Here is a 288,358-nt window from a genome sequence, read left to right as displayed (position 1 = left end):
GATCGAAGAGTCTTTACTGTGTAAACCAAAGTTTGCATTTGGCAGGCTGTAACCCAAGGCTTGTTTCCTTCCCCCTTACTTAAGAAAGTGTGTGGTTGGCAATCATATTAAGACGCACGGTGACTCATTTTGGGACAAAAAGATTTGAACTGTTTGGTCTCCTCCTGTACTAGTATTGACTTTCACCGGCCCAGAGTGGCCAACGGAAAAACCACGTTTGAATGCTGATGCCGTTGCAGTTTTCAAGCGTCTACCCTCACATCCCCCGTGGGAGGGAGGATCTGTCCGCCACTCTCCTGCAGCTCAGTGACAGATGGCGGTGTAAGTTCTCTTTTTGAAGTCAAGTACACCTGACGACGCATGCACTGTTTTACTCAGAGAACCACGCGAAAAACCAGGCCAACAAATTGTGTCGGCAATACGTATTGTCCAAGCTGACAGAGAATAAAGGCTGTGTCCGACATCATTTCTTCTGATTACACAGCAGGAGGAAAAGTGAAGACTCAACCTAGCATTGAAAAGTACACATGACACTATAATTGGGCCCTTCGTATTTAGTTTTTGACACAAGCCTGTTTTTTCCTTCCTTACTGCAGGTGCTGGTTGTGGGAAGCCTACTCATGAAAGATTCAGCCGGCCACACACCTTTGTCTTTTTTCAAAAGCTCTTAATGTGCCAACAGACAACCTGTACGCAAACCTCCTGCATCACATGAAACAGCCCCTGACAACACAACAAAGGACCCGCCATTTCAGCAACACTGAGCAGCACGTTCAGCACAACACATTCAGCGTGGGTCGGAACAAAAAATAAAAAAACCCTTAACTCGCGGATGCCTCCAGACGCGGAGGGACTTCTGCTTTAATACCAAGGACTGTTAAATGAGATTCTTATGTGGGGGCTTCTGGCTTCCCAGGGAGGCGAGCGAAGGGGGTGCTGCTCTCCAGCTGCGCCTATCACTTCTGCATCTCCTCTTCCAATTACAGTCAAGAGGAGGGGGCAGCTGTTTACATTTTACCACCAAGTACAGATTGGCAGGGGTTATCAGATTTGGAAGTTTTGCTGAGGGGTTAAGAGGTTTAGAGGCGGCGCAGAGCGGCGTCGCGTTAGCTGTCTGGGTTTATCCGGGGCCGCCAGTGACATGAATATTTAGAAATGTGTCTGTGAGCATCCATTTGAGAAAGGCACGGGTGGGTGCGTTTGTATCCTAATGAAGGGGCTTTTCTTGTGAAACAGAGCGCAGCGTTGGCCCCTTGAGGAAATTCTATGGAAATCGAGGACTCGGCTCCACGGATGAGGCGCAGCTTCAGTTATGATATAATAAGGGAGGTGCATTTTTGAAAGGCCCGTGCTTTGTAAGTGTACAAGACAGATTAGGAAACGACAAACTCATCACCTACTTGCCTCCTTTGAACCCCTGTCATATGGTTTTCGTTTATTTTTCATATTGTTTTCTTTCAAACACCCAAGGTAACTGATCCATCCATCTATTGTCTGTAACAGCTTATCCTTTTCAGGGTCACGAGGGGGGCTGGAGCTGATCGCAGCTGACATTAAGCGAGCGGAGGTTGCAATTCATCACAAGGCTGACAAATAGGGAAAAACATCCATTCATGCTCACAATCATACCTGCTGACAATTTAGAGTATCCAATTAATTTAACTTTTTGTTTTTGCATATTTTTGGATTGTGGGAAGAAGCTGGATTACACAGAGAGAACTCGAGGAGAACTTGCAGTGTGAAGGAAATAAGGGATAGAAATGGAATATGATAAAACACAAAAACAAGAATTCTGTCTGTTTGCATCTCGAAAACCGTTCATTACATCTGCTACACACTTGGCAGATTTGTTGCTGAGGACCCATGAAAGTGCAGTGTTGAATTTAGATCAATTTGGTGGTGGTGGACTCATGGGGAAGCAGACTTAAATAAAATGGAAGGTTAGCATGGCACAACAATGTGCCGTCTTAATTAGACTAAAACAAAGGCAGAAGATTAAGTGAGTCTGGATGAGTGGAGAGACGTTCTTATCCAGATTTTGAATTGCAAATACCATGTTTGAGATGATGTGATGAGTCTGTAAACAGCTCTGTAAAACCCTTACATTGCCAGATAATCTTTTTCAAACGGGCTCTGCAATTGTGTTCATGACTGTGTTTTCATTAGTTGACAATCACCTAGAACTGGATTTTGGAATAAGCCCTCCTTACAGATGGAGCGATCCTCTAAGTCTGCCATGTTGTTTTTCTATAGTAGCCCAGTACAGACAAGCCAAACACTGGCTCTAAAGAGAGCCTTTTGGGTTGTTTACTTACCAGTTTATTAGAAACATCTACAGTACACAACCCAATGTGGTGCAGTGCAATATCTCTGCAATAAATCATGTCTTTGTGAAGCCTGTAGTGTTCAGTTTGTGTTGACATTATATAATGGATCTGTTGATTTCACTCAGAAAGCTATGGTCTGCAGTGCTCTGGAGCTATCTTGCATTATATAGAGAGGTGTGGGCAAAGTCAGTGTGGCACTTATAAAGGTATCATCCTGACGTGTACTTTAGACTGACATCAATAACAATTAACTCACTGTGATATAACTGATAATACAGCATCGCGTCTGTTTTTCCTGAGGGACTGACCCAGTTTATTGAACCGTCTCAGGCATCCATTTATAAATGTTTGATTATGCCAGCGGGAACATTTGCATTGTTCTCGTACTGTCAGATATGTAAAGATGAAATAATCAGCCTGGACTTACGAGGCAGGCAGAGCGGCTAGAATGTACTACACAGCTCACATCACAGATCGCGCATCTTCGCGCTTCCCCAACTCTCCCTCCTGCAAAACAGACAACCCGCGCTGCACACATTTCCCTGAGCATCCATTTCTCTCTGTCTTTTTTTTTTGCTCGCACAGACGGGTGCACACACAATCAATAACTGCTTTCAGCTGCCGTTCATTCTCGTCGTTCGATCTTCTTTGCACGCACGAGTGAAAAAAACAAAGTCATCTTCCTGTTTTGTATTCACGAGGCGGTAAGAGGTCCCTTACTTGCAATAAAAAGAAAAAAACAGGTAACACCACAGCGCATATGCTGCTCTCGCTCTTAGGATTTACAGTGACCCAAAGCATGTAATGTGATGCAGAAATGAAGCGATGATCTATAAAAACGGAGGACGAGTCGAGGGAGGGCCAACTTGACAAGCAGCTGGTTTTGGATGGTTTTGACGGGGCTGGTATTTGATGCCCCGTCGATGCCTCGCGTGCCCCTCCGTCAGCAAGGTGTCAGGTGAGTCATGCTCATTTGTTTGCGTGTGGAAACCACATGGAGGCCCCCACTGTTCTGTGCCGAGTCTTGAAGTCAGACCTTTTTCATCAGCTGACAACCACCATTTTTCTTATTCTGCCTCGAGCCAGCTTTCTGCTCCTATACAAGAAATCGGGAGTTACAGTATGGAGCCAGGTAAGCGGGCTGGGGCAGAGGACGAGGTGGATGGATAAAGGCGGATGCTTGATTTTGATATCGGTGGAGTCCACAGAGGCTTTTTGGATTCATGATAATTCTTTATTACAATTTAATGTAACTGAGAGTCTTTATGTATAAATATGGTGGAGAGTAGGGAGACTGTTTTATGTCACTGTGTTCCTGAGACAGTAATGGCACACTTTAGATAACAATTATTATATTTATTGATTATGTACTTCATGACAGAAGTCTAAACAAGGAAATTTCTCATGAAATGTAAAGGTTTCCTGGACTTGAACTTAATTTGTTAGAGGAGCTTTCTGGATCCTATGAGGAATATTTGGTTTGGGGGGCATGACTGAAAGTAGAGAACAACATGTTTTAACTGTTTGTGTACCAAATACAATATACACTGATGGACAACACTGATTAAAATGAGTTTTTCAGTCAAAGTTATTGCTGCTGCGTAGAGCATGTCTGCGCATCTTCGCCAGATAAGAGACTGCAGGATCGAAATGTCAGAAACTTCGAGAGTGAAAGGGTCTTGCCATGGAAACAGAAAAAAAAAAAAAACACTCAACATACGCTGGCGTGTGTGCACTCACACATGAGCGAGTGAGCTCACTTGCGCATTTGCATTTTATCAGAGTTGCTCATGCTGTGATTTCAGTGGGTCGCATTGAGTGACACAGTCATCATGTAATCACGCTGACAGTTAATCATCAACAGCACAAAGTCTGAAATGCAGCAACAAATCAAATTCCACCTTCACATCTGAGCTCAGAGTATGATTTGGGTGGCTGAACATTCATTCCATCAACAACATTTGTGGTTTGGAGTCACCTGTTCACGACATTCAGGCGCTGGCTCTCCAACTGTTACTTACATGAACATCCCCTTATGCAGTTCTCTGTTAAACAAGGCCAAATAAGCTACAGACACTTAGTTTTGTAGAGGGTGTTAGTGATGGATATTTGATTTACTGAAGGGGGCCTGGAGTTTAAGGCACCATTCCTCTCCAAGGACCATTTGAAAGAAAGGTTGATCATTTCTTTCTTTTTTTTCAACAAGAGACAGGGCTTATTAGGTTTGAGGCATTATAAAAAACATAAAAAAAAAAAAAAAAACGCTGTGAAGACACTGTGCACATGACAGAAATACTTTCTCTAATCACAAAGCCTCATTTTACACTACGCTCTAATCAGCCATGTGTAAGAACCACACTGCAGACTGGATCCCTGTTAACAGTGACAAACTGGAGGGTCCACGTCATACGTCACACTTGTGTCCTCGATGAAGTGTGTTGGTGTTCACATTTGCTGTCTGCTGTGGTGCAAAACATTTTCACACTTTTGTAAACTTTGGTAAAAAAAAACAAAAAACAAAGCAAAAAACCCAATCAGATATAAGTTTTCCTGGCTTTACAAATTAACAAATAAATTACAAATTACTTTGATGTCATCATATAGATTGTCCACTACAACTGTGACCAACTTCCAAAGTCCTTGTCCCACTAATATAATTTCATTTGGACTTGCTTCGGCAGCACCAAATACCCACCTGCATCAACATGACATGGGGTGATGCCATACAAGGCCCTGCAACAACGTAAACATCTCGGCCAGAGGAGACAGATGGTGTGAGAGAGGAGTGAAATAATCCATCTACGTCAAACTGGAACTGCCGTCTCTGAGCAGAGGAGGTGGCCTTACGACATTACCTATCACCCACCTACAGTGCAGTACCGAGTCCCCTCCCCAGACAGCTTAACAGCCACCTACACCTGGGATCACCTTGCCTTAACAACTCACATGAGGGCCAGTTGGCGCCAAAGACTTGCAAGTAGCCCAGACGACTCTAGAACTCAGCTCACACCTGTCCTCAACGACTGTGAGGACAAAAAAGATTATAAAGATTAAAAGATTGCAACTCCCCACCAGTTAGTCAGAATTGAAGCAGACTCTTGGATAAGAGGTGAAACATATTCAAGAAACTGAAACAAAGAGCTGTCTAAGGGAATCCACAAATGGAACATTAATAGAGGGTCCGATAAGATCCCTCACCAGCTTCCCGACCACATACACCATCAACTGTGTGCACGTGCCAAGCTGAAAACAGTATTTGTTGGCATGTGAACACTGATATGGATACAGAAGTTCTCAATTTGTGTGTATGCAGCAGTAAAGCTCAAGTGTATGCATTTAAACGTCCATAATCCAAAATGTATGAGATCCGTGATAACCACAACTGTACACAATTTGCACCACGGTCAGCTCCATTTCAGCTGTAGCGCTCGAGATGTTCAGCACCAGGGACAGTGACACGGTGTCAGCCTGGATATTAAAGGGGAAGTTCCTATCCAAATGTTCTACAACATCGTACCTCATGGGATCGTGGACATACGTGGGAGTGGTTCCCTAATTACCCACCCGGAGGCTCTAATGACCTCTCTGTGTCGGAGCCAAATCTCTCGGCTCTTGTGGATTCAGCTCGTTGCTGCGGAGACCAGATATGCAGAGATGGTAGGCTGCAGCGGTGGGGTGAGTGAATGCTGATCAGAAGAATGAGCGAAGAGATGGGAGCTCTGCGTGGGGTCCGTATGCAACACCTCACTGCGCGCACTCTTTATTCTCTCTCATGCGTCTTAGAATGAAAGTGGAATACAGTTCAGTGGGAATTATTTTACATTTTATACTCTGCTGCGTTTATTTGAGAGCTGTGAGGATGTTACATTCTGGCTTGTGACCCCTCTCAAGAAAGCAGCGTGTGCTTGGTGTTCATGGTCATAGTTTAAATCTCTCTGACTTGTTATCAGTTCCCACAGAAAGTGATTTCCACAAAAAGCGATTCATTTAAATTTGAGGGCCAAAGAGCTCAAATCGTACAATATTCCACAGCAATAACAAAGTAGAAGAACTTTTTTTTTTCCTTATTCCCTGTAACATACATCCTCTTTTGACCCATTATATTTATCCTGCGACCGCTTTGAGGGTGACTGACAGCTACACAGTTAACAATAAAGTAGTTAAAGCTTCGCTGCAACTAAAAAGTGCTGCAAGTGTGAGCATCAGAATTAACAATCTAATGATGTCATGAATGATATTGCAGTCAAGGGCACATTTTACTGCAGAGTACTGTAAGTAAAATGTTAGCTGATAATACTTCTGCAGTTTTATTTTGGAATTGAACTTGAATTGATTTGATGATGGTAGAATTGTACTTTTAATGAAGTATTTTTAGACAGTTGTTTCTGAATATTTTGTCAACCACTGGTCATTGAACAAACACGAGCACAAAGACTGTCTGTATCCGTGTTGTTCTTTGACAATAAACAAGCAAACAAGAAATACAGTGATGGAGAGACTCCTCTCACCCAAGGTGCAAAGAAACCACACAGGCAATTTTCAGAGAAAAGCATGTCTTGTGTGTGTGTTTCTTATATGTCTCGCTCTCTTTTCTCTGATCTGTAAACATTTTGACAGCTTGCTATTTGTCTCCACCTCTCTTGCAGACTCGCAAAGCCACAACTCATCCAAATCCACCAGCAGCCTCAAGCGGATTTTCTGCAGGCTTTTCTACATGAGGTGTAGGTGTCATCAGATGTTCACAGTTTTGGTTAAGTTTAGTCTCCAAAACTAATAGATCATAGATCATACTTGGTTCAAAACGACAACATGCAGTCTCGTAACTTAGACAAGCAGATCACTCATGTAACATAAGTTAGTTACATCATTTACATACATTAACCTGCTTCGAAAAAAAAAAAAAAGCTAACAATAATAATAAATTGCTCTTGCTACCGCTGCATCAGAAGTAGCAACCTCTGTATCCCCAGAAATGCAGGTTATTACCGTAGCCTTTCAAAGCCTTGTAGTCTCTCGCCCCTCGCCTTGACATTATGACAGCGAACACCTCACAGCATGTGTGACCGAGGTCGGCGAGGGCTCAGTCCACAGGTCCAGAGGGAAGACATTTAAAACACACAAACACACAGTCAATGCGAATGGATTGGTGGTGAAAAAGACGATGGGAAGCACTAAGAGGGTCATGGGGAAAGAAATGCCTGGCCATAAAGGAATATGGCCAAAAAAAAAAAAAGTGGCACAATGTTGAGATGACACAATGTCAGAGCGAGAAAACTATGGAATGATCGACTCGACCTGTCAGCGGTGACAGCTGGCAAACGTGTGGACACACTGTCAATACAGCAAGATATGTCAGTGTGTGTGTGTGTGTGTGTGCGTGTGTGCGTGTGTGCGTGTGTGCGCACGCGCGTGCCGAGGTCGAGGCAAGGAAAGTCCAAATATCTATCACTGTACTGTGCGGCTGAGGAAATAGCAATATGGAATAGTCTGTGTATACTGTAATAACCCTTTATGGATGATCCCAGTCACTGCTGTTCATGCTTCATGTTCCCTTGTTTGGCAAACATTTTAATGACTGTGAGGTTGTGCACGGTAAATCTCGTGCCTTGCGGGCTTACGAAGACTATTAAATATTAACTTGTGTGTTTTTCTCAAGTTAATAACACATCATTTCCAACAAGTAACCAATATAGGCTCAACATACGGCACAGTGTATCTAATCAGATGCAGTAACGTATTTTCTGATGTTTTGAGAGTCTTATCAAAGGCTAATGAGGAGTGGTTCATTTAGCTTGGGCATATATGAACTTCATAAATGTTTCATGATAGCAACAAAGCTGTAAGATGGAAAGTAATGAACAGCCCTGCCCTGTTTTATCAATAAAAACAGTGTATCATTATACAGCGCTGCACCTTTTGTTTCTCCTCTGCACAAAATGGAAAAATAAGTAGCTGTATATTGCATTTCCATAACGCATGGCAAGATTGAGCTGTTTCGCGCGACTTAATTACACCATCAAAACAAATTAAAATTCTGCTAGACATCGCCAGTAATTAGAGGTGTGCCTTCCAAAAAAGGGATTATTGACAACAGCCAGAACAAATTGACTCATAAATCAGTGTCTGTGGGGGGGCTGCTGCCATGTCTAGCCTCGGGGCGGATAGTAAAAGTGCCACAAAAAACAACAACAGGTGCCACGAACACAGCATGAGAGGCCCAGGCAGCATGTGTCACCACGTCGTTAGAGAGTCTGACAGTGAAAAAGCAAGGGACATACTAGGGAGAGAATAGAGGAGCGTGGCATGTTAACCTATAACCTCACCAGCCAAGCTGCCAGGATAAGATGTTGGCGTTGTACACTTCTGCAAACTTGAACCTAAAACGTGTACATTCCATACTTACCATGTCAACATTTCTTCAATATGTGTCATATCACCTGAAGATTGCATGCGTCTTCGAGTTGACTCTCAGGTCGGAAGGTGGAGAGGATGGTGGTAACAGCTAGACGAGCGACAGACCACTGGATACTGTTACGGAGACATCAGACCACTTCCTGGTCGTGCCAGTGGAAACAAAACCAGCTATGACAACGCAACGGGCTGGACGAAATGGTTGCCAAGTGAGAAACATGGTCGGACAGGAGCAGGTAAGCTAAAACGTGATAGAAGTGTTTTTTGCAACCTAATAGCCTGAATAGACATAGGTAATGTACATTTATCTGAACCAGGGACTTGTTATTTATCAATAATGCAACGTTGCACTAATGTTTCTTTATGTCCAATTTTCTGTCTCATGTGGTGATAATGCTGTTCTCATGATCCGGTTAAGTCAAGGCACAAAAACCTTATGGTCAGGAGAATATTCTGTTCTGGCTTAAGATATCTGTTTGACTGCCACAAAAACCTTCCTCTTGGAGTTCTGCCTTTTGTGTAACACCAGCAAATGATATAAAGGTTGGAAAGGTCCTCTCAACACTGTCTAATAGCAAATCAAAAGACATATACGGCTTCTCTAAAAAATCATAAAGAATCTATAGCCTCCGCTTCAACTAAAATAATAAACAAATCTGTTAAAGAGAGCACTTTTCCCAGTGCCTTGAAATCTGCTATAGTAACCCCTGTGTATAAATCTGGTGACAAACAGGGAGTTGGTAACTATCGACCCATTAGCATCCTGCCAGCCATTTCAAAGGTCATTGAAAAGGTTGTTGCAGAACAACTCACCTCAGTTCCAGGGCTTTTTGACATCCTACTCATATTGGCTTTAGGAAGAAACATTCAACCAAAACAGCATGCTGCTACTTCCTTGAAGTAACTAAAACGAACCTAGATCAGGGAGGAGTGGTGGGAGCAGTTTTTCTTGATTTGCACAAGGCTTTTGACACGGTTAATCATGACATACTATTAAACAAACTGGCAAATTATGACCCATACATAGACACAAATACTTGAATCATTATACAAAAGTGCCACTAAGATTCATGACAAAAAAACACGTCAGTGTCATCCCTGTCATACACTCACCAAATATTGTATTTTAAATCTTGAAAATGTAATAATGCACACAAATGTATGGCTACTGTTCAAAATCATTCATGATGCTACTGCTCCTCCTTTGAAAAAAATGGTTACTTACTGCTCAGAAAATACAACAAGAGCTACCTGATCAGTTACCAGGGGACAGTACCAGGGGAGAGTGCAGTATTCCTCAACACAGGACTTCATTTGGTAAATCATTTTTTTTCTTTTGTTGCCACAAATCAATGGAGCACACTTCCAACAGAGCTGATTACATGTGCGGATTTTAAAACATTTTCATGTCACACAAAACGTGGGATGCTGTCACAGCAAACTTGATTTGTGTGTGTGTGTGTGTGTGTGTGTGTGTGTGTGTGTGTGTGTTTGATGTGAGGGCATATTTATTTATGAAGTTGGTGGGAGGGGGGTAAATCATTTTAGATTGTATTAATGATGTGGGAATGTGTATGAGTTCATAACTTTGTAATTGTGATTTTGTACAACTGTGAATTTAGTAACTGCTTTTAATTCATTGTATGTTCCATATACCTGCCCAGGGACCACAGGTGGAAAATAGCAACTTGCTAAAACCCAGTGCCATACATCTCTCCTTGTTATATACAGGGTTAACATTTTATTGTGCACTGTCCCTGTTCAAACAAAAGAAATAATAATAATAACAATGTGTGGTAAAGTGCCCTTTCATCACCATTTCCTGCTTCCGTTTTGACATATCCATGATTTGCAGACATTGCCAGCGTTTCTTCTGGCGATCGCGTTGTCCAACAGCATTAAGGGATCTTTAGTGCCGTCTGGAGTTTGAGCCAGAATAACTCTTATTTTAATCTTATAAATCCACCGTTCTGTCTTGTGATCACCCAGCAGAGTCGCAGGAACACTTTGTTAGCAAGCCAAGAATCTCGGCTTGGAAGCGTTCTCTCTCTCTCTGCCCTCTCTCTGGACCATCTATCAGATCTTAAAACTTATTAGGTGTCAGATACTGTGCGCTTAATCATCACGGCTGGTCTTGTTTTCTCTGTGTCATTTTGACAAATGAAAAACGGAAAACACAGTCCTTACTTTATTCCAGGTGATTAATTCCGGCTATTGCTGCTTACGCTAGGTTTAGGATTTGCTGACTGATTGACTCCCTGTGGGCAGTAGGTATTACAGTATTTCCGGTGTTTGCTCACTCATTATATGCGCATACTTCACCTTCCCACAGCTAAACGGCGAAACTAAAACAGCAGTGCACAATAACGGCACGTTCATGTGGACAAGAGCGAGATAAGATGCTTTGCTCCGTTGTCAGAGTGTCACCAACGCCAGTTCAGTGCTAATTGGTGAGCAACTGGGGCATGCAGCAAACTATAACTTGTAACCTCTACACTGTGGGAAATGATGCAGCAAAATATAGCTGCTTTTTCCATTTCCTCTAGCCCCGAGCAGATGCTGCCTCTGTTGCCTGTGGGTCCAGACAGAGCCTGGGGGACTCAGGAAGCAGGATGCCACAGACACTCCTCTCCTCCTTCCCTAGCTCTCTTTCCTCCAACACTTTCTCTTCCTAGGCGGACTGTGGTGGACTCATAATTGTTGCTGACCTGTCTATGTGATCCCGCGCTGCATCTTGCACCGATCAACGCAAGTGATCGTGTCCTCACAGGCTGCCAGGGAAAGGAAAAAGAGATGAAAAATGAGCGGAGATGGAGGCTTATCCTTTGCATATATGTAACATCTGTGCCAGTCAGAACTGATGAGACCAAAGTGAAAAGGTATAACGCTAACCAGTTACACAAAGCAGCCACGAAAAGGGAAAGGCAAATATATCTCCACTGCATGTCATTAAAAAAAAAAAAGTTTAACTAAGTTTTAACAGCAGCTTAGTGAGGGGTTTTACCAGATTTTGTAAAATCGCGGCAATCTGTTCCTTATTTCCGTCTGAGGCACATTTCGAGTTGCTCAGTTACGATTATTTCATCCAGCAGCTCTAACCAAAACCCATTTTGTGTTTCCTCGAGGCTTAACAAACATGTTGAATCCATTTCCTACCTAACAAAACATTTGTAAAGCCTTTTGTTTTGTAACCTGCCTTGTTTACATCTGCTCACGGTCGTATTTTCTCCTTTCATTGGCAAATTAAAACCTTTTTACGAGCCATTACAATAAACTCCCACTAGCTGTTGACGAGCATTACCCCCGCTGCAGTCGATGGAAAATATGTATCAAATAAGCCGTCATTACAATAACAGTGCTTTGCCACTGGTGGTCAAAAGCTCAGCAGGATGCCTTTAAAAGTCCCCATTGTTTCTGCACTCTAGAGGAACTATGGAGCAGTGCTGGGGGGTTTTCCTGTGTGATGCACAAGTGGTTGACACAATAAGTCATTCCTTCTTGAGGCAAGTCGAGTCACGGTTGGTGTCAAGTCACATTACTGGCCAGTGTATCTTATCTGTTCAAAAAGTATGACACTGAATTAAATCATTATTATGATTGTATTGTAATTATTGATATTCAGCAATCAATGTGATCAAACTTAGATATAAATATGTTTTGAAAGTATACTTATTTCTTCACTGAATGTTGACATTTGATTAGAAAACTCGCACAGTACCTTGAACGCCTGCAGCTGCACATGAAGGGCGATTCAAAGAATCTCTTCGTCAGTCAGTATCATGCCAAAGGTGTCAGTCGAAGCCTCTACATGTATCAAAAATCCAGTCAGTGATATTTGTTTAACCCATGTGATCAACTGTTAAACAAATCACTGTGTGACAGATCAGTCTTGGGGAGCAACAAATTACCCCGAACAAATGAAGACATGCTCATGTATAACAAAGCATATATCCTGCACAGACTGAGGTTCACACACCGTGTGATAAATTATCCTGAGACACCAAGCTCCAAATTACTCCATGGGATGAGCGCAAAAGGAAGTGGGTGGGGAGATGGGCACAGAGCGATTGGCTCTGAACAGGGACCTCATTACTTCTCATATATGATCCATTTGCGCGAATACACTGCAGCCGTGCAGGAGTTGCCTTCAAGATTATTTTACACTCAGGTACAAAACAAGCTCTCAGGCCTGTCACAAGGAGTCGAGATCGAGTGGTAAATTAATTCTTCGGCTAAATATTCCCTACAGCAGCAACCGTGCGGAGACACCATATGCTGGCTGCTTTATATAAACAGTGTAATAGAGGTTGGGCTGCAAGACAGTAAATCATTTTCCATGACACATTCAACAGGTAACTGTCCAGAGTTGTTTGGGAAGGAGGCTTTTTTTTCCCTCCAGTTTTTGTGTGTCCTCAGAGGAGGTTTAGTTCTTGTTTTGTGAGGTCTAATTGCTGTTACATCCAGTGGCTGCCAAGCCCTACTTGTTAATGGACATCTGAAACACATTTAGAAGTATATTTTGTTACCTGTGGAGGGTGTGACTTTGTCAGTATTCACTGTATTTTCTGCAAAATAGTTGATTTGGAAGAAACACTGCAATTCCATCTCTTTCAGACGTGCAATAACTGCCTGACAAAGTTTGGTCCCAGACATCTGAATTGCCCCTGTCATCTCACATTTGTTCAAAAATTCAAATTGGTCTGGTGTTCTGCCCTTTGACAGCAAGGTCAACCCAGTGTTTGGGGGACAGGATTAGAATTAGGGATGCCATGTTCTTACGTAGCTTGTTAGCTATTTATCTGCATTCACGGAAAGTAGCGACAGACAGAAGGCAACACATAGTTTTTCGAGTTATTTTAAGTACAGAAATTACAAATCAACATTATGTCTTTGATGAATATGAAAAAAACTTGACTAGCACGGTCCTGGGGTTGCTTGTAGTGTGTTACCTTTTATTTTGAAAGTTGTTTTCTTTTGTTTTGTTTCCTGTCTTTGTCTTTTCCCTCCACTTGATTTGTAGATTTGGTTGCATAAGGTTATAGATTGCAAAAAACTGAAACCCCCTTAACTTACCATCTCCTACCATGGCTGCTGAAAAGGGAAAGGTCAAATGTCAAAGCTGTAGTTACCCTTGAAGCATCCCTTCTTTAAGACCCCCAGACATCCAGAACCATTGCTATAGAGGTGAATAGAGCATTATGTTTTTAAGCTTAAGGCCAGTAACCAAGCTGCCATATTTGACGAGTGCGGAGTGAGAGCATGTTGAGGAAACATGGCAGGGCAACATGATGGACCTGCTCCCTCTGTGGATATAAAAGGCTCATTCTAAGTTAACAAAAACGCAACGATTCTAAGTTTCACACTCTGGACCTTTGCAATCATTATATTTGGCTCATTTCATCCACCATTACTGTACTGCACAAGTCAAAACTAACAACGGAAATGCCTTGCGGAATGGTTGGGCACATACTTTCCCACTTAGCAGTTTGCACAGTTTGTGACCTGTTCAGCGAGGGCCAGCTGAGCAAGTCAGCAGGCCGTGATGTCTAGCTTCCTAGCTTCTTATATATGTTGATTGAGACATCGACTGAATGATTGACTTATCCTCAGTGATGTCCAGTATATGAAATATGCCACCGTTCTGCCCTCCACTGCTCTCTTTGTCAAAGACTGTAAGGCTTCCGTTTCATTAGATGAAGAATGAGCCCTTCTCAGTGCGCTGACCACGGCGCGTTCAGTACCACTGCATTGGCCTATTTGTCATTCGTTCAGGGAAAGGCTCACAGTTTTTAATGATTTCCCCTAAGAATAACTCGCTCACATCTGAAAAGGAGCAAATTTCTCCTTCCTCCATTGGTCCCAGTCTGGTGATCCCCCTTTTTACTTCACTCTGCCTATCTCTGTCTGTCTCTCTCACCCTTATCATTTCTCTGACATTTTCTATTTACATTTAAGAAGCGGCAGAGGTAGAACATTTATCTTTCTTTTATGCTCTTTTTTTTTTTTTGTATCTCTGTTTCTATCTCTGAAACATTTGTTTCTGTAGAATGAAAAACAATTGTGCCCCATGACTGATTAAATATTGAAGGGGTAACTATTCACAGCAATCAGTGCCTCACGGTATAAAGAGATGGCACTCTAAGGCATAAATGAAGGCCAAACAGTTCTCAGAGTCATTCATAACTTCCTGTTTGTGTGGCACTTATCTCCTGGGATTCATTCAAAAACACAAAAAGCACTTAAATGAAGTGCTGTTGAGAAGCTGATTTGGAAGTTATGATGGTTACTTTAAGACCTGAAGACATAAACACAGAAAACTACAAAAATGAATGCAACTATAAAACTCACACAACCTTAATACCAACTAAAGCTATATTTGCTCACAAATTAGACACAAATACAGCTTGCAGAGGTCGGCGAGAAAAATCCCTCATGGCAAAACTGTTGTGGCCCAGATCTGGCCCGCACCAGACACGTTCACGAAGATGTCTGGTAAAATCTTGCTGTCTGGAATAGAGGTTACTTCAGAAAGACACAGCAAGGGGAGCATTTTTAATTGGCAAATCATCTGGGAGACGTCGGCATTTCGGTTGACATCTCGTCTTCCAAATTAACTACCCATACTACACCGATGTCTGCAAGATACATGTGATGCTGCTGTGTGAGGTAACAGCGGGAAACCGCCCCACTGTGTTCGCCCTCAGAAGACATACATATTTTGTGTAAATACCATGAACATGGTATCTGGTGGCTTTCGGCAGTAGAGAGGTCTTTGGTGCTGCTGTATGATAGACAATGTGTCGGCTTGAGTTGTTGCTGATTTGAAGCCGGCCTACTTCTTTGGTATCCTTAATCCCAGACGGGTGACGGGTTCTTTTCCAGACAGAGAGAGTCTTTGTTGTTGTCTCTGGGAGATTCTCCTCAGAGACTTGAGTCACATCCAGAAGTTCAGCGGCCAGAGCCAGTGGGGATGTACTCTCTTCTTTGGGACTTTTTTGAAGGCCTTTAAAGCTCTGTTGAGAGCTCAAGGATGAGTGACATCTGAATATGAAGCTGAGTTTTCAGCTTCTCCAGCTGTCTCCAAGGTGTTTTGCTGCAGATTTTTTATTTCTTCAGTCATCCGGTGACGGTGGGCATCCTGCTCAGCCAGAGTGTCAGCCTGCTGTCTCCCAGGGATGACTTCAGTTTCATACCTTTGGCTGATATCTTGGTGAGAAAAACACAGGGATCACCAGAGTCAACAGGCTTCTTCCTCGGGAGACTGTGAACTTTTGCAAAACATTTCAATGGCAATTCAGTGAATAGTTGGTCTCGACAAATCTAAAATCACACTGCTAGAGTGGCTAAAAGTGACTTCGCTCTAACTTTGACTCATAATGGAGCAAAAGTTTTACTCTGGTGCCTGCTGTGTGATAAGTGGCAGCTGAGGTGTACAGTCTTCTCTGCGGTCACAGATACCCTCTGTGATTAAATATCTTGGACCTGCAGAGTGAAATGCCAAGTCTGGGCTTCATGGAAACATCTATATATTCTGAGACAGCGGTCCTGGATAAAATGGGCTTTACTTCACACTAATTTAATCCTGCCAAGAGCTGCTGTCACACAGCATTTTAGTTATTCATGTGAAAATGCCACAGGAAAAGGCCAATTTACTGAGAGAAGGCCTCTATCGATTATTAAAATGTTACCTGGAAAGAGTTAATAAAATAATATGTTTTGATCAGTTTCCGACTCTGAGGTTCGCTTTTAAAATCTACTGTCAACTGTGATTTAGGTAGAAGTGAATCTATTTATGCGGATTAAGCTGATGTGTCTGTTTGGCTTTGACTGTGGAGGCTGGATGAGGTCTGTAGCAGAGAACACTCATTCTGAAGGAAACGACTGCTCTTCTGATTTTAGTGTACAATTCGCTCTATTAAGCAAACATGACATTGTGGGACAGTAATCTTTATCCCAGAATAAACCAATGGCTACTGTTTTCCGTAAGTTAATTGAAGTGCAAATATTGGATGGAGGATTTAAAACAACTGTATGACAATGGTACCGTTGAGGATTCTGAGCCTCGAGGCCTCAGCAGTTACCTGATTGTTCACTCGGCAGGAGCAGGTCTCAGAATCCAATTAGGAGGCACAGGCATAAATTATCAATTCATTTGGCGACCATTTTTCACAAAAAAAGGAGTGAATAAAAAGCTTTAAACTACAGTATTATAACAATAGAGATGAAAGAGCGAAACCTGCAGGAAGGAGACAAAGGAAGTTCCTGGGAAAATAAAACACTGATCCAACATAGGCCTAGTTTGATTAAAGACTGAAATTATAATCAAACACATGCCCAAAGTGTAACTGGACCATAACTTGTCATTCAGTGTGACGTTTCGACTTCTAGCCCCATCAACCTGATCACAACAGAGATCAAATGCAGAACCTACAGAACCTTAGGTACCACAACTACTTGGTTAGGTTTAGGAAAAAGCATACTTTGGGTTAAAATAGCTGCATTCAATCTCATACCTTAACTTACATACGTTACGTAACTCACCTCGCCTCTTTAGGGACAGTCCTGTAAATGACCACCGCCATCACCCCCTGACTCAGGAAGTGAGGCCTGAGGGGGAACGCATCAAACTTAGGAGCGTAGGGTCACTGACCAGGCTGCAGTATTTAAGGCATATTTAAAGTGAGAACAGGCTGACAGAACACATTAAAGCAAGGCTCTCTTGGCTGGATGATGACCTAATTCACATCTATCCAACCATTACTCATCCCTGAAGACTCATGCCAGTTTCATGGCTGCAGCCAGACGGCTGAACAGTATTTCTGGAGGTATGTGTATATGGGGGATTGGATTTGCTTTATAAACACAGGAAAACATTACACACGGAGCTAAGCTGAGAGATGTTGACTCATCCTCTCTATCAATCTTCTCATCTTTCCATGGTTTTCATGTCATCAAGCGTCTGCACACGCTGGCTCAAATTTCTATGTGTTCCTGCGTCCCCCTTGAAAAGGGGTCGTAAACACCTTGACGACTGCACCTTAGTGGTTAATAAAAGCAAAAAATCTGACTTCGGTAAGACTTAATCACAGCATTAATCGCTCAGATATTGTGAGCAAAGCAGACAAACAGCCCTAAAGGTGCTCAAAATATCTACATCTAACTACATCATTCTCACCAAAAAATTTCTGATGGATTAGCGAGGCCTCATTTGAGCGGGCCATAAATATTCATAAATTAATTTCATACTTTGTTTAACCCCACCTGGAAGGGTTGGCTCCATGTGAAATAATGATAAGAGCCCAGGGGTCCCATTAAGCCTCCGACTAATCCCAATAAATCCACTTGCCTCCGCGGTACAATCGAACCTGACTTTTCAGGCTCCTAAATAAAAGCGACAGCTGCAGCGGCAAGACATTTGTCCTTGTTGGCACATGTCTTGTCCGTCCTGTCACTCATGGAGGGGATCACCTGGATTGATTGCATGAACCTTGACATGACGAGCACATGAGACACGTCCGCTCTCCTCTGGATGAGTAATAACACTGCATGAAGAGGGGATAACGAGGGCCAAAAGGTCACTTCTAACAGCTGCGCCTGACATGACAAGATAAAGAAGAGCTGACTGGGCTTCCACCGCTCATCGTATGAGTGGAACAATCCATGCGTAGTCATAAGAATTTGTTCAACACCCTGCTGGATGCACAACACTGCGACAATGGTTTGAATTTATACGTACACAACCTTTTTATGCGAGGCTTTAGATTTTTTTTTTTCCTTTCGTTTTTACCCGAGTGAATTTTGACGTGCTGTGCCAAGCATAACAAGCAAAAACAAAGTGTCTAAATGTGGAGAGATTTGCATTTTCATTCATGCCGCCATACAGCCGTGGCTCGATACAAAAGGTTATGGATCTGACTGTTGGGAACTTGAAGATTTATATTGCTCTCCACAGAGGGGAATCTATCTAATATGACAGTTTAATCCTCTCAGACAACTATTCAGGAAGATCAAAGAACAGGCTGAACAGATTCTTCTAGTTGTTGCTGTGGGCTAATACTCTAATTCTAAGAGGCATCTTCCCTATTAGGTTGTACAATGTTAGACATATCATTCAGAAGAATTAATGGTTAAACTTTTTTTTTTCTTAATCCACTACTTAGATCATGCAGAAAGTCTTCTTTTCAAACTAATGTTACTGTGAGACAGCTGTTGCTTAATGATAAAATTGACAAATGTAATAGTCAAAGAAAGGGTTCTGTATCTGATCCATGTTCTTTTTCTTTTTCGTTAAGAAATACACTACACAGATGATAGGTGATTAAGAAAAAAAAAGTCCACTACAGTGATCCTTCAACTCAGTCATTTAAGAAGTATAAAGATCTGTAAAGAGAATTGTTAAAGGCTTTCTTTATTCCCAGGTCTCCACATGGATTTCACTGCAAAGCCTTGTTACTGAGGCTCTGTAGACTGGCTATAAAGGAGAGGCACTTGGCTGGATCCTCAAACCTCGCCATAATAGCTTCTTACTTTACCACAGGGTTTAACGAGGAAAAAAAAATGGAGTGAATTACTTTTATTTACCAGTACTTAAGAGTAGATGTTGGAATCTTAAGTGGTTTAAGATCCCCACTTTATCTGAATAATACATTGGCCTGCAAAAGTAAACAGTAGAAGATATCAGGGTGTGCAAGATCCTCAGACAGGAAGCACCTGCAGCGTAGTGTAAATGTTGAGGTGGTGAGCTTATGATTGTATATATAGGGCTATACATAGCTTTCTGACATTGGTGTGTGTGTATGTGTGTATGTGTGTGTTTGAGAAGCAAAAAATTAAGAAAAAACCAACATTTCATTATTTTGCAACTTTATTTTCCTTTGCGTTCATCTTTTCCAACTGTATGTTGTGACAACAATTTGCGATGGATACGATACCTTCGTATCTATTCACTCCAATGCTGGAAAAGCGGAAAGTCAAGAGAAGTTTCGTAGTCCACCAAAACATTTCTGGAGCATTACAGCAAAACGGTGTTGCAACCTTCTCCTAAACAGCTGAAGTGGATGGGGACCTGTTTTAAAATGTTAAAAAAAAAAAATAAAAAAAAAAAAAGAACAATTTGTCTGGCATAATCCAAGTCCCTAAGATTGATTTAAAACCAATTCATACAATCTCGACACATGGTCGAGCTCGTGCACCCTCTTCAGATGCCTTTAGCTACACTACAATGTGGTTCTCGGTGAAGCTCCAGAAAAGGTTTGTGGACTGAAAAATTTCACCCAACCATCGACATGGGGGTGAGAAGATAATGACTACATTTTCCTCTTGCAGGGCAAACTTGTCCTGAAATGTCCACATTTAACATGTCCATGTTTTACAGTAGTGTACAATGGCAACATTTCACTCTGGTGACTGGTCTCCTTTCTCTGTACTTGGCTTTAATTTCAATGGTACTTATGTGTGGGTAGCTTTTTATGTCTGTATACTGACATTTAAAGGGTATTTAACATTACTAGTCAGCATTGCACAAAATCCTTTAAGATATTTATACTACTGTTTAAATATTTCTACTTACTATAATGATCTAGTTTTATTATTGCTCTGCTTGTGTTTAAACTATTCAGATATCTTTTTAAATGTTTATCATATATTCTATTTTAGGCCGGCTAGCTTTGGAGCATTTACAGCAAGGTTTATTAATGTGCACTCTCCTTGCTAAATAAACCAATAAATAAATATGGAACCTGAAAGCACTCTGGCAAACAATGTAATAAATCACTGAAAATGTAATGTCCAAATTTACTGCAAGGCTCAGACAGTGAAAATGCCCTGCTTGTTTTAATTTAGTTGAGATTAGTAAAGGTAGGCAGGGAGAGAGGAGAACCCAGGAGCAGTGGACGTGATTCGCACCGTGCCAATAACACGTAACCAAAATGTTATGAAAACATGCAATTCTCCTGCTGCCAAATTAGTAAAAAAAAAAAAAAATTTGTATTCAGGCCCTGAAGACTGAGTCGCTCACATCCGGCCTCCTTCACACATAGCCCACACTTAGTGATACAAGTGCGAAGGAAGAGGGAAGGAGGAGGGAGAGAGACATAAATTATCCAGATAAAGTGCAAGGGTGCTTTGTTGTGGAGCTTAACACCTGTCTTGCAGTTTCCAAATGGCTCTCTCACACATTGGCTTGCTGGCCATCGATGACTACAGCTCGTCAAGGCATTTAATTACCAGCTAGTGATTAAGAATGGGTTATTACAATGTTTGTGAGGGAAGCCTGACCTGCGTAGCGAGCCAGCATGAACCACACATAAAATATGCATCACCAGTGGCAATTGGGGCACATTTGTGTTACCACATGGTTTGAGTACACTTTTAATCAGCTAAATATGTACATCTAATTACAGCATATTAGTGACTTCTAAACTTGAGATGTTCTTCTTTTTTTGTTACTGTGAAAAAATAGGCAGGTCTTTTGTTTATACATGAAAGGCCTTTCTCAGCTCCTGCTCCATCTGAAGTCTTTTATTCTGTTTCATGATAGTCCACAAGCTGAAGGTATGCCTTGCAAGAAAGTTGACTTTTGAGCCTCATCCCAAAACCTGCCAAATACTGACACGTCGGGATGGCGGCAGACCCGAACTACAATCCCAGTGTCAGCAGTGACAGCACAAGTTGGGAATGAGACTCAAAATTCAACTTTCTTACCGTGGACCGTCTTTGAATCTTGCATATCAGTGTACAGTTGGAACCATGTCACAGTAGCGAGCCACAACATTAACTTTTTATTATGTATGTTATGTTCTAGTTACACTGGTGAGAAAACCACTTGGTTCAATCACTGTTATTAAAGAGCGTTCAGTAAGTAACCCATGTCGTTTTACATGTGCTTCACACTTATGAATGTTGAAACATAGCCTTGAACTTGGGTCACTGGCTTGGCAGCCTTTTTTCACTCGTACCTCCACCACCATCCCCCTCCAGTCACGCCGCAAGCATGTAATGCGAACGTGACATTTATCAGTGGTTTGCACAAGCAATAACTGCCTACTTTTTACTCTGGTGACTGGGCTGACGATCCATTTTGTATCCTCACAAGACACACAACTGTTTCCAGTATCAGACCATTGTTTGAATACTTTATGATTCCACTCCCTCTCGTTTCACCCTCTGCTTTCACGAGTGTGCTCGTCTGAACCTATGGACACATTTTAACAAAACACAGTCGGGGGTGGTAAATAATAGAGCGGACGGAGATAAAAGCATTGTGGCAAGGGCTACAAAGCCAACCAGCTCCATCTCCTTTATGGGACTGTAGTGCACTAACTCAGCTGTGTATTTCATTAGGTTTAATGAGCCACTCAGATTTTTATAATGCATAATTTGACATTAAATGGAACTATTGTTTCTGTGCACTTATATAGAGTGTTTCTCACCCACATCCATACTAATTACAAAATCAGTACTTTTCCTGTAATATATTCAGCACATGGTGCAATGCCATGTGAAGTAAAAATGTCTGATCGGTATCACACAGTCAAATTGTTTTTGCTACATTTGGCTGAATTTGCCATTATTATCAAGTGTGTTGTCTTTGATGCTACTTGAGAAATCACTTTTTTATGTTCAAGTCTTTTGTAGGACTAAAACTCCTTCAAAGCAGGTCAGGATTTAGGGCTTTTTGGATTATCCCAATTGGAAGGAATAGGGCAACCATGCAGTTTACATTTATAAAAACAGACAACCCGGAACTCTTTTTAAACTGCTGAAATGCCAGTAATTTGGGTGATGTCATTAATGATATCAACTCCCTGCATGTTAAAGTGGTTCTCCAACCGAAAAGAAAATAATTCAGCTGCTCTCCCTCCCACAAGTTTCATTATGTATACACACACCGAGTGTGAAAATGTGATGTGGGGTGTTGGCCTAGACAAGTAGAATGCATGACTCAGTCGACCAGGAGTGTCTTTTTTGATATGCTTTTTCAAGCGTTACGACAACAAATCAGAGTCTTTATGAAGGTATCTTCACTTTAACATGTGGGACACTTAGTATGCTGCGGAGCACTCCGGTTACAAGCTCAGGAGAATTGCCACTCTGCTCAGACAACTGCACTCCGTTCACCTTGAGTGTAAGTGCACTTCGCAGTCACTTAGACAACAGACCAGAATAGAGAGTGAGACAAATTGATAGTCAATTAATAATTGCAGATTTTTTTTTTCTGATTTCAAAGCAGTTTTTGAGTGTCTGTAATAAAAGTCTCTGAGGGTCATTCCTAGCTAAATGCCATTCTACCGCACATTAAAAAGTTTTCTGTGCAGTTTTTAAAAATGATGCTAATACATTTACCTTGTAATGTTCATAATTTACTCAACAATGATTAAAGGTTGATGTTGATAAGTTATTCTGGAAGCCTATTTATTATATTTGTAGAAAATATCTTAACGTTCTGGCAGCATTCAATAAATCTAATGCTCTGTCTGTCTGTCGCAGGCCTCTGTTAAGCCCTGAATGCAGTCCTCAACAAGAATAAGTGGATATATTGCTAAAGCTATTAGCAATCTTTTCACACAAGAATGGCAGAGAAAGTATAGTCAGAATGTCCAGTTATTAACATGCTAGCTTGACAGCAGTGACTAGCAAGTTTTTTTGTTGAAGATCATCATGGTAATGTTATTAATGGTAATGTTCCTATCTGCAACTGAGATACAAGATATTTTGGATATGGTTAGCGATGGCAACAATGTGCTGCGCTCACAGTGCACAGCCCCCGAGTCGGTCATTCAGCGGCTCGGTTGGGAGCACAAAGCACACAAGTCAAAGAACCTGAGTCAAAGAACAAGTGTTTTGCAGCAGTGGTGGAGGACTGTCGTGTAGCAGCTAAAAGAATTGCACAAAGCACAAAGCCCCTGAGCTGAAGAACAGACCCGCTGCAGCAGAAACACACTCCTTAAGTGCAGTGCTGCCCCTGAGACGACGAGCTGCGACGCTCGGGTAACAGCAGCTTCATTGAGCACGTTAGCACAAAGCACACATCTACAGTACAGCTGTAACGACTAACTGCTGAGCTTGGTAGCCTTCTCTGTTGACTGTGGAACATTTATGACAGCTATTTCGCTTGTGTGTATACGATTGCTGCATCCAGTAGACTTAAAAAGCTAAGAGAACTCATTGAACGTAGCATACTAGCTGCCAACACACATCTCTGAGCTAGCTAGCAAGAGCTATGGGAGAGTCAACGTCAGTGTAATCAGGCGGCGTGTGTCAATTTGTTTTCAAGGAGTGGCTCTCGAGCCCTCTTGGCCTGAGGAGAGGGGTTGGGATTTTTTTTTAAGATGGGTACTTTTCAAAATTTAACTTGCTTTTGCTGGTTTCTCCAACCTTACTAACCTCACTTTTAATTGTTCTTAAGTGTTTTAGAATATAGTATGCTCTACCCTCACCTCTAATAAGTGTGAAGCATTCATGTGACCACTCACTCAGACCTCTCACCCTTCACATCCCTCCCCTGGCTGTGCAGGTCAGCTACTGAATGTAGGCTTGATACCCACATGGGGAGCTGCTGCTGCTGCTGCTAAAAGTATTTTATGAATAAATAAAAAGTGAAAAATGAATGATGCATGTCCCAAATGGGGAGTCCATCAAAATCCTATTGAGAAACAGGCTCCTGTCTTCCCAAATATATATTTGCCAGCATTGCATTCATCAGAGAAAACAATAGACATTGGCTGCTTCAATTCCACCATCTGTCCCGCCAGATTTGTGTAAGAAATTATTCTAACAGAGGCATGCTTGAAAGGGACATGAATAGAACTGGGAAGGCTTTAAAATGTTTTCCACGACTGATCATAGTTTACCTGTCCAAGAATATAACTGGAAATGAAACTTGATGGTCTACTCCAAAGTCAGATACAGAACCAAATCAAAGCCTAAATAAATCATCTTTTTCCCTGTCCGGCTCTGCTGCAAATCACATTTCAATGTTAGGTTTTATAAAATCTACTCCTCTGAAAATTATAGATCGCACTTGGTCCCATTGCTGCTTTTCAAGTACCAGTTCATGCTGATTAGCCCTCTCTTCACTGCTCCATCAAATTTCTTTCCACCCATATCTTTTCTCCCTCCAAATGCTGAAATAATCTCCATAACTCTGGATGGAAGAGTACTCTTTATGATTCCAGACAGACTTCCCTATTATCTGTGTCTTGTCCATCACCATGTATTTGTTAGGCAATCTAGATACATGAACTTTGCCTCAACAGCAGGGCTATCACCATTATCAAGAGTCAAGGAAAGAATAATTGTCATGTTTTACACCTTATTACATTTGGATAACGAGAAGTAGATATTACCAAAGTACCACACTCAGGCATATTTCAAGTTTCTGCATGGTGATGAATACCCAACCAACAATGCTGCCTGATGAATACCCAACCAACAATGCTGCCTGAATAATAATAATAATAATAATAATAATAATAATAATAATAATAATAATAATAATAAAAAGACAAAAAAACACAAGGATGTTTTCATGAATGGATGATTTTTTTAAACATGGCCTTTAGAGCTGTAAGTTATGGTAAAACAATCATACTGAGGTTATTTTTGGCAATATTGCAAGTGTGGTATGATTTACCATTTCGGGGTGATAATCATTTTTGCATAAACATGGTAATTTTCACAAACAAAGGTGACAAATATGATAATGTGACATTTTGTTGGGATTTGTACCAAACAAATGTTTTCTTGCATCTAGAGAGAAAGAGTTGTAAGTGAGGGCATCTCTGCAGTACCACAGTGATTCATTTTCAAATGGTGTGATGTGACACAAACAATTATCAAAAAAAAGTAGCTCCTGTGATGCATATATTGCATTCGGGCACATTATGATGATTTTTTTTTTTTTTTTTGTTTAAATGATATTTTGATGAATTGTGCATCCTTAATAGAGTCCATAAACTTCAGTTTCGACTTATACTAATTTGTACTACTGCTTCGAAGGGGCTCCGTGGAACTTCTGTGCTGTGTTGGAAGCCCATTGTTTATGTGAGCAGACTTGTTAGCAACTGCTGTTGATCTCTGTTAGCAGAGTGGAGAGAGGCACTGAGGTGAGGCATTCAAGAACGAGTCACATCCTTTGGACAACTGCGGAAAATCTGACCCAAGCTCTTCACAAAGAAATCCACAGTCCAGCAGCATTAAACAACTTAAACAAATAGTCCAAAGGCTTATACAGGCAACCAAGGCGGTCCAATTTTTCACATCAAGTTACAATTAGACAGTATGACCCATATTAGTTATCTGAACTTAAGAAAACATGTTTAGTCAGTTCAACCATCCAACAAGTTCATGTGTATCTGTTTACAGCATATAGGCCTACTGCACATGAAACAGTCCACATCCTTAGGCTATTGGAAGCTAGATTTTATTAGCATTCATTGCACTTAATCTAATGGCAACACTACTTTCTGTATGGGTTATGTTGTGAGAAATAATTAATTCTACCTCCTCCATGAAAATGAAATTTCTTGCCTACAAGACCTACACTTTCAGGAATGACCAAAATCCTTCTCCAGTAGACTAGTGTAGCAATGAATTACTTTTGAATGCTAACCCAGAAGTTAGTATTGCCCTGGTTCCCTCAACAAAAAGCCTGTAGGATTTTTGAATTGGATTTTGGAATATCGCTGAAAACAAATTCTGTGACAAAAATTGGTTTATGATACTTACATGTTTTGTTCAACAAGACACCATCACTTTTGTGATTTTGTAAGCATAAATTAATTTGCTAATGCTAATATTAGGCAAAGAAAAAGACAACAATGCTCCTGAATGTCTTCAACGTCACCACCACTAAGTGTCTTTCCTCATAGTTACTACACACGTTTTCTGTTCATTGATCAAACCACAAGTTGTAAAGTTAAAGTTGGAATAGTTTTTAACTAAAGTCTGCCTGTAAAGACGGACCAGTGAGTAGATAATGCATGATGATGTTTAAACTCCCTGACAACCTCTGTTGTCTCATCTAGCCACTTCTTTTTAGCCACTTCTTTTTAAGACCCTAAATTATTGTTTAATATATTTTATGCCATAGACCTTGTCACAGACCTTATTTCAGGCATTTAACCTAAAGCCAATACATTTTTTTAAAAAAGTGATATGAGCAAAAATGCTAACGGGGCATCATTACTACAAACTACACCACGTTATACCTGTTGCCCATCCTATTTGGAAGAATCAGTATTTAAAAATATTAAACAACTGAGCATTGTGAACATGGTCAGCAGTATTAGGCTAAGTGATTTGTAGTAAACTGGTTAAATCATGCAAAACAATATACATACTAATACCTGCAAGTGAATATTTTTAATCACTGCACAGCTAGTTTAAAATACAAATTGCCAAGTTTTGGCAGCTAGTTCACTAACTTAAATTCAAAGCTTTTTTTCCTTTAATTTATGGAGCACTTTATACTTCAGCTCCAACTACAAATTTTTTCTCTACCTCGGGTAAAGATTGGACATTGGAATATTTACTTAAGTATACTAATACTATTGCCTTTCACTCATGCGCTGCTCACGCAACTCAAAATTAGAAGTAACCTTGTACTGTAGGCCCTGTAGAGTTATCAGTTCAGCTCCGCTGTAACAGTGAGTTTCATTTAACAAAAGCACATTCGACAAATGTAAAAAAAAAAAAAAACACATACAGATACTTGAGAAAAAGGATCATAAACATATATTTTTAACGAAATACGCTTCAAAATTATATATGAATTTATGAGTGTGTTCTTATGTTTTAATAACCCCCAAACAAATTGTCGTAAGTGCGGACCAGATACACAGTCTGCATTTACCTGCTTTCAAACATGGCGACCGAGGGCACGTAGTATTTTGTTTTGGGCTAAAATATCAAGGATTTCCTAACATTTTGACCACATGCAAGCTATTTGGTTACCAGAAAACCCTCACCGTGTCGTCATTACTATTTTGTCTTGCACGTTAAGTTGTCTTCACGAGTAACGCGGAGATGTATCGTCGCGGAGCGGCGAAGAAAGACCACAAAAACAAACCGGTGAAGAAGGATGTGAGCGACAGTGATAAATATGCCGACCTCTTGGTGTTCGGCTATGCCTGCAAACTGTTTCCAGACGACGAAAAGGCTCTTTACCACGAACAGGGAAAACATCTTATCCCATGGATGGGGGACAAGAGCATCATGATTGATAGGTCGGTTGAACAAACTTAGACCGAACCGTTATGCTAACCATCTGTGCTGTCCGTTAGCCTGTTTGAAAAATTCAAGGGACCACTTGGATATTGTCTTGCAGAAGCTTGGAAATACCAGCAACTGACCACGATTGTATTATTTCATGCCCGCTAACATGTTTTTGGATGTCCTGAACTGATAAAAAAAATGGTATTTGAAGTTTCTAGAGTGACATGCGAAGATGCAACTACCTGCCAGTCTTTGCTAACGTTAGCCGTGATGCTGAACCACGAGAAGTCATTAAGTTGCCAAGTTATGAGGCACAGCAGCTAAAAATTACTGTAGTGAAATACAACATTGACACAAATGGGGTGAGTCAGTATATAACTAAAGCCCCTGCAAATCAGTTGAAACCATTCAGAAGCGTCATAACCTTCACGATAATATGAATTATTACAGAAATGTTGGATTTGACTGCATTAGTTTGTACTGTGCACCGTCTGAACTGTCAACAGGGTTTATATTGGAATGAGATACAAAGATATCTAAATTTGATCTCCGTCTAGACCACATAAGCTAGCTTTTTGGTAGGTTTTGCGTCTTGGCATGTTGGAAGAATTTCCTCTGAAAACTCTAACTCCAGGCAAATTTTATAAATGGATCAAATGGTGGTCAAAATAAAGTATGACACAGAAGATGTTTCATGCTTTCTGTCCTTTTCTGACTGAGTTTTGGCTAAAAAAAACAACAAAAAACAAAAAAAAACAATGTGTACACAAAGCAAGTGACCTGGACTTTGATATTGCTGTGCGAATATCCACAAGGCCAGAGCAAATTCTAACCAAGACTAAAGTCACTACAGTGAAGGTGATTCAAAAATATCGCAACGTCTATGTGAAATATGTTTTGACCAAAATAAGGCCTTTCTGCAGAATGTTGCTGTGTGTGGTGGTAGTGTGTATTGCCACTCCATGCACACAGTGAAATAATTTAGTGGATTTATTCTGTTGAATCACCTTGATCTGCAGTGGCCCAACTTGTGTTCCATTTGTACAGCCTTTGTATGTGTGTCTTTATCACATAACACAGTTCTTTCCCCAGCAAGTTAGGCTAAGGGGTCCTGCCAAACCCCGAATGCCAACCACAGCACCCCCATTTCTTTGTCTTCATGAAGAAAACTGCAACTGAGAGGTGGCGTAGAGGGACGAACCCTGGAAAATGTCGTCCATTTGAGTTCTTACGGATAGGTATTTATGTGCTCGGGTTTGTGTGAATGTAACTTTCTTTGCAGATGTAGAAGTAATGATGAGTGTTACAGGGGGGGATTGAACCCTGTAAGGTAAGAGGCGAGTTGCTTTTTATGTTTTGTTTTTCCTTTGTCATTTTCTTTTGATGTAGGGTTGTTGGTTTGTAAGACTTGTACAGGAAGAAAATAGCAGCAGAAAGCTTGCTAGGCATCCTTTAAGCACTATCAACAATTAAGCCCAAGGACTTAATTAAGGATTTATTGTTGTCTGAACTTTGAAAACATTTCTGAACTAGCTTTTACAAGTAAACTCCCTCTTGACAGACTTGCAGAGGTAGAGCATTTTTGTTGTTGTAAATTGTGGGTTTTAGGTCCCCCCTACCTTGGTAAGTAGGTCCATGTTGTGTATAAAAGTCTTTGTGGACTTCCTTCTCTCTAATCCTTTTTTCATCCAACAGATACGATGGGCGTGGTCACTTACATGACCTTTCAGAGTATGACAGCGGATCGTGGAATACATCCTACCAGCTATCGGAGGAAGAGGACAGGATTGAGGCGCTATGTGATGAGGAGAGGTACCTGGCTCTGCACACTGACCTGCTGGAAGAGGAAGCAAGACAAGGTGGGCACACACACAAATGGCACACCGATGTAGAAATTGCTGTCACCACCTAATCACATGAGCATCCACTTTGTTGAGTTATATACTTACATTATCCTCAGTGTTTCCAACAATGTTAGTATCAAGAGGAGTCAACATTTTATTAAAGGTGATGGTGTGCTTCTTGTTGGTCTGTCACCATGACTTCTGGGGAAACATCATCAGATGATATATGAGAGGGTGAGGGAGAAGGTCGACGATCAAGACTTAAGTTAACATGAATACAACTTTGATGCACCGTCTTGTCCGCGAACATTTCTACCCCAGTCTTGTCTGATGGTTGTTTAGCATTGGCAACTACAACTCCCATGATCCCATGCTACGTTATGATGTCATCAAACTAAGTCTTTAGTTTCCATTGCTTTGATATAGAGAACCCCTAGCTGCAGAAATGGAATAGTGATACCTACAAGAATGTGCCCTATGGTTTGTTAGATTGCTGCAACATATCTGTGTTTTTTCAGTGGTATTTGTGGTACTGGTATATGTTGCTAACTAATGTACCTGGTCAGTGTCATCATGCTGTTTTAGAGTTAAAGTGTTAATTTCCCTCTCTAGCAGTCAGTGTTTGAATTATTGGTTGCAAAACTTTTTAACCTCAGGCTTGTATCATCACTTCTCCCACAGACTAACACTATTATGTTATTTAAACAAGGCTTCTTAACAAAAACTTTCATTTTCCAGGATGAAACTGAGCAGAGTAGGTACATTCAGCTTCCATTTCCATGGAAATAACTTTCAAGAGTAGGATACTTGCATCTCACTCCTTTTTACATTATAATGAAACAGGCTGTTTTGATGACAAAGCACCCTTCTGAAAGACAGAGTTAATGACTGTAATTGAATTAATAAGCCACCGTTTTAAGTGAAAGATGGTGTCTTATGCCCAAACTGACAGGACAGAATGAGTCAGCTAATGATTTGTGTCACGCACACACACTTGCACACTCACTGCAGAAGGTTCATCCCCCAGGCCGCTTTGCCCTTGAATTTGGAGGCCTGACCCCATTCACGGAGACTATTACCCATCTGTCCACTGTAGGGACAGCAGGAAGGCATTAGAAATATTGATAGTTTTAGTGGGAATTTTGTCCTTGCTTCTTTAATAAAGATATCGTTCGCCATGAATTTAAATAGAAAGAGGTTGGTGTCTGGGGCCAAGTAAGCATGTGTCTAGCAGCCAGTAAGTATGTTCTCATTCTTTCTTTTCTTTTGAGCAGTACATGGACATCCCATCATTGAGAATAGAGTCATGGCATCAATAACAGTATTATTTCTTGTTATAATAACTATCATCAGTTATTTTAAGAGAATATTATTGTACATCTCACCATATAAATGCAAATTAACAATTTAATGTATTTGATTTAGTTAACGAGGGTCAGACCAAATATAAGCGTTGTTGAATATCAAGGGGAGATAATCAGCATTTTCCCACTTGTCAGTATCTGGTTTTTTGTGTGTCTAATTGCTGATGAAATAATTTTGAATATGCATTACTTTGGCTTTGATGCAGCATGATGCATGTTCTGCACACAACACTATCTGATATGCATCACAAGTGATAGCCTATAAACATCAAATAATATGAATCTGCATTGAATTGTTAACTAAAGTTCTCAAATAAGTGTAGTGAAGTGGAGGTATGAAGTAGCGAAAATTGTAAATTTGAAGGCTAAGATTTTTATTTTTGCTGCAAATATATATCACCTCCCAATATCTGTTGGTCTCCTTGATTACCATATCAAACCATATCAAGTAATTTGTTGTTATGAAATACAATACTGTGTATCACATTTGAAAGTAAACTCGAGTAAACCTGTTTTGTTAAGTCTGGTTAAATGGGTCTCTGGTACGTTTTGCCTCTTGGCAGCATTTGTTGAGGTAGGTATGAATCCAGCAGTACGCTGCAGACCAAATCAACTACTCAGGAACCCTTTCAGAGGAAGTGGTCTTGATGCTGTCGACTACAGTTGTGGTTCAGTTGTTGTGGGAATGTGATCCGAACTTGATGTGACGCACTTACAAGGCTTTTCCTTCAAATCTGAGCTCAACGACCTCTGTAGTCAGGTGTGATTTGCAGAAGTGATTTTTAGGTCACATTTAGTCTAGCATTGATTCATTGCTTTATTGATGTTTGGGCAAATAGAACTTCCTTCTGGACTGTCTCCCTGCACTTTCTTTCTTGCTAATACCTCAGATACACTAAACTAACTGATAAGGTATTCTCAACAGGTGGTTCTTTGTATGAATAGTGGAAGACAAGTCTATTGTGCAATCTGATCAATTCTGGTAAGTCTGGTACATTATTCTTCTTTCATGTTTTTTTGTTTGTGTTTTTATTTCCTCAGAGGAGGAGTACAAACGCCTGAGCGAGGCTCTGGCAGATGAAGGCACCTACAATGCAGTGGCTTTCAAATACAGCGCTGATTACTATGACCCCTCTCAGCCCACAGAGGAGGAGGATGCTAACAGGGAAGCCGGTGAGAACTCGCATCACTCACAAATTTGTTTAGTGACTCAGATAGTAGTCACACTCACATACATATGGAGTTGGTTGCTTACTTTGATATATTCACACACACATATTCTTTGTGTAGGATGTAACTAAACCAGGAAAGCAAAACACTTTATGTTAATGAAACAAGTCTGGCTTACTCTCTACTTCTACATTACTTATATATACTATAATGTGTTTCCTACAGACTACGATACACCCTTTTTAACTTTTGGTTGATTATTTAAGGTAATCAAATTGTGATGTAAATGTTAAAGACCAGTACTCACTGTTTCTTCAGCATTTTTTTGTATTGACTGTGTCGCATGTCGAAAATTGACCAAATTCACCACTGCATGTCCTTTGGTCCCCAGCAACAAATGTGCCAAATGAGAAATAGACCAGATGAACAGTTCTGATGACATGCGAATAACACACAGAAACAGATAGACAGTGGTCACTAAAGTGACAGTGATTCCTTGATTTGCACATAGATAGATGTTGCGCAATTTTTGTCACTGTTCCATATTTTAGATTTTCAAAATATAGCTCCATTTGTAAGTCGGTACTACATTTAGACTGTTTATCATGTGTGAACACCCAGCAGCAATTTTGGTTCTCATGCATCCACATCAGACGAACACACACACACGCACACACACACACACACACATACACACACTCACCACTTTGAATATTTGATGTTGAGATAGCTGGAAGCACTTTGTCCCTTTTGGCCTGACAGTTAAGCAGACAAGATGCCTCTCTCTGGAGAGATAGTAGAGCTGACAGTGAGAATACATCCACTGAAGCTCTAGAGCCCAGCAGAATTAGTCTTTTGGGAATACATCGATCAAGGTCATGTGACACTGGACATAAACATTGTGAGCTGATTTCTCACTCTTAGGTTTTTCCGTTACTGTGGTTATACTCTTTGACATTAGCACAAATGCAATATCATGAAAAATCCCTGAACCGTCACAATGTAGATTTAAGAATCAAAGAGAGTCTTTGGGCTGACGGTCAGCCATTAGTCATTGTATCTATTGTTAGATCCTGTGTGAAAGTTGTGAAGGTTAATTGCAGCATCATTTGTTATCTGTCTAAACAAGACAAATGTAGGTGTTAATTAACCTTTCTCTTAAACCGCACAATTATTGTCAACCGGTCATGTTCACAATTCACCCAATAATTTCATATCCTGTCAAAATAAAAAAAACTTAATTTGAATGCGAAGCACATCTTTTCGCTGAATTTTAAATTTACCAACTTCACCTTCACTGAAGTAACTGAATTCTTTACATATTTTTACCTAGTTTGGTATACTGTCCTGTTCAGCTGTGTAAGCAGATTGTCGTCTTGTATCTCTGTACAGAGCTGCTGAGTCAATGTGTGGCTGCAGCAAAACGGTTGTTACTTGGTCACAGCATAAGTGGGAATGCGGTTGGAATGCCTTTTAAAAAGTGGGCGTACATTCTTTTTAATGCGTGATAACCACTGAGTTTTACATAATACGCCACTTTAGAATTAGCAGCATTATCTAAATATATCCTCATCAACCATGATAATAATCCTGTTATATAACTGAAGTGATGATGAAGAGCATGTCTTCTTTTAGTTTTGGGGCACTGTTTTGAAGGCTATTATATGATTACTAAATTCAAGTTGAGGTGGGACATAGGATGGAGTGAATACACAGACATTGTGTGGCTGTCAGATTCTGCCAAAAGCCTATTTCAAAACTGCACCCATGGCACATCATACACGACACGCCAGCTGATGTTTTCTCATCATAAAAGCTATGTCTTTAATTAAGGTACTGTGCAAATTCCCTACATTACAATGGTAAAAATATCAGCGTAGCTTCCACCTGACCTAGACATTTTTAGCAAGTGCAGATGATATATTCGTATAGCTGATTAAGTGGTGGAGGACATGCCATTCACACATTTTTAAAATAATTTAGGAACTCAAAATTCCTCTCAAGTCACTGCTCAGTTGAGTATATATCCAGAGGGCTATATTAACTTTTAGTCACAAATGACTAAGAATTAATCTCATTATCTTTGTCCCCATATCTCTTCACATGCTCAGAAGAGGCAGAGCCCGAGGAGAGTGAGGAACCATTCGTCGCACCCCCAGGGCTCACTATCCCTCCTGATGTGGAATTGGTGTGTATGAAATTTAACTGGCTTGTGTTCTTATTCACAGGATATAAACACTACATATAAACATGGAAATGTACAGTGAGTTTAGGCAACAACAGGAACATCTGTAGACAACAGTGTAATCCAATATAAAAAAAATATATCTAAAAAGAAAAATGAAATCATTCAGTGACACAAAATGTTTGGTGAGAAGTGCAATGTGAAGATTCTAAAAATGACATCTGTACATAAACTTGCAGTTATCTACCAAATTGGTTATGGAAACTGCTTTGCATTTCTGCTTTTCTTCTTTCTGTGTTTTTTTAAAAGTTTTTTTTGACTGTCAGATCTATATCAAGCAGGAGATAGATACGATGGTCACCCTAAGCGGGATAGATTTAGCCTGTCTGCATGCAAAATAATTGAGCAATATGGAAGTTAAAAAATAACATTGTCACGATGATTACAGGTTTTAAGGGTTTTGATAGGTTACCTGGTCAAATGAGACTTAGTTCAGGCTAAATAGATTTGATTGATTTTTTTAGAATCTGACTTGAATTGGATACAGCTATTTATGTAACTTCCTGTATAACCCGAGAAGGCAAATTTGCTTCATTAATGCGACCCAAGTCCAACTTCCTTGGTTCGTCCAAGTTAAAGTTTTTTTTTTTTTAATTTATTTGATAGTGACATTGAAGTTTAACATAGTTCCAATATGGACATTACAACTGATGTGCTGCACAGAGTCTTTAGCTATTGCTAATTTTCAACTCGTGTCTCCTGTTTGGCTTGTACAGCATGATTAAAACCATTGTTTTTTAAATTACTGTCATAGAAAACTAAAAACAACAAATAGTCAAATTTGAGATGCTGCAACCTGGATTTTTTTTTAAGCATTTTGCTTTTAGCTTTTTTTCTTTTGTTTCTTGTTTGCATGATTCACTGAATAATTTCATTTAAACTTTGGTAGAATGTCTGACACTACAGTATGATTGACTGTACAGGGTTTCCAGAGGAAAATGTTTATCAGAGCTGGAAAGCCACCCCGATCCTCACACATTCGTTGTGAATATTGATTTAGTCACTAGATTACAGATTAATCGATAACCTTTAAGGTGCTAGCCATGTGAAACTGCACGTCTTCTTTCCCCTTGTGTGACAAAAAATGTGTTTTCATCTTTATGTTATTGTCACTCGTCTGCTACCTCACATATTCATTGTATGTACCTCTGAACATGTAGGCAATGCTTCACATTGACATAACATTCAATGACACCAACAGGCTTATCGCCTGTAATATACAGGAAAATTAAAAATGTATTGCTGTTGCTTTTGTTCTATCAGGTGTTTTTGTCAGACCATCTTCCCTCAGGATCAGGCCAAGTCTGCAACCACAACCCCTTCAGCTGCTACTTTCTTATGCATGAGAAAAAAAACAGGCTTCATTGTTTAGTTGGGCTGGGTGCATATTCAGTCTTTATCGTGCTGGGTATACATACCACAGCCATAATACCCTTGTGCATAGATCCAGAGCACAACATCACTGCAATAGATTTTTAAGGATTTACCCTTCTCTCTGAATAATTCTCAGCCTAGCCTTTATATTTCATATTTCTTAATTCTTTCTTTATTCCAATTGGATTTTTCCTTTTCCTTTTGTTTGAGAATGACAGGCAGCATGGGGAGATGGCAGGGGGATGAGTGACATCAACGGTCTCTAGCCAGACTCTAACCTGGACGTCCTTTGGCTTATTGCAATTTATTGCTATTGGGTTTTTTTTTCATTAGACCCAAATTATTGTATTGACATTTGTCTTTACTTGTGACAGTGGTAACAACAGAGAATACACTATGTGCAAAGAGTGGGATGATTTGCAAGAAAGGTCACTGATCAGAATGAATATGACGCCATGATTAATTGGCATGCAGAGCAGAAGTTGGGACCAAGATGACTCTTCTTTTTCTTTGCTTACAGTAGATAATAAATGGCAGTCTACTGGACCTTATACTTTCAGACTTTAGAGTAGGTGAGGCGGAGGAGGACACTTTGCTTGTGTAATTCACGTCAACATAAAATAAGTATTACGCATCCCATTTTTCACTAATGGATAAGTTCTTAAATCTGAGTGCAAAAGGCCCTTGTATGTCATGGAGTCCTTGGCAGCTTGGAACACAATAATGGTCTGTTAGTGTTGGATACTGGCACCAAGGTAGTATTTATTAGGACTTTCATCCTGATGAGATATGTATATTCTTTTGGAGATTGCCTGCACTTCTCTGTACTCTCATGGTAATGACAATGATAAATCATTGAAATCACACAAGGGGAACAATAATGAATGAATAATGGACCATTTCTTGTTCCAATGATTTCCACCTCTTGTGTATTTTAAGAATTAATGTCATCACATCCAACATGAGTGTGCCCAGCATAAGAATGCTTCAGAGATAATAGGACGCATGTCCTTGTTAGGAAGGAGCCATGCATAAACATTGTAATGTGGTGTACAGCAGTTACAATTTTATGCCTTTCACTAATGCTCATTTTTCACTATTTTGTTGATTTTTTTTTTTTTGGTTTGAGTGATAACAAATATTTCCAGGTTTTACACATTGATAACATTTTCTCCCCAGAAACCAAACAATCAATCACAGACTAAGAACCTGCATTAATACAGTTTAAGCACATTCAGGCTAATTTCTTGACTTTTTTGTCTTTTCAGCCGGCAACCATCAAGACCCACAACATCATAGAGAGGACAGCAAATTTTGTATGTCAGCAGGGGGCACAGTTTGAGATAGTCCTGAAAGCTAAGCAGTCTGGTAACTCCCAGTTCGACTTTCTCCGTTTTGACCATTACTTGAACCCTTATTACAAACACATCCTGCGGGCCATGAAGGAAGGTCGATACAACCTTGCCTCCTCCAGCAAGCAAGAGCAGACGCAGGGTGAGTTATGGAAAGCATTCACTGAATCCGAAGGTGTTATGTCCTCTCACGGATGTTAAATTTGCACTTTACTGTAATCAATGTGAAATATCAGATCTGTTATACATGAGCGATTGAACAGAGCACGAGAAAGCAGTAAGAAGCTTTAATGTTCTGCATTGATTTTGATATAAAACATTTGTTCATACATATATTCAGTACTCTTTTTTTGTCTCTTGCTTTAGACTCCCACTCTGATGATTCAGATGAGGATGGGGATGGCAGTTACCTCCATCCCAGCCTGTTTGCCCCTAAAAGATGCTCTCGCCTGGAGGAACTGGTGAAGGTAATGTGAAGCTTTACCTGTAGAAGTAGCATTACAATGTTTGTTTTCAATGACTTCTATGTATAAAACTCCTGCTCACTTGGCTGACATAGTTTTTTTTGTTATGTCAAAGTGTGTACAACTCATTCATGTAAATGCATGTTTGGTGCGCTCACATAATAACTCTCACGGAAATTAGGATGGAGGCCTTCAGACTAAAGAAAATAACAGCTTGTTTGCTTGTTTTGCATGTTTAAGATGATATAGCCTAAAGGTTTTCTGCATGTGTGCGAGAGAGAGAGATTGCAGATTAGTCATGTAAAATCAATATTTTTTTTTGTTACAAGACATTGTAGCATGAAGTGTTCGAGTTAATTTGCCTTGCTTGGCATTGCTTGTCCTGCAATGTGACTACTGCGCATCCTCACACTGTGATGTCTAGGCTGAGATGATGTATTGTGCAGCCCTTTCTTAAACCTCCCCAAGGAGAAAGCTCTGGACCTTTGACTATAGGCTGCCCATGTAATGGACTCCAATTGAAAATAGCTTTCTTTACCCCCCCTTTGTTATAATGTTAAGAAAATATTGTGCAGTGTTAGCTGAACACTGCCAGCCATGTGAATTACATTTTCATCCTGTTAAAACTGCCCATGTCTGTTATTGCATTCTCGACTTTATTCTGTTTCCCCGTCTTCATGCTGGTATTTTTTAATAATTTTTTTTTTAGCGCTTTTCATCTGCCTTGGCAGGACAGCCATTAGTCTTTGACGACAGCAAGAATGGAAGTACGCCTTTTTAAAGAAATAAAATGAGCTCCTTTTAGTAACAAGATGTCTGGCAGTTGTCTCCCATCAAGAGGGATTTCCTTTTCAGATCAGCTACTCAAAGTTTTTACTGACGATTCATATTTCATTTTTCATGGGGTTAACTCCTAAATTCTGTGTATCTCTAGTGCTGCACTTAGGAAGATAACGGCTTCTGATTTCATGCAAAGTAATGCTCAGCAGTTGCAATGCATTTCATGGTTCTGACTTCAGAGAGCTATGAATATTGGGTGGATCTGTTGTACCATTACTAGAAATAATTTTGTCACCTTTAATCGAGTGTGATGTCCATTGCTTAAGCATTCCTTCACAAGAAATAATCAGCATCAGATTACTTTATTAATCCCCACTGGGAAATTGTTTTTGTTCCAGATGCTCCATGCAAAGTAGGATATAAATACAGCATGAGTGGAAACGAGAGCTAAAGATAAAGATATAAATAAACAGTAAAATAGACAATAAAAATGAAATGAAATAAAATATACAACAAAATAATGCAACAATAAAGTAGACAATCTGGAAATATATACAATATGTTATAATAATATCTAACAATAACAATAACATACATATAACATCATGGCATGACAGACTGTTTTTAACCATACTGGCCTTATTTCCTCTGTAGCCTCTCAAAGTAATGGACCCAGATCATCCCCTGGCTGCACTCATACGAAAAGCCAAGCAGGAGAGAAATGGCACTGCAGCAATGGCAGCCACACCAGAGGAAGCGCCAGACCAAGCTGTATCCAGCACACCAGCGGAATACACTACTGACCGTGAGTGTAGATCTTTCTTTTCCTCTGTGAGCAACAGACGGCACATCTGAAATATAAAAACTCTGAGAGTGCTTATCACACTTTGTGGTCTGGTCTACTTTTACAGTCAGCCTATACTTTTCATTTCCATTTGTTTTCTTCTCAGCCACATAGGGTTCTTCTGTCCTACTGTGAAGTTATTGAAACTGTGTTTTGTTCTGAGATGGCTGTTGACCACGGAAAACTGCCATTTGACTTCCTCCTTTTGGGCCATTTTCTGCGTGGAATGTTCTGCCAATTCTCGTTGTTCAATATAGCTCCCCACTCTTAAATGCTGACCACAGTCAATAATTGATGTGAAGGCATTTGAAATGACTTTCAGCAAAGTAATATTGAGTTCAGAGGTGTTCTGGGACAGGCCAGACCTCCTTATCTGACCCAAAGCAGCACCCCGGTCCACACTTTCTAGTCCAGCTGGGTTTTGGGTCAGACTAGACTTAAATAGTTCTTCGTCCTTGGTGTGGGCAACTTTTCGATTAAACTCTGATAGAGCCTGAGGTGTGATAACATAAGTAACACATACTGCATTAAACCAGCAACAGTTAATTGATTGTTTTTTATTGATGAAATCAATTAATATATTGATAATAAGTTAATCACCTTGAATAATCTAAAAAGAAGTCAAAACTCCTTTATGCTTACTTTACTCTTTTGTAAGAGTAAACTGAGTATTTTTGGGTTGTAGACAAACACACAAGAGAACAAATGACATGTTATAAACCAAACAAGTAATCAATCAATTGATTTAGAAAAAATCCACAGATTAATCAGCAGTGAAAGTCATCGTTAGTTGCAGCCCTGTACCATATCCAAGCAAGGGATCAGAACACAACAAATAATTGATTTGAATGCATCTTCAGTGTGTCAGAAAGTGTGCATGTTGATCAAAGGGAGCTTTCAGAAACTAAAAAATTCCCATCATATACCATAGTCCCACTCAAGTATTGCACTCATACATTTTGACAAATGCCTACCATGCAGTCAATTAAATTGATATATAACACTTACGAATAAAAATAATGATAAATACAAACAAAAATGTCAGCTCTTTAAAAAAGTGAGTTTAAAGTGTAGCACATGATGCAGAAGTAATTTTTTGCAATTGTAATGCCTTGATCATTCCTTCACATGAAGTGTTTAACCTTCAGATTACATTTTTAAACTGAATGGAAATGACATTTAAGGAATGAAAGAAATGGACCAAATCCCCTCCATTTAATTCAAAATAATGCCTGGCTTTTGTAGAAACGGTATAGAAGGCCATTTGCGCATCCATCAGTGATGAGTCATATCCACCCTCACACTGCTGCTGAAGTCATGTTAATTCAAGTTAATTCTCCTCTCTAACAGCTGTTGATACCCCTGTCCATTGACCCCTGATGACCCATAACTGTTCACTTGTCCATTACTGAAATTTATAAATCCCAGAGATGCCTTTGACCTGCAGAAGTAGCTGTTGATGTCAGTAAATTGGCTGTGGATGACCCAGTTGCTTGTGGCTGTTGATATGCGTTGGAGTTCAAAACTGTGGGCTGTTAATCTTCTCATCCATGTAGCTATGCTAGGCCTTCTCTTGTTTTGAGCATTTTTCTTTTAAAATGTATGATATTAATACAGGGCAAGGAAGGCCCAACATTATGATGTGTGTGTATGTATTGATTAACAATATGAACACCTCCAAAAACAGTTGACTTCAACGTTTAAGTCGATCTTTGAAATACGGTATCCGTCGTGATCTGATCATCGATCTGTCTGGCCAATCATTAAAGTAAATTTCCTGTTTGCCCTTCCACTTGCATGTCGTAAGTCTTCATCTCATCTCTAAGACATGTCAGGTTTATAAATGAAATCTACAGCTTTGGTTTTCCATTTTCCTGACTTGCGAAAATTGGATGTGTCGTTAAAGTCAACCATCTCAGTGACTAATGTGTTAATATCACACTGTCTCCACTTTGACACTGACCATTTATTTTTGTCCCTGGCCCTGTATTGCTTCCCCTTTTCTTCTCCTCTGCCTTTTCAATAAATAATTGTAATATAAACCCACTGATAAGGAAGATGACCCTTTTCCACGGAGGTATCCCTCTGCTGATTTAAATGAATGACTGTATTAAAACATAGCTTGACAATTAACATGACAGCATAGTACATATGTTAAACAACACAAAGCAAACTTCAGTAACAAGGATCCCCATCACAGTCTTGTAATGAGCACATCTACACCACTTTACCGGACTTCCCCACATCTGTCCACAACAACCACACCAATGTGGCTAATTTGAATGCACCTACACACATTTTAACTCTTCTCAGTTAAAAGTTATTCAAAGAAGAGGAAATCTTAAAGGGAACTTCTACATTAGCATGTAATTTGCACAAATGATTCAGATTTGATTTATTCACTTGGCAGATCACATGCAAATACAAAATGAACTGAAATGTATATTTCCAGTTAAAAGAAGCTTTGCCGTATCCTTGCCTTGAAAATGTAATGTCAACACTGTGACTGAGCACATGTGGGTTATTTTAATATTCATAGGCTCACCACACAAGCCTGGGTTTGACAGTTTTCATTTCCGGTGGCAGGCCACTTTTCCCTGACCCGCTGATGTTCTTCCCTGAGGTTAAAATTGACATGACAAGACTCTGAAATTAATTTGTAAAACATCCTTTATCATGACCACACTATAATTTAACTTAATCAATTAAAACTACTGTTTCTCTGTAGTCCTCAGTTTAATTAAACTGAACTGGGGATTGACACAGGAACAACACTTACACTATTAAATATGACAGAACACAGACTATGACCTATTAAGGCAGAGTAAGCGATCTGACATGACGTCCAAAACTAGCTGAGATGAAGGTTTTCGCATGATACACTTGGTCTTCACCCCAAAAATTTTTGCAACAGGCAACTAAATTAAATGCACCAATGCCGTGAGGGAAATTTTGGACTTCACTACGACTCTCCTCTGGGAGGGTCCCATGGAGTCTGGCACCTGGACAGTTGTTGGGGATCGTTTGGGTTCTGTATGTTTGGATGGTGCCTCTGGATGGATTGGGATCCGGGGGAATTTCTAGATTGGAGAATTTTTTGTGGTGTGCTAAGGCACACATTGTTTTGCTGAGGGGGCTATCATCAAGGAATGCTGTTTGGTGTACTTGGTCCACTGTGGTGTATGGATGGCTGGTGTTTGTCAGGAGGCATCCACATACGTAAATGCCAAGACTCAAGGTTTCACAGCAGAATAATGCATTGTAACAAGATGATCAATGTCATTCACATCACCTGTATGTGGTTTTGACGTTGTGCCTGATCAGTGTATATTGTGCAGTTGGGTCCACATGAAATAAGAGTAAGTTTTTGTCCTTTATGTGCCACAACTGAAGCATGTGTGGAAGGAACCTCATGTAATGATTTCCTCTTCATTTCATTACAGCAAATGCAGCAGCAATGTACTACGGGTACTACATGCTTCCTGATGGAACGTTCTGCTTGGCCCCGCCTCCTCCGGGGATTGATGCCAGCTCCTACTATAACAATGTACCTGCAGCTGTCATGGCTCCCGCGACTTCTTCTGGGGCTTTGCCTAATCTGGGAACAACACCCACTCCACTTGAAACTACCCCCATGGTAGCACCAGCTACAACCCCTTCTCAGATCACCAGCTCTGCTGTTCCTGCTGTTGTACCAGAAACCAGGTAAGAAGTAATGATATATCTGTGAAATACCTTCCTCTTCTTGATAGCTTAAGTAGCATTTAAAGTGTTGTTTAAATTTTGGTAAGAACTATGACAGCACACCTTTTTCAGTAGGTGAAGCATTTTCCCCTTGTTGACATCTTTATTTTCCCTGAAAAAACAGGTTAAAACCTGAAGCTCAAGTTTCCACACAAGCAGTACCAGCCATCATTCCTCCACCACCTGACATCCAACCAGTCATTGACAAGTTGGCCGAGTATGTTGCAAGGAACGGTGTTAAGTTTGAGGCCAGTGTCCGTGCCAAGAATGATCCACGGTAAGTGTTCCTATCAGAAATAAATCACTTGCCTTGGTCAGGTCTTGGGTTTGGAACTCTTATCAGTAACTTTTCCTTGAGATACTGCAGAAACTCTTCATCATCCTCTAGCTTATATTTTATAAGTGTTTATCTCTTGTCTTACACAGTATGTGTTCTTCTCTCTGTCCAACATAGGTTTGACTTCCTGCAGTCTTGGCATCAGTACAACACCTATTACGAGTTTAAGAAGAATTACTTCATGCAGAAGGAAGGGAAATGCTTTCTTGAGGTATTATAAGTGTTTTAAGTTTGTGTGTTATTGTGTTTGTATGTGTTTCTATGTATAGGAATCAGATAGATCACTCCAGCTGTGGTGAGCAGTTAACATTCACGTCCACACCTTTACACCTTATACCAACAAGTGGTTTTAACACTTGTATATCATATTTGATACAGCTGAACAGTACAACTAAGGGTGCTCATGTGGGGCTTTTCTCTTTGAACTTTTGGCTTTGTCTAGTCAAACTATACCAGACCCGACTCCAAATGGTACCTCTCACACAAGCAGCTAACGTATAAAACCTATTTAAAAGTCAGCTGTCTGTCTTTTGTATCTTCTTTTTTATGTCAGATTACCACTGATAAAAACTTAACATTTCCTGCTTTTGGTGCTTCATAGTAAAAGCTTTTCAGGTTTGAAAAAGCCATGATGGTCCCCAAGTCAGTGGATTGTGATTGTTATGGTGATTGTACCAAGGCAGCGTTATCACAGCTTCTACAGAATCATAAACGATAAACTGCTGTGCAAAGTCCGAAATCTTTGCCAAGTGGCACATGAGTAACAGCAGTGCTGTTGTGGATAGCAGTGAAGAAGAGTTTCATAAAGCCAATTAGATACATTTAAAAAAAGAAAGGTCAGTGTAATCAGGCTTTATCAGGCTGATGACGCTGAGTAATAGCCAGCTCTGTGTGCACAATTTTATTGGGCCAACAAACATGTAAAAAAAAAAAAAAAAAAGAATCAGCTGGAAATTTTGGCTGTACTTTGTGTTGGGGTGGTGACAAACTTCCAATTAAAAATGAAACCCTAATGTAGGAAGCAATATTAAAATTAACTTAAATTTCCTAGAGAAATATTTTCTTAATATCAAACGGATTTTAAATTGTATTTTTGTATTAATTATTTATGAATTATATTGGTAATGATAATTCCTATAACATTAAACTCTGTAATTGCAATGTTAATATTTTGCCATGGCAGGGGACGTTTACGCTGAGGAGAAACACAGTTCTCCTGTTTGTCTCTTGTCACCAACGTCACTGTTCTCCACACCTGTATTATTCTGTTCCACAACATTTGCAACCACAGTTTAGACATGAGAAAATGTTGTCTTAGCATTCACTGCACTTACAATCAACCTTGAAATTACCAGTTTCTTTGTGCTGATAAGGGAAGACCTGCCATGCTAAAATTAGAGGTATCCTGATCCCAAATATTGAAATGAAGGATATGAGCGATGCAGAGAACAAGGAAGAGATTAATTGGTAGATTACTGTCAAAAAATAGATCCAGCCCCCTTAATGGGCACTTCAGCAGTACACTCCAAAAACCTTACGGTAAAAACTAGTCACACAGTCTCATTTTCCATCTTCAAGTCTTTTTAAGGTTGTTGTTTCAGGAATTTTATACAGTAAAGTTTCTTCAACAGGACACAAGGCAGATTGCTTCATCACTATCACAACCTAATTCTTAGAACTCTCATTTATTTTCACTCATTGTCAACCTTGCCAGTGCTGCAAGGTTGCTGTACCTACCCTCTGTCTCTACCTCTGTGTACACCCACATCAAACCTGAAAATCCAATCATGCTATATCAAGACTTTAAAGAGGCGTCCCAACCAATTAGCTAATTTGCCAGGAGACATGTAACACTCAGTTCTGGCTTGCCTAACTGCCCAGTGGCACAAGCCTTTTATCCTCTATGGTGTGGTGGTTATGGTTTTACAATTACTGTCCCATTAAAATTTCCTGTGGTTAGGCAGGGGATGAATGTTTTGTGGTTGTAGTCAAGGGGAAAGATTCCCAGAATGTTCTTCATCATTTGGGGGGAATTCAGCTTATGTTGGCCTCTCACACTTAAAAATTGTGCTCCTCAGTTGTAAAACATTTGTTTTTTGACATTCATTTAAGTATACACCCATATAATGTTGAGTGTATACAGACTTCAAAAGATGTGAACCTGCCCTTTCCATAATGAACCCTACTAAAGTACCCCTTATTTAACTTATAAACACAAGGACAAGTCACATATCATATATTGTCATTAAATCTTACATATTGCACAAAATGAAAGCAGTTGTGCACTCAACTCATTCATAGCACAACCCTGCCAAGGTCTATTTTAAATTTGATCCCATGACAACATTGAAGAAAATGGACTGTACTGTTATGCATTCAGCATCATTTAAAGCTTCAGTAAAAGCTGGGTTGTAGACAAGTTATACATATGTTGATAATGCAGATTTTGGAAAATGTATGTCCCACTTAAACAGCTGGTTTACTTAGGGCAGGTTAAACCTTTTTAAACAAGAACCTGTCAGATTGTGGGTCAGAGTGTAAGTGTTTTTAATGACGTATACCTGAGCTTTTGTGTTTGGTTGTCTGTTATATTCAAAGAGTGTTCTCAAGAGCCCCATTAAACCCTCTCAGACAAGGACAGCATATGTGATTTAACAGTCAAATAGCCAGGTTGGTGGAATACTTGCTACATATGTGCAGACAATCATACAAATATTCAAGGTTTGTCGAGTCTTCTTCGTATCAGAGTGAGAAAGGGGAAAGCGAGAAGTGAGCGCGAAAGTTTTGCAAGGAGCAATTTGTCTTCTGACGAATCAAATCAATTAGCTTGTCAGAGTGCAGAGGAGTGTGGCCCATTATGACACGGCACAGGCTGCTCCAACAAGCTGCTGCTTGGCTTTTCCATCAAGAGATGTCTTGTGTTTGTGATTGGTGCTATGGGTAATGGGATGCAGATATCTCTCCTCTCAGTCATTATTTATAGTTTCACAGTTAATGAAAAAGGCAAGAAAGGGCTAACATCAGTCAAAGAACACAGCAGCAGGATGTGGGGCTGCCATTGCTCTGTTTAAGTATCGTAAAATCTTGAAAATGTTCACAATGTGGCACTTTTGGAGAGGATGAATGAAGCTGTTACTGAAAAGGAGCATTTTTGTAAATGGTGCAAATAATCACAGGATTTATCTCAGAAGGTTTAATGTGACACTTCACCAAAGTTCTCAATTTTCAGCATCAAACACACATTTTAAACAATTAAAATTATTATTTTAATCTGCTCCGGTGTCTAATAAAAGAGTGAAGTCCCACTCCACTTCTGGAAATATCATTTTTAAAAATGTAAAAGACCAATTGTTTAGTAGCAATCAGCAGCCCCCATGTGGCTTTTTCAGTGTGTTTGTGGTGAAGGATTGTGTTTTAGCCAAAAATAAGCAATTTTTAAGTAAAATTGATGTGAGGAGAATGTTACAGTGTTACAGAAGGCATTATTCAAGTAAAGTCTCCAAGACCATTCAATTTGTCTCCTGCCAGATAATCCCTGATTGAGTCAATTTAACACAAACTACAATGCTCTATTTCTGGCTGGACATATTTCTATAATCTGACAGTTTTTCTAATGCAGTGAAGCGATTTAATTTTTGGAAACGAAATATAACAACAAATGTGCTTATTGTTCAATTTATGTTTAAACTGAGCTGGCAGTTCTTTTCATCTGTGAAAAAAGGGACAAAACAGAAATCTCATGCCCCACAGAATAATTCAGTTGGGGAGGGGTCAAACGCAGGTCATGTGAAAATATAGAGCTTCACTTGGGTCATTAAGTCATTTATATTTTTCATTTGCTCCCTGTGAAATCTGACCATTTGCATTTTGAGTAGGCTTGTTTTGCAAAGTTCATGACCGCCTACCAGCACTGCCCTGCTATGAAACGCTGCTGCATGTCCCCCTTTAAAGTGAAGGAAATGTCTTAAGAACTGACTTGTGTCTGAGTGTTACAGCAACACAATGTGAATGAAGGTGTCTGAAGATTTAAAGACAAAGCTAAAGGTGTGTTAGTGAGCATAATCAACTTCCAACTGGGGTGTCCTGAGAATGGTTTAAAGTAAGTTTCCTTCTGCTTCTTCTCCTGTGAGCTTAGATTCTTAGAGTTTTATTGGAGTTTTACTCTCCGCGGCCTCTGTAAAAGTGCTTTCACTGTTGAAAGCACTGTTCAATTACAGCTGAATAGTAGGAAGCCGCCTTTGAAGCATTCTTCAAACATGGTAAAATGTACCTCATGAGGTTAGGGTTTTTCCCCCCTCCTCTTGTGGCATTGGCTTCATCACCACTCTTTCCCTTTCATTCCATCTGCAGTGTATATTTGCGAAAGAGCACTTGGTGAACAGGTATTACTACAGAGGGTTTCTTGTTATCTAGTCACACAAGCCAGCTATGAATTCTTTGTGAAGGTGCTTTGCTGATGTGAGGAGTGACGGACCATACAGTGGGAAAACCAGAGCGCCATTTAAAGGTGTTTAAAGCTATTTAAGAAAATAATTATACTGGCAGACAGATGAATGGCAGAGAAAACGGAGGGGAGGAAGATTTAAAAGCAAACAAATAATACTGAGATTAATTCATCTTGATCTCTGCTGTGATAAATCAGGTAATTAATATGATTATTTATGTGATGACACAAGCTGTCACCTCTCTGAACTTCTGTACATTAACGGCTGTAAGAGCTGTCTTCATTTTAGCTAACTTCCCCTGCCCTCCCCTCTACGTTAACACATGAACGTGCAGCAGTAATCGCTAGATGCAGCAGCAAACAGGAGGATCCATACCAATGACATTCCAGCGAGTGTTTTTTCTCCCTCCAGTCAGGTGCAGTTAATAAAGATGAGTTGAGGAGAGACCTGTCAGTCATCTGTAATCACTGTGAGAGACAACATGTGGGCTTGACTCTATAGAGATTACTGCTGTAGACAAGTTAATAATTCCCATCGTCTGCTTTTTTTTCTTACTTTCCATTACTGTTCAGTGAGTGCAAACCCTCATTTTACATAACATAAGATGTCTCAATTTTAGACACTCCTCTGCTCTGCTTCTATTCACTGCTGACATATGGTTCCATTAGACAGGCGTCTTTAAAGGTGTGAACCTTAACTGTAGATAAAACCATGCAGCTGACTAATTACAATAATTAAATTCAGGTGTCACAGTTTTGAAAACCAATGGTGATATAACACAGCAAAGAAGAAAATAAGATGGATGTCTTCACCTTTTTCTAACTGGAAAATAGACATGAGATGGACAGAACTCAGTCCTTGTTGAAAACAGTCACACTTCTTTGTCAGGCAAGCAGAAAACTTTGTGTGCATACAGTTTCTGCTGTGCTTCCATCTCAACTGAAAAAAATCAGGTCTCCACACATTCTTAGTTTCAGCACCATCTGTCTCTGCTTAAATCATACTGGTTTACTCATAATGTTGAAACACTGTTGATAAAAAAAAAAAAAAAACAATTAAAAGGGACTGTGAGGCCCCTACAACTTGTTTCTAGTTTACTGTTAATGGTGTGAAAAAGCAGGAGTAAAATTTATTCAGATGAATTTCTAAACAATATTTTCTCTCCACTTCTTTTTTTCCTTCATCTAGAACGAGACAGTAGATGATGATGAGGACAATCTTGAATCAGACACATCGCTCAAAGACTCCAAGCTGACAAAAGGTAGGACACTGACACAAGAAAAAAACAGAGAACGTGCTGTAGTGCAACTTTAATTTCTTCTTCTTTAGTTCATTCCTTCAGTAAATGAAATGCAAAGTCTTTTGGCAAATATGCAGCTACGCAAGCAACACGCTCATACACATTTACTGTAGTATGTAAGTGAGTGTGTTTGTGGCATGTGTAAGAACAGCTGTGAGTCTGTTGATATTTATTCCAGCAATTTCATTTGTTAATATCAGGCAGTGAATGACTAAGCAGAGATGAAAGAGCCTGCTTACCACAACACCGGCGGGACCCATAAACATGCGCATACAGTAGATGCAAATTGAGGCATACGTTCACGCCGACTATTCAGAGGCGACAGGTCAGAGAATACTGATAACTAGTTTAGAGCAATGCACAAGCTAACAAACCCAGTCCTGAGTCCTGATTCTATATTAAGGTTGTTTGGGGAATGAGGCACATTCTCTGCTTGTTAATCTATACAAGAGCAGACACGTTTGACTTGCAAAATAGAAATCAATGTGACACATTTTCCTGCTTAATATTGGAACAGTTGCTTTGTGACAATCTCTCTCCGTCCGACTGTTTCTCTTTCAACAACCTCTTTCCGTCTCTCCTGCTATTTGTTTGCCTGTCTGTGTGTGCACTCTTGTCTTTTTCATTATTCTGCTTCTTCTCTGTTCAATTTCTTAATTTTTTTCTTAGTCCTGCCTCCGTACTCTGCCACTGTCCTTGCCCTTAACTTTTTCCAGCACTTTTTGTCAAAAAGAAGTCTAATTGTCTGGGAATATTTTTCATTTTACTGATTTTTTATCAATCAAAAGAAGGCCAGGCTGTGCTTTTCTGTCTGCTGTGAACATGCACTCTTCTGAATCCTTTGTTGTCTCTCTAAATCAAATTTCTCCTCTCGTCTCTCTGTGCCATTACAGCCTCTTTTGCCCCCATCTGTTTTGCCATCAAGGCAAAGGAAAATGACATGCTGCCACTGGAGAAGAACAGAGTTCGACTGGACGATGATGATGACTCCGACGAGGACAAGGTCTGGGGCATTCTGATCTCTTCAATTCAAGTAGATCTACGGTTGATATGGAAACCTGATCCTTGAAATTTAACATATCCCAGGACCTTGAAATTATCAATTAAGTGTCTTACTTTTTGTAGTTGCTGGAGGAGCAGGGCCTGGAGGCTGTGATGGGCGGGGCTGATACAGCTGACAAGGAGCCTCCTGCAGTCAGTGCACCAGAAGAGAAGAGACCGACCCTCACTTTGGAGGAGTTGGAGGCCAAACAAGGTAACATTATTAAAAAGATTCTCAGGAAAATATTAAAAGATATGTGTCCTGCACTTCTCAAGGTGCTATAGCTCTTAATGCTCAGTTAGACAGCACTTTTATAGAAAAAAATCTGACACCTAATTAAAAGGGAAGGAGCGCAAAAAAAAAATATACAATCATTACGACAGATTTTAATAAAGTCCCTAAAGAGACAATCAAACAGCATTCAGACCGAGGGTGAACAGAGCTTCTGCAGCAAAGACAGTTTGAGTAATGTAATGTTTTTTTGTTTTTTTTTACATAAAAGCATGTGAACAGTTTCTAATTAACGAAGCATCTGATGATTGTTGTGACAATTGTTGTGATGAGTTCCCTTTTCTCAGCTTCATAGCTATTTAGTTTGGGAGTGCTAGAAGGTTTTCATTCTAGCATCAGCATTTAAGTATAGCTTACAAGACTCCTCTGTCAAACCCACTGGCATGCTGTTACTATCTGGGAGGGCTGGTACTGGAGGAAAAAAATAATGGGACGAGAGGAGGTGAATAAATCCACTGAGTCTCAATTATAAATTCTCTTAACAGGGCATACCCTGCAGTATGAGACAAGCAGTGTAGTACGGCAAACAACAGTCATATATCTCTCCAAAGCTCTAATGGAGATGTATTCTCTCTGTTTTTGTCTCTATCTTTCTTTTGTTGAGTCACGGTTGTAGAATATTAAACACTTTCTCTTCGTAGGCTTTCCTAAACTAAAGTAATGCATCAGCGAGTTTGCACAAAGGAAAACATGTACCTTTCTACAGCTGTATTTATCCATGTCAGAATTCACAAGAAACATTCTTTCCTCTGAAAGAGGTTTACACTCTGCTTACTCTGATCAGGATTTTAAAACCATTTAAGTAGATAACAAATCTAATAAGAACAGTACTTGTTTTGTGAATGCCACTTTTGCCTTATGTATAATGTCAACTTTATTTTCAAGGTTGCAGTCACTTCTTAATATTAATATATTCTGATATCACTGGCTATTCATTTCAAAAGTGATAAAAGTGAGTTTACTGGATGCTGGAAGCAAGTGTTCATGAAGTTGATTCGTAGCATCTTGTTATACTTTCACACCACATATTGCAATTGCCCCCTCTTAGCTTCAAAAATCCGTCTGCTACACCCTCCTCTGTCGTGCCTTTTTGGATGACTACAAAGCAGCTGGCAGAAAATGAAATTACTTTCACATCTGTGTCAAACAAAACCTGGCAACCAGCCGATGCCAGAGTAATTCTGATTCTAATTCATTTGACCTGATCAGTTGAGCAGACAGACAAGCTCACGATTTGTACTGTCATCTGATAAAATAGCCTTCATATGTCTGGGTAAGTTGATCAGCACAGTGACTTAACAATAACTTGATCAGATACTGAGATATAGGCCTCTCAAAGCCTCTTACATGAAAGCTAAAATACGGCATTCAAAAGCCAAAAAAAGATATGATGGCGAATGATATTACAACATTCTGTCCTCAGCTTTATTACTTTTTTTTTGCGAGAGAGTTTCGATGGACATCTTATCTCTGTGTTGTCGCAAAATTCAGACTTGTGTTAAGCTGCACATCAGCAAAATGCTCTTTCTGAATTTCGAAGATTGCACTGTCATGTAAGATATTAAGTAATTGTAATTTATGAAACTAGAAGGCCCCGAAGACTTATTTTCTTAGTCAGTGGTTATTCATCGATCCTAGCAGCAGAAGCAGCTATTTTCTGTCTTCTAACAGTTTTGGTTTCACTTGAGAGACTTCTGTATTTATGTTTTTTGTCTGTGCTCTTCTCACTGGTTGAGGAGGGCAGGGCTCAGTTGGAAAGTTGGGCCACATATTTTCATGCTTCAGTCATGATTTAGCATTATTAGAATTCAAATGTGATGACAGGTGGCAGGTTGTTTGCTTATGTTGCTTGGCCACTGTCAATCAAACGCGATCAAACCACAACCACACAGTCCTGATGTAGCAGATTTGCAGACTTATTGAGAGTAAAGCACTTAATTAACTGATTATTTTAACACTACCTTTAATTGTTGCTCATTTACTTATGAATATTTAATGTTAAAGAACAATGCTTCTCTCAGAGGTTTTACAGTATGTTAAATGTGAGACAGGAAATTGACTAGCTATTTAGCTTTATTTACTGAATTATTATTAAGCCTTTCAAGCTATTCAGGGCATTGAAAGAAAATCACCAGAAGAACCAGCTTTAAAGCCATTAAATCTCTCTTGATTAGAATAAATAAAAGTGAGCAACATTGGCAAAAGCAGGGGTTTATTTGAGCACTTAACAACCTTTTTATATATGTATGCCATGGATTTGAAAAAGGCCACTCTGAGTAAGCGATTTAATATATTATGTTCAGAAGTGTAGTCCTTAGTGTAACCTCTAATAGCTTTGCTAAATGGCTGTATCTATGTCTGTGCTTGAGTCAATGATACAATACTTAGCATACTGTATCCTGATGCAGTGGTATTAGGGTGCCTGTCAGAGACACATGATTGAGGTGCCAGACTGATTGTCTGTGGTTAAACCAGATACCCTTTAGACAGTGTAGGTCTTTAAAGATGCAAATTTCAACATGTCATAAGATCTGGAAGGACAGGGCAAAAGCATGATAATCTGCCTTTTATCAGAAAGACTGCTGCAAAATAGACCCAGGAACGATGGACAGACAGACAGTTAAGACAATTGTGCCACTTTTCAGCATCAAGTAGGCTGGCAGGGCCTGTTTATAGGTTCAGTAAAACAGTCTCGGAGTGTAATGTTCTCTCTCTGAGCTGCTAGACGGCCAGAGAAAGAGGCTGGAAAGGCCTAATAAATAGCTGACTGAATTGGCTTTGCTGTGTGGCAAAGTGGCTGTCAGTCAGCAGGCCTAACTTGATCAGATAGCAGGAGAATCAGTGGCACACAGCAGAACGCTAATCTGTATTGATGGGTGGGAAAACAGCCCCACACACTAAAAGCGCTTTCCAGTGATAAGTACATGAGTCTACTAGGTCACTGCAAACATTTCCCAAAGGATATACATGTTTATTAGTAGTGGTAGACAGCATAAAATACAAGTATATTTTAACTTAATGTGGAGACCCTAAGCAGATGCCATATATACTGTATATACAGATATGTATTTTGGAAACATAAAGTGGATTCTATACATGGAAAAAGTCTTATTTTGCTTGCCAGTTGAATTAATATTTCTGGCTTTAAATTGGTTATGATTAATAGTTTCTTAATAATCTAATGATTGTAAAGTGAATAAGGTTAAATGTGAAAGGTGTTGTCCACAGTGATAAAACTACAAAGAGTTTAACCCCTGAATCTGCAGCTCACCTTGTAGTGGTTTTATGGAGCTTTTATAGTGCGTTTTCAGCTCATGTTATAGCCAACATCAGTGACAATTAGCAATAACTCTGGTGATATGCTGCCCCTACATGTTTGAAGTATGAATTCAAGGTGGTCAGTTCTCACATGTTGTACCTTTGTTTATCTTATCACTATTTTCATTAGAAAGGTGAAATAGAAGGTGTTATTTCAAAAAATGACTTAAATTGTCAATCAGTAATCAGAAAATCACTCCAAGTTATATGAATGCTTCCTATATAATCACACTAGACAAAAGTAAGGAAAGATTGTCCTTCATGATAAACGTCAAATTTCAAAGTAAATTATAAATACCATAGGCAGACTCAGCCTGGCCAGGACTGTGTATTATGTCACTGTCTTGGGTACAGATTCTGCTCCACTTGGCTATTGTTCACACTGTACTCAAATATGATTTGCCTCGGCAGCCGGCCTATTTTTAATCTCGAAGAGATAACAGTGGCCCCAACGGTTGCATAACTTAAACTAGTTTTGTTTGATTCTTCACTGTCTTGTCTTGTTTCCTCTGTCTCACTCATCCTGTTGCTCTCTGTGCCCCATCACACTCCTGTGTCCTCCGCACCTACCTATCCCCTACCCGTCTCTGTCACTTCATCTCCTTTGCTCATCTCTCAAAACTGTGCATATTTTCCACACCAGATTTCACTCCGATATCTGGCTCCTCTCCCCTCCACCCACACGTTCCCTCCTGCTTTGCTTTTTTTCTGTGCAAACTTTGAATTGCATGAAATTACCTATCACCAGAGACTTAGTCAGGCCTTATCATTTAGAGCGGGAAATTTGTCAATTCACAGCAGTTGGAAGCTCAGAAATATGCCAGGCATCACCTTAGTTAGATGTGACATTATGTGTGAAAAAACTCACTCGATCCCATGTTTTGCTTTTTATGTCGCCCTCTGTGTCTTTCCTCCCTCTCTTTCAATTCTTTGCCCTCCAATGACCAATCACTTGTGTCCAGGAGAGGGTTATCCAAGTGAAAAGCAGAGCTTCTCTTTCTTTTCAATCATCTTATCCTCCTTCACAGCAATGTAGAAGAGGTATCTAGCTGTGACACAAACAAAAAAAAAATGGAACAATGACTGCAGTTTTATTTCATCTTCATCCAAACACCCTTTTCTTGTTTTTTACCCTCTCATCTCCCTGCCCTTAGCCAAGCAGAAACTGGAGGATCGTCTCGCAGCTGCAGCCAGGGAGAAGCTGGCCCAGGCATCTAAGGAGTCCAAGGAGAAACAGCTCCAGGCAGAGAGGAAGAGGAAGGCAGCGCTCTTCCTACAGACCCTCCGGAGCCCCTATGCTGGGGAGCCTGAGGCCAAGAGGGCTGAGCTAGACTCATCTGTACAGCTTGAGGTATGTGAACAGTTGATGCAGGTGGGCCAGTATTTATCATGTGTTTATGTGTCTATTGTGACGAAGTCCCAAGTGGTTGTCCTAAATAACAAGTTTGTCCCCAGTTCTACCGAAGTTTAATTTGAAGTCACGTGGAACAGGCACAGAGTATCGTTCTGCATTATCGCAAGAGCTACAACGGTGTAAGTTAAGTTGCGCTTTAATGAGAGTGCGGGCAGTTAATGACATCCCCATTACTGTAGGTCTTCATTAATCTCTACGAACAAATGTCTGCATCCATTTAAACTACAGACATCTGTTAGTGAGATACCATATTTAGCCGTTAATAGCCTGGATGCCCAAAGTTGCACTGATAAATCACAATCTGTGGAGAGTGTGATTTATCACTGCATAATAGGTGTGTATAACTCTGTTAAACTTTATTGTCATAACTTTCTGCTTATACACACTACATGCCTTTCTTTTTCGTAAATCTTCTCAGCTCCTGAAGCGGTGACTAACCTTTATGTTGTTGTTTCACGCCTGGAAGACGCAAACATGTATCTAAAATATTGATACAACAATGTGATTATTTCCAAAAACAAACTACTTCAGTGCAGTTTTGGGAACAATGTTGAAGCTGAAATCATTTTGCGCATCTAAAATTACAAATGTCTTGCTGCTGGATGTGATATTTTCAGCAGCCGTATTTAGTGCTGTGTTAAAATAAAGCAAGAGGCCACACAGTCTCCCATCCCTGTAACACCGCTTAATTCATTATATTCAAGCAACTGTCTCTTTTTGATGTTGTCTGTGGGCTTCTGTAAAGGCTGCTGGCTTGTATTATAAATTATTAAATTTCCCAATGTTGCAACAGTAATTAACCTCAATCTGTGTCTCAAACAATGCTGTGTTGGGTCCTTGAATTTGAGCGTATCGGGCTTGAAATATTGTGGAATTAGATGAAACAGTTAGTGTACCCTTTGGTTTTGTGTTATTCCATCCAAATGAAACAAATGCAGACATGTCTTCCATTCATTGCATGTTTACATGTTTTCCTCACTATGCAGAAGTATGTAATCTTAGAGTTTTAGAGTATACCAGTCCAAACAAGTATTCTGAACTGACATGCATACAATCTTAACATACTTCTTATCACGTCTGGACATTTCCCCCTGCTCATTTTACACAACTAACCACTGCTTACTTTTCCACACAAAGTTAAAGAATGCTGTACAGCTACATTTACCACATTTAGTTCTAAAATCTTTGAATACACAATATAACTGATTGGGGTGAAAAGGAGGCCTTTTCTAATATGTTGTTGGGTACAAAAATTACACCCACTAATGCACCAATGGTAGTGGATAAATAGGCAGCAAATTTGTCAGAACAATTGAATAACAGAGCTTGTCACATCAAATTGTTTATGCCCTCACCCCTGGCTAAAACTGTCCACCCTGAGGTCAGTGACACATTTCTGCTAGCTCTGCTTTTCATTTTCAGCCTCTTATATTTTGTTAGACTGCAGTCAAATCTTTGGTAATTGTGGATGTGGGGAAAAAAAATCACATTTACTGCAGCTGGTTGTGGATCATCATACTAAACATAATTATTCTTCATGTCTGAGTCGGATTTTAAATCTGTCAATACCAGATGGCATAATTATGTGTGTGTCACTCTACTGATAACAGTTTTCAGTTTATATAACCATGCAATAACAGATAAAGAGATGTATGTCTGGTTGTTGAGCAGATGTCTTGTCATGTATTTCAGTCAGATATACTCAAATATTATGAAATTAATAGATCTCATATACATAATATGACATGTTATTGTTGTCAGCATTAAGACTGCCCTCCATGAATATGCAGCCTTTAGCCAAGTAGGACATGTTCCGTCCCATATTGTGTTCCTGGAGCAACATTGCAATCAACCAATCACAGCCCTCTGACATCATCAATGGGCTGCTGTTGTGCTCTTTTCAAATGATTTTATATATTTTTCCAATTTCAGGTTAGTACAGTCGAACCCAATCCTAACCTGCATTAAGTCATTGATATTTACTCTTTATGGTCTAGTTCTAACTTAGAGGCCAACATTCAGGCCAATAAGCCTGAATATTTTTCAGTAGCATCACTGAGATCCATGACATTATTGGAAGGACATCTGACAATACAGGATAATTTTGGTGAGATCTTTTGCTAATTTGGAGCATGGCCATAAAAAAGACAGTGTTGGAAAATCCAAGTATGTGGCTCCTAATAGAGAAAGATAAAAAGTGAATAGAAAACTGCCTTTCTTCTATCAACCAACTTCCCTTTTCTCTGTTTTGGTGCCCCAGAGATAACATAGGCTGTCTCTGTTTTAATATTCTCTTTTGTTAAGTTTCGTAGGAGTGCCGCAGTCATGCAAATTTCAAAAGGCTTTTGTCTGTCATATTAAACAGAGACACAAAAGGTGAGAATACTTTATAGTGTAAATAAGAGTGTGTGGTGGTCATTTGATGTGTAGATAGCCCGTCCATTTGATGGATGTTGCATGTCAGCTCCTCGTGTGCACCCAACTGATGCGCAGTAAACTGGCCTATTGCCTGTTGGTCCAGGTGGCAGTGGGCAGGCTCCTGTCACTGTTGTGCCAGCCCTGTCACTCTTCTCCAGATGTTCTGTGAATTCTGAAGTGGTCATCAGCGCGTACATATCCTGAAAGATCACCTGCATGTAGGTCACTGTCCAGCTGAGGAACACATGGATGTTGCAGTTGAGTCAGTGGGCTGTTCAGGATTGTGAACTTGGTGTTGGTTGATGCTCAGTCTTAAAAGGACTTTAATTGTACATACTGGACAATCCATGTTATAAAGTGACTTTCCATTGGAACAGTTAGACAGTACAGATTTGTGTTTATTGCTTTTGTAAGTTGATGCTGTATTATGGAGGACCAGGAAACGTGTTTCCCATAGCACTCATCATGTTGTTACTGCAAAGGCACTACAATAGCTAGAGTCAGCTATCATGGGTGAAAAGAAATCCGCTGAGTAAGCTTTGTTGGCCTCCACTCAGAATGCTTTAATTCTGTGACTTTGCAGTTTTTTGGTACATTTCGGCTCATCATGATGGGGATTCTCGTGTTTAACCCCTGCAGGGTTTCCTGCAGAACAATAAGGTGTCAGCTTGGCACAGCCTTAAAGGCCAAACCCCTTTTATATGTTAAAAGTATTTTTTAACAAGCACTGGGGAGGAAAACTGAATATGTAAAGAAAAAAAGTTACATAAAAACTTTTTTTGTGTGTCTCAAAGAAGGTGCTGATTGAAATTGCCGCTAGTGATGTCACTTGAGTTGGGGTTGAAAACTATGAATTCACAAATTGAACATTTTTTGAAATAAGTTTTCCAGTACTGTTTGAGGCAAGTGGTTCAAGGCTTCGTTACCCACTACTAGCACAACACACTCAAATCTACAATGGGACTGTCAGTGGTACTTTGTGTAATTTAGCCAACCTTTTTCGACACGGTCAGGAAGATGAATGTATACAATAAAAAATGAATAAAGTAAAAAAAAAAATTAAAAAAAAAAACTAGATGATATATCTCAAGTTCTGCTGCATCAATTTTGTCCACAGTGAGTCTGACAGTGTTATATGAGCTCAAAGCTAAATCCATGGAGCATTCGTTCACGTCATTTTAAGTCATAGACATTGCTAGCTTCATCTGTGTTAAAGCAGTGTTTTTTCTGTCATTCAGATTTCAACATAAGTATTTCTTTATTCAGACATGACAGGACAGTTACAGGCAGAGCCCCAAAACCCTGGAGAGAGAGAGCGGTGGCCGACTGAGAACAGCAGTGAATTGGACAGAAAAGATATGAAGCAGTAAATCGTTTCTCAGGTCTCTCACAGGCTGCCATCAGCTCTGAATTTGCAGAATGGTTTTGCATTTGAAGTCTTAATTAATGACCATTGTGAGCAAGAGGGAGGCTTGCCTGCTCCTCAAAGTCTAACCTCTGAAGCATTTTCCCATCGGTTTCCTGATTTCTGCTGTCTTGCTTAATTTATAATATCTATCTGCATAATGTCAAGAAACAAATCAGGACTCAATTTCTGTGTTTAAACTGAAATTGTGATTATGATTGTGACCATACGAGCATTTTTTTTGTTTGTTTGACTAATCCGACATGCGAAGAATCTCGTTATCGATGTCAAACCGTCCCATTCACAGTGCTTCATCGTTAATTAGTTTATTTGTCTTTGAATGTGGGAGATAATTGATACATTCATTACAATGATTGTAATAAGGCCAATATATGTTTGTTTAATCTCTTTGTGCATGATTTATCTTTTGCTGCTGCAGTTTTTAATGCTAATCTGACAGCATTCAATTCAGATTTATCGCTTGGTGAAACTTGGTGAAAGTTATTGAGGCACAAAACAACAAAAAAAATCATCTTTTGTTTCTAGAATGGTGTGTATGTCTGCAATTTTTTTTCCTCACACAAGTATTGGTATTTTTATCTTTACTTTTACATCCTGTTAAAATAGTCTATTTTTTCAAGTTTGATTGTGTTTGAGGTTGCTTTGGTGTAACAAAAGTCAGCAAGGCTTAAATAAGGCTTCTCACTAATCAATACTGGTCCCTCCCTTCGTTTCCACTCCTCCTCTCCAACTTTTTTTTTTTACTCCATCCTTTCATTCCTAACATCCCTATCTTGCCAGAGCAGATGTAAGAGGGCAGGCGTTTTCCTTACCTGGTGTTTGGATAAGCTTCCTCTACGTCAGTCCTAATTTTAAACCAAACCTGGCCTCCTATCATTTCATTATATCTCTTAGAGCCCAGACACCAGATAGTGTGCAAACAGAAAGGTGCAATAAATATCCTTCCCCTCTCATCTTTCCTGCCTGTTTTTTAGGAACTTATTGATTGTCTTCCTCCCTTTGCTGCCTTTTGCTTCCATTCCCTTCCCTCTCTGTCTGTTTCTGTGTCTCTCCATTTCTTTTTGTGCTCCACCCATTTCTTACAAATGTTAGCAGATGGGTAGGAGGAGGGGTGATTGAATTGACAAGATTCACGCCACACATTAATTTCCTCTCCGTCTTCCATATTCATTACTTATCACTCGGGTGGTCATGTCATTTACGTTATTGCAGGCATATAAATTATGCCATTTGATGTCTCCAAAACCCCTTGTTAGTCCCGCGAATGCATACATAAGTAACATGGGTGACCCCAGGAATAATCTAAAACCTAACCCCGGAAAATGAAATCTGACCTGGGAAGATTTAGTGTCCTGTTTAATCTGCCGATGGACTGGAGCTGTCTTTTCAGTGTGAATCCAGTTCCAGGCCAATTTAATATAATCAGACAGAGGCACATTTGCTCTGTACTGTTCAGCCCACATCATTTAATCAGATGAGAAAGGTTTTTTTTTATTTATTTATTTATTTACCTATTTTTTGTGTTATGTTCCCATTCCCCTTTTGGTGCACATAAGATTACTTATATTACCTCCTTCAAAAAAAAAATCTGTTGATGTCCATGGCTGTTGTTGAAGCTTCATCTATTCTTCTCATTATGAAGAAGAACTCAAGGACAGATTCTTGGATTACAAAAAAATAGTTAATTCTGTAAAATGTCTCTAACCAAAGTATTTAAACAGGTGACAATAAATGTTTACAATTTGCAAATACAGAAGTAGAATTAGAACTTTAATGAATAAAAGTCATATATGACAGCAAACACTAGCTGCATTTGTAAAGAAGTAATCTGATAAACACCCTTGTTTACATGCCCCAAGAATTTAATCAAATTAGAACTTTATTGACATGCCCGCTGTAAAGCATCCGAGCTGCTGGAAATGTGACATAAAAAGTTTATTTTGTACTAAGACTGTTAACAAAATGCATGATGATTCATTCTTTTTGTGCCATTTGTCAATTCACTTTTCACATTCATGTTTATTGAGCTAACATTGGCAAATGGTGCAGCAGTCAAGATTGAACTTGACAGTAATGCTGCTGTCCTTGAGTATGAACAGAAGCCTCAGACGAGCTATGCTCAAACCCCACATCCACACCAAAGCAAGTCACATTTACCAGTCATTGCACTGCCATTAGCTCATCCATAAGTCTGTCTGGGTCTGAACCACTTTTTCCATTTTGACTTTTAGCATGGTAATGTTAGTAGGCTGCCTTCAAACTTCTCCAGCAGTTATTGATTTGGTCAGTTGTTTGGCCTTCCAGCTAAGTGAGTAAACTTCAACAAGTAAGTTGTGTTGGCCACAGACCAGTTCTCTTTTGCTCCCACCATGTTTTGCTTCCTGGAAGCATGATGTCACACTCACCTGGGGTGGGAATGCACGGAAAGAATTAATGGGCTCCAATCAAAGAGAATCGATTTGAGTAAGCGTTGACATGATTAATCATTTCATCTTGAATTGGAATATACATGAGGCTTTTTTATTCAGATTGGGTGTTTATTATAAGTGGAATATTAGGGTCCATCCAAACACGGTTACTGTTATATTTTCTACAAGGCAATTGAGAAAAAGTATTTGCTGATGTCCTTCACTTATATCGAGAAAACGTAATGCTATTTTAATTCTTCCATTACCATTCAAGATGTATTTCTCTATAACATTGTCAAGGGTGGACACTGGGGTATTGCATGAATAAATCTTTAATCTCTTTACACAGCCAACCTTGTAAGTAGACAGACCCCATATTGATTGTCCTCAGATGTACAGAGATATCAAGCATTTGAGGATTCATGTTATGTCCCAAAAGAGGGGCACTGGGGGTTTCATTTAATCAATACATTGTTTGTTTTCTTTGGATATCTAAATCAATTAAAAAGTGAAGGTCCAGCATTTAAACGTGCCAATACAGTACTTTCACTAATATTTCTTTTTCTGTCTGTTCTCACCTTTCCGCCTTTGTGTCTAGATGCAAGAAGCCCTCTCCATTTTGTCTGATGCTGTACCCCCTCAACACTCCCATGCACTACCTGCATATCCTCAGGAACAAAGACCTGCCATAGAGATCCAAGTAGCCCATCGCAGCAGGGAGGCCCCATCCTCCTCATCGTCCCATGCGACATCCAGAGGAGCAGCCAGAGACCGAGACAGTGATAGAGACAGGGAGAGAGAGAGGGATAGAGAGAGAGATCGGGACAGAGATAGAGATAGAGACAGAGAGAGAGATAGAGACAGAGAAAAAGAGAGAGATAGGGACAGAGAAAAAGAGAGAGATCGAGACAGAGAGAGAGACAGGAACAAGGGGAGGGACAAAGACAAAAAGAAGAAAAAACATAAGAAGAGGTCAAGATCCAGATCGAGGTCAAGGTCAAAGACGAAGAGCAAACACTCCCTTCCCAGTGCCTACAGGAGATCCCGCAGGTCCCGGTAAGGCACCTACAAAGCGGTGTACTCAATCCAGTCAGTGGTTGGCTGGGAGATTCTATCCATCCGTCCAGAGATTCAATTTAAGTCGTGATTTGATTACAGAAATTGTGTGATCCAGTTTAACTTTTATTTACATATTTTTTTTCAGTCTATGACTTTGTAATGTTAACTTTTCCAATTCAGTTAGAGAAATTACAGTATTTTTCATACAATGATCAGTGCAGTTTTCCACTTCATATCTTTATTGGCTTTTACTGCTGATTGCAACAGGTGGTGCACCTCAGAGGAAGCACTTCTACTGTTTGTTTTTAAGGTGTTTTGCTTTCCATGGAACCTCATTTTTCAAGATCTGAACTGAACTGTCTGCTGTGAACAGTATCGACGTATTTTTGAATGGACCAAAGTCCAACAGCAGTCCAAATTCTTAGTAATGTCTTGTTCAAATTATAATAATAAAACAATTATAATGATGTTAAAGTGAAACAAAACAAAGTTATCTTCCAAAAGACTTTTCTGGATAATTATTTAAGTTTTATTTCCAAGCAGGTTTTTATAATACAAAGAATTTCCCTTGTTGTATAGGTGCATATCAATAAACGTAGTATAACAAAGTAGGAAAGTACTGCAAGGCTTGACACAATAGCCATCGTGTTTCAAAATGAAATTCCAATATTTTTTATGTTGCTTATCATGACCATTGCTTTAATATCTCCACAAACAATATAAACATCAGCAAGTAGGAGAAGTAAACCTGTGCTTGGTATAGCTATTAAAGGTATGAGACATTTAATTTGACAGACTGATAACATAATGATTAATCACCCTCTGTTTGATATTCAGCTGAACCTTTAGTTCACAGCACACTGCAACCATACGAATGAAAATGTTCATGGAAGAAAATCTCTCCCTATGTCTCTGTTCTTTCTCCTCTGACTGTTTTTTTAAAGAGGAAGAAATAAAAGGTGAATTAATAAAACAAATTTACACAGTTGTTAAGGGCTGAGATGAAGTGATGAAAGGTAGATCGGGCTGCTTTGTTTCCGCCGTTCATCCATCAAGCTAAAGTGAACAATATTGACCAGGCAGCTGTGTTTTGCCACCCGAGCACAGGCTGACATTAACTCAGCTGGCCTGTCCTTTCTGTCTTTGATTTTAGAAAATTGGTCTAATGTGCTCCTCTAACCCTGGCTATTTAATGTCTTTAAATGACATGCATGCTCTGAATACTAGCCACTGGGGGACAATGAATGCAGTCCTGCCCTTTTCTGGAAAGAAATCTGAAAAATGAATCTCACATCTCCTATAAATATTTAATTCTGTTTTCTTTTGAGGCCAGTTTAGAGAAAAAAAAACATTATTTACATATTGAGAGTACACATGATGTAATCTTTATTGAAGTAATTCACTGAATTATGGTATGTTTTTGTCCTGCGTCTCAGTTGCACAGTATTTGCATTAGTCTTTAACTGCCTTGATGTAAGTTTATGCCACATTTATGTCTTTAGATAGTCTAATTCAATCAGTACAAACCCTGATTGGCTATTCTTGTTTTTAAATTCCCCATCATGATTGCCCATTTCATTTCTTTCTCTTGCACATTACCTCTGTCATTGTCTTACCATTCTCATTTCGCCCCCTCTCTGTTTGTTCTTTATTTCAAATGCATCAGCTCATCTGCCGAGCTCCATCTTCTCTAATTTAATGGCTTCCCCCATCAAACTCCTTCTTTGTTGTCCTCTCTGGCCAGATCCCGCTCACACTCCCCGGGGAGAAAGGACAGGAGGGGCCTCTCGTCGGAGAGGAGACGTGAGGACAGAGAGCGTGAGCGCCATCATCCCAGCAGCAGCTCCAGTCTGCCCAGGGGGCATTCGAGATCGAGGTAAACCTAACAGCAGGTGTCAGTGGTCTGTGGTGTGAGGATGAGTCACGGGTCTCCACATTTACACGTGTCAGAGGCAGAGAGGGGCACCGACACTGCCACAATGAGGTGGCTGGTCTTAAATGTTAGATCTTTCTCATTTGTTTGTCACAATTTGGAACCTTCATTTGGTAAACTGACAACTCTGAGTGTCTATCTACTATTCATTAAGCAGCGTTTTAGATGTGTCTTAATCCCCAAATAACCACTGACAGAAACTCCAAAGGACAGCTCGTACTTGAATGAATTTCAAGTAGGGCTTTTCTGAATACACAAGCGCTCCGATATATTGTGTATTCTCTGGTGTTACCGCCTGAATCTGAAATGTTTAAGCTCCTGCACTTCCCTCTCGCTTGCGTCTTCCAGATCCCCTCCTGAAAAAAGGAGCTCCTTGTCATCCTCAGGACAGATGCAACGTGTGGGTTCCTCTCTCTCCCCGTATTCATCACCCAGACGAGTTTTGTCCCCATCAGCGAGCCCAGCCTCCAGCCTGGCCCACTCCAGGTAACCCTCTGCAAACCTGTCAGTCAACCAGCTAAGCATTTAGATTGCTTTGCCAGCTGTAACTAAAAGCTTTTTCACTAAAGAAACCAGAGGCTAAAGCTGACAACTGAGAAGATTTACACAATATTCACTCCTTTTCCTTTTAAATGTGTCTTATTTATACAGATAGATTTTTGCCTCCAGGCCTGTGTAGCTTCTCTCATGAAACCAACAGAGTTCCACCTAAACAGACACATTAAGTAGCTGAGTACCTCGGAAATTGGCTATTATAACAAGCCGTCAAAACTGTGCTTGTACACCCTGTCAAGGGCCAAAGTGAAGATGGTGTTTCCTCTTTTTGAACACCACAAACACCCTTTGCTTAAGACACGGTTATACTTGTCGAGGGTGCTACTATCACAGTCTAGGAAACACACCTGTTTTCTTTTGGAATATGTTTGGACTTTTGTTTTTCCTTAACTGTTTATTAACATTTTTCACGCTATCCACATTGTACATACTGTGGACCAAAAAGAGAGAGACAGTCATTAAACTGTCACTCTCAGGGTACAATGTTGAGATATGAGAAATCTGATTAGCTAAATAAACAAACCACTCTTCTCCTCGCTTTTCACCCAGTTCTTTTTTAATTTGTATGGAGGAAGTCATCTGCTCTAAAAGATGCAAATGTTTAACAATACTGCCAAAGACGACAGCAGTAGTGCAGTTTCTGAAACCGGCGCTCTTGATTGGATTTACACTTCATCCAAGCTTGTTAGCTGGGATACCATTACAGTCGTCAAAAACATTAGTCCTTAAAAGCCTTACGGTGAAACAGTGTTTTGAAATATGAACACCCTTTTAAAGGATTTTTGGTTTTAAATGAGTCAGCCAGAACAATTAGGAGTGCCTTAATTAGCTAGGTAACTATAGCTAAAAAAATCTATACAGCTAGAATAGGAAGCTCACTATGGTCTACCTCTGTCTGTTGCCATTGTTGCCAGAATATGGAGGAGAAGAATTTCAAGTTTTCTGCCACATTATCTGCAGTAACTAAGGGGAATGGAGCTTAGCAACCAGGCAACTAATGGAGGTGCTGTACGTCTAAAGGCAATGCTTTCCTGTCCAGAATACAACAGACTGCCTCAGAATGAGCATCAATTTATGCTGTCTTGTCATTTGTAACCATATGTAGTGTGCCATCATTAAAAACTAATTCTAGCTTTGTGAATATGAAGCTCCAGTGGGTAAAACAAAGCCGGGGCATTATCCGTTGTGTCCGAGGAATTCTAAATCCGGTATGGACATAACAGACGAAGCCGTAAATCTTCTTCAGCGCCAGTGATGCGATGGCTTGGAGCCAACATCTTTCAGCTTCAGGGTCTTAAGAGGTTTGTTGCAATGAACACAATCTCTTCTAACGTCTTGGGGTTGTTGGTCTGCTGTTTAAAATATCTGCAACAAAAAAACAAAAAAATACATGAACTTGTGAATGCCTGAGGGCAAAATGTAGGCTACACCAGTCAGCCTTCCCAAAGGAAACAGATGACCACTGTACCACAGGAGCTGAAGTAGAGAAGTCATTTTCGGAGCCACCGCATCGTGGATAAAACCAAAACATGAGACGTATATGAAAAGCTAATTAGTGGGGTGTTTAGAGAGCAGAAGAGTTGATGAGGATGGGGGGGGGTGAAGCAGAGCTGGCCATCAGTGCAGGAGATAACCTAAGAAAGTTGCACAGTTTACAAGAGGCTCTGCAGGTAGTTGGTGGAGACAAGCGTAGAAATGCTGCCCTTCACGTTGCATTGGGTCATATCACTGAAAGCAAATGTCAGTGTTAATTTATGCAGTTCTCGAATCATCCCACATATTGAAGCAATTAACTTCTTCAGAGCAGGAAGGTCAAGTCTTTGATTGGAAATTCATACCAGTAAAATCCATTTGTACTGTTAGAGCCTGACTATCACTGATATGTTCGCACTGGGTGAAGGAGCATCAGCCAACTTGAAGAAACAAAACCAACATGGCAAGATAAACGATGACGTAAAGTCCTCTATTGATTTGTGTTATTTATTCTGCATTGTCACAAGGGGAAGCCCGCATCTTTCTAGAAGTTCCAAAATCCTAAGTATGTCATCATGGTAGCAGGCATAATGAACAGGCACAAAATAGTTTGAGTGGATGTATGGAAATGCATGGAATGGAAATACTATTTTTGAAACATAAGTACAACCCAGACATGAGGTTGCCCACATGTGTCTACCACACAAACCATCACCTCTGACTGTTACTGCATTCTATATGACCACCATCTGTTCGCAAAACAGAAAAATAAATATTTGTTCCATTATGTTCTAGTGTCATTTTTAGGTTTTTAGGTTTAGTTCAGGGAATTGCTCATGTCTAGCCAATGCCATATTGTCAAAGCAAGTATAAAAATAAAAACACACAATGGATTCGTTTCTCAGAACATTCATAGAGAACAAGATAAATTAATTTCCTCATTTAATCCATATGGCTCAATTGTGTTCAGTGTATAAATCCATTAGCTCTCTCGGTGTAACGGTGTGTTTACAATGTCCCGTCCCCCTGGGGGATGAGGGAAATCTTTTTAATACCCCAGAATTTCAGAGTGGAGGCTGATTCATGATTTGCATTCACATAATGAGGTGCCACCATGTACTCAAGATTCTCGGTGTGAATACCAGTCTTATGTTCTGCAATCCTCCATTTTAGAGCTTGTTTAGCTTGGCCGACATACACAGCGGGGGTTCGAATCTCTGTATGTACTGGACCTAGCAGGGCTGACAGTCGCAGTGTTCCCTGCTACACCTTAATGAAAGATTTTACTAAAACCATGTGCTTCAGATTTTATCATGCAATAGTTTTTGTAAAGAACTTGTATAGTGACCATAGAAATAGAAACACTTCGGGGCTTTGCTGTTTCTTAAATAAGGAATGATATTTTCTGAACACTGACTCTGTCATAGTTTTCATAGTTTTGGCTTTCATTATTTGAAAGAAGAGAATGACTCGGAGGATCATGAATAAGAGCACACATTATGAAATAAGCTGCAATTTTAGTTTCAAACCCTAGATGTTAAAAAATGAACCATGTTTATTACAAATTAATAATGTGCTGAGTCCTGCTTCTGTTTTTCCACTTTCCTCCTCCAAAGCATCCAAGCTGTTAGATCCAATCTATGTAGCTGGCCAATCAATAGCAATTCATTTTTAAATTTCCATTAGTCCGACTGAATCAGGCTAAATGTTTAGCAATGAGTGAACAAAAGTTGAGTCTTCGATTTGTGGAGCACAGCGTAACTTTTAATTACACTGGGTTTATTCTATAGAAACGTTTTTGAGTGATGACATACCGTGTAAACATTTTCTCTTTGTACAAGAGACCAATAGAAAGGCTTCGCTTTGCACAAGGGCTTTGCTAATAACAACACTACAATTTCATGCTTTTAAAAGCACCTATGTCCCCTGTGTTTTAGCCCTTTGTTAAGACAAGGATGCTTTTATTTCTTTCATTCTTTTCCTTTTGTCCGTCAGATGTAGTAAATTGGTGTGTCTTTCCAGGACCACGGTCTTTCTCTTATCAAATGTTCTGCTTAGCCTGCGTAATTGGCCCACCAACAAATGTGGTGTGTGAATGCAGCTGGTTTCTGTCAGTTTACTCTCTATTATGGATAGAACTAGGTCTGCAACTATTACTGTTTATTGTATTGGCAATTACACACCGATTATTTTCAACATTGCTTTGACGGTTCATCTATGAAATATTTGTGTGAAAAAATGGTTATCACAATTTCCCAGAGCCAAAGGTTGCATCTTCAATTTGCTTCTTTTATCCAGCCAGCAGTATAAAACCAAAATACTCTTCATTTACTATCATAAATGACAAAGCCGCAAATGTCAGAATTGATTTTATTGAAAAACAATTGTACATTAACAGAATAATTGTGTTATTAGCAAAATGAGACGCAATAACAGTTTTGACATAACGTTAAAGGCATTTGTTTATTTTGTTGCACAAGTAGACCTGTCTGTTGAAGTAAGCATGTAACCCAGATGTCCCTTAGCCAGGCTTTACCTCAAGAGATGATCAGCTGATAGTAAATAACACAGACAATCCCCTGGTACTTCAAGCTTCCAGTTCGGGCAGAGTCAGCTCATACTTATTATCATAGTAAACATTTGCAAGTTGGCCAATTCTTACATGTTGTACCTTTTTAAGAAGCTGGAATCCAGCAAATGTATGACATTTTAGCTTAAACATGACAAACAATTTATCAGTTGACAGTTTCTTTTCTATTAATCGACAAATTGTGATCGTCAAACATTGGATGGAAACACAGCAGTATAAGATAATAATCCGAAATTGTGTATGTATAGACATGTAATACCCATAACTGACAGACACAGACACACATATTTCAAATTGTGGACCGAAGCTCTGCAACGTCACCAGCAGTCTGTTCTGCATTTCCGTCATTTCAGTCAACCTGACGCGCTTGAATTCGTCTATTTTAAAAATCCCTTGATAAATTATGAAGTGTTGACGTTGGAGAGATGAAAATCTTTGGACAGAGCCATGAGGTTCAGTTGGAGGCCTGCAACTATGACGCCTTGCTGTTTGTCTGCGTGCATGCATACTTGGCTGCGCTCTACATTGTTGATGTGGTGGTTAGCTTCTGCAGGTAACATCCCATTCCTCTCTAACCTCTCTTGTCTATTTCCTCTCTTATCCCTTCCACAGCTCTCGATGCCTGTCCAACTTTGAACATTTCAGAAGATATCATGAATATTGTATAACTTCTCCTGTTAACATGATTGGCTTTCTTCTCTTTGTTTCCTCTCTCTCTCTCTCTCTCTGTCTCTCTCTCTCTCTCCATCTCTTCTCTCCACAGGGGCGGTTCTCTGGAGAAAGACAAGGCAGTGTCTTCATCCATAGTATCCTCTGTTCAGTCCAAAATAACTCAGGTATTGTTCTTTGCTTTTATCCCAAAATATGTCCTCTGCTGAACTGTACAGTGTACCGAATGCAAGTACTGAGTGTTCTTTGTTTCCATCATGCAAAGAGGAAGGACAGGAAGTGCTGGTTATTTTCACTGACAGAGGGCCTTGTTTTTGAACTGGGCCTTCTTGGGGAAATGTTCCTTGAATTCATTTGTTATTCTGTCGACATGTTAAGATTGATGGAAGACCTCTGCAAAGTCTCACTGAAGCTTACCATGAAATCAGTTGATGGTACTTTTCTTGCCGTAGGTTCTGGGTTTTGTATTAATCAGCATTAGAGCTGCAACAATCAATCAATCCATCGATTTACAGAAAGTTGATCGCCAACTATTTTGGCCAGTAATTTTTCAAGAAATCAGCAATGAAATACTTGTTCCAACGTCTTGAATGTAAGGATTTCTTTACTTTTTTCTTTTTTTTTTTCTTTGCATGTTATTGACTTCAGTAAGTTGTACTGATTTGGTTCACTTCACCGCTTTTATACAATATTTTTAACACAGATAGATAGACACAGTTCACGACTAGCTGGTGAACATTGTGGACTGTAGCTGCTAGAAAGCCGGATATATTTCAGTATTCGGTAGTGACCAACAACAGAGCTAAAAGAAAGCCAGTATTATACATCTTAAACTAGATAAGATGATGGCAGTGGGAAGGAGTAAATGTTGGTCAGCGTGTTGGTGGCGATATGTCAGTGTCAAAGTAGTGTCAGCTAGACCCAAGGTGTCCTCAGTTATTGTAGGTTCAACAGAAGCGTGTGTTGATGCTTTTTGACTGGGTGGAAGCCACTGTCATCAAGGGCTCACAGAAGCCAGAGCCCCCTATTGAGTGTTAAGGACGGAATGCACACATCCCTCGTTAAAATTACAGCAATCACACGCTACTCACTGCATGCAGCCACTTTCGCACAGAGTGACGAGGCTTTGTGTTTGTACTTGCCACGTCCGTGTCCCGCTGGATCGCACTTGGACTGAACATTAATTCAGTGGAACACTTGCATGATAAGTTCCCTGACACATTTAGACTGTAAGTGAGATTGCACGCACACTGCAGCTGTCCTGCAATCTCCCTACACATGAAGGCAACGGCAGCTTGAATTTCGTCAACTGACCACACTGATGGCCCTCCCTCGTGCATGACCAAGATATTGCATTATAAACATCATTCTCTGTGGCCATTAAAGGATAAGTTCACCCATATATGAAAGGTCAGTCTTTATCTACTCAACCCCATGCCGAATAAAAGTCAGTTGAAGTTTCATAGTCTTTCTGGAGTGAATGTATCCTTTAATAGGCTACAATAACAGCCTCCTGTCTTCTCGAGAGGCTTTCCACAAAGCTCTTTTCACATGGATTTGAGCCTGTTTAACCACAAGAGCATCGGTGAGGTCCAGGTGATGAGGCCTGGCCTGTGATCAGGAGTCCTAAATTTATCTTCAATTTGTTGGACAGAGTTGAAGTCAGGGCTCTTGGCAAGCTAGTCAAGTCCTTCCACACCAAACAAAAGTAAAATAATTAGTTCATAGACCTCGCGGCAGCATGGGACAGTGTCATGCTGAAACGGAAAAAGCACTTTTGGTTCCATAGTGTACGGTAAAGGATGGACTGGGTTGTTTTCACTATGGACTACATTTATTCAGGGCTTTTCTAGTCGCACTTTACAACGCAAATCAGCATTTACCGATTGACACACACATTCACCAATGCGTCACAGCCACAGGGAGCAATTTAGGGTTCAGTTTCTTGCCCGAGAACACTTCAGATTACGATCCGCTCTACTTCATGAGCCACAGTTTGTGACATAAAGTCTAGCTAAGTGATTGGCTGTGTATTATTTCAGGATGGAACACTGTGCTCCTCATTTGAATGTTAAAGCTCGCATAAAAGGCAGACCGGGGTCTTGAATAAGTGGGGAGCACATTACTCACGATGTAACCTCTTTCACACCTTGCCAATAAATCCTGACCTGATATACATTCCCCATGCTTCTCTTCCCCGTTTAAAATTATAATGCTTAATTTATGGCCGCCGTCACGGTGCTTTCAGAAATGCACCTCAATCAAATGCATCCACACGCGCCGGCTTTGGAAGAAAAATGCTTTGCGCGATTGTCGAAAAAAAGCTATAAGCAGGATAGATGGCAGGAAGGAGAGGAGAGTGTACAAACTACCAGATTTGTTTAAACGAAGTTGGGTTGTTATTTGTCTTGGTGTCAGCTCATAGGTCGTTTGTGTCACTGCACTCTGGAGCGTTGTTAAATGAGCAAAAGGGCTCCAAAGTGCCATCAATACTAATGTGAGCCGCAACCTGTGTTCACTTCAATCAGTTATCAGGGAACAAAAGCCGCAAAGGTCTCTCGCTTCAGTTCACCTTTTCGTACATTCTTTTTATCTGACTTGCCTCCCTCTTTGAATACTTAAATGCAATATTGTGATATACTGTTTATTTACTTAAAGGGGCACTACATAGTTTTTGAGAAGACATTAATATTTACAATATAAATAGGGTAAAAATACAAACTCGGAAATATTCATTTTTCTATAACTGAATTAAAAAGGTCCCAGAACACTGTTTGAAGCGTGAAAGGTGGCGGGGTCCGCCAAATATAAACAAAGTAAAACAGTACTACATGGTGTTGTTCGTTAAGGTCAGTGTGTTTATTTACTTTGTTTAGGCATAAACACATCATTCATTGAAGATCTTCCCCTGCCAGTTAAAATGTATTCCCCAAAATCACATGGCGCAGCTTTAAGTTAAGTGCTAAACAACAAAACAGCAAATGCAATTACCTCACTTTGGTAAAAAGCCTAAATCAACTCCATGATGAGAGACACATTTCTGGAAGCAAATCATGCCAAATCATAAGGGCTCCTCTGCACGTTCAGCCTCCATCACCATCACTGATTAATAATCCTCAGATGTCAGTGATTTAATTTCTGCTTGTCACTGCGTGGCATGACGCAATATTTGGATGCAGTAAGTCTCACGCAACCAGTGTACAACTGAATGTATATAACAAGTCGAGTGGGTCCCAGTGTGGAGGTTTTGGCATTTAATATGAAATGTCGCCTCAGTAATGTCTTGTAAATAAAATGTTTAGCACCCAATATTAAATGTGCAGCGTCGAAAACAGTTGTGCCCACAAGGAACCCAGTGTTGCACTGAAAGTAGAGAGGCTGCAGTGCAGGACGGAATGCAAGAAGCGTCGGGACTCGTGCTAATGGAGGTCAATAGAGTGTGAATGGAGAGGCAACACGATCTTTTCTGTGAGCGTTTCCACAACTTGCACAGAATTTGTATTCTCTCATCTGGCCGTGGGCCACTGCGTGTGTGTGTGCGTGTGTGTGTGTGTGGGGGAGAGTGACAGAGAGAGTACGTGTCCGGTGTTTACTCAGCAGATGCACCCTCAGAACAGAAACCACACATTTCATGTCTCCTCTTGCTTCTCTCTCATCAACAGTGGCATCTTATTTCTTCCTCTTTCTCTCTTGTGTCACACAAACAAACGCCGGTCTCCTCCTGCCTTCATCTCGACATACCAACATAAAGATGGCTAATGAAAACACACTGTTCTCCACTGTTGCACCATGCACAGATTCACAACCGCTAACTACTTATACCCCATCTGTGATGTTTTACAAACACATCTTGAATAATTCAGCACATCCTCATCTGCCTAATGGTCTCTTCTTCCCTGAGGGTGCCTGGTTGCTATTCGCCTCATCTCGTCTCTCGTTTCGCTCCCGTTTGTCGTCGTTCCTCTGTCTTCTGTCCCCTCTTCTTCTCTGCTAAACATTTGTTGTGCTGTGCTCTGTGTGATAGATGCTTTGTGCACTTTCAAGAGCAGCTTTTAGACTTTTGTTTGGTCTGTTTTTGAACACTGTAGCATTTATTTTTCCATTTTATCTTGTTCATTTTGGTGCTATATCAGTGAATGTGCTTCTTCTTTGAAAGTCCAGATAACGCAGAGGCTCGGCCCAATTTAACATCAAGACATGATGGCAAGTGCACAGAAAAGCTGAGGAGAACTTATCCCAGGCAAGTCTGTGACTGTGCCCGTGTGAAATGGAGAGAAAACTCGAGATGTTGCACGACTCCCTCCGAGATATCCTCACCAGTGTATCGGAGCTTTATTGTGTCACCTTGCTGCGTGGCTATGTTTGAAATTCAAGGTCTAGGACAGCGACTTCTATCAAAGATACAGGTCAAATAAGAAAGCCATCCTCCCAAATAGGGTCAGGGGTAAGGAAGAGACCTGATTTTTTAGCTTAAAATAACTTCAACATCATGTCGATGGTACAGTGAATGGTGTCTCTGTCTCAACCACTGCCCCCCATCTCGTTTCTGTACTGTGAAGCTTCAGTGAGAGGGTAGGTTCAAGGCGTTACATACATGTTCACTTCAAGATCATAAAATTGATGAAAAGTGATGACGCTTTCAGTTTTGTTTGAAGTTGGCGCCTACGTTACGTCTGACAAATTGTTGCAGATCTGGGTTTTTTTTATTTATGACAGTGGTGTTGCACTCCGAAACTGTGGGGGGCGCCAAATTGCACAAAAATGCCAATTTCTACATGATGTTTCTCTAAGTGCATCTAAACTCGCTAACAGAGATAAAAACGAGTGTAACCATGATGCTGGATTATGTGCTGCATCATTCCAGGTGAATTTGTGCAGTTGGTAGGCAATTTGTATCCCGTGCAGAAATGGCAGACCCCGCCATTAACAATGACAACTGCTACACTGCTTTTGTACGTACATTACAAAATGTGAATACACCACCAAGAACAGAATCCATAAAAGGGTACGATTTAATAAAAGACCTTAGGACTATAACATTTAAAAACTGTAAAAATGTATGTATAGAATTGTAAAAACAAGCATTTTTTGTATTTAAGTGACATCATTGCAGACTTAAAAGTACAAAGGTTGCAAAAGACCTGTCACTGCAGAGAAGAATCTGCTGGACTGTGTGTCGCCCATTTCCATAGGCGCTACACATCCAGCTCACAGTAAGTGAGGTTTGTTAACTCCCAAGACAGCATCAGTAATTCGGATGTCCTCTTGAATTAATGACATAATAAGACATCGCTCCAATTAAAAGGACCACCGTGGGTTAAATGTACCTCATCGGATTGAAGTACACCTCTGCAGAGTCCCGATAACAGATCAGCGCAGAGGATGTTGTTGCTCAGTCAGGCTGAGCAGCCAGCAGAGGGTTTGGATTACTGAATTGTTTTCAAACTGAATCTTATATTCATGTAAATCCTATCAGAGATATTTAGGTTAACATCCTATGAATTGATTATAAGTATCGTTTGTTTTAAGTAAGCCGTTTTCAGTTTGATGAAACTACAGTCGGCTGTCCCATGTGTCAAGGCACTTGCAGCCGGCAAGAAATCAGCAGCAGTTTGAGCGACTCTTCCTTCGGTTGGTAATCATTTGGAGCATTGTTTGTTTGTCGCATTCTCCGAACACTTCCTTGCGTGTGTTTGTGTACATTCGGATCCACCAGGGTTTAGAGGGGACCAGCCTTCTGAGTGATGTGATGTGACAGCTCCTTCCCTCTGTGATTACAGCTGTTAATTTGTCTCATCTGTCAGGAAAGCTCAAGGGTGGATATTTGTCCATGCATGTCTGAATCGCTCTTGAGAGACAAATTAACACTTCCCATTCAGAATTGCGAGCGTTTGCTGCCTGGTCAGCAAGATTTCCATATTTACTTGAATAGGGAACAAATGGAATTTAGATTTTTTATTTTTTTTATTTATTTTTTATTTTTTGCAGGTCTCTTCTTCCAGCTATCGATTTTATATTTCTCTGTATTCCCTGTACCCATTTACTTCAACCACAACTCAGCGGATATTAAAATGTTCTCTTATCATTGACCTACTTACATATTCCAGTTGATGTTGGCCTTTTAGCATGTCAGCTGCTGAAATTAAGAATGAATTTGTAACTGTACACATGTCAGATGCTTACAGATGCTTTAAGGACTTCCTGATGAGTCGAGGGCAGGAAGTGCGCTTCAAAACTAGCCTAAATATAAGAAAGTGTATGAACTTTTCATCGTGAGGTGGTCGTTGTGATATAATGAGAGAAATATTTGGGTCTCCCTTAGAGCCCGCATGCCCATTTGAGGAGTCGGCTAATGAGCTCAAAGTATCATAAAGCAGCATCATGATGAACTGGGGAGTTGATTCTCAGTGGGAGTAGCATTGCTAACAGCTCTTTCACACTACAAGGAGTAATTTAGACCGCAGTGTGTGATTATCTACACCATTTATTGTTCTGCTGATTATTTCCACAATTTTGATGACTTGTTGAGTCTGTAAAATGTCAAATTTACTACGACAAAAAACACTGCTCACCACGATTTCCCCGAAACCCAAAGTGACATCTTCAAATTGCTTCTTTGGGCAGCAAGACAACAGTCTGAAACCCAAAGGCTTTTCATTTACTGCCATGCATGATAGAAAAAAAATCAAAACCTTGCAGTGGAATGTTTGACTTTTTACTTGAAAGACGGCTGCACCATTTAATTGACTACCAAAGTAGTTGGAGTTGACATTTTCTTTTTTTTCGACCAGCTAATTGATTAATCCAGTTATCATAGCTCGAGAGGCATTTAAATCAATAATAATAATAATAATAATAATGGACTGTTTCTTAATTACAGAGATGTAAATCCAAAACGATGATTTGCTTGCTGTTTTACCCTCAGTGCTTTTAATGCACAACACTCCCCCGTCCTCAGCTCAGTTGTTGACTCTAGATCAATTGGATTTCGTTCAAAGCGGTTCTTTATTGTCGTTGGAGCGGGATCAATGGATGGATATAAGCTGAACCAATGCAGAGATGGAGGGAAATTTATTGGCAATAAGTTGGTGCTGGCTTTGGAGCCAACACACACTGTCTGACGTTAATATCCCCCAGGCTCTCAGCATGTAATGCGGTCGCTATCACGCCGCATTCAGTCAGCGTTGATATTCCCCAGAGGCTTCAGTTAATTCTCAGTTGTCATACAATATGTTTCGAGATGTCGCACGTTACACTCATCTCTCGGTTCTCTTTTTTGTCTTCCATTTTCAGGATCTGATGGCCAAAGTGCGAGCCATGCTTGCCACCTCCAAGACCTTCCAGCCTCCAAATTCCTAAGCGGGGCGCGGCGTCCTCGCCAGCCGCGACCACCTCGGTGAACCAGTGGACGGCACTCTCCGATTTCCTGGAGATTTAATTGGCCTGGATCTGTTTCATCTCCCCGTGTTTATCCGTGATTTATTTTCTTTCATCTCGACTTGGGGCGTCGGCAGATTCGGTTTGGCTGCAGTGTGTCTTCTGCAGCATTGTTAAGCGGCGACACGAAGGCAGTCGTCGAGCAGAAATGTGTGGTTTCACACCGGACCTGAGAAAAAAAAAAAAGAGCTCATCAGCCGGGAGACGGTGTCAGCAGTTGGCATCTTTTGGGTGCGGGAGAATCAAATGTGAAAATAATCCATGTGTTATTTTTGCATCCCGTTTTGAAACACTCATTTTACTCCCACGTTCCTTTTGCAGCATTACCTAAAGCTGGTGCGGGTCTGTATTCTCTCCTTCTATGAAGGGTTGTGTTGTTTTGATCATTTCGATTCTGTCCTCCCTCAGCCACTATTCTCCGCTGTCGTTTTCCCTCTCAGGTCCTCCCCCAACTGTCCTTTGTCTCCAGCGCCTCACACTTTCTGTTTGAGAAGCCGTTTTAATTTTCCTCTCTGTCCTTCAGCTCTAGTGCGTGGCCTTCTCTTTCTGTTCCTGGTTTGTACTGTAATTATTAAATACAGAACAACTTTGTAATCCAGACTGTCAATAAAGTTTCAATTATGATTTACTCGTGGCCTGCACTCCTCATTTTTTTTTTTTTTTTCTTACATTTCTTTTTTTGTGTGTGTGATAAAATGCAAGTTGTAAAATAAATTAAAACCATTAAGGGGCGCCTTTCTGGATCACAACCTCCATCATGATGCACCAGAGTCCAGATCTCAGATTCAGCTCCCCTGCCAGTCTTCCTCTTCACTGTCCTTCATGTGGAGGATAAAGAGGGAAGAAACGATGTTTACGGCTCCCAAACCGAGTTCGGTGCTACAGCAGCATTGCTGATGAACCCGACACACATTACTTTTGATTGGCTGATACCCCCGTCCAGTCTTGCTTTGCTGAGATGGCACTTGTGACCCAGTGCGCAGATAAACCAGGGTACAGTAATTGTCAGCACACTAACACAACCTCATAGAGGATTAAATGTTGAGACGGATAACCCTTGAAAGGCTGTGCCTAGTCCTAAAAGTAATAAAAAGTTGAAATCGACAAAGCTCATGGAGAGTGGTAAAGAATGATACGTGGTCCTCTCTCTACTCTCACTGAAAGGTTTGCTACCAGCCTGTTTTTGGTCAAAATGGATAAAGGGAACGCTTCAATGTCCAGTCATTTCTCTATCAGCTCCCCTCTATCCAGGTTTTTACAGATAGGTTGGGTCTGAGATAGAGAATGATGTCACAGTAGAGTTAAGATGGCCCAGCCTGATACACACTGTCAGGCCTCATGATAAGTAGGGAGAGCGAGTGCGCCATGTTCCGTCTCTTTGTAACCAATTAAATTATCTGTACTCAGAATGGGCCGGTTTTAAACAAGAAGTGGGTGGGACTGCACTTTTGATCAAAGTTATTGATCACAGTTACAGTTAAACGTTTTTTGTGGGGGGGGGTTCTAGCCTGACAGGCCAGATGGTTTGTTAGTTTCGTAGAACCACCTGGGAAGCTGCAGCTAAAAACTAAAAAGTGTTTGGAAAAGGGCATGCACTTTCAAAAGGCGGCAGGAGGTTGGATTGGATGGAAGAACCATCTGCCTCATCACAGTCCATCATGGGCCAATTTCAGCCAACAGATAAAACCCACAGTGAGATTTTATCTGTGTTGGGCGCAGCCTGGGACTGTCCTGGGAAAAATCTGTCCAGTTGCAACAAATGCGGTTTCTTTAAGATCCGGTCGAATGAAAGGCATCTTGCATTTACCAGTCATTTTGTCGGGATCCTGTTCGTGATGCCAATTTGTACTACTTGTAATACTTCAGAACTGGGTGACTCTTTACTGAAGGGGGCTCAGGAGGCCGATGTATAAGCTGCAACATTTCTCGAAGCTCGGTCGAGAAGAATGGGCAAAATCACACGAGGCGCGCATGTAACCAATGACCGTGCCAGACAGCACTCCTCTGGTTGTCATCGAATTAGATGGTGATGATCTTAGTTGGCCAATCGGCAGCAACGACTCCTATGTCCTCACATCCTGGTGCGCTGACAACAGCTTCTACTTCAGTGCCAGATAAACTAAAGACATTCACTGCGGTTCCAAAGACTGAGCACAACTTTTTTCACTTCAGAAGGGGCTTCGGTTCCTCAGGGTGCACCTGGTATATGAGCTCACACTGAAGGAAGAAGAATATGTGCCCGCTGTTCATCCTGAAGGAAAGGGAGTTAGCTTCTACAGCCACAACTTCAAAAGCATCCCAGCCCGCCCGCTGACCGGAAGGCTCTATAGAGGGCTCAGACCTCCTCACACCGCAGCGATACTTCACCATCGGAGAGACGGAACAGGAACGGTGGGACGCGCACCAACAAAGCAGTACTGCTTCAGGCCTCAGGTCAGGATAATCCTGGTTATTTTTCTCCCTACAGACACAAACAGCTCACTCAAACACAGTTGTTCACATGCTGTATTTGTGATTTTCTACAGTAGCACACTAAACTCAACAAGCCCCTGAACTTTTCCTGAGCCCTGCATTTGCTGAAGTATGAGGCAAGGTGTCAAAAACTCTACTCTGGTGTCCTCTCAGCTAACTTCCTGTTTGTTTTGCAGCAGCAAAGAGGAAGGATCCTGCTGTCTGACAGGACCGCCTCTTTTTCTCTATGTATGTATTTTCTCTTTGACTACATGAGTTGGGAGGAGGAGAGTCATGAGATACTGACTGTATAACAGGAATCACTGTCATTATACAGAGTTATTTAATATTTATTTTCATTTTAAATGGTATCACTTGCAGCCACTTTGATATCTCTGCATCTGTATTTATCTCGCTGCCTTGGCGTGTCTTCAGTGAGTGAAGGAAAGCAACGAGAAACCAAGAAAGAAGTAGTTTTTAAACTTTTCTTTTTTTGCTTTCACTCCCTGTAACTCTGTACCATCACAGCACTCAGACTGAACACTGAATCTTGCACAATTTCTGTCCATTCAATCCAATTTTAGTGACTCTAACTCTGAGTCTAGACAGAGTGGAAAGCCGGGGCCGGATTGGTTTTTTGCTTTGGACTCCTTTGGCACATCGATTGCACACAACCAAGTGAACAGAGTGAAATATCAGGGAATTGAATTTTTGTTTGAGAATATCATCAGAGAAGTGTTGATCTCTCTCCACAGGGGGTGAAGACTCGTATTAGATCGCATCATACCGTCTCCAGCTGGCGGGCAATACAACTGAAACGGTTCACCGTACTGTGCACCACTACTTACTTTAGTCGTCATTCATTTATTCATGTACGAGGAAATTAAAAGTGCTTCACATTAAGGTGCACAAGAAACAGGCACGCACACAGCAAACTACAAAATACAGGCAACTCATATACATCACTCATAAAGCCATTATTAAAAGGCCTCTGCATTATTTTTAGACTACCAACGCAGTTTCGCAACTAGCTGTTTTTTAATTACATTACTGCCGCACAAGCTCCACAACAACTGCCGTCTTCTAATTCACAACAATATAATAAAAGGCAATTAGTGCAGTTACATTAAAAAGAAGTATGGATCGGATATTTATAAGACACTCTCACTTCACACTCTGCAACTTGGACTTCAGAAGGAGAGGAAGAATCAGTCAATAATCAGCTAAATTTAATTATAGTCGTTAGTGTCTGTTAGGCACAAACACTCGAAATGAACTGGAAGGAAATCGGCACTCTGCTCACACCATTTATCCAATTATGTAACAGATATTTATTTATTATAATGACATAACACCTCCACGTGGCATCGCTTGCTGTCAGTCGGATCAAGTTAATTAAAATGAAAAGATAGACCAAAACTTTCACACACCTTCCTCGTTCTGTCTAACGCACGCACACACACACACACATAGAAAGACCTCGTAGCACATACTGCAGGGTGGGCCGCCCACCAGGCAACAGCACCTGGAGGCTGGGGGTCGTGCAGCGCCGCGCTTCCGTCAGACAGCTGCACCGCACCGCACTGACATTTTAGCTAAACTCCACCACTTTTAAAGCGGAAAGTTGCGCTGGTAATTTTAGCTCCCCTTGCTTCACTTTTCTGTGTTTCCACTTTGGAGGGATGGAGCTGCAGAAAAAAAAAGGTCAAAAGGAGGTAAAGCGATTCTGTCGCAAGCCAACAACAGTGTTACATCTGCCAGCACTTTTTCCTTTGTACCAGGTTTCTTCAGGGCCAAAGGAAAGGTTCTTTATTGATTTCACACTGGCCTGTTAAGTAACTGAAGTCATTTGAAACGGGTCCAAGTCATCGACCGAAGCATGTCAGTTGAAGTATGGGTCTCAGGTCAGATTATGGGATAAGCACTCGAGGGCGAGTCAGAAGTCAGCTCCGAGATGGAGCGTCGTTGCATCGCAGTGTTGCAACAGTCGCGAAATGTCTGCAAAAATGTGTGAATTCGGACGTGGCCAATAAATTAAACGTATAAGCTTGTCCAACGTTGGTAAAGCAGAGATAGCAGCATAATTGTTAAAACATGCTGACTACAAAACAAAAAGTAAACTATTAAGGGACTCATTATATTTAGTTCATTGATTTTCTTAATACGGTCACAGTCTTGGTTAACAGGCCTAATAAACAAACACAGGCTGTGTTTCTTTATAATGGCTTTCCTGAATTGTTATTCACACCCTTACAAAAAAGTGGTCTCTCATAGTGGTGCCATAGGAGGTGATTGTTTTTAAATGGGACCCATTGTGCTCTTCCAGTTTTCCCCTTTTATTCAGTGTGTTGTATGTGTGAAAGCTGCACAAGTTAAAAAAGACCAAAGTCCACGAAAACGGGAATTCCTCCCCTCTCCCACAGAAAAAACTGCCCCTGAAATGCCTTGTCAGTAGCCCCGCCTTCAATTCCGCGACTTCTTCACATCACTATGTCACAGCGTCACACATTTGCATAAGGTAGGCCTAAATTCACAATGGAAATGAAGCTAACTGGAGGCTGAGTGGTGCTAGGTCAGGCGTGTCTGAGCTGACCAATCAGAGTGGGAGTGAGAGGGTATTCTGGAGAGGGAAGCTTAAAGAGACAGGAGCTAACACAAAGCGTTTCAGACGGAGGACACTGATGTGTTTTTCTAATCATTAAAGCATGTAAACCTATTCTAGAAATAAAAGATATGTCCCTGGAAATGTGCAGAATATGTCTCCTTTAAACACTACGAAGAAGTCACAGCATAAAAAACTGCTTTGTTCCAAGGTCTTAAAAGAGTTTCATGCGCAGGTGTTTCCACCAGCTGTCGTGAAGAAAACACCTGTTTGTACATTGCTAGATAATAACGCAGCTGCATCTGTAACATCCTTGAAGGTTTCAAAAGGGAACGTGCAGCAACATGTACCTGCTGTGAACTAATGTAGCCTGACTCATACTCCCTAGTTCACCTGATATAGTCTTCTCTGACAAAATTCCATATACGGTGCTTCTACCCCACTGTATAGAACCACTTTTGGTTAACTCGATCCTTTATTTTGAAGGGTGTGCTCGCACTATCACTATCATTTTAGCATATTTGGGTAAATACCGTGAATACCATGAACCACGAATAATACATGGTGTCTTATCGTCCTTGGTACCAAATTCCAGATGAAAAGGCATCAATTTTAATCTGTAATATTTTATGAAAACGCGAAATGACACTATGAATGACAAAGAGGGGGGACAAGCATATAAATAGGGAATCTGTGAGCCATTATTGGATTAATTGATATGCCAAACTGTGTGAAATAAGTCTAATTTTACAGCACGAGTCCAAGTCGAGGGTTAACAGAAATTTCTAGTCGCTAGACGGACAAATAAACAGTATGCACTGTGTTCTTGTGCTCTTGTTTGCTAATTGTGCACTAATGCATCAATAAATGTTAACAATACAGATTGTTTTTAAACATGAATTTTGAACTTGCTTTGGACTCCATCAGAGGAAACAACCAAGCACCTTTGCCTGAATGTTAAACTACATAAACAGCTGGTCCAGGCAGGATTCACCACATTATGAAACCTTTTGTAATGATCACCTAAAGCTGCTTTAAAATTGAATCCATCTTTTGGCGCACGACTGCAAGAATCTGCTGGACAAGGAGCCCTCCATTACACATTTATGAACTGATAAATAAAATAAGCCTCATTTTTGGCATTCCTTATTCCTATCAGCGAGTGTCTTGCCTTGATACTGTGCGACACACGGGTCAAAAATTCAGGAAGCGGTTCATCCGGCCAATCCAGCGTTTGTGTGAAAGAAAAAAAAAAAGGCACTTATTTTATTATTTTCGCCCCTTTATCTGCCTGTACAGCTGCAGAGGCTTTGATAAGGCAGGCGAGTGATGCCTTATGCAGCATTTTTTGCAACGGGTAATTGTGCACTGCCGCTGAGGAATAGATAAGTATGAGTCAAACAGAGTCTAGTGTGAAAGATTTATATGGGGGATGAGCCTGTAACCCTTTATTCCCAAAGCAGATAGTCTTACTCCTTCGAAGCACTTATGAAGTTGGTAAAATGCTGCAGAAGCTGGGGGACGGGGGGGGGGATGGGACGTCTTAGCAATGGACAAACAAGGTGATCCAGGACTCTATTCTTCTATTTGGTAACTTTAGTGTCACATTTAGCTTCTTTTAGGCCCTCTAAATGGAGTGAACAGCAGAGGCAGTAATTCTACTTCATGATATCAGAGTCAAGGTTGAACATGATCATTTTAGGTGGTGGTGGGTGTCCCTTAATAACCCATAAGAAACCACATGATACAGGTGTCACACGGCCTTTAAATGCTCAGGAAGTCCCAGAGTGACACATACTAAACATCCTGGTGGGTCATGTGACAGGTCATTTGATTTTGTCTTCCCATAACAACATTTCCAAGATGTCTGTGTGCCAGGTTACCATTAGCGGTGGAGCTAGCTAAATTTCAAAAGGTTGTTTTTGGTTGCCAAAGGTGAGATTTAAATCATTTAAGAATTGTCATGCAAACATAACGTGTCCTTTGTTACATTTAACCTGTTGTGAACACTTGTCATGAACAAGTTGATATAAAACAGGTCAGGTAAATATTGTTGTGACATATATGTCACATCGGACCTTTAACCTTAAAATTGTCATGGAAAACCTAATGTGACATATTTGTCACAATAAGAAAAAAAAAAACATTATGATCTGCTCAGTTAACTTAACTTGTTCAATTCAAAGCATATTAAAACAAAAATTACATTATATGAATCCAATGATTAATATATAAGGAAACCATTTTTGCCCATCAGTAAATAAAGTACACAGACCCTATATCACTTTTTGCTACCCTATATTATTTGAAATCTTAATGAAAATAAATAATAAAATTGAAAATAATAATTGAAAATTGTAATTTGATTTTATCTGCAGTATGGATAAGAATCAAGGAATCCAGGGAGATGACAGTTAGGAATGCGAAAGTAGCTCAGATGAAGACCTTGAAGACCTTGACTACACTCCCAGCAACAAAGACATGGAGAATGATGAGTCAAGTGAGTCTAATGATTCAGACTGCGGTAAATCAGGTGATTTAGATGAAGTACCTCAACCAAAGATGAACCCTGGACAGCAAAATACAACTACTCAGGACAATGTTGGAAGGACTGGAAGGACTGGAAGGATGGCAGCGAGCGGAGGAAATATCTGCTAACACCAGTTGTCCAAAAACTCTCTTTTTAGTAAAATTTGTGTACACAAACAATGTTCTCAATGCTCGTGTTCATGTATAGAGACCCTGGTGATACTACAAGCAGTTTCATGTTGCGTCGAGCCTTCTTATTGTTTTAAAGATAGCGATTTTGATGCTAGCGTAAAAGTGCCCCTTGCACTGAGAAAATGAGCTTGACCCGGAAACAAAAATACAGTAAATCTTGAGAGTGCCTCTTTCATCGTAATTGTGCTTTTACATGTCGGTTTGACTCATATACTGTACATTCGCCAAAATGCAACCTAGGCTTTTTTTTTGTGAGAGTTTCACTTTAACCGAAAACCCACTCGCTTTGAGACGAGGAACCCAAAAGTGATTTTCAGGTTTCTGCAGCACCAAGGTGTAGCATTAAAGATACTAAACAGCCAATTATTTCTTAGAAGTTAGTGGGAAACCAACATGGAGCTTTAAGGAGAGTGAATAGTGGACTTGGATTCATCGGGTGGCCAGCAAACACCAGAATGAATGAATGCTAATGTTGCCTGCTGAATGTGCAAAATAGTAAATGTCCGCCACCTTATTGACTTTGAAATTATATGTAAATGTTGTGTTTGCAGCTCGTTGCGCTGCCCCAAAGTGGCCAAAAAAGAAAAAAATCAATTATGACAGTCTTAATTAGTTTTAAATTCAAGGAGTTTTCAGTCACTTTTTTTTTGCCCCCCCCCCCCCCCGCAGGTGGTGAGCACGGTATGAATAAACTCCATCTTGTCCACTCCAAATAGCCTCAATTCATCTGGGCACAGAGTTCACCCCAAGACAATCCTGAGGCGATCGCTGGAGTTGTCGTCGAGACAAAGTGAGCATTTCACATCTTGAGATGACTTCTGAAAAGTAGTCCGAGCCACAAGAGTGTCGCTCTAAAGACTGTATTCTGATGACCCGACACATTAGCTCCAATAGCCCATCAAAAAGACAAATAAGTCATGTAAATAGCCACTTCCATCTTCCCTGTTCTTACTGCCGTCAGTGGTGACTATAATAACCACAAGGCCCTGGCCAAACATTAAATCACAATTTTATATGTAATCACATCGAGCTCATCACATCTGCACTGATTGATTCGAGGCTAAATTGCTGCCTGGCATTTGCAATTTCATTAACTCATACTGGCAGGGACAGATTGTCTGTGTGTGTGAGTGCATTTCAGCGCAGACGGGGAGAGCGCGCAGGGCAGGAGAAAGTGACTCGGGGAAGTAGTTAGAGAGAAGCATGAGGGCAGAGGAGTGATTTGTTTGTTTTATAGGTCCCTGAATGCATCGTAATTCAGAGAAACATGTGCAGCGGGGGTAGGTTCCATTCCAAACTGTAATAGATGTTTTTTAAAAATAATAATGGACTGCATTAACGACATCGCATTAAGATGATTCACTCCTCGCCCTCATCCCTTGGCGGGCCTCGATTCAGGCCTACGCTGCAAAGTCGGCCCACTTTAATTCGAGTGGCGCAGCCGTGATTGGACCTGACGTGATGTTGATGTACAGTATGATCTCCGGCGAGCGGCCATTTGATGTTTCGTCGGGAAGAAATATCGCCGCACCTCAGTGTAATCATGGTTCACGGCTCCAATATATTTTCGAGGGGGCGCTGAAGTGGCTGTGACAGATGTAGTCTGACCGCCAACTACGGGGCCGACTGCACATGGTGTGAGCACTCAGGGCACCTTGGCCTCAGACCCAGACAGAGACACAGTGGTCTAATTAAGACATGTAGCGCGAAGGAAGAGAGCAGACTGGCAGAAGTCCCAGCGGTAAACAGAGTCTAGGATGAGACAGATGAAGAGATCTATCTATCTATCTATCTATCTATCTATCTATCTATCTGTTATATACCAAATCCTACGCTCTGTTTACCACCAGCAGCTCTCACACTGTAAGACTCCTTTGACATTCCTCTCTGCCTTGTTTCCCCTGCTCCTAATCACACTCCTACGTCTTTGTCCGGGAGGAAGGTGCCCTCACTCTTCACTTCACGCAGGCGACAGTCGGTCCGTCTCACTCGCGGCGAAACAGACGAGACGATCTGCCCCCGTCGACCCCAGTTAATGCGTTTACCGTCCTTAATGCGCTTTTGTCGCATTCAACGCGACACCCTTAGATGTTCTTCCCGAGAGACGCCGACCTGGAAGAGGCTGTGTTATTCGATACGCGCTGACCTGCTGTTTACAGTGTCGCATACAAGACAAGAGACGGTCAGTGTTTTTTGTTTTTTGGGGGGTTTTTTTGTCCGGAACAAGACGGCGAGTGCTGCACACGCTGCTGCACTGCCAACTCTTAACGCTGAACCAAAACATACCTGACTCCTAAACAAGCGCCTGCTAACAAACCGCCGGTGCACGTGCTCGTTCTGTGCCACCCGGCGCTCTTAACTGCTACCGGAGTGTGTGTTCACTTCTGCTGTCGAGGTGAAAATTACTATTGACGTCGCGATATGGAACATGGCTTCAGATAAAGTACCTGATAATAGCTTTCTGGCCCAAACCAGTCACCTGTGTCTGCTCGGCCGTCCCTCGTTCCCTCCTCAACCCTTCCAGTATAAACACAGGCCAGAGTCGGGGTCGGCTTTGTGCCTCAGCATTTTTCTGTCATTCCTGCCTGAAAGCGGTTGTCTGTCAGAAGTCAGTATTTCTTTTTCAGTCTGGTTTGATTCTGATGTTCAGCCAACCTGCTGTCACTCTGACTATTACATGAAAGTTGTGCGAGCTGAAAAACTCTCAACAACTTCGAAATATAAGTCTTATTTACTTGGCCATGTTGAGGTTTAATTGGTTTTTAGTCAGCTCTTTTAAGCCAGCTCACCTTGGTAGATTTTACAGCCCCAAATGATAGATTAGCTCATTGTTATGCATCCTGCACACGGCTGTGCTTAAGAAAAGGATTGTTTTTCTAAAAGCTCCCTCAATAAGAATCATTTGAAACCGGCATCTAACTGGTGCATCTAAAAGGTCGTGAAAGTCAAAAAGCCCTGAATGAAAACACTGCTCATCAGTAGTCCCGCCTCTGCTTAATTTATGTCTATGTTCATGGGAGAAGTGAAGCCAACTGGAGGCTGAAAACATGACAAAGCCAACGGGAGACACGGTGAGCAGTGCTGCCTCAGACTTGTGTGAGCCAACCAATCAGAGTAGACTGGGTTTTGGCGGGGGGGGGGCTTTAAAGAGACAGCAGCTATAACAGAGTGTTTCAGACAGAGCTGCAGCACTGGACAGCATGAGTGAAGTGTTTTTTTGTTGTTGTTGTTGTTGTTGTTTTTTAGATTAAAGCAAGCAAACCCATTCTAGTAGCAACCCAAAATAAAACGGTGAATCTGAAAATGAACATCAGTATATCTCTTTTAAAATAAAATACAAATCTACATACAAGGCCTTTTAATACTTGGCATTTCTTGTTAGGTTGGTTTGCTGCGTTTGTCGTTCACCATTTTTTGCCATGTTTTCATTATTAAGTGAAAATGTGGTCCAGTTCTGCGCAGAGCCCTTAAAATAGATGCCCGGGTGTTTAAAATCCACAAACAGCAGAGTGCTGCTCAGCTCTCCTGCGGCTCTCAATTGAATTGCATTCTTCTTTTTGCGGGGCATCAGCACAGAATGGAGCATTACATGATCAGCACACCTGACTGCTGCCAGGACTACACCTCTGTGGAGGCTGTTGAAAGAGAAGTGCTCGGGAGTAAATGGTGGATTGTTGGATTGATGGATAGGGATTTCATTCTGCTTTCTGCTTTCCCCCAGCCAGATTTTCTGGCCCACTGCTACTGCCAGAGTTTAGCTTTGCTGTGGGACCCAAAAAAAAAAGACCCATTACCCACTCTGTGCCTTTAGTCCGAACCGCAGGTCTGTGCAGGCTATTCCTGTTTCTGTGAAGGTTATTGTGACTGTGAAGAAATGTTTTCTTTTTATACTTTTTTCTTTTTTAAATTGCAGCAGACCATTTGTCCAATAAGGTTCTGGATTTGAGTGTGCAACTGTGCCACCGTGCAACACAACGCACAGCTCTACGCTGACCACTTTGACAAACGGCGCAACACTCACAAACACACCTGTCGTCACCGCACTTATATTTAGTCACATCACATCCCTGTCTCCCCGCAGCAACAACAGGATAATAGCCCCTGGGATCTCAAAGTCAACAGATCTTTTTTTTTTTTTTTTACAGATGGAAGAATCATAAAATGGACAGAAAACCACAATGTAGGAAAACATGGTGTGAGTGTGTGTGTGCCAGGAATGTCAGTCAAAAAACGGTTCTTATCTTTGAAAACGGGGATTGGAGAGATTGTCATCACTGACACACTTGATTGTGCAGCATAATTACTATACCTTGAATCGTGTCCTGAATCCTGTGATCTAATCTTGGCTCCACCGGTGCCGTACAGTTAGCAGCTATTGTCCGCGGTGATGACTGTTATCATTACAACTCTCTTGTCTATCTTCCCAGGCCGGGCTGAACACATACTGGAGCAAAATGATCATCCGGGTTTATGCTATTACCCCAAATTATCACGCATTGATTTTATTGCATGGAAGCGGTAATGGGCGGAGCTTGACATACATGATAAATAGGTGAGCAGCTGATGTTTAGATATTATAGATCTTATACGTGCAGCTTCTACTTTAAATGAAATTGAAACCCATTTTGTCTTAGTCTTAGAGGTCAAGTCTGCCGTAAGTCTCAACAAACATTACATCATATATGCAGCGTATAAAACTGTGGAGTTTTATAGGAGGACTATGTAGTTTTGGAGAAGATACTCAAACACAGAAATGTGCATTTTTTTTACCGAGTAAACAAGCTGTTCTCAGAGGAAATTAGGGTCCCCAGAACACTGTTTGAAGCTAGAAAGGTGGCAGGGTCCGCCACATATAAACAAAATGAAACAGTATGAAATGTTGTTATCCTTTAAGGTCAGTTTGTTTACTCAATTTATTGAGTCGTAAAAACGGAGAGAGTTTGTGTATGATTTTGTTCATAAAAAAAATCCTTGAAGCCTGTTCTCTAGTAGATCATGTATTATTAGTATCTTTCTTGTCTTTTCAGCCCCGAGTATTGTCTGCAGGTTTTTAACCTTTAGGTTGTTTACATTCCAAACTGCCTTCAAATCTGGTGAAACCCAGGGCAAAAAAGTCCACCAAACATGCTTCTGCAGAGTTTGCTGCTGCTCATTAGGCTCATCGCTGTGAGCCTACAGCAACAACTGAAGGCAACTCGGATGAGGATCAACATCTGTTTTAGCTTACATCTCCTCTCGTCTGACTGGAAGAAAACAATACACAGAGACACTTTAGACATTGAGAATGTCATGCTAAAATAGTAAAACAGAGGAGGACAAAACTAGAATTTTGATGTGTTGGGGCGGGGGCACGACCTCCCCAACCCCAGAGGCAATTATACCATTCAGTAAAGCAAAATGTATAGACTTAAGATTGAAAATCGTTCCTGACCTTTTATACCTGCACTTGCCAACACAATCTCACCTGATGGTATCTACAGCTGTTCCTGACCTTCCACTGCAGACAGTTCACGTCCATGTAAGCTCAGAGGTCGACACCGTTGTGCTGTTGAGAGTTGAGTTGTGGTGCAGATTGTTTCAAAACTACTGATTGATTCTCAGTGTCTAACCCTGACAATGCTACCCAGTTGCGAGAATACATTGCTGGCATTTTTGCTTTCATGCGAAGTCGCCGATATGTTCAAATGTGTGTGTCTCAACAGGTGCTACATCAACATTTCCAAGTGTAGTATCACATTACGAGGGGCTTGTGCGAAAACGCTGGATAGTTCTAACAGGACACTAGGACGTTCCATCATTTGTAAGGGGTGTTTCTCAACATTTTGACAAGGCATCTGGGGACATTTTCCTTTGACAGAATCAGTTGAGCCAGAACATGATCTTTTCCCATCCCTAACCAAGTGACTGTGTGCCTAACCTGATCATAAAGACATGGAAAGTTGCATCTTGACAAATCTTAAAGTTCCAACATACCAAACATATGTTTGCAGTGACGTACATTGCCATCATTTTTTCTGCCGATTGGGTGGATCATGCTCAAGGTCCCTTTCAGAGACTGAATGAATTATATCTGCTGAGGAAAATCCTGCGATATAATCAAAAGCTCTGAAGCAGACAGTAGATTGACCTTGAAGTGGGATTGTTTTGTCAGCTACCTTCTGAGAGTTTTTATTAATCCAATAAGTCTGTGCAGTAATACTTCCGTTGTAAGAGAAACATGTGTTGTCGATTTCATGCCAAAGCCGGGCAGAGTCAGATAAGTAGCAGTGCTGCGGAGCCACTTCTGCGGGTCACAGTGCGGCTCTGAAACAGAAAAAGAGAGTAATGAAAAACGTGACTTTTAGAGAACTGAATTTTCGAGAGGGCCGAGTCGGTCAACAGCTTTTTTTCTTTTGTTTGTTTGTTTTGTTTTCTGGGGCACATTTACATTTCAATGAGCTTGGCAGAGGTCCTAGTTTCAGAAAGGTGAGGCAGTGCCGGGAGTCACTGAGCCGCAGGATCACTGGAATGCTGCCGCTTCTTCATTTAAGTCTCGAAGACGTATCCCTTTTTAACACTCCGGGCTATCATATGTGGGACAATTACAGATACAAGGCAGACAGTTTCTCTCCGCTGACCAGCTCTCAATCCCCATCTGCCGCTGAGAGATGCAGACTGGTATATCAGTGGCATTCACTGCTGAGAGGCACTGACACAGAAGTCGGAAGGAATACTGGTGTGTAATGCGGCGGATATTTTTGTGTTGGTAATGATGCTTGTGGGGAGAGGATGAAGGGAATTCAAGTCCTCACTGCTTAGACCTCCTGTTACGGAAAGCTGTCGATGAATATATAGCTGCCTGCTATTTAAGAAGCTCAGCACTGCACAATAAGTAATGTTTGAGGTTGGCCGCTTTCTTATTATCTCGCTGCGACTTGCTGAAATCTTGGTATGGATTTTGGCTTGTCATCCGTTTCCTGTCGGGGGCTCGCTTTAAAAGTCAGCGCTATTCTTGACAACAAGACTGCCATCCGGTGAACTCCCATTCTTGCTCCCCTGATTCGTTCCCACTCTATAATGTGGGTGGATTCCACAGCTCTGAAACCAAAGGTTTCACTCCCACACACACAAAAAAAAACTTTGTTTGGGTATGGTGAAAGCAGACTGTTACCTGCCATGGAGTGAGACCCTATAGGACAAACTACTGGTTCCTGTATCTGCTGTGTATGGCTTGAATGAATCTGTCAGAATAATTCTACAAGACATGCTGGAAAATTCATACACTATTTATTATGTGTGTTTTTTGTTTTGCTTTCGTTTTTTTTTTTTTTTATGGAATTAGACTAATTTAGTAAAGATTTAATTTTACCTCATTAGTCAGAATTCACCCTGGCTAGCCTGTGTGTCGGTTTTAAACGTGAGTGAAAGAACAACATCTTTTTATAACAATTTTTCTTTCTTAAACGGCTGTTTGCACAATGCAATGAAGTTACAACTCCATTTGTGTGTATTTAAGATTAAGAGCTTTGTTCCAGTGTTGCGCCGTACCACCAGACTACAGAGCAGCTTCTTACCTCAGGCTGAGAACCTGGATTTAAGCATGGCCGAGTTCAGCAACGCTGCCATTAGATAGCTAGCAATCGCAATGTTAGCTGGTGCATTCAAACAACAGTGATGCTGTGATGTGAATGCAATGAAAGGTTGGAGGTTTCTTTTGTGCTGAAAATAAAATCTTCTCGCTGGGTTAGCAAAAGGAGGAGCAGGAGACCAAATTATAAAGGAAGGAAAATGAAATACCACTTGAGGGCCAAAATGTGTTCAATTTACATACATTACTGTACAGCTACTACATACTACAGAATAAGCACCTGGAGAAAACCCACACAGGCATGTGGGGGGTGTGATAACTCCACACAGACAGCACATGTGTAGCTTGTCTTAAAGACACAGTATGGGGAGCATTTCTGATTAGCTCCTCGTACTATGGCTGCAAGAGTGTGCTGCTGTTTGGACGTAATGGTGATATAGTGCCCCCCAACATGCCCGACCACAGATGACATGTGGTATCTACTGGCAGCTTGAGTTCTTGAAGCCATCTTTCTTTTTCCACTTCTGTGGTTTCCTCAATCCCAGAAAGTGACAGACTCTTTTCCAGGAAGACTTTTTTGGTTTGCTTGGGTGAGTCTCCACGGTGTCTTGAGTCTCGACAAGAAGCTCAAGGGCCGGGGCAGTAGTGATGGACTCCTGCTCACACGACTTCTCCTCGAGGACTTCAGCTTCCTTCAACACCTTAAGCTCTGTGGACAGCTCAAGTTTGAGACAGATCTGAGCAGTAAGCTGAGTTTTCAGCTCCTCCAGTTGTCTCTCATAACATTCCTCCTTCTCCAGGGTCCAGGGTTGCTGGAGATTGTTGATTTCCTCAGTCATCTTGTGACGGAGGTCTTCCTGCTCAGCCTTCAAGTTGGTAATCACCTGCAAGTCTTTCAACACTGCGTCTGCGTGAGCCTTGACTTCTTTCTCAAGCTCCCGCTGCAGACTTTCAGCCTGCTGTCTCACAGAGATGACTTCAGATTCATCCTCTTGGCTGATCCTGTCCAGTTTGTCTTGAAGAAGGTTGTTCTTCTGCTGCTCCACCTGGAGCTCAGCAGGAAACTTGTCCTGGCTGGATGTTTGGGCCATTTCCAGCTCCTTGTGTTGTTGTTGAAGGAGTTTTCTTTGCTGGGTTTCCTTCTGAAGTTCGTGTTGGAGAGTCTCAACCTGCTGTCTGACTTCAATTACGTCAGTCTCATACCTAACATGAGAATAGATAAGATGAGATTAGTATAAGCATAAACATACTACACAGTAACTACCATATGTATGTAAATAAATATGTGCAATATATGATATTTACCTGAGTCTGATCTCATAGTAGGAGACGCTGATCTGATCCAGTTCTTTCTGAAGAAGATTGTTCTTGTCCTTCTCCGCCTGGAGGTCAGCTTGATACTTCTCCTCGTTGATTAAATGGGCGACCTTCAGCTCCTCGTAATCTTTATGAAGATCCGTCTTCTTCTTCTTCTTCTGCCTGGTGTTGTCCCTCACCTGAGTAGCTATCTTTCCGTTGCAGAGAGTTACATCATCGCTGTACTTTCTCAGCCGCTCCAGCTCTCTGGTGGTTTCTTTCCCCCTGTTGATGTACATTTCCTTCAGGGTTTTCTGCTTCCTCAGCTGCTCTCTGGTGTCTTCGAGCTCTTGGATAAGTCTCTCCCGAGACACGTCTGTGGGGCGCTCGCTACAGTTCTCCATTTCGTTCGGCTATTCTGTCTCAGAAAAATGCTGTTGTTGTCTCTGATAAACAGATATCGTCACGTTGTTCCTCACTTTTCTTTCTCACGTTAACACGGCCGTGTCTGCGTTTGATGAAAAATCGGACTCAAGAACTGTTGTCCTCTGAACACACACAAACACAAACACACAAACTTTCTCTCACACATAACGTCAAATGATAAATTGTGAAATACAAACAATATTTTCTCAATTTCTGCGATAGACTGGCGACCTGTCCAGGGTGTCCCCTGCCTTCGCCCTAAGTCAGCTGGGATAGGCTCCAGCCCCCCCGCGACCCTGCAGAGGATGAAGCGGCGTACATATAATGTGTACAGATGATGGATGGATGGATTTTCTCAATTTCTTTTGTCTCAAAGTAACTAACATGATAATTTTCCATATTTTACCATCTGACCATTAGTCATTTACACCAAAATATGTAAACACGGCTCCCAGGTTTGAATAAAAAGTACTTGTTCTACAACAAAATGCCCCTTTTGACTGAAACCTTTAAGTGATATAAAATTATGTGGTATGAATTGTATATAAAAGTGATGATGTCAATTAAATATAGCAGCAATCTATGTTCAGATACAAAATGTCCCTCCACAAGCCCCAACCCACACATCATCAAGTCTTTCTCTCTCAGTCTTCTATCCAAACACATCCTCATGCATACTATACATGCAGACGACAATTATTTTCAACATAAGTGGGTGAGCTGCATCACTGTGCCACCCCCCCGCTCTTTTTTTTGTTTCCAGCAACAACACCTGATTGAAATGCAAAGTGGCACCTAATTTTACCTGAGAATGTCTGGTATTGTGTTTTGGCATCGATTTCCTCCTCTGTGGTCACATGGCAAGACGGGGGGAAATGAAAACAGAGAGAGGAGGAGAGAGAAGGAAGGAGGAAATGAAGATTGAGTGGGGCGGGGGGGGGTTAGTAGACACGTGACAAGGAGAGAGACATTTTCCAGATATGGGAGAAAGACAGACGTAAAGAAAATATACTCCTCATTAGTGTTACATTAGGCTTATACTGTACCTCATTAGTCAGAATCAGCTTAATGCTCAGCAAATGTGCAGGAATTTGTCCTGATGTCACTGCCGCAGTGGCATTAACCATGAGGCTGGAATAGGCCTCCAGGGAGAGGGGAGCAGAGTTAAATAGAGGAGGGGGTGGGACGCGAAAACAGGAGCACCTTAAAAATATAAAATGACTGTTTGGTCTTCAGTGTCATGTTGTAATGCCGCTGCTGGTTGGGTTTAGACAAAAAGAAAAAAAAAAAACCTTGTCAGAGTAAGGGAAAGGATCGCACCTCGGCTTTTGGTGGGCACACGCGTGGCTGGAGATGTCCAAGGTCCCCTTCAAAACATCCGATGGTCTGGCAGAGTCCTCGCATGTGACTCGACCACTGTTTCCGCAACAAGCTGCTCATGCTCCGATTAGATTTGGCATGAAGACCACTTGGGTTAGGTGTCCGCGGCGGTGTTTTGGCTTACCTGGTTCTTGGTCCGTGGAAAATGTCTATGTTTAGCATGGTGAGAAGCAGTTAGCAGTCACGTTGCCCCCAATAGTTTTAAGGCAATCTGTCTAGATTCCCATATTAAACCTTAAACCATGAAGGTGATCTCTTCCTACGCTTACCTCAAAACCTGTAATTCGTCGCCACTAAACCGCATCACAAATACTCCAATGAGTCAATTAGTCACATCGAGCGAGCAAAACAAAAACGAGACCTGTTTTTGTTGTTTGAGGGCACGAGGACTTATTGATCCAGGTTTTGCTCGGTCTTCCCACAGGTACAGAGTTTTTGGGGGGGTCGGTTATGTGTGAGGCTGCCAGGACATCTGCCTCACCTGCACTTCTCTTCCCTCCCACCCTTTGCCGAGGCTTGGCGCCTTTACCTGCCTTCGTCTGAAGCACCTCGGCTCCGTTCCCACCCCGCAGCTCGTTGCCAAATTGCTACTTAGGAATCCCGAGCTAACATATTGACATAGAAAAGGCGTCGACACAGCTGCTGGCAGGAATACCGGAGCTCTGCCGGGGAGTTTTTGAGGCGCTCCGGAACATTTTTGCTGTATAATCTTAAACCAGATTCAATCATCTACAACTTTAAAGGCTTTACAGCTTTGGAGATTATATAAGCTTTAAAACTGCGGGGCTTTTGACAGCTGAAGGAAGGTCACTGTGACTCTTCATGGGGGCAAAAAAAAAAAAAAAAAAAAAACCACAATACACTCAAAACAGTGGATGCACTCAGTCGTGCAATGCGCCGAACACAGACACGCACACCCTTGATTGTGTTTATGTAAGGCGCTGCGCTTTACCTTCTTGTCTTTTTTCCTTTACCTTCCTCCCTCCTCTGCATCTGCTGAAAAAGTCCTGAGTGCCTTCAAGTGCATGCTTCAACTGTTTCAGTCCTCTTAGTGGAGCGCCACAGCAGGGAGATGTCCTCCCTGGTGCTTTCAAAACCACTTTCCAACTCGTGCATTTGTGTCCAACGCTGGTAGCCATTAGCCTCTTGGTCCTTCATATATGTTTTTTAAGCTCTCATTATGAATTAACTTTCCTCTGTCTTACCCCCCACGCTGTTTGTCCTCTTCTTACCGCTCCTCTTCATTTTTTTCCCATTTATCTCTGCGGGGCTTGTGTCTATCTTTGTATTTCCCCGTCGTCTCTCGTCACTCTTCCTGACTGTTTGCGTCTCTCCGCTCCTTTTGTATACCGAAGGGAGATGCAGCCCGATCCATCTAAATGTGATTCTGGATAGCTGTGGTGTTCTCTTTGTTTGTTTGTTTGTTTGTTTTTCCCCCAACTGAGAGCATTTTCTTTACCGGTTTGAGCTAGATTCATCCCATTCTTGGACGTCCTTTTTGTTGTCTTCCTCCATCCCCTCTTTCCTTTCCCATGCAGGAGTCAAAGTGTGGGAGCAAAGGTGGGACTTGGGTTTCTGCCTGAGAGTGAGGACGTCAGCAGCAGCAGCAGAAGCAACGGTATTCGTCCTGTGCTTAGCCCACTTCTATTCTATTCTCTTGGCCTGTTCTCACAGACAAACAGCCCTGCATCTCTGGACCCCACTCATGGACTGTCGAGCAGCCATTGTTCCCCCGGAAAACATAAACTCCTTCATATCCATCCTCTCAGGCTCCAAACTCTGGAACATAGGCGGCCTGTCTGAACAATGGCCCCCCGAATAAGCGTGACGCCGGATGTGCAGACAGTTCCACTGTAATTGGAAAAGACCTATAATGAGCGCTGCTGAATGCCTGACTGTGGGCCACCAAGCCCGAAGCCTGGGAGTTTGTATTGTCTCCCTCCTGTGAAGGCTTTGGACCGGACCATTTTGGCATTATCTGTGCCCGTCTGCTTGCATGTGAGGATTGGCTGGGAGAATAATTCACTGGAGGGGAGCGGGTCATTCCCCCGGTGCACATCCTATCCTTTGGTCGAGCTCGATTTGCATTCGCTCCAAAGGCTGTGCTCCCATTCACTCATCTGCTCCCCCGGTCTCACTGTGCATCCTAACTACCTTTCTTGGAATGCGCATGCAAATCCTTTTTTTCTTCTTCTTTTTCTTGTTATCAAAGACTTTTTATTTCCCTTCTTCTATTTCCCTCCCCTCTCCATGAACAGACGTGTATAAGGACAGCTCGCTGAGGTAATGCAGGTTTTTTTGATAATGAGCTTCCAGTCGGCGGAACAGCCCAGTCACATCTAATATCTCCTAATAAAAGGAGAGTGGTTGCTTCCCCCTCTGCAGGGAGTGCTATTCAGCTCAACCTCGTTGGAGTGGCGGGTGAGGAATGCCTCTCAATTAGGGGTGTTTAAAACTCCCCGAGGGAGCACCGAGGAGCCAATGGGTGCCGCGTCTGCTATTGACCTCCGATCGGAAATATTGAATCATCTTCGAGACTTTTCTCTCGGCGGTCCAAATAGAGTAAAGCCTCGGCGTCAACCGCCTCTGTTCCTCGTGACAGACTCATATCCTCTCTTTGTCGCGGCTCCTTTTCTTTCCTCCCCACTCTGATATTACACGCCAGCCTCTCCACGTTGAACAGAGAGTGAGGTCGCAACCCGTCTGAGCTCTCACTCTGACTGGCAGGCAAGATGGCCCCGCTGGCTTTCCTCTTAATAGCGCTAGCGTGCATTTGATCTGGCTTTTGACCAAGCAGCCGTGTGCGTGTCTACAAAGCCGTAACCTCCACCACCTGCGTAGCAGCAAAGCAATAACAGCGTCTTGACACTCGGCCCCTACAGGGAGCAAAGGATTTTCTGTTTTTCTTTTCAATCTTACGACAGCTGTATTGACCCGTTTCCCCGTCGCTCTGCCTTTATGTTATTATGGTATAAACGCGACCCGCTGCTCAACTCTTAGAATATTAGAGCGGTGGTCTGCCGCTCTCGACAAATCCTTGTGACCATGTGAGGCAAAGCCGGCGAGACCAGCCATGGTCTCGGGCAGACAGGTCCACTGAGAGTTTAACAGCCGTGTCAGTGCTTAATTAGAGAGCCAGACCGAAGGAAACAGCTCATGTTCCTTGTTAAACATGCTGAAGGCCGTAAGCCCACAGCGCAGACTGTCTGGGGGTCAGTGGGTCAGACTGGGATGATGAAGTTTCCCAGTGCGTGTTTCCTGAGTTCGGATGAGGTGTTATTGGTCGCTGGCTGAGATTAGGCGAAGCGAGCGGAGGTCCAGCAACGTCACATGAGACAGATGTCATGATCACAAACTGGTTTTGATTCAAAACACCGAATCTAGTCTGAAATAAAGTCCTGCAAACCTATAAATTGACCTTACAGTCCTGTTTGTTCCTTAATCACATTCATGCACGAAGATCACATGATGTGTTGTTGTGGTGAGTCATGTGCGACATGTGAAGGCATCTGTGTCCTGCCTAAAGACAGTTGTGTTTGCCAATATGTTAGCCGTGTGACAAGAGGCAGCGTGGATTGGATGAATAACAACATTATTTTGATGCCGATCCAGGTCCATGTGCTCATAAAAACAATGTGATTTGTTTTTTATAAAGGGATCTGCCACATCTAAACCCAGAAGGATGACTGATAACTCGCTGCATGAGAGCCGATACACCTCAGAAGGTTGGCAAGGCGACCAAGACAATTCAAAGGAGCTCCGTGTTTGAACTTTGTGTTTGAAACGCTGAAGGATGACATTACTTTGAGGCGGATCTTGCTCCATGTGCGCATTCAAAATGTAATATACTTTTCTTAATCGATCCGAGGACTGTGCTGCTACGTATGACCAGGAAAAAGAGGTTTTCTGCCATCCACACACTTTTTTTTTTGGCTAAGGAGTGACCATGCTACACACACACTCACCTCTCTGATAGCACGCCCCCGCTGTAGCTCCGCGGGTCCGCAAGACAATTGTTGTGTGTAATGACCCGCTGTCCTGTTACTCTTGGCTGATCCCTTTCTACCATCCCTGGGGTGTTTTATTTTGCCAGCCTGATCGAGCCTGTGCAGTCGGCCGGATCCACCAGACGAACCCAGACAAAGAATCATAAAACTTTGATCTGGGATGAGTTGCCATCTTGGTTCTCTTCCAAAGCCTCGGTTTTAAAAGGGGTGTGTTCCCGTTGGTGCGGATGTGTTTTTGTAATTTGTGGTTACTTCCTACTGAGGAAGATCTATCTATCTATCTATCTATCTATCTATCTATCTATCTATCTATCTATCTATCTATCTATCACCACTCTCTTTTAGGATAATTGAAACCAGTGACATGGACACTTTGAACATTACCATGCCCTCAAACCTGATGTTCCTAATTTGATTGAAACTCCCCGGGGACATTTGGTCTGCCGCAAAAAAAAAAAAAAAACCCACTTAGATATTTAATTCCTGGCTGACTAATGACTTGAATGACATTCCTCATAGGATTCGGCACAAATCCCATCCAAAGAGGTTTGATTGATAGCTCTTTGCTGCTTTAATTCATTTTCGATCCTTTGACGGACAGGTGGGCATTTCCGAGCATAATTGCTGCCCAGCTGTGCGGCGGGCCGCACGCTGCGGACTCCGAGCCTTTACATTTATTCTCAATCTCCCTCTCTTTAGTGAAATAGTGGGATAAATTCAAGCTTATGGAATCCAACATTTTTAATTTGCCAGCGGGAGTTCAGTGGTCACAATCACGACACACAGATCTGAGCTACAGTATGGGGTAAAATTAGATTAAGCTACAGAGAGATGCAGATGAGATTTTTCAGCAGTAACACATTGTTAAAAAAAAGTGTATTTGATTCAGTGGAAACAAAGGGATGCGCCGATCCTGTGTTCGCCATGCGAGAGGAGATGAGAGCTGACTGCGCTGCTGTGAACAAAGTGAAAAAGGTCACTTGTCTATTGCGGAGACGGAGTGAAGAACAGTCAGGGCCGACTAATCAATTCATCGCGGGGAGGAGGGAGACAAGTGGCTGATAGGAGCAGAACGCTGGTGTTTAAGACTGCACCATAGCCTGGAGGTTTATGAGTGCGTGCCAGCAACAGAGGTCTAAACTTGGCACCGGCTGCCAGCTGCAAGAGGATGCATAGTAACTCACAGGGGTGTAAGAGGGGCTCGCATGCCGCAGTGTTCCGGAGGAATGTGAGGGTCCGGGTGGAGCTCAACAAGTCACAGAGGAAGGAGTTGAGGTAAGAAAGAGCGAAGCAGCGTCCCTGGTGAGCGAGGATCACATTGATTTTGTGGCACAGGACGCGCGGTACAGACCGGAGCTTAAGTCTGACTCCAAGCAAGGGGCCAAAGAATCATGCTGAGATATTAGAGGACTTGCATAAATTTTAGGAATGTGGACATTGAGTTTGATTAAAGATTAAACGGACATTCAGCTGACTGATCGGTATATTTCTATCTGTTGGCAACATAAGACAAACCTCGAAAGAAAGAAAACACAGTCCAAATACATGTATCTGCTTACAGTAGTGATGGCACTGTGCTCTCAGTGGCACACACAACAGAAGTTTGACCGGAAAACACAGTAGGCTAAATCTCACGATGCCTATTCTTTGTTTTTCAGGCCCGATGATGGCACCTAGGTTTTTCACACTTACCACGACAATAGTCAGACTTTTACAATTTACATTTACTTGTGTATCACTTCTATGGCCAGTATCTATTCTTCTAGTTTTGTCTTGCCTTTATCCTTGTTTTGTTTTCATCTATAGTTCAATCAACTCTTGTTTTTGTCTCTTCAGCCGCTGTGAAGTGAATTTCCCCGGTGAGGGATCAAAAGAGTCTTACCCCATCTGTCACCCTGCTTTTGGCTATTTTCTTCCTTCTCTAAATTGTACAACACATTTTAAATTCATCCTCAAACTTGTTCCATAAATTCACCCCTTTTCCTGGCGTGCATTTGTCTCCTGTATTGTATTGCATATTGTATGATTTTTGACAAATGTCGGATGTAATGTAGGTGCTGGCTGCGATCTACATCAACATGATTTAGGAGCTGATATTCTGACGTAAAAAAAGTTTCATCACATTGCTTTGAGCATAAATGTTCTTTTCATCCATGAAGCCTCTTTTTATGGACACATTTAGAGTGTAGTGTATAGTCTCTATTTTGGTCAACAAATCCACTGAAATGATGAAGACCAACAATGTTTTATTCCTTAGGTTAAAACATTTCAGACTTCCCTCATCTGTCGGTCAACCATTCATTGATTAAAGTGGACACAAATGTACGATTTCATATTTTAAGAGAAGTGTTTTCAGAGCTTTATCCTTGAATGTAGCAATTCAAGCTGTCCACCGTCAGACTCAGTGAAGGGAAATGAAAAGGGAAATAGAGTGATATGAGCGTAGTAATGGTGGATGAAGTTACTGTATGGGACCAGATGACAAATTTTGATTAAATTCAGGCTGAGACAAGAGATGAAACCAGGGGATTGAAATTCACTGATGTCATGATTCACATCTCTCTTTTTTTGGCTCTAATGAAATCGGCCATGTTACATTCTTCATGTGTGGTCTGTGAGGTAGGAGGGAGTGTGCAGCCTGCAGGAAGTGTGTCCTAAAGAATATTGTTCCTCATCGGGTCAAATGAGGTTGATTGTCACTACATTTAAGCATGTGATTCATTAGAGTCACGCTGCGATGTAAAGCGTATTCAAATTAAAATTTCCACGAGACTGCGTATCTGCTGTGCGTAGCTAACGGAACATGTGTGAAAAGGGAAACCGTCATTTATCATCTCCCAGGACCAGGGGAGATGAGGCACCTCCTTAATATGATGTGACTGTAACAGCAATATCGGAAGGGAAGTTGATGTATTAGAAATGCCGAAATTAATACATAACACATCGAAAGACATCTCACAAAGTCATTGGATTTTTGTCATGATCTGACAGTATGAAGGCGATCAGCGTTTCATAAGCGAAGGTGAAAAATGTTTTTTCCCCATTAAATTTGTATACGTCCTCTGTTTTTTTGTTGTTGTTGTTGTTGTTTTTAAGAATCTAAATCTCCCATTTTTGACTTCTCCTCCATCATCTCTCTTGTCTCTCTCTGTCTACAGGGACCTCAGGAGACCCAGATGGAGACTTAACACTCAAAAGCTGGCGCCCCCCTTGAGCTACCGGATTTGCTCAACCATCCCAGCCGCTGACTTCTATGCTCTATCTTGGTAAATGACTAATCAAGCATTTCCTTTCTGAGGAGTGGTCTTTTTCAGTTCAACAAGAGTTACAGCCAGCCATGCCAGGGGCTCTGTCAGGTTGTATGTTGGGGCCCCCCCCAGAAATGTTATATGAGGGGGTCAGGAGGAGGCCACTGAAAATCTTGGGGTGGCCATCGCATTAGATTTACTTTCGCACATCGCCCACCATCCTTTGGCAATATTTTTTTTAGTCAAACACACTGCTAATGGGGAACCTGTGTTTTCCAGCTACAGTAAATGCATTTTAGTGCGTAAATGCATTTCAGTACTTAACACAGCGCTCTACTGACCCTAAAGTCTTCCTGCTAATATGCTCATGTGCTAACAATGACAGTGCTAACCTGCCAAGGTTTAGCACGTTCAGTGTTCACCGTCTTATATTTGTGTGTTGGCATGCTAACATTTGCTAACTTTAAACCACAATAATGGAATTTACGGATTTATTTTGTGGCGTGCCGTGCAACAGCTGGTGAGACATTTCAGAGAAAAACACAAATGTTAACTTCAGCTGGTGCAGTAAGAAGTGTCTGGACTCATTTTTATTTGCAGTCCATCCAACAGACATTTCAGTCGGGAGCGAAGTGGCTGCTGAGAAAATTGTAATCAAGCATGTACTCCATCTCTCCCCAGATATTCGCATCCCAAGATACAAACAAAATGTTTAATAGTAAAAAAAGAAAAAGAAAAAAAAAAGTGCCTGTTTTTACCAGAGATTGGCATCTGAGCTGCATTATGTTGTCATGAACTACCCCAGAGATGTTGTGGTTACTGGCAGGCAAGAGGGTCTAATCATTTTCAATTCTAAATGGAAATGTAATCAAAAGATAATGAAAGTATCAGAAGTCTCTGTATGCATCAATCTGCATTTCAATCCCGTGTTCATGGTGCACCAGTTTAATGGTGCGCTGAGCATAGAAAAACGGGTTGTGTTCATCATTCAAATTCATTTTTTAGCCGGTTTTATTAGAACAGGAAACAGTTTACTCTGAGAAAAGCGCCTTAATTAATTGGCGTCTCTCAAATTGATGTGTCATAGTGTTAAGTGCAAAGCCTGACTCGGATAGCCCTTGAAACGTCCTTGCCGATGCATATAGGCCCAGTGAATAGTCTCCAGTACAATAGGTCTTATCAGCTCCATGGAACGGGGCTGCATGCAGAAGTTGGCCGCCACTAGACGGACGCATAGGGATGGGAGAAGAGCAGTCAAATCCACTCCTCTGATCCCATTGATGTTTAAGCTTAACTCTAATTGAGGAGGTGCTCACTTGACAGAGCATGAGTCCCTCCTATATTACTCACTTAAGCAGCTCTCCTTGAGCTGGAAAAGATGTCCTTTTTGCTCCCCGGCGTCCCGCAGTCAACTTTTAAAAGATCAATTGTAATTTAGGCTGAATAACCCCAACGACTTCTGATGGATTGCTCACGTGGGCTCATGGGGATCAAGGGATCGATACATTTTAGAAAATGAAAAAGGCCAATGAGTGTTCCATGTTTGCCGCTGTCGAAGTGATACACGCGCCCAGTTTAGCTAGAGCCCTGCTGAGGCCGGTTCGGAGTCACAGATGAATGATTTCACTAATAACACGGCGGTGTAAGGACATGCCTGTTTCACGAGGGGCCGTGGGAGCTGCTCTGCTATCTGTTGATGTTGGGCTGCCGCATGTCGACATTCATGGTGATTTGGTTTTGTTGCTGCTTGGGGTGTGCTGGTGCTCGTAGGTTTCGATTTATGATGGTTGATACTCGCTGAGACAGAGAGCTGTTTTTCCCTGTTAATGGCCTGTAAGAGATGGTAATACGGCAGTAAACAGATGGACTGGCCCCGGCGAAAGATTACAGACTGCGCATGTGAAGGTGTAGTTCTCTTGATAATCACATGCATATTACACTAGTTAAGTGCAAGACAATATCAGGACTTATAATTCATTAAATAAAAGAAACCTTATGTGCAATAATGCCACAGGTTCTTCAAATGCGTGGTGACCGCTTGATTCTCCACCAGAAAAAAACAACATCTGTTGTTCATACAAATGTCTGAAACAACCAGTGTTAATCTCAGTTGTCTCAGTTGTGGTCACGGGATAATGACAACGTTGGACATTTTTTGGGCTGGAAAAGTGTCACCAGCATCTTGAAACTGAAACCGAAGTGGAAGTGCTTTAAACCTGCACTCAGTTTTATGCCCAGAGGGCTGCGATTCCACTGGTTTCAAAAAGAAGTCTGATTGCATGTGAGCTTATGAGAAAGTTACCCTGGTTCTCATTGGATTTATTACCTCAATCGCTAGTTTCAAGTCTTCTTCAACACAGCTTGTTGTTGTGAGAGTAAAATATATATATATAACAGTGTGTCCTTCATGGACCTGACATTGCAGCAGATACAGAGCAACATTACCATTTATATGGAGTAATGTTTCTAGCCAACTAGTGAATATAGATCTGATATTCGTGTTAAGTTTGTCTGTAGCATACAGGGGCTTTTTCCTTAAAAAAAAACTACTGTAGCCCTGAGGGGTCAAAACACATTTCAGAAAAGATGATATTTCAGAAAGTACAACAGCTTTTCAGATGATAGAAAATGTGGAAGTTTTGTCACACCTTGTGCATGATCTGAAATGTCCTTGTGTCTCCACCGTAGGGACAGTTGTTCCTTGTGGCCATAAAATGACACAGAGGAAAGCGGCGAGACTGAAACAAGCAAGAACCAGAAAAGGGCTCAGGAAAAGTTAAAAGACACCGAAATGCAAATGTGAGGAGACCAGTAAGTACGAGTGCCTCCAAACCCAAACCCTAAAGGAAACGTGCAGTTTGGGATTTATTTTTAACTTCACAGCTCTGGTTCTGTATGGTATCAAAACACCATGCACTGCAAAGGGATGTTCGCGATCCGGTAACATGGGGCCATTGCTAGAATAAATTCAAATGAAGGAACAAGTGGAAGTGGTCCAACAATCAGACAGGTTATAAACAAAGCCAAAGATTGGCCTAAATCATTTGGAAGGGAAAGCAAAGGTTAATTGCAAAATTATTACCCAAATTGTCTGGTGTAATCATCATCATCACACTTTGCAGACCAACGTCTCGGTTCCACTTCGACCTAACCTTACTTGCCGTAATTGTTCATACTCTTGGATTATTACCAAAATTACAGGTACAGTCACCTTTCTCTTTCCAAGTAAAGTAGATAATTTTACTGAGCTGTTTGCTTTATTTTTGTTTTTTTTTCTTTTTTTTTTCTTTTTTACTGTTGTTTGTTGTCCCGTTTGTTAAATTTAACTGATGCTATAGACATGAGGACTTGTTGGGTTGCTTCTGTGATGCTCCTTCTCACACAGAGAATCTTTGTATGGACACATTCTGGCTGAAGTCTTGTTAAAAAGTCTGGATGAATCATAACACAAATTACACCGATTACCCGTGAAAAAGCAGATAGATACAATAAAATGTTTTAGGCAAATCAGTGGTATAATGTTTCGCAAGAGAACATTTTGAAGACTCTTGAAAAATGACACCCGGGCCAACTGTTTGAGCGTTCATCTGTTCTACACGAACACGAGCCACGCAGGAACACCAAATCCCTCCACATGGGTCGATTATTACGAAGGGGTGTCTTTTTTGTTCCACAGGTGAATAATTGACTGTTAACAGCTTCTCACCAGGAACGGATTTTCATCATTGCCCGCAGCTGGATGAAGAACTCCTTGTACACTGTGTACAAAAAGCCACTTAATCACGGCGACCAGATCAGTGGAATACGGAGTGACTGCCAGCAGAGCCACTGCCAGCGAACAGGATAAAACATGGTGTGTTCCTCTTACAGCCTGCGGGCGACTGATCCGTCCGAGAGGAAGATGCAATCATGAGCTTGCTTATTTTTCAGATAATGTCACAGTAATAGGGTATGTGCGCTCGGACATGAAATGACAGATGCTACAAATCAAGTCCGGCGAACCGAACGGCAAGTCATCTCAGGGATTAAGGGCTTGGGGGATCAAAGGTCGTGAGTGTGTGAATGCACGATAGCCTGTTCCCTACATGTGTCCTCATGGCATGCGCATGTGGCACCATCGCACTCCTGAGACAGACTTTTTTAAAAATGTTATTGTCACAGAATAGGTGCAGATTTTCGAGCCTCATTATTCTCCGATTTAGTTCTCGGCTGATGCATCGTCTAGCTGTTATTGTATCTCAGATCCACTCCACTCATGGCCAGTGATGCTAGACTGGTGGTGGAGCCACCGGCACATCACATCTATTATTCAAAAAAAACATGTGTTGGCAGCTGGTTCCAGGCTCATTAGGCCGAGATCATACAAAAGAGTGAGGAGACAGCTTTTTTTTTTTTTAGTTGTGATCTGACTTCAGTGTGGATGCCACAGAGCTCATCAGCGCTGCCACATAATACTGATTGAGAGGGGGGGGATTCAGGCAGATGTAGCTGTTTGCAGAGATACTTGTCTTCTTTTTGTCGCACGCCAGAGTAATCCTCTGGCACGCAGAGGGATTGTTTGTGAAACTCCTTGGTTGTCGTTTCAGCAGAGACGTTTGGATTTGAAGACGTCTTGCGAATGATCAATGTGTAGCAACCATATATTGTGAATTGAATTTGTTACTCCGTGGCTGGGGATGTTAGCGCGTAAAATTTGATTTGGAGGTGAGCAGATGGCACAAGAGGATGTGAGGAGACATTCCGATTGAAATCAGCCACAGATAATTTTATTATGTTGTGTAAACATGCAGCACTTTACAACAGTTTATCTACATTCAAAGGGGCAGTTCACCCCACAAAATATAAATTCACATTCTCCTCCTTACTCGTGGTGTTATTCAACCATCTAGATTGTTCTGGCGTGAGCTGCCAAGTTTTGAAGCATTCTCTCGAATATAATGGAACTATATTGGCACTCGGCTCGTGGCACTGAAAGCCCTGAAAAACTACATTTGAAAAACTAAACAGCGACGTCTCTTCCCCAGAAATCATGACCCGGTTACTCTAGGGAATCCTTAGTCCTTGTTAAGAGCAGTATCATGTAGGAACTGTTTTATTTTCGAATGAACTGAATCCGCCAACAATACCACAGTGCAAAATTTAGCATGCGTCTACTCATGGACAAGAGGCTAGCTCAATGTTTGCGAGACAGGGTTTTTTTTTTAGAAAAAAAACGTTGCACTCAGATAATCATGGAGAGGACAATGCTGACAGAAATACTCTGTCTATACTCATCCTATTTCTGTCTTACCTTACAAAAGGTTCTTGTGTCCGTGTTGAGTGCACAATAGTGCCTTGAATAAGCTATTTCGCAAAGCTATAGTTAAAACCTCCAAATAGGAATATAAGGTTTGTCTTGGGTTGGCACTTTTGGAATCGGATCACAGAATATTAGATGAACATACTATAGACCGACAATCTGAATGAGAGCCAGCACCTCTGTTCTGTCAAATCCACTGATCTCTGCTGGAAAATGGTGGATTGCTGAGTGTGAAGAGGTTCAAGTATCTCGGGTCTTGTTCATGAGTGAGGGAACAATGGTGTGTGCGTGTGAGGGAAGTCTTTCAGTGACCTTTTGTTCATATCCAGTCAAGCTCTCAGCAGTCCCCTCAGGGCCTTGGTTTTTACCTCAATTACCTTAAAAAGTCTTCCGTGTGGGGTAAGTTAATTGCAAGTGTGTAGTGGCTCATGGAAATGCAAAACAGGAAGAAGCCGAATGAATAACGAGGAATTATTCAAAAAGGTTCAAGGACATGACAAAATCCAGTTACGAGACTAAAATGATGTTACTATAATTTTCTGGTAGCACTTCATAATAACAGTCATACATTAACAGCAGGCCTACATTTATGGTTAATTAAACTTAGCTGTAAAACAATGAAATGTCTTAGAAACTATCTATCAGGCATTACATAAAAATCCACTTGAATTCATATGCCCAACAATACGTGCAGCGTATCACCAGAGTAAGTGCTAATGGCATACATCCATGACTCTAGCTACTGTTAGGTTGTTGGCTCAGTTAGCCATGCAGCTAGCCTGATTACCAGAGGAGCGTTGGTGATTACACCACTAGCACAGGAGCTTTGGGCCACAGCTGCAATGACGTTCTTAGGCCCGAGGCTAGCTGGTTAGCATGCTAATTTTAGTAGATACCATATTGTAAAATATGTTTAGTTTAGGCACCACATCTACATGGTTAGGTATAGCCTCTAAATCTTCTATGTTAGGTCAGGAAAAGTTTATTATTTGGGTTTACATAACAAAGTGAGTGGTGGACCTCATGTAGAGCAACCCTAAGGCTAAGTCAGGTGTGATGGGGTGGTTGGATGAGACTTTCCCTACAGAGACTGAGTTTCATGCCCTGACAAGTTATGGTATGTAAGTGACAACTTACGTTACATAAATGAACTTTGTCTACGTACTATATTTTGAAAGTCTGACCAGATGTCTGACCACCTTAACTCACCCCCATGTTAAGTCGCATTTGGAGATCAATGCCTCTGGCTGGCAGGATGGTGGCTAGTGAAACAAGCATCTGCTAACGTGAGTTGTTGAAAAACTTTATTTTTAGCAAACTCTGTGTACACAAACAATGTTCTCAATGCTCCCGTTTTTGTGTAGAGACACTGGTGATACTACGAGCAAAGTTTCATGTTGTGTCGAGCCTTCTTAGTGTTTTAAAAATAGTGATTTTGATGCTATCATTGTAGTGCCCTTAGCCCAGCTTTGAAAATGAGTTTGAACCAAAAACGAAAAACGGTAAATCTTAAAACTGCCTCTTTCGCCGTAATTATGCATTTACAGAAAGACTCGGGTACATTTACCAAAAAAGAAAAAAAAAAAGCCTAGGTTGAATTTTGGTGAGAGTTTTGCTTTAACCACAGAGCCCTTCATGTGTAAAACTGACAGGTACAGCATCATAGTGTGAACATTAAGACAACTGACCAAGCTGCCTTATTTGATGAGATGGTACTGGAAACATCGAAAGTTGCAACTGATTTTTAAAATACTGAGTAAATGGTTTATAATTTTATTTTGAAGCATTGTATCGTTTGTTAACAGTGAATTAACTATTGACTATAAATGTGCCATTTGTCAATGATGCATATAGATTATTACCAATTTTTCCCTTTGAGGATGTGTCTACCGAGTTCCGAGATACGCGTGTAGACTGAGTTACAGTACAGAAATCTCTGCAGCATGGAGAGATGCAGCGACTGCAGAGACGAGACAAGAACCACAGAGAAATTCTCTGCTCGCTGCTTGGGTTGGGTAGTGTAGGTTATGGGCTTTATTACACATGCTCTTTGATGCCCCTACTGTCTCCTCAGACCTTGGAGTTGGTGGGCTAATTAAAGGAAAAGCCCCAACCCCCAACTGGTCCCATCTCATATGCTCCACCCTGCCATTTACTTGCACCCAGCTGCTAATTACATAATGAAATCTTCTGAAAGGGTTACCCAATCAAATCACTAGACACATAAATCAAGGACTTTTTTCTCTATGATGCTGTATCATCAGGGCAATTACATAGTAAAGAGATAAATAAGGTTAAATTACTGTACTTGACATGTTCAAAGGTTCCTGGGAGCGTGCTTGAGATTAAGAACATTTTTGCAAGGCTGCTCAAAGTATGCATACATGCAGGTTTGCACGGATCAGATGTGTCTTTTCATTTGCATGCTGGTACATATAAATCTTCGGGGCCCTGCTCGGTTGCAGGCCGGGCCCATTAAAGGGATTCATTTGAGAGATTGGACAAACGCGGAAGGACAGATGAAGGGAGAGGGGATGGAAACCGTGACAGCGGAGAGGGAGAGGGAGGACGTGTAAAGTGAGTGATAGACAGCAGCGTGGGACAGTAAAGTAGCCCAAGAGGAAGAGAGAAACAGAAATGGGGGAAATAAAGAGAGATGGGGAGCAGTAGCACGAGGGGAGGACAAGCTCACGGGAGGAAGAGACAAAGAGAGAGCGAAAACAGGTAGGCGGCGAAGGAAGATTAAAAAGTGAGAAAGGAGGACGGAAGGGGATACGGAAATGGGATGTTCTTGTGGAGGATAATGGCTCCCCTCTCCTCTCTCCTCTATTGCTCACTGAAGGGCACATAAGTGTCTGTGGGCAAATGTGTATCAGAGTCTGGGCAGCTTAAGCAATTTCATGGAGCTGAAGAAGATGATGATAATCCAGTTAAATTGAAAAATGGGAATGTCTATGGATCCTCGTTCATCCTGTAATTAATCCTTTCTTACATTCATGCAGCCAGATAGTTTATATGATTAGGATTGACTGAGGATAATACTTCCCTCAGTGCTGCCCTGGTGAAACACTACCCGTTGCCCTCTGATGTACAAATGAACATTGAGCTGTACATTTAACAAAATAGTCTTTGCAGGGTTTTAAGTGTGCTTCAGTGATGCTTGGCCATAAATAAATCACTAGATTTTGTAGGCCCTTTAGTGTTTAATGGAACTGTTAAACGGTGTGTCAGGCAGGAGAGCAGCGGAGGTTCCACTGTGTGTTTTTTTGTGTTTGTCTGTGTCACATTAAAGGACCAATTTTGGGCTCTAATCGAGTTGATTGTGGACAGTGTAAGCGGGGGAAACAAACCTGCATCCCAAATGCGTTTTTTTTCACTGCAATTGGTGTTCAGCGTACAGTGAAAAAAAATGTGGCTATGTTGGGGTCAGGATGAGGTAAATGGAAGTAGGCAAAGTTAAAGTTGTGCGGTAATAGTGATAAAATGTATTTAAAATCAGTAAAAGTGCTCCTAATGAATGCTTCCTTTGACAGTGATATAATACTAATGTATATAAGTTAGTATTTTTAAAGTGTAACTCAAACAATTTTACACAGTAAAGTGTGTTTGCAACTCTTAGGGAGAACTACTACATACGTATGTTAAAAAAGTTATATAAAGCCTTTTGTGTCTCCAGAGGAATCTGCATGTAATCGGATAAACTGCCTCCTGTGATGTCACTCATGTGTTGCATTGTGGGTAATATAGGTGGCAGGTTTTGAAAAGGAATAAAGCATGGTGACATCTCTAGTTCTGCTGCATTATTTGTATGCATTTAAACTGTCCACAGCAAGTCCAACAGTGTTATGGGAGTGCCAGAGATGGTGCCCATATTACCCACAATGCTATTTAGACCATGAGTAAAAGATATCACTGGAGGCAATTAGTCAGATTACAGCTTCCTCTGGAGCCACAAAAGGCTTTATAGACTTTTCCACACATGCCATAGTGGACCCCAAGACCTTACACACAATCCAATGTGTAAAATTGGTGCAGTTACTGTTTCATATTGCTTGTGTATAGGAGTAATTTTATGCGTGGTAACAACAATTACAGTGTCATATTTTTGTTAAATGTCACTAAACCAAAGTGCTCAATTTGATCGACAAAGGTGTGTGTGGTGTTATTATTGAAAGTACGCGACAACTTCTAAAATGTCAGTTTTTATTAATTTGCTGCAGTTGCTTTTGTGAAAAGATGTCTTAAACACATTAACACCCCCACTTGAAATGCAAGTCTTATAGAATATGTTCCTACGTTTCCCCTTTTTTTACACTGAAAAACATAAACACAACACAAACATTTGCCTCAACAAGCCCCGGACCTTCACTCAACCCCGCCAACCAACTGAGTGGACTTAACAGGAGACGGGAATGTGTCAGTACTTTCAGCACAGTCACAATAGAATATAAGCGCTGAACATCACTGCAAGCCATGGATATGTTATATTTGTACTTTTCAGGAATATCACATCAATGTTTCTACAATCTGTGTCATATCACATTCAGATTACATATAAGTCTGAACTGACGAACGTGACAGCTTGCTGAGATGGCTGCCTAGTAAGAGAACACTGTTTGGACCACTTCAGTTGACAAAATGAGTCATTTTTGGGAAAAGCACATTTTCAAATCATTTTCAAGAACAAGACATTTAAAGATTTTCCATGTTTATGGTGACAAATGAATTATTATATAATACATTTTAACATGAATTAATTTGTTGCTAGTTGCATTTAGAAATAAAGTCACTAAGAGGGTCTGAAAACTTTCTAAATCTAGCGCAAAAGTCGCCAAGTTGGCACCACTGTGAGAATAATATCGATCTGTTCGTCTAAGCCTTGGCAAAAATGGAAAGAGTTAATTTCCCTTGAAATTGATGCTAACCTTCTCCTCAAACCTGTGTTCAGTATTCATGTAAAGCTAATGTTCCAAGTGGAAAGACCCCAGGAGATGCAACAATGCAAGTTTGCCCTTGGCACATGTTAAACTTGTGTACTAATACCACAGCTGGGACTCTTCTCCAGGCATTTACAGATAGAAGACGAATAAGGAGAGGAGAGGAAAAAAATAAACAAAAAGACCTCATCACTGCTTAATATGCTAAGTAGGGGCTAAGAGGACATCGTCAAGGTCTGTATTCTCCAAGCATTAAATGTACAAGTTTCGGATGACCCTGACTCGGAGACATAATGACAGCATTATGTGTTTCACAAAAATGTGTTGATGAACATCCGGTATGAGTTCTCTCTCCCCAAATGGGCTAAATCATCAGCCTAAGAACAAAATACGATTTGAGTTATGTTGCCCAGATCCTGTAAATGATCTGGCCAACATTAAGGCAGCTCCCCTTTCGAGGCGATGAGCTGTATCTCAACGGAAACCTTTGCCTTACAAAAATTAATTCTCTCGCCACTCATTTGTGCCTGAAAGGAAACACAGAGGACATTTCCTCGATTTATGAGGGACAACAACTTCATGGAGAAGCGGCTTAAAGATTGCCAGTGGGTTATGCCATACTAAATCTATGAACTGACATTTTGAGGGTCCAACCCTTCTGAAGGGTGCATTTATCTTTCGAAAAGCATCACATGTTATTGTAGGGCCACTGTGCTCTTCATCTTAATCTCTCTGAGGCAGGTGATAATGGAAGCTTCTTGAAAAGGCAGCTTATCTTAATGCAGTCTTTTAAAGTGTTTTTTTTTTGTTTTTTTTTTAACAAAGACTGATAACCTTCACTTTATATATTTTGACTTCAGATTCCTTTCAGAATCCTTACATACTTTAAATTGTTGCCACCAATGGCACTTGATATCCATCACAAAAGGCCTTCTTGAGTCAATTTGAAATGATTCAGAAAGACAGAATGTTACAAAATTAAGGTGCAGCTTGCAGTGCCTTTCTGAGATAAAACATATCTTCACCTCAAACCAAGGGAATAAAGACATTGCAAAAGAACAAGAAGTTGGCAGGAGCACAGTGGCCTTGTCATTATAAATGATTGTACGTGTGGAACAACCAGGACCCTTGCAAGTATAGTGTTAGCCAGAGAGGGATTCAAGACCCCAACGGCCACTTAACACAACATCTTGTCTGAAACACTGAACAGTGAAGAATTTGCAGGAGAGTGGCACAATGTTGGACAGTCATTGGCACATGACAGCACAACTTGGATTCATAAGGCACTTGAGGATTTGGGGAAATGATTTCTGGCTGGAGTGCCAAGTTCCCTAATGTCTATGTTGGAAGTATGAGTACCTGGACTCCCTGAAACCCTTGAACTAAAAGCAGGACCAACTCTGAAATTGCCTTGTGGAGCCCTTTAGCCCAGAGGTGTCAGGATCTCACCACCACACTGTATGTGAAAGGTAAACTAACCACCAACCTGCCATGTTGATTTGAAATGAAAAACCTGCAAGCTACCTTACATCACTGGTCAACCTTGATATTAGGTAACCATGTTAGCTAGCGATAATTAGTAAGCTATTAATAGCTTCTGTCATCTGAAGGCTAGCAGTCAGGTTGCTCGCACAAGTAAACATAAAATGGGTGGATATATGAAATATAGATAAATAGATTTAAATTTTAGTCTAGAAATTCCATGAAGATTTCACCCTTGATGAATATTTATTTATTTATTTATTCATTAATGGAAGAAACAATAAGTTGAGCAGACTGCAGGTGCAATTTCTGGGTTTAAGAAGTGGTCCTAATTATGAATTATGGTTTGAAATGATGCGTCATCAGCATGTACAGGTGCAACATGTCAGAATTTAAACTGAAAAATTAACTAAAATTATCAACAGAACATTGATAACAATTTTAACGTTATGTCAAAGACGTCTATGATTGTGTTGCAGAAATATCTACTGAGGTTTGCCTGCTGACCAGCTAGCTCCGGGCCTGAAAACTGCTTTCTCCTAACGGCCCAAAGCCCCTGTGCTCTAGAGATGTTAACACCAACACCCCCCTTAGCTGTTCGGCTAACTGAGCAAACACTAGCTACAGTCATGGTTGTATAAAAAGAATACTGTTAGCACTAGTTTGTAGTCATTCTAGTGATATGTTGTCCTTATTTGTGTAGAGTATGAATTCAAGGTTAAGTGTAAGTTGGTTTAAAACATTTAACTAAAACTGAAGTTAGCGTGTTAAATTGTTAGCCTCTATTCACCTTGGTCCTCAAGAGGTTACAGTCCTCCAATATGCCCACTAGTTCTACTGTTAACTGAGCTAACTAGCTAACAGTAGCTATAGTTATGTATCCATATCCTAACTTGGAATGGCTTAAACAGGATGTGGGCAGCTTGAATGTGAAGTAGGCTGGAATTCATATTTATCAGACGTTGCTATGTTTATTATTCGTTCAAAAAGTACTTACAGAGCAGCCTTCAAAGAACAAGTATGGATATTGATACATTTTACTTGGATGATACATAAAAAGTATATGTAAAAAGTACATTATCTGTATCTGATTCTACTGGCTGAACCACAGAGACTAGTTTTTATCTATGAGTGAGCTGTTAAAGTCTAGACAGTGGACATCCACAGCCACTCCAACAAAGGCAAAGAGGAATACATGTGTGAACACGACAGGATGTGGAAAAAAGCTCAAAGGCTATAAATATACTTTTAAAAGCTGCTGGTTGATGCTGTTGAATCCAGACACCAGCCTTTCTGATCTCCAGGATGATTTCTCTCATGCTACACTTGACTTAAACAGCCCAAGAAAATAAATCTTATTTACTCATCATTAATTTCCATGAGCAGCCTAAAACAAACACTCAAGGCAAACGCATAAACAAGAAGAATTTATAAGCTAGACTGGGTGTAGATGAGAATGAAAGAGGAGAATAACATCATTTATTTATTGAGCCAAATGGAATTTCAAAACGAGGAGCCGAATTGACAGTCGCACAGTGCTCCCTCTGTCAAAAACAATAAGAGAGTCTCATCAAATATAGTTAGTTGTTCGACGCTTTAAAACTTTAAGATGATGGAAGATCAGTGACAGAGCTGCATGCAGTTAAGCAGCACAGAAACGCTGTACTGTTTACTTGCACCCTGATGATTCCATTAATGTTAATTTAAGGGGGGAATCAAAAGAGGAAATGGAATTTTTTAGGAAGCCAAGAGCAGAGCGCATTTATCTGAACTGTGTTCTGATGAATAAATAATCGGGGAAAGGTTAGTCTTGTGTGCATGGGATGAATCTCCAACACCAGACTGACCTAAACTGACAGTCGTATAGATAATGGGTCCCACCGTTGTTGGGAGGGTGCTTTGCATCTCCAGTGAGTGTGGCTTTTAATAAATGTGTGTCACTTTTTTTCTTATCAATGACTGATAAGGGACGAGGTTAAAATGTGATCTTAATTTATTCATGGGATGACTCTAACCCTTCAGACTGACAGACTGAATAATGACTTTTGCACAAGATCTGACAACCCTTCTGAGCCGCACTGCTAATAGACAAATCTTTTAGTCGCGGAGGATGACTTAACAAGAGGACGCCACTTCAAATACACATGTCAGCAAGGAACTGAATTATTTTCTGACTCAGCTCGACAAAGTTCCACCATCGCACTCTGCAAAAACAGTGCCTTTCAGTCCGACAAAACCTATACACAGGGCAAGATGTGTGATCCAAGACACTCTGAATGTGCAGTGACTCTTGGTGCCAGATGTGACTGTTGCAGAAATTCTGAAACAGCTGCAGACTTTGGATTCTTTGTGCCTCGCATTGTCTTTAAAATAACAAAGTTTGTGGTGCAAATAAAGGAATCCATCCTGCCTTGTGATGGTGTGGGAGGCTTCCTTGGCACTCTGGGCCCCCTTAACACCTTGTGAGGATCATTTGAATGCCACAGCGTACTTCAGCATTTTCAGACAGCTTTATTCATTCATAGTCACAGTGTAACTTTTGGATGCCTCCATCAGAATGTGCTGCAAAAATATTCACCATATCCTACCATTCACCATAGCGTCTTTAGATTTGGGTATTAACAGGGGGTTTGCAAGAGAAATACAAAGCTATGGTTAAACTGCATGAGTTTATTGACAAAGCAGAGACCAAATCCTGAGTAAACATCACATCCTCCTGCCCCTGGAAAGTCGGGTAAAGTTTTGTAGTCCACAAAACTTTTTTTTAGCTTCACGGCAACTGAAGTAGATGAGGAAATGTTTTAAAACATTTTAAAAATTTTAAAAAATTTTAAAAAGTAAAAAAAATAACAACATACAGCTTGCCGATTAAATAAAGTGATTTTAAAATAAGTTATTTAAACCTAAAGCCGAAATCTTCCCTGTAGCTCCTCAGGTAACAGTGTTAATGTGTCCCTCCATCTGAAGTTAGACCCATGAGCTCGACCCAGGTTGCACATTTAAGTATCACCTTATCAAATGAATTTGGAATCTGGGGGTCAACTTGGATTATGGTGGATGATGTTCTATGTTGGTTGTTTTTTAATGTTTTAAAAGAAGCTGTTTAGGAGAATGCTGCAATGCTGTTTTGTTGTAAATCTCCAGAAAATGTTGGGTGGACAAAGAAACTTCACATGACCAGATGATCACTTTTCATTTTTGGGTGAACATCTCCTTTAAAATGTTTTCGTTGTTGTTGTTGTTGTTGTTTTTTGTTTTGTTTTGGTTTTTTTATCCAAGAGACAAATAGGCCTCACCAATCGCGTATGGATATCTCACTCTTTTTATTCATGAATGGCATTGGGACCTTATGTACACGTGATTTTATCCCAGCTGTGGTTCATGCCAGTTTCAAGAACAACTTGGTTCATTATCTGATACGTTGTTATTGAATCCAAGAGCCAAGAAATCTTGACATGCAAATGTAAACTTGCAATTACCTCATTGTGAGTCACTGGCTGTCTAATTAATTTGTAATTAGGTTATATTCAGGTAGGAAAGTGTGCCAGCAGGATTAAGATTCATGAATTGACTCCAAGTTTTCACTGTAGAATGTTCTTGAATTGATAAATACATTTGTATCTCAACTGAATGCTTTTAATCATTATTCACTTAAACAATATGACTGTATCTCACAAATGAGATATGTAATAGGCAGTTTCCAATAACTGACCGGAGGGGTGTGGGTTGATTAATTGTTTGTGTTTTTAATAAATATCTGGGAATACTGCCTGTAATTAATTAATTAATTAATTAATTAATTATTGAAAACAAGGTGCCCTCTATGTTTTTTTTTTATATTCAATATGTTCTTAGTTGTTTCATTCTGTGTCTCAAATAGGCTGCCAACATGAATAAATTCTCTGTGACATCAAGCAACAATGGCTACAACAAATTCTACTTCAAAGACATGATGCCTTCGACTGATTTGGACGAGGACACATACAGTGGCAAGGCGCTGGCAGTCGGTGTCATACAGCCAGAACTTCTCGCCGTCTTTTCACTTATCAGCATTTGCTAAACTGCCAGAGGACATGTCAAGCCTTTAACACGGCCTGCAAAACTGTCAAAGCCAAAACGTTTGGCATTGTTAACTCCTCCAACAAAGTAATGGGCAATGCCTTATTGGGCACTCCTAACAAACATTCTATAAAGTGTCAGTATCTCGTTCTCCTTTTATTATTCCACTGTCTCCTGTCACTGTTGTCGCCCTTCCATTCAAACAGAAATTAAGGAGGTGATGACGGTTAAAACTTCAGAATTTAACCAAAGCCGAAGTCCTTTCTCTCTTTTCCAGGAGAAGAAAGAGTGCACTTCATGGCATCACAGGTATTTCGGCACACGACTGTGTGAAACCTGGGATCTGTATTTTCAGGAAGCTGCAGGCTGGTAATTAAGCTGGATAACTAAATAGCTATTAACCCTACTGTTTTTACTGTTACTCACTAATATTAGAGTCTTTAATTGGACTCCTTAGGGCCTTTCCCTGGCCTAATTCTGTCTGTTCCACAGAAAGTGAGAGAGCTCTTTTGTGTAGAGAGCCGTGTACTGAGCTACCATGATGCATTTTTATAAGCAAGCCTTTTAGGGGACCATGTATTTAGCTGTGTGCCAATGATAATAATAGACTCATTGAAACAGGATTTAGTTTTCCTTTCCATGTTTTCTGTTACCTGTACCTTAAAGCTTATTTTAAGTGGTTACTGTTGTACCAATGTCACCTCAAATTCATAAAAGCTATTCTTCTGAGTACTTTCACTTTTCAGGCCAGCAGAACTCCTTTGGTTGTCAAATACGGTGTAACCTTGTAGCACTTAGGCTACAAGCACTTAGGCCTCACATACAGGGACCATGAAATGAGGAAGGATTGATCTTTTCTTTGAACTGCTCTACGTGCCAAACACTAGATGCTGATGTTTTTTTATTGTCTTACACAGCAGGCCTTCAAAGGCAAGCAGTGTACGCTGACAAATACAAATTATGGGAATGACATGGGCGATGGAATAGCGGGATGTGTGAAGAGCAGATGAAAGGAGAATATTGAGAAGGGTGACTAGACCGCTGCTTCCATGATGCATTGCTTAGCCGCATCCCCTATGGTGCGGCTGTTTGTTATCTGTCAGAGTCCCGGCATCGTCGAACTGAGGGGGAGCAAGCAATGCTAACTAGCACTCCCTGCGCTGACGCTGATTAACATAGAAGAATAGAAGGTAAATGGACCACCCAGCATGTAAGAAGACACACAGGGAAGCACGCCATGTGGACTTTTCCCCAGTGTTAGGTCATATATAGTGTGTACAACCACTTATGGTATGCACAATGATATTACAGCATAACATAACATGATGTACCTTAAAATTACATAACATAGCATAACAAAACACAAGTTAACATATCAAAACACAACATGACATAACAAAACATACCAATACTATAACTTCACATGACATAAGATAACATAAATAACATAACATAACTTTACTGAACATAACATAACATAACGTAACATGACATAGCTATACATGACACTACTATACTATACAATACTAAAAAGAACAACATAGGTCAACATAAGTTAAGTTAATACAAGTTAACATACCGTAAATTACCAAATAACAGCCAATGCATTTATTTGGAACAGGCGGTTATTTATCAAAATATACACCTGCACCCTTTCAAAATCTAGACCAGTGATGCTTCTCTGTTTATCATCGTTACAACAGATAAATACTTGTAATTGGTCCGTCACAGACCACGATGGAGGGAAATCTGTCTTAATGGGAGGGGGACAAGATGCATCTGCCAGAGCAAATGAAGCATGACCTAGCAAGTTTGACTGGTTCATCAAGAGGGTGCTCATACTGGCTATAAAAAAGGAAAAGGTGCACCAACAAATCTTGCATGTAGAAGAATTGAGATAAAGCAAAAGGGGAAGATTGAGGAAAATGAGACATATAGAAAAGCAGCAAGTGAGCTGAGTTGATTGAATCATATTCATAATAAAAAAATGCGAAGGAGAACAACTTTTGAAAGTTTGGAGAAAGTCTACATTTCATTTACATGTGTTATTAGGCTGTAATGGAAAAAACAAAAGGGCAGTCTCCTGAAACCATTAGTGTTGCTAGATTCAACTTGAATGACTTACAATACGCCATGTGTACTTTAGTTTGTGTGGGGGCTGAACAAACTCACAGACCCTCTGGGCAGAAGTACCCATCGGAGCTACACTAGACTCTGATTAGCATGCAAAAATGAGAGATGCATAGCTACAGCTTGTAGATCTACACCCTCTTGACCTTTCTTATTTAAGTATCCCATTCCTGCTGGTGTTCATTCAGACTCGGGGGAACCTAAAGGGAGTGCACTGTGGATTTCAACTTTCGGCATTCATCTTTTTTAGTATCTGCATGCAGCCTCAGCCAAGATGTCACATTTCATTACAGCGTGCTGCAACTTTGCTGTAACCACAGATCTAATCAAGCACGTAATCACACTTCTGCGGCTAACAACAAATGGAAATGCATTCTGTGATCAATATGCATGTCATTAAAGTAAAATAATATAGGCACAGACCGTAGCATTAGTTTTATGATCACCCTCCATCACGCTTCCTAAGGCTTGGCATGTCTTTCCTTCCTTTGTTTTCCTAGTGAAAATGTGTCACGTGTCATACCATCATGTGTACACTATGTGTCATAGCAAGTTCACATTACATGCATATGAGCTGACATGTTCATGTCCGATAGTGCAGGGGATGGTGGTGGTGTAACTGAGAGGTGAGATGGCTGAAGAGCTTTACCACCATTCAAGTCCGTGTTTCAACATTCTAAAACATAAAACCACTGGATATTTTTAACAGGACGCTGACAGTGGCAAAAGAACCCTTTCTTTGATGATACATTGGGGCAGTTTTCAGCCTTATTTGTGGCGACTGAACCCTTACCCCTAACCCTAACTAAAACATGATCCTCTCTTAACCCAAACCAAGTAGTTTTGGTGCCTAAACCTAACCAGACCATAAGCACAAGGTTTTCACAACATAAAATTGAACATGAAGGAAAGGAAGGTTTCAATTTAAAGAGATGTTAAAGTTCCTCTTGGTAAGTAAGTTTGTATTGATATTTGAGTCTCATTTTCATCTCGTCAATAAGTGAACCTCCCCAACTCATCAATTACTGATTCTTTCTAGACTAGACCTACAATCCCAAAGCATTGGTATTTGACAAGTTGGGAAACCAGTAGCATCAGTATTTCTGTTTTTCCAGCAGCTTTAAGTTTCAACATATTTGGAGCCAAAACATACAGAAACATTAGCCGACAGGGGTCTTTACGAGTTGAGAAGCGGGCAGCTTGCTTGGAGGGGTCCATCTGTGTTCAGAGAGCTAGAGTTGCACTGCATAGCTAATGATTCATATAAAAAAAACTCAGAGCTCTATAATGGAACTCCTCAGGCTTCAAAGGCAACAACTCATAACTGTATGCGCTGCATCCAAATATTTAACTGTTCACACTGATATGGGTCACAAGTCTGGAATCAGCAGCTTCTTAGCAAAGGATAAGAGGGCAACAGGCTCTAATTCCAAACACAGACCTGACTGTCACTGTAAAAGAAGTCAGGCTGAACCACCGTGTCCTACTTTCGCTGCCACAAGGGAACTGCTGGACTATCAGGTTGATTCAGAGCTGCTGGTCTGTATAGCTAAGGTTTACATCTTGTGCAGTTTTAAAACAGATATTTCAGTAGCTCATAAAAAATGCATTGCTCAAATTTAAGTACCTCTTAAAGATATTTTGTGCCACCCAAGACAATTCAGATGTGAGGTGTACTCATTATGCAGTTTGGACACCTCCCAAACCTTTCTGTATTTTGGTGAATATAACAGTCACATTTCTCTGGCCATGGTTTCAGACCTCTGAATTGCTGCCCACATCTGTTCTGCAATTCAAATAGGCCCAGTGTTGCGGCCCAACGCCAGCTGTTTCCGCCATTTGGCGCAGTCATCCAAGGTCATGGTAAGAATGTGGAAGTTATCTAACGAAACCTAGTGACGCTCATGAAATGTAAGTGTCAGAGGAGAGGAGAGGTGCTTCCATTTTAGATAAAACATGACATTGTCACTGGCTGTGAGTCTAATGTTAAGCAATTCAAACACAAACATCACATGCATCCAAAAATTTGAGGTGAATTAAAAAATATTAAAGAAAATAGAACCTTACACCTCACAGTGTGTTCAGACCTTATGCAATGCAAATTTTGATTTTAGAGGTAGAGTACGTCAATGACAAGATGCAACAGATGCAAATCTAGTGCGTATTCACACTCACACTTTCAATTTGCACTAAATATGTGCATATCCTGGATATTTATGAATCTGTTACACAAACAAGAGAGAGAGGGGAGGCAGAGATAGAGAGACCAGAGCTTAACACAAGCACACAGGAAATCCCCCACAGACACTTTCTATGCATCTATGCTATTTAGTTTATGTTGGCAGGTAGACACAAGGGTCCAGCAGCAAAATACTGCATAGGCAAAATTCACTAACATTTTAGGTGGCCAATGTCAATTAACTTTTTCTCCTCTAACATTTGCTGACTCTTAGTGTTGAGTGAGTACTCAGTTGAAACCAGATCCTACCACAGATAGTATACTTTATACATATAAGGGAATCATCCAAGTAACACAACCCAGCTGAACCAGTCATATGTACCATATTGACATTTCCACAAAACATGTCATATCATGTTTGCATTATGTGTTCATGACCAGACTTTTATATCTTTGTAATGGAAGGTGGAGGGGATGGTGATGGAGTTACATTACAAATGACCAATCAATGGGATTATCTAACAATAAGACATAGAAACAACCAGGAAACTAAATTAAAACACAACACTACGCGATCCCATGCTGAGAGGCATCAAGAGTAGTAGCCGTCAATCTGGAGTGGAGTCACAAGAGCTTTTAAGCACTTCTTCTAGGTCAGGAGCACCTCATTAAGCAATCAAGTTGTAGCTAACCTGAGCAAAGCAAGAGAGGACAGGAGGGGAAAAAGGAACAAACAGCATAGGGAAGCACTCAATACCCCCACCCTTGAAACAACGAATACACAGTTTCTCACACACCAATACAAACATGCAAACACAGTACTGTTCAACGTGGCACTAATATAGAAGAGTTCACTGTGACAAATTACCACCATGCTATTTATCCATTTAAATAAAGTGAATCTATTAACAGGAGAGCTACTTACCCAGGCTATGTGTAAAATACAGTTAAACTGAAAGCAGCCCTCTCAAAGGTCTCAGAAAAGCAACACATTGCTACCACTGAGCATGTGGATCAATAACCCATTGCGTTCACGAGTATTTTACGCCAAAACATAATCTTTTTCTAACATTTACCAAGTGTAGTTTGTGCCTAAACCTAACCAGACCATAAGCACAGGGCTGGTACAACATACAAATTGGAGGATTTAACCTAAAGAACTGTAAAGTGTTGACATAGCCATGATTTACAGTAATACACACTGCCAACATTTACTTTGGCAACTGGTAATGTGTTAATATCCATCCTAAAATGATTGGGTTTATTCATTCACGTTTATAATGAACTTACTTACCGTTGTGATAAAGAGAGTTTTGCTATCCTGAGGTGTTCTGTAAATGGTTTTCTAAAAAACAATTAATATAGCAACTTCTGATCAACCCCTTATTGTTCCCGGGCTTAAATGAGCAAATTCTAGTTGCCCCTCCCACCTCACATATAGGTACCCCCCACTTTGTGTCCAAACTCCGCCCATTCCAAGTGTGGATTAAGTAACAGATATAATTGATTCAACAGATACAGATAATGGTGCATTCACTCATTCTTTACTTACTCTACATAGGAGCAAAATAAACAGATAACTCATCATCGCGGCCAGTAATCTGTGGAGTCTGCCAGGAATCGATCCAAAAGGCTTATTATCGAAAAATCCTTTCATTACAGCTCATTAATTAAACTTCTCTCAGTACAGTGGTTTACCAGGCAGTGAGTATGATTGATAATGAGCTGTTAGACATTGTTAGGGAAGCAGAGAGAGGTGAGAGACGGTTGCTTGTAGTCCCGCTGTGGGAAACCGGAGAAGAATTGATAAAGTTTCGGTGATGAATGATGGTGCCAGCTCACCTGCACATCCCGTTAAGGAGCGAGGAGAGTGCTGTTGATCTAAATCACTGATGGCTCTCACCGACTGTTCACGCTGAGGTCCTAAGGATGAGACAAGCAAGTTCTTAACACAGAGCACGTTTTCTATTAGAGCAGTCAATGTAACAAGAGGGGAGCAGATGTGGGGCTCCTTCCACTGCTTCTACTGCTGTAACACTGTCAATATGGGACCCATCTCTAGAGGGCAGGGAGGGAGACCAGTTCTGTGTTTACAGTGGTGGCACATGTCCTCATTTCTAATGTTTCGCATGCTGAAAGATGATTTGTCTTACTTCTTTTGTAATCTCACCTATGTTCCTGTAGTTCTGTTGGTAGGCAGAGCCAGGCTGGCTGTTTCCCCCTGCTTCTAGTTGTTATGCTAAGCTAAGCTAACTGTCTCCTGCACCAGCCTCATATGTAACAGACAGATATGAGAGTGAAATTGATATCCGCTTATCCAATGCCAGGCAAGAAAGTGGATAAGAGTATGTGTTGAAATGTTGAATTATTGTTTTAATTAGCTTAAAGTGACAGCATGTAACTTCTGCCACTAGGGGTCTCTCAGTCAATACAAAACAGAAGAAGTTAGTAGCGTGGGGAATACGAGAGATGACACTGTCATCGTCACTGATAAAAAAAACGCATGAGGTAATGTTTTCTGATGTATTTCCTCTTTCGCTGGCATCCCTCATCACTCTCTGGCTGTCTCTCAGAAGTCATAGCAACAGGCAGCCAAATAAAACCTGCCATCACCTTGAATTAGAATCTGAGTTTGAACATTTCTGGCAACTCAACAAAATATACAACAAAGGTCATATCAATTTTTTAGATATTTATTATCCCCCAAAAATCTATTTAATGTAACTATATTTGAATTTTACCACACAAAATGCCTCAAAGCCTCAATCTGGCATCAATTTTGACTGTTCTTAACTGTCCATTTTTAATCAAAGTGTCTTCGTGTTGGAGTAATGGGAAAATCTGGCAGATTTGCCCCTTATAACATCATCTAGAAACCTTATTGATCCCTCGTGGAGAGACTTTAAAAAATTACCCTGGTGCAGGTCTTAAATGGCTACCCTGGTATTTGCAGAGGACAAGGATGTAGGTGGAGATACATAACCAGACTGATGAGTGTTACCATGGTGTTAAGAGTGAGGAAGGAGCATTATTGATATGGGCATGGCTTTACATCAGCTACAGCAGTTCATTGTTGTCTGAGTGATACGTTAACGCACATCACATCACTGTAACACGTGTTTTTTTTTTTAAAAAATGGTGGAACGCAGCTCAAGAGGGGTTTTTTTATGACAAAGCCCTCATGGTGAGAGGAGTGCTGTACTTCACATACTGAAGTGGCACTTCTGTAGCCCTTCATAATTCCAGCCCTTCTCTCTGAATGAAGCATTTTTTTATGACTATGAAAAACAAATCCAGGCAACTGATGGGCATACAGGTATACATAACAGCACGTGCGATGATTATCTGTGGTCAATAGATACTGATTTAGTGTCAGGTCTTTAACCAAATGTTAAAATTTAGCTCTTATCTATTGCTGTCATTTAGTCAGAAGCACATTAAACTGAGAAACACATTTTCGAAAGTGAAGAACAGGACACCTGCTCCACATTCAGACATACCCCGGGTAACAGATGTTGGATTTTGCATTTAAGAAATTGGAATTTCTCGACCCACAAAGTTCAGTAACCTCTCCGGGTTCTTTATCTGAATTATTATGTGCAATGCAAGCTGAAGTGAATGGAGAATTATTTCTCTAATGCCCTCTGCTCCCTCTGTAGGGGACAGCAGAAAAACTGCATTCTAAGCAACTCGCGAAGATTTGTTTTGTATGTTTGAATAATATGTATTTTTCAGTCCAAGGAGAGTGGCAGGATCTGCTCAGAAATGTGACAAAAAATGCAGTCTTTCGAGGGAAAAAAAGAGTTTAGACACACTAAACTTTGTGTGTGCAGTTCAGTGTGTGAGAAGCCTTTTAGGAAATCCCCTCCCTCGCCCGCATGAATAAATAAAAAAACAAAACGACTGTTTATTTATTTGCTTTGAACCTGGTGGCACTCGTGTGTGACTGACATGGTCTTTTATGCTGAGAGATCTGAGGTGAGTTGATGTGAGTCGATTGTGGAGCGTCATGGAAACTCAGAGAGTGGCGCGGCTTGAGATTTTTTCACAGCAACTCGAGGAACCCCAGTTAATGTGCATGGTATTGTGTTGTACAGTATTATGAGAAGTATACATTGTTTACTTTGCCGTCTCTGAGGTGAGACCCAAGACAAATGGTTTCTCGTCTATTTAACGGCGTGGTGATAAAATGTTATGTGTGAGTCAGTTGCGGCTTATTTTTTGCCAAGTCATGAACTGTTATTAATGTTAAGGTGCTAGATGTATCCATGGATACAGGAGCTTTGGATCATTAGAAGAAAGAGGTTTTCTGGCCCGGGGCTAGCTGGTTAGCATGCTAACTTCTGTAGATGTCGATACATGCACATCTTAGATATAATGTAAAATTGTTATTTCTTTTCACACTGTTGATATATGTATTTTTGAATGTCTTGAGCAAGAATTCTTACATGTTATACCTTTGATGAAAACAATCATATATTTTGTAAAATACAAACAATCTTGTATGAAAAGATGCTTTAGAGCTCATGACAGATTCAGTAAGACACATTATTACTCTTTATTTGATAATATTTTATTGCTTGACTGGATTTATTTCTCTTTCTTTTTCACTCGTAGCATTTTAATCCTGAATTTAAACTTTAAGCCATGATAAATTGTTGTTTTTGTTTCTTTTTCAAGGAAAAATAAAGGTTATTAATGATCATTTCCAAAGTTTTGGTGCACACATATTGCTCAAAAGCAGTGACACATACTGCTTTTTTGTAAACTAACAATAGTTGCTGTACGGACCCGTCAACAAATATGGTGATTTTCTTCACCATAGTAATTTTGATTTTGTATCCTCGTCGCATGTAGGATGTGCCAATAACGTTTCCTCTCATTTCTCAAAAGGGTGATGGCGCATTAACAGTTAGAGCAACTAATTTGAGGAACAGTCTGCATCTCAAATCTGCAGCAGTTTTGACTTTTAAATCTGCTTCAAGTTCCTTCCTTTTGGTGCACAGGTGGTACAGGGCTAAAGTTTACCATTCAGCACTACAGAGGCCCACAAAATGAATTCTCAGTTTTGGTAGTGTGTTCCAACAAACTAGCCGTGCTTGAGAGTGGGAAGCTGGTTCAGATCATTGTAGCTGTATTACCTTTATAAATCACTGACTGAAATATGGTCAGAGCTTTCTGGGTCTGATAAGTGAAGCCGATGCAAGAAGTCTTGTGAAAAATTGACTCTACTTCAGATTTAATTTATTACCTCATTCAACAGTTACCGAATAAATGTCATGATCTCAATCGCAAGTTTCAAGACTACTTCAATTTATCATGGTGTTCATTCCGTACACGATGGTGCAATTTAGAGTAAGATAGACACAATGAAGCATCGTATCCTTTGAGGCTTGGCTACCTTGTGATTGACAAGTGGCTACCACAGTGTGTCCTCGATTTCTCTCAGTCAGATCCAAACAAGATATCTGTCCCAGAGTGGACCAAATATGGTCACTTCCGGCTCAACAACCAAGAAGGCGACAACAATAATTTCCAGGCTTCAAAATGGTACTCCAGAAACCAATGAGTGATGCCAGTGGGTTTACACTTTTTTAAACGTCTGTTAGTTCGTCATCTTTACTGCTCATTTTTGATTCTCCTTTATTGTAGACCTCTTGAGTTTTATCATGGCCATTAATATTACTGGGAATGGCATTTTCTTGAGCTCGCTAATGAGAAGTAACAATCTTTACATATATCATGGGTTAGTGTTTAGTTTCAAACAACAAGCTGAGGTGAGACATCATCATAATTATCATATTGATTTCTCTGCCATGCTGTTGAGACACCCATAGCCCTCATTATCGATGTTTCGACCCTGCTCCTCAAACATCCCGAGTCCACCGGCAACACAAGAAAGGTTGTTGATTTTACTTTGAGTATGCTTAGAGTTGCTAATACTATGTGGTGTGTACAACAAAAACACATGCAGGCAGGAGACATAGGAGCGGCAAGTGTGCAACATGCACCGCAGGTCACCGACTGGAATCAAACCTGCGATAGATGCAACCATGTGCCCCACAAGAGAACAAACTTTTAATTAGGGGCTCCATCACCACTAAAAGTGTAACAACAGTGTAAAGTAGATAAGACAAAAAGATTAATGAATGCCGTGGTGGTTTATAACACCACAGTGTTAACTTGACTAATAGGAGAGCCCATTAAGCAGGGCTGACAGTGTGAATACATAATAGAGAAGGTATGAATTATGTTATTAAATCACAATTAGAAACACTGCCTCCACCATCAAACAACATTCTACTTAGCCGCACAAAAAACCTTCACATCGCTCCTCCATAATGCTACCTGACATGATGCGATGGTACAGAAAGATATTTGACAACACCCATTTATCCTCAGGATATTAACCTCACCAGTGCAAGAGACCCGCAGCCAACTTGGCACAAAAACGCTACAACAAATATGAAAATGCATAATATTACAAATGGAGCCAACAAACTTTATTCAGTCCACGTCTGCATTGGGCAATGGGTGTCCCCATAATTATATGCTCTGACAAAAGGAAATGAGTTTAGATTGCGTTGGTAAATAGTGTGTGGATGGTGAAACACTTCAGGTGCACACTGACACGAGTAAATGGATGTTTGAACTTTCTGGAAATATATAATTAAATGACTGAAGCCTCTTTATTTGCACACACTCAGATGACACAACTATCATATCGTCGTGGCTATACGACAAGTGTGACTGTTAAGTTTTAAAGGTGAGCTATTCTGCTTTTTCATTTCTCCTGTCCTTCAGTGTGTCATATAGGTTCTTGTGCATGTAAAAGATCTTGAAATCTAAAAAGTCCAAAGTCCACACCGACCGAGAGCTCCTCTCTCCCACTGAAAACACTACTCCTGAAACTTGCCCCGCCTTTAGTGTGAGCTGACCAATCAGAGCAGGCTGGGCTTTCCTTAAAGAGGCAAAAGCTAAAATAGACTGTTTCCAGCCAGACTGGGAATATAACACTGCTGCACTGGACAGTATGAGAAAATGAATGCATTTGGAAAAAAAAAAAAACATGTACACCTTCTCTAGCTGCAATGCAAAAAGTAAAATTATGAACGTGAAAATGAGCAATATGTCTCCTTTAATACTGCAGAGTAAAAAAATGCCCCATATTTTTAATGCCTTTCTCCTGTGGACCAGTGATGAATGACTGCTGTAGTGAATCTATATAAGAAATGGAACTAGCCGCAGTATGTATGCATGTACGGCCCTTTATGGCCGATTGTTGATTGATCGTAAAATGTTCCTGGATTAGCCAGTGATTTATGATAATATTACCGGGAAATGTGAAAATAAATGAACTGATCTCACCTCAGAGGAGGCAGGGAGAGGGCTGATGGAGTTGTGTTCTGCATAAACTCCCTAACTGTAATGTTTTCTTGCAGATGATCCCTTCGGTTCAGCGAAAAAAAAGTGTAATGAGGGGTACAAAATCTTTGCATTTCAGAGACTTTTTTTCCCCCCACAAAAGTATTTTAATTGGGTGTCAATTCATTCCTCAATGTTTTCCCAGCTCATTCTGGAGCCTCTGGACTTCATTTAGTTGTCTCGACCTTCCGGTGGGAACAAAGACACAAATGTTCAATATTACACAGAGAACTATTTGAAATGGAAATCCAACAATTCCTGCAGTAGATAAGCGTAATTTTGTGTACGTGGGTGCTCGTGCCCATGCACTCATTATGTGTTCCTTTACAGTTGAGCCATGACGCTGTGGTATAATAAAGGAGAACTGTGAATCATTAGCAGCAGTGCAGTGGGGTTAAGGAGGCTGTCTATCAAAGCAGACACGGAATAGTTAAGATGCTTGCATGTTGGACGCCTGTGTGTGGGTGGGCGCCGAGGCGTGTGTCTGTGCGTCGGCATCATGATTCAAGACTTAAATGGATAATTCACCTTGATGTTATGGAGGCAGTTAAAGGCGATTCTGTACAGTGCTAACAGTAATTCTGTGCTGTTTAAAATTCCTCCAGGAAATCATTTTTTTATTTATTTATTTTTTTCAAAGGCAGGCCTGAGTGCAGTGGTGCAGGGTCACCTTCAGGTCAGCACCGCTAGAACTAATCAGGATTCACTCTGACTTGTGGACATTTCACAAGGGTGGATGATTTCCATGTTGGGGGCTTGAACTCAGTTCCTACAGCTGAAGGATCTTGCTCACCATTAAGCCACCAATTGTCACAGATGTCCAAGGTCTCAAACTGAGAAAATGAAATTGAAATGCTTGTCGTTGAAGTCCTGCCAGCTTTAGACTCCTAATCAATACTGGGCTTTCCTTTGACTTCATTTATTTTAAATTAGGTTTTTATGATGTTTATTTTACCTTGGGCCCAGGCAATCAGCCTTGTCAGTTAGTCAGATCCAGGGAATAAATACTGCAGCAGTGGGCGAATCTGTTTGACTCCGGAGGAAACAGAAATAGTAATTATTATCATGATACCAATATTATTAGTCAGCAGGAGCAGCTGTTATTAATTGCCCTGTCACTGTCACTGTTTTTTTTCTGGCATCACATTACATAACACTACTGCTGTTATAACACAGCACTCCTTCAATTATCTTCTTTAGGACATTAACTGTTTTGTCTTTTCCATGAGTCAAGATTAAAGGGCCAATGAGATTAAATAAAAGGGCCTCAAGCTGAATTCAAATTCTCTCACAGCTGTTTAAATAAAGCCAGAAAAAACCTGAAAAGCAGCGGATGGGAAGTTTAAAAAACCTACTTCAGAATAAAAGCATGACGAGTACGCAAGCAGATCAGAGTAAAGGGTCCAGTATTTGCAGACTATATTTTGGGTGAACATGTGTTCATACAAAAGTAAAGATAACAGTGCAAACAAATAAATATTTGTCTTTTACACAGACAAATATGCATTTGCGTAATAAGGAAAAATATATAGAGCAGCTATATTTATGTTTTGGAAAACATCTAAATGTGTGAAACTTTAAAAAAACACGTACCTGTTAGATTAGACTTTGTTTTACTTAGTTTGATCAACTAGCCTACTTAAACATTTATTTATATTTCTATTTTCCTTGAAAAAGAGATTGGTACCCATCACAAACTCTCACGACCTTATATGACTATTTATTTAGGCTGATATTTAGTAAAACACAGCAAACACTCATATTTTTACACTCTATTTGCTGTAGTTAAGACTTCTATAAACTAAACATCTTGAAAATTGGAATTCATCTGGTGTTTCATCAACCTTTTTTTGTTCTTGCATAAATTAACTTTAACTAGAGTTCAATCAATTGGTCTTTTACATTATCATGAAAGTAATCAGGCTTTAAATCTTTATCCGAGATACAAGTTAGTGCCCTTGCAAAGTTTTGGTGAAAATCACGTTCATCGTTTGAGTCCAGCAGCAAGGAACTTTATTTTGGCAATGGCGTCCGGAAGTTAAATAACGTATTTCGGTCGGCTTGCGTTTGATCTCCGCTGCTCGCGACACAACCGCGCGCAGCTGCTTTCATGTTCCAGCGCTCGAGACGCAGCCACTGAGAGGAGAGGAGGCTCGCGCTCCTCGCTCCGTGGGATATTACCTGTGACCGGACGGCATCACGCAGTTCACCCCTGATCATCACCACTTCGGCTGAGAGTTCCGGGGGTAGTTTTGTTTTGCGGGACACAAACTGAATTTAATGCTCTCAAGTGTTTGTTCGTTTAATTTCAATTTTTTCAATCGCCGCTGGGTTTCATGTGTTTTATGTGTTTGCGCTCAACAGTGAGGTAGACTTTTTTTTGTTTGTTTGTTTTTTCTCGCGCGAGGGTCGGCGCGCGGTTGATCCCGTGGATGCGGCTGTTGGGGTCGGTGTCTTAGCCCTGCAGGAGCAGCCTGTCATAGGGCATCACGATGTCTCTGGCTGTTCACAAGTGCATGAGGAATATTTCTCCGGAGATGCTGCCGCCGCCGCCGCTGCTGCTGCTGCCGCTGCTGGTGCCCATTCTGTGGTTTTTACCTCTGACCGGAGCGGCTCCTTCTTCGACCACCGAGCAGCTGGACACCGGGGTGGTAAGTTTTCATTTCTACCTACTTATGGAGAAGCGGTAGGGTATGTGTGTGTGTGTGGGGGGGGGGGCTCGGAAGTTTTCCTGCCACCTAGCACCAGTGGACGTGAGGTGGCGTGTCCCCCACCGTAGGCTACTGTTGTGGGGGGGCCTTGGGGTGGGTTTTTTTTTACCCTCCTCTTCCGCGGGCTACTCCTGAACGTCCAGGAAAGAGCAAGTGCCGTCTTCTCGGAGACTTGCCCTGAATGTTAACATCGCTCTGCAGTCCAGTGGCGGCAGACACTGCATGATGGAAGAAGCTCCCTGGACCTCACATGAGGTTAATTCAACAGGGCTTTTCTCAGTCCACCCTGTGGAAGACCCAGTGCCAAGTTGCTGTGTATAAGATAGAGGATCACACGATGTAGTCTGGTGTTGCTAGATGAACTACCGTACAGGCAGCACCCCTAATGCAGTATGTAACCACATTTGAACTGAAATCCAACCCCCATATTAGTAGTTTACAATGATATGTAACAGATCAACTAAAAAAAACAGCTAATTAATGGTACACTGGATGAATTATCTTGTGTTCTTGTGTGTTTTGCGTGAGCAATGAAGGAAGCCACACAGACTGTAAATTAGTCGATAAACATTGCCATCATCTGAAGCCCACAGCTTGCACAGCACACAGAAGACAGAAGTCAGGGCAGGAGTTGTAAATGAACTCATGTGTGAAAGTTTATTCCAAGGTGTGTGTGTGTGTGTGTGTGTGTGTGTGTGTATTCCTGCCATTTATCCTCAAAGATGGATCGTTGGTACAGAATTTCCAGTCAAAAGTATTATCGTCTTCTGGATTTCATCTTCAGGGCAACATCAGTTTTTTTTTTGTTTTGCTGCTCATCTCTCGCTTTCTGTCAGCGCTCAAACTCTCCTCTCTGAAACCATCACTTGGGGATTAAGTTTTTCTCGGCAAAGACTCAGAACAAGCGCACTAAAATAGACCACATTCCATTTCTTTGCTTATTTTTTTTTTCTTTGCTTCAAGTTTTCCCCTCCACCTTGAGGCAGTGTCCCTTTCCCTTTTTTGTCTTGACTCGCTACTTCTTTTCTTCTTCAACACATCTGGCAGAGCAGAAGCTTTTTATTGAGATTGGGTGTGGGCCGTCATTTTTTAATCCATCTTTGACCGCGTGTGGGGGTTAGACATTCAGTTCAGTTTAATTTCAAATTCAGTTTACAGATATTTAGGCATTCTAGATTTGTACAGTTGTCACATAATCTCAGAAGTTGTTCTCAAGACAACAGCGCACACAACAGGCCCGTAAACTTATGTTAATCCATGTTTTCTCTATCAGTGTGAAATACCTAGAATCATTGCTGAGGCCTGATGCGAACGACTCTGATATAAGGACGCGGTCTGCTGCACCTCAGCTCTGAATCAATTTCTTCAGGTTTTCCAAAAGGTCAGTTTGGCCACATCTGACAGGTTTTTCATCACGACCTGACCTGTACACACTTCTTTCCTGGTTGTGTAACTTTGGACACAAACAACCAGAGCCTCATAAAACTTTTGCAAGGAAGGGTAGAGGATCATCATCAAGTCTTAAAGCTACCAAAGGAAACTAAAGTGTAACATTTTCACATAAAATTGGTTAGACCTTTGGTATATACATTTTGGTGAGCAGAGATGTCCCTAATTTGCAGTGTAACTTCCAGAAAAATGTCAGATGATGCGTCAGAGAGTGAGGGTGTCGGCGAATGTGACTAAATGCACTGTGAATAATACATCACCTGGTCTGTGAGCATTTCGCCCTGAGTCATGTCAGACAGATTTCTATCGGCAATAAAATAAAAAATAAAACTGCTGCTTCCATTTTCAAGGTTTTAAAGCAGCAGAAATCATAAACTGTGTAAACAAACAACTGACTGTAATGAGTCAGATCTGTGATGGACAATCAGCTGACAGTTAATCAGTGTAAAAGTCTGGCTGGCCCTGATCACCCAGCGGTTATTAGAGGACTCTGATATCAGTCTTCTTTAGCTGGGCTCCAGGGTGCGACAGTTTTGGTCCCACCTGCACCCCAAAAAGTGCGACCAAACATTTCTGTTGGTTGCACCAGTGCACCTGACATTTAGAGGTTTATTTTTTAAACAATTGAGATTATGGCAATTTCTTGTTGCATGTGATTTAAATGAAAAATGTACATAATTTGTTAAGAAAAATTAAGTGTATTAATGTGTGCACCTAAATGATGTGCTGGCATGAATGCACCTTGGCTGACATGTCATCCTGACTACAGACAACTGTTGTATAAACTTTTGTGCAGTAACTCTCGCATAAACTTTTCTATTTCTGAAAAATTGGGTGATCTAGGACTCAACAAATACAGCTGTATCATCATTTGAAATGCTGTAGTAACAGCAGCGATTTTCCTCCATTTACGATGGCAGAGAATGAAATACTCACCGTGGAAAGCTTTCCTGCATTTCTTGATAGAGCTATATGATACACTCTGTCCAAAGTGGTGCTGCAGCCTCAGCGCAGCCCGTATAGTCTGAGGGCCATTATTCTTGTTGTGATATCTGGGATGCCTCGCTCCACTTCATGTGCTACTAAATGCAAAGCAACACTCCAAGTTCAGTGATGGACACACACCTGAAAAAGTCCATACTTGCTCTATGGACTTGCAATAAATGTGTCTCTGTGTGGAGGTCGCACAGTTCATTCGATGAAAATTCCCATTTTCTCTAAAGTTAGGCATCATTTCCAAGTGTATTTGTTGAGAGGGAGCCCTTTTAAACAGTAAGTTTTCACTGGCTGTGAAATTGGCAGGTAGAACCCTGACATCGTTTGACACCTGCTACAAGCCTCAATCTGTAGGATGTGGGAAGAAAAACCTAGATTTTATATAAAGCTTCTTTTGGTATTATAGTAATACTGACTGTTGGCCAAAGTTGAAAAATCTGAAAGCCCAAGTATTTACCAAACTCGGTATAAGGGGCAGGAGCTTTAAGCACATCTGCGTATGTTTAAAAGAAGATGCAATAAGAGTTTTTTGTCGAAGCTGCTGTAAATAACCCCAGTACTGTATTTCCTGTTGTCACACTGGCCTCCATCGGTCTTGGGGGTTGTATTCAGCCACAGTCTGGCCGTTTTTTCTGGGCCTCATTTATAAAACTGAGCATAGGATTCATGTCAAATGGTGACATACAGACGAAATACAGGAAGAGCTTACGGACAAAATGGGTTGATTTATAACACAGTGCCCACACACGTCCTATGCTGGTTTCCCTTTATACATCACAATGAACTCGAAGTGTGGTGCACCTTTTTGCGGGTGTCATGTAACACTTGTCAGTGCCTCAAGTCAGTGAAATGCCCCTACTTAGTATTCATTTACACGGACTGCATGAAGATGATCACAAAACGCAGAGAGAAAGGGTGAAAAAGGAAATTTCACACAGTGTTAAATCAGAGTCTTGCTCTGGAGGATGAGACAAGGATATAGATGCTGGTTGGTGGACACAGTGTGGGAATTATAAATGCAAAAAATTGATTGAGTCACAACATGAGATGGATGCTGCTGGCTGCGGAAATAAAAACGAGGTTGTCCAACATTAATGTGGATGAGAACAGTGCACAGCCAAGGTACAGAAGAACGATGACATGCAGCCCACCCGCCTCAAAGAGAAACCGTTGGGAATTATGGGATAGAAATGGGATAGAGGTGGACACAGAGCACAGAAAGACGCATCATGGCTCAAGTAGCGTCACTAGTATTCCCTTGTTTTGAATGAGTTGACCATCTGCATTCAACTAAATATTTACTTTCACAAACAAATGGGGCATTTTCTATAATTTTTAGTTAGTGAGTGTTGATGGGGCGGCTGTACCTCAGCGGGTAGAGCAGGTCGGCTGGTTCAAATCCTTGAGCAAGATACTGAACCCCAAATTGCTCCTGATGTGCGGTTGGCACTTTGCATGGCGACCTCTGCCATCAGTGAGGGCCCTGCGATGAGCTGGCGACTAGTCCAGGGAGTACCCTGCCCTCGCCCAGAGACAGCTGGGATTGGCTTCAGCAAAAAACCCTGCGACCCCATAAAAGGGATTAAGTGGTTACAGACAATGGAAATTCAAATTCAGACCAGTCAAACCTCTGTTATATCCTTCTGTCATCATGGCCATGCCCATTTCTGCCCCACTCCCCACCAGCATTCCCCAGCTCGGTAAACCTCCACTTCCTGGCAGCCCAAAGCACACATGCTCACGGTGGAAACCACATCAACACTCCCCCAAGCTTGCAGCCCAGGTAGAGTCAGATAATTGGACTGTTAGCTGCAGGGCTACCTGAAGTAATTAGCCAGTATCAACTACACTAAGCAGCATTTAGCAGTGACTCTGGTGATTAGCTGGCCCCTATTTGTTCTGAGCATGAATTCAAGAGGTGGCCTATTCTAACTGCTCATACCAAAAGTTGAAATTAATAATATATAAGTTAATTAAATCAATAGAATAGAAACATCCAAAGAAACTATTCAAAACCAGTCACCAGTACCACATATCATATTCCACATTTCTTAACTTGTGCACCCACTTTGAAAAATGTGAGCATCTTAAAAGTTCCTTGCTTTATTCTTAAGGCAAAATGTTAGAACCTAACCTGTGCCTACAAACCACAAAGACATGAAAGTGCCTTTCAAGTTCATCACTTTCAAACCAGTCACCCGGCTTGTGTAGTTCTTATGAGTAAGCAGGTGGACTGATCTTTGTACTGTGCCTGCAGGTCCCGGACAGGTCTCGTATACTCCTTTTTTTTGGAGTGCCAAAAAATAGCAGGAATGCAGAGTCTTTCCTCTGTTCTATATAGTAAACACAGAAAAGGATGTCTTTGTTGAAGCTCCAGGGAAAGGGCAATCTCCTGGCTCCTGTTCAGAGGCAACATGTGACTCCATCACTCTGGAGATCAGAAGCGGTATTGAATTTTATATTCATAGTTATTTCACTAAGATTTGTACCCATATCATGCATTGAAAGACCCTGTTAAAAGGGAGAATGTCAGTGAAGTAGAGCCCATTGCACGATACACCTGATAAAGGGAGGAAATTTAAATTTAGACCCACAGAGTTCTCAGTTACCTGAGAGCAAAAAGGTTATCCTGCTTCATTCACTGGAAAAACAGAAATTCTCATGTTTAATCACCGATAGCAAAGCCAACTTATCTACACAATGTAATCCAGCAGCCGCTGCTAGTTCATCATGAAGGACAGGGAGCAAGTATCAGCGTAGACAGGTCAGATGATGATTAGTTGGCCAGTGACTGATTTCTTGTCACGGGTGCAGTAGGGAAGCCATCGGACATACAGAGAGCATCACTCTGCACCAAAAGAAGGGCTATAAAGTACAGATATGATCAGATGATTGCACACATCAGTCTCTCTCCACAGTGGATATATATGTATGTGTGTGTATTTGAATTCCTGTGTAGTTGTGTAGCCATGTGTGTCCGATCATAACTGCTATTCGCTGTGGACTTGAAACACGAAAACAACCATCCAACCACAAAACAATCTCCACTAAATCATCGCTCCTACACAGTCCCTTTACACTTCACTGCCAAGGTGCTCCATCACTTGGCATTTAGTAGAGATTGTGAACTTATGTACGGTGTGTGTCTTCTTAACAGCCACACACTGAGTCCTTAAGTAACTGAACCGCACAGTCAAGCACAGATCAGAGGTATTCATTTTATAACCTCGCTGCTATCCAGTTTGATATATCACCATGTAGCGACGATTTGCAATTTCAGCACTTGGGGGAACTGAGTCATAACAAGTAAAGCGTAATATGCTCTGTGTTTTCTGCTCATCATATTATATGTTCCTCGCGAGGAGTATTTTCTCCACAGGAACAGAACCTCTGAGCCTCCCAAAGGAACAATTCGCTTGAACATTCAGGGCTTCTGATAGACGAGAGTGAGCTGGACAGATTAGCAGCTGATCAATAACCTCAATTACTGTATAGTCAGCCACCTGTGGGGTTATATTCATAAAAGAAACACGACCAGTGGTCCTTAAACCTTGTAGGCTGTGTGTGTGTGTGTGTGTGTGTGCGCGTGTGTGTGTGTGTGTGTGTGTGTGTGTGTGTGTGTGTGTGTGTGTGTGTGTGTGTGTGTGTGTGTGTGTGTGTGTTCCCTAGAAGGACAAGCACCCTCCACACTCCGTCAGTTCATTTCTCACTCTCATTTTCCTGTTTAATTTCTTCAATGACACCACCATCTGGCATTAATTCCTCTGGAGCGGTGGGCTCCCTCTCCTCCAGCACTCAGTCTTCCTCCCTGCATGACACCAAAATGATGAGTTCTTATCAGGTATTGAAATTTTGTCAAGGACTGCAAAAGAAAAACTAATTATTTTCAGAAATATGAGGCAAAATCAGGTTTCACCTTATCAACTCCAGCAAAAACGCCAGTACCCCGCTCACTGTTTAAGAGAGGCTCATACATGGACCGATCAATCTATCTCGCATGTCAGTTAACATGTCAGTAGCCCTGGTCCCTCATATTTAAAAAAATAAGTATCACACTTGGTTGTAATCCCTCTCTCTATCTTGTTATGAATATCCAAGCAACATTTGTGCATCACTTTTGGCTACCTGCCATTCTTCCCAATGGGAAATGAGGCAGAGTTCATTAAATAGTTGCCTGTATTATTCATGATGGTTATGATGCTTTAGCGGACTAAGCCTGACCCCCATTAAGTCAGTGAGGTTAGTGACGTTTTTCCTGTGTTATTTATTAGTTGTAAACTCACAGTTGCTTCCACTGGAGGTTGCATTACTGTTCTGTAATGAGCTCTCTTATTTGAAACATTCACAGTTCTGATAAAAAGCATTTTGTAACAATTTTTCTTACCTTAATTCTACATTTATATTTATTTTCAAATAGTCTTGGTATTCTGAGAGGAAAACCTGTATTACATCCATATTTGAAGTGGATACAAGACTTGATAAGACCCAGATACAAGACCTGATAAGAGGAAGATACAAAGAATTGTTTTTATCCTTTTTTTCTTTTAGATCATTACAACCCATAGCTCCTGAGTTTGACAGAGCAATTTACAATCCTTTTTACATGGTTAAGAATTGCAGCGTTGCTCGAAAGAAAATGTAGATGGTGTTCGCTAATACCCATGACGTTTTCAGTATTTAGGCCAATAGTGAGTGCTAAAGAGAACCATAACAGTGACTCAAAGAGCATTCAGCAATAGCTTTATACATGCTCATGGAGGAATATCGCCTCACTCTCCGCTGCTGGAATCCCAACTCATTTTCTTTGAGTACCATTAATCCTCCATCCTCCATCCAACAATGGTTCAGGAACGCAAGATGGAAAATGTTCATTTTAATAATTCAGTTTTTGTTCTGAAGGGTATAATGGGGAAATCATTTAATTTCCAAGCCCTGTTTCTTGTACAACTAGTCTAGCAGCCAGTGGTACCACTGCCCTGATTCCTGCAGTGTTTGCCTAGAATTTGTGCACATTTCTTCAGCATAGTCTTCAGTCTCTCCACTCTTTCAGTCTCTTTCCTTCCATTTAACCTGCGCACTTCACGTAGTTCACATGGTTCTCCTGATTACACACTGAGGGCCCAGGGATAAAGGAGACTCAAATAGAAAATGGGATTGCAGTGATAAGCATGTGCTAAATGAGGATGAAGATGTTTTGTCCAGGAACATACCAGAAACATTTTGTCGTTGATTTCTAATCTATGAACCTAAAGCACTGACTCTACACTAAGATGGACAAAATGACAGCTCCCCAGACGTGAAGCCACATCTTGTTTGCCCCTTGGTGGCTAGCTGTAGTATAGGTCATGAACCCTTCCTCCTTTAATACTGTCAATCAATCAAACTAAACTGCCAAACATAATTTTGCCTTTGTATTCATGCATTTGAATTGCCTGCTAACTTCCAGGAACTGTCTGAAGTCCCCATGAATCACGTGACAATTGGCATTTTGGACCTCTGTTGTCACGACTCTCTACTTAAGCCTGCTGGCATCAGCTAAGTAGGTAACAAGGTATGCAGGATTGTTAAAACCCTGTGGATGCTAGTTTCGCTGTAAATCTACATTCTCAGCCTGAATCATTATGATACTTTTAGCACCGCTGTCCCACTTCCATCAAGCTGCGTGACCTTCTGTCTGCAGAAATGCATCTTGGGACTCGTATTCAGGGCGAGGAGATTATTTCAGGAACAGTGTCATGTGGGAGCGGACTTGGATGTTGGAGAGAGAACATTTCTCCATAAAGATTGACAGAGAGTGAATGTTCAGTGTGTAATATATAGCACATCCTCAGCATCTCGGGAAGAGGGAAATAGGTCCTTCAATCCGCTCCTCTCCAGTCTGCCACCTCAGCCTTGTTAAGTGTAAAAGTTCTCCAGGGACATGCAAGTTTCGTAGAAGACTGTCAGCATTACTGAGGAGTTTATGATTTTCCTCTGAAACCAATTCAACGAAGGTCTCAAGAGCCCTGACACCTCGTTGACTGCCACTGTTGCATGGCGATGTGGGACTGATGTGTGGCAGCTACAAGACTCCTGCGTGACACTTTCAGACAATGACAACACATCGATTTCCAGATAAAGTTTGACAGCACGAATGCAGAACTTGATTTACTGCAGGCGACCCTCATGTTGAGTGGAATAAGTAGAATTGCAAAATAAGTCTCACAAGGCTTTTGGCCTCACACTCTCAACTTCAGGTGAAGTATAGCAGTATGGTGCCAGAACACCTATCAGCAGTCAGCAGGCAAAGGTCCTTTTTTGTCAGTAACAGAAGACAAACTTGTAAAGTGTTTTTTTTTTTTAATACCAAGAATGAGTGATAAAGTGAAGCACAATGGAAAATGTAGTGAGGGAGTGAATCTAATATGTGTGTACATCCATGACTTCACATCTGAACTACGTATGTGTTTGTTTATTCTCAAAGCTGGTGCACATTTATGCTTTCGGTGTTTTCCGTGATGTCATCAGACACCTGTGCAAATTACTTTATGGGCGCTATTTTAACTTGAAAGCACAACAACCAGTGCAGTGGCACAAAGTTCATGGATGAAAGATCCAAAGTGTACAATATAAAGCTAGTTTGGTGATGATTATAATCACATAATTTTTTTTTCACAATGCATTTCAAAAATAAAACATAAAGTGCTGCTTTGGGAACAAAACACAGTGATGAAGCACAAAATTGATAAGCTTGATGAGCTGTTTGTTTGACAAGAAGCAGTTAGAAGACAGCACTTTGGGCTCTGGTGAATTGTGATGAGCATTTGTTCACCAGATTAATCAGTATTGAAAAAAAATGTTAGTTAGAGGCCACTGTTCCTAATTTGAATGCATCAACTTTTTTAGGATGGTTTAATTGAAATAGTTTAATTACATTTCAAGCTTTATTCTGGCATTACTGCACATTTAAAACATTTCCACATAAGACACAATGTTTGGCTGAAAACATTTACACAAAAATGTATTTGAAAAATGATGGTATGGGTTCTTATGAAACTATGCAAACTGCTACATAACCTAAGAAGTGGGGGTAAAATATTTGGATGGACCTTAATGTCAGCTGATGTCTAGGCAAAAAAGCTAGAAAACATTTGGTTTTACACCATCCAGTGTTACCATGCACCACAAAGACATGAAAACCAAGTCCAAGACAATAAATGGTTACAGCAGCTGGGATACCATGATGGTGTTGCAACTGATTTTCACATTATATCATATGTTGATCATGGAAGGGGTCTTTTGGGGTCCAGGGAAAACTTTTTTGGCCTTTTTCATGAAGCAGAACTGACAGAATCTGATCTTGAAGTACACTTTGTACTGCTTCTGCAAATGGGGGGGGGAGCACACAGACAAACACAGTGTGCAGAGTTGGCATGCAGAAAAAACAGATGCAGCTTTTCCATATTGCTGCACCACATTTTCACATCACACTGTTGGGGAACAGCTTTTAGTTTTAAAATAACCAGGCTGCAGGCTGACTTTGCACTCAGAACAGATCTGTTTCTAAGACGTCTAATCATCATTTCCACCAAAATACAAAGGAGTGTCTTTTACCTGCCTCGCTGGAATGAAACACCCACCTGTATGAGCCCATTTCCCCACATGTGCACTGTGCACTGTGCACTGTGCACTGTGCACACTGCTCTGGGCACCAGAATAACTCAGAGTCTGGTAAAGCCAATTTCAAGGTCATGACCAGCGGTGCCATGAAAATAGGGCCCTCTGGGTGTTGAAACTAACCAAAGCCAGACATAAGGATTGGCACTCTGGTGTTGATTGTGGACTTAGCCAATGCAATACTGTGAAATTGTGTTTCAGGGGCAGCAGAATGGGCCATTTTGTCTTCATAGAGTGCATCAAGGGTATGTACATTAACCTATGGCTGAACGTGAGAGTGGAAATCTGGCTTGTGGAAATCTGGAGTGGAAATCTGTGGCATACACACAGAACCATACATATGTGCGGCTTCATAAATCAAACATAATAATGCATTTTCCTGCTTTTGTTTGCACACATCATTTAATCCTGCTGACAGAGAGTTTTGGCACGGTCAAGTGTCAGTGTAGGTGAGTTTACAGAAGTAATGGACCGAACTGTTTAAGCAGGAATTACTGTTTTCCTCAGCTGCATGTGAACTCTCTCCCATTGGCTCTTACTCATGTCATGGCTTACTGTATCTGTGGGTTAGAAGCATGCATGCTCACTCTCAGGCTCCCCATGTAGAAACCCACAAATTAACTCCGTATGGCCGTCCCATTTTAACTGAGGCGCCCCACCACATTCTAGTCATATCAGATCAAGGTTTTTGGTTGCCAAAGCTATTCAAAGCACTGACCAGATCTTGTAATTATGGTGGTTTCTGGAGTGGTGCTGCTTGCATGTTAAAGTTAAAATAATCCACCCGCCAACTGAACTGAAGGAAACCCCAGAGCAAAACCGAGCTCCTCTGAAGTTTGCCCTCTGAAACTGGCAGGATTGTAATAAATACAGTATGTCTGTGTGCACGCAAGGATGAAGAAAGAGGTTCTTGCTTCTGCAGAGGAAGATGTGTACTGATCTTCATCGCTGACATTGGCAGAGGAGTGATGGGCACTGCCGGCCCAAGGAAAAGAAAAATTGTTTCTGTGGGAGTGTTTGATCTGTGCTTTGGAATTAAATCTGTCTGTATGTCTGAGTGAAATGGAGAAAGAGGGGTGGAAGACAGACAGAGACAAACTGCACAATTGGGAGACGTTGGGTGTTCAGCCCATGTCTGTGAGTTTATTAGAATCATAATAAAACCTGGGATGTAATAAGCATTAGCACATAAAAATCAGACTTTGGTATTGAGAGCAAAATCGCTTTGTCCCACCGCAGCACACACAGTCCCATTAATTTGGAGGGTGACTGTTACATTTAAGATTGTATCTTGAGGTGCCCATTAGCTCGGCAATTATTCATCGGCTAATTAAGTATTTGCAGTGTTTTTTTTCTCTCCAGCCCATGGGAGACAAACAAAAAGACGTATTACAGTTAGTTTCTCCCTAAGTGACAATTAAACTAATTACATATCCTCAACAAAAGTAATTTGGTGATCCGACTGTTTTTCCAAATACTGTGAAGTCCACTTTGGAATAAATTAGATATGACATCAAAGTTTAGAATCATGATCAGAGATCTGGAGTTATTTGGAGCAGGTAACCAGTAGAACCAATAGTATACTTATCTCCTGATTCGATGCTATCAAGAGACTGAAATTTGTTATATATTGCTATTTTTAAGTGTAGTGTTTCTATAAGTTTTGCGATTCAATTCTACAGTTTATTTAGATTTTTATTTACTTTTTAACATGAGACCATGGGAAAAAGTATATAGAATAGAATAATATACTTCCAGTTTGCTTATCTTTAATCATATCAGCACAAACAAGTGGTTTCATCTGAACAGCATCATTGCTATACTGCATATGAATCGTAAAGTAGAATACTTTTTGAAGTTAACTCCCTCATTTAGCTGTTCATGCCCATCAACTTAGTGCCATAAGAAAGTGATAAATAAGACGTTAGGCCGAAATGATTAGAGCCCATGAAAATAGCACATAGCACAAATGTGAGCCCTTAATGAACATCCTCTGCACATCAAACTAAGCTTAAAAAAATTCCTTTCAAATCCTAGACTGGACTGAATAGACAGGTAGTAAAATACAGTACTTTTGCTGTATTTGTCTGTTCCTGCTCATCAGGCTAGTTCCGTAGGGATACTAAACAAATTAAAAAGTTCATAATATACTGCCTACTGTATATGTTCAATCCTCTCCTCTCACACAATGTCTCCACCTAGTGTTGGCTGTATTTTTTTAGATCAACCACGAAATTTTACTTTGAGTCTTGACCCTTGAAAATTGCTGTAGATGTCCAGTGTGGTGGAGTGTTGATGCAGCAGAGTCACAGAGTAGGAAAGCTGCTGTAAGTTATATTGAAATACTCTTGTTCCAACAGTAATCACTGTAAAGAAGAAGCAGTCATGTATGCTTGTCAACACATAGAGAGCAGGATCATCCTGTTTGCTGCTATATTTCATGTGGTGACGTAGAGAAGAGGGAGGGGACTCCTAACTACAAAATGGACAGGCTGGGAATTTTGCTTGCATATCCGCTTCATTGTCACCTACACTAGTCATCCATGTGACAGTTCCCTGCCTGTTCACTGCCTCCAAAAGGAGACAGGAGGTAGAGGTAGACCAAAAAAGCTCAATCTATTCTAAGTGGTAATATGTTTTTATATAGTTAGGTAGTTAGCCCTTGTGTATTGATAGTGCCTTGCAAGAAGAAATATTGCAACATATTACAATATTACGTTTTTTTTTTGTCCCATCCATTGGCATCCCTCGCCTTCTGGGGGCTCAGTTGCATATTTGTAGGAAAAATAATGGATTTTCCATTTCGATCGATACGCACAGTGGTGCAGAAAACTTCTCAATTTGAATTGAAAGTGCTCCCCAAGCGCCAACTAATCAGCTGACTATTCACCTCAGTCGTTCCCATTATTTTAATACACCCTGATGAAATCTCATCCAACTGATCCTGATAAATGTATTTTTAATTGGGGACAGACATTCTGCCCCTTTATCTTGTTTAGTTCAACCAGGTTGATTAACTGATCCTGATAAGTGTTCTGTGGCTCTTAGAAAGACTTTATCATCCTGACTGATAAAAACATCACTCTCTTCAGAGACATTATGAATATGGTGAATGTTGTCATTATGTGAAGTTGAAACTGAGACTCTATAGCCATTTCTTCGTGGTCGAGTCTGAGCTGTCATTTTGGATTTTCATGCAATCTTAATGGACACAGTTTGGATTTAACAATTTGAGGAGGGAAATAGGAGCTGGAGAGGAGCCATACAGTATGCAAACTGGGTCATGGAAAGATCAAATATTTCAGCAGTAAAACATTCACATTACACTTCTCCACCTGGAGCTAGAGGAGTTGTTGATGCCAAGCAGAGTGCCCTCGAGCAAGTGTCAAAAAGCAACTTGTTTTTTGTCTATTTAAATATTCACACTTTTAGAGTATAGACTGTTATATCACACATGCAACCTTAGACATAGCCCTCAAGTTTGGCTTTTGCTTGTTTTTAATCACAACACTGGTTATTGTAAAGTAATCTAAAGGCAGCAAGAGAGAAATTATGTTGTTTTATTTGCAGAAATAAATAGCGTGCTATAGTGGCCTGTGCAAGTGTATGTTCAGGAAAATCGCACTCAAGGCCAAACTTTGAGTGAACTCTGACAGAAACAGTTAAATTGTACAGATTTCCTACTTTTTTATTCACAAGGCCAAAAATATGGTTTGATTTTTATGGTTTGCCTCTTGTAATGTATACAGTTGCTAGTTGATGAAAATTGACCAAATTGAAGTTTAAGACAACTAGCACTGAATGCTAATGACTATTTTGTCATCAATTTGATTTGATTGATTTGTCATGCATTTAATTGGATGTCCAAGACATAAGAATAAATGGTCAATGCCAATCCAAGAGCCAAAAACCAAAGACTGTACAAAGAATAGTGGACAGAGCTACAATGAAGTCACCCTTTAGTTTGTGGACAACAGTTTTGAACCCTGAAGTGACCAAATTTGAGATGATGGTGCAGCTGGGGTAGATATGCATCACTATGCTGTAGCATATTGTCAATCACAAGAGAGCCACGGCATCAAGCATACCCTGCTTTATCATCTAAATGGAACTATAATTGACCAAACGCATATTGTGCTGTATTGAAGAAGACTTGGAACTAGTGAATGAGACTATAACTAATTTGGAAACTGTATACTGAGCTAATAAACCAAATGAGTAGCAAGGTCATTTCCTCATAAGCTTACATACAATCAGACTTCTTTTTGAAACCAGTGAAGTCGCACCTGCTAGAAGGCTAGAAAGAATGCTTCTGCAGTGGCTTCAAGAAAGTGTGGAAAAAGTCCTCTTATCAAAAAGTCCATGATGAACCCTTCAAAAGTTGGGCATTTTTCATGACAAACTACTTGAATAAGGTATAGATTTTTTTTTTGTCAATAAGTTGATTAATTGTCCATCAAACAAGTGATAAATGCTACTCGACCAACCTTTTCAAAGGCAACTTGATATACCTTTTATTCCTGTGGATGCTTGAAGCTATTGTCTATATCAAAGTGCGGTTGCTGAAGTGCTTTGCAATTTCTAATGCATTTTTAATGCCTGTAAAATTAGAATGAAGGTGCAGTTTTACATCACCAGCCAAATAACTACAAACCAACTGTGCTTGCTTAAAGCTGCTCTATTGTTTGAAGTACTGCTGAGGTAAACTTAAAGTCTGTAGCTGCAAAAACTCAGACTTCTTATACTTCTCCATTTCTCTGCAGTTTTATCTAGAGGTTTTATCAGATTTTCTCAGTGTGATAAAAACATATTCATTATATTCCAGGGCTGTAGGGCTTTCTCACTCCTCTATCTGGCTTTGCTGCCTTTGTCCCATGAACACAGGCTCAGTCTAAATCTTTGCTTTTATTATACTTTGTGCAATTGTCAAGCAGATTTGGGGGGATAAGGAATCTGTGCCTAAAGTGATGATAGGAAACGCTTCTGTCATGATTTATTACATGTGTTTACATGTGTATCTACTAGCTTATGCAGGTTTTTTAGTTGCTGAATGGCAATATGTAAGAATTTTACACTTTTCAAATTCTTACCCACAACAAAATAAGGGAGGTCATATCAATGGAGAACATCTGACTCCTACTAATTCTAGCTGCTTTTAGCTAGTTCACTCAGTTAGCCATGTAGCTAGCTAGACCTCTGAGCATCGGGAACACCACAAGCACAAGTGATGCATTTAGCTAACTTTTGAACATTTTCAAGTTACATTTTTACATATTGCACTTTTAATTTAGTTTTTTCTGACTGTTACAGTTGGGCTGCCTTTTAAATGTGTTTTGTGTCTTTTTCAGCCTTCAACCAGCAGGAACATACCTAGAATATGAATTATCGACAAAGTGCAAACAACCAGACAAATTTAGTATGATGAACAGGCACAGCACAGTCGTTTGGGTTTTCTTTTTTCTTTGCACATAAGTGCGCACGTGTTATTTCAGATGTTTATTTTAGTGCTGTCTTAATCTCTACGGACATCGTTAAAAAAAACTGTTATTGCACTGGAATATGTTTCTACCCAACCACCAGACCAGTTCATGAGTGTTACATGATCCCCACTCCGATTTCTCTCCTGCTACTGACCAAAATTCCTGTGGTATATGGTTTCACACTATGCAGCAGGACGGTGCTCTGCTAGACAAGCATCTTATTACCATGTAACATCACAGCTTTATCCACAGGAGATGAGTTCAAAACACACACACACACACACACACACACACACACACACACACACACACACACACACACACACACACCCTACTGATGACATGCAGCATGGAGAAAGAGATGCATTCAGAATGGAGACATAGGAGAGTAACTGATAGGCTATGAAATACACTGGCTCATGCTTGGGCATACATACAGAAAGAAGCTGCCTGTGTCAGTCTGGAGGCGTGGCTCTGTCACAGCACCCCATTTCACCAGAACTATTGCCAGATTTTGAACTTTGACTTCATTTCCAGGCTACAGATGTGTCAAAGAGCAAAGGAGGCACACTCCCTCTGCACCTCATTTTTTCCAATTTAACTTCCCATTCTTCAGCCTTGAAGTTTGACTTTGTTTGGTTCGAAACTCACTACTTCCAGACTCTGAATCTTGCAGTGTCTGGCTGTGCTGGAATCAGCTGATCCACAGCGGTGTTATTGCTTTGCAGCTCCTCTCAGCCTCCCTTCCTAATGAAACCGCACAAATCCAGACAGCTCATGTCTTTCTGCTGGTGCAAGGCACACACTCACAAACATCCTACGTCTTCCTCCCTTCTGGTACTACTCCTTTTCTCTCAACTAACTATTGTGTAGTGTCACAATTACTGTTTGTCACTAAGTGGTGTGTGTTGTTCAGTTGGGAGCAGTAGGGGTTTCTAAATAAAACTTCATAGTTGTTCTTTGTCTGATGACCTTTTGTTGGGGGCGAGTGCTACATTATAACACGTGATGAAGTTTTTGCATGCTGGAGGGTGACACAGCTTGCGTGTGTGGAAATGAAGCAACTCAAGTTTGTAGCCTTGTAGGGAAATGAAATGTTTGTTTGACAGGTATTGGGGTGTTTTACGCTTGTAGTCAGGCACACCATCACTCATGAGGTATCACACACAGACAGCATATACGAGTACAAAATGTTGGGCTGCATTCAGACTGACGCTATCCCCGAGTGCAGCCTGGTACACAGGCCAGAAAAAAGTTGAGATCATATAGTTACAAATTTAGATCTGCCACTGCTTCTGCCAGTTAGGTTTATTGGTCAAATTTAGTTCATGTTAGTTTGCTTTTAGCATTTAGCTCATTCTGCTGTTTACCGCTTTGCCGTATTACAATCTTAAACTATAAAATGCTGTGTCAAGACAGCAACCTGTTTTTACACTGAAGGTGCAAGTACAACACAACACAGAGCATTCATCTCTGTACAGAGTGAAGCTATGATCTCCAGAGCACCTGCATGAACATTAAAGTGCCATAGTTCTTCATTTCACTTTTTACAGACAGAGTTGAACTAACTTTAAGTAAAAATTGAAGAGACTAAACAAGCACTTGCAAAGGGGTGGGGCACTCAAGATTAGGTGCCCAGTTGGGCGGCCAGCAGTTGTGTTTGGAGGCCTCCCTGGCCCCCCCTTGGGAGTGCCACTGCTGATGCCTGATTCAATAGTTGTTCTTTTAAATCACCTCAAAAGCTCTGTTGCATGTTGCACCAATGTTCTATTGATGATAATTAGTAGTTTCACAAAATGTTAACACAATGTGATTTTTCTTGGTTAATCATAAGTAGTGAGGACATTAGGACAACGCTGGTAAAGACATGAATCGAAGAAGTTATTGCAGCAATTTCACTGTTGAGAGAAACACATTAAATTATATTTCTCTGCTGTTTTATCCTGCTTGGACTTGGAAAGAAAAAGGATGCAGACACAAAGTTAGAAAATGAATGTGGGGTCTGTTTGCAATCCGATGCAGCCCATAGCATCCTTGTTGTTTTGCAGAAGCTTTAAGTAATGCTTACCATTAAACGCTCTGCCTCACACAAATTCTATCTTGCACTGTTGATGTGGAACCAGTGTAAACCACTGCTTCCTGTCCATGCCCACACCAAAGAGCCATTTTTTATTTTATCTAAGTAAAAGGGTTCTAAGGGGAAGGAAAATCCACCAAGGGACAAGGTCTTAGTTGTGTGTGTGTCGGTGTGTTCGACACCAGTTGCCACCAATTCTCAGTGTGTGTTGTCATGCACTGGCCCCATAGCTAAACCCTTGGGCCTATAAATTACATCCATAAATACACTCATATATATTCCTAGAGCTTGTTTGAACTTGGAGCCGACAGAGATACCATCACTCATAACTTCACGTGAAGAAAATATGAGCCAATGAACCTATAAATAAAACTAAAAAGAAAGAGAAACACCTCTGTCTTAATTCACTGGATTTATTTACACTGTCACAGAAAACTGAGATTCAGTCACAGATTAACACCCTGTCAAAAGCTAAGTTTATTCATGGCAGACTGCATATGTGACAGTTTAGAAGATCTGTCACGCCATCAAGCATCTGTATGTGTTTGTATGCATATCTGTATGTGTGTGACTTCACATATATCTTCTTTATTGTGGCGCACAGGATGAATGCCACACCAGGGACACTGGGCAGGCGTTATTCAATCCTTGTGTTTGTGGGCTTTGGCCGGGTGCCATGCCACATTACCGCCCACAGAGAGAGGAACTTCAAAGAAGGTTTGGGGGCTTTTTCCCTCACTGGAGCCACTGAATTTTCTGCCTGTTAAAATAAACTCCAGTTGCAGGGGCATGTCCTAATTGGCTCCAAAAGCCATCAGTTTGTTTATCTTTCAACCTAGGCGGACTTATTTTTACTGCGTGCACTCTGTGTGAAACCCCTCTGGAGCACACATAAAATATGCCATTTGGTGGATAATTTTGTCCAATGTTCCTCAAAAGTGCAGTACGCTCTGACAGCTGTGGAAATACTGACACCTTTGTAGTGTGAGTGCTACACTTTGATGGGACCATGAGAACAATTTATAAACCCTGACATAGCAGCTTGGACACAAAACAATGGCTTCTACTTTGATACTTCAGTTTCTACCTAGTTTTCCGTTACAATACAATACACGCAGTGTTTAATTTTACAAGTATTGTAAAATATATTATTTTCCCTACTGGACTTTTTACTTTGGGATAACCACATAGAGGTGCTTATCTGCTGCTCAGAAGGGCTTTTTTCTTGGTTTTGAATTCATGGAAATGTTGTTTTATCACTTGTTTGGCTTAAGGTTTGTTAAATTATATACACATTGTAAAAGAGGGAAAGTTGAAACCTCAGGCTTTCCAATAAAAACTCACTAAATTTAAAACATTGCTTCATGGAAACATGTTATGACTCTTGGCCTGCAATGCGAAGGACTTGTTAAATGTTTATTAAAAGTGCAGTTTATTGTACACATTTGGTGAGCATTTAAAACTGGGATCAACACGTATACCGAAGCTCAGAGTGTTTTATTTCACTTTGTTGCATTTCTGAAGTGGATTCTGGCTGTATTCAGATTTTGGTCACAAGTCAGATATCCTGCATCCTGTACACCTTTGCACATTAACCCTGAATGACCTGAACTGTGCTGACAACTTCACATGATGCGGGAAACCAGCCCCACACTTTTTGTAGTTGTTCTCCCTTTTATTGGCATCAGAAACATCAATGGAAGGAGAATATCTAACTTGGAAAGCACTGATTTATCAGCTGCACATCTGTATCGGCCGATATTTGCCTTGATTGATGTTGTCGGACAAAAGGATGACATTAACTGTGGGCAGCTGCCATGTAGCGTTATTTTCTGGCTGACAGATTCATGAGCTGCTGGCCCTTGACATCCTTGCTATCAGTTTTTCAGGCTATAAGTACTGAAAAATTCTTCTCATTCAGTAGTTAATTGTATAGCTGGCTAGAAAGGCTTCTGAAGCTGTTACTTTTCAGAGACAAGTGTCTTTTTCATGTGAAAGGAGGTTATATTAGGGTTGTTTCATGTATATGATTGAATTTAAAGATGGGCTGAAAGACTTTGAAATGGTTAAGTCATTTATTTTCCATCTTGTAATAAAAACATGTATTTTGTTCGCATCGAAAAGCAAGGAGAATTGATAACCAAAAGGAAAAAAAACCAAATTAGTTTCTGCCAGATTGTTAGTCTGATATTGTTACAGCTCAGAATTTCATAATTGTTGTATCCTTAAGACGTGCAGCTTGTGACATGGGTGGATGTGGGCGGCTGTGGTTGAGCTGGCAGGTTGAGGTGTCCTTGAGCAAACTGCCTAACCCCAAATTGCTCACTAAGCATGGGTCGGTTCCTTATGTGGTAGACTCTGCCATCAGCAGTGGATGAATATGTAAGTAGATGGGAAAGTGGTAGCAGTTGTGAGGAGCTTCTTCCTGCTTAGCCAGGAAAATGCTTTCCAAGTGCTCTATTTACCAATTACTACTGATGGTATAATAAATGATGAACAGAACTAATGGACAGATGCACAGTTGTGTGCATCTTTTAGTCACTAGGTCAAACTGCCCTGGGTGCACAGCCTTATTCATTACAACCCTTATTATCCTTATACACTTAACGTAGTTTTCTCTGTAAGATACCACCATTGCTGCCTTTCTATCACTTCCCTCTGTTACCATCTCTCCATCCCTCCATGCTTCCCTCTTTCACCGCCCGTGTTTAACGTGATTGAACAAATGACAGATTCCATTAACCAGTCCTGTCTAGGTCAGTCAGTGTTGAAGATCAAGTTGAAAAGGTACCAATTTTAAGTCTCTCCCTCCTCCTTCTTCACTGTCTGCCTTCTTTCTTGTACCATCGTCCTCCTGCCTCAGTCAACAGACATGAGTTGTGTCTCAGCTCTCTGTAGAAACAGCTGTCCCTAAACCAGGGATTAAATGATTCACTTACCAGCCGCATTTTAATCCTCGCTGTCACACTCTCGCCCTGAGAAGCACACACACCAACACACTCACACGATTTGTTGCTTTACGTGTGTCCACTAAATTGAATTATATTTGAATTATATGCAAGTGTTAGATATGTGTAATTAAACATTGGCATTCAGCTGGGAGTGGAAACTTGATGTTAAAGCCAGCACATCCAACCGAACATATCCTTACAACAAGTCAGCCATGTGTTCCATTATAAGCACATTAGGTGGAAGCACTTGTCTAATGAGGTGATTGAGTGCTTCAGCAGGCCGGGGTGTGTGCCATCTGCTTGCCACACAGTGGTTTTGAATTCAACAGATGACTTTTACTTTTTAGTCCCTCCTTTGCTGTCTTCAGTTAGCTGCATTTACAGTTGAGTAGTACTGAAACATTTCTGGTTATTGTTTGATTGTTTAGGTTATTTATTAAGTAAAGACACTAAGCAGTTGCTGGTTCAGACCTCTTAAAGGTGAGAGTTCACCAGCCAGCACCACTGATATTACATTTCTTAATGTTTGAGCTATTTTGAGGTTCAGTTTTCTATTGCATGTTGTGACAATGCTGTGCTCATGGTCTTGTTAGATTTAGGGACATGTGGTTAGGAAAGGGGTTAGGGTTTTTGCTTATAATACCTGCTTCAGTCACCGCAAACACAGCTGCAGATGACCAAACATCTCATTAAAAACACCCGGTCTCCACAAAATGTGGATATGCCTCGTCTACCAACTAACTAACCGGTTCTTGTCCCACAAACACGACTGGAGATGTCCCAGGGGCTCTGACGAAAACTGTCCCGACGTCCCCCTAAAAACATCAAGTGATGTCATATTTACAATACTGAAACACTGTGGTCCCTTGTCAAAAACAGTCAGTGGTTTCTCATATGCAAATGTTGAAACACAGCCTCAAATGGTGGTCGCCTGTAATCAACATCCCCTGCACCTCCTGATGTAAAGATTAGGTCATAAACATGAAATGCAAACATGATATGACATGCGTATAGTAAGCAGCCTATAAATCGTACAAATGTGAACAAATCTTTGGTTTTGTAGAACCATTAACCTCCAAGATGTTTGTGTGGTTTTGTGTGTTAACTGTGCCATTTTAGTGAATAAACTTGCCGGATCAATAATTAAAATGATTATGAGTTGCAGAGCTACTGCAGTGTGAAAAGGAAATAATATGGACACAGTATCTTCTCTGACTAAATATTTTCTTGGTGAAGAGGTGAAGATAAATATTCAAACACAGACTCACAGCGATTCTGGAGCCAACCTTGGCTCCCGGTGCCTTGGTACTCCTGCTTATTCATCGTTTTCTTTCTCTGTTTGTTTAACTCTGTGCCATGTGCTTTTTACTCATTCAGTATGAGATTACATATGTGCCAGCTCGCTCTTGATTTCCTGTGCTATCCCAAGGATGTTGACTAAAGCCCATCATTCTGGTGAGAATAATTAAGGTGGGAGAACAAGAGGGAACAGTCGAAAGAATGCCTGTGATAGCAAACAGATTTCACATGGCATCTTAACAGGATGCCACATAAAGGCCAGTGCTGCTGTACCACAGGGCTGTTTACTATTCTCTCTTTCTGCACTGAATGTACTCTATGTCAAGCCTAAAAACATAACAGCCTTGCAGATGTGAGGTGGCCCTCTTAATGATGTGTTGCTCTGAAAAACCACACTTAAATCGCTTGAGCTGAGGGTCAGATTCAGATAAAAATCTCTCACCCTTTCTTCCCCTGTAAATGTGGTGAACATCTGTGGCTGCGCCATCACTTTGTGGCCTCTCAACCTGCACTTGCACCAAGGATAAACTACAACATGTACTACAATACACAAGGCAAAGAGGCTAACCTGCCACCAGCTGCTTACCACTGAGAATATTCATGAGGCTTAGAGCCAAGAAATAAGCTCGGCTGACCCCTAACACCCATCTGTGTCTGAAGCCCCCCTCAGGAAACCGATGCTGTTGTATCTCAGCCAGCAATATTTCCCACATCAACAGCTCCTTATCCGATGTGGCCTTTTAGCTCAGCAACCCTGCTAAGCTTAAATAAAGTCATATGAACTATGAGGATAAGATTATAGTAGATTGATTGCAACTCCTACAGTTGAATGATGCACACAAACATATTATTGATATCTAATCTCCTATCACCACATCGATAAGTGATATATGACATAGCCCAAGTTAAGCGAAGTCTTTTTTCAGTGGGGTAGTAGCTGGTCTGGTCATTATGTGGCCAGCCTTCCTCACACAGTTAACTCCTCTATTTTCCATTTGTTTAACGGAACACAGACGATTATTTGCTCTCTGGTGTCCACTTGGGAAGGGACATAAGAGCCTATATGTATCATCTCTGATGGCCATATTTTATTAGATAATGACTGCAATATATCAGATGTGGAGCGTTATGGTGACTGGAATTACAGTGCATGTGTTTTGTCTACTTGCTACATGTAGAGCGCACTTTGGGAAAATAACCCCCCTACCCACTCTGTATTTTTAGGTTCCAGCAAACACATTATCTGGCTTTTTCAATGTAAATTCAGAGGTATGGTAATAATGCAGGTTGATATCATTGCAGTCCACCTACATGGGAGGCAATGTTTTATTTATTTTTTATATTTTTTTTTTAGGTCTGATCTTTATGAACATTTGGACTGATAAGACCAGAAGCACAGCAGCAGCAGACCCAATGGTGTTTCCTTTTGGTACATAATACGAAACAAAAAAAGTGAAAAGTAATTAGAGCTTGAAAAGCGTGAAGACCCCCTCTTATGAGCAAAACTCAAAGAGTGTGCTGAACAATTTCCAATTAGTTTCAGTAAACATGGGGCTCTGGCCAACTGATAGCAGCGGATGTTAGTGGCATGTAGAGAGTAAAAAACCTGGTCACTGAATGTGGTAGCAAAAGATTAAAACTAGACCAGTGTCCCTGCCTCATATAAATATAAAAGAAATAAAAACTTTCCCTCATCAGTGATGGCGATTACATCATCTACATTTTGGAACCGGAAAGAAAGAGTTTAATCAGTGGCGTTAGAGCTCCATAAGCACAAACCACGAAAACAAATCCTAACGCCTAAACAGGAAACCTCACAAAGAAACAGACTGATACATAAAGATATGGTTTGATTTTATATTTTATATATAAGCCAAAAGGCACATGAGGTCAACACAGTAGAAATGGATGTGAATGACGCACATTTGGAGAGGTTTCATTGACGGGTGAGAGCTCCAGTTGACCTCCGGAGTGAAGTTATCACATTATGAGAAATAGATTACAAAACATTGAGAAAGTTATGAGAAGTTAAAATGACAGCAAGATGCAATCCAAACTACAGACTGGAGCCTCAGAGCAGAATTTTGCTTGCCCGCTTGTTTTGCACTTTATGCTTTATTTGAGATGAGAATTTTATATTGCACTCAAGTCTTTCATCATGTAACATATTTTAGAAGACCGTTGCTTACATATGCCATGGCACCGACATGATTTATACTTGCTTAAATGAGTTCTGTCTTGAAGATTTTTTAAAAATGTTCATTGGAAAAATGGAGATCATTTTAATAAATGCTTGAACCCTTTCCATTAGGAAAAACTCCTAATTGAATCAATGTCTCTGTCTTGACTAATCGTATTTTGAAGAATTCTGAGCTCTACATTGATACTAAGTTCCTCCATCGTGAAGCAAGAATGGGCATCACCTTAATTTAATCTTAAATGCATGCACATTATTTTTGATTCTCCACTGCCCACTGCTCCCTCCCAACTAAAGAGCACCAGTTTCACCATGATGTTCGGAGTTTGACTGTTCTTCACATTAGTTTGCATTAGAACTTGCAAACACTTCAGTCTATGTGTTGTTATTACCATGCACCATATGGTATGGTGTATATATATGCACCATATATGCATCATATATGCACTTTATATCTATGTGAAATAAAAAAAAGATATATTTAAATCAGGCCAGATTTCAAATCCTTTACTGAATGAATGACTGACATTACCCATAATTCCTCCATTGTGTTTATCCCTTTCACATCCTGAGGTGCCTTACCCTCAATTGGCCCACAGGCTGTGTCACTTCTTTGTATTCATTTTTCTCCTTCTATTTCATCTCAAACGGCTTCCTGTCTCATCAGAGCTGTGTCACATATAATATTCCTCACCATGCTTGTATTTCAGGGACACCTTTGAAAAATCTGTCCCCCTGAGTGGTGATTTCAGTCATTTAAACTACAACCTAAGATGTAACTGTGAGCATGTCTTTTTTAAGAGCTTGCATGTATTAATGCCCATGCAGCTTTGAAAAGTTGTCATGTATTTGTTACACCGGGTGTATGCACAATAAAAGGTCCACAAAAACGTCTTAAATCCCAAAAAGTTAGAGTTCGGTGAATGAGAGGTGCTGTGTGATCATGTCAAAGGCAAATGCGTCAAATGCAAAATGGCTTCTTGCACATCTGACTGTTCTTACTGACAGAGATATAAAAAAAAAAATGAAAGACTTCAGCCTTTAGCAACTAAAGTGTGCTTTCAGAAGTGTTTCTTATTCTATTTTAATCTGGTACATCAGTCATGCACCTCCCTAAAACAGGCCTGTGAGACATCAAGAGAGAGTCATTCTATTTTTGAGCAGAGGAATGATGAAGGTTGCAAAAGACAGATAATGACTAGACAGGCATTAACACTTTTTGTTGCATGCTTCAATTTAAGTGTTTAATGTGCCTCCCATCACCATTTCAGATGTCAGAAACTGACAATTTATTTCTGTGTATTTCAATAAGCTGTACATGTTGATGGGTGATGTTGATTGACAGAGTGCAGTGCGCAAAAATAATCTGACCCATTCTTTCAGCAAAGTTAACATCCAAAAGGTTTTGACAGAATAATGTCAGAACTTATTGCGAGCTTTAAGAGGTTTCAAGTTTGTGCTCGCGCCACCACATCATCAGACGTTACATCACGGTTCTATGAAAGTGACAGATGCAAAATGTCCCTTCTAAACACTGTTCTACACTAGAAGTACATTACAGAGGTGTTTAGGTTGTGAAATTACTGTATAGTGCTACTTGGTCAAGGTATTCTTTTTTTCTTTAGACTGTAAAGGTAGATCAGCTCATCAACTTCTAATTCTTCAGTTTAAAAATGAACAACACAGTGTCAGGCAGTGTGACTCCCTGTTTCTATTTTAAATTCTGCCACTCACATTGAAAGTTGATGGATGACTGTTGAACTGTTAATTCTTGAAATGAGGACTTAAGCTATGCAATACCATCTCCTTTTATGACACAGACATGAATAAGGTGCCAGCTGGCTGGAGAGAGAGTGTCTCTGGTAAGAAAACACAACATCTGAATTTGCTGTTGGCCATTTTGTATCTGATTTCCAGTAAAGAAACATGTAAATATCACAGTATAAAATGTGTGTTTTCTGTTTAAAAAGTACAAACAGAGGAAGAGAGACTAACCCATCCTTTAAGTGTGTGGTCTCGTTTTTAATGTGATATCAAGATCAACAGGGACCCGTTAACCCTCTTTGAATAACTGAACTTTGAATATCTGTAGGAGATTTCATTCCAATCCATTCAATGATTGCTGAGATATTTTACTCTGAACCATAAATGTCAATTTAATAGTTGCTCTAGAGGAAAAGTCAGAGGGCCATCAAAGTCAGTTGGGTTTATCCTCCATTGACTATGAACAGACTCTGTACAGATTTCATGGCAATCTATTGCAAAAGCTGATATATTTCAGTCTGTGGACCAACCAAGAGACTCAAGTGCTATGCCTTGAGCCATACCACTAGTATGGCTTAAAAAAACTGAAGAAACAGGATGATACCAATAAAAGGAGGTCTTTTTTTATATGTATATTTATACCACTTTTTCCTTCTGTCTTCTTCTATCTGTTGAAACACTGCCAGTTCAGTTGTGGAGCCTGTTGAATTCTCCTTGAGGCTTTGCTCTGGAGCAGATAAAACTACATTGCCCGTATTCCCAGTGGGACATCTTGCTCGCCATCTTTCTTGACCTTATGTACAGCATATATTCCAAGACAATGAATGGAAGGTGGGATTTGAATCTCCTGACGCTCACTTTCACAGCTGTCTTCTTCCTATCTCTGTCCGCTATGTTTGAGGTTTTTTTTAATTGATGTTCTTTTTTTGTGGGCCCACTGGAGGCAGAAAGTCTTCACAGCAAGCATTTTCTTAAACAACCAGCTGTGTCTTGAACGTAGCTGATCACATATTTGCCCATTTATTGCATGTGTGACTGGAGAATACCACTAGAAGGCAGATTATCTTCTCTACCAAACTAACTTTCCACCATTGTTGTTGCTCACAGGCCCCCCACCCTGTCACATACCCATACAGGCCATACACTGCCCCCATCCGTCATGTGCATATTGCATCTTTTGGACGTGTAGCATTAATTTTCTTTACAATGGGCATTTCATCCAGATTAGGGATACTTCACACAGCCATCATGCTAGCCATAGGCTACAACACATTACACAGTCATTGGCAGCTCATTTTCACTCCCAACGCATCAAATACAGCAGCCTGGTTAGTTGCCCTGTGCCTCTAAATTTGACATTGTAGTTACCCACTGTAACATTATTTCTGTAAGCTCCCCTACAGTATAGAGAGCAAGAAAATTCCAGCTTGGGGGGGTGTTTGGGGTCGGTCATACACAGGACTTTTCTTCACCTAAAACTAACAAAGTAGATTTAGTGCCTTAACCTAACCAAACTGATATTTTGACAACTCAGATAACAATACAGAAGCCATATAATGTCATTAAATGTGAATTGTTTTTCATCTTTGAAAGTCTAACTGGATGTCGTCAGTTGTTTTTGTGCATGACTTGACAACAAAATTCTTCATACTAGAAGGGTAAGTAGAGCATTGTGGTTTGGCCACTGACCGAACTGCTATATTTGACAATCTGGGAGTAAAACATGTCAATTTTTGATCCAGTGTCAATTTAAAAACTGTCACAGATGTTATGTTATGGCTCCTAGTAAGAAAACTTGTGAATTGACTGCAGAAAATTTAAAATCAATCCAAAAGCCCCAATAACATTTGTCCAGAAGTTCAAAGTTGTGAACAGCCTGTGCAGTACAGTCCCTCCAACCATCTTCAGTTATTCTCTTTGTGCAGTGTCTCTATCCTCTAAAACACACATACCATTACCATGAAGACAGAAACGATGCTGCTCTCTCAAAGTTTCCATTCAGCTTGTCGTTCTTGCTGCCTCTGACATCATGCATGCAAGTGTGAATGTCACACACACACGCACACACTCAGGGCCACAAACTGTAGGAACATCTCGGATTAAGCACGACCTGGAGGTCAACATATGCTGTTCGAGTAGTGCAGCACTACTGATTCAGTTTCTCAGGCAGCACACTGGATCACTCTAACCAGCTACGTACAAGGAATCCACAAACCCTCGGGGTCTAATACATCTGCTTACATATCATTTATATCTTAGGCATATATGTGTTTTCTTGAGACTGAGATTGAAGCTATTCTTAATTTAAAACGCACATTGAGAATATAAAAACAGGAACATAAAGAATGTCTGAACTACAGAAGGAATACCACTGTAAAGATCATTGTGGATGATAAAGAAGTATTTTAATTAATAAAAAGACAGTCTGTAGCTCTGCCGCACTCTTAAATACATAAGGGCCTTTGTGAATTTTTGACCTTTACTTTGCCAGAGTTGCGATGAAGTAAAATGTCCTCCATTCTGAGCACACGGGTGGGAGTTAGGGAGAAATGGAGAGGAGGGAGTTGAAGTTCATGTTTTGGCAATTTATTATTATCTGCACTACAATTATAGATATAAACCGAGTGAAATCTTTTGACTCGACTACTCTTGAGGGCAACATAGAAGTGATCCAAGATGATGTTTTGCACAATGTGAAAAAGATGCACAACATGTGGACTACAGAAAAGCGACCCTGCCTGTTACCATTATAAAGCCCTTGTCTATCAGGAGTCCCCTCAGCCAAATGGTCCTGAGACTGGCTGACATTTCACCTTCTGACATCTGCCTCAGAGCAGTTACACTATCACTCAGAAGATTAGGCCTAACCAAAAAATAACTAAAGGAAAAGAAAAATACACAAGTTATTGGAATTATATTACACACTCACAACACAAAGTGGAAATATATTTGACCCTAAACAGACAGTATACTGTGGCAGAATACCTAACCACAGTAACCGCGAAGAACCTGACAAAGACACTGACAGTGTACAGACTGAGTGACCACAGCCTGGCAGTAGAGAAGGGCAGACACCATCAGACCTGGCCGCCCAGAGAGGACAGGCTGTGCTGTGATGAGGGAGCTATAGAAACAGAACTACACTTTCTAACACAATGTCACAAGTACCGAAACATTAGAGAAAAATTCTTTCCACAATTTGAAAAGCATTGCCCCAAATTCGGAGGTTTGACAGCAAGGGAAAAATTACCCCTCATTCTGGAGAAAAAGAAAGAATGTGCAGTGGTGGCTGCTAAATATGTCACTTCCTGCCACAATAAAAGAGACAACCAGCAGGACATGGATCTATAGACAGATAGACATTTATAAGTATACTTGTACTTACAATATTATACTGCCACCATCTCCTTTTATTGTTTTATTTTATTTTATTTATTTATTATCATTTTACTTATCTATATTATCACTATTTGTTATTATCATTATACTGTTTGTTGTCAGTAAACTGATACTCGCGTTGCTTTTGTGCCATAGGTTACTAAGATTTAACATCACTTCTATCAACCTATTGGCTTACTATTGCTAAGTCTACATATAAATTAATGAAAACTTAATCATGTAAAAATGATTAACTATTATAAATAACTAGTATTTTCTCAGTCATCCAGGTCAAGGTAATTGAGTTAATAAAAGTTGAAGGCTTTTAAACTCAGTGTGAGAGACACGTGTGAGCTCTGGGGGCAAGAGCCAGTGTTCACCAGTGTAGTCAGTGGATATGTGATGTTGATGATGATGATGATGATGATGATAAATATCAGGGCCGAAACTTCTTTTCATGTGCGCTGGTCATTGCTTTCTGTCCGATTTGCAACTTTAAAGAATTGAACCATGAGAACTTTTCAGAGTGGTGTTGGAGATGACATTTCAGCTCTTCTTACACTTTCCAAATAAAAAATAAAAAAAATTAAAAAAAGGCTGAACCGTCTTCATATGATAGCTGTTGGACTGTTTACCAGGATGCATCCCTCTCAAATATCATATGTAAATGGTGATAGGGATTTTGTCCCTTGGCTACAGAATTTGCATTCATGTGTAGATATTGGTTTATAGGGGTTACTTGAATATGATTGACTTTATATTTACAGTCAGTGTATATTATCTTTTTAGTATTGTTGGCACTGAGAAAAAGATTATCTTTACACTACTCTGACAGTTCTTCATGTCAGCCTGTAGGCATCTTTGTTATAAATCAGACCAGTCAACTCTCTGGTGTTACATCACAGATGTAGCTTGGATCCCCATTTGGTGGAAACTCTGGCTCATCTTTCTTTAACTGAGGAGTCAGGCTTCCAGGTCAACAAGAAGGAGGGCCTGTTTGTTCCTGAGAAGTGAGATAACAGGTGAGGAAAATGCACCACAGAAAGCGGGTGATATCTTTGCTTAGTTTAATTTTCACATTTTACTATGGCAGCTGTGTTTTGGTGTGACAAACATGTTTCTGAGGCTGTGCAACCATCCCATTATAACGCCTGCCATTTCTCTCACCTGTATTTCTCATACCCTGAGTCTTTCACCTCCCTGTTTGCACAGGTGAGACCAAATCTGTCATTTCTTCTGGAAATGGCATTTGCTCTAAAAGTCTGCCATTAGTCTGGTTTATATGACCACCTTAGTCAAACACACAAGCTGTCATTGCCTGGCTATTATATCATCCCAGCATAATGCTTTAAGTAAACGATTTTTCCGAATAAGCTGGTGATATAAAATGGGGAGCTGCTCCAACTGCTTGGGAGAATGATAGCATCGCTGCAGCTATTGCATACACTCTCTGGGTGTTAGGGAGAGAGGCGGTTTGGAGAAATCTCCACGACTGAAAGCAGAGATTTTGTGTTGATTGATGTGACACAGAATGGGGTAGGTTTTTTCAAAAAATAGACTTTTTGGTGGACTGGGAGATTCTTTTTAAAACAACAATCAATCTTCTATATGTGACACTGCGAGTATTTGTTTGAATATCTTTTGTGTTCCATTTTGGAGTGAGACCATACCACATCCAGTATTTAGATCTGGGCCTGAGCCCAGCACACACCTCGTGAAACATGGTTTGGATTGACTGCAATTATAGCAGTCGTAACGGTGAGCCAGATATCCTCCAGAGCAATATGTATAATTCAGAGTAGTTTAGCTGTAGCTTACCGGTTGCAGCTGCTGCTTTCTTGTAAACTGTTGGCTCTAAATGGATAAAGGATGTTACACCACTTTGTTGCATTTGTCAGGAGTGCAAATCATATAGTAAAGCTGGCAATGATTTAGTTTGCTTCTCTGCATGTTTTGTCTGTGCTATCACTGTAGTATTACAGAGTTCTGCTTTTTTTCTCTCAGCTGTTTATTTTCAGTCTGTAGCATTTGTTTGACTGGCCTTTTTTTCTCAGTTTTTTCTTATCATTCACCTTAGGGCTGGTCAGTGTATTCAATATATGTATCTATGGTGATATCGTGACAAGAGATTATATACTGTCTGAGATTTTGAATATCGTGATATGTCAGATGTCTTCAATACATTAACAAGTATTTTCTGAACTTGCTAGACTGTTCTTCTTCTAATACTTGCCTTTGCCCACTTAGTCGTTATATCCACATCATTGTTGATTATTTATCATAAGTCTCCATCTGCTATTGTTTTGTGAAATCGTCTCTACAATATTGTCACATTAATTTCAATGTAGTTAGTCAAAAATTATGTAATTTGTCTTATACTCACAATTGAGATCAGCAATCCGTATCCATGGTTACCAGTGGGACTCACCTTTACCCATCCACCCTCTGAGCATGTGGGTTAACCCTCGAAGTTCCTCAGTTAGGCTGGTATCCACCATTTATAATGATTTAATCTCCAGCAACGCCAAAACTCTCGGGGTTAAGTCATGGAATCGTGATATTAAGGGACAATGTTTTCAATTTAAAGCTGCAGTCTGGAGTTTTGAGAAAAAAGTGCACTTAATCAGAACATTTCAATGAGCACAGCTCCCAGGTCCCCCCCTCTTCCTCTCTGCTGCGCTGCAGCCCTGCCTTCAAAGCTCCTCCCCACAGAGGAGCCTGCCGTGCACAAGCCGGCTTGTAACCATGGTGACAGAGGACGCCAGATAACCAAGACGGTGCATTCAAAATAACAATAGCAACTTAAGCCCTGATTGTTGTCTTTCTGACCAATACAACTAAATTATAAAGACGAGTGCCTCATGCGGATCACTGTAGATATTCCAAGTAACAAATAATATTCCTTATATCGCTGTTGACGAAGTTACCAGCAAATTTTTACCTGGTGCAACGCAATGCTGCCTTTCTGAAGCCTCTGAAATGATCCTCTGATATTTATCCTTGTTTTCTCTCTGGCTCGGTCCAATTCTTTCTTTTTACACTGCTTTTCTTCATCAGTCTTCTTATTTCTTCTCATTGTTGAGGGCAATGGTGGGACATTTTTCAGCTCTGTTGTTGTTGTCTGTTCTCCGCCATTGTTCGCCGTTTGGGCTTGAAGTTATCTGACCAGGTAAGAGCAGGCACTGCACCTGCGTGGGGGAGGGGCACTGCCCAGTGGCGCTGTGCGAGGGAGGGGGGCTGCCAGCAGCGTATTCACGAGAGTGAGTGACACTTCTCAGACACTCCCCTTGGCTTTGATTGGTTGTATTGAGCCGGGAGTGGTGGATTCTTGCAGATCAAATTAGGGCCTCTGGTTGGACCCACAGACATTGGATTTTTACAGAGCTGACCTGGATCGTCTTCTACTGTCAGATCATAATGACAATTTTAGCAAATATAACAAAAAAATTGTAACAGACTGCAGCTTTAACTGAGAACACATATACATATATGTAATGTATTTACATAATCAAAAACTCCAGCTCATCAAGTCACTATAAGGTCTTAGATAAATTGTATGCAACACAATATAGGTGATTCCAGATTGTACTAAATGTAGCCAGAATATTGTAGCTACATACTCTCAAGTCGTCTGGGAATGCCCTTCTGTATCTAATCTTTGCGCTAAGGTGGCTAAATGTTTTGAAAATATTCTGAATTTTCTTATCTCTAATCAACCTACCCTATTTGTATTCAACCACAACTCCGTACTCAGTGATAGCACCAGATTAGTTGTTAGAAAGATTATTTTTGCAGGTTTAACTGCTGCCAAAAAAGACCACAATACAGTCATGGTTCTCCCCAAGCCTCTGTCAATAAAAGAATGGTTGAATCACTTGAGGGATAATGCTGTCATAGATTCTTAGCTGTAATCCACAAAGCACGGGCATCCACAGTAGAAGCTTGGGATACCCTCAACAGCTCTCTTTCGACCCCACACATTCAGGCACAAATATAATATGTCACTTTGTTTGATTGTACAGTAATTTACATACGTTTCAGTTATATTTCGACTTCCTACTTCTAAACTAATGTTAAAGTAAATTAGGGCAAAATCTATTTACCCCGATTTCCTGAGAAAGCTGTTGTCTGATGTCACACAACAATGGCAGCACCTATGGGTAGGGGGTAGGTATTTGTAAACTACGGTATTTGTTTAAGAAGTGACTGGAAAAAAAGCAAATGGAAAATTAAGATATGGGTGAGACCTCAATGCAGCAGTTCCAACCTAATCACTACTGCTGCAAATGGTGTCACTTGAGCAAGATGGCAGCACACCTCTTATAGGATATTTTGGCTTCAGTTGTGTACAAGTGGCAAGAAGTGGGGACACACCATCCATCTTTATATACAGCGGTGGTGGCGGTAACACATAAGCAAACATAGAAATACCCCCAACAAAGCCAGCAGGGAAGAGCGCCGCTAGCAAGCAAATAGATGTAAACAAACAATTATACAAAATACTTTTTGCTAATTGGCTTTTCAAATACACATTTGTAAGACCTCGAGGATACACAGAATATAAACAGACCTTATGATTGGTTCCGAATAATCTTTGCTAGGCACATTTAATTGCTCCCAGAGACAGCAAAAGTTCTCACAAATTCATTGAAAAAACTCTAAGAACTTCTACTTGCTTTTGCAGAAAAATCACAGAAAAATCAAATCTAAGCATCATTTTCAAAGAGGGAGAAATGGAGTAGAAGTAGCTTGAATCCTTATCTGATTGGCTCTTCCTCTTTGAGCATACATGTGATTAATCATCCGTTCACTTGAGAGCTGCTTTTAAAGGTTAATCCCACACTCTGCTGTAAGGACTGAATCCAGAAACTTTTTTGTTTTACTCACCGGTTAGACCTTTGGAGCATTTCTTAAAAATATCTTATGTCTAATGTTGGTGTACAACTATGAGACGTTTACTGGATTCTGGCACTGCAGTCATCCATAATGACTCAACATGAAGCCTTTTTATCTGTCTGCTTCGTGTTAGCGCTTTACTGCTTCATAACCTTTAAGGTCTGCCCCTGTCCCTGGGGCATTCAAAAACAACGTAAACACCAATGTAGCCACTGCCAGTTCATCGAACTTTAAGAGACAGTGAGGTCGGGGGTTAAACGTCTCCCGTCGACTCATTTCTTGTCAATAAGGCTGAGGTTGAAGAGACTCAGCAGCTGTTCATTGTGGAGAAACAGAGGGAGGTTTTGTCAGGCGGAGGAGCTCACAAACAGGGAGGATGAAACAGATTGAGCATTATACAGGCTGAAGGGATGTCAGAGTGAACTTTAACCTTTTTGGGGAATCGAGGAGAGAGGTTGTCCCATCTGGCAGGATGTGTCATATGATGGTAGAATGACTTTAATCAGTAACAGGACATTGGGGGAATGTAGTTGAGTTAAATATAGGATTCTCTGTTCAAAGGCTGTTTATAGGCAGTTTTTGTCCACCTCTCTGGCCTTTCTGTCTCAGTGTCCGCATTCTTTCCTCTCATCTTAATGGTGAGTATCACTCATAAATCCTGCAAGTCCACAGAGACAAACGGGGGCGAATAATGAAAGGGAACGGTGGGAGAAAAAGGAGAGGAAGAGATGAAACATAATGAGAAATGTGTACTGTAGCTGTTTACCTGCTGGAGTTTTCACTGTGTAATGGGATTACAGTGACCAAGGCTCAGCATTTTAGAGCAAACAAATTTTATTTCACAGATAATGTGGAGCGAAATAGAACAAACACAACCTCTGATGATTTAATTCCCACTTTAATACCCAATGACAATGTGTATGACTATATGAGAGAGGTGCATGTGAGAACTATTAAATTACAGCAGAACAAAACAGCTCTGAATATTGTGTGGATTGATTTTCAACTCCTATTATGAGGAACGCTGGATAAAATATAAACTGGATTTGTTATTTACTGGAACTAAGTGCTTTGGAGCTGTATCCAAAACTTCAGAATTGTATTATACACTCCGGTGACTTGCTTGTTGCTTAGCATTTTAAGGGATGTTTAATGGGTGAGACCTGGTCTGAAGTACTGCATTAGTTCCAGTGATGTCAAAGTGGCAAGGTCCTGTAATACAGTGGCTTCTAACCTGTTTGACTCTCCACTTTCAAGCAATACAGTGTCCATCCACACCCCCTGTCAGCTGCATAATGTCTAGAGATGTTTCTAACTCAGACTCAGTTTCATTTGAATATCATTTTAAGCTAAAAGAGCACAAACAAAAACTCCAGTGTTTAGGAATTTTCTTATTTGATACTTTATCTCGGTATTCATCCTGCAACTCCTCAGTTTTGTCTTGCAACCAATTAAAAGTTTCAAGCAGACCTGAGTATAATAAAAGCCTTAGATATTTCAAAGCTACAGTGTTCATGTGAAATCCAAATACAGATATTGGTTTATTTATTGTCCTGTCAGATTGCTTCATTGCACTAATGTTATCTTAGACAATAAATGTTAAAACTTTAACTATCTCGCCTGTGTCTTATGTTCTTGTCACAAATGTTTCAGGGATTATTGCAAAAAAATGTGTGTATATCAGCCAATATATCAGTACTGGAAATCAAAGTAATTTTGATTTAATTTAATAATTTAAATCGCTCACCTTTTGTTTCATGTCCACCTCATAATTTCAATGGCAACCATGTTCAGAAAGCCATGTGTATGCATGGTATAAAGTACTGTGTGCTCGAGTTACACACATTTTCCCCGCACATTCTTCCTTTCATAAATAGCAGTTTTTGTATATGGAAAAACATTTTGTACACACACATCACTTTATATATCCAGGGCCAACTATGCAGAGGTGAGAGGAGAGCCAGGGTTTGAACTGTCGTGTGCTTTTTTTTATTTCTCGCATAACTAGTTGTTGTACTTTTCAGTGCACGTACAACCGGGTGCTTGATTTTTTTTCTGAATTCTCTGAACATCTATACACACAAACTTTTCTACCATAGCACCAACTGTTCATGAACCATAAGTAGGTGGTATGATATTTAAAAACAAAACTAAAAAAAAATTCCATTCTGTACGACCATGAACTGAATTGTTGGAGCTTTGTATGGGAACAGTATGTGGGGATTCTGGGTGATACTGAAGCACAGTATTTTACACCCAGCCTGTGAAAAGCAGTGTATAATTGAAATTGTGCCATCTTTACTGAAGCAGGAGAGCAGCGTGATGGGAAATATAATGATGTTATAAAACCACCATCTTTATCAGTGAATCCTCTGCTGCATTTTTTTTTAGCACTCTAGCTGTTTACCTACACTGCTTTTACTAATCCTTTTGAATTCTGTGTATCATTGCACAGCTGTCTTATAATCTGAAAACTAAGTTGTTTGATGTGCTGCAAATATTGGCAAATAAAGGACCAAATATAATGACTAATGCAGATAGAATTTTGGAAAAAACACATCTGGGCAAGATAAATGAGTGAATCATATGCCGAGACATAAAGGTACAGATATAGTGAGAGCAGGAAACAGAAATGATTGACTGTTCACTAATCTTTACTATTGCAGCATCTGTAATCATTGTTGTTTAATGCAATAATTTTGTGTGTATTTATGTATTCCGCATTCTTTCATCTCTACCCTGCCGTTGCAGAAGTTCCTCCAGACTGCCTCATTTCTAAATTAAAACAACTGGGGGGGAGATCAAAGTGTCTCATTAAGAGGCAGACACCAAATCCCACAAAAAGCAGCAATATGTCAGACAACTGCACTTTCAGCACACACCGCACTATGAATGTGGAGTGGGTTTCAAGCAAATTATTTAAATGTATTCTGCTTAATTCGGCAAATAAACATTTTTTAAAAAATCCCAAAACTGTGGAGCTCACATGCGTTGTTTGGAACACAGGTCTATTACTGTTATTATTATGTTAATTCAACTGATTTCTGCACACTCTCTTGCTGTGCAGGTAGTGTTCCTCTCCACTACAAGATGATTGGCCATGTGTCCCTGTGTCTGCTATCTTTACATCATTCCCCATCAAATGTATCCCTCCGTTGTCTGTCAGACACTCTCTTTTCTTGTCTAACATCTTCTCTCTACTCTTTGTTCATTTGACTTCTTGACCCTCTTAGCGATAAAGACACCCAGTCGAGATTATCCTCATGTTTCCATCCTTTAAACACACTTGCTAACTCGCTGTTCTTTACTCTTCAGTTGCTGCTTTTTCCACGCTGTTACCCTTCTCTTTTTAGCCCATTTCTCTGTTTTGTAAGAGACTGATTCCAATCATGTTCACTGACTGACCTCATGTCAGGGCATGAAGGAGCAACACAGTCAGTGAGGGGTGGTAGGACAGAGAGAGAGAGAGAGAGAGAGAGAGAGAGAGAGAGAGAGAGAGAGAGAGAGAGAGGGCAGCAGAGGTATTACAATTAATCCTGAGTGTGGCATTGAAGGATAAATTCACCCAGAAATGAAAATGCAGTCATTATCTACTCACTACCATGCTGCTGGAAAGTCTAGTGTAGTTTTTTAGTCCACAAAACACTTCTGGAGTTTCAGAGCAAAACAAAATTGCATTCTTCTTCTTGCAGATGGGACTCTAGAAATCTGGGTTCTAGAAATGTAACAAAACAGCCAAAAAATATCTCAAATTGCTCCATTAAGTGTCCGATGTAATCCAAGTATCTAGAGACCTTATGTAAGCTGAATTATTCACTGTAGCTGATAAGCTAAAAGCATTTAGCCTGAAACCTGTCTGAAGTAGGTACACAAGTTCGACCCTGTTTTGAGGGTTTGTATAAATTTGGGATCTAGGGTATCCTGGAGAGTTTAATTACGCTGGGAAAGCTGTATGGAACCTAGGGCTGGGTATCATTCAAGAATATAATTACCAGTAGCAATAATGATACCATGACTTTGATGCCTGTTCCTAAACTTTTTTTTGTCTTCTGTATCTGTGTTATGACATCCATTTTAACAAAATACTTTATTACACATGAGCCCCGTCTCTGGGCATTACTCAAGATAACCAATCATCAGCACCATTAGATATTGCTGCAACATATTGGCTTATTGGCTCACTTGATTATACGGAGGCAATTCAGTCACTGCCATTAAAAAAAAAAAAAAAAAATCAAAGATGTTTTGTTTTGTTTTCAAGTTTTTAAAACAAGTCCCCATCGACTTCAGTTGCAGCAGCATTGCTTTGCTGTGACGCTTCAGAAATGTTAGGTTGACAGCGAAAACTTTACTGTATTTCCATCTGTATGGGGGTGAGTGGATAGTGACTGAACCCTTAATCATGTGGCTAAATGTTGTGGCAATCCATTTAGAAAAGGCAACAGGATTTATTCTCTGGGGAACATTTGTGCCTGGTCATCCTTTTATCACAATGCATTCAACAGCTGTTGCAATGTGTCAGTGTGGACCAAAGGGTTGACTGATTGGTAATGCCATCCCTATTGCTAGAAAGAGAGCTATTGGTAGGACTCGTAAGTGTATGGAAGTATAGTACATTTTTCCTCATTTGTTGATGTCAAGAAATCGCTCACGCCCCAGTCCTCAGCTAGGCTGTCAAGCTATGCTTTTATGTGATGACTCCATATATCTGCTTGTGTCAAGCAATCCATCCATCTCTTGATTAAAACAGCCTGTTAAGATGATTGGTCCCTCCCTGCTGCCCAAGACTCTTTAAGTTCCTCCTAAGTAAGCCAGTCTTCATTGGTGCATGCACAAGAACTGGTAAGGCTTTAACTTTACTGATCGATACCCATTATTCTGCCAGCACTTTCATCATTTATCTCTCCTCGAGGGATCCAAATTAGTTTTTTTTTTTTTTTTAACTCCACAGTGAACAGTGGAATCACCTTCTTATAAGTCTCAGCACTGTTTCGATTTTCAATTATTTCTCCCTGGTGAATTCCACAGTGGTTGAATTTTATTTAAGATTCAGTGACGTTACATTTTCAAAATATATCCTTAAATCTGTATATTTTTGTGGTTCAGATGCTCCCTCTTTGGTTTGAATACTGGCTGCTTAAAAGCTCTTGGCGTGTACTCATGCCACGCCTCTTTAATGGGAAAAAAGTAGTGGTGCTCAAAGGAACTTATAAAACCAGTCTGGACAACATGCACAACACTCCCATTTTATTTATTAAAGTCTCCATAAAGGTTGGTTTTAAAACACACACTGGTAGATGTAACTACTTGTCACACCCTGACCTTCTGTCCAACCTTGTTTTGAAAGACCATATTTAAATTTTAGGAGGATCAAGTGGAATAAGGTCAATAAGAATCATGGGAACTACTTAATGTGTGTGTGTGGATTTTTTTTTTCCTCTTTTCTTTTTTTTTTTTATCTTTGGTCGACATTATTCATGCAGCTCATGCGTGACGCACATTTACACACTCCCCATCTCTTGCGGTGTGTGAAATCATAGTCAGTGGTTTGGTTTGATGTTTACAAGGCTGTACAACAGAAGGTTCCCTTGAGGACGAGCAGATCTTAAGACTCAAGAAGCCCTTTTTCATCAGAGGTCTCCCTCCGTCTCCCTCAGTGTCTTTGCTCTGTCTTGTTTTCCCCCTCGTCTTCTCACACCTTTCTTCTCTGTTATGTCTCAATTGTGAGAGTAAGTGTTTTGTGGGGTTAAGTTCTGACTTTATATGCTTTCATGCATTCTCGCTCACTCGTACCTGCTGACACTCGCAGTCAGTCATGGTTGCTGTACAGTCACCTTTCTGGACAATCGGCAGTCCTGACAGGTAGATAGATTGCCAAGTTTGAGACTCTTGACAGCGTAGAACAATGACCTTGCTCTGTGTCCACAAACACATACCACAATGACATACTTGTTTTTAATAGACAACCCTATCATGAGACAGTCCATTGATTTTGGATGATTCTGCGAAACTCCAGATTGTGTTCAGTGGCAAAGTTTTTAACATTCAATGCCAGCCTTCCTTGTCTCCGCCTCTGCACCTCCTCTTGAGTTCCTGCACTGGTAAATTAAGGCCACACAGATTCCTGCATTGGCACTGAATGTTGTCATTGGGCATAACTTGGGAAGTATAGAAATGGTAATATGAGATTGATTTCTATGGGTTCTCCCCTGACTTTTCCTATTCTTCCAACAGCAGGCTAAGTTTAAATGTGTTTATTTATTTGACTTATGACTAAATACCTGCTCAATGAACAATATTTCCAACAGTTTAAACGGTTGCTTTGCCTTCCAGTGCTTGTGTCTCGGGCAAAAAAGCTGCACTTGAACACACCACAGAGACTACAAATGATGTCCAGCTAGCTCAAATGTTCTGTGGTCACAATAGCACGCTAGCAGCTCACTCACAGAGCATGGCTGTAGACTATTACTCCTCAATTTAATAAGAAAGTTCCACACTTAAGCATCAGGAAAGGATTGCAGGGCATTTGGATCAAACTATTTGTATTAAATAAGTAAATAATAGTTAATCTTCCTGTCTCAAAATAATGTTTTCTTTAATTAGCTATTTGTGCTCAGTGTAGACAAATGAAATACAAGTAAGATGTAGGAATGGGCTTTTTATAGCCTACATTTCTTGTACAGAATAATAATGTGTCAGGGACAATTACAGTAAGTTTCAAGTCTTCAGAAAAAGTTAGCTTATTGAAGTGGCAGCAGGCTTTGGCAGAGTGTGTTTACTTAGTACATTCCTGCCATTTAAGGTACAAGAATATGGGAATACTTGGAGTGTTAGGCATCATTGTGCGCCATCGCTTTCTGTCTCTGCCTGTCTTAATAATACATGATTAAAGAAGACAGGAGTCTCAGCCATCTGCGTCATCCCCCTGGTGCTGGATTTAATCACATATTTAGAGAGAATACACTTGTACGGTTGGCTTCGGTTCTTACATACATTTTCTTTTTCTGCAGGAGAGCGGAGAGATGTTTGCCCTTTCTTCAATTACCTTTTCTTTGTACCCTTTTAGAATCTAGTCTAATCAAATGTGGCCTTTGGTGCTTTGCATTTTACTAGTGAACGACTGATTCAAGGCATCTTAGCATCAGCAGTGACTCACAGTGGTTTACACATGTTTTGGTTGTTACAGGCTTGTTAGTCTGCACATGTCTCTGTATTGATTGAGACACAAGCTACCAGTATATACACTACATATTTAACACAAACTGCCTCTCAGTTGTACTTTATTATAGATAACAACCAGACTAATTATACTCAGAAGCAGGTCACTTGAATTCCAACTACCATCTCGACTGTATTGTCTTTTTATGAGAAAAGTTTCAGTGATTTTTATTCCATCTTGTGATGGGCTCATTGCATGGCTGGAATATGGTCTCAGTCAAAAATGCAAAATGCAAATCTCCTTCTGTAGCGATAAAAGGCACATTGTAGAGTTTTTGCAAAATTCAATCGTGGCAATGATCTTTAATTTAAATGCTGCTTCCACACTGAAAATGTACTCTTTTCTCATCATTTATGTGCTTCTTTTTATATCATTTCATTTCTACTTACTGGTTATTTTCACATTTTCCTAGTCCATAAATGTTCTAATTTCTGTGCCTTGATTTAACTATCTTGTACTGCCTTTACATTTGAAAGATGAACACATATAGCCTGGCTTTTGCTGCCTTACAACTGTGGAGTAAAAAATTCCTAAGTGGAAATTCCTCTGTTGTCGTCTAGAGGTCCACTAAGGCATGAAGCCTAGTGTGATATATCTTTTTGTTTTTTTCATTTGGTATTTGTGTGAAGCTGCTGAAGGGACTGGTTTTAAGTGTTGGCAAAGAAACTATAACAGCTGCAGGGGTGTTATCTTGTAACTGACCCTGAGCTGGGACTGACATGGAAGAAAAAGTTTGTTGTGCTGACATGTCATCTTATAACTGAAAAGTGGACTGGGTAGCTTTTGAACCTGAAAGTGGTGCACGAGAACCACCTGCTCAGCATAACCTGCACCTCAACCCCGATGCCTTTGACCTAGAGCACTGTATATACCATATACGTCATCTCAACTGTATTAGGCTTATAAACCAGCTGCTTGCTACAACTAACACATTTTTCCTATAATTTGTTTCCTTGTTTTACTAAGCTTTCTAACCTTTTAACCCCTCAGATATGTCTTGCCTTAATCATAAACCTCTACTTATCCACCTTTTATATCTAAGCCAAGTTCCTGCCACCTGGCGTAAGTGCAGCTACTAAAAACACTTCATTACATCAACAGTAACTTGAGTTTTATTTGTAAATAAAAAGAGAACTGTCACCCTGACATTTATCAGGACGTTAAAATAAAATGTAAACACAAGGTGTTGTTGATTTGTGATATTAGAAAAATTATACATATATCAATCTGATTCATACATTATGTTAACATTAAATAAGAAATCTTGAGACCAGGTCCCATGTGGCACACTTGTTTACACAATGTTCACACACTAACATGATTTTGGTGAACGTTTGTTCGTGATTGGTGGTCTACTTGGAATTTTCTTTTAAAAAGTAGCTAGTGAGTTTAAAGGTACAATGCAGGGCTGGAGTGGTGATCGGGACGATCCAGACATTTCCCGGTTGGCCGGGAACTGGCCCACAGATTATTCTGAGTGGCTGTGAGACGTACGCAGCTTATCAAAATTATTGACATTGTTTAAATTTTCTGTGAAAATCTCGGAGATCTACTATATTACAATGAAATGGAAGTCCAACCAATATTTGTACCACTTGCTCACACTCTATATTTCAGTCATGGTTACCCTGTGCACTCACCTCTGACCTCCGATCAATCTACTGATTTTTGTGTAGCCTCTTAATTTAATTCTTCTTATTCAGGTGTTCCAGAACTTTCACTGTCACAAATGAAAAAAAACAAAAAAAAAAAAAAAAACAACCTCCTATTTAATTTGTGTGTTTGTTCCTAAATTAACATAAAATGGAGCAAAACCTTCTGGTAATGGGAAATGTGTTTATCCAGAGCCTAACACTCCGTTTATCCAATGAACCGATTGCAGGTCAAGTATATTTACAGAAATGTAGGGGGATAAATGAGCCGCCCCTCATCTAATGGTATGACCCTACAAAATAATGACATACGTCAGACTGAAAGAAAGAGGAAAAGTACAGGATTTTTGACAGTCGAAGGATTTGCGTGATTGCTTGTTGGAAGGTGATAAGAGGAAGGGGAAAGGAGGGTCTGAAAAGGCCAGAATAAAGAAGAAGCAGATGCTGGAGGAGGATGCATCAAAGTGCTCGAAAAATTAGTGTTGTTCAGTCCTTCCCAAATGCGTAGACTTGGCTGGCGTTAGAACAGATGGAGGAATTCATCCAAAATAGATTTAGTAGATTTTGTTTGTGTTGTTGATATATGAGAGGTGCAGGGGGTTGTTGGGCAGGTGGTGGGCCGGTGCAGTCAGAATTTTCCCGGGGGATTTTGATGCCCCACTCCGCCGGGTACAATGAGTCAGAATTTCAGTTGAAAACATTTAGAAATTAAAAATTAAAAAAAAATTTAAAATTAAGATATTAAAATTATCAATAGACTGACAGACATTATGACATCTGTGAGACATCTACTTAAGTTAGCATGCTAAACAGTGAGTCAAGGCCCATCCCAGTTCAAAGCCCCTGTGCTAGCTGTGTTAACATCAACACTCGCCCCATGTCAGGATCGTTAACTGCACTGCTAACTGAGCTAACTAGCTAACAGAAGCTGCAGTTAGCAGTAGTTAGCCATTATTCTAGTGATATACAGTCCCATATTGGTTTTGAACATAAATTTGACACCCTAATCCTAACCCTCCTGTTTTAAGAAAACATGTTTCACCACAGTCTATGGAGATTCCTAAAACAGAAAGCAATGACAGAAAATTGGAGAATTTTTCTTGACTTCCCTTTTATCAGATACATCTAGATTCTCTTTTTGTTTTTTGTTTAGTTGTTATTCAGACACACATCCTTTGTCCTTTGCCTCCCGTATTATCAAACAAGAGTAGTTTTTCTTTTTTAATCATCCTGGATTACTTTTGGGGTCATCTGCAAACTTCATTCTGCGAACTTTGTCCATCGCCTGCAAGGATGAGCAGGCAAATATCAGTCCACACAGATAGCTTTTTAAGAACTGAAGGCAATTATGTAGTTGATGGAATATTCCCCATGTTGTAAATAGAGAACAGTTGCCTTGCCATCGATTTGTGTCAGCCACCTCTGATGAGTGCTGATCAGAGACCTATTAAAAACCGGCTTGTCAGACCAGATCATAAGATGGTGGATGGAGAGAGCGAGAGACAACAAAAGGGAGACAGAGAAAGAAAGAAAGAAAGAAAGAAAGAAAGAAAGAAAGAAAGAAAGTGGATGGATGACACAACTTGAATGCATATAAAATGTCCCAAACTGTGATATGAACCAAAGGAAAGACTCTTCAGCAACATTCACACATTTGAGAAACTAACCATCAAACTGATGAGTAGAGTCTTTCATAACATCTGTGCTTTTCCTACTGAGACATGTTTAATAGGTGTGAAAAAGTCCTGTGAAGTTTCTTACTTAATTTCCCACCAAACATGTTTTTTTCCCAAGTTATAAAAAATCTGAATTCTTATAAACAAATCTTTTCTTTTTTTTTTTAATCATCTCCACTTGATCACAAATTTATTTTTATAATAGCATGCTATTGCAATATTCAATCAAGTTCTTTTTGTTTATCTCTGCAGTGTTTGGTGATTTCTGACTGATACTGTAATGTCTATATGTATGTGTGTTATTTGAAAGCATAGTTTCATTTATACACACTATTAGATGTCTACCATGTCCTACAAAATAAAGAACAGGTGTTACCAATAATATGAAAATGATGGCTTTGTTCTGTTTAAGTGCGGTAAGTCAACAGGCACAATACCAGAGTCCAAGCTGGAAAGTAATGAGGTATATTTACTCAGGACTAGATTTAAGTGCAATTCGAAAGTAGTTCTTTACTGAAGTATTCTACTGCTATATACTTCTACCCCACTACAATACAGAGTGGTGATGTCGGTGGGGCCATGGTCAACAGTTCAGCTCTAGATAAAAAGCCTTTCTTTGTCTTACTGCAATGATTTTTATTTGTTTGCCATAAAGAGCACTTGTGATGCCACCCCAAGATTTTCAGTGGCCCCTTCTATGTTCTATGTTATCAGTTGCACCGGTGCTTTTCCCTTTTCTTCTATGACACACAAATATTTGTTTTGCAAAAATACATTTTTGAGTCATTCATGTGTTTGTGGCATGTTGTGTACAAAATATGTGTACAACCCATACCATTACAGCACCTGAATATACATGCAAAGACTCACAGCGAACAGGTGTCAGAACTTCTCAGCAGCTTTGGGATACTTGGAGAGGTTGAAATGCCAGGGATGACTCGTGAACTCTATATCTACTATTTCCCTTTCAGGACTGGCTGAGTAAGTTTGGCTACCTCCCACCCCCTGACCCAGTGACTGGTCAGCTTCAGACCAAGGAGGCCCTGACCAAAGCCATCAAAGCCATGCAAAAGTTCGGAGGGCTAAAGGAGACCGGAGTGTTTGGTATGTTGCCATGTGTGGCTGTTGAAATCAGAGGATTATGTGAAAGGGTTGGTGGTCTGGATGGATAAAGGCACACTGTGTGTGTGTGTGTGTGTGTGTGTGTGTGTGTGTGTGTGTGTGTGTGTGTTAACTTCGTGACTACAGAGAAAATGAGACAATACAAGGTATCCCCCTACAATATGAAACAATATTATGTATAACAACCATCAAAAACAGAAACTGTGGCTGTAGAAAAAGATAAGACTGTAGATAAAACTGAGCTCATTTAAAGTTTAAAGTTTCCATATTATGCAAATTTTCAGGTTCATGCTTTTATTTTGAGCATCCACTAAAAGATGTTTACATGCTATGGTGTTCAAAAAACGTTTCTCATACTGTCCATAACTGCAGCGCCTCTATTCACAATCAGTCTGAAAGCTCTGTTTTAGCTCCTGTCTCGTTAAGGCCCCTTCCCAAAAGGCCCAGTCTCCTCTGATTGGTTAACTCTTACAAGCCTGATCAGGCACCACCCACCATGTTTCTGCCTGACTTTTTACAGTATCATTTAACATCAATATGACATTTTGACCATTTTCTCACACTGCGAAACAGCCTTCCTTTCTATCACTGTCCTGACTTTATTTGTCTGACATATTGAACGCTTGAGATAACAGAAAGATGCTAAATTAAACTTGATTGGCTTGTAAACAAGCCTGCACAATATTAGAAATGTGTCTCCATGATTAAATATGAAACAGTCAACTCTGGGTATTTGATTTTTTCTCAGAGTTGTCTCACCTCAAGATCTACATATAAACTTTATGTTTGATATTGATTTTTCTACAAATACATCTGAAATGGCTTCTAAACAAGAGCATTATTTGAAGGCTGTGTCAGGCAGGATAATTTGTTTGAGACTGATTTATTCTTTTGCTCCTCAAGGGAGAGGTTAGGAGAAACAGGTCAGAATTCAGTCTTCTCCACATAATTTTCCTCCAGGAAGACAGTGCTGTACGCTATGTGATTTATGATAGTGCTGTACGACAGAATAACAGTGTATTGATTTGTACACCTTGTATTGTTCTCTCTCACATACTGTACACATCATTTCTCACACATGCGATAGGGGAGAACAGAGTTGATTGTCACATTCATTGGATCGCTCCAAGTTTAGTTTTTATTATATTATATTATATTATATTATATTATATTATATTATATTATATAATGTTATATTATATTATATTATATTATATTGTATTGTATTGTATTGTATTATATTATATTATATTATATTATATTATATTATATTAAATTATATAAATATAACAACTGACAAATAAATACAGACAACACATCACCAGAATAACCGCTAAGTGTTGGTAACTGTATCTGTTAATGCAGCGATGATCTGTGGCTACTGTTAACTTGTTAGCTGTGCAGCTATCCAGACTACGAGGGAGTGTCTGTATTAATGCTGCTGGTAGAGGAGCTGATAGAAAGAGGTTGTCAGGCCTGGGGCTAGCTGGTTAGCGTGCTAACTTCAGTAGAGGTTTCAAAACAATACATAGATGTCTTTGACACAACGTAGACACTGTTGTTTCTTTGTGTTTGCGTTTTAGTTAATTTCTTTATCGTTTTGAAATATAATTCTTATACATTGCACCTTTAAGGCTACAGTGGGATTCGAATTATGATAAAAAAGTTAGATGACCAGCCTCCTTCTCCCCGTACATACTGTAAGAATCACAAACACACTCACCCCACAATTCCCTTCGCTCGACAGTTTGTATTCTTTATCACACACACCACTGCTTTATCTCACATACACCACAGAGGAGGGGAGACAGCGTGATACTGTGTATGAAGGGATTCAAGAGATCACAGTGGTGAGAGTGTGTGGAAAGTATAATTTATGGCCTGTACAGTAGTTTAAGAGAAAGTGTGTGTATGTGAAAGGGGGTATCGAGGGTTGAGCATGTATGATTTATGGCCACTCATAACTCTCTGTATATTCACATATGTATGCATATGAAGGCATACAGTACAAGCTACAGCTACTGAAACAGTCATCTGCAAACTGTAGGGTTGTATGTTAAGTTTCTTTTTCTTCCAGGTATCATAAAACCAAAGAAATAAAGCTTAATTTATGGTGTTACACTAACAATAGGTTCAGTTAATGTACTTCAGTTAGTCACACTTACCTCTCCTCTATCCTTCAGACCAAGCCACACTGGGTCTAATGAAAACGCCCAGATGTTCCCTGCCAGATGTTTCTGAGGCGGAGGTGACAATGGGCCGCAGGAAACGAGGCCTGACTCCTCAGAACAAATGGGATAAAAGGCATCTATCCTGGAGGTAGGAAAAATATACCACATAATCTAGTAGACAGTACAAGATTACACCTTAAAAAGAATTCAAAGGATCAGAATATCCAGAAATCAGTGTCAAGATTATTCACTCTTTACATCTGTAGTCATTCTGAATGCTGGAGACAGCTTCACGTAGATGACACTACTGAGTCAGTGAACTCAGAATCAATACACAGAACACAAAGATGTGTTTTTGGCAGTGAGCAGCATCTTGCCCTTCTTTGGCTACCACATAGTAAGATATAACAATCTGCAGAAATGAGGTTTAGGCGACCACAAACACTGGTAGCAAATAAACAAATCTGAAATCTGAAAATGTAACCTCTGAATTGTCAAAAGAAAAACAAAGTCTGCCTCCTCCTTCAGACTGTATTTGTTTTTAGTCATAACTGCCTGTTTGATCAAATAGATTTGTGTTAGCGGCTACAGTTTCTTACTGTACTTGTAAGTTTTCCAGCATTTTTGAGGTCAGATTTGTCTTTGATCTTTAAGCATGCAGAGCATGCTCCAAAATATGATTGAAAGTAGACACTTCTTTGATTCAAAACAAGCAGTCATCGTTCGAGGCTGGAGGGAGCAAAAGGGTTCAGTGGACTCCTATTTTAGTATGATGTCTAAGCCTAACAGGCTAGACACACTGGATGCCTGTGTGCTGCATGGCGGCTGTGTTGCTGAGCGGCTGCTACCCATTGGCGTGTTTTTGTTCACAAACTATGATGACGTGATTTACATTTACCTTTTAACATGGACGGCAAAATGATAAGCAAGCGCTAACACCACACGGCAGTGCTGCACACGCATCCAGTATATCCAGCCTGTAACACAATGATGTTCAGTCCAGCTATGCACATCACATTGGTGCAATGCCGGAAGATAGAAGTCATTTTTTATCCATTTGTGCATCATTGGTCAGAATAGATTAGGTGACCCTTAAAGGCAGAATTCTTTGGGTTTGTGGATCAAATTTGACTCAGATAGCGCATTTTTTCAAACTAACATGCCAATAAGAGAAACCTTAAAGAACTAAAATGATGTACAAAGAATCTTATTCCCGTTGTTGTGTTGAATTAAATGTAGAATGATTTGAAATACTTCTGAAATTTCACCAAGAACACTGCATGGAATCGTCTTCACTCATTAACATGATTCCTGAAGATCAAAAGCTTCTTCACACTTTACACCGTGCATGATAAAATAAAGTGGTCATGTTAAGTGCAGCTGGACCATCTGTCAGGGATACAGCTTAGTGTTTAAGAGCAGAAGAAGAGTCAGTGAGACATATGGTTGCCCTACACTGATTCACACCAAGCATGATTCAACATGGAGATGAGCTATGCTGGTATCGGCCAGTTCGTGTAATGTGTGTGAGTTTCCCATCTATGCATGAACACACAAAAATACAATAAAACACCAACAGTGCATACAGTATGCACACAAGAGGGGCACACAGTACAGTAGTAATACACCCACACCATCCACTCTCACTTGAGGTTAGATTTTTCTCTCGTTTTGCTGTGTCCCTGCTGGTGAGAGGTGTTTGTAACGGGTCAGTGCTCTCTGCCAGATTTTAGCCAACAACAGTGTTGCTGGTGAGAGGAGTCAGTCTTGAACGAACTTGATCAGTGGTGACTGACCAAATATTACTATTACCTGTTGAAACAGTAGGGCATAATGCATGGCTTTTGAAGGCAGCTAAGAACGTTTCTTGTATTTTGTGTGTTGAATTGTTGCATAAAGTACCCAATGACAAAATGTGACACGCTATACGTATCCCTAATGCATGACTCGAGACAGTTCAGGTTTTTCTAAAAAGACAGCAACTTTCCTGAAGAACAATCATGTACACAGAAAATCAACATGATACAAAAAGGGGATCAGTCAGAGGCAAAAGTCAGGTCCAAAACAGAGTCAAAAACACTAGGAAACTATCACTAGGAGAATGCTGGAACGCCTGCAAGAAAAGGGCAAAGATGAACTTGCAGGAAAGACAAGAGAGCATGAAAACTAAATACACAAGGAGGGTGGGAACAATGAAACAGGTGAAACACATCGGGGAGGGGTTGACAGTCACAGCAGCGTGAAACTCAGAAGGGCAGTAAGGGGATCTGAAACAAGCGCAGAGTTCGACTCCACAATAAAACGTGAAACAGAACTGAAAGAACAACGTAAAACAAAAAATATGACTTCATAGCAAACAAGACATGACACCCAAAAGTCATACTTGAGTAAAAGCAAAGACACTGTCTGACTGATATTAAAGTAAAAATAAATTACATGTGTGCATATCGTTTATACCATGAGTAGATCAATTATCGGCCTGGCTTACTATCAGATCCGATATTCATCATTTTCCTGATTATTGGAATCTTTTTTTATATCTGATTGTTGATAAAATAAATTTAACCACTCACTCATTTAGCTCTGATGCAGCATGTTATCTGAAAAGTAACTAGTAACCAAAGGTATTCTTGTCTAGTGAGTAAAAAGTACAGTATTTGCCCACAAAATGTAGTGGAGTAGAAGCACAATGTACCAGAAAATGGGAAATACTCAGGAAAAGTATAAGTTTCTCAAAATTGTAGAAGAGTGCAGAACTTGCGTAAATGTGTTTAGTTATGTTCCATCAGTAAGCATAAGTAGATGCTTCATCTGCTGCACCGAAAAAGAGGCAAAACACTGGCAAAGAGAAATTGAGCCTCCCTGCTGAGTTCAAGTAATGTCAAAACATGTGCACATAATCCTCGACAGGGAGCTTTTCTGCGAGCTGTCAGCTGCTCATCTTTCTCCCCTCCTGTCCTTAAATCTCATGAGTAAAAAATGACCAGAAGTTTGAGGAAAACCTGCGGAAGCACCTTCGAATATCTGTAGGTAATTAGTAATTCTCTTCTTACCGAAGCTCCGAAGCTCAAAAAACAGTATTCTGGACAGCCTTAGTGTATTGTTTGTAAGCATGCAAGGGACATGTCTTCACAGATGGCGATGTCAGTCTGTCGATTTGTTGGCCCACCCCCAACCACCCAGACTGAAATATCACAACTCTTGGATGCAGAATTTCACCGAAATTCCGTGAAATTCAGCACACTCATTCATGTCCCCCTCAAGATGAGTTGAATAGATTTGTTGATGTTTTGGCTACCTGGTGCCATCATCTGGTCAAAATTTAAAAGTGGTCATTCCTTTAATTTGTGAGCCTCAGCTGTTCTTTGTGTGTGCAAATGTTAGCATGCTGACAGATTGTACTAAGGTGGTGGAGCTGCTACAAAACAGAAAAGCACTGTAATTTCAAAGAAAAGCACACTCTGTCTGAATACAGCTACTCTACACAGTGTGTGTGGCGCATGGCTATAAACTTGAGTTCTTGTCAAAATTAAATAACAGTTGACTTGTGCTCTGCAATGCATTGTAAATTATTAGCAAATGTCTGCACACACAGTTGCAGTTCATCAGTTGCATAGTTTAACAAACAGCTTTTTTTTTTTTAGTTTCTATCGAATGTTGATTGCTCAGCCAGCGATACAGGATGTAAGCCTTGGAGTTCCAAAGCTTATAATTACGCAAGGAAAAAGAAATCTGGCAAATATTATGATTACACCTTAGGAGAGCTAACAGCTGCAGAATTAGGCATGCTAATGGAACATTTTCAAAATCTCAACTAAAGTTTATTTGTGTCATCTGACACTATGTAGCAACCATGGCAGCACTCAATGCAGCTTTGTAAAACAGAGCAGGAGTGCACTGTTATCCATTTTTACTCTATTGTTCAGCTTTTATTCATGACTGTAAGTGGTAAAATTGCTTCTGTTTAGATGAGCAGCGTGGTGTTTATGGCTGACAGGTCAGCGCAGCATTTCAGTTTAGCGGGGTGTTGCTTTGCCACAAGCTGTGGTGTGTACTTGACAGCAGGGACACTGTGAAGCAGACAGGTAGACTGTGAAAATCGTAGCTACACTTTCAGAATATGTGATGTGGAGATACAGTTCATCAAGAAGTACGTTTGATTTGCTAGTACATGATAGTAGTGTGCTTGGAATAAATAAAAAACAACAACAACAACATGACAAGCTGCTGTTATGGATGAGTGGTGTTTTTGTTGATAACTGACCAACTGGTTACTTAATACCAGACACATGAACTCAAAAAAACTGAAATATAAATCATTAGTCTCATTATGTTCTCGTGAGTTGCTGAATGCGTGTGAGCACAAATCAAAGGTAGCAGTAATCTGTTCGCTGGACAAGTTCTGCTAAATGAAGTGCCTTAAGAAATGTTTTCACTTCAGCCAGGTAAACATAAGTTAAGGAGAGTGGGCACGCAGGCCAGATTGGCCAAAGCAACCTGCAGAGGAATGATACACCCAGGAGGGTAATAGATCTAAGGTAGGACAAAGGGAAAAAAAAGCAGAATGAAGTGAGATGCAGAGGGAAAGCAGGACATCAGGACACTGGAGGATTGAATAAACAGGTCGATAAGAAGGAACGATGGAAGGCTGCGAGAACACGAGGGAGTGGGTAGCTGCGGTAGTTACTGTAAAAGCAACATCAACTGAGGTAGCGAAGATGATGAGGCAGCAGGAGGAATACAAGTTGCATAATTTTGAGTTACAGTTTTGAAAAACACATAACTGTCTGGTATTCTACTGATCCAGTGAGCCAGAGATATGTATGAGAAAATCAGGTTGCTTACATGGCTGTAGAGTTTGGTAAACTCCTCTATGCCAGCCAAACATAGAGCATATATTCAGTTTATTTATATACATCAGGGTGAACAGGTTGAAACAGCAGCAAGAAGAGGGTGAACTGTAAAAAACTTAACATCAGAGAAACAGTGTCCATCAGCTTTGACTGAGTGAGCACCAAGCATCATTGATACAAACACAGGCGCCGCCTCTGTCCACTTGGATCACGGTCCACCTGTTGACTGCGACAGCTTGATCCTGGATGTTGTGATGGAAATAGTTCTCTGTAAAGATGTAGACACAACAGTCTCTGATTTACTGTTGTTTGACCAGCCTGAGTCCTATTTGTCCATTTTGTCTCGCTTCAAGCGTATGGTAGCCAGGAGCAACCTTAGCATGACTTGCATCCTGGATCTCCTCCCTGCGGCGGTCCCACTAGTCAGGTTGGATTGTCCAAAGATGCTGTAGGCAGTGAACATCTTAAAGTCTACTGCTCTGAATCCAAAACCTGCAGTGCTTCTCCAAAGCTGATCTATGTATTTCTGTTATAGGTAAAACATACTTCAATAATAAAGCCCAAAGCCCTGCTCAGGTAGTAAAAGAGAAAAAAGCACCTTTAGTGGTATCCCTGCCCACTTTATCCAATTAAGACAGAGAACTCCATGAAGAGGGTGGAAACAAGGATCCTGTTATCTACTCTGGCAATTGAGTAACAGGGAAAGCTACCAATTCCAGCACGTCCAGTGACAGCCTATACTACCTACCAGGCCAAGCAATGAAAAACACTTGACCAAAAAAAAAGAGAGAGAGCTGTGTCGAAAAAAAAGAGTCTTGCAAGTGTGGTGAGGTAGAGCAGAGGGAGGGGTTTGCAAACTGCACAACGGACGGTAAGTTAACTAAAATGCTTACAGCAGTTTGGGAAACAAGATGGTCATGGTACAAAAGCGACAGGCCACAAGCATGAAAGTAGTTTCTACATCCTCTCTGCCTTGTTACATCAAAGCCTAATTTCTTCCTCCATTGGCACCAAACCTAAGTTATGAGATGCAGAACGTACGATATAAAATCATTTCTCAAGAATGGGCTGGTTCATCCATCCAGGATCAACAGAGGAGAGAAAGCTCCTTCTGCAAAGGGATTTGAGTTTTCTGCTCCATACTGATTTGGAGCAGCTAGAGTACCAGATCAGACTGCTGGAGGCATGAGTTCAGAGGGATGAATCACTTGTCACTCGGGGCAGGACGGTTATGGCTTATTGATAACAAATTACCTGGTGACTTTGTCCCTGTGGCATTGCCTTGTTGAAATAATCCCCCACATCTACCGACTGGAGGCTTTCAGCGATACAGATACAGACTTTTTCTGGGTCAAGATATGATTGCACAGGGGCTTTCGCAAGGTCTTAGCTGACCTGGAAAACCATGTTGCGGCAATCCAGCATCACACTGTACCGAAACTGTTGTACAGAGTCAACATCTGCTGCAGGGGACCAGCATGCACGCTGCTGTGAAGACCCGCTGTTTTATGACTGGAACGTTTTGCTTTATCTCATCACTCACTCGCTCTCCCTCTCTCGCTTTTTCCCTTTACTTTCTGCGCCGCCAATCACATCCCGTGCGATGCCTTCAGCTCAGACCCGCTCAGCCCTGAGAAATAAGGCAGCCTGTCTTTTCAGACCAGTGAAGCTACCTTTCTGCTCGCAGCTCTCAGCCAAGTTTTACTGACAATTGAGATATACAGACCTTGTGTCTTTTGTAGATTTTCCTTCAGCCCGGAGCTGCTGCTAAGAAACAGATGGTAAATTTAATGTGCTTTTATTATAAACACTTGTGGATTTTTTTTTCTTATGTATTTCAGATTTCAGTATATTTTGACAGGTTTCCATATGGTGCGCTTTATCAATAACGCAACATAATAAAACATTGCTATTCTATACAGACCTGCTGCCTCAGGAGTGCTTTTGGGGTCTAATTTAATGAGAGCATTTTTCATCCAGGTATTTTGTTTGATGTGAAAAATGTATAGGTCCTCGCTTGCTGTTTTGTGAGACGGAAAATCATCACATACTCTCAGAGACATCCACTATCTCACACCCTCTATTGTCATATGTGCCTTCATTCAGCTCCAAGGTCTCTAAATTGCTGACGCCACATTGAATATTTTTTTATCCATCTACAATAGATGAAGTGCAGAGGCTCTGAGCTGTGCTCAAATACTTTTACATCAATTACAAGTAGCCTTAGGGGGAAATACCCACCTATAGCCTGCATTGGATGTCTCAAACCATAACATTTGCACATTTTCCAGAGGTGTGTTAGAGCAGAATCCCATTATGAAAAAGCAACAAATTGTAATTTGGCTGTTGTTTTCCCTCAGATGCCAACCAAACAAGATTACTCTGGGACAAGATTAATAATAGAGTAATAGAGTCTGTAATGGAGAAACTTATATCTCTCCTCATTACAGATTTATAATGTAGTTTTGCTTGCAAAGATATTTTCAGACATTTTTAGCAAAAGGAATTTTTACATTTTTCAGAAGGCAGCCAAGTCACCAGGATAATGTTTTAACAGCTAAAGCAACATTTTACCATTTACCTTAAAACAGCTTCAAAATCAATTTGATGGTACAGTGTCTTGTAACAGGGTGAATGCGTCATAGGCTATGTATCATTTTGACATATGTACAAAACATGTAATATCGCTTTCATAATACCTAGGGGACAGTAGTAGTAGTAGTAGAGTTACAGGCAACACGGCTGCCAAACTGATGAATGCAGCTCAAGACTGCGTTTCAGCATTTGTGAATAGCACATTTTAACATTTGTTTACACCACTGGATACTTTTAAGGAGACCCCTGGGACAATTCCATTCTTATTATGGTGACAAAAAACTGATGCTTAATAGAGTCAAAACTGGGTGTTTTTGACAAGACCTCAGACCGAGTTTATAGTGTTGAAAACAGGTACTCTAAGTCTAAACTACACTCTAAACTACAATGTTTTCCTAACCCTAACCAAATTGTTTTTGTGCCGAAACCAAAGCAGAGCATGTCCACAGTGTTGTGACAACAAAGCAAAAATTTGCAGTTGCAGTCGCACTTGCTAACATTTAGTTGTGCAACTTAGTTGGATAAGATCCCAAATTTCCTATAAGCAAAAAGTCACTGGACAAGTGTACCCAGTGATTACTGCTGAAGATCTGAAATTACAGACCTCATTATACTTGACTTGTCCTCTTTAATATATTCCTCTGATTGCCCTGAAAACAAGTAAAAACAATCTCAGAGCTACTTTCATTTAAAACATATCCACAGTTCATTGTTCCTTTGGTTTAAACAAATGACAAATACAAATGTCAAGATTGTTTTATTAAATGCACAAATAAGTGAAGAATAATCAAGAATACTGTGACATTGCCTTGCATATTTCATCTCTTTGCTTGCTTTCTCTCTCTCATCTCTCCTTCTTTTCCGTCTGCCTCTAACAATGCCCCGTTCTCTTTCCTCTCTTTCTTCCTCAAGCGATTTCCTCTTCTTCCATCCTCTGTTTGTCAGTTAAGCACCATAGCGAAAAGATTCACAGTCTGCCCAGGACTGCCTGCTCAGTAGTGTCAAGGTGTTCTTTGATGTAAGCAGTTCTTTATAGAGGTATTATATTTGATTGATGTGGAAACGTCTGACAGTACACTCTGTTCTCAGATATTTATTTGTGAGTCAATGATGCACACTCAGGAGCTCTGTTGCCACTAAACAGCCCTTAGCCACTGAGCCTCCAATGATTCCTGCTTTATGCTGCAGACAGAACTCTTACATCTGCACTTTTTTCCCCCGAACTCAGCTGGCTCGTGTGTTTATCACTTTCTAACTGCTCATCAGTCACGGTCGTGAAATTTCAAATAAATAAACATCATCGCACAGCCATCAGTTTGAGCTGCAAGTTCAGTCTTTCAGAGCTGAGCTGAGAGAACTATGCAATGACCTGTGATTACATTGCTGACCCGAAAAAAGAAAACTTGACCAAAACTTCCGATGTGTTTTCTTAATTTATTTTCCCATTAGGCAACAGCCTTTGAATAAACTTTACACAAAAGATATTCTTATTAAAGATTATCCTTGATGGTAAAATTCTGGAACAGTACCAGTGCTTGAATGAAATGTTGTCTTTATTTATTTCCCCTTTTGTGCCTTTTGTGAAACAAAGAAAACTTCATTATAAAAATAAATTAATTCCTCCAAAGGCATGCAGATTTCATCACACTGTCCTTGAAAGAGTTCAAATTAGATCAAGTTTATGAAGCAACTTTTAAGAGAACCTTCTTTCACAGGATAAAAAATATGGGGGGGGTTAACTATTTCAAAGAGCCATGTACAACAATCTACTCAACAATAGGGATTTTTCAGTACACACTAACAAACTTCCCTGTTGAATGACAGTAAAATACTGGAGGCTACAGTTGCCAGCATGGAACTGCTATTTAGCAGTTAACCTACTGTAATCAACAAAAACAGTTAATTACTGTAACTAATATGATAGTAATGTGCTGTATAGGATACACGTGTGACAGTAAAATATTGGCAGCTACAGTTGCCTGTATGAAACACTTATTATGGTGATCCTACCGTAATCTACATCTACAGTTTATTACTGTAAAATCATAGCCAAATTACCTGGAAGAGATGAAATTATGTATTATACCATAACATTTGACAGCAGCGTATTGTAATATTTTTTCCCTCAAAGAAATCAAGATTTACAGTATTAATGCTGTACTGACAAAGAACAGCACAGTACTGTGTAAAATGTCCTGTAGTCTTCCTGCACTTTGTTGCAGTGTACTTGCATAATCTTACAAACAGATGGCAGGTATGTCACAAGCCAGAAACTCATGAATGCTCCAGCACAGCCAATAAACACTGACCACTGCCATCACCATCACCGAACAGCATCTTATGTGATGGCATTGAAATATAACACAATTATAAGAATAAATCAGGTACGCGCAACTTGTGTTAACACATATTTTATATATATATATATATATATATATATATATATATATATATATATATATATATATATATATATATATATATATATATATATATATATATATATATATACTTGAAGGATATTTTAATAGTGTCAAAGGGACATTTAGCGTTATTAATGTATTATGATTGTAGTGGTGTGAATTGCTGAGTTTTGGAGATAAACTCGTAGAGACGTCTGCCTTCTCTTTAAAATATTCAAACTAAATGAACCCAAAAAATATTTTTAAAAATGTCAACAGCAACGTCATGGCCCGGTTACTCACCATAATCCACAGACCTTGTTGTGAGTAGTTTCACATTGGAACTATTTTCCTTGAGCTACCTCACTGTGCAGAAGGAAATAAGCATCTACTTATGAAACTGCTCACATCCAGGTCTGTGGATTATCTTGAGTAAGCTGATTTCTCTAAAGAGACGTTGCTGTTGATTTTTTTTTTACTGTATTTTGGGGGGATTTTGAGAACCACAAGCTGAGTGCCATCTAGTTCCATTATATTCAATAGATAGCTGATATCTCTACAGCCAATATCCCCAAAACTCAGCAACTCACAGTGTAACACGGAGATGGATAAATATCACCACAGGTGAAAAGGAATGATATGTGTTTTTGATTTTGGGTTGAACTGTCCCGTTAGCTTATTTGAGCATTTCTATTTAATCACAGTCCGCCCTTAGCCAAGAATATCTCTCAGGAATGTTGGTCACGAGTTTTGGTCATGAAACATTAATTCAACAAATTCCTTTCCTTTCAATTACCCACTGAAAAAAATAAGTAATCACTTCAGAAAATGATACATTAAGGTAAATGTATCTGCTTAGCCATGACCCATGGCATACAAAGAAATCCTCCAAAGTTTTTAACAAGTTCTGCATTTCCATTTTCAGACACTGCACTGTACCTTTGTGCCATGAAAAATAGGAAATGGCTTGGCTCAGGAACACTAAATTATTTAAGAGTTTTTAATTGGATGAAATATTTAACCAGTGCATGGCATGTTTTTTTAATTTCCTCAGGCAAATGACAGATTTTTGTGGACAGAATATAGGCTATGTGTACAGTATATGACATTGTCATGGCACACAGTGTTTCTCCATAGTCTATATGAAAAAAAAAAGATACATTCTTTGACAGCAGCACATTAGAACATGGGTAGACATGAGGGCAAGCCTTTAAACAAAAAAAAAAAATCAGGTCTGACCACCCTTGGTCACTTGATTCAGTCGTAATCAATAAGGTTGTTAAAATCAAGGCGTAATATTGACAAACTGACAAGATCCCTGACCTGCTCTGCATAAAGTGGTACCGCAGGAAAGTGACACCCCGTTCATTTTTTATCCATCTATAGTCTCCTCATGTAAACATGAGCAGTTCCCTGGGACTCCTCAGTTCATCTCAGATGCAGGGCAGGACTGCTCTGACCTTGGCGGACTTACCTGGAATTACACACACACACACACACACACACACACACACACACACACACACACACACACACACAAACATTCTTTGACACTGACAAAACCATGCACTCTACCGCTCCATCTTTCCCTCTCATCAACATTCACAGAGACACACGCGCACACACAAACACAAAGAGGTGCGCAATCACCCACCCCTCGTCCGTCTGAATTAGGACTAATAAGCGGGTGAATTGTCTGTGGAGGTTGAACCATTAGCGGTGACCTTGACTAACTGTGGCGTTGCAGTGAGGGTCAGATGCTCTGGTGGTGTGAATAAGTGGACTGTGTGGGCACATTTTTGTTAGGAACAAATCAACACAAGAAAAAAAAAAAACACCTCATACTTACTGTACACCACAGATCTCTCCACGGAGCAGGTGATCTGATTAGATTTTCGAAGTAAGTTGCTGCACACATTTGCATCTTAATGAATTAAAAACTCATTTTCAAACTACAATGTCCGTCTTGCTTCAAGCTAATGTTGCTAATACCGCCCATGTGTTCTGTGACAACATGTTGACACAGACATATTTGCTAATTAATGCATTAATTAGCCGCACTAATGAACTTGTTCGCATCACTGGGTGTGCTAAAGACATTGTGGTAGCAGCAGACGAACAGGCAGCTGAAGTGGGCGCTGCAGTGATGTAGGCTGAAACTATAGATGTTAGCAAGCTGCGAAGGATTTCAAGGAAGGAAGGAAGTAACGAGGGTGACAGAAGTTTAATTTGTATGATAAATTATTATTATTATTATGCTCCTGTCCTTTACTGTTATTATACATTGATATACTGCATTATGAAGGAGTGTTCATAGGACTACTAAAGGCTTTTAATGTATTGCATTAGCCGTGACTGGGTTTAAGAAAGAATTCTTCATTTGAATGATCCAATACAGATTCATAAAAATCCAGAGATAGATCTTTCAATATAAGCCTCTTCTTGTGGATCTGTGTCAGGTACTGAAATTAACATCCTTCAAGCACCAAAATGCAGCAATATTTTCTTCTTGCAGAGTAAATCTCTAAAAGCTATCCTCCACACTGATGGATAAATGTTACTACCAAAATGTTCATGTGATTGATAACTATGCTGAGCTTCTCCGCATTTCAGTGCCATTTATGGGCTCAGCGCTGTCCTCTGCTGGGACACAGGGACAGGGATTTCAAGGTTGGGTTCAGCTCAGCAATCTATACTTGAATAACTGCACAAGTTTCTTCTTTTTTTCTACTTTTCTTTTGTTAAACCACATGTCATTCCTCTTTTGTTGTCAAACTCAGACAGCTCAGCTTTCGTTTTGATCCTAACTATGGACCTGTAAAGTCTCCTGCTTGTCTCTTATTGTGAAGTTATTGCACTAGCAACTATCTGACCAAAGGACTGACACTCAAACCTGTGTCTGTGTTAGTTCCCACTACATAGCCTCCTGGACCACATTTCACCATGATGAACCACACACACCAACACAGACACTAGATGAGAAACCCTGTCGCAGCATGTAAAAATTTGATGTTCAGAGGGTTCCTCGTGCAGTTTACAGTATCATTTTACTCAGAATGTCTTTTATACCCAAGCAAATTGGTATTGTAACTGAAATATTCCTTACTAAATCAATAAAGTTATTCAGATTTTGAGATATCAAATGGAATATAATAGGGACAAGGTGGAAGCCATTGGTGGCACTATTCATGGTGGTGCTCTCTGCTGCCTTGCAATGTGATTCAATTCCCATTCAGAAGGCATCAAATTTATCATCAGCATTTTTCATTTAATTGCCTGATATATTTTTCCTCACTATGTGATGATTTTCTACCTTGAAAACATAGCCTAATTGTAATGAACCACAATTCAAACAAACAGTTTGATTAAATTTCATTATTATTGGAAAGGAAACCCAAACAGAAATGATATGCTGAAATCAAACAAATCTACATATTTGGTTGTTCCAGGACCTATTATCATTGTTTTAGCACAGAAAAAGGGAAAGGACAAGGAAGATTACATAAACAACACTTACAAGGCGTGGGCCCCTAAAAGAAAACCAATCGCATGCATCATATGACCTATCAAGGTGAGACAAAGAAATATAGAAGTTAAAATTAAATAAGAAGGAGAAAACTTCTACAGAGAAAAATCAAGAGTACTCTGAAGGAGAGAAGAATAACTGTCTGTCTGTAGTTATAAATATATAGATGAATACATTGATGGGTGGATAAAAAGGAAGCAGCGATGAATAAGAAAAAGCAGAGTCAGTGGTAAAAACAGAACAGATCTTGCGTTAAGTGATTGAACACGTACAAGTTGAGGAGTGAGTTAAAGGACTAAAGAGCTCTCATGGTGGGATTCCTCTGGCAGGTGTTGAGAAGTTTGACATTGACAGCAAAGGTCCGGTCAAGCTCAGCTGCAAGCCAAGTCATCGGAACAGCTGCTGCCAGAGCTCATATGGGGATCAAAGGTCTGAAATGTAGCTGGTGGCAAAAGTTGCTGTGAGTCTGACATTATCATTTCTTTAAAAAAATACAAATAAAACACCTGCGATTCATCAGAATTAAGATTGGTGAACAGAAAGGTCTAAACACAGCTCACAATCTCGATAGATTTCTGTATCTTAACAGTAGAGCTTGAAGTGTCCCATAAAGCCCTGTTTCTTTATTCAATGAATTCTGCTGCAGGGAACTGCTGACCTGGAACATAGAGTACAATATTTTGCCAGGTAGTGTCCACTTGAGAGGACATGTTAAGTTGTTAATTTGTGTTGGCAGCTGTAAACTAATGATATGTTATAATGGAATGGCCGCTGTGTTTGGTAATTCCCCTGGTTATTTACAGCACAGATGATGGATAGTCTTAAGGTAACATGTTTATATTTGTTCTATGAACCCATTAATGTAGATCACACCTGCTTAGGTTCAATATCAAAATCCAGACACACACTATGTATTCATAGTTAAACATGTTTCACCAAAATGTCTCTGGACACTAACCTAGATATTTAACATAAACCTGCCCAGGAACAGCAAATAAAGATGAGCCTTTTGGCTGAAACTGAACAACTAGAACTAACAGACTTCCAATCTGCTAATTAGTTTGCCTCATTTAACACTCACATGGCTCTAACATACTGTATTAGACTTTTCCTCAAAAGGAGAGTTCCTCATACAAGTAGTGATTTATTCCAGTTAGAAACTGCTTCACTGAGTCTGAGTCAGTTTTCAAGGCAAACTATGTCAAAGCAGCACCAAAAACTGTACAGGAAGTCATCTTTATGGGTGGCAAAAAACACACTCTTTTAACTTTGTCCCTTTTTTAATTCACAACTACAGAGGGGCACCAAAGTCTCAATAAATAAAAAAACATAACTATTATTGTTATGAATCAGAAAATCTATGATCAACATGATGTATTTGTGTTGTGTCTTATGTTTTGTTATTTTTTTTTGTGTCTCTTCAGTGTTCTCCTCTGTGCGCTTTCCTCGATGTTCTCCCCTCTGTCTTTTCTTTTTCCTCCTTGCATGTTTGTCTCCCTCTGTCTGTCAGTATTGTTTCCTTTATGCCTTCTCCTCTGTGTCTTTCCCTCATTATCTCACCTGTCCTCCTACCTCCTCTCTCCCGACCTGTTCCCCGTTCCCTCATCAGTGTGTCTGTGTATTTAAGCCTTGATTTCCCATGTAGACTTTGTCAGTTTTTTGTTGGTGTTTGAGTGATGTCCCCCTCAAGTTCCTTGTGTTTCCTCTTGTGTCTCCAGTCTCCTGTTTTGGATTTAGATTTTTTTTATTTTGCATTTTTGATTTGAACATTGCTTTTTGGTTGTACTTTGTTTTAGTCCAGAATATGTCAGTTAAATAAAGCTCGCATTTTGTTCCCCCTGATCCTGCCTCCCCTGAGTCTGCATTTGTGTTCACCTTTTAGTTTTCCCCTTTAAACCTTGATAAACATGGCAGTTAAAAGATTGAGTGTGAGGATTAAAGATGCCTTTATACATGTATCACAGTTTATTTTTCCATTAAACTGTTTCACAGCGTAATCCAAAGGGTGTTAGATGCTTTAGGCCTGTTTGAGGAGATGAACACAACTTATAGAGAGTGAAATTCTGGCACTGGATAAACTTCTTTTCATCCCTTCTCCTTGTCCTCTTCTTGTCTCTTCTCTCAGAGTGAGGACATTCCCTAAGGATTCGGCCTTACTGGGCAGGGACACTGTTCGCGCCCTGATGTACTACGCCTTGAAAGTCTGGAGTGACATTGCGCCGCTGAACTTCCACGAGGTGGCAGGAAGTGATGCAGACATTCAAATCGACTTCACTAAGGCCGACCACAATGACGGGTATCCCTTTGACGGGCCGGGCGGCACCGTGGCGCACGCGTTTTTCCCCGGCGAGAGGTTCACGGCTGGGGATACGCACTTTGATGATGACGAGGCCTGGACCTTCAGATCACCAGGTGAGCGTCTTTTTCTCAAATGTTGTACACTTGCACTTTATTATGCAACAGAATTGGCAGACTAAATGTTGGTTCTGGAACTGAACCAACGGCAACAAGGTGTGACACACCCCAAAAACTTTCACCCAGTACCTATTGAATGCGGGCCAGGAAATTCTGCCTGGATCACAATGACGTCACTCACAGTTTAAAGGTCAGGAGACCCCACTGCACGTTGCATTTCCAGGGTAACGTGATGCTGTGATGAGACTACGGTTTCATTCAGTAGCGACCCAAGTAAGAGGCTACTGTTTGGGCAGAAACAGAGTGTGTGTGTGTGTGTGTGTGTGTGTGTGTGTGTGTGTGTGTGTGTGTGTGTGTGTGTGTGTGTGTGTGTTTGTGGCGTGCTTTTGTTGCGCTTATGTTTTGTTGTGAATGGACCGCCAAGTCCTACGTATGATTGACTGCACTGTATGCTAAACGTGTTATTACACTTCCTAGGAGCTCATTTATGCTGATCCACTCTGTGGATAGCTTGTGTGGTTTTGCCGCCGTGTATGATCACAGTATGTCGTACTCCGCCTCAATCAGCGGACGATAAACGAACCTCGATTCACTTGCTGGCCACTAGTTGATGGAGAGAGGGCCGCTGTGTGCCACATGGTGGTTGTGTTACTTTTTTGTTGTCTGCTGAGCACTCGCTTAACAGCTTTCCCCTTTTATTAACTCACGCATGGATGCAAATCATCACCTCGGATTCCGTGTTCTTGCGTGACTTTGCCAAGTCAGGTTCAGCGCTTCCTGTTGTCTCTCCGACGAGAAGTCACGCCCACTAGTTTGTAGTCCGGTGAACGTGACTTCCCAAGCCACGTTCTGCCATCTTTGTAGTTTTTATAAAGGACTCCGGCGTGCGCACACATACACACGTATACACACATACATACACACGTATGTAATGTATGTCATGTATTTTTGTGGCTTGCTTATATTTTTGTGGTGCTAGTTCTAGAGAACAACTGTTGTTTACTGAAGTAGGTGGTTTATGTTTTGGAGAAAGCTTTAATAAACGCTGTTTTTAACTGAGTAGTATCTGTGATTATTTTGCACAATCCCATATTATAATAACAGCTGGTTGAGATGGTCAGTGCTCAGATTTATGCCTTCAGTAATTTCAGGCTTTGAGACTAAAGGTATATCATTTGATTACTGATCCCTAATTTCAGGGTGGTGCCCCGTGCTCAATGAATCATAGTTACCTACGTTTCATTAATTAACTATAATAATTGTATTAATTAATTATATTTTAACGAATAATAAATATCGATTCCCAGCACTCACAGATGGTGCAATCACTGTCTTGGCTGCCTCCTTGCCTTTAACTTGAACACTATTCCCTCCAGCTCAAGATATGAAAGTCAGGTCATGAAAATGTAATGTGAACTTGATGTGGCAGGTATTGTAAAAAAAAAAAAAAAAAAAAAAGGCAATATGAGCTGTGTACGTGTACAAACACTAACTATCAGTGGTTTGCAGAAACATTAACTGCCAACATTTTATTCTGGCGACTGGGCTGGTTTAACTAAGATGGAAGAATGGCGAGGGAGAGTGGGTATGGAATGATAGTCTGGGGAACATTTCTTATAGACTCCCAGATCAGTATTAAATGAGGAGACAGAAACAGTAAGATCTAGAAAACTGAAAAAGAGCCTGGTAACTTCCACACTCACGAAGACTTATTCAAAACTAGAACGCTGACTGGATTTTGGAGCCAAGCTGTGCTTCTACCCTTTGTTCAAGTTCCAAATTCTATAATTAATATTTAATATGTTAGAACCATGAATATAACATACAATGGCTTCAAACGCAGAATTCAGAGTAGTGATTTAAGCAGTGGTGATTATTAAAACAAGCTCATTAGGAGGCATTAAAGGCGTCTTTGTGTTTCCTCCATCTGCCATAAACGATCTAATGTGCTACTGATACCCATGGTTTCTTGTTTTTAGCCATGAATAAAAGAAAACTAAGTGTACAGATCACTTATAAAGAACAAACTTGATTGTTAAATATGCCATAGGATTTCCACACTAACTGAATGTTTTAAATGTCTTGACAGATAATTAGGAAGAGAAGATTAAACAAGACAAAAGCATGATATTTAAAGTGAATCAAGAACTTCTAGCCACTGCAGCTAAATGTTTGCTTTGATTTTTGGCAATGAAAAGATGACAGAAAAATGTCTCTTCCAGACATGGAGGCAAAACTTCAATCTCTGATGTCGACAAACAACTGCTTCGATGACAAATCGATAAGAGAGTGATTTGGACACAGACTGAGTGATGAGATTTCCTGGGTTGTGGACACACTGTGTTGTGCAGAAATATCCACTTTTCTGTATAGCAACAGTGGAAAGTTAATTTACTCGAATACTGTACTATTGGAAAGAACTCAACTTGAGTATTTCCATTTTATTGTACTTCTACCCCGCTACATTTCAGAGAGAAACAGCTGTCGTGACAGATGAAGATTTTGCACAAAACATTCTTACATTACATTCTTTGTAACAGTCCAAAGGATGTGACTTTATGTAGTTACAGAGTTCCTCCTCTCATTGGTTCTCTACAGCCGCTAGACTTTGCCACAGAACAAGAAACACAAATACGGGTCGTAGGAAGTTGCTTTCACAGTCAACCTACAGAATACAATCTTTTTTCTGATGAGTAAAGCAAGTATAACCTGCCTTCTCGTATGGTTTAAACACACTGATTACAGTGTTTTTACTGAGTGAGTTATACATGGGGGTGGATTTTCTCACCCCGGGACATATCAAGTCTTTTTGCTAAACTATGTTAACCAGCTGCTTGCACATAATTAGCAATATGTGACTGGTTTCAATCTTTTTATCTAACTCTTAGTGAGAAAGCTAATAAGCATATTTCCATAAATGTCAAACTTTAATTTTTTATATAGAGAATCTGAATACTTCTTCCAGTACTGATAAGGTAACACTTGTAGCAGCCCATGCTAATAAGGTTGTTTTTGGGGTTTTTTTTGACAGGAAAAATGATGCTTACTGTATGTGTGTAAATACACAGATAAATAATATTTTATTCTCCATGGCCCCTGGGGGACAGGGGCGCGCTATGCTGTCCTACTGACTCCCTAGAGATGTGAATGTAGCTCTTGATGTAGGGGTGTAGGATGGGTGTGGATGATGCTGACTGTACCAGCCGGTGACTCTGTGATGCAGCCAGGACTTGGGTTCATCTCTATTCTTTGCTGTTGCCCCAGTAAAGCTGTGAGCCATATGTTACAGCGCCTCAATCTGCTCCAATTAGACCTCACGGCAGGCGGGGGCAGTGGCAGAACATGATGGCATGATGGTGTAATAGTTTACAGAATCATCTGTATAGATCTGGGTTTGGTTAATGGGAGCAGGGCATAACAGAGGGGAGGGGTAAGGGGTCTGTTCTTGTCTTAATGACCTGAATCTATTTCTCTTTGAAATAAAAAAAAAAAAACCCATAATGGTTTCCAGCCATGAATTTGGATAAAGGCAGTGGTGGCAGTCTAATAGAGGAAGCCTTCACTGTGTGCGAGGGTGAAACGATGCCAGCTGTGAATCATCCCACTTAGTCCCCTGTTCTTGGATTCAAGGTTACATCTTTCACTCACTGCAATAAAGGAAATGTACATCAAATAAAACACATCAGACTTTTTCATTTTTAAATCAGCCACCCGCCTCGTTTTCCCCCGGCTGTGCTCGGTTTCTTATGGTCAATCAATGCTAATACAAACAACCCTGCACTGGAAACTGCTGCCTTTGATTTTGCGGCATTCTTTTAGAACAGAATGAAAGTCTATGTGATTTTATAAACAAATAGTATACTCAAGAAAATGTTATTTGGTATGCCATAAAAAACAAGATGATGCCACTCGCTATCTTTCTCATACTCATACTTTGGAACTGAAATGCCTTGAGCAATTTGGGACTTAACCCTAGGCCAAGGTCCTGGCTAATTGGAAAATTTCAAATCTTCTCTTTCATTATAATGCACTGGACAGGATAATAGCTACCCAATTAACTGTGTAACTCTGAAGCTCTGTGGTGTTTTTTTACAGCCTGACATTTAGGCTATTTTTCCAGGAGTTACAGTTCACTTTTAGTTACCTACTCCAGGCAGCTCCTACGATTCCGACACTAAGCAGTTGTAAACTGCAGATTAATAGATTAAATACAAGGATGTGAAAGTGAAATTACTCTTAAACCATCTAACATTCATAGTGCTCTGTAAAATAGATCTAAAAAAACATGCAGAAGGTGATCAAAAGTCATCATTACTGACAAAAAGATTATAAAAAGAAGAGAAAGGCTAAAATTATGCATGACTTCAGTCTGCAGAGTGGAGACAAGACAGGCAAGTGAGACATGAGGCAAATGTCAATAAAGGGGAAGGTCTCGTATAGCCTGGGTCCAGACGTTTGAATCCGCCCACTCCGTTGGTTGACTGATTCTGAATATGAATGTGGAAACAGTGTAACACTTTGACAGCCCTGTCTGATTTCAGGCAAGGCACCAAACAGAGTGAAATCTGAAAGCATTTTTCTTGTTCCTGGGACCCGCTTCATCCATTTTCAGTGGCAAACTGAGACAAGCTGAGGGCTTGTTAGAAGAAGGGTCACATGATCACCTCTGCCTCCACGTTGGGTTGGAGAGATAACTTAATATGTTGCAATTGTAATTTCAGATTGAGATAGTACAAGTGAATTTGGTTACCTATTACTGGGCCACTAGTGTTTTTGCACTCAAAACATCATTTTGTCCTCATTTGATGTGTAGAATTGAGTCTGTTGGTCAGAAAAAGCAACAGGTTGCATCCTTTGTTCTGCCTTATTGTGTACCCATTGATGGTTTTGAGCCAGATGTGCCTGCATGTTGTTTGTTGCTCACTGTTGCAAACTGAAAATGTCTTAATTAAATTTGGACCATTGATGTGGCAGTCCCACATCTCCTGTTTTGTACAGCAGCCATCCAGTCTGTTCAGTGGAGTGATGGATAGTTTTTTTCCATAGCTGCCGACTTTCCTACTTTAACACATTTAATATTCACAAAAGGAGCCAATGCAGACTTAAATTCCTCTCTATTAATTTCTGACAAGACATAATTGCTCCTTGTATCCACGTTTCCTTGGCCAGGCCAAAATCACTGAGAGGGTCTCTAAAAACATACCGACTAGCTTAAAAGGAAATGTTATATTCAATAGCAGAGGCTGACCAATATATTGGTATTCATGCTTAAGATATAACTTAAGTAATTCATAAGCACTATTTAGTTTTCCCATGATAAAGTACCTACAGCTTTATTTTTCAAATATAAAAAGTTTCACTAGTATATATTTTGATCAGCATTCTCAAATGTATGGTTCCACAACTATATAGCTTAACTTCTATTCTAAAACAGAGCTCAATAAACTCAAATAATTCAAAGTGCAGAGGTCTAATTTTCCAAGAATTCAAGTTGATTTCCCCTGGGAAAAAGTTTTATCAGTTACATTGCATTAATCTAGTGTATATGGTCGGGGTAATGGCATCCTCACTCTAAGGGTAGAAAATGCAGGTACACGATATGTGTGTCGTAGGAATGCAGATATTGCCCGAGTGGATTGGCGCTCACTGAAGCACAACAATTGTTCTGCTTGAACAATTTGTGCATAAAATTGAGACCCTTAAATGTTTATCCTTGACCAGCCTCTAACACATCTGCACACCTAAAAGCCTGGATAGGTTGATCACCAGGGACTCCCAATCTATTATCATTCTCAAAACAACCTGACCGTTGCATGGTGCAGTGACAGGCGTAGTGGACCTTTCTTGTGGAATACATTTGCATTTTGGTTGGGTTTAGGAATTAAAACTGCTTGGTCAGGTTGATGCACCAAAACTTCTACGTTTAGAGCAGAAAACAACTTGGTTAGGTTTAGGTATTAACACTTTGTTAAGTTTGGCCACTAACACTACTTAGGTAGCTTACGTTTAAGAAAATGTCATGGTCTGGGTACCTAATACCTATCCTCCTCATGTAACTTAAGTAATGGACGTATCTTACTTACATATGTCACTTAAGTTACATAACTGCGTGACGTAACTACATAAATTAATCAGTTGTTAAAATAACTCATAGTTGACTTTGTCCTGTGTTTAACGGTGGACTTTCGCTCTTAATATGACTTCCCCTAACTTCCTCCTCTGCTGCTGCTGCTTTCACAGTTAACACATATAGTATTTTTTCTGATGAGGAAGGACTACCATTTTCATTTTATTAAACTCTTAGAATCTGTGTTTGTCTCAGGTTTAATGAATTCTAAATCACTTTCCCACGGCACCATTTGAATTCCAATATATTCCCACGCTTTTGATTTAAACTGCCAGGGCGACTGCTGGAATTCCTTTATCATAGTCCTCTGTTAATTCTACCTTCGCCCTAATGAACAAACTGACTGCTATAGTGCTGTTTCATCCCAACATGTTTAACATGGTTTGACTTGCTTTAAATAGTAAAAACAATCATGTCCCTCAAATATCTCAGAAGTATCCTAGATTCATTACGGCGCATGGTATTGCAAGGTCACAATACTACAAGGATTCACATCAAATGAAAAGGATAGCCTTCGGCAAGTTGTGCTCCTGCGTCTTTCCATCCACCGTATGGGACGCCATCCTTATTAAACTTTTAACTCAACGCCGCAGGCTATGTTGGTAGCATTCTGGATATATCATGCTCTATCCAAGGTAGACATTCCCCTTAAAATATTTTATTAGATGTGCATCAGAGTAATGAGATTTTTAATACAATATTTTATGAAACTCTGAAAACAGTTGGATATATGCTGCTGCTCATGCCCTCGAACATTCATCCGTATCATTTTGCTACTGCCTGTACTCTACGTCTCTTTCTCTCCTTCCTTCTCTCTGTCTTTCTGCCATGAGTGTCTAACTCAATGAGTCTTGCTCATCCACCCAAATCTCTCAGCTCTGACTCTGTCCGCAGGCATTATGATTTTTTCCGTCAGCCTCTGATGGACTGTAAATACGATGACATGGTACCTACTTTGTTCTGAATCCCTGTTCTCTCCCCCTCGATCCCTGCCTTTATCCACCTTTCCTCTCTGCGCCATGTGCTCCAGTAGATTAGAGTTGGCATTTGGCTTCTGAAAATCCCAGGTGCTGTAAGCACAAGTGCATGTCTCCAATTGTCCTTTGTCTTTTGACAGAGCACAGCACTGAGATGTTCCCAAGCGGAGGCCAACATGAGGTTAACAAAACATAGACTTCAGCTTAGCCACCAAGGAACCGTAAGCTAGCTTGGTTTTGACACGCTAGCACTCAAATTTTTGCAAATCTGAATCTCTAAACCCCGGGTTTTGTCTTGCTTAGCAGAGCCAGACACGGAGTTTTCGGAGGCTTTGCCTTTTCTTTTTTAGTTGAACATCGAGGGAAATGTGCTTTAATAGCCTGCAGTCTCTTTAGGTGTCTTTCCGCACTTGACTTTTGATTGGCAGCCCAGGGGCTCAGGCAGTATTACCATAGTTATCTCACTACACCACATGCCTAACAGCACTCACAGCCACCAGAGCTGCCTGTCATGCCTCTTAACTTGCGACGTATAGAGTTCACTCATAAAAGGGATAAACATGCAAACAGGGTTTGTGTTGGTTGCACCAAAGTCACAAACTTTAAGAAGCGAGGTGAGCTATGTAAGCTGAGATGTCAGCAGTTAAACTTGAAGTAATGGATGACTTGCTGAAGGTGCTATAGCTGCCTCTACTTTAGTACCTCTGCACCTTTTCTTCTATATCCGTTGTTTCTTCTGACAACCCAAAAGTCGTCTTGAACTGTTGAGAGTGAGGAAAGAGGAGCTGCTCTAAGCTTTTGAGTTTTCAATTTTCTTGTAATTTATTACTAGCCTGGACAGAAAATATTGTTGGAAAGAAAAGATATTCTATGTGCAGAACTGGAGAGATTTATTCCAGTTCCACGTCAAATATGCCATATTAAAAATGTAAGTGCACGACAAAAACATTTATTTGATTTTTATTTTAAGAATATATCAACTTTGGCCAAATATCTTTTATATTAACATATCGCTGGACAGAAAAACCCTTTGCTAGAACACTAACTAGAACGGCACAGACCTCCGCCAAGGTCAACAGTCTTACATCAAAATATGGTTGAACCTAGCTGAAGCCTCATCATCTCATGCATTTGTTATGTACTTCTGAACTAGAATTATTTCACGTGTTGAGTCTGAAACAACAACATGGCAACTGTTTTGCTAAGGTTGTTACTGTATGATCACAAGGAGGAAACTGTCACATAAGTGAAAATTACATTTGCTCACAGGATGAGTCTTCACCATCTTTAATGCTTTCCCAGAAAGTTACTAACTCTAAAATACCATTAAAAACACCTACAAAATGGCTGTTTTGCCACTGTTGGGCCTGAGATATGGAGCAAGACAAATGTGATAAAAAGACTAAAACAGCATTTTTCACTTCATCTTGTTATTTTAAAATTGGTAGCATTATTGATTCTTTGTCTCTTTCTCTCTCATTCTGTGTTCTTTAGACTCTCACGGGATGGATCTGTTTGCGGTCGCAGTCCATGAGTTCGGTCACGCCATCGGCCTGGTCCACACTTCAGCCATAGAGTCCATCATGAGGCCGTACTACCAGGGTCCTGTAGGAGACCCTCTGAAATATGACCTGCCCTACGAAGACAAGGTCCGCGTCTGGCAGCTTTATGGTACGGCCATCTACTGTTCAGTCTGTGTGTGGATGTGTGTGACAGAGGAAAAGCAAGTAATTGATGAGCTTTGTAGAACACGTTTATTGATTAATGAAAACATGCATTGAGTTAATTGGAGCTCTTTATGGCATATGACCTTATCACACCATTTACTGATAAAGAGAGCAGCGGTGTGTGGTGGGAGAGACTAATGATCCTGAAGACAAGACTAAAGTGCAGGAAAGAATGCTGATGGACAGTGCTGTAAGGAAGCCAGATGAATCGAATTAAAAAGAGGGCAGACACGAAGACAAAACAATGGTACAATGAAAGACAAACAGCAGAATGTCTATTGTTCAGCTTTTCAATTCATAAATAATGTGTTTAATTGGAATAACAGAAATTAGACAAAAGATACCTCACAGAACTGGTCCCAAGTTCAAACGTCTTTGACGTGTTTGTTTCGCTTACAGACTTCAAATGTTAACTGAGTTCAAAAACTCTTTGGAATCAAGCTGACACTGATATAAAACAAAGAAAGCGGCAAAGCGACTACAATGAATTGCCTTGTCTTTTTTGTGTGTGTGTTTGTTTGATCTTTAATCACGTATCCCACTCAGGTGTCAGAGACTCAGTGTCCCACACAAACCGACCAGGCAGCCCCGCCCAGACGGCTGAACCTCCCGTCCTGCTGGACCTTCCTGAAAACAGATCCACTCTCCTGTGAGTAAGCGATCTGATGTCCGTCCAGTGCAACACAGAGAACTATGCTCATTATTTAATCCATGAAATATTTCACTTCAACCTGTACAGCAACAGTCCTCTATTCTCTTTCTCTGATTTTCTTTCTCTTCTCCTCTGGCCCTCTGAACACACACACACTTGTATTTCCCTTTAATGCTCCCTCAGGCCACTGTTCTGACCAGCTGTCTCTCCACTGCCTCGGTGCAGATGGTGGAGCCGAAGCTGTAATAAATGTCTCCTATAGATGAACACAGACAGGCAGGTAAAAGTGAAACGACTTACTAACAGACCCTAAATACTGCAGTGCAGAGCCACTAGGACTGGATTCCCAATCTATTTCTGCGAGACATACCCCAGCAGTCCTGTCAGTAGCACTCAAGGACTCCTTCATCGTCACAACCTGCCCTGTTCAACTGTGTTACTTTGAACTGATTTTAAACTGCCTATTGTCCAGCTGTCACTGATGGATCTAATGTCAGATGTTACAAAAAACAAAAAAAAAATGTATGAAACAATGTGTAGGTCAGTTTGACAAGTGTGCATTCACACTTGGAGAGGCAAAGTAGAGCTGTCTGCTATTTAATCATTACTTGAGCTAACAATTTCAACTATTAATACTAGAGATTTTGATGATTAATCATTCATCACTTTAACCAATTAGAAACGTCTCAACAATCAGAGACAGGCACAAATACCTCAGAATATCTAACAATAACAGATTCCAGTTATCTATATCCCAGCTCAATCTATACAAGTAATTTGTAATTCAATTACTTATTTAATTTGTAAGTCACTTAGATATTGGTTGGATTTTGTTGCCAGTTGTTTAACAGAATTTCATTCGCCAGCATGACCACACATTTCATGTTCATCTGGCCATTTACTGATTATCTGTCTAGCAGATGACATTGCAGGAACTTCTACAGTCAAATAGTTGAGGGACTAATTACTATTAGTCAGTATGTACAGGTGAATCTTTAGCCCCAAGAGTTGTGATGATTAGGGAAAGATTGGCTGATTGCAAACAGCCTTAAAACAAAGTTAACAACATGCCTTGAGGGTGGAACTAAAGGAAAGATGATGGGAATGTCAAAAGCATTAGAAATCCTTATCTGAGGACCGTGGATACAGTAGCTGTAAAGATATCTCAGTCGGGACCAAAGACTTAGACAGACCCACAGACCCACTCTATATGCACAGCAGTACACAGCACATGAACCATAAGTGAATTTTGAGTGATGCCCTGAATTTAGAATTCAGTCCTTTGTCTGCTTTTTCACACGATTCCTCACAGCAGTCACCAGGCTGTCATGCTGCTACCTCTCCTTCCCACCAAGAAATGTCTTATTAGTATCATCTCTGTATTTCTGGGACTGTGGCTATATGTATGTATGTATGTATGTATGTATGTATGTATGTATGTATGTATGTATGTATGTGTATTTGTGTGTGTGTGTGTGTGTGTGTGTGTGTGTGTGTGTGTGTGTGTGTGTGTGTGTGTGTGTGTGTGTGTGCGGTACATCAGCAGAGCAATCCAGTCCAGCTCAATTCATTTTTGAATGTATATGCACTGACCAACACATCTGTTTATTTATTTATTTATTTTTTATCAGCTTGCCATACTACCACCCTTATTAAGTTTGATATGCTAATTACTACTAAACATAACTGGGCCTGGTTGCTTTGCAAGTGAGCTAACTGGACTCTGATGTGTCTTTTGAATTAGTAGGATCAAGAGAGGGCAACCTGCCTAGGGAGTGATCAAACTGTGTTTCTAACTACACTGACAAACAACATCAAATGCCTGCTGGCCTCCATGCACACACTCACACTAACATACACAGACCTTGCATTGGTTCTTAACTAAACAGACATTTGAAATCAGAATTTCTTCACTGATACTAGCCTTTCACAGCATTTCAGGTCACGGTGCAAGGAAAACTGGATTATGTTTGACATGGGTCACAAATGCCGACTGCTAGGCAGAGGTGTCACGTTAATAGAGCTCTGAATGGAGATCTTTGTTGATAATACGAGGGCAGCCACCCACTCACAGTGGCAGCCCTGTGGTGCTAATGGCTTCCTCATTGGCAGGCCAACCACGTCAGTGCTTTAAATCACTTATTAGCCCTAGGGATAAATGCACTGGGGGACCTCACCATGTCAGCATGATAGCGTTTCACCTAATGTTTAGCCTTTTTTAATTGAAGGAAACACATGCACACACATGCACACAGTCAGTCTCTCTCAGCAGGTGGCTGCAATTATCACATAGCTGGGTTATTTTGTATGCAAATGGAATTAACTGGCTTGGGTCTGTCCGTGAACTGCATACCTTAGAATAAGTGAGTCTGATTAATGTTTTATGTATAAATAAGCTCAATGTTCAAAATATAAATTTCAAGCCAGTGTCTCCGAACTTCTTCTCTCTTCAACTTCTCTTTCCTCCGTCCTCCATTTTCCTATTTCAGTCTGGCGCGAGATGCACCCGACAGATGCACCAGTCACTTTGATGCCGTGGCCCAAATAAGAGGGGAGGCCTTCTTTTTCAAAGGTATTCAGGCTTAAAATGAGAAAGTAAACAAGAGAGATAGTCAGACAGACAGGTAGATAGAGAGTGACAGGGAGAGAGAGGAGAGAGAAGGAGGTGAATGGAGAGGAGATAAAATGGAAGAGTAAGGGACATGGGGCTGGGCACGGGACAGAGCGGTGGCTCTACGATCAATAGAAAGCCAAGCCATGTGTGGCTCCCAGGGCTCGTATCACAGGCTCACACACCACCACATATTCTGCAGTCTAAACAAAATGGTCCCATAGGGCCCAGACTGTTTTGCTGTATACTTGTTATCTGTTGAGCTTGGAATGGATGTTTTTGGCTTAATGGTCAAAGTGGCTGGTATATTTATAGGGAGATTCCATTCACCAAAACATGTTCGATAAGGTGATTTTGGAAAAGATGTCTTAAAACATAACAGTTGATCATTTCTACTGGCTAATGTTCCGTCATCTACCTTATTAGATACACCTCAAATCTTTAGAACAAGCCCAGCTGCTGTATTTCGTCTTACTTTTTACAGGCAGATAAAAGTAGCCAAAGGTAAGAAAATGGTTATCTTTTTAAGAGGAATCACTTTAATAGTTGTGTCGATATGAGGGAGTAGTAGGGCCATTACTGCAGGGACAGTACACTGTGTTCTAACTAAACATGGCTTTTCTTGTTTCAAGCGCTAACCACTTCCTCGTTGTCACAGGAAGGTACTTCTGGCGGCTGACCCGTGAGAAGCACCTGGTGTCCCTGCACCCTGCGCAGATCCATCGCTTCTGGAGGGGCCTTCCACCCAATCTGGACAGTGTGGATGCTGTGTACGAGAGGCCAGGGGACCACAAGATTGTCTTTTTCAAAGGTAAGGCTATCTCTGTCTGATTTGAAGTTTTGTTTAATTTAGTTGACTGACTCATATAAGGCACAATTTACAGTGGTGTATTTTTCAAGTGTTTCATATGATAAAGGTTGGTCTCTCCCTTTAATTATGTCCTCGGTTCTACCCTCTTTAGGTCTAAAGTACTGGGTATTTAAGGATAATAATGTAGAGGAGGGGTATCCTCGTCCTATCACCGACTTTGGTCTACCCTCGGACGGAGTGGATGCAGCCTTTGTTTGGCTACATAACGACAAAACCTACTTCTTCAAGGACAACCACTACTGGCGCTACGACGACCATCTGAGACGTATGGACCTGGGCTATCCTAAAGACAGCACGTTGTGGAAGGGGCTGCCACCAAACCTGGATGACGCCATGAGGTGGTCTGATGGTGAGTAACCACAACATCAACTCTTTCTTTACTTGTCATTCTACTTCAGTTAACTGGCTCAGTTGGTTCTTTGCTGGGTGGGTAATTCACAAGATGATAAAGTAAAAGAAAGGCACTGAAACATTTTTATCTTTATGCTCTGTACCTATAAAGTTACATGAGTTTTAGAAATGAACCAAATAAACATGAACAGATTTTCCTCATCAGTGGAAAACTACTCAACAAGCTCTCACAGGTTTTTAAAGATTTATGTGGCAGGAAGGAAACTGGAAAGAGGAATAAATGAAGTGTTCTTAACATGGAGCTGGAAACATTCATTTTATGTGAAAATTACCCTCAAACCGTTAGTGCTGAGTTTGGCAGAAGTGAACGTTATGCAGTAGTAGCTGGCAGCGCCATCTCCAAAGGCCACAAACAATTAGCTCAGTTTATCTTTACATGAAGCCAAACCATTGCAGTTTCCCCAGTAAAGGTTTGGAAGCTTTTTCGGAGCTGATGATTGTTATCATCATTCTAAACAAATTACAGCTTGGGTGAAATATTATCTGATATAAGTGAATACTATACACTGCCTGCACACACATATAATATGACAAATGTGCTCTGGCTCTTTTAGTCATTATTCTGTCAGCAGGTTTGTATACAAAATTAATGCATGCTGCTGCTGTTCTTTATGCCACTTACAAAACAAAAATGATGAAATTAATAATCATGAAAAATCAAAGGCATGAAAATAAACTTTTTTTATGTCGAAGTGCGGATGATGAATTGAGGAGTGTCATAGCCTGAGGAAGGAGGCTGCTCTGTAGTCTGGGAGAAGGGCAGAAGATACTGAGCAGATACTCAGCAGAAAAGTTGGCACTGTATGTTTCTGCAAACCTCAGATATATGTTCGATTTGTACGTTTCATGTCTATCATTCCTACAAAACATGTCATGTCATGTTCGGACAACATGAACTGACTTCCATATGAGTAGGGAGTGTTCAAGATAGCGTTTCAACATTTTGAAGCACTGAACTGCTGCATATTTATAGTGAGATGCCATGACCTTATTCCGCTGTGGTATTGGCAAAAATAATCTGTTTTCTTTGGCAAGACACCTGGACAACTGGTAGACAACGAAAAAAGTGTCTTTTATAAAACGTTGCGACAATTACAATTTACATGTCTAAACCTAACTTGACCATAACCACAGCAATTTGTAAAGTTGCAACGTAAAGGAACTTTCAACATATCTGTGGTTTGCAGAAATATACACAGCCATCATTTATTCTCTCTGGTTGTTTAGTATCCTCTGGGCTCACTGATGCTCAGTAGATCGGTACCAGTGATGCTCTGGGTGGTTTTAATCATCCACAGCCTTCTGTCCTGGGCTCTGCGAATCCCATGCCAATTTGTTATTTTATAGATATATAGGCTCTTGTCAAGTATGATGTATCCATACATAATAACACATAATCATTGACCCATAAAAAGTGAACTGTGGTCATGGAAAATGAGCTTTAAAGGCATTTGTTCACCTTTGGGGATGTTTTGGATACAAGAAGCTCAAGTCTCCAGGCAACAAACTTTTTATATTAGATGTACACAGTCATAAATAATAAGTGGCCCATAGAAAGTGAGTTGTGGTTGTGGAAAATGAACACTATAGCTGTATGTTTGCCTTAAGGGACCTTTTGGATGTAAGATGCTGAAGTTTCCAGGCAACAAACTTTTCAGATTACACGCTGAATCAGTCTACCAGAAAGGGGTTGTAAGACTGGAATCTTGGCTTGCCAGCAACAGCCTTGACCTTTACACCGCAAACACAGTGGAGAGACGTGTCCGATGTAGTGAATCCAGAAGCTGATCTCCCCTTATAAATCCATGCTGCCACTGTGAGTCGGTCACATATATTGGGGGGAGCGCTATTTGAATACTACTTAAAATGGATTACTAATCTAATCAAGGAGGTCTAACTGAGATTGTTCGTCCTACATTAACCTCTACACTATAGATCCATCTTGTGATATGACTTTGAACAACTGAACGGTCAGTCAGTTTGCGGTTGTCTTCTTTAAAAGACCTGAATGACAGTAGAGTCAATGCGATCCCTTTTACCCTAACTGGGCCGCCATGCATTCTGCAGACTGCCCCCTGGTGAATGACCTCAGTCCATTAGCCCTCACGCTATCTGCTACAGTATCAGTTACTGCCCTGCAGCCATCATCGTCCTCAGCCAGCCCTCCAGTCACCATCACAGTGGGAACTACCACATAACCAGTTCTGACTACTTTGCCAGGAGGTGTTCATATGTCTGCCTGTTTGTGGACAGATTTTGTCAGTGCAAACTATTAAACATGCAGTTACAACATTTCACAGTGTGTACTTGAGATCTAAATGAAGACTGAAGATGATGAATATGACCGTGGTCCAAGTGAAGGGGCCAGAAATAGGGGCATGGACCCACCTATTTTATACCCCTGGCCCACATTCATGGTCCTGGAGACACTAACTGTAGCAGGAACTACCACAGGAGAAGTTTTGGGTACTTTGCTAGGGGTTTATATTTCTGTCTGTTTTTCTGTAGACAGATTTTATGAACACAGACCTGTGTCAAATGCAATCACAAGACTCAACACATATGTAGTTGAAAGCAAAGTTTTAAGATGGGTGTGATCTCAAATAATTATGTAGTAATGAGTACTGAGTAGTTATGAATCTCAAGGTTTGCTTAGTTGTACTTTTCTCCCCTGAATTGTATCTATTGGCATGCTGAGTCTGCAAAATATTTGCTCGCAATATTATTTACCAGTATGGAAATGTATTTGCAAAATTTAAAGTGAGATGAATCCATACATTGCTTTCAATGAAACAAATGACTGCATAATTTGAAAGGTGAGATTATTAGTGACAAACCCACACTCGATATCATGAGACTCTTCAGTTCACGTTAGTTATTAAGAGCATTTTGGCATCTTAAAGCACCATTATGCAGAAATTGACATTTTGTGCGATTTAGTGCCCCCCAGAGTTTCTGAGTGAAATGGCACTGTCATAAATACAAAACCCAGATCTGTAACAATGTCACAACAATGTAATGTGCTGAAAACTTGCATCGTGAAGTGAATAAGCTCATTGAAGTTACATAGTGCAACACATGATAGAGGGGCGGAGTAGCTGAGACACCATTCACTCACTGTTACAAAACCATCAATGTCATTCTGAAGTTGTTATTTTAGGGTAAAAAAGCATCTGTTTGCAAAAATGAAATTAGGTAATCCTTTATTAGTCTGCCGAAGGGGAAATTCTGGTATTAGCACCACAAGGAGAGAAATAAGATTAATACAAAACAAAAAAGTTCTACAAGCTGAGGCTTCCACTGAAGCGGTGCTATCTTTGTAATGTTGAGAAAATTATAATTATCTGTAAATTAATACACTGCTAAGACTATAATTTGACAAGGTTTTGTGGTCTCTTCTTTATAATGCAATGTAATCCGGGATGCCATGATTCCAGATTGACTTTGAGCTTCCCCCTGCACAGATTACAGTGCTGATCAGAGAATGCTAATATGCTGAAAATTAGGCCTGCCACGGTCAGTAAATGACATCCCAAACTAATTGTTTCAGCTCAGTGCAGTTTGTGTGCACCAGTCTGTGTTTGGCTGAACGACATGATATCTCTGGCATAATTTGTCAGTGTGCTCACTGTGACCGTAATACACAATACAGAAGAAGCCGAGATGGTCATTTAGAAACAAGCTTTACTTCATGAAACCCTCCAGCACTTAAAAATAGGTCCAGATAACACCGGAAAGGTGCATTCACAGACACATCATGCAAGTCATGTGATCGTTTGTTTTAAGTAGAAGACAAAAATTATAATTGGAAAGTAGAGATTTTAGTAGTTATATGTTCTTAATATTAACAAATGCCAGTGTTGCAAATAGCTGTTTTGATTGGAGTTGTTTTAGCTGAACTCTCCTCTCCACATCATGCTGCTCAGTTTGGCCATTCACTCTGCAGCTTTTCACAGAGAATAACACCATATTATCAGGCTCCCTGGTTGTCGCTGCTCGTCACTTTGAGCTTGAAGTGTTTGTTAAACTTCCATGTGTGAGTAGCATCTTCACACAGACTACAGCTTGCAGCATTTGAGCTGAAGTTGTCTCAGTGGCCACAGATAAGACTTCTCTCTTCTTCTCTTTTTGAGAGTGTCCTACTCGTCTCTTGTCACTGAGTGGTCGCACAGGAGAAGTGTTTCATTGAGGCAGCATGGACACTGCCTTCTGTTCATATATAATTAAACTGGTTCCAGGATATGATTATAGCCTGTGAAATTTCTGAAACCCGTCAGGGAAGAAGTGTGTTTGCCAGATGGACGACACGAGGATTGTTCTCTGCGACATGCCAGAAAATAGGCTCATAGTTTTTATGACATATGGTCAACCACTGACCCAGCAATTGACAGTTGCTTGAAAAAATCATAAGCCTTCCCCAATGACCTTTTTGAAGCATAAATCAGCCAGTTATAATCTTTGATCAAGCGGTGCAGCACTGCCTCATATTTAACTTTGAGTCAGAGTTGAGACTTGTTTATGCAGACGGAGAATAAGGAAAGAAAATGTTAATATTACCTGGGTTTGTTCAACACTGTGTGACATTTGCAGTACAGTTACAGATCAGGATTTCCTGTGGTGTGTGTGTGTTTGAGAAACACACAGAAGATATTAATATCAGGCCCCAGAGCTACGATTCATGCTTTACCTGCCTTTGTTGGATGTTTTTTTTTTTTTTTTTTTTTTTTTTAAGTATCAAGCAGAGGGGGTTGGAAGGAAGCAGTTTAATCTGGTACAAGGAACAGTCATAGAAGAGAATATTTCTGGAAAGTCGACAGCAGGAAAATGGGAAACATCACAGGAGCAGAGTTCTGAGGTGCTGATCATACCCTCTTAAGAATGGATACATAGTGTTAAAGATATTGAATTTGTAATTTCCTTCATGTGTGAATGATGATCTCAGGCACATACAAGAGTGTCCAAAGCCCTATTTGTACTGGACACAGGGAATGGCCAGTGATTTAGAGAAAACCCACCTGTTGGTGTTTTGTGCAACTCAGTCAAAAAGGACAAGCAGCAATGTTAATTCAATCAAGCCTAATCCAGTCGCCCTATATCAATATCAAATTCAAACCACCTGTAAATGATAAACCATAATTCAACATTGGCAGGTCTAGGATCCGCATCAAATTGTACTCACTCGTAGATATCAGCCACATAGATATGCTTGATTGTTATTTTTTATCGAGGTAGGGCTAGTATCAAGCACTATTTCCCTGAGAAACTAAAATGTTCATACTGGCACTGGCAATGTTAAAAAAAGTGACAAAAAAAACCTTGGATTGGCATCAAACGTTAACAGGCCCGTTTCAGCCAAGACCCATCCCTCGTCCAAGTTTCATGGTAGTTTCAGTGGTATTTGTGTGACCCTGCTGACAAACCAATGAAACCTCCTTGGCAGAGGTAAAAAAGCCCAAGGTGATATTCACATGCAACAATTTATATTTAAACCTTCTCTTAACCTTCCCCCCTCATTTCATCTCCTCTTGCTTCCCTGGACGTACAGCTAGCTTTACAGTCAGGACATGCTGTAATGTGATCGTTATTGGAGCGCGTCATGCCTGAATCTGCCATGTCAGTAATCTTTACAGACTATGTGCATCTGTGCCTGTAAAACCCCCTGGTCTTTTACCTCCTATAAAATGTCTAGTGCCTTCAATAAAACCCAAGCATGAGAGTGAATGAGTGTGGGGGTGTGTGTGTGTGTTCACGGCTGGCCCTGTGTAATTATGTGTGGAATTAGCATGGCATTACCCCTTATGTGCAGTCGTTATTAGTGTGTACTGGAAATGAATTTTGATAATAGGAACAACTAATCAAAATGCAAAACTGATTTGTTCAAACTTATACAGGAGAAATCCCTGAAAACAAACACAAGTTGTGTCTCCCAGTATGTTGTAAAGAAGTGTGTGCCTTTCAAGCCCATTTTTTCCTTTTAAATGTATTTCGACAGGGCACATGCCACATACAGTTTTGCCTGTAGCTTATTTATTTTAACATTTCTCTCAATTAAATTTTTATTAATGAGCCCCCTGAGATCTATAATCCCTGTACAAAAATGTTTGAAACTGAGGGCTTGTTTCAGAACTTGACTTAATGAATGTTCTGCGCACAAGAGGATGAGGAGGATATCTGTAGACTTAAAAGTGAAACTCTTGCCAAAAAGCAACCCAGGCTTTATTTGTGAATGTACACGAGTCAAACCTTCATGTAAATCCCCGACTGCGACCTAACAGGAAGGTGGGCAATGGTGGACCTCCTACCTGTTTGGTCTGACATGACGGGGGCGCACCGGAGATGCTACTGCTAACGTGAGTCGTCCCAAAACTCTCTTTTTAGCAAACTCTATGTACACAAATAATGTTCTCAATGCTCGAGGTCATGAAAATGAAACTACAGTAACTCCAAGCTTTATTTGTGAATATATATGAGTCAAACTTTCGCGTAAAAGTTTGACTCATATATATTCACAAAGTTTCACTTTAATGAATCACAAATGAAATATTAAATAAATTAGAAACGCAGCTGTCATCCATCGAAAGTCTTGAATTATTAACAGTAATGAAAATGATGATTTTCATTACTTTAAGAATAATTTGAGAACAATTCATGAAACAGGCAACACTTCACATCCATGGCAACTTTCAGCCTCATAGACAGTAAATTTCCATTGCTAGAGGGTTGACATAGCTTTGTGGACCAATGAGCTGATGGACCAACAGATCATGCCTCCCATTCATGAGTTATGATATGTTGTGCTGCTTCACTTGGTATCATTCCTCTATTATCAGTGCAGACTGGCAGGGTAGGAGCACCGGTTGCTAATTTCAATTTATAAAGCAACACCAATGGCCATTTAATGAAGCTGCGCTCATTTTTATTTGATGACTTGATTGAAAGCGTGAAAGTGTGAATGAACTGAGAGCATCCACACTTTTCTATCCCCACCAGATGAATGACAGAGGGCATGTGACAATCCCAGGATGGAGAAATCACCACAGCTCAAACAGATATATTGGAATATCCAGTGGTGTCTATTTACATAAAAGCCATTATTGACAACTGATGACGTATGAGGGTCTTGAAGGGTTGTTCCATTTCATAACGGGAGATTTCAGCCATTTCCCCTTTGTAACTCTGAGGGTTGGGGTAAAAATTAGAAATGGCATGGAGCCCTGATCTCCGTACCAAATTTCATCCTCCAGGGGCCAAAACTGGGGCTGTGTGAAGTGTGGAAAAATTGTTGTAGACCAACTGGCAACAACAGAATGACTTGTAGAGCTGCTTGCTGCAAATAAAATTTTTTTTAAAAAAAAACAGTTCTATCAGTTCTATTAGTAGGTTAACATAATGTATCATGTTAACTGATTGAATGAGACTTTGACAGGAAGAGGCTAGTGTTGGCATTGATCAGTCAACATATCAACATATTATAGCTCTGATACTGGGAGCAGAAGAGCCTTCTTGGTTGTTCCTTGCCTGTTGTTATGGTAATCCAAGCAACATGTACAGTACACATCAAAGTTTGGTTGACACCAGTTTGAAAAGTGTGACGTGTATGTTTTGTGTTGCAGAGATATCTAGTTAGCATGCTAACCAGCTAGCCCTGACCTGTCACGGTCCAAAACTCCTGTGGTAGCAGTGTAAATACTAACCCCCCAGTCAGAGGTCGCAATCTGAACCAATAGCTACACAAGCTCACAGCAGCTACACTTAGCAGTTATTAAGATCATATATCCTCCTCATTTGTTTTGTGAATAGATTTGACAGGTGTCCAGTTCTTACATATTGCATACCTTTTAATAACTGAAGACGATGTTAAGAGTTCAGGAAATACTTGTGGTGTTATAGATGTATTGAAGGAGTTCTAATGCTTTAATAAACTATTTATATTCTAGTTCGATGACTCTTCAGCTTGAGGTAATTCGTCATGACACTTTTATGTGTGAGTGTGTGTATGACTGTGTATGTCTCTGTCCATGTCTGGAGGGGTTAGGGGTTAGGCTATGAAAAGCGCCATATAAATAAAGATTGATTTGATTTGATTTGATATGACCTCGTTCATGGTACCAAAAAATGCACCTCATCGATTTCACTTGTTAGTTGAGCTACTGTTCTGTCATGACCGAGAAAAATTCTTTGGAATGCTCATAAATGCAACTTCGCACAAAATATTTCAAGGAAGACTTAATTGCCATCATCATAACCTGAAAATGAATATCTGAAGCTAATGGACAGTAATACAGATTTGGGCCTTGGGTTAAGAGATCTGTTGTGGTATAAATCAAAGTTTAAAGGGTGATTCAATTATAGACTGAACAATTGCAGAGACAATATTGAATATTGAATTCATCTTGTGTAAGAAAAGGAGCATTAAACATTTTATACAGGCTTGGTCCTGACATTTCCTTTGACTAGACAAGGACTTTATCCGGAGTTGGTCCCCAGGTGCTGGAGAAAGGTTGCCTGCTGTTCCTAAGCAATCACAATAGGTCAGATGCTGAGTATATATTACCTTCCCAAAGGGATTAGCACTGTTTGCTTTAACTTGCATTTATTTTGGCAGCCTCTACCAAGCAAATCCCCTTTAATGAATGCCTCCACCATTTGGCTGTACAGATTAGGCTTTGATAACACACTTGTAGTTCAAAACTGGCACGAAAACAGCTAATTAGCAGGAGGTACTCAGTCCTTATTTCAGGCCACTCTCCATGGGAGCGAGGCAACATCACCTCTCTCCCCTGCAGCAACTCCCAGCTGAATGTGTGGAAGCCTCTTTTCCCTGTCAGGTGTTAAGAGGTCTGTGTTGTGTCTGAGCTCCCGCCAGCTTCAGAGGTCCTGCTCCAAGCGCTTTATTGTGTGTGTGTGTGTGTGTGTGTGGGTGGCTGTGTGTGTGTGTGGGTGGGTTATTCTATGAAAAGACGTAAAACATAGTGTATATGCAAGAACACACAAATTCACATACAGCACACCTTTGGGCTGGAGGATACTGGAGCCACATCAAAGCCCGTATCTGCCTCTAGGCCACATCCACAAGCCCAGAAAGAAGAGAAAAAAACAGAGCGATGCAGAAAGGAGAGAAAAGTGAAGAGGTGCAGTGACAACTCACTCTGTGAACAGTGAATGAGAAATCACAGGTCCAAGAGATGGATAAGAAATGTGCTGAAAGGAGGACGATACTTGAAGGGAAGAAAAACAGGTTGTAAGAAGCAGCAAAAGAACAATTAGTTTTCAATATACTTTCTCAATGATTCTGCAAATATGTTTCCTTTATTTTGAAACTTAATTTGCATCCTTGGCAAATACATAAGTTTTTTCTCTCTCTCTCTCTCTCTCTCTCTCTCTCTCTCTCTCTTTGGCCTCTCTCTCTCTCCCCCTGAAGGCTCATCCTATTTCTTCAAGGGGAAGGAGTATTGGCGAGTGCCTAGCAGCGACATGGAGGTGGAGGCCGGTTTCCCCCGCCTCATCGGTAAAGACTGGCTCCTGTGCACTGAGATGCAGTCGGACTCTCCGGACGTGGAGCCCAAAAGCACGGAGACGAAAGGCAACGTGCACCAACACCCGGACCACGCAGAGAACGGATACGAGGTGTGCTCCTGCACCTCGGACACCGCCTCACCTTTAGGTGCCCGCCCCTCCCCGTCTCCCGTGTGGCTGCTGCCACCTCTCTGGACGCTCTCACTGGCCTTCCGCTCTGAACTGCTATGATGACCAAGCCCGGGACAAGAAGAGTCTCATCAATCAAGAGACTCTTTGGTGGAGGGCCAGTGGACGCTATGACAGTCTAAATACAAACTGGAACATTTTGTTCATATAAATATCAATTGTTATGTTTTTGCTATTATTTTGCTGTTATTTATTTCACATGCCATTTGATGGTCATCTAAAGCGCCTTGCAATATGGGTAGTACATACATACCTTATCATATAATCATACTACAATATATCATGTAGCTATCAATCCACTGACAACTACAATGGCACTCTGTAGAGCGCATACCCCTGCCAAGGCACCCTTTAATTCACTCAAGTCTTGATGGCCCTGTATCACTTCACAATCACACCCATTACAGCATCATATTTCATGATTACTAGATCTAGATACCAGCCGCCTACATATGGTCAATTTCTTTTCATCAGGATCCATGCATTATGCCCTGAGATATTAACACAAATGCCAAAAACCTCCTTATCTTATGATATTAAAGACAGTGAAAAAAAAATGTCTGGATCAGCACCAAAAGTTACTGGGGTCTGTTCTGGGCCGAGACCCATCTTCAATCCAAGTTTCATGGAAATCAACAAACCAACCAAGAAGCAAATGGACACAGGTGAAAGCATACCCTCCATGGCAGAGGTAACATCAATGCTAGTAGAGTGTGTTACAACTTCAGTGACACAGAACCACAAGTTCTATCCCTCAGTTTCCCCTTGAATGGCTTAACTGTCTCATTTTTGCAAGGGCGGTAGTTGCTCGGGACTGCTCAGAAATATGTTCGCATGATATACAACAGCAGTCCCAACAGCACCCATAAAAATTGCTTTTTTTTCTTGTAGAAGAAGTTTACAGCAATAATGAATGACATCGTGGGATGTAGACAGGTCCCTGGGGAAGTATGTCGATCGTCAACAGTTTAATGGCTTCCGGAGATGTTAACAGGTAGACAGGTGAACGACAAGAGTCACCATTTCAATTCAGCACGACAGGAGGAGTCGCCTGAAAGACTCAAACCAGGGCAAAGAATGACACTCCATATATTGATACTGTAGTCAGACGGGTGACTGACAGCCCGGCATGTATCTCAGCAGACAGGTGAAGAGCACCCTGGGATGTAGTGTAGATAGAGAGGTGGGTTTACAGATGAATGGCCCCATGGGATGTTGACAAACAGACAAATGAATGGTTGGCGTGAATGTCGACAGGTAAGATGAATGGCAGCCTGGGCTGTTAACAGGTAGACAGGCGAACACCATCCAGTACATGGGGCTCGCTGAGCTGCTGGGAGCTGAGGCCTATTAGTGTCTCCATTACGACAGACAGCTGAGCGCTTCTCAACGCCACTTTCCTTAACGCCATTAGCTTAAAGCCCTTACCTGCACCTCCCACGCTACGCTGCTCATGCGTCTCCATGAATTCATCGCTGTCAGCCCCGCCTCAGAAGCATTGCTCCGCCATTATCAGATGCAGTATTGGTTTTGTTGTATCTTTTTGTAATGATGGATAGATTGTGATTCCATATTGCTTTGATCAGATTATAGTTCACAGGGCCTTTTTTTTTTTTCTCTCTCTCTCCTCACCGCCGGACGACCTCCCTCATCGAATCCAAGCTCCTTCTGGTGACGTCGGTACGCAGACCTCACCGCATAGCGTTTCAGATTTATTCTTGCTGATATATTTACCTACAGTTTAAATATAGACACAGATATATTTGAGTTGAGACGTTCCATGGTTAGTGCAAAAAAAACCAAGCGGACTGTGTATATTTCAAGGTGTGTTTTCTAATGTAAAATATTTTTGTAGAAAAATAAAAAGACTCTGAATGACTCTGTGGGCTGACTGTGGTCACATGAATGTGTATGTGGTGTGCTCGGTGTTCGGCTGCAACTGTGTAATTATTTAGTGTCATTGAAAACAAGCCCGGGCTTGAAGACAGATGAAGGTAGCATGACAGCTTGCAGACACCAACTGGGGAGCTGCTCTCCATCACTGATGTTCTATAAGCGGGGCTCCTCTTGTGATGGTCACTGCTGTTCATCGGGAATACAAACCACGTCACGTCAACCACAGCACGCACCCTCGCTCAGACTCGGCCTCGTGAGCAGCTTTCGCCGGCACCCACACTTCTTTCAGGGGAGAGACATCAAGAGAGGTAACGTTACGTAAATTCACAAAATACTCAGCGGTGTGGATACGACTTGGTTTGACATCAGAGAGGACTTTGTGGGTGGCAAACAACTAAGATGAGTGCATACCACAAGTCAGTCACCGACTCGCCCTCTCTTCAAAATCACAGCAATTAGATTAACAAAGAGGTGAGAGGCGACTTCTTTCAGGTGACGCACACCAAACTTCAGTGAGTTTTCAGGTGAAACAAGTTCAACCATTATTTCTGTCGTCCCCGCTTACAATTCCTTTCTATATTCTGGGCCCCGAGATTACACGCATCAGCACAATCGCTGTGGTGTTTTGCTGTAATAGGTTGTTCTTTTCAATATACCTTTTTTTTTCCCTTTTTTTTCTTTTTTAAATGCTCATAATTTATTATCATGTTGGCTAGAAAAAGGATCCATTGTTATTCCACCCGCATCTCCCCTTTGTCACGCCTTGCAGGCCCGGGGTGTGACACCGCTAAGAGCAGCAATATTTCTTCCCTCCTCCTGACACACTCGAGTGGTGTTAATTAACTGGTGTGTCTCGGCGGGCCACCGAGGGGAGCACTTGCTCCCGAGGGCGCATGCAGCGGGACAGGGTCACTTTTCGGCAGTGTGTCCAGCTGATCCTATTCGAGCTGCTACTTCAACCAAACCTAATTGTTGGAATTGGAAACGTCTGCAGGTGAAGTGTAATCGACATTTTTCCAATTGTGTTTTTTAATAGAGCTGTTTAATTCAAAGTGATGGTTTTCAGGAAGAGGCCTTACATTTCTATCAGTGGTCCAACATTCACTGGCTTAAATTAATTAATCACAACCTGGCTCGGTCTTGACTGGCACTCGGTGACGTAAATTGGTGACGTATTTGAAGTGAATGAAGTTTGCATCATCAAACTAGACACATTATACTCATGTTTTATTTTGGGTTACCACCAGAATAGGGTTTTTTGTTTGTTTGTTTGTTTTAAAGGGGCACTGCGTAGTGTTGGAGAAGTAATTCAAACTCGGAATTTCAATATTTACAATGTTAATGAGGTGATAATACAAACTCTAAATCTTTTTTCAATCAAGGCCCTATGACAAAAACATTGAAGCCAGAAAGGTGGCAGGGTCCACCACACGTAAACAAAGTAAAACAGAATTAAATCGTGTTCGTCCTTTAAGGTCACTTTGTTTGTTCAGTTTATTTGGTCATTATTCAGTCGTGTTCTCAGCTTCCAATGTAATACAAGCACAAATTATGCAAATATGTAATTTAGTGACGTCAGTAGGTCACAAGGTCAAAGGCTGGACTACTGACGAGACATTTCAGGAGCAGAGTTTTCTGTGGGAAGGGGGGAGCTCCCGTTGGACTTTTTAACTGTAAAGACCTTTGACATGCATAAGAACTAGGGATGCACAATATGCATCGCTAATGAAAAATTGACATTATCAGTTATCAGCAGATGATGAAATAATAGCCGATAAGTAGCACTGATAATACAAAGCCAAGTTGCTTTTGTTGCCTCAGCAAGTGCAGCGTTTACACACTGTATGTGGCGGTATGCACCTTTAGTTGATTTGCCAGCCAACCAAAAAAACACAGAGAAGAGCTGCTGCACCCGCGTAGAGTCACGTTAATGTAGACAACACCGCCCAGTCGTCGCTGGAGTGAGCATTGTTTTTCAAGTTCAGAAGAAGACAGCACAACCGTCTCTGGCGATACACAAGTGTTCGGAGAGGGGGAAAAGTCTACGAGTTTAAAACAATAAATCTGTTTGGAGCTATGAATAATAACTCATCCATCTTTGCCTGCTACATCTGAGCCCTCTGACCCTCAGGGCTGCATAAACAACAGGTTATGAACTTAATTTTAAAATGTGGAATTATTATCGGTTATTGGTATTGGCTGAAAAAACCCCATATCACACATCCCAAATAAGAAAGAGAAAAGAAAGCAAAGAAAAAACATAACGTCTCCTGAGGCTCTGCACTGTGACTTTGGTGTCCTGCTGCACAGTCAGAACTGATCATATTACAGACACAAACACAAAATCCACAATTCATTTCATCAGGCGTGATGTGTTTTACTTTTGTCCTTGTATATTTCATAAAATGTCATGCAAATGAGCAATAATCATCATGTTATGTAACGAACATCTGGCAGAAACCCTTATGAAATCACTGATACAGCTTGGATGATGATGTTTGGGTTTTAGCAGACGGGCAGAGAGAGAAATTTAAGAAACAGGGGAGGAAATTAAAGTGAAATAAGCGCACAGGCAGACAGATGTAACAGACATTTGGCAGCTACGGATAACATATGGAGGAAAATAGATAACTGCGGTGGGTTATTTTCTAATTACAAAAGAAGTCAGCACAGAGGAAAAGTTTCTGCGGGTGTTCAAACAATCGATGCTCAAGAAAAACTCAGTCTGCTGTGTGTGGCCCCTTGGCAGACAGAGGCCAAGCTCAAGATAAGCGGGAATGCAATGCAAATAGCCGGTGCTGAGGAACTGACCCACGGGCTCTTTTGTTAAACAGTGTTAAAAAACAAGTGCAATTGTGTGAGCATGCACCGAGGAGCAGCTCTTCCCACAGTCACTGTGCTGTGGAGAAGTAATGCTGTCAAGAGGTCTCCACCTCCGCCGCCGCAGTGTTGATGCATGGCAGCGAGGTCGAGGCGGGGGTCCGGAGACGGAGCTGGTTCGAGCTTGCATGGCAAGAGACGCTTTTCGGCAGACTTGTCAGGCTGGGCTCTGGCAGCCCTCCACCGTCACATTCCTCAAAAGGTCAAAGTGATTTCGACTTTTGCCCACACAAGCTGGTGGATTCAGCGGGAAGGAATGGAGCGTCCGTTTGAGTTAGAAAGTTTGAAGAGAAGCATCACGTCCGTGCCTGACGTCTGTTGTTAGAACCGTCTTCCTGCACTGGTTGAATGTGAGACACCTGTTTATATTTGATTTTAGTGGAATTTCTATTTTTTTCATGGATATTTTCAAGAAAAAAAAAAATCACCACTTGTCAAGGAAATATCGGTCCCTGACCGACTTCAGTTTTCTGCCTCTAACCTAACCCTAGATCCAACTATTAAACCCAAAAGAGCGTCACTACAAATAGGTACCAGTCGACTCCAAATGGCCTGAAACATCCTTTCTGTGTCGCCTAATGTGCACCCTGCCCATTGATGTCACCACACCAGTGGGTTGGGGCCCGTGTACAGCCTTTCCTGATTTGTTACCATTGATCCATCTCCCCAACTGCTTGTTACTCCCACATAAACACACAGGTGTCCTCCTAAGCGCGGGGGAATTTTGGCTTGAACCCAGGTCCCCCACACAAGGGACAGGCACTGTGTCGCTGAACCAGCTCATTTATAAATTCCATCATACACTACATCATAGGCTTATTCGCTCCTCCACACCAGACTTCACCACCCAAAAGCTTACAAGGCATCCTCCTTGGTGTGGGGGACAAGGGCCTTGAGACCAGGTCTCCTGCGCAAGGTACAGGCGCCATGACACTGAGCTTACCAACTGATTTCTCTCCATGATACACTCAGCCAGTTTCACTCTCCATTCAGACGTCATCGCCCCAAAAAACTATTTGGCTCCCTCCAGAGGGCCACACAAGGGACAGGTGCCCCTGCCACTGAGCCAACCCCTCTTTCACTTCATTCACCCATAGACCCATGTCATCCTCACAAGGTCCTTGCCCAGATCAGTAGGCCTGCACACCTGACCCAAAAATGAGGATTTTCCCCAAAACCCAAACCAAGTCCAACTATGAGATCAAAAAAAGTGTCACTACATGATAGGTACCAGTCAACTACAAATGGCCTGAAACGGGCTCCTCGACACTTTCTGGGGGAGCAATGGTCCTGACACATCAAATTTCATGTGATCCATCCCATTCACTTTCCATAGGTACACATTTTTTTCAATAGCTTCCAGGTCATTTGTACCCATTGACTCAAATTTGATACTGATTGAAAGTTCCTATCTTGTGAATATTTTAAAGAAAACTCACCATTTTTATGAATGATTTGTCAAACTAACTGCTGGGCACCAATTATGCAAAAGTGTGAAGTGGTGACACTGTGTGATGTCACAGAGTAAATGGAGTGAACGGAAGTGGCCCCTTGCATGACCCTAAGGTAACTAGTGTCCTCCCAGGTGACCATCCAGTAGGAAAAATGGGGCAAAGTGCCCTCAAATTACAACTTTCTGTGAGCTTGTGCCAGACTACAAAATTTAAAAAAAAAAAAAAATCCACCCCTGTCCCTCCAACATCTTGTGTCCGCCACTGCAGAAGAACACGGAAAGAAAGGACAAATATCTGAAAAGCATGAAAGATCTCCTTTATGTAAGGAGATAGCAAGAATAGCAGAATAAGCATAAGCACAGTCTCAGTCTCTTCACATAATGTGAGGAGGGGCATAGAGAGGCTTCTCAGATTCATGATGTTGTGAAATACATAGAAAGTGAGCAACAGTATTCGGAAAAGTCAAACACATGAGAGCACAGACACCCTTGATCCAGTCTGTCCTCTCTCTGGTCAGCAAACTGACACGTTTTATCAGGTGATGACTGGGAAATGCCCCCGAGGCCCCTCGATCCAGCCAAGATAAAAACAGCAACAACCCGACTGTCTAAAAGCTCACTGGTCTCATTTACTATCTAAACATGCAACGCAGGTGGACGTGACTCATTAAGGCACCAAAACAAACAAACAAGGTGTACTGCTTTGCATGTTAACAATTTAGCTTCCTGACACCAGTTGCTACAGTTTCAGATTAATAATGGCTGGCAGCCACCGAAATTCCAGCTCCAGCTCAAGTCTGTTCAAGAGTACGGCTGTATACATGAACAAAGTTGTGTCAGTTGTGTTTTTGTTTGAGTCGCACAAAGTTTGATGAAGTGCCTCAAATGATGCCACTTGAGTCAGCACTGTTGGGTGTTGGAAGATTCAGGTTCAGAAGTGAGGTGTGGAACTCAGTCTTCGTCTGTGCTTGATGCTAGCAAGCTTGAGGCTGAATTAGCCTCTGCTAGCATAACACACCTGAATCTCTAACCCAACTGTTGCTGTTTGTGAGGCATTGTGGGGAATGTAGGCTTCAGACTTGTTGCCTATTACATTTCAGTGAATGCTTCAGGAGTGCAGTGCTAGTCAATGAATATTTTTTGCTTTTTTGGGGAAACATTTCCTGCAGCGTTCCTTCACTCAATTTTATGATTTCTAATGTGGAACCACTGAAGTTGTTCAACAACTTGTGTTTCAGAATAGAGCTACTTGATGCTGTAGAAAAGCTTTATACTCAGTCTATGAATACCAAAGTCTCCCCTGAGTCCAAGGCTCCCTGAGTTGTAATAGAGTGTATTGAATTTCCCTCAGCTTCTCAGTTTAATTATCTGGCATGACCTACTGGCTGGGATGACACACTCGAGCATAGAAATGCACTATGCAGACAAAACTTATGCTGATCAAGTCCAAAAAGTTCATTTCAGCGAGGAGATGAGTTCGAACAAGCTGCGACCTTCATGGCAAGATTTGGTGCCATCATTCGACATGAAAATGCGGCGACCAACCGACTGTGCAACTTTTTCGCCTGGTGGGTAGTTTAAGGCACAGTGTCACAACACTTGATATAAACTGTGTAGAGAGTGGCCTTGGAGGCTCTTGGTCAAAGAAGAAAATTTTTCTTACTAAACCTGATTTATAATGCACAAGGTATGTAGCTGAAAGTGGTTACACTGAGGACCAAAGGAGCAACAGAGTTGGGTGAGCTCACTTTTAACTACTGAATTCAAATTACATGGCAATTTTTATAATAATTAACATAACACATTGGATTATAAAAAAAACAGTAATTGAATCTTATACCACAAGAGCCACAAAAATAAAGATGGATTAATATCTTTTTTTCTCCTTAAATATATTAAAACAATTGAAATTTTAAGGCACAGTAACACTCAATATTAACTGTTAAAAGGCCTTGGAGGCCCTCAGTATCAAAAGTACATTTTTCTCACTAAACCTGATTTATAATGCACACAGTATGTAGCTCAAATGAAAGGTAGGCAGCCACTGAATACAAATTACATCGGCAATCTTTGTAAAAAGTGCATATTTATTAGACAAAATCAAAAATGTAATAATGTAATCCCTGACTACAATCATATAACTACAACCTTATCGCACAGTATTTTAAATGTAATCGAGTACAGATACATATATTTTCTTTTAATATAATCTGCAAGGAATTGCATAGAGGAAATATATATTTGCAATAGTGGTTCATGTGCTAAAGAAAAAAGTAACCTGACATTCTTGCTAATATGATTAGCATTTAGCTGCATCAAAGGTGTTTAATTGAAATGTTATTTCAGGTGGTTAACTGACAGATTATCCTAAATCTACCACCATTTGCCTGAATGAAACCTTTATTCTAACCGTATCCTTTTCTAAAACAAATCTTAACTGTAAATAGTTGACCTCAACTTGTGGGGACCATGTTTTGTCCCCATAGGGTCCTTAAATCCCTGTAATGCTGTTTGTTATCAGGTCAAATGTCCTCACACACACACACACACACACACACACACACACACACACACACACACACACACACACACACACACACACACACACACACACACAACTGAACTAAGTCTCTACACTAAAATTTAATGATGTGCTATATGAGGTCCAGTAAGTTGGCTTTCACTTCTAGGATCTCACAAATACAGATAAACAACACCTCTCTCTCTCTCTCTCTCTCTCAGGACCCATTATTACAGAAACAACTTGATAGAAATAAATTGATATACTAGAAACTCGCAAATGTTTAAGATAATTAAATATAGGTAGAATAAGAGGTCACAGAATGTTGCTTTTGCTCTTGCAATGGAAAAAATATGACAGTAAAACCTAATGCTTACACCGAATAACGTATAGCATCACTTCATATATGCATGTAAGTTTATGTTCTTTTCTACATGCACGGTGTCCCTTGAGTGATCATTAGTATGGTTAAACATGGCTCCATATAGTGTGCCCTGATAAACAGGTCAATATGTCCTTGCATGGATATGATGAGTTGTGAAACCGCTGTGTATGTGTGGGAGTGTGTGTGTGTGGTAGGTGTGGTTAAATATGTGTTGGGGGGGGGGAATTTAATGTCTTGTATGTTGTGTGTAAATATTCTAGTGGAACCATAGTTAAGCAGACAACCTAGATAAAGTTTGCAGTGTGGAAGTATATTGGGACCCCGCTGGCTATAGACTCTTCTCTAACCAGAGAGAACACCTCAAGGCCTTTGCACCAACTGTCACCAGGAGAGACTTAATGCGACCAGGGAGAACCAATCAATCATTCTGAGGGAACCACAGAGCAGCTAAAATATTCAGAGCCAGAGCAAACCCCTGCAGAGTTGACACCTGCGATGGTAGCTGGTGGGCCGCTTACAGCAAAGCACACCAACTGTCCCGCATACAGTGTAACTTCCAACACACTGAAGAGTAATGGAGTAGAAACTGACTGAGCATGTTTTATATACATGAGAACATCATGAGCATATACCTGCAGCTTGTTGTCAGCGGTGCATCATTATGTAGACCAGCACAGCACTGTGAATGCAGACTGATTCCTGGCTCAGGAATATGGCCATGACTAATTCATGACAGCATGCACCAGTGTTGTTGGACAATACTGCACCAGTGTTATACAATGACTGGCTGCCATCAGACTTGATGTCAGGTAAGACGCAATAGCTCTTTGACGTTTGACTGTCAGTGAGAGTGGGTTGAGAATGGGATGCTTCTTGCCGATCTTACTGGAAATTCTGCTGCGTGTCAAAACAGTCATGTTCAATGGAATAATAGATGTGTTTTATTAATATATGCGTGTCCACTTCAAGTCAACCTCTAAAACAATTTTTGACGTTTCCATGTTTCCAGATATACTGTATGTCATGTTACTGTCGCTGACTCACATTTCCTAAGTACAATATTTCCATAATTGTTCCATAAGGAAAATAAACATCCAAAGACTAAGATGGAATGAATGGTTAAATTACATAATGAACTTAAGTATAAACTTGTAATACTTCTTGGTTTCATTAATTGATTGACAGTGCTTAAAAAAATAAGAAACGTGATCACAGGCCTAGAAACATGCACCCTTGTGCAGTCCTCTACTGCCCTCCTCTGGTCCTTTAATATACACAAAGTGCTTTCAATGCAACACAAATGATTGGTGTGTAAGGGGAATCTGCAAAGTCCATCAGCATCCAAGTGTTTAAAATGACACAGTTTTGATACATGAATGTGTTATGTACAGAAATGGTTTCACAGCTCTCACTATACCTGCACTGAACAACACACTCCTCACTTTGAAACGCTTTAATTTTATGTTATGAATTCATATCACAGTCTCCTTGCTGTTGTTGCTGTACTAAATTATGTGCACATTTATCATCTGCACCTGGCTGTGGAAAGACTTTTTCTCTCAAGGACATTGTCTGATAATTAAGTCATCTGTATTTGTCAGAAATGTGTCAACCGGTCTGACCAAATATAACAAATATGGCTTATGTTAGACCCTTTCATTAAGTTTTGCATAAAATGGAGAGTCTTTGATTTATAAGTAGACTGAAAGACAATTAGGCATTAAGCATTAAGTGTCTGTGTTGTTGGTAGAATGTAACATATAAAGTGATGTTGTGGGCATGAAACTGATGACAATTTGGTATCACTTTACAATAGGATACACACATGAAGCGAGTAAGGAATGACTCAGAAATGACTTGAAGACTATACATTGATAATGACGTACTGAAGAACAGACTGAAAGAGTCAATATTATTCAATCATTAGGTAATGATTAGTTCATAAATATCTGTGAATCGACATACTGTCCACTTTCTTCATGAGTTGTTCCTGATTAACTGTGAACCAGTTATTTAGAGGCACAAGTGTCGACTCATACATGGCACAAGTGTCGACTCATACATTGTGAATTACTTAATCATTATTTACTCTTCTTGTGCACCTTCACGTAAAGTGAAGTAAAGTTAATACTGAATAGTTATGTGGTTCACTCTTAATTACTAATCACTTAATCATTAGTTACTCTTATACATATTTATGAACTAATCATTACCTAATGATTCATCAATACTGTATCTCCCACTCTGTATTGTAATAACTCATTATTATTGGCTATAGTCCTCCAATCACAGTTAATCTGTAATTACTCTAACTATTCATTTCACTATTCAATTAATTCCCTGATTCAATCCTTACTAGCTCCTAAGTAACTTCTTACATTTTTGGGCACCTTGTGAAGTTTAACCAAATTATCATTAGTGTCATGCCTGGAAAAACACTCTTTACGTTACAGTAATGTAAACAACACAGAAGAGTTATAAATGCACATTTTTCTGTACTTTGTTGTAAATGTTATAGATGCTTTCTAATGAAAACCTGATGTTTCTATGATCAGAACGATGAAGGAAGTTAAACTGGAATAAAGTGAAGAGATGTCCTCATACTTCTCTTCTTCTTTTCTACCTCATTTTGAAGGGCCTTTATTTTCATGACTTGAAATAGCCCTTGAAAAGTTGCCTGCTCTGAAGAACTAAAAGTTGATCAAACGGCAATTACACAGCTTACATAATGCTGGATAGTGACACAAATTGAGATTACTGGAACCATTTGGATATATTTCACACATAATGTAAGTGTTGGTTACTATCCTCTCAAAATAGCCCTGCAGATCTTGCTGCCCTCCCTCCTATAGCCATAGTTTTTTCATTGATCTCATCTTCCATCTGCTGTCATCTATTCCGAGATTTTACCGTCTTGTCTTGCATTTATTCCCATCATCTCAACCTCTCTTGGCTGCCGTCTCATCCTCTCAGCTGTCATTTTTCTCTATTTAAACATTCAACAGTCTTCCCTCTCCTCATTACCTTTCACTTCCCTACTTATTTGCCACAATTCTACCGTCCTAACCCTTTTCATTTCCCGTTGGATGTCTCTTGCTCTCTCTCTGTCTCTCTCTCTCTGTCTGCTCAACTTTGAATTTCAAATTGTACTGCATTTTTTCCCATCTCCTCCTCATATGTATCCTACTTCATTACGAAAAGCTACAATAATTATGCAAAGTTGGCATCCACAAGTAAAGCTGATTTTTCACCTGGTGATGGAAGCTCCCCTCACTGAAGCCCATCATGATGCCAATAATAGTAATCATGATGATAATGATGATTATGATGATAATGATAGGCTGTCCTTCCACCTAGTGGTGAGTTATATAAAAACACATTTTGAGGTCATGTTTAAATTTTAATCAAGGGAACATGGTATTGCCTCCTTCCATATAAAAAGTGATATAACAATATCTGGACTGTCTGAAACAGTCTATATACACATTTTTATATTTTGGCATGTTTTGTTGCATTTTGGTTTTAATCATTTTGAGTCTGAGCTCGACATGCAATCCTCCTTTAACTCATTCTGTGACACAGTGGTTTTATTAATAGGAAAAAAAGGATTACACACAAACAGTGCTGGGTCAGCTACTAGATACATATTACTGGCTATCATAATAATTAGGAAAGCGCTCTATAGATTTAAAAGATGTCATCTAATCTGAAAGCTAATCTGAATAAGCAGTAATATTCCACTGATAGCTGCTGCTACAATTAAAGATTCTCCCATCTTGTCTTGCATTTCCTCCCATCACCTCGACCTCTTTCAGCTGCCATCTCATCCTCACAACGGTCAGTTTTTCTGTCTTCTCTCTCCTCTTTGCCTTTCACTTCCCTACTCATTTGCCATAATTCTGCATAATTTATTCTATTTAAAGAGCAAATAAAATGCATTTTACATATTCAGTATTTACAGATGGTTAATCAGATTAAGTTTACAAAACAGGACTGGCATAGACTACAGGTGTGCTGTGTGTATTCAATAATATGTGGAAAGCCTCTTGTTTTGTGCAAGTGTATGTTGTTGCTATTTTTTTAATCAAAGGCCACATGAAGGACTTTGCTCTTGTAATGCAAGAGAAGCACCCACTCAAAGGCTCCCATTTTTTAATGTTAATAAAAATAAATAACTACATTGTCATTATTAAGAAATAAAAAAAAATAATTAGTTAGGTCACCATTAACAAAACTGCCAACTTGTTAGGAGTAACTCACTTTTATATAGGCTGCAGTAGAAGACAGTCAGTATATCTATAGTCAGTTTTTAGAATTTTAGTTTTGACATATGTAAAGACTTCTACAAAATCTTTATCAAGTAATCCTTAATAACTGACAATTATTAGCCCACCCTGTGTGCAAATCTGTCAAACCATTAAAACATGAAATTCTGTAGCCTATGTTACTTTTGTATGTTACTTTTCAAAATAAAACATTCCGTGTTGACACCAGCACACATCGTGAGGCACGCTGTCTAACATACTGCGCCGTGGCGGACTCAAACCACAACCAGTGGGGACTGCCAGAAGGCGGAGCAAAACCGGGTCGGAGCCGCAACGCAGAGACCCCTATCCAGTGGAAACCGGCCGACTCATTAGCCATTCTAGTGGCTAAAAACAACACACAAAGAAGCTAACGTTAGCATTGGGCTAATACGAGCTACAAACTAGCCAAGTTGGCAAACCTTACATATGTCATGACAATATCAAATCCCCCTGAAACAAAACAAATCATTACCTGTCAAACAGGAAGAGAGCAACCTCTGCATCACTTTTCAGGCCCTTCACATGCCCCAGTTGTCTCCACCGCTCAAATGCCGCACCGATGTTGACTCAGGTCTGACTTCTTTCTTTATCCAGAGCCAATTTCGTCCAGCCATTTCTGCCTTAGGCTTTCTTTTCCTTGCCTTTTTAGAGGGGTAAGCTGTAACAAGTAATGCTGGCTGCATTTTCTCTGCCATTGTAACCAAATGAACATCTTCTCCTGCAACTTGGTATTTCTGCAGAGGAGTGTGCTTAATATTTCCGGCATCAGTGAAACATGACGTGTGCATGCGCGGAGCAGGGATGGACAGAGGGGCGCAGGCAGAATGAGACATGAAGGCATCTGACCAATCCGAGCTATTCGGGCCGAAAAGCATGGATTGGTCAGCTTTTTCTCAGTCCTGCAGCTGCCACAGAGGTCTGATTATTTTCGTTCCTTTTTCTGAATATATAATGTATTGACTACTCTTAGGATAGCGGGACCATTTCACCAAGTATAACGAAATGTGTTTCTGAACAACATTACAGACCCTAGCTTTAAAGGACAACACAATTTTATATTGTTCTACTCTGTTTAGCTATATGTTGCGGACCCTAGATTTAATCAGTGTTTTGGGCGCCTTATTTTCCTCTTGGACATAATATTTATGAGTTTGAATTATTACTTAATTAATATTGTACATATTACAATTCTAAGTTTGAACTTCAGCTCAAAGCTACATAGTGCCCTTTTATTACAAAAAAGGATGGCTCAGTGCCTCTTTCTACTGCGTATTTATGATTACTGCACCTTTTGTCCCACGTTTATCGTTTTTTTCCCCCCTACAATTCATTGTGTGTTTGTATGTTTGATCCCACACACATATACAAACACACACAGGCGTGTAACATGCCATTATCTTCCACAGTGTTGGTAGGGCCTCAAGTCTAATCTGAGCAAGTTGGTCTTGCTGAAGCCAAAACAAACCTCACGTCACAGGCTGCTGTCATTTTACGACCCTCTGGTGCTCAGACGTCAGACCAACAGCTGTAGTTGCTCTGCGCATGCGCTGTGCAGCCGAGGCTCGAAGCCGTCTGCTTTGTTGGGACCATCGATGCTGTGACTTTTCGGCCCTCGTAAGCTACCAATTGCACGGAAACACGGCGGACTTGTAGAGTCGTGGCTGGTTATCAGACATCGTTAACTTCCTCTGCACACTCGGCCGTGTGCGTGTTTCGCTGCGTGGACGACAAAGTGAGGAGCTCCTGTATACAAACAACACGCAGAGAGCTGCTGTTTAAGGTGGCACGTCGGAGATAGCCACAGCGAACAGGAGTCGTCCGTTTTGCTCCCGACGTCCGTGAAGTTCGCCAACTTTCGATGGAAGACAGCACGCGGCTTTGTTAGGAGTCCAACTCCAAAACGTGTCCGTCCGAACATGAGAGAAGAGGACAGGTTGTTGTCAGGAAGGCAGCTCATGGCAAGTGAACGAGGGGGTGAACATCTCTGCCGCTGCTGCTGCTGCTGTCCCTATTTGACAGAGGAGGAAGGAGCTAACCAGAAGGGTGCCCTGAGGCCTCCTGGTCACTGCAGTGAAAACCACTAAAATCACACTTTGGCACGAGGATGGAGACGGTGGGGAAGTTTGAGTTCAGTCGGAAGGACTTGATAGGACATGGCGCTTTTGCTGTCGTCTTCAAAGGCAGGAACCGAGAGGTGGGTATTATCCTCGTCCAATATTTTCATTGCGTGTTTTAAAAAAAGAAAACATATTTAGTCAAATAACTACGAAATTAAACGTCCTGTGTGTGCTTTTAGTGTGTTATTAGTTTGTGATTTGCATTTTATTGGCCGCCTGTATTGTTTGTTTTCATTGTACGGCCTTAAGAGGCCTGGGTGAGCACACAGGATGTTCCCTAAAATGACATACAGTTAATGGTTACAATGCTAAACAAAAGCAAAAAAAAAAAAAGTAGTTTGTAAGTACACACGACACCGTTTTTAAATCCATGGATGGCAACTTTGAGTGGGTCTTTATATTTTGGCTGGGTTATAATGCAGATGATGCGTGCAGATAACGTAGAGCAGCCTTCATATGTGTTTCCATTAGATAGCTGCAAACTGAAACCATTGATGAACGTGTTGGAACATGTCCTGTACCTGGAGGGAAAGCATATAAATTATAACAGCTTCACAGTAATTTGTTTAGACACTGGTGATACAATAGATCACATCTGATGAGACAAAATCAACACGTCTGGGGACATGTTGGCCTTTGTTGATTGGCACGCATATATTTTCTTCCACAGAAACAGAATATGATAGCACATAATGCATCACATTCAAGTAGGTTGTAAAGGAAGAAATTGCACTGATAAAGGACACTGCATTGGGTTTTTATGGGCTGTTCTATAAAACTAACCAGAACTCCTGGCTGATAAGGCTCAGCAGATGATAAGTAATCAGCACCAGATTCCATTTAGAAACCCTTCAAATTAATGGGCAAGAAGGAGGCAAACATAGAGACCATCTGTCATCAAGAGGCAAATATCTATGCATGTAGAACTTTAAAAGAATATCAAAAAATATCAAGCAAATGTGAATAAAAAGCAGTTTTGACACTGTGTTATACGTATTGTGTTGAAAACATCTACTGAGGTAATCATGCTAACCAGCTAACACCGTCTAAGCTCCTGTAAACACTGGCATTACCCTGGTCCCTGAGCTCCCAGTCTGAACTGCTATCTGCATGGCTAACTGGGCTAACTAGCTAACTAGCTAATAGCAGCTACAGCAGTTTTTTTCTGGTTATATGCTAACTCCTATTGGTTCTTTTTAAGTGTAAATTTGAATAATTGCCCATCCTTACATATTGGCAGCTCTATAAAATTAACTAGACCCCCTGGATGAAGTAATCAGGACCAAATCTATTTAGAAATCTTTCCAACCAACTGCATGAAGGAGGAATGCACAGTCAACAATAGTCAACAGTTAAAAGGGTACATGTGACACCTTAAATATAAATTATAATTAATAGACTGCACAGAGACATCTTCAAAATGCACCCAATTTGACATCTACATAGACCATACAAAGGTGCAGTGTAACACATACCCCACTTACTGCATTGCATTTGTTTTTACCATCAAAAAATTAATTTGGATGTAATGTTTTCTTGTAGAAACATGACTGGGAGGTGGCAGTGAAGTGCATAAACAAGAAGAACCTGGCCAAGTCCCAGACACTGTTGGGTAAAGAGATCAAAATACTCAAGGTAAGCCACAGAAAGTTCATGTTTGCAGTTATTAGGTTACTATGTGTTCTAGAAACTTTTAAGGAATACCAAGTAACCGAGTAAGAAACAACCAAGCAGCACTTTCTTTCCACATCCACATTACCCTGCTGGTTTCTTCTATCACTCGATATTTCAAAGTGTTATAATTTATTTATTGCATCACGTGGTTCTGATAATACAACATGTTGTTGTGTTTAATATTTCAGTATCTAGGGCTGGAGAGGAGCCATACTTTTGGGTGAATTCCAGTCTTTCAACATGAGAATGTTATAATGAAAGTAATGTTCCTCCTGCAGACTACAGGGGGCCCCCAGTGGACTGTCATGATGGACAATATACTAATAAAAACAATGATTTTCTCTGTGTTTTCTACAGGAACTGAAACATGAGAACATTGTTGCTTTACTGGACTTTCAGGTATGTAATACTATACTCACTTCACACATGTAAATCAAGCCAGGAGCAGTCTGACTGTGTCGAGGCTTCTGTTTACATACATGATTATCACACCTCTGCTCGTCCCAGTTTTCTCATCAGTCAGTGCTCATAAAGTGGAGCAGATGGGCTGTTGTCTCTTCCACATGACCCACTTCCGGCTAATGCAGCTTGAACAGTTTTGTTTTCCCTACTTGTTAAATGAGGCTTCGCTGCATTGGCCTATTGCAAAAACCATTTAATCTGTGCTCAGGCTCTTTCTCCTCTGCTCTCTCTCATGTACAGCAAATCCTTGTAAAGTTTTAGAAAATATTTCTGTCAAGCTCGGTCGTCATCACCAGTGTTTATATTGTGTCTGCTGTCACATGGGCTGTTCCTGCTGGCCTCCTTGATTTAGGCTTTGTGGGAAGCGTAGCGTCATTATTTTTTACTTGCCTAAAGTATGTCTGAATGCAAACCCTGTGTCAAGGTCGTAGACTAGGTAAAAAGTTCCCGTACAATCAGAGATATACAGTAAACAACAGCTTTAACCTCTTAGCACTAGAAAGATGATGAATTCAAATCTGCAGTCACAGCAGTGTAATCACCTGTAGGGCGAGTAACAAGTCTGTGCGAACACCTGCCAGGTACTTTAAACTGCACAACCTCCTGCCCCTACACAAATACATACATTAACTCACCAGGTGTTCCTTTTGTCTGTTTGGGCCATGACTAACATGCTGCCATCTGGTTAGAATGAAAATCTAATGCAAAGATGAGGGGAATAGCAACACCTGACATGACTAAAAAACTTTACAATAGTAGGAGTTTAATACTGAGCAAGAGCTGCTCAGCTGTTGGAGAAACTCACATTGCTTTTGAGGAATGTTGACATACATCCTGTTGCATCACTGCATCTGGTGTGAGAGTGATGAAAAAACAAAAAAACGTTTCTGGTCTCACCTGTGCTCCCAGTTTTGATGAACTGATGAGCTATTTAACCTTTTCTTCTAACCCTCTAACCTATCCCATATGATAGCTCATATTAGTTTTTTTTTAATGCTTCAGCTTAACTGGTTCTGTCACCACAAACATGACTACAGCTTGTCCTCGTGTGTTGTCAGGACAATCGAGTTTTGTAACTAGGAACACTGCTGGGAAACATCCTGACGCCTCATTAAAAGTATCCAGTGGCTTCATGCTTATGAATATTGACCCTTGAAGAGGGCTTGTAACAAAGTCACACCACTGGAGCAACATGACTGCTCTTTGAAAAGGAAGTAAATGCCTCCATAGCACTGAAATATGGTTAGGGTCTCCATGTAAACCGTAATATTGCTGGAATATTCATTATCATTTGCCATGTAAACATCTTGCCCGAAATATTGTCTTTTTTGCAATAAGAGCAAAACATTGTGGGCATGTAAATGTAACCATTACCAGACCTGGCCATTTGTTTTGATAATTTGAGAAGACCTTTAATTCTCTATCCATATATATTTAAAAAAAAATTGTCAAAGGGCTTAAGTCACCATGCAAAGAAGGTTACAAATAAAGTCATGACCAGTGATGCATAAATGCTGAGCTCTGCTCGCTGCTCAAACATCCCAGCACACTGTAAAATAGCAAATGAGGATTTAACTGCTTTGCCCATGAGCCCAACATCAAAAAGCATAAAACAAGTATTTGCAGCCTACTTTAATGCACTTACTCATGCAGAACTTCAACCTATTCCTCTCTATTATCTTAATACTAGCTCCCAGTGGCACCTCTCTCTGAGCATCTAAGATAGTCTGAGCTGGGCTCTAAGATTACAGGTTTGTTGTTGCACAGCAGCAGACAGTGTAGATGTTCTGAGCAGGGGATCCCACTATGCAGCTCTCTAATTAGGTCAAGAGGAAACAGAAACCAGACCAAACACTGGACACCAGAGAGATGCATTTGGTTTGATTTTCACATTTTATCTGATTGTTTCATCCAAAGAAGTTTGAATGTCAAATAATCGGATTATTCTAGATTGTCTTGGAGTTACAGGCATCCGGCGAAGAGTCAAAGTCAAAGCACCAACAGGTTTAAGTCATGCAACAAGTTCCTCTTTCATAACAGGTTTTGAGCAAGAGCGGAGAGCAGATAGTTCGACCAGAGATGATTATCGAATGTCTTTTTTCAAACGGGAATAACAGAAATTCTCTAATTATAATAAACACTCAACACAACACCAAACTTTCTGTCCGACTGAAGTGCGGTGCTGTAATACTGTGAGTTGAACGCAGCAGAGATGCAGCCTGTTGAAACCAGATGGTTCGCTGGCTGGTCACTTGCTGCCGCTGTCCATCTTCCATAAAGCCAAACACAACCAATTTCAAAAAGCCTGACTCAGCTGAACTGTGGAAAGCAGTCTGGCCTCTGACTGGTGGATTCAACAAGATACCGACACGAGGTCAGAGTGAAAGACTGCACTCATCTGTTGCCGTGAGATAAGAGAGCTTTTTCACGCAGGCCGCACTATGTTTTCCTCTTCAAAACAGGTTGTTGGAGAGAGCACACCAGAGGAAAGAAAGTACATAACAGATGTTAGGAGATCTCTAAACTCATCTGAATTCTGATAAATCGCTGGTCATTTATTGTTTTTTGGTGATGTTGAGCTTATGAGGTAAAGGGTTTAGATGGTTTTTCCATGGGACTTGTTCATTATTTACTGACTGTTTTGATCATGCTGCTGACAGCAGAACCAGTCATCCGTTTCCCTGATTGTTTTTGGCTCAGTATTAATGCAGCAGAGGAGATTCTTTCCTAATTTTTTTCAACAGGTGCATGATACTCAAACGTATTCAAGGTTAACAGCAAAGCAACATTTCATTTAAAAGCCCGTCAGTGCAGGAGTCTGGGATCCAGGTTTACAATGTTATAATTTTTATGTAGTCTACTACCAGGGTTTCCCTAAGAGTGCAGCAACCAAGCAGTATTGCGCACCCACCTACTACTCTAAATGAATTTAGAATAAAGTATAGATCATCAAGCCCTAACCCTTACTAAATGACTATTGCCAGATCTAATGGATGTACTTCAAAATCTAGGAAAAATCATTATCCTGCTGTGCAAAGCTTTGATAGTTGTTGCCTATTTCTTCTTTTCTTCTCTGTTTCTTAATATGTTTCTTTCTTTCACAAAACTGTGAATAACTCTATTTCTCCATACTGAATCACCAGCTTAGCTTGCTCGAACCTGATCGACAAGCAGCAGCACCAGCACCTGTTCCTTCCTGTGTGTGTCACTGACATGTGTTTGTTTACCCTCCACTCTTATCTCTTCTCTGTTTAGGAAACTGCCAGCTCAGTGTACCTGGTAATGGAGGTAAGCTCACTGTGATGTTTGGCTTTGTTTGCTCAGCTCTGTATTGTCTCAGCTCTGACAGGGCCTGGGCTATAATTAGCCGAGTCCTCGGGCATCAAAGGGGGTTGGAGGGTGGGAGGTGGGCACGAATCATCATCCAGCTTGGTTTCCACTGTGGGTTGATTCTGAGAATGATACTTCTGATAAAGAGCGTCAGGTATGACTGGAGTTCCCTGTCATACTCGCTTTTCTTGTTCTGACAACATAATTGCCTGTTTCATTACTTAATGTAATTCATGGTGTATGGTGGTTTCTTTATTCATTTTCCCCAGCTTGATTGTTGTTGTTGTAAAATATCATGTAACATTGTGTTGACGTATTTTGCAGCCAGGCAGAAAGGCTTCAGTATAAAAAACAGGGCTCCTGACTGCTACTTTCAAATTTTGCAACAATTTTTGGAGACAGCGCAACTCCATTTAAAACAAGGAGCACCTACGCATCTTGCAAATACATTTATTTCTTTGTTTTTCATTGATGAAAAAATGGATGCATTGTGCTGTGTGACAGTTTAAGTGGTTTTCAACTTTGCGCTGGTGCTCCTAATATTTTCAGAGAGCACCTAGTGGAAAATAGTTAGTCTAGAGCCTTGCAAAGTTAGCATACTAAAATGGCCAACGTTGTTATTGGCAAACAGATAGTCAAGACAGTCAAACATTCATGGCTTATGTAATTTCCTGGATAATGATTACACAATGTTTGATTTGTTAAGCACTATTCAGAGCATCAGGGTTTCAAAGTACTGAAAGGATATATATATATGATATGCCAGTCCAATAAAACATGAAAATGATAGTTGCTAGTGAAACATGGTATCACAGAAGCAGAACACGTATGAAATTACTGTAGATTGAAAGCAACAGCAGACGCATATCTCTTAACTGGTCCTTTTATTATTATTACCATCACTGTTTTGTGCTTATTTCTGTGTCAGCAAAAGGAAATGACTTGTGAGGCAGCCTTTCAGAGCCTCACCTGTCATAACAAAGCTCGTCCTTCCCCGGGTTCATTCATATTGATGCTGTGAGTGAGAACAAGGGTATAAATCTGGAAACGCTTCAGTCTTCAGCAAATAACTGCTCTGATCTCGTTTACTTTCTAGTCCCTTGATGTCAGACACTTGTTCACTGAAGTTATACATCATTCCTTTTCCTCTCTCTCCCCCACCCTCCCTGTCTCCCTTTCTAATCCCAGTACTGCAATGGAGGCGACCTTGCTGACTACCTACACTGTAAGTAAAACAAGTTTTCAAGAAACTCACAATGTCCAACAATCTTCCATATTTTGATTGAAAACTCTACAAGGAGCAAATAAACACATTTAAAGCACAAAACCAGTGCTCAAAAGCAACATTCAGACACAAGGCAATTCAAAGTGCTTTACTTTGCATAGAGACAAATGAACAGGAAACTGCATTTAAACGACAATAAAAACAAAAGCAAGCAAATTGTTATAGATTAAAGGGCAACGCCACCACTTTAACACATTAAAGTGTGTCTACAGGTCCTGAGCAGTACTATATGTCAAATGAATAGAATTAAACCCTTCGTGGCTCCAGAGGAAGCTGCATGTAATTTGATAAATTTCCTCCATTGATGTTACGCTGTGTTGCTTTGTGGGTAATGTATGCCCCAGATTTTTTAAAAACAATTCACTAGTATGGCTTGCAGAACCAGAGATATCACCTTTTTTATCCACACACTCTCCTTACTTGTTAAAACCTGGTGCCTACTGCTCCTACTACTTCTGTTTTCACATATGCAGTAGTGCTCCAGAAGATCTGTAAACACACTTACATGTGAAAACCCCTCATGTGTTGCCCTTTAAGCAGAAGTTGTGTGTAATTCATTTGGAAGCTGCAATAAACGGTAATCTTTGAAGACCTAGTTTAAATGGGCTGGCAGTTCTCTCAGACCTCAGGTATTCAGGAAGCATAAAAATGAAAAAACCTAACTAAGAGCTATAATTTTTCAGTTCTGCTAGATTTGCCAAGAAGATTGAGAGAGTGCAAACAAAAGGGAACAACTCATCCTAAGGCATCCAGTAAGGTTGCGACTTTGTTTTCGTAGGCCTCCTGTTTGACTGCAGGAAGTAGGCTTTTATCCACAGCCCTAAAGACAGAGACAGATTTGGTGCTTTATGAACTGTGACTTGAAATAGACAGAGACATACAGTGTTATAAAACCACAGAAACTTCTGTTGCTGTTATCTTCTTTCTGAACCCATCATATGTGAGGCATACATCATATACATACAGTACACCAGAGAATCATGATGGTAAAATACAGTCAAAAGTTCTGTCCTGGAATGCCACATTTCATAAATTACAGGGCTTTCAATACCTAGGGAATTATTGTGTCAGTATGGGCAGGGTGGGAAATAAGATGTCAGCCGCCCACTAGCTGTTTGCCAACAATTAAAGCTGTAGCTTAATAGAGGACCTATGCTAAAAATAGTCTCTACATGCATGGTTAAAAAAGTTCCACATGTATTTTTGGATCAACTGCCCACTGTGGTTAATAAATAAACCTTTTTTTTCCTGGCCCAAGTGGAGTCTGAGCCTTGCTTTGAAAAAATCGGTTGGAAGGAGGGTGGAGTTAGAGAGAAATTCAAGACAAGGGAGGGACTGTCACATAGAACCATACTGTACCACCAAGAGGGAAGGGAGGTGATTGGAGGGAAGGAAGGGGCATGGAGCAGGAGGTGTCAGTGGGGTGATGTGAGACAACTGAGAGAAAAAATAAAGAGCATGCAGATATTATTTAGAGGTAAATTCAGATGTTTGGTGTAATATGGTCTGACTCCAGGATGTGTCAGGAGAACTAGTGCGCTCTGCATAGATGTAAAAATACATGAAAAAGGGCCACTCAGTCCCTATAAATCTGCTATCCCTCCACCTTCAATCCTGCATCAGTTGTTAATTTCACATTCACTGCACAGCTCAGCACTGCCTGTACACCAAGTTTATTAATCATTATTTACATCCCCCTTCCCCCACTGCAGCCAAAGGAACGCTAAGCGAGGACACCATTCGGGTTTTCCTGCAGCAGATTGCAGGAGCCATGAGGGTCCTACAGGCCAAAGGCATAATCCACAGGGACCTCAAACCACAGAACATCCTGCTCTCCTACCCACCAGGACGCAAGTCGCACTCCAACAACACCTGCATCAAGATTGGTAGGTGTTGATGGTGTGAGAGTGAGCAAGCATGTTTGCATTTAATCATCAGTTTTTTGTTGTTGCCTTTCAGCTGCATGGGAATGTCAGTGCTGTAACAGTGAAAATATTTCGCACTTTGGGAAAACTTAATAATAATCATCATCAATAAATGGTTGATTTATAGTTATAGCAACTTTAATTACTGTTAACAAACAATGAAATCCCTAATAAACCATTTATTAAAGGTCCAACATGTAAGAATTGACTACATAGATGCTGTTAGCCAGTTAGCTTAGTTAGCCATGCAGCTAGCAGGCTGGACTGGGAGGTCAGAGAACCGGAGGGGTATTGGTTTTATACTGCAGGAGCACAGGAGCTTTATAATGAGGTGGGTCCAGACTAGCTAGTTTGCCTTTTGGCTTCAGTAGGCTGTAACTAAGCAACATAATACATCACGTCATAATATCAGAAATGTTACTTCTTCTCCCAAACTTCTGAATGTTTACAACAAAAATTCTTACATATTGCAGCTTTGTGTGCAGTAAAAGCAAAGCGAAAACACCTCAACAGTACACACACAAGACCACAGCTTTCAAGTGTATGTCAAAATTTAAATGGAAAGCAAGAAACCCTCAACATGAGCAGAAAACTAATTGAATATCATTAGGCAGCACATGAAAATCCCTACACCGTAATCAAGCTCTTCACACACACTTTTACTGCTTTAGGAGCGGATAATGATTTCCCCGAGGTCATTTATTACTGTAGGATTTTTGGTTTAAACTCGTTAGAGGAAATTAGAATTAGATTAAATACAGAATTTGACATTTTCCCACAGCAGTATTGGTAGTCCTCCTGTAATAAAACACTGTTGGAACAAATGCCAAGAAAGACAAATCCTCCTCAGATTAATGATACATGATGCGCGTGTCTCGTCAGTTAAGTTTTTCACTGATTTTACCCAAAAGACGTTGGTGTAACAACAAATAATCACCATAATAAGTGTCATGACCAACCACAGAGACACACACTCCCTGTGTGTGTTGTTGAGCTGTTTAGAAACTGCTAATCCTTAAACCCATTAATTCCTGTCCGTCTGGTGAGAGTTGATTGCCGAGTGGGAGTGAAGTCTGAGAGCTCATGTCAGTCCCACAGTAGCTGCTGAACGTTATTAGCCTCGTGGCTCTGGGAGCTCAGTCACACTGACAAATAAACACACACTTGTCAGACCTACGTAGACACAGATACTGACACACAAGCACATTCAAAGTGGCACAAGGAGAACTTAGAGGTTATTGTATTGGCTTGTGTGCTGTGCTGAAAGAATATTAGGTAATATTTATTTAGATGATGTTCTAAAATTCAACAAAATGAGTACGATAATGAGCAAAATCAGTATATTATGAGTGATCAATGATTTTTTTTGACTGTGCTTGTAATTACCATAAATTGAAGTTGTTTGCTTTGGATAACTGGGCTAAATAACATAAATATATATATGTATTTTTTTTGTGTGTGTTCCGAGCACCGAATGTAACCCATCCCCCTTTTAATTGCTCTTCTTCTCTAATGCCCCCTACCTTCCTTTGCTCTCTCACTTCCTCCCTCCACAGCGGACTTTGGCTTTGCCAGGTACCTTCAGAATAACATGATGGCGGCAACACTCTGTGGGTCCCCTATGTACATGGTAAGTGCTTTTTTGAAATAGGTTTTAATAGATATGAGGAAACATACAGATGAGTGACAAATGAAAGGAAAATCTTATTAATTAATGGCTGTCGAAACATGACAAATGCAGAAGCTTTCATACAGGATACGAGGGGTCACTGAATGGTTTGATGATGATGATGAAGATGATGTGAATCGATTGATCGCAGATGGGAGAATCAGGAGTTTTATGTTGGCTTGTCCTATGTCACCCATCTGTATGTGCCAGCATACTCAATAATGTTTTTAACTGGTTGTTAAATCCAAATTAAATTCAGATTTGTTGAAATGTTTTCATGCAAGGTTAACAGAGTCCGTTATTAGCAGAGAAAGTGTTGTTCGCTAGTTCTATTAATTTTACAGTGTTTGCTGAATACTCTCTAAAACAAATCAGCATGGGCAAAAATAACTTAATCATCTCATTAATCGGCCACCAGAGAGTTCAAGTGAAGTGTTATGACCTGTCTGGTTCTTTACTAGGCTCCGGAGGTCATTATGTCCCAAAACTATGATGCCAAGGCTGACCTGTGGAGTATAGGAACCATCGTGTTTCAGTGCCTGACTGGGAAGGCTCCTTTTCAGGTAAACACAAGACATTCACAGGTGATGTTTTCTTGTACCAGCTTCACACTCACAGTTGCCTTCACTATAATTTATGGATGGACTAACAACTACTAGAGCTACTTTCTCTTTGCCACAGTGTAGCACTGCAATACTCCTTTTGCCCTACAATCCTCATCTCTCTCTTGACTTAATAATATGATGAAAGGCAGCTTCTTGTGTTAAGGTTGTGTGACATTATTTTGGAGCTTATTTAGATTTTGATGTTTGCTGTTTTGCCATATTTCAGAATATGTGAGCAATCACAAATGTAATTTTGCTCAAGACACTAAGATTGAAGCAAATATTTTAACTTTGTTAGAGTGATGGAAAACACACATGCTGTAATTTTAAAAAAAGCACCAAAATGAGGTGCATTAACGTAAAACGTGTTCCTTTGACATGTTCACATTCTTATTCAGTAAATGCAGGTCATTCTGCTTGTTGAGAGTATCCAGACAGGCTGCGTCGTCTTACCAGATCATATGAAAGATGAGTAGTTTAACTTGGCTGACTTGATGCTGTGAAAGATGAAACGCATATCTTCTTCCAAGCTACTTTATCTAAACTGGTCTGGCAGCATTTCTGTAACTTAGTCACTTCACTGTTTGTTTCACTGACAGGCATATAAAAAACATGTCATCATGTGTTATCACACATGTCATTAACAGGGCATGTTTGGGATCAGTCTTGCGCTATGACAGCTTACTGTGCTTTGACTCCGCGTGTATATTTGCAGACAGTGTTTGCATAATTTCAACCATTATAGCTAGGGTTGGGCAATGTCTGCCCAGTTGGCATATGACGATGATGTCTACAGTGAAACATTATGATGGACGATGACATTGTTGTTTACGACTTTGAGTCAGCATGCCCCCCTCAGTGTTGCTGTAAGGCAGCAGTTGCATATTAGCTTGCCGCAGTTTCCCACTGGAAACTATCCCCCTTTACCACCGACATATATCCCTATGCCAGGTTTAAAAGTGCCCTCGTCTTGGCCCCACATGGCTGTAACTCAGCTCGGCTCAGCCTCAAATTCATAAAACAGACTAGCATCCGACTAGCCCAGGAAGCCAAGCTAAGAAAACTGAGTATAAAAACTGCATATCTGAGAGAAACAGCGGCTTGCAGGAAAAGAAACACTGCTGCCACATATTTAAGTAAGCGTCTTGTGATCACCTAACTGAGCTTGTTTAACAAGAAAATTATTGTGCTGAATTATGCTTTCTGGTGGTGAGCCTTTTGAATCGCAGTGTTAGGGTGGTCATGGATTAGTAGTCAATAGCTGTTGTGGTTGGGCCAATGAACGATACCATTGTCCATCAGCCCAAAACTAATCATAACTATTTTAAACTATTTTTTGTCGTCTTTAGGCCAGCAGTCCTCAGGATCTCCGGCTGTTCTACGAAAAGAACAAGACTCTCAGCCCCAAGTAAGAAGTTACACTGAGATGACAAATGATGTGATTCATGTTATTACACATCTTCTAACAAAAGAAAACATAGCTATAGTCAAAACAAGGTCAGGTCATATTTCTCCATTTTGTAATAGATTTGGATGAGAAGAAATGAGAAACTGAACTGAGTTTCAGAATAGAATATCCAGTGAAAAGTAAAGGTCAGACCCAAAGAAACATATCTTAGTGTTGCCATGGTGCTGTTAAAATCATTTACCAAAAGAATTCAGCTAGAGAGATGCTTCCCATACCAGCTGGGCAGTTAAAACAGTTGAACAGCAGTTATTCACAACATTGTTTGAAGTGAACGAATCCCAGACAGCCTGTTGTTTTTCAGCACAATGTCTCTACATTTTTTACATTTAACTTTCTCACAGCTGACTGATGAAAGCCTTTTTTAAAAGCCACCCTCTCAGAAATGTTTAAAAACACACCAACTATGAAAGACAACATATAATTTTGAAAAGATTACCATTCATTTAACTTTCTGTTGGGAAACACACATACATCATTTCTTGGTTCCAGTAAACCAAAGTGTATCTAAAGGTCTTGCTGCATCTGTAGTTCTCTGTTGTATTATTTCAACCTTTAATGAAGGTATTTCAGTGCACATCAGCACACACTGATTGTGGTTTTACTTGTTGGCAGCATCCCCAGAGAGACTTCAAGCCATTTAAGACACCTGCTACTGGGTCTGCTGCAGCGCAACCACAAGGACCGCATGGACTTTGGTTAGTTAACATTTTACAGTTTATTATGTGGTGTTAATAAACACCTACACCTATACTCACGTCCCCACATTATACTATTGTTTGCCTTTTGCTAAGAAGTGTTACGTAAAGGAAGAAGACCAAGAGAGAAAAGATTATGTTGGCCTGTGTCTATGCACAGGTGATGCATAGATTGTTATTCTAAGAAATGTTCTGTTTCACTGCCTCTTCCTAATTACATTTTGTCATGTATTGGTAGATGAGTTCTTTTGTCATCCCTTCCTGGAGGCCAGCTCATCCATGAAAAAGAGTAAGTAAGAATAAATCATACACTTCTTAGTTTGGATGGATAATTGTCTGTAATGCATCAATGTTATCTTCAAAAAGGGCTAGGCTTTGCATCGATATTGCATCGTTATAGTGATATGTGACTTTGTTTTATCCTCAATTCTGGATATTGTGATATGACATAAGTGTTTTCTTTTCCTGCTTTTAGGCAGCATTACAGTAAAGTGGTGTCATTTTCTGAATTTACAGGACTATCCTTGTTCTGTTACTTTCCTTTACAGAGTTTGTCCTGATACCCACATCATGTTGACTATTGATCAAAAATCCCACTGCGTTCATATTTTGTGAAAGTTGCAATAGTTGTATAATATTGACACAATATCGATATTGAGGTACTTGGTAAACAGACAAACGTCTTAACATTCATGAAGTGCTGATGAGGAGATTTCAAAATACCAAGATGTGTGTGTATCACGCTATATATGGCCTCAAAATATTGCAGTATTTGTTTGAGGCCATATCGACCATACTGACATACCTCAACATAATTCTGCACAGAAATAATGTCAAGAATTTTATTCCATCTAAAAATAGAGCCAGCCACAAGTAGTATGATCTTAATAGAAAAAAATAAGTATCTCTTGTCAGCAAAGCACTGTAGAGATGACTCTGAGTTTTTCTTGTAAACAAACAAAGTTTATGTTTACATTCAGTGTCTCTCACCAAACCACATGCTTGGGTTATCTAACAAATGTGTTGCATTTTGTAACAGCAACTCCTACTGTGTCTATGACCTGCTTCCCAAGCTCTGCATCAGCCAGCTCATGTAGCAGCTCCTCCACCTCTCACCTTGCCTCACCACCGGTTTGTTCATTATTCCTGTTATTTCTATTGTTTCTCTGTCTGCACCTGATTAACGAGGCTGGGCTTTTGTCTGTTGGCTCTTTTTATCATGTTGTCCATGCTTTCTTTCTTTGTTTTTATACTATGTATTCTTTCTCTGTTCCTGCAGCAATCTCTTGCTGAGGTTCAGCATTTGCGTGCCAAAGCTCTGGCCTCACCTACCCAGGAAGCCACTGGTTTTCTCCTCAAGGACTCGTCTGGAGGGGGCGGCAGCAGCAAGAACTCATCCTCCTGTGACACAGATGACTTTGTCATTGTGCCTCCTCACTTCACCAGTAAGAAAGCAAAGGGTCCTTACCTAAATGACAATTGCAGCTGTGTGTAATTATAGCCATTGCTCCACCTTAATGGAACTACTGCTGAAATATTTGATGTTATGTTTTAATTTTTCTAAAGACTATAGACTACCTTTTATGAAGCATTTCAAAGGAGCTATTCTCCATCAGGACATTTGAAATGTGTCTTTCCTATCAATCAATGTTTATTATTCATGTAATAGAATATAACATACTCTTGATAATGCCAATTTCACTTCCCACTGATTTCATCTGATTTCGTGTTCCTGCTTTTCCGCAGGTGAGCTCACATGTGAGAGTAAAGTGCTGCCGGACAGCCTGATGAACAGCGGGTAAGTAGAAGCAAAGATTGGCACTATCACAGATCACATATTCGTAAATGATTTACTATAAAAGTGAGAGCTTAAGCTATCTTCCTTTCCAAATAATTAAGTCCTGATGATGTCTCTTCCCTCTTTATTCAGCTCTCTTCTGGCTTCTGCTGGTCTTTGTAGTCAAGCCAAAACGCCGCCACACTCACCTTCCTACAGTGGGTCTCCAAGTCCCATCAGGTAACAGCAGAAAGATAAATGCTTTGTTGTGTTGATACATGTGTTACTGTGAAGCTCAGAGAGAACAACATTGTGAGCAATCTAGCAGCACTGCAGAGGCAAGTTGTAGTGACTCAGTGTCTGCTGCTGCCCGCTGACAGTGACAGCAGCTTGGGCAGTAAGATTGACGACTTTAGGCAGTCAGTGTCAGTTGCAGAAAAAGGTACTTCATATGGATGGGGATCATGACATTATTCAGATTTTACGTATCAGACATTGGTTGTAAAGAAATTGAGGACAAACTTGGATCCTCTGCCACATTGTATGTGATGAAGTACTGTATGATATATCCATGTTGCTCTCATAACAATTAAATCAATCAAAAAAAGCTATTACAAATTATTTCATTAATCATCTGGCAATGAGAAACAAATTGACAACTATAGAGGGTCAAACTACTCACCATAGTACTAATATTACTATAATTGAAGTCTTTTAATAACTTGAGGTTATGTAATCCATGCATCTCATTTGTTTTCTTTAGGTGAAAATTGCTGTACAAGTTTGGCAGGATTATCAGTAACAGAACATCTCTTCTCCAAAATATTTGGTGTTCTTGTTGAATGTGTCAGACCTCTCTGTCTCCACACTCTAACTCCGCGGTTGGCACTCTGTGTTCTTCTCGCCGTTGTTGGCAGGCCCAGTGAGTTCCCTGGAGGTAGCTATGGAAACCATGGTCAGTCATTGCCTATCCCAGTTCCCACTCAGCTACAGAACTACCAGCGCATGGAGCAGAACCTCCATCCCAGCAAACAGGATGGCTCACCACGGTTTGTATTCACAAACACTCACATACACATGTTCCGACTGCTGCATGATGTATGACTACATTTCTTGACTTGACTGCAGTACTTGGGAACTTATATGTTATAACTATGTTATTATTAGGCTGTCGACACCAGTGCGTCGATGCAGTAGTGGAAGCTTGCTGGGCTTTGCTCGGACTGGGCCTTCACCACCCTACGGGCAGGGAGCAGTCACCCCCAATCGCAGACTTTCACTGGGAGGCGCCAGACCCTTCCAGCTCTCCCCTCAAGGTAGCTCAGGCTCCTATTTGCTTTGTATACCATACTTTATGTACTAAAGTTTTTAGCAAATACTTGACTGAAATGAGCGTCCGGCATCCAGTTTTGTGCAAGTGTCATCCAAGTGATCTGAAATTCAATTCTGAGGTTGTTCTGTAAATGGTTTTCTAATAAATAATAAATACAGCAGTTTCTGGTCAACCCATATCAACTTCTGCCTCTCATTCTCAACTGCTGGTTGCTCACACTTACTTCTGTTCGAAGACCTGCCCACTCCAGGTTCAGATGTAGATAATTTAGTTTGTTGAATAGATACAGATAATGGTGTTATCAGTCATACTGATCCCTAGTATTTACATCTTGAAATGAATTTGGGTGATGTAGCAGGATGTGGAGCTAACTGGTTGTTGGCTTTTAGGTGTCCTGACCACCATTTTCTGTAGTCATCGCAATAAATTTTTTGACTTTTAGTTGGACAAAATAAGAAATGTGGGCAATAACGGGACTGTTTTCACTCTTTTACTCCCTACACGGTGAATTAGTCAAGTAATTGTTAGCTGCAGACTGAAAGGTTGATTGACCTGTTCTAAGAAGTCAAAGAGAGAAATAAGGATGTGGTTAACATTTGCAATGTCTCTCTCTGAGTCATCCTTGGCTAGAGTTTTGAAAGTTATGAAGTTCTGAAAAAAAAAAACTGACTTCCTACGTGAACAGTCTCCTCCCAGCACCATTTGCTCTCAATTCCTCTGAGCTTCATGCTGCCACAGTTCCTTCACTGTCTAAATGTGCCACCGACAGGGTAGTGGAGGAGTTAGACAGGACTTGTCCATCTTCCCTGCCATGCCACCTGCTGTGTTAAGACAGAAATATTCTGACTGTCTGACATCTCCACAGCTCCTCACCACGCTGAAGCCCGGCCTGCTTCTCATCAGCACCCACAGGCGACAGGACTGGGCACACGGCTCCACAGTGCCCCCTGTTTGCTAGAGTGTGCCAGTGGCGGTGTCAGGCAAAAGATCAGGAAGCAGCACTCGGACCCAGTGGTGGCCCCCTCGACAGGCCTGATGACCGTCCGCCCGCTGCACTCCTCCCCCAGACTCAGCGAGCTAATGCAGCGTAGCCCCCTTCCGACCATCCTGGGCTCCCCTTCCAGGGTGAGTCAGCTGATGTGCATGTGTGTGTGTTCTCTTTAGATACACAGAACAAGAAAAGACTACCAAGCAGTTTAAATAAAAGTCCTGGCGCCGCTCTCCTTTCCCTCTTGTCTCCCTCATCAGACCATACCTCCATTTGAATTCCCCAAGCCTCCCAGCTCTCCGAACCTCGTGACCTTCCTGACACAGCAGGGTTTGGTCATCGGCTCCCCTTGCAGCAGGACTGCCCCAGCAGAGCCCAGAGAGCCGGGACAGCAAGCACCTACACATGTCACCCAACCTGCACACTGCATCCACAGACGGAGTGATGATACCAAGGGCTTTGGAAGGTTAGATTGTTGTTTCTGTTGTCCTGTTCTGTTTGTTTATGGTTACCACACTGCAGCTAGCAGGTAAAAAGTGTATAAACGAATGAAGGCAACTAGTAAAATTGTATATTAACAAGGATGTTGCCTTATTCAGAACACTTTTCCTTCCTTTCATGTCCTCTTCTCTGTGCCTCTGTTTCCTCTCTCTTTGCTGCAGGTCTCAGAGTGCTGGTCGTCTGTCTGACATGCTGCTGATGGCTGCTTTTGGACCAGGCGGACCTGCCGGTGAAAGAGGCAGCACAGAGAACCTGACCTCTGAAAAAGCCATAGACATAACAGGTAGGAACGTCTGTGGATGAACATATGTATGTAGTTTTGGATTTCGGTGTATGTATGTAGCTCATTCCAACAAATGACAGGCCTACATAAAGGTCCTTTATTGTAGTTGCAGGTCTAGGTGCTATAAAATTACTTTTAATGAATTGTAGTATTGCACACAGCCTACATACTACAAACTGTATCTTCAAAAGAGCTGCCAGGACTTCCGTAAGGTTGTGATGTCACAAGTATACAGTCACTGCTCTCTGCCATGTCCTCAGCATGGCCATGGTAGCAAAAACCACAGCAGTGACACAAGGGCGGTGCTTGCTCAGGCCTGTGAGAGCTAACCAATCAGAGCAGATTGAATTCTTAGTCCGAGGGTGTGCTCCAAGAGACAGGCCCCTGAACTGGGAATTCAGACAGAGGGTGAATAGAGGCACTGCAGTAATGGACAGTATGAGAAAAAAATGTTTTTTAATATAAGAGCATGTAAACATATTGTAGTAGGCACCTAAAATAAAAGTCTGAACCTGATACTTTGCATGAAATGGGACCTTTGAAGATCAGATGCATATGATTTCCCAGCACTCTCCCCTAACACCCTTTGCTCTTTTTTGCACTCTAGTGCCCCCTTGCGGTGGGGGAGGCCTCGCTCCCGGCTCCTGCAGCCCAGCACAGGTGGTGTTCACCGTGGGCTCTCCTCCAAGTGGCAGCACCCCACCTCATACCTCCAGACAGAGGAAATACTCAGGTAGTGTACACACACCCTCATACAACTACATAGCTTGTTTGCAGTCACAGGACAACACTAGTATTACTCTCTGCACTGAATGCAACCTGTAGCACTGCAAGGCCCTTTTCTTTCATTTTCGATGATGTGGAAACCTAACTTGAATGTCATGGAGGTAAGCATAAAACATATTTTCACCTGGCTGTGGTTAAATTTAGGAAGTCATAACCCAAATGATTGGTTTACTGAACACGCAATTTTCCAGTGTTTTGATTGCCACTTAAAGAAAAAGATTTTTGTATTTCCTGTTGGATGATGCTCATTAACCAGAAAGCATGGACGATAAGAGTTAATTCCAAAAACAAAAAGCAGCACAGTTGGTAGATTTTGTTATTTATTGTATAGCCATAAAAATGCTTGGAGTAAAGAGTTAAGCGCATGAATATTCAATAAATGTTTTCTATCTGTTTCTCTGACTCCTGCAGGCTCGTTCACTTCAGTCAGCCCCGCAGGCTCCTTCACAAGCCGTTACCCCCAGACAGGCATCTATCTGGATGGCTTTGAGGCTCCTTCTAGTCCTCGCTACAGTTTCACTGATCCAATCACAGCCAACATGGGCGGTCCTGTGACCTTCGAGGCTCCCGAGCTGCCTGAGGAGACACTGATGGAGGTAAGAGGCTGGTGTTATACACAGCTCTGGATAGTATTTTAAAAAGGGGAGTCCCCTTAGGTCCTGCACATTCTATTTATATTTCTCAGCAACAACTCCATATCTTGTATAGATGAATCAGGGTTTCATTTTCACACAATCTTGGAATGAAGAATCCCTCCAGAGAGTGTGGAGTGTGAGAAAAAAGAAAAAAAGAGAGCATGGTGTTGTTGAAGTGTCTTTTAAGTCATTGTGGCAAAATAGCCTCAGGTGAAATCTCAGAGTGGAATAATGAAATGTACTGAATGACCTGTCTCCTGTTAATGTGGACGGAATGCAAAATCGCATCTCTGTTTAATATTCTACCACTCAACCACCACCTGTCTCTGTCGAAGTGCAGCAAGAGCACACAGACACCGTGCAACGCCTGCGCTTCACGTTGGATTTCGCCCGCTGTCTGATGGAGGTGGCTGGAGCCCGTGGGGCCACGGTGGTGGGGGAGCAGGGGGAAGTTTCTCATCCCTCCATACTTCAGCCGCAGAGCCTGGTAGCAGATCAGATAAGCTCGCTGAGCCGAGAGTGGAGGTAAGGCCATATCAGATGTGGCTGTGAGCAAAGATGCTGTTTATCCAGTTTGAGTAGAACATGACTTCAGAGTGGATCTCTTGCCTGTGCACAAGGAAAGTCACAATTTAAATTCTGATATGAAAATAGAACAAATTGAGCTTTCAGAGTAGATTGTGAAACCAAAAGTAGGATTGTGGATTCTCCCATGAAACCCCCCACTGCAACTTGCATGTGTCCAAAGAAAAACACACTCCCAAGCAACATAGCTAGCTTACTTGTAGCCTGCAGCTACATTTCTCAGTAGACACAAAAATGCTGAGTGTAGCTCAAAAGCAGCAGAGATGTAGGGTCAGTTTTCTTTTTCACAGATCCTTTATTCATATTCTTCTTTTGGAAGAGGGTTCACTCATGAGGGAAGAACTGAACTGACACTGCCAGAGATCCATTATTGATTTGTCTGGGTAGAGGGTTTAATCTGGACAGATTTGAGACACCAAACTTGGCAACAAGCTGAATTTCTGTCTTCTTAAAATAGAGGGTGTGGTGTTAAATGGGAAACACTTTGGTCTCATCTCTGCTAAACACATCTATTATACCATCTGTCCTCTCAGTCATGCAGAACAGCTGGTTCTCTACCTCAAGGCTGCAGAACTCTTGTCCACGGCGTTACACACAGCCATGGAGCGAGTGAAACAGGGCAAACTCTACCCATCTGCTACAGTCAAACAAGGTAGGATCCATTTCATCTGTGTGGTGGATAGCCTTGTTAAAGTGAATGGAAAAAAAATGATCATAACCAGTTGCACAATGAAATTAAAGTACATTCTTTCAAATGTTCTGTCAACACACAGTGGTGAGGAGGCTGAACGAGCTGTACAAATCCAGTGTGGCATCCTGTCGCTCACTCAGCACCCGTCTGGAGCGCTTCTTTTCCAGGAAGCACCGTCTAATGGACCAAATCACCTCCATCACAGCTGAGCGGTTGCTGTTCAGCCACACTGTGCAGATGGTAAGCCAGAGGAAAAAATAGATAGCTGCAGAGCAGAGAGGTAGACAAGGGTTACTGACCAGCAGACCACAGCTTAACCATTTAGATACTGTGTGTATGGACATCCAGTGAATTTTCCTTGCATTTATTGCAAATTTAAGTACATGCATTTGGAAAATACTCATCCTATCTCCCTCCAGCGCTATCGTTAAACCTAGGCTTTGAGAAGTTGCTCCCAAAGTATTGCTTTATGATCACAGGAACAGTGAAGACACAAAAGTAATTGGATTCTACTTAGAGTTTTTGTTACAACCCTGGCTCTCAGGTTGAAACAAAAGACAGGAGACACACAGAGCTCTGAGACTATTTCAGTATTTATTTGAATAAACAACCCAAGAGGAACATAATGTGGGTGTGTGTTGCATCAAATGTAGTGTGTGTGTGTGTGTGCGCATTTCTATTTGTATTTAAGGCAGCAAACACCAAACCACAGCAGGTTGTAGGCCATAGCAGCAGTCAGCTGCTCAGCCACCAGAGAGAGAGCAAGCAGACTGACTGAGGCAGCATTTTATCAGTGAAGCCACACCCTAAGGTGTGATCTGCTTAGGACGGCCCACTGCTTCCTGGCTCTCCTGGAAGGCACTGAGAAGCGAAACAGACGCTCAACAGGGATGTCACAGTTTTGTATAAATGTATTTGTATATTCACTCAGGATAGAGTTACTACCGAGAGGCAAGTGAGAAAAGCAAATTTTGATGATCCATTTGCTAATGGCAGAAATTACACGTGCGCTTAAGAGGAGGTGAAGGAAAAAGGTATTTCAGGATAATCTTTCTCCCTTAATGATCTTTTTTTCATCTGTGAAACACTTGGGGTGGTAGTGGGGACCATTTTGCTTGGTAATCATTCTTTGTTACTGTTTTCGTTCTTCACCTGTGAAAAAAAGTGTTATGTGCTAATGAGCCGTTAGCTATACCTTGTGTTTAATGTGCATGGAGAAATTAAAACTAGTCTGGAGGAAACATGAATGCTTTTAGTCATGTTTAGTGAGGTAGTGAGACTATCCCAGCAGCATTATATTTATATTTTAACCATCACACATGTATTATCTTCAACATCCTGCTGTCCTCTCAGGTCCAAGCTGCTGCGCTGGACGAGATGTTTCACCAAGGGGAAGCATCCGCCCTGCGCTACCAAAAAGCTCTGCTGCTGATGGAGGGTCTGTCTCTGCTGCTCACTGAACAGGACGACATCGTCAGTGTTGGCAAATGTAAGCACATCTGTCAGGTCATCTCACGTCTTCATGGTTTGGTGTGGGATGGTTCTCTAGCTAAAAATCATCATATATGATAATATATCATAATGATATATACAAAACAATTTGCTACTTTGTCATCTTTAATCCTTTTCTTATGTCCGTGTGTGTGCAGGTAAGGAGTGCATTGAACGTCGTCTCACAGCTTTGCAGTCAGGGCTCTGTGTCTGAGAGTCCTTCACTGCTTTGTGGAGTGGATATGATGTCAGTCATTTTCACGCTGCACATTACCAACAAACCACATCTGCGCCTACATCTCATGGTCTTCACTTAGAAATGCTTTAAGGTTTCACAAGAAAAACCACAAGGCCTCTGGGTTTGAGCTGTCTAAATGGCTTGCCGTTCATCTCAAGTTTTTGGACAGTGGCAGTGACTTCCCCCAACATTAAACTTGAACCGATGTTGGACACGGAGCACTTGTGCTGTGAAAGAATGTCTGCGCTCTCATCCATATGAGAGGACTTTGCCCCTGGCAATAAAAATAGTGTTTTGTTTTTTATTGCCAAGAAGAAGCTTCCCTTCACTAGGCGTAACACATGCAGGAGCAATTATTGCCAAGTAGTCGCACACCCACAGAAAGTGCTTATCTTTACATAAACAGATAGCAGTTTGTTGGGCAAATATTCATGCTACAGATTTGCATTGGGCAACTCATTACACAAAATGTTTTACCAAGTAGCTGGAGGGAAAGTACAGTATCAGCTGTACAGCTTCATACGGAAAGGATGTGGGCTGATGAAGACCGGAAATGGCCGAGTATCATTCTCATCAAATGTATGTTTGTCTTTGCTTTGCTTGGTTTATTTGTTCTGTTTTTTATCTTATTTTTACTTGCTTGCTGAAGGGAAGTATGAGTAGCAATGCTACACTTGGTGGCCGGAAGTGCATGTAAGCACTATTACAAAACTGTTGCCAAAATGATTTTTAAAAATGTAGTTATGTTTTTGTGTTTGGTTATTTTTTAGATTCACTGTAGATGAGGTTACTATGCTGGTTTGGACACTTTACTGATTCTATACTTGCTTAACATCAAAAAAATCACATTCCACCACTGAAGCAAAGATGGAATAGGGTTTCAGTTTTTTAAAATGGTGGTGGATCCAGAAAACACTCTCCACTACACCAGTGCTACATGCAGAATACAGCTTTTAATCCAAGAGGGACTGAAACTGGTCCGTAAACATTCATGATCACAATCATGCTAAAGATGCTGCACTGTTTTCTTCAGGTGTACAGAGGCTTAAATGCTGCTGTTGCTGGTAATTTCCCCACACAGTTCCACATTCTGTCCGTCTGTATGTTATCAATCAACCGTGTCGGAGTTTAGCAAGTATAATCAAATATGAATGTCGGGGCTGACAGGAGAGAAGGAGTGATATATTAGCCAAGTGTTAGCTAACTCACATTTAGACTTGCCCCGGGGCTAACGTCTGAATGTTTTTGCACTGTTGAAGTACTGTAGAGAACGATCTTGAGCGGAACATGCTGAATATGTAGAGTTTTTGTAGATAGGTTTGCATATTTAGAGAGTTTGACTTCCTTTTATTAGTTGTGTTATAGTTCCAGTCGAAAGTATGTTAGATTTAAGAATGCTGACACAGAGATGGTATAAGCTATGAAACCTTAGAAAGATTTCTTTAAGAAGATAAAGGAAACGAAAAAAAAATCACTTTACGCTGAGAACTGATGTGCATCGATTGTGTTGTGTTCTATTTCAAGGTAGTGGCGATTGTGTTTGATTTTGAAGAGTGTCTTGTTGATTTGGAGTGCTAGTTGAAAATGTGTGCTTTACCTGAAATATTTATGTATTGTTGATATTGACCTTAGCCATAAATCCCAACTGGATACCTTTGCTCCCCTAAATTGTCAGCAAATAGGAACGATCAGCTTCTACTTCTGGTTCTGGTTCCTTTCCGAGGGAAGTTTGTGTGCATGCTTGCATATGTGAAGTGATGTTTCACTTATTAACAGACGGTGGTACCAATGCTCTGTAACGAGATGTGAATGATATGATGTTGACTCCAGTTGATGTGGGTGGGTGTTTTAGGATCCCACTCTTATGACATATAAAAGGGTTTCCCTGGGTATGACCCAGGCCTAGTACTAAGTTTTTCATCCCCACAGTGTAATCTCCCCTGCCTTTTTGTCAAAGTGCATATTTTTAGAATAAGTTGTTGATGTATGCTGAGGGTTGAAGGTGGTGTACGCTGATATTATGAAGCCAATATAGTAGCACTGTCAGCAGAATGGGACGGAGGAAAGGTTTTTTCTCAGTCAAGATTTCTCTAAATATACGTTCAGTGTATTTGCTTTGTGGCCTTTTTGTATTTTGTCACAGACTTTTTCTCAAATTTTCGTAGCGTTTATAAATTTTGAGTGTACATTCCTAATATTAGCTCATCCACATGCTCTCCTGTCTCTCTCATGACGTCTTACCTTTTAAAGACCGATGCATGTGTCACTTTTTATTGTTACCCACAATCATTGCAATCGGCCATCCTAAAGTCAAAAGCACCAGAAAGATCAGCTGTACAGCAGTTGAAATATTTAAGGAGTGAGCAGGTTGGTGTTGGAGAGAGATTCTGCTGTGTGCATCCCCATAATCGATCTGTCATTGATTTGGATTCTTTTTGTATGCTTAATGAGAACATACCAGAATGTTTTTCATTTTGTCTTTTTCACCTGACTTATTCTGTATGACCTGTATATATTGTAAATTAAGTTATTGTTATTATGTATATGATGCTGCAGGCATGGAGAGAAGAGTACCACACCACCTATACATTTCCAAAGAATAGGCCTTCTTCTGCTGATCTTCCATATTGTCTCTTACTGTTTGCAAAAGCATTTCAGTGTTATCATATCTATGACAAACACACTATCTCATTGTCCCTGTGTGTGATGTAACATTTACTGTTTGAGAGTTGCAATATGAATAAAGTCAAAGGAAAAGGGTCATTTGTCGTAAGATGTGTTTCATCTGCTGTCAGAGCTTGGCAGGGCCAGCAGAGCTGTCTCTGCTGACGTATTAAAGCAGCTGTTAAGACTGATTAAACAGGCCACATGGACTTTAAGTCTCATTAAAGGAACATACCAGTGTTTAAACCATTCAAAAAAAAAATCATCTTGTAATTTTGTTAAAGATGTATTATAACGTTCTCAAAAATATGAAGCCATTGGTTTCCATGAATTTAATTTCCCTCCTGTATTGGCATTATACAACCATGGTAATTAAATTATTAAAAATGATGTTTGTTTTATTTAAGTTTATTTAGCGTATGCAGTCTTTGAAAATGTAAGACAAATCATTTGCAGCACCCAAAACTATTTTGAGATTTTGTGAATTTTGTGTCAGGCAGTGTTTCTTTAGCTAGGTGCCGCCCCTAACGAGCTAGACCAATCAGACGCATGAGTTTAAGACTTCCCCGCACCGCAGCCAATCACAACTGAGGAGGCGGGACTTAACGTAACCTGCCTGACTGCACTAACTCGACGTTAAGGGCTGGTTGTCACGGCAACGTTGTGTATAGGTGGAGTGAGTGTCAAATGAGTGCAAAAGTCACTGAGGGTACCTGAGCTGTTTACACGAAACAGACTTTGGCTAACAAGTTAATTATCGGACAACAATGTAGGTGAACTATTCAGCACTTGAACATAATAGTGAGAGAAAGCACAGTTCGCCAATGGTGCTGGTTTGTTGTCAACTTCGTTCTGAAACGGGTCGTCGCCGCTTTGCTAGCCAGCCAAGCTCGACTAGCTCGTTAGCTTAATGACCCGAAGCTATGTCCAGCTACAACCTTCCACCGGTGAGGCACCTGCCTCAATGGACCCGAGTCGGGCGCCTCGGGAAGCCTTGCTCTCCGCGGCGTTTACCGGAGAGCCACCTGCAGCCTCTGCCCCCTCCAGCGGACAGGAGAGTGGGGAGAGCGGCGGCAGGGGTGTCCTGTCACGGCGACACGGACCCCCGCGTCGCCTCCATGCAGAAGAATATCCAGTTCCTCCAGCAGCAGCACAAGGAGACTCTCGAGAAACTTCACGCTGAGATAGATCATCTCAGACGGGAGAATAAAGGTGAAGAGACCATGAGATAGGTGGAAAAAAAGTTTCATCAGTGTTAGAGAATGGATGTTTGACCCCCATACTTCGCAACCTTGGTGTTCACTTGAGCTATGTAACCCAGTCATTTGTGATGACCTTAAGTGGTTAATAGTTGTTGACAATTGAATTAGTCCATGCTTTGCTAGGTTAGCCACAAAATGATGCTATACCTTAGTAGAGGAGTTATACTTAAGGGCATTTTAATTATATAGCACTTTTCAAAACTGTGGTTACAAAGAGAAGGGAGGAAAGAGCATTCATAAAAGTATTGACACAGATCATACATCTACCAATATACTGATATCTGATTTTATTTACTCCCTGATATTGTCATTGGCTCCAGAAACTGAGTGTCTGTTGATCTTATAAACATATATTTTATGGTGAGCCCAACAAACAGGCAAAGAAATTAAGTAGATCAGCATTGGCTAATCATTCTGTCAGTTTTCAGAGAATTGATTGCCAGCTATTTTGATAATTGCTTAATTGGTTCACATTTGCTGGTTCCAGCATCTTAAAGATGAGGATTTGCTGCTTGCCATTGCCATTTATCAATGTAAGTCAAGAATCTTTGGGTTTGAGACTGCTGTTTGGACAAAGGAAGAAGTTTGAAGATGTCACTTTTTGCTCTAGGAAATCATAAAGAAGATAGAATCATAGAAAGATACATTTTTCACAGTTTCTTGACATTTCAACAATTCACAATGCCTAAGGAAAGCAATAATTAGTTGCAGCCCTAAAGTTAAGTGGGTTTTAAGATGATTTTAAATCATTTGGCCTCTCTGAGACTTTGCAGGAGATTTAAATAAAGTTGAAGAGAAAATGCTTCAATACATTGCTTCCCAATAGGCAGTTAGGAAGAAAAGTAGCGGAATTACTGCAATGTTCCTAGGAAATAGAAGTGTTACGGCATTCAGCAAGATACTGGCAGCTTTATGGAAAAGTGACAGAAGAATGCATATCATAATTTTCTATCCAAAAGGGGGTAAACTCAGTGACACATCAGGGTGTCCACAGCCTTTATGTAATGAATCTAAGATAATGACAAAGAAGTGTCTCCTGATCAGACAATGAAAAGAGAGACATTCAATCTAGGTACGGAGGTCGCATAGCAACTCCAGGTTTTGGATGGGCTCTCAGTGGGAGGTGGACAGAGATCTGGTGTCACATTGCTGAACGGGCCACTGGCCGTTCAGCATAACCGCATCTCACCACCCATCAGGAGAGTCCCCAGTCATCTGTCTGCGCTCCGTCACAGCAGTCAGGCCGCTGTGAAATACATGGGCTGTTTGCTGGGACTATGTTGCAAGATTGTGCCTCCCTAACACACTCTAAAAGTCTCTTAATATGAATGTTGCAGAGTTGCAGTATAAGCTGATAATGGAGCCTCCCAAGTCAAGTACAAGAGGTAAGACGTAAGCCTGATATGCTGTTGGTTTTGTTTTTCCCTGCTTTGCACAGCTGATTTCAGGTTTTGAATAGCTTAACATGGTGGGTAGCAAAGGAAAAAATCTTCTGTTATGATTTATGTAATCTAATATTTTGATATTGACTAAAACAAACAGGTTTGGCATACTAAACAAAGGGATGCTGCAGTGGTATAAAGACTAGGAAATCTCAGACAAATGTTATCCTGCAGTGTATGTAATTATATTCCTGAGCTCTGGCTCAAAGGTAGCACCAAAATAAAAAGGCTAATTGTTAGTATATTGTGCTAGGCTAATTGGATGTAAAACTCAGTTAATAATCTCTAACCATCTTCATCTTGGGTTCTCTCTTATCTAGTAACGACACACAGTCGACGCGGCACTAGACCACCCACTCAGGGAAGTGAAGCCCATAAGGGAGTCTACCTGGAGGAGATGCTGCAGGACACACGGCCAGTGGAGGACCAAGCCCAGAGGTACATTCCCATCCAGCTACATTTGGGTCTCATTCAGTACTTCACCTGCCTACCTACCTCAGTACTGAGGTAGGTAGGCAGTACTGAGGTAGGTAGGCCAGCAAGTGTGTTTTATTGTTAATTTCACTGATTTAAGAAATAGATATAAGAAATATAAGAACTAGCCTGTAAATAAATAAAAAACTGACTGTATGTAATTCTGTCAGTGAGACAGAAGACAGAAAATATCAACAATAACCATATTTCAGGAGAGTCTTGACTGTACAATGCTGGACAATATACTGTACCATATAAGGCAAGTGAGATGTAAACTAACAACATTAATCCCACTAAGAAGATGTGAAACAAAGACCACATCAGTCACCACATGTAGTGGTATACCACAGGTGTATCGTGTGAAGAAGCAAAAGACAGGTTCACAGACTGGTGTTAGCTTCAGCAGCAGAGAGCATATGGCTTCAGTGCTGTCTAATGTATTGAAATGACCAGTACTAATGGTTTGTTGGTTAAGTCTGCAGCACAACCATGAAGCTCCTCTTGTATGTTATGGATTTCTGTTCACACTAATAGAAGGGTCATTTTGAGGGGCTTACACCATGTATTACTTTAAAAAACATGGGTTCATTGGTTGACTGATTACGGATCCAAATTCAGGACTTTTCCATATCCAGAATGGGTGTCTTGTTTTTTTATACAAATATTAGAAAAAATAATTAATTTACTACTTTTCCCCCTCTGCAGCTCAAAGTACAAGTATCTTAAAACTGTACTTAAGTAAAGTCCTGGAGTAAATGTACTTAGTTACATATCATCACTGAATATTCCACATTTTTACAGTCTGTTACTACAAATGTATATCTGTTCCAAATCCACTTTCAGTCTCCTTGATTACTCATTATCATTACTGGCCCTGACCAAAACAGTGCCACTGGTAACTGTAACAATAACAACAAAGCTGCCCGTAACAGTGTCTGTGTTAATTTCAATTGATGCCCCCTCCCTGACGACTGGGGAGAAGCACTGGAGACGATGGCGAAGTTCTGGGTTCTGCCTGGCAGGTCCGCGGCCCGGAGGTGAAGGGGGGGCTCATCACCTCGTTGCAGCCACTACGAATTCACAGCAGCCCCTCCCATCCACCGCGTGCTCCCACACTACACGAGTGTGAGGTCATCATTCGACAGCTCTACAATGCTAACAGTTTACAGTCTCAAGAAGTAAGTGCCCATTATCAGGCAGTCATTATTTTACTATTATTAAGTACTTCTTTGGTATTATTTCATTTGCCTTGACAACAACCCTGTGTCATTTAGATTGTACGTGTGAAGTCACTGCTGAGAGATATTGTTTTGAGCAAGAAAATCACCCCAGAAAACTACATTCTGACCAAGGCCTTTCTTGTTGATGGGACCCGGTAAAGTGATATAATATTGTGATTTTTATCTTCAACAATGTATTGTACTTCTTGAAAGAACAAGTACAATTGTGATTCTCCTTTTTGTGCTTTTCAGGAAATCTTCAGAAGAAAAGAAATTTCCCAAAATTGGTGTTCAGACATTTCCAGAAAAAACGTAAGTAAATCTGTCTCTTCTTCTATAATCCTGCATTTACCGTCTCTTGTAACCATTGTAAAGGTTGTTTTTTGGTTTTTTTTTGCAATGGTGTTCATGTTTAAAAGCCCCCCTCAGTTAGATATATATGTTTCCTTTCCCAGGCCTGGACCCTCTGATTCTGGGGTGGTCCTCCCAGCCCTCACACAGAGCCTCAGCTCCACCATTGCAGAGAGACAGAGGAGGACCCGTGCTGTGCAGAGAGACCGGTTGAAAAGAACGGTGCAGTGACAGGATCAAACTACCACAGTGTTACCTACGTCCCACCTCAGGGGAGGGGCTTGTCATGGCTGTTCTGAAAAACCAAACGAACACAAACTGAGAGGATTCTGTGGAACAAATTCCCAGTGGCAATATCTGTATAACATTTTTAAGATGGCTGTAATGGGTACAGAAATATGAAGGACTGCAGAAACAACAAGGAAGGTCTATAGACGTTGATTGTTGCACACAAAAGACGAGGAAAAATATGTCTCACATCTAGCTTTGTACTGGGACTAGTACATTTATTTATTCTTTTTTTTTGTACCATAAAATCATACCATTTTCAAGATGCAGTATGTAGTTAAGTGGAAGGACTCATAATCAGAAGAGAAAGATCGTCACTGACTGATTTTTTTTGAATGCCTAAAAAAACTAAACAAACAAACTCTCTTTGTTTTGATGACTGAGTAAACAAACTGACCTTAAAGTTCGAGACAATTCATGCTGTTTTACTTTGTTTATATGTGGTGGACCCTGCCACCTTTTCTTGCTTCAAACAGTGTTCTGAACCTATCTTTCTCTGAGAACAGCTTGTTTATTCAGTTATGTAAAAATAAATATTTCTGAGTTTGTATTATTACCTCATTAATATTGTACATTTGAAAATTCTGAGTTTTAATTTCTTCTCCAACATTACATATTGCCCCTTTAATTTAACAATGGCTGCTTATTTTAGTTTAGTTTTCACTGCACAGTGGTTGCAATTGATGCATTTCATATCAGAACTACTTACTCGTGACTTTAAGTATTCAACCTTGCATCGGTGCAAACAACCAAAGTTAAGAAGCACACGCCATGAATGAATGACACTATGAGTGTTTCTCAGGCACGTTTTGTATATGCACAGTAATTTAAAAAAAAAACTCCATTAAAAATATCTTAACACAAAATAACACTTGTCGTGTTTCTTTCCCACTATTGTTCTTTAACAGTTAATGTCTTTTAGCAAGCAATGAATGTGCAAAATTGAGTTTTTTAGTCTACATGATACTTTCTAATTATGTCACGCTTAAGCTGCCTCCAATATGTATTCAACTTTGTAAGTTAGGAGTTGTATTGTTATAAAGTGCTGCCATGCCAGTGAAGATGAAAGTGAAAGCATCATATATTTGAAAGAGGACATTTAATTGTAAGCTTTTCTTCCACAAGTTTGATTGTGTAGAGTTTTGACTACAGCAATGAGGAAGTGTTCACTTAGAAAAAAAATGTTAACAGCAGACATATCAATGAAATATGAGGAAGATGTAGAGTTGGTGTCTGAGGTCACTGCTATAAATAACGTTAAGATCTGTTACATTTTTCTCAAAAGAAGCCTGCTAGCGAACTATGTTAACGCATTGTTGCACATTCATTGTCAATATCTACGCACATGGAACTATTCTCTTCAGCTCAGTGATTGGTGAGATGGTACACGGCCACCTGATAAGCCAACATATTTTAAAAAGCACCCTGCATAATTTCACAACATAAAACAAAACTTAGGTTGTAGTTGTGCAAGAGGTAGGGCAGGTTAAGAACTGCACTCAGCCAGGCGGGGCAGACACTTCCTGGCACACACCTGGCTCAGCTTACTCCACCTCTAGAGCCTTTAGGGAAGACATTCGCCATCAAATGATTGAACAGTAATCCAGTGTGTTAATCATGACATACAACTTGATAGTCATGTACACACTGAGATAGAGACTACAGTTAGAAGTCCTCTTCTTGTGAGGGCTCTGCAGTAAACTATATCTCAAGCCACACCTCTCAGTGCCAACTCTCCTATATTCATATACACGATGCCCACTCTGCTCTGAAATGACTTCGACACTTTGTCAGCATCATCTCATGCAGTAACTCTGGCTTTACCTTCAGTGTCAACAACAATAGATAAGGGGGATAGCTGACCCAGCAGGCTGGAAGTGACCACTCAGCAACTCTGTTTAAAGCACAACTTCCACACTTTCTACAAATCTTCATTTATCAAGCCTCCACAAGGTGCACACTTTGCTTCACCGCATGGTTTTGGCCACCCTTGCAGTGACATTCTTCAATTCACGTGTGGCCCAACATAATGGTCTTTGCCAACATTGTTGTGTTTGTGTAGCAGCATTTGTCAACCTTAAAGGTGCACTATGTAGTTTTGGGGAATACATTTTAATCAGCCAAGCCAAGCTCTTCATTGACTGATGTTCAGTGCCTGAACAAATTCTCTTTCTTTTCATGAATGAATAAACAGACTTGACTCAATTTCATGCTGTTTTACTTTGTTTGAAACTAGAAAGGTGGCAGGGTCTGCCACATATAAACAGTGTTCTGGGGACGTTATTTTCCTCTGAGAACAGCTTGTTTATTCAGTTATGGAAAAGATAAATAATTCTAAATGTGTATCATTACCTCATTAATATTGTAAATATTAAAACCCTGAGTTTGAATTTCTTCTCCAAAACTACATAGTGTCCCTTTACATAGTGTTAATGGGAAAACTGATGCGTAACATTGGAACCAGGAAAATGGTTTTACAAGCAGCCAAATTCATCTTTGTTATCCCTGAGTAGTCATATATATTCTATCTGAGACTGAACCTGTCACAATGCAGTTCCCCCATATAGCACAGCTTGTGAGGCTCACTACAGCAGTGATAGCCATGGGCTAATGGTTAGAAACAATCCTGTGCCTGAGGGCCACTGATTTTGCCTCTAGAAGTCTCTGTAAAATCAGAGGAGTGAGCAACATATGCTTGTATCCCTTGGCAGAAACTGTCAAGGTACCCTACATCAGGCATTTGTGCTTAAGGCTATAGTTGTGCTTGACAGCTGTCAATGTCTGTCAATTTGTGTAACAGTGTGAAAAAAGAATAAAACTTCATTGTTGTGTAATGCACCCACTAGATGGAGGTGTTTCTGCAGAAACTCTTAAGCAGGTATCCATTCAGTCAAAGCCTACACACATTTGACAGCAGGTTACACACAGTCATGTCATAACTTACCTTAGAGTCTTTTTTAAAATCTCATCAAAATGTTAATTTTATTTCATTCATATTCAGGACAGAATTTGAATATTTAGGTTGGGGATTCAAATGCAGTTAAGTACTGAATGTTTAAATTATGAAATTCCAAAAAACCAGTACTAATCAATAATAAATCATTATCCTGGGGTAATAAATCATATATTTGCAATGGATTGCTAAAACAATGGTTCAAACCAATATGGATACTAGAAGTGTTATGGGGTTAAATGCACAGTCACACAATATGTGTCCCTAAATATCTGCACTTTTTGACTTGTACTTCTGAGGAGCAAAGGGCCTTGTTTGTTTTGTTTTTTTTCTTTCCAATTTGTTGCATCACTGCGTCTTTGTTGAAATCTGGGAATTGGCAGGCATTAGCCATTAAGACCCAGTGGGTGCATATCTATTAACATTCAGAGAGCGCTGCAGTGTTGAGAGCTGCTCGGAGCCAGCTGCAGCCTCATGAGGCATGGTCACTGAAACCCCAATAACCAGAGGAACAGAGCTACCACTTTGTATATTTTACTTTCATCAGTGAGCAGAAGTTGCTCCGCCATATTGGGAGGCTTGTCGTGCTCGCTCAGTGCTTTCTAACACATACTTTGGTCTGTATTACTCTTCGTTCAGGCTTCTTTTCGAGGGCACTGTCTCCTGCATTCAAATTCACTCTCTCCCTTTCAGCATATTGTGTTGTGGGTTGGGTGGGTTGGGGAGCTCTAAATCGATGTGTCACAGCTCTGTGCCAGACAATACTTATTATGAGATTGAATCAGAGGGGGAAGTTGGAGAACAACAGGAAATGAAAATAGGGAAATATGTAAAAGTTTTACCGGTGGCATTAGATAAATGTTGACTGAGCGGACATACTATAATCTGCAATTTCAAATACATGAGCCACCCATGAAGCTACAGGCATATGCTCAGCAGAGTACAGTAGATTCACATTACATCATGTACCGCCTGCGTCCTTGGGAACCCATCTGATACGATTGCATTGTCAGATGTGATGACAGTCATATCTGACATCACTTGTGAGGATGAAATAGTCACTCAGTCATTTATCATTAAACAGCAATAATGGTGAAATCAAACTCTTCAGGGCACTCAGAGGCCACTCTTGAGGACTGGGGCCCTTAGGATCTTGGCTGTATGAACATTACATCTCAGATGACCTTTATTTAGAGCTTTCTATAAGTACACAATTATGCTATTTTATACACCTGCCTCGCTCCATTTTAAAGGTCAAGTGTGTAGGATTGAGTGGCATCTAGCTGTGGTGCAGATTGCAACCAACTGAACGCCCTTCCTTTTGGTGACTGTCAAAAAAAGGTTAGGGTTAGGTCCATTCTAGGCTCCTGTAAAAACAAAAACAAAACAAAAAAAATATGTAATGATATATTATGTAACAATGCAACACTCAGATGAGCCGTTTTTGAGACTTGAATAAGTTATTTTTGGATATATTTATTAGGCCTATTTTGCTAACAATACAATACTGTGCATCTCTACATAGACAGAGGACTTCTACTTATAATGGATTATTTACACATTGTGGTAGTCTGCACTGGTACTTTAAGGATAAATTCACCCAAATTGAAAATGTAGTCATTATCTACTAGCTGATAAGACAATGGAAAGGCGGGTGAAGTTTCATAGGTCACACAGCACTTTTGGAGCTTTGCAGCTAAACAGTGCGGCAGCATTCTGCTCAACAACAAGTAGACTGAGACTTGTTTTAAAATGTAAAAAGACTTAAACTTGCTCCGTACAACTAGTCCAGCATTATCAAAGCCTATGAAAGACCTAACATCCCAAATTGAATTGAAGAGACTTTTTTAAAACCCTTTTTAAAGGGTGTAACTGAAGCCGCTAAGCTAACAGCATTAGCCTCCTAAAGCCTTTACTTGCATCGTTTGTATATACATTTTAAAGCAGTCCCCATCAACTTCAGTTGTTTGGGAGAATGCTGCTATATTGCTGTGATGCTCTCGCAATGTTTTGTGGACAGCAAAACTTCCCCTGACTTTCCCTCGGCATGGGCGTGAGCAGATGACAACTACATTTTCATTTATGTGGGTGAACTTTTCATTTAAGGATGTGGATACTTTTTCAAAGATGTGGTTTTACAAAATCTTTTGACAATTACCCATCATTTGTGTTGATAGCCTAAGTTGCTATCATAAAAATGATGTTAAGATGCTAACTACATACAAATGAATTACCTTAAAATGTAGTTGTGTTTTTGTTCTTTTTACATTTTAAAGGTGCACTGTGTAGTTATGGGGAGAAAAATCCTCATAGACTGATTGGTTTTTATGGCTAAACAAAGGAAATAACCAATCACTCATTGTTTTTATGGTTGAATAAACGTAATGACCTTAAACAACAAAACTATTTCACAATGTTTTACTTTGTTTCTATGTGGCGGACCCTGCCACCTTTCTAGCTTCAAACAGTGTTCTGGACCTTATTTGCCTCAGAGAACAACAACTCACTGTGATTGAGGCAGCAAAAAATTTCCGTTGTTTAGCCATAAAAACCAATCACTCATTGTTTTTATGGTTGAATAAACGTAATGACCTTAAACAACAAAACTATTTCACAATGTTTTACTTTGTTTCTATGTGGCGGACCCTGCCACCTGTCTAGCTTCAAACAGTGTTCTGGACCTTATTTGCCTCTGAGAACAACAACTCACTGTGATTGAGGCAGCAAAAGAAGGAGATGTGATGTGGTTAATAAAAAAAGAAGAACAATGTCAATCTGATACTGAAAATAAAAACTCAAGATAAAATAAGGGACATGTTTCTGTCATGTAAAAAACATTTAGGTCAAACTAGGTCACCTATATTACATTTCTGAAATGGGGCTACATGTGTACCCTAAAGGAGCACTATGTAGTTTTGGGGACGACATTTTAATCACAAGATAAACATCTTTATTAAGTGATTCATATGTCTTAACAAACTAAATAAAAAAACTATCTTCTTTTTCATGATGGAATAAAATGAATAAACAAACTTTAAAGAACAACACAGTTTCATACTGTTTTACCTTGTTCATATGTGGCAGACCCTGCCACTTTTCTAGATTCAAACAGTATTTTGGACCTTATTTTCCTCAGAGAGCAGCTTGTTTATTCAATTACGGAAAAAATAAGTACTTCTGTGTTTGTATTATCACCTCATTAATCTTGTAATATTCAAATTCTTTGAGTTTCTTCTCCAAATCTACACAGCATTGGCCCTTTAAAAAATGCACTTTGCCTCGAAAAAGAGGAAGAAAACTAGGACAGGGAGGAGAAACAACATAAGGTGGTGCTGTTGTTATAAATAGGCCCGTGATGAGTTTTTAGATTATATTTGCGGCTGTGATGATGAGACATCAGCGCTTTATCGTTTGTCACAGAAAAAGTCCTGGAGCTGTGTCATGGAAACATGATTGACATCTTGCTCGCTACACGAGGGGGGGCTGTCCGTGGCCTCGTCACCCGCCCACCCCCTTTTTCCTCCTCCCTCCTCCCCCTCCTGGGCGTCAGTGACGTGCGGATAGAAAGCGGGACCTGCCCTCCCGTCGCCATTTTTCGGTCTCGTACTCGCACTTGTGGTGGCTCGGGTGAGGGGGGGGACGAGCAGAAAGAGGGGAAAGTAGAAAATATAGAGCCGTCGGGCCGGGATCCCTCGTGAGCGCCGTGGAATGCACGCGAGAGCTGCGACAGAACGTGCCGCCACCTGAGATGCACGCGCAGGAGACGAGCCGCTGCCGTGAAACCGTTCTGTGTGTGAAGACGTGTTGCGGGCCGCCATTTTTCTGCTGTGCTGCCTCAAAAGTCTGCTCCGAGTCGAGACAGGGGATTCAAAAACCCATTTCCATGACGTGTGCCTTATCGTGAGATCAACGAGATACGAACTCAATCATTTCGTTTCCGAACCCGCGGCTGCCGGCGACATTCCTTTCTTTTCTTTTTGTCTCTTTTTTTTTTGTTTAAAAACAGACATGAGGATTTAAACAGACGAAAAAGCTAAGGCCACCTTTTCCGTTCTCACAACTGACACTGATTGGAAGGAGGTGAATTATTAGAAGAGAAGCCTGCTGTTTTCTCGGAAGGCGGAACGAAAAAGGGAAGCTTCATTGATCATTTGTTGCTTCGGCCCCTCCGTCGATGTTTCTCTGTCGTAAGTTTTTATTTTTGTCTCTCTCGGCCGCTCAGACGATCACTTGGCCGTTGGCTGCTCAACACAGGAACCACATTATGCTCCAAAGTTGGATCCAGCCAGTCGCAGCCTGTCTCTGAGCACGTCAGGTTGTTTTTGTTTTTCGGTTGTTTCTTTTTTTTCCTCTCTCTCTCTGCTAACCCGAAGTCTCTGGAGCCTGCTGCGTTTTTGAGCAAACCCTCTCGGGGCGACGAACGCCCTGCCCTGCATCCTCCAGAGCCTCCAGTCTGCTGTGATTGGCCGACGCGTACACGTTTTTTTTTTTTAACTTATTGTCTAGTCTGTTTTGTAATTTCCCCTTCCCTCGTCTCTTTAGACTCATTAACTTATTTTTATTTGACCAGAAATGTCCACTGCTCGGTTTGACTCAGCTGACCGGTCCGCCTGGTATTTTGGACCCGTGTCACGGCAAGAGGCGCAGAATAGGTTACAAGGACAGAGACATGGCATGTTTCTGGTTCGAGACTCGTCGACCTGCCCCGGCGACTACGTGCTGTCAGTGTCGGAAAACTCCAAAGTGTCTCACTATATCATCAACTCGTTGCCCAGCAAGAGGTTTAAGATAGGCGACCAGGAGTTCGACCACCTCCCTGCTCTCCTGGAGTTCTACAAAATCCACTACCTGGACACGACCACGCTGATAGAGCCAGCCCCCAGGTGAGTTCAGCACCCCTCCCATTGACTACCAAGACTGTGAGATGTGCACCGTGATGAAATGCCCACAGAACCTGGGTATCTTGGATGTGTCACACTGGCTGATCTAGGTTAACTAGGTAGTCTATTTTTATCCAAACTAACCCACTTTCGGTCAGCCTGCAGTGCTTGTCGACACACAAGCACCATCACCACACATCCAGTTTACTGTTTGTAGTGTGGTGGTTGGTGTCCAGCACCACCAGGTTGAAGAGAGAAATGATCACCAGCCAAGATGCTGGTATAAGTTGAATGTTTATGTACTCTTTTAGTAGTGACATAAAGCCATAGCACCAACTAGCCAGTCAGCTAGACTTCAGCCCTGATGAAAGAGCTTTATCAGTATACATGTGGCCCTTTTAAGGTCCGTTCATTCATTCATTCATTCATTCATTCATTCATTCCAAGTGTTTTTCTAGACACAAAATCAGTCAATAAAGGTGTTTAGCTTGTGATTAAAATGTCTTTCCAAAACCTACATAGTGTTCCCTTTTAAGGTACACATATAGCCCCATTTTCTCAAATGCAGTACAGGCCACTTGACCTAAGCGTGTTTTACATGACAGAAACATGTCCCTGTTCAGATCTTGCGTTTTCATTTTCACTTTCACCGTCACCATGTCCTCTTTGTGGCAACCACATTACAACTCCTTCCTTTGCCTTCTGTCAAGGTACCCAAGCAGCACAGTGAGTTGCCCCATCCAGCCCATGGGCGGCCCAGAGGAGAACCTGGAGTATGTGCGGACTCTATACGACTTCACCGGCAGCGATGCAGAGGACCTTCCCTTCAAGAAGGGAGAGATACTCATCATCCTGGAGAAGCCAGAAGAGCAGTGGTGGAGCGCCAAGAGTAAAGAGGGGCGTGTCGGAATGATCCCCGTGCCCTACGTGGAGAAATTGGTACGACCTTCGCCTCACCCCGGCCAGCCTTCCCATGGATCACGCAACTCCAACAGTTATGGGATCCCCGAGCCCTCCCACGCCCTCGTTCACGCCTACGCCCAGCCACAGACACCTTCGCCGCTGCCCCCTGGCACACCTGGAGCAGTCATCACCCCTTTACCGTCCATGCAGAACGGCCCTGTCATGGCGAAGGCCATCCAAAAACGGGTGCCGTGTGCCTATGACAAAACAGCTCTTGCTCTAGAGGTACTGTAAAGTGCGATTTCACTTTATCCATTATTTTTTATCTAAACTGTCTTGTGTTTTATTTCTCTCTGTCTTTCTAGGAGGTCACATTGACCTCATGTACTTTTTAAAGTTAGGCTTCAATGGATTTCTGCTTTTTATAGATTGTATTTGGTCTTCATGAAGTGGGAGACCAACTTACTTTTGGTTCAAATTAGGTAACATGACCAAGCACAAAATGTCTCAACAGTTTTAGAATCTAGGTCATGTCAAGAATGTTCGTCACATGAACGTCATATCAGATTGTTGTTCAGCGGTATCTTTTGATTAGTAATGCAACATCATCCAGTTAACCTCCGTGCTAAGTTAAGTGCCAGAGGTGCAACTACTCATCTTAAAAAGTCTGTCAACACCAAGCTGAAAAGATGATGTCACAGTGTGCTGGAGCTACCTGTACATCACTGCAGTTTTTAACTCAACCATCTCTGCCACAATGTTAAAAAATGTGTCCAACTGCATTATTTAACAGAAGACACTTGGGTCCAGCTTAGCATTGCCTGCATAATTAATTATGTAGTTAAGAATGAATTTTAAGACTTTTATAGGGTAGAATATTAAATGAATGTGGATGAATTTTAATAAGAACATCTGCTGCAGAAGATAATAGTTCAGAGTTTGACAGATTATGTAGTGTTTTCTTCCTGAAATAATCACATCCTCACTCTTAAGAGGAAGGAAGGAAAAGAAGAATCCGACATACTTTATTAATCCCCTTTCAGAGAAATTCTTCCTTTTTTTTATCTCTAGTAGGAAAAGAAGTAAGATTCCCACGTCAAGCTTGTAAATGTTTACAGCCTAAAGAAAAATGCTTTTGCAGGAGAAAACTAATGACGAGATAATGGGGCACATAATTGATTTGTTTTCACTTTTGAACTCTTTTTAATGAGCACTTGTTAAAAATCATAATATACTTGAAGTATACAATTTCTTGTAAAGTCTAACTGCAGTCTGCATTGAAATTGCAGTCGTTGGTAGCTATTAATGAGAACAGGGGGGAAACACCAGAGACACCACGGCAATCTTGTTGGTGCTATGTGTGAAAGTGTCTCAAGATAACTTGCGTCTCTTCTCCAATCACCTAACTTTCAAGACCATGCTCTCTCTGCATAGTCACACCAAAACAGTCATAACTGCAGCTTGTCGGCTGCCGGGTGTTTCTGGGTGGCTGTGGTGTGACACAGTGGTTCAGAGAAAGTCTGTCCCCAGCTCTTTAGGAGAAATTGAGATTCTAGTAAATTTGCGTCAAAGTGGACCTGTCAACTTCAGCTTGTGGCTTTGTGAGCTGGCACTATACTGCCTGTTTTTGGGATGCAATGCTCCCTGTTGCCAGCATTCATTGAAAATGAATGAATACCAGACAAATGCTTGGCAGGTCAACAGTGAGTCAGTGGCTTCTGATTGGACAAGAAGTCACAGTGAGGTGAGGGAGCATGTGTATTTTTTTCCTTTTTTTTAAATCTTGGAATGATAGATGAATAAATTAGCTTTGGCATTTGTAATTTTAGGGTATACTGGGATTTGTGGTTAGACTGACCATGGTTTTTCCACTGATGGTTGAGTGGAACCCCCATTCTCCCAGTCTGTATCTCTCATACCCATTTTCCACCGGATTAGCTTTGGTTCTTGAAACAGTTAAAACCTTGTGTGCTATTTAGGGAACCAGGCAACAATCATCAACAAAAGGCAGGACGACTGTAGAAATGCTCCAAACAGTTCAAAATTAAGTGTGAGTGGAACTGGTCACATTTTGTTGGAAAATGGGGTGTCAGTGGCTCACTCTCAATCTTCCTCCTAGCAAGCTAGCTGCTAAATAAGCAGCAGCACATTTTTGCATTTCTAAGCGGTGCACTCTGGCTAATACAAATCCGCTCTGACTGCTGTAACATGTTGAAGCATGTGATGTAATGCATAACGTGCACTTCATATATATGCTGGAGCTCCAAAATGCACCACTCTGACAGCAGACCGGGCTGTGGTGACACCCCCGGGGGAAAGATGAGAATGAAACGTTGCTTGTCTTATCTCTTCTGCCATTCACTGACATCAGAGTGTGTCAGCGGATGTAGGAAATAAACTAGGCCTCTGCAGCTGGGTACAGTTAAACAAGCTGTCCTTGTGACTCTTTTGCAGAAATGAGGGTGTAAATTTGGACCATGAGCAAACCTGGTGAATGGTATTCATGCTAAAGGTTAGACAGCTCCCTCTAACAGCATTAGTCCTGTCTTTTCTGCTCACTTCCCTGTGTCCCTTATTACAATTGATATCTAACAACAGTACACCCAGGATATACTTGATACATGAGAGAGACAGACAGACACCGCGACTTAAGTGGAACTGGTCAACAAGACATGTCAGCTGGCTTGGGTCTGCGTCCTCCACTGCCCATCTCTATCAGCAGCTGATTTGAGTAGAGATGGAAACTTCTGTTAAGCTAATTGATCATTTAACCAACTTCGCAAAGATAGACAGGCCGGGCAAAAGAGAAAGTGGTAGCAACTAAAGTGAGCTTGTGAGAACTGAAACATGACTTTATTTGGCGTGTGTGCCATTCCTTGTAATCAAATGGTGTAGCAGTGCAGTGTATAGTGCTACAGTTGCAGACTGGAGATTGGAGAGTCTGGAGGTTAACCCGTGACTGCTGTCTCATGGTGTGTGAATGGGCAGAGCACACATTGAATGTATGTTCAGTAGATTCATACCTACATGTATTCACAAGCATTTTGCCACGTCAGATGACCCATGATTCACCAAAGAATATCCCAAATAGTGTTTCACTTTTCTACTTACAAATACTGCAGCAGGGACATGATTAAAACACTGTTGTGATGGTTGCTCCAGTTATAAGTAAGTTGTTCAACAAAAGCTGGAGATATCCCAGGCTCCCGTCATTGCTTTTAAATGATAATTATTCTGTTCTTGATCACTTTCTTTAACGTTTTCTTTAGTGTTAACTGGCTGCCCACTGTTCTACTTTAAGACACTAGATGTTATGCATGTTGCAAAATGCAGATCTGCTCTGGGTATTGACGACTTTTTTTTTTTTTTTTTCTTCAGCAACATTTTTCACAGGCCTACATTACCACACCTCAAATGTGCCGCTGTTGTGAAAACTATTTCAACTTCCATATTTTGCTAATCCAGGGCATGATGAGAGGCTGTTCAAATATGTGCTTCCTCAACAGTTTCAGACAAATACTACTCATTCACACATTGTTGATGAGATACAGATGGCCTTAAGTTGTCAATTAAACTCTGAAATGGTTATTGAAAATAAGGAAAGCTGTATGTTTGGTGTCAGCCTACTGTGGGCCTAACTACAATCGTCTTTTACGATATGCGTCTTCTCTTCTCATACCAATCAACCTACCTGACATAGTGTCCTCTGTGATGCACCTCAAGCTTCTGACTCACTGTGTGTTGCACTCGTTCATCTTAGTTAATGCTAATTCATGATGTTGTCATCCAGGGTTTTAGAAATAACCATAAATATGGGCATGGTTTTCAAGCCTCAACCTAACACAGTCCAATTATCCGTTTTTGTTTTCTGTGTGTGCATTCACAAGTCACATTGGGTCAAGAATAGAGGTGTGGACATTATAAGATCCATCGTGATGCATGGAAGATTCTGCATCGATGCAAAGATGGAGTGTAATCGAGAGTCTGTGATTGTCCGGCCTGGACAGTCAAGTTATGTCATGAATTTGCTCCCATGCTTTGAATTGTAGTATGTATGTTGGTGGGAAGCTGAGATCTTCTGTGAGCAATTAAAGAAAAAGAGTTGGAATGGAATCGTGAGGCCAGTATAGATTTACCCCTCTAGTAGAGAGGCAGTGACTTGTCTCCACATATTGTCCACATCACGGCTGCAGGTCTGTTTTTTGGTATAATCTATCCATCAAGTGTTAGCCAGAGTCTAATTAGTTGAAAATAAATGATGCTGCCAAATATCTTCTCATCTAAAATGAAGAAATAAGGATGCTGCCGTCATTGCATCTGGCGTCTTGCTCTGTTTGTATATGGTCTCCAAAGCAAAGGCTGCTTTAACCAAATATTTAATGTCTGACTAAATTTGTTCGACAGTGATTGAAAAATCTGATGGCTGTTTATCCCAATAACCTTAGTAATTCAGCACCAGCAACCACTTGGAGACCACCTGCAGTAATTCTGCCCCCAGATAATTGAAATTGATGGAATATTTACTTGTCGCTGGACTTGTGTATTGCATTGCTGTGCAGGTACATTTGCTGCTCTTCTGTGATGACTTTGCTCTTTTCTACTGTTCATAAGAACCATGGCCTAAAACAGGTTTTTCAGTCTGAGCGACTGAAATATTCTCTATGTATCTATTTTGAAAGTTTTGGAGAAGGGATGCAAGAAACTAAGCCTGAAATAGACCGGGCCCAATTTAGAATTCAGAGATGAAGCACAAAATCCAGTGTTGCACTTTCGCAACATTGTGTAGTCAGAGTCGTCATTACTTAAATTGAGAAGGCAGCCAGCTCAAACCCTAGAAACCAGTCACTAGAAAGAGATTAGCTGAAACCCTAGCATTTCCTGTGGCATATTTGATTTACTGGTCTAAAACTTGCTTTGCACTGAAACGCATACCTTTCCCCGTCCCATCATGTCCCTTGTCCGTCTTTGGCTCAGAGTAAATCATAGCTTACAGCAAAACCCCCTCAGTTTTGTACTGTGGCTATTCTGGGGCCTTTGGGTTAAAGAAGCAGAAGCTGTGAGTCATTATTTATTCACTTCAGACACGAGCAGTCCACAAAAATGATTAGGTTCTGGATCTATAGGCTATTTTGTTGTTGTTTTTTTCTATTTTGGGTCACATTAAATTTGATATTAGGATTTGTTGCAATTCTAGTCAAGACATCTTGTACATAAGCACAAGGACTTGTTCAACATACTAAGAAATCTCAATCAGATTTCATTCATAACCAATGTCACGTTAAAACCTGAGGGAGGAAGTCATATTTTTCCACCCTTTACAGAATATACATGATGGCAATCTATTTTTACCACATCATGATTCATTCAAACTGACCAATTCAAGGTTTTCTCATCATTGTTTGACGGACGTTCTGTAGAAAGCTTTTTCTATGACTAAGTAACATTCTTGTCATTCTGGGGTGGCTTCAGGGATTATTAATGCAGATAATGTTGAGGACTAGATGTCCTTGAAGCCTCATTCTGAAGTGCAAATAGTGTGCCCTCACATTGACATTTCAATCATGGTTCTGATGATGGAGACTTTTGCCTACTAATCCTGATAAAGAACATATGGCTTTAACAGATTGGGGTCACTCTCAGTGTCACAAACCCATCTGAGCGACAGCTCCGACGTCTGTTTCTACCTCAGCGTCATGAGCATGTGGAGATATGACAAATGGCTTTTATTTTTAAAAGTGTGTATTAAGAAATATGTAGTGCTTGATGTTCTGTGCGCTTACACACGCAGTGTAGTTTGGAGCAGGTTTTAAAATAAAAACTGGCCACGTGCCAAATGCATCTTTTTCCCTTTGGCTATGAAAACTGTTGACCTTTAACTGTGCTGTATTTTTCTTCTCTCATTTTATGTGCATCTTTGCACAGGAGTCAGGTGCAGCAGGTTATTACCTAGCTTAAAATTCAAGTACACCCTTTTGCATTCTGTTATTGTATCTGTAGGTGCATTGTGTAAAAGACTTTTAAGCACTGTTAAGTTGTTATATAACTTCTTTGCTTCGCTGATTATGTCATGGTTCAAGGAGTAGCATGTTGAATAACTTGACAGGTGGCATATTTTGAGATTGAATTTAATTTTTTATGGCATTTTGATAAACCTAAATGTTGAACTATCCTGGTTGTCAGGATTTTATAGTGAGTTGGTACAGAACCTAATCTTTAAAATGGGTCAGGTTGATTAGATTTGCAGGGTTGGGGAAAAGATTTATTCTTTGAATGTCTTGATCCAGACAAGTCAGAAATGTAAAGCCCATTTCTAAACTAGACCTTCCGTTATTAATAAGCTGTTGACTATTAAATGAATTGCACACTATTTTGATAATTAGTCAGTTTATGTAATTTTATCAGGAAGAATAAGTCAGAATTCTCAGATTCCAGCTTCTTAAATGCGAATATTTTCTGTTTTCTTGGGCTTTGTGAAACACCAGTCGATATTTTTCACCATTTTCTGAATTTTTTTGCATCAGCTTTCTGGTTTATCAAGATGTTGTGAAAATACTCATAATTTTGAGAGAGGGCAGCAACTGATGATTAGGAGGGCCAGAGGTTACATTATTTACAGCTTAAATAATAAGATGGTGAAGCGTAATGGATATCAAACATGTGCCTTATGTTTACATTCTAAACTAGGCTACTGTTATGACTTCTGGTAAAGATTGCTAAGCATCTTAATTCTTATGGATTATCCCAGAATCACCATGTTTTACAAGTATCATGTAGTCACACAGTAGAATAATTCATGAGAAGAAAATTAATCATGTCTTGGAATTAAAAAAAAAAAAAGTTTGATGCATCACGATGTATCCACAATAGTGTTGTAGCCTTGTAAATCAGATCTAAATCTGGAGGTGCCTACAGAACACTCATCACCCTGTAAGGCACTGAAGTTTTATGCGGCCCCTAAATGCCAATGTGGTGTGACAAATGCCTGGAAAAATAAAAATTCACAATATGTCTTTTTAGGACTCTCCTTGTTCTGAAAACAAGTCTTCCTCCTCCTGTATAACTCAACATCCTGTCTTTTCTTTCCTCAGGTTGGCGACATTGTCAAGGTTACGCGGATGAACATCAACGGTCAGTGGGAGGGAGAGGTGAACGGACGGAGGGGTCTCTTCCCATTCACGCATGTCAAAATCATAGACCCCCAGAATCCGGACGAGAGTGACTGACCTCACAGTTCGACTGGACCCTCTCGCCAGTATCGACCTGCACCTGAGTGCGCTGGCTGTCTCCACCATTATTCCCGCCAGCTTCACCGGGTCGGTTACGTGCTTGCCTGCTTTGGGGCTGTACAATGATAGCGACCCCTCTGTTGTTGCCAACCGTTGCAAGGCTTTCTGACTGTTTACAGCTTTGGACATTGGATCCAAACTAAAACCTGATCCCACTTCTCCCAGTTCCCTTTCCCATGTCTTGGTTCCAGGCTGGGCAGTGTTTTTTTTTTTGTTTTGTATTTTTTTTTTTGCATTAGTGTCCTTTTCATTTCCAGATCACTGGGCATCAGTGTGAGTGTGTATGTGTGTGTATGTATAAGTGCATGTGTGTGTATGTGTGTGTTCACAATAGATATTTACCACATTACATGATGGCAGGTCTTTTTTTTTAATTTTATTTGATTCTCTGAATATTTGTCATGTTTGAAGTCTTGGGGACTTTAGAACGTGTTGGTGTGTGTTTGTTTCGTTGATGTGAGGATATTTGTGCGATGTAGGGAGAAGCAATTTCCCTATGGACTGTGGAGAGCACTGAGGCAATGAGGAGCTAACCAGCCAGTCAAATGTTATTTCTCCAAACAATCAAGTCACTGTTGTACCTTAACCATCACACACACAAGCACACGGATGTACACATACACTTGTTGGCCATGATGTTTTCAGGTCAACGGGTTTGTGCTGTGTGTGCGATGTGTGACTGGAGTCAGAGATTGGTTTGTGGAGGATCTAGCTCAAGTCTGGCTGACGAGACTTATTTATCTTATGTTAATTAAGACACGACACGGCCATGTGATTTCATCTTTCTCTTATTTGTGCCACATGATCAATAGGTTGTTTTTTATTTTTATTTGTTACATGGAGAAGATGTATGGTTGAGTGCTAACTTTGCATGTCCACTTGGTACCTCTTTACTGTCCATCATATTATTTCAAATTAAAAAGGACATTGCTTAGAGATTAGCAGGTTTTTTTTTTTTTTAGTGCCGACAGCGCCAAGCACAAGAAGATATGGTCAATTTTCTGCATAGGAGTGCAACGCTTAGAAACAGGTCAAATAGCAAGGGCAGCAGCCCTGGGCAGCACTTCCCACGAGCATCTTGACTACAAGGCTAGCTTAAAACGCAGTGTGGGCACGAGGACAGAACACCTCCCACTGAGGTGAGAAACTTTACTCTAAGAACCCATTTCCACTAACATGGAACTGTTTGGAGTATTTTGACAAAAATGAAATGGTTTGGAACTTGAAAGTTTGGTCCCTATCAGGAATCAAAAAAGTAGCTTGTTTTTTTTCCCGACCTGGAGTGCGAACCGAAGTGGGCCTGTCATATTCTACAGATGTTCTGCATCGTGCAACATCCACGTTGATGAGGCATCCTTGATTGCAGCGATAAAATTGGTGGGTGCTGAGCTGGTTCGTTTGATAGCACCAAGGTCTCAAGAATCTTGGAACGGAAGCGGTTCAAGAAACCAGGGGCCTCATTTTATAAAAACCTTCTTAAAATTCATACTGCCACCTTTTGATCCATAAATCTCAAATTGGCTCAAACTGACACCGTTGGTCTCAGCTCTTTGGCAGACCATATCCAGACGATGGTTGAAGAGCCAATTAATCTTATTTGGTGGACTGAATAGTTGGTTGACAAAACAAAGCCAAAGGTAGCTTGGTCATGTTTCGCTGTTGCAGATTGTTCATAACTCTCGTACAGAGTTCCCCAGAAGCTCGGATGCATCTGCATCCCAACCTGCAACAGCTCTACATAACCAGCAGGACTTTGCTTAGAGATAAGATCATTTCCACGTCCAAGTAAAGTTTTATAATTAGCTATTTATACTTGGCTTAAGTAATTCTTCACATCAGAATTGATCATAAGTTTATTTTATAAATGGGGCCCCTGAGCTACTTTGTTAAAAAAGGGTATCAGTGTCTTTGGTCTTGGGAAGAGAAACTGTCTCTGCAAGCAAATGAGATCCCGTCAACGCCTTTTTGTCAGAGAGTAAGATAAATGCATCTGTTGGCGCATGCAATCCCCTCTCTAACCTCGTTTTTAATGTGATGTTACACTCGTCGATTTAGGATTTCAGCCAGCTTTATTCCTTTAATGTTTGATCTGTGCACAAGTTGTGTCTCTGTTTTTATGCAAACTGACCCTATCAGAGTAGTGGAAAGCATCTTGTGCTGCAACCAATTCCTTTTGATCAGCAGTAGCCGAGGATTAAACCGTGTGTTTGAACAGTGCCGACCTCTAGATTTCTGCTGTAATAATGAACTGTTTCACCTCCCATCTCTCCCAGTGCTTTCCATTCAAATCATTGCTCAGCCGCTCACTCAGAGAGACATTGTGCCGCCTTTTGTTGTATCCCAGTCGGGTTTTTTTTTTTTTTTTGTTAGGTTATAGTCAGCTTTTAAATCAAGCATTTTGTTCAAATGAGCGATGTACCTACGGTGACATTTACAAAAGGGAAAAAATGCCTGCTGGTTGCCTCTGTGCATGACCTCTTGGCCCGGGAAGATGGTTCTAACTGGCCAAATGCTGCTTAATGTCATTTGCCCTTATTAAATAAAGGTTTCTTATTTTGATCCCTCCTGGTCTGTGAAAACAAGCCTGTGTGGGTTTTCCTCATCAAACTTAATGGAATCTACTAATTAAGCAATACACCCTGATCATTTCCTTTCTTGAGGTGAACTTGCTTTTCTCATGCTTCTGAGTTGTTTTGTAATGGCATTAACAGTATTACTGTGCTCTTCTCATATTCTAGGAAAGCCTGTCTTTTACTTAAGAATTGAAAATTGTGCCTTTTATTTTCTTATACCATTTACATGTGTTAATATTTCCCATGGTTAACACCTGTGCTGGTATTGACCCTTTATGTACAGAACAAGTAAATAAAATTTACGTCTACTTCTTTAATATGCTCCGTCTGGCGTCTCTGTCCTCTACGCTGTCCTCAGATGGCTGGGCGTGGACGTGTTTTTGCAGCAGCCTGGCGTCACAGGTTGTGCATCTGGAGCACAGGACAGTTGCTCTTGCTCTAATTTTTGACAGTTCCAGTTTTGATTCTGGCATCGCCCAGGAGAAAGGAAGCAATTAATGAATTTTAATGAAGTGCTAATAAAAGAAAGTCAGCTGACCTAGAGATAGGGGAATGGAAAACTTTTCAAGGGCAGTGTTTCAGATGGGCAGGTCCTGTGTCTGTTTGTGCAACACTTTTCAAACCAGGCACAAATAGTAGAAGTCAGTAGGTACTGAATGTTCATATGTGATAAATTATTGTATATATTTGTGTGTCATTTTGCAACATTTTATAGAAGTAGGATGGCCCACTGCATAAATCGGACCCGATCAGATGCTTCTGGTGGTGAGGACACATGTTTATGCCCTTGGCACTTATGGACCATAGTAACACAGTAGCCATTTTCCTCTGATGTCATGCTCAGAGTAGGAAGCTCGAATGTCATTGCCGTGTTTTAGAAGTGTCCTAGACATGAGGAGGATGACGCATCATAATTTCCTGATAGGTTGCAGTTTGTCCTATGTAAGGAATGTCAATAATTGACAAAATAAATGATTAATAAATTAATTTCAAAATATAAACCCACATTTTGGACATTCATTTAAGCCTGTAAGTTAAACTCACTGGATGAAATCAGATGGTATTATTAGCTCAGGCAGTGGTTGAATGCTAATGCAAGCTAACAAGTTATTATTAAATATGTTTGCATTAAAAATGGCCCGATATCGCACCAGATTTTCACTAGCACAGCTACATTCAGGCTTTGCACCCAGACCGTGATGTCAGAGGAAAATGGCCGCCATGTGACTTTGGTCCGTGGAAAACGGAGCTTTAGCTAAACGTAAGATGACGCCAACCATTCTGAGTGACCCTGTAGCACAAGTTAACGTGTAGGTCATTTTCTTGAATGTGAAAATAGAACACTAACGGATTAAATTTAAGCACAACGTAACAGGGTTTATGTAACTTCCTTAACATTACTCCAAAACTTCTCTTATTTGTCTCAGTCCACACCCAGAGTCAGAGCACTATGAAAAAATTCAGATGCCAATGTTGAGGTTCTGTTAATTTGGTGCAAGTTTTTTTTTTTTTTTTCTTAAAATGTTGGCTTTTATTCTATAATTAAGGAAACTGTATTTAGTTCACTCTCTGCCTTGTCTCTGTGGGTGCCTTGTGAATGTGTGTGTGTGTGTGTGTGTGTGTGTGTGTGTGTGTGTGTGTGTGTGTGTGTGTGTGCTAGGTTAAACTCCCATTATAGCCAATCAATGTGTTTCTCTGGACTGTGATAGGCGGGGGCTACAGTGAGAAGGACCATAATGAATCAAACTTAGCTGGTCTGACCTCTCCTCGGGGCAGTGTATGTCTGTGTGTGCGTGTGTTTATGTGTGTTAATGCATGTGTGGCACGGTCAATGAGGGCCTTCCTACAGTCCATTACCACCACCGCCCTCGAACTTGCTGTGATGGCAGCTGCTATGCTGTACAGTATTTGGCCCACAGAGATGAAAGCACATTGAATGTTTGTTGAAGAGAAATTATGTACATTATATTGTTTTTTAGGATAGAAAGATATATAGTAAGACAAATGTAAAGAACGTTCTCTTTGGACACAAAAACATCCAATTTTTTTGGTTTACTGGTCTATCTTGAATGCACAATCTCTGTTTGAGCTACAGCAGCTTTCAACCACAGAATCGTGTTCATCAAAACTGTGCTCATGTACATGAAGACTAAACATTATCAGTCTACATGCTGCCTTTTGTTAGGCTTGCAACAATTTTGTTGCTAAATCAGTGTGTAGATGTGGTTCAGGGGCCCTAGTGTTTTATCTATCCATCATTAGTGAGTAGACATGATGGACAAAGTGTAAGCCCATGAATTAATCAGCATTGTAACCGGCACGATGCTACTTAGAATAGCTTGCATGCTGTCAGACACTGCCAGTCAGTCCTTTAGATATTAACTTCTTCATGCAAATTGTTCCAGCTACTCCTGAAATCACAATATCCAAAGCAAATGGTTCACTATTGATAATGATAAGAAAAAAAAATGTTTTCCTTGAAGAAGCAATTCATAGTATATTGTCAAGATTTGGTTAAAACATTCAAAGATGTCTATGTAGTGTGTTGCGGAGATCTCTACCGAAGTTGGCATGCTAACCAGCCAGCCCCGTGCTGTCTGCAACACCCACCGCACCGCTTTTTGGAGCTCTCGAACTAAACTTGCCCCGGCGTCTCGGTACAGAAAAGAACTCCAGGACATGAGTTGGCTCCGGTGGAAGCCTTGACTAAACGCTGACATGCCCCTCTGTGCTGGATTGTAAGTGGAGCATGGTAATTGACCCCATCTGGTGTCTATAATTCATTTTATAGTAAGGTGAGAGGAATCCAGGATGAGCTATGCGGGTGACCCAGATGACCCGGGCTACCTCAGGAAGACCTGGAGGTTTAACGAGCCGGCCCGCAGTCAGAATGTCACTCTCTCGAACCTCCTCGCAGCCAGCAAGTCTTTAGAAACACAGCGATGGCAGCCACGAATGCTCCGTGTTTGCTACCATTCATTCTTTCTGTATGTATTTTTTACAGCGACATTGAAAAAAGTATGACACGAAAATACGTCGGTTGATGTGCTCTAGAAAATTCCTTCGCAGTGTGCTCTCCCTGAAGCTTTATAAATGTCCCAGATATGGCTTCCCTCTCGTTCTCTCGTAAAACATTTACAGCACAGACGTTCCTGCCTTCTGCTGGGGAATCTATGCCAGACTGTGATGGTAATTCCACACTAGCTGTCTGTCATCGCTTTATCAGGTCAGTCTCACTGCTCCAGGACAAGTCTCCGCTCCGTCATTCATCGCTCTCTCTCGCCTCTAAACATGTTGTTGTTGTGTAACGCTGGCGCTCAAAAGGACTCACAGCTCAATGAAGACGCGCACTTTGTGCTCTTGTGATATTTAATAGCTGCACTCTCTGGTGGTTGTGATGTAGCGAAGGATTACTGGAGCAGCGGGGTCGTGATCCCATGGAGAATGTAGTTTCCGGGATATTACAGCCTCATTGGAGAGTAGAGAGCAGCATGTTCATATGTTGATGGTAGTGAGAGAGCTCTGGTTATACCCTCGAACGTCGATGTGAATCAATTATACATATCATTAAGCCAAACTAGGAGCCCAGCTTTGTGGATCGCAATGTCGGTTAACTGGTTGGTCCAGACTGAAATATCCAATCACAACTATTGGGATGGACATTCATGATCCCCAGAAGATGAATCCTAATGTATTTTGATATCATTAGTAATTCAATGTAATAAACTCAACATCTAACAGATGGATTACCACAAACTGTGCACAGGAGTTCCAAGATGATCTTCCAAGAAAATATTTTATGGACATTCATGTTCCCCTCAAGATGATTTCTAATATCTTAAAAAGGTGCAATATGCAAGAAATCTAGTTGAAAATGTATTGTAAAATGAACTAAAATGCATCAACCATGTTCAAGGAAATAACAGTTTTTACATTGGCATGTCTATGTATTGTACCGGAGATTCCTATCTAATGGTAACTTTACAGGGTGCACAAATAATTGATCAATTGAGAAAATACTCAGAATAACTCAACAATGAAAATAAATTTGCTACCCC

The 288,358-nt window shown here is 40.7% G+C and overlaps 5 protein-coding genes across 5 annotated transcripts; all 5 read left to right on the top strand.

Moving 5' to 3' along the window:
• Window positions 1–27,577: 27,577 nt before the first annotated feature.
• Window positions 27,578–77,877, top strand: LOC119029918 (splicing factor SWAP). The gene is made up of 19 exons (XM_037117152.1): window positions 27,578–27,964; window positions 29,649–29,812; window positions 32,203–32,334; window positions 34,443–34,519; window positions 37,219–37,444; window positions 37,669–37,769; window positions 39,201–39,351; window positions 42,834–43,095; window positions 43,259–43,411; window positions 43,589–43,682; window positions 49,105–49,177; window positions 50,110–50,219; window positions 50,342–50,471; window positions 55,022–55,218; window positions 62,132–62,589; window positions 64,337–64,468; window positions 64,874–65,011; window positions 69,907–69,979; window positions 77,106–77,877. The coding sequence occupies exons 1-19, from the start codon at window positions 27,765–27,767 to the stop codon at window positions 77,169–77,171; spliced, it is 2,937 nt and encodes a 978-aa protein (XP_036973047.1). The 5' UTR covers window positions 27,578–27,764; the 3' UTR covers window positions 77,172–77,877.
• Window positions 77,878–132,565: 54,688 nt separating this feature from the next.
• On the top strand, window positions 132,566–222,239 carry LOC119029739 (matrix metalloproteinase-17-like). The gene is made up of 10 exons (XM_037116804.1): window positions 132,566–133,109; window positions 178,831–178,963; window positions 181,165–181,300; window positions 196,654–196,940; window positions 205,542–205,718; window positions 206,321–206,423; window positions 208,916–208,998; window positions 209,696–209,848; window positions 210,000–210,257; window positions 219,741–222,239. Exons 1-10 carry the CDS (start codon window positions 132,951–132,953, stop codon window positions 220,064–220,066), a joined length of 1,815 nt encoding a protein of 604 aa, XP_036972699.1. The 5' UTR covers window positions 132,566–132,950; the 3' UTR covers window positions 220,067–222,239.
• Window positions 222,240–234,244: 12,005 nt separating this feature from the next.
• On the top strand, window positions 234,245–260,767 carry ulk1b (unc-51 like autophagy activating kinase 1). Its single transcript, XM_037116803.1, has 28 exons — window positions 234,245–234,382; window positions 234,873–235,660; window positions 237,126–237,218; window positions 237,615–237,656; window positions 240,975–241,007; window positions 242,238–242,274; window positions 244,047–244,220; window positions 245,816–245,889; window positions 246,390–246,491; window positions 247,883–247,941; window positions 248,614–248,696; window positions 248,935–248,985; window positions 249,736–249,827; window positions 249,976–250,141; window positions 250,443–250,494; window positions 250,627–250,713; window positions 251,391–251,522; window positions 251,641–251,789; window positions 252,672–252,931; window positions 253,055–253,260; window positions 253,457–253,578; window positions 254,186–254,311; window positions 254,776–254,960; window positions 255,340–255,524; window positions 256,118–256,236; window positions 256,358–256,515; window positions 257,629–257,764; window positions 257,925–260,767. The coding sequence occupies exons 2-28, from the start codon at window positions 235,571–235,573 to the stop codon at window positions 257,978–257,980; spliced, it is 3,069 nt and encodes a 1,022-aa protein (XP_036972698.1). The 5' UTR covers window positions 234,245–234,382; window positions 234,873–235,570; the 3' UTR covers window positions 257,981–260,767.
• A 538-nt stretch (window positions 260,768–261,305) lies between these two features.
• On the top strand, window positions 261,306–265,838 carry si:ch211-222n4.2 (uncharacterized protein LOC101885505 homolog). Its single transcript, XM_037116651.1, has 7 exons — window positions 261,306–261,880; window positions 263,268–263,315; window positions 263,693–263,810; window positions 264,829–265,024; window positions 265,121–265,221; window positions 265,319–265,378; window positions 265,522–265,838. Exons 1-7 carry the CDS (start codon window positions 261,592–261,594, stop codon window positions 265,646–265,648), a joined length of 939 nt encoding a protein of 312 aa, XP_036972546.1. The 5' UTR covers window positions 261,306–261,591; the 3' UTR covers window positions 265,649–265,838.
• Window positions 265,839–272,203: 6,365 nt separating this feature from the next.
• crkl (v-crk avian sarcoma virus CT10 oncogene homolog-like) lies at window positions 272,204–284,617 on the top strand. Its single transcript, XM_037116652.1, has 3 exons — window positions 272,204–273,541; window positions 274,249–274,726; window positions 281,530–284,617. The coding sequence occupies exons 1-3, from the start codon at window positions 273,231–273,233 to the stop codon at window positions 281,662–281,664; spliced, it is 924 nt and encodes a 307-aa protein (XP_036972547.1). The 5' UTR covers window positions 272,204–273,230; the 3' UTR covers window positions 281,665–284,617.
• Window positions 284,618–288,358: the final 3,741 nt, after the last annotated feature.

Source organism: Acanthopagrus latus, chromosome 12 (assembly GCF_904848185.1).
Source record: "Acanthopagrus latus isolate v.2019 chromosome 12, fAcaLat1.1, whole genome shotgun sequence".
NCBI lineage: Eukaryota > Metazoa > Chordata > Actinopteri > Spariformes > Sparidae > Acanthopagrus > Acanthopagrus latus.
Note: the sequence above shows the minus strand (reverse complement) of the source record. Positions and strands in the feature narration are given on the sequence as shown.

What these genes read in the sequence shown, in the direction of transcription:
- LOC119029918 (XM_037117152.1), top strand. Translation starts at nt 27,765, where the DNA reads ATGTATCGTCGCGGAGCGGCGAAGAAAGACCACAAAAACAAACCGGTG. An exon ending in ATGACTCCGACGAGGACAAG is followed by an intron (nt 50,220 to 50,341) that starts GTCTGGGGCATT and finishes TACTTTTTGTAG; the next exon opens with TTGCTGGAGGAGCAGGGCCT. An exon ending in AGGGGGCATTCGAGATCGAG is followed by an intron (nt 64,469 to 64,873) that starts GTAAACCTAACA and finishes TGCGTCTTCCAG; the next exon opens with ATCCCCTCCTGAAAAAAGGA.
- LOC119029739 (XM_037116804.1), top strand. Translation starts at nt 132,951, where the DNA reads ATGTCTCTGGCTGTTCACAAGTGCATGAGGAATATTTCTCCGGAGATG. An exon ending in AGCAGCTGGACACCGGGGTG is followed by an intron (nt 133,110 to 178,830) that starts GTAAGTTTTCAT and finishes TTTCCCTTTCAG; the next exon opens with GACTGGCTGAGTAAGTTTGG. An exon ending in GGAGGCCTTCTTTTTCAAAG is followed by an intron (nt 208,999 to 209,695) that starts GTATTCAGGCTT and finishes TCGTTGTCACAG; the next exon opens with GAAGGTACTTCTGGCGGCTG.
- ulk1b (XM_037116803.1), top strand. Translation starts at nt 235,571, where the DNA reads ATGGAGACGGTGGGGAAGTTTGAGTTCAGTCGGAAGGACTTGATAGGA. An exon ending in AACAAGACTCTCAGCCCCAA is followed by an intron (nt 247,942 to 248,613) that starts GTAAGAAGTTAC and finishes ACTTGTTGGCAG; the next exon opens with CATCCCCAGAGAGACTTCAA. An exon ending in CTCACCTTGCCTCACCACCG is followed by an intron (nt 249,828 to 249,975) that starts GTTTGTTCATTA and finishes CTGTTCCTGCAG; the next exon opens with CAATCTCTTGCTGAGGTTCA.
- si:ch211-222n4.2 (XM_037116651.1), top strand. Translation starts at nt 261,592, where the DNA reads ATGTCCAGCTACAACCTTCCACCGGTGAGGCACCTGCCTCAATGGACC. An exon ending in ACAGTTTACAGTCTCAAGAA is followed by an intron (nt 265,025 to 265,120) that starts GTAAGTGCCCAT and finishes TGTGTCATTTAG; the next exon opens with ATTGTACGTGTGAAGTCACT. An exon ending in TTTCTTGTTGATGGGACCCG is followed by an intron (nt 265,222 to 265,318) that starts GTAAAGTGATAT and finishes TGTGCTTTTCAG; the next exon opens with GAAATCTTCAGAAGAAAAGA.
- crkl (XM_037116652.1), top strand. Translation starts at nt 273,231, where the DNA reads ATGTCCACTGCTCGGTTTGACTCAGCTGACCGGTCCGCCTGGTATTTT. An exon ending in CTGATAGAGCCAGCCCCCAG is followed by an intron (nt 273,542 to 274,248) that starts GTGAGTTCAGCA and finishes CCTTCTGTCAAG; the next exon opens with GTACCCAAGCAGCACAGTGA. An exon ending in AAACAGCTCTTGCTCTAGAG is followed by an intron (nt 274,727 to 281,529) that starts GTACTGTAAAGT and finishes TTCTTTCCTCAG; the next exon opens with GTTGGCGACATTGTCAAGGT.